The sequence below is a fragment of the Chiloscyllium plagiosum genome, unplaced genomic scaffold (assembly GCF_037043375.1).
Source record: "Chiloscyllium plagiosum isolate Xiang-an unplaced genomic scaffold, Cpla_swu_hap1 HiC_scaffold_42, whole genome shotgun sequence".
Taxonomy (NCBI): Eukaryota; Metazoa; Chordata; class Chondrichthyes; order Orectolobiformes; family Hemiscylliidae; genus Chiloscyllium; species Chiloscyllium plagiosum.
This window is the reverse complement of record NW_028270180.1, coordinates 32,814,932-33,058,724: the sequence shown is the minus strand read 5'-3', so window position 1 is coordinate 33,058,724 and position 243,793 is coordinate 32,814,932. Positions and strand designations below refer to the sequence as shown.

General features: G+C 42.9%; 3 protein-coding genes across 5 annotated transcripts; 2 read left to right on the top strand and 1 right to left on the bottom strand.

The window, feature by feature from the left end:
* Positions 1 to 250: 250 nt before the first annotated feature.
* On the top strand, positions 251 to 93,569 carry LOC122542645 (uncharacterized). The gene is made up of 5 exons (XM_087982215.1): positions 251 to 478; positions 10,867 to 10,996; positions 21,742 to 21,924; positions 85,956 to 86,126; positions 91,248 to 93,569. The coding sequence occupies exons 1-5, from the start codon at positions 332 to 334 to the stop codon at positions 91,799 to 91,801; spliced, it is 1,185 nt and encodes a 394-aa protein (XP_087838341.1). The 5' UTR covers positions 251 to 331; the 3' UTR covers positions 91,802 to 93,569.
* Positions 93,570 to 98,826: 5,257 nt separating this feature from the next.
* On the top strand, positions 98,827 to 124,618 carry dnaja (DnaJ heat shock protein family (Hsp40) member A). The gene is made up of 8 exons (XM_043680154.2): positions 98,827 to 98,978; positions 99,179 to 99,317; positions 110,248 to 110,428; positions 112,433 to 112,537; positions 118,742 to 118,969; positions 119,069 to 119,299; positions 124,146 to 124,246; positions 124,332 to 124,618. Exons 2-8 carry the CDS (start codon positions 99,186 to 99,188, stop codon positions 124,542 to 124,544), a joined length of 1,191 nt encoding a protein of 396 aa, XP_043536089.1. The 5' UTR covers positions 98,827 to 98,978; positions 99,179 to 99,185; the 3' UTR covers positions 124,545 to 124,618.
* Positions 124,619 to 147,502: 22,884 nt separating this feature from the next.
* Positions 147,503 to 165,360, bottom strand: skic8 (SKI8 subunit of superkiller complex). Of its 3 annotated transcripts, none has more exons than XM_087981975.1 (11): positions 165,250 to 165,360; positions 164,416 to 164,463; positions 164,300 to 164,327; positions 161,514 to 161,619; positions 159,506 to 159,678; positions 157,620 to 157,768; positions 156,464 to 156,557; positions 149,534 to 149,627; positions 149,327 to 149,419; positions 148,041 to 148,119; positions 147,503 to 147,907 (listed from the first exon to the last, which is right to left on the bottom strand). In XM_087981975.1, exons 2-11 carry the CDS (start codon positions 164,425 to 164,427, stop codon positions 147,818 to 147,820), a joined length of 918 nt encoding a protein of 305 aa, XP_087838101.1. In that variant the 5' UTR covers positions 164,428 to 164,463; positions 165,250 to 165,360; the 3' UTR covers positions 147,503 to 147,817. The 3 variants fall into 3 exon arrangements, with proteins under 3 accessions (XP_087838101.1, XP_087838100.1, XP_043536090.1); XM_087981974.1 differs by having other exon boundaries at positions 164,416 to 164,465; positions 165,261 to 165,354; XM_043680155.2 differs by having other exon boundaries at positions 165,147 to 165,295.
* Positions 165,361 to 243,793: the final 78,433 nt, after the last annotated feature.

Genomic DNA, 243,793 nt, shown 5'->3' with positions numbered 1-243,793 from the left:
GGGATTCTATGAAATGGAAAATAAAGGCATTTGGCAATAAGAAGGAAACCCCAGAGCATTTTCCATCCAATTGCAGTTTTAAAAGTGTTCTCTGCTGGCAGCCAATTCGCATTCAGCCAAAAGCCCACGGGCAGCAGCAAGCAATTTTCACTTTGGCTGTCTTTGGAGAGCAGTGTATTTAGTCCCATTGCTTTTGCAGAGCCCAGGGGTGTGTACAGATGGAAGCTGGCACTGTCCCCATTTGTGTGACGCCTGTTTGGGACTTCCCTGTGTTACCTGGGCAATGTTCAATGTAATTGGATGATGGCATCGGGTTAAAGTTGCTGTCGAGATGCAGTCGGACCCGATCCAGTGGGCTCCTAGAGAGTACAGTCTAAAGGAATTTCTGACAGAATTCTGCTCGTCCTTACCGAAAATTGTGAAAGTCACCGAGGGCTTCCTGGGTGGCCGAGAGTTGGAGACACTCAGCGCCGAGACAGTGAGTAATTCCTCAGTGGGAGAGTGCGAAACTGCAGCTCGATCAGGCAATGTTATCATATTATCTGGCGAATTCCGAACTAGGAAATGTATTTTTCCCGGGGTGGAAGTTGTCAAACTTTATATAAGAATATGTACAAGATTCTTCCTGGATAGGAATTCAAGACTTTTTTTTTCCCGAACGTTAACCATTAAACGAATAGACTTCCTACAGGACAATGATTTGGTGTCTCTTCAATACAGCCTGAAGTTTAATTTGGTACAAAAGGCATTGTTTGTCCTCATTGAGGGAGTTCCGGATGTTTTCTTCACAGGATATGGTTGCCTTCTGGTTGGATCAGCACTTTGTACCTATCCCCAAACATGACTTGCTGAAAATGTGCAGGGCCACACCTGGAATACTGTGTGCTGTTTTGATCTCCTCATCCGAGGAAGGATGGTCACTCTATGGAGGGAGTGCAGCAAATGTTTATCAAATTTATTCCTGGGGTGAGGGAACTGATAGATGAAGAGAAATTGAACTGTTTGGAATAATATTCACTTGAGTTTAAGAGTGGTGGTTGTATTGAAACCTATAAAATTCTAACAGGACTGGACAGGGCAAGTGCAGGAGCGATCAAGGTGGGGATGAGGTCCCTTCTTGTCCATTTAGTCATGAAGGCTTTAGATAAAACCAGAAAGTGTTACAAAGAATTAGCAGGTGAGGCAGCCTGTGTGGGCAGAGAAGGTTTTGGATCAGTGATCAGAACTTCAAAAAGTTTTGTTTTAGTTTTGAGAAAATGAAATGGAGGCAATGGGAAGAATGAAAGTGAAGGGTCATGCCTGAGTAGGGGCAGAAGAGAATAAATGATGTAAAATTTCTTGGTGCAAAAGGCAAAGGGTTTGGGAATGGTTAAAAAGACAACAGTCGTATCTAGAAAAGGTGTAAATGGCAGGATCCTAAACAGCTGCCGTCTGAAAACAAGTAAGAAAATGAGAGAGAGAGAGAGAGAGAGAGAAGTACAGAGGGAAATGTTGGCAAAGGTTATGATCTGAAATTGTTGTTCGGGTTTGGCTGTTTACTCAGCACAATGACTTGTTCCCAAAGTTGCTAGGGCTGGGAGTTGAGAACAGCATAGGTGGGGTCAATAGGACAAACTGCCTAAACTAGGGAGATTCACAGAATTTGAAATAAAGACGGAGAGTGGAGAATCGGGTGGAGTCTGAACAAATATGGAAACAAAAAGAGGGAATGAAATTGGATTGAGAGAGAAAATAGAAATTTGGAAAGTAGAAGCAGTTTAGGCCATTCAGCCCTTTGAGCCTGCTCTGCCATTAAATATAATCTTAGCTGATCAACCAACTCAGTCCCCTGTTCTTTCATTTTCTCCCCATACCCTTTGATCTATTTAGCGGAAAGAACTGTGTCTAACTCCTTCAAAAGATTCAATGTTTTGGCCTCAGACACTTTAATGTGGCAGAATGTTCCACAGATTCACCACTCTCTGGGTTCAGAAATTTCTCTTCATCTCAGTCCTAAATGGTACCCCCCCATGACCCCTTGTTCTGGATAGCCCTGTTATTGGGAACATCCTTCCATGTTTGCCCTGTCTAGTCCTGTTTGAATTTTGTAGGTTGCTATAAAACCTCCACTCGTTCTTCTAAACTCAAGTGAATAAAGTTCAAACTGGTCCAGTCTCTCTTCATACACCAGTCCAGAAATCAGACTGGTAAACCTTTGCTGCACTCCCTTCATAGACAAAACATCCTTCCCCAGATAAGGAGATCAAAACTGCACACAATATTCTAGGTGTGGTTGTGTACAATTGCAGTGAGATGTGCCTGCTCTTGTCCTCAAATCCTCTCGTTATGAAGGTCATCATACCATTTGTCTTCTTCACTGCCTGCTGAATCTGCATGCTTACTTCCAATGACTGTTGTCCAAGGATACCTAGGTCTTGTTGCATCTCTCCTCTTCCAATCTATCGTCATTCTGATAATAATCTACCTTCCTGATTTGTCTATCACAGCGGATAACCTCACATTTAGCCAGAATATACATCGTCTGCCATGTACAGAGGAACCTCAATTATCCAAAAGGAGTATTTCAATTGGTTAATCGAATGCTGGATAATCAATGCCGGATAACATAGTTAGCCACGCATCGGGACCCGGCGTTCTTGTTCGAGTCTTCTGAAACTTGGCTCATCGAATTCCGGATAATAGAGGTTCCGCTGTATTTGCCCACTCAACTTGTCCAAATCACACTGAAGCATCTCTGCATCCTCCCACCCTAAGTTGCATTATATGCAACTTAGAGACATTTTGTCTTGTTTCCTCATCTAAATCATTAATATGAATACCTGGGGCTTGTTCTGGAAGAATCACTCAATGCTCTATTAAAAAATTACCACGAGACACAGAAAATCCTTCACGAAATTAAACTTTAATCTTGCAAAATCAAAGCTGTGGGAGCCAGCAAAATGTCTTCCCGACTGTCCCCAATCTCTTTGTTCTCCTACAATTTATACAGTTATTTTTCCCACACTTATCTGATGGCCTTAGCATACCCAACCATGCTGCCTTGCTTTGCCTTTCTAAACTAATCATCGTCTGCCACTAGTTCCCTCCATCACATTTAACCTATCACATTACAACACCATCATCTTCAGCATCAGCTCATCTCCCAGTGATTTAACTAACCCATCACAATGCACTATTATTATCTGTTACTGGAGCCCTGTAATATGATCCCAAACATGTATTGCAACACCACGTTAACCACATAACTGCCAGAATAACTTCCATTGGCTCTAATCACTGATCCATGCGATACCCTACTAGTCACTGCCTGCCACTCAGAAAAAGACCTGGTTATTCCTACCCTACTTTTCCATCCTGCTAACTGGTTCTCTATCTATGTCATATACTATACCCAGGTCTCTGTACTTTAATTTTAACGTGGGATGTTATTGAAAGTCCTCTGAATCACATCCACTGGCTCCTCCTTATCTGTCAGTTGCTATTTACATCCTCAAAGAATTCCAGTAGATTAGATTCCCTCCATGTGGAAACAAGCCATTTGGTCCAACAAGTCCACACTGACCCTCCAAAGAGTAACTCACCCAGACCCATTTCCCTACATTTGCCCCTTACTAGCACTATGGGCAATTTAGCATGGCCAATTCATCTGACCTGCACATCTTTGGACTGTGGGAGGAAACCGGAGCTCCCGGAGGAAACCCACACAGACACAGGGAGAATGTGCAAACTCCACATTCAGCCACCCAAAATGGGAACTGAACCCCAGTCCCTGGTACTGTGAGGCAGCATTGCTAACCACTGAGCCACCATGTTGCTGCCCATTTGTCAAACATGATTTCCCTTTCATAAATCCATGCTGACTCTGTCCAATCATGTAACTGTTTTTCAAGTGTTCTGCTATTAAATCTTTTATAACGGACTCTGGCATTTTTCCACCTGCTGATGTCAATGTAGTCTATAATTCATTGTTTACACTTTGCCACCTTTTTTCAATAGTGGGATATTAGTTACCCTCCAATCCATAGGAACTGTTCCAGGGTATATGGAATCTTGAAGTATGACCACTAATGTGTCCAATATTTCTAGGCCCACCTCTTTAAGTACCATGGGATGTAGATTGTTGAACCCCGGGGATTTATTGGCCTTTAATTCCACCAATTTCCCTGGTACAATTCCCCACTAATATTGATTTCCTTCAGTTCTTCTCTCTCACTAGACTCTGTGTTCCCCAACTTTATTTGTGTTCACCTTTGTGAAGATAGGAAGTATGAACTTAATTGGTCTGCCATCTATTTGCTCTCCATTATAACTTGTCCCATTTCTGACTCTGAGGGACCTAGTTTTATATTCACTAAGGTTTTTCTCCTCACATATATGAAAAAGACAGAAGGGAAATGAAAGAAAAAAGGAATTGAAATTTTGACAAAAAATCCCAAAAGATTCACCATTTGAAGGAATAAAATTTTTATAATTTATTTGTTCAGGGAATGTAAGCATCGCTGACTTAAAACAAAATTTCCCATTACCTGTTGTGGCACATCTCCAGCTCAGGTGTGAGTTGAACCTTATGACCTAGATATAGGGATCTACCTCTACACACCAAGATACCCAGCAACATTGCCAGCTATTTCCCTCTAATTCTTTCTCTACGGTTCAGACCTCTGTGCACCGCACGCACATCCAATTTGGAAGTCAATTCATGGAGCATGTCAGCACGCAATTCACTGTGTGTGGAATGTCAGATCAGCGACACGGTCATGCAGCTTTGCTAACCTCTATTGCCCATCCCTAGTTGCTCTATAGAAGGTGAACTGCATTCTTGAATCACTGCAGTCCTTGTGCTGTTGAATAGACTCACAATACTATTAGGAAGGGATTTCCAGGATTTTGCCCTGTGACGCTTGAAGGAGCTATATATTTCCAAGTCAAGATGATGTGTGACTTGGAGGGGAATCTGTGGCTCGTATTCACTGGTCTAATATTCACATTTTCTATCTACCTACTGTACTTTATCTCCCACTCCAATCAGGTGCCAAAGAAACTTTTCTACCAGTGGTGGTATTAAGAGACTGCACCAGTCTTCCTTCAATCTGATTTCCTCCCTCTGCACATTATCTTCCAAAAATTCCACAAATGAACCCATTCCCAGATACTTGGGAAATGCACTTTAGTTAATGAGACTCTGTGGATCATGCTATCAACTAAGATTACCTTCAGATAGTGGGCAGAGGAGTGTATTTGACTTTATAAAATTTCCAGAGCTGAGATGTTGTGTGACTTGCCATAGTTGAGAGAAAATGTCTTTAACATCAAGACTACATTCGACCAAAGGTCATCTCAAAGAGCTCTAGCAAAACTGGAGTCAATGTAAGTAAGGATATATGTTTGACACTGCTATTATTGCTTTTCCATGTCGAGTCGTAGAGGATGAAAATAGACCTTTTGGTCCAACTCGGCCATGCTGACCAGGTTTTCCAACGTAAACTAATCCCACTTGCCTGTACTTGACCTATGTTCCTGTAAACGTTTCCTATTCATGCACCTATTTAAATGTCTTTTAAATGTTGTAACTCTACCCATATCTGTCATTTCCTTGAACAGTTCATTCAACATATAAACCACCCACTATGTGCAAACGTTGCTGCTCAAGACCCTTTTTAAATCTTTCCTCTGTCATTTTAAATCTATATCCTCTAACCTGGAGAAAAGACCTTGGCTATTCACTTTATCTATAGTCCTCATGATTGTAAATGTCTAAACAGTCACCCCTCAGCCTCTAGGTTCCAGTTAAAAGAGTCCTGGCCAATGCAGCCTCTCCTTATAACTCAAACCGTCCAGTCCCAGAATCTGTCTGGTAAGTCATTTCTGAACCTTCTCCAATTTAGTAATATTCTTCCAGAACTGTGCACAGTAATTCAAAAGTGGCCTCACCAATATTCTGTACAACCACAACATGACAACACAACTCCTATACTCAAAGGGTAAAGGTTAGCAGGACAGGGAAGTGATTGAAATCAGGATAGGGTTTTTTGAATTCCTTATTCTTATCCCTCTCATTCCATACCTATCATCACAAGTAATCCTTATGTTTCTTGTTTAAAATTTGCCTGTTCAGAGTAGGTTTTGGTCATCTCTAAAGCGGGTATAACTTGAACCCAGGTCTCCTAACTCAGAGATGTGGACACTATCATTGTGCCAAACTTATTGCAGACTTTGTATAAGCTAGTCATCAGATTTTATTGTCATGGAAACAGACTTTTCCTTTGAAATTATTGATGTTAATTCAAGCTATAACTCCTATGGCACACCGACAGATAACCTTTTTCTTCATTCGCTCAGGGAATTTGGGCAAACCTGGGTGGGCCAATATTTATTGTCCATCCTTAACAGCCGTTGAGAAAGTGGGGTGAGCTTCCTTCCTGAACTATTGCAGTCCATGTGCTGGAAGTTGTCCCAGCTTGATGTTAGGGAGGAAGTTCTAGGATTTTGACCCAACAACAGCAAAGGACCAATGACATATGTCCAAGTCAGGATGATGAGTGTTTGGAGGGGAACTTGCAGGTGATGGTACCCCCATGTATCTGCTGCCCTTGTCCTTCTAGATGGCAGAGGTTATGAATTGGAAGCTGCTGTCTAAAGAGCCTTGGTAGATTTCTGCAGTGTATCTCCTGTATGGTACACACTGCGGCTATTGAACATTAATGGTGAAGGGAGTGAATGTTGAAAGTGGTGAAAGAGGAGCCTGTCAAGTGGGTTGCTTTGTGGTGTCGAGCTTCTTGAGGGTTTTTGGAGCTTCACCCGTGCAGGCAAGTAGGGAGTATTCCATCACACGAAATGGCCAACAATTGGTTCTCTCCATCTTAAAAAAAAGTACAAACTTAACAGTATGATTGACTGAATATTAACAACATTATCAACACAATCTTAGTCCAATCAATGAGTTTCCCGATATCCAGCATTTTAAACTTTGCAAGCTGCACCAATTATGTGGAAAAGTGCTCAAAGAATATATCTCAGTGCAAGTGGCTGTATTAATTATACTGATCAATGAAAGCCTGTTAAGTCCAAAGAAGAAGTAAAGTTTAGAATAATTACAAAATGTTTACACAATGTGGCTTAAAGAGGTCTGTTTTGACCTTTTTTTCAATGAAAGGTTTTAAGACATGTCTATTAAAAACTCGTCAACAACTTCTGAGGCCTTGGGTTCGTTTTAAGTTGGAACAATAGAAGCAGCCTGAATGGGTGTGGTCAAGTTCCCATGAACCAGGGTTTTCAGTTTCTTAGTTTTTCAGTAGCAGTTGTTGTTGGGTCTGTTGCTAAATGACATCGCTCCCTGCTACACTCTCTCTGAGTTTTCTCTTAATGCTTTTCCTCCTGGGCTGCTAAAATTACGTGTGAGACAATCTATTTTATTGACTTCACCTTTGCTAAGTGAGTGTTTATGGGGTGTTATTATATTGGAAGAGTTAATTAGTAATAGCTACTGCATCTATTATTTGTTAAGCATTTCAACAGAGTTACAGTTGATGCCAACAGCACAGATTAGTCCATTAATAATGTTCCAACAAGAGTACCAAGTACAAGTACTAATCTCACACACCTCATATCAAGAGTCATTAACACACTGTGTTTTACATTGAACTATGCTGGAATTGTGCAGGAGGCTAAGTAGAACATTGGACTGAGAGAGGGTGAAGTGTTGGCTTAGTAACAGAAAGGAAGTGATCAGCAAACACATTGTGTTTAAATCCTGTTGCAATGATGAACTCCCTGTACTGACTGGAGGAACTAGTTTTGACTTATCATGTCACAGAAAGGGATTGTGAGGGTCATGGGGTAGCAGCCTTGGAGTTGAGCAACAGATAAATGTTCCTTTAAACAGGAAGCTGCAAAAGGGTTACAGTGCCACATTGTATAGGGATGAGGGCAGTGGCTCAGAGGTCAGCACTGCTGCCTCACAGTGCCAGGGACCCGGGTTCAACCCCAGCCTTGGGCAACTGTCTGTGTGGAGTTTGGAAGTCCTCCCTGTATCTGTGTGAGCTTCCTCCGGGTGCTCCAGTTTCTTCCCACAGTCCAAAGATGTGCACGTTAGGTGGGTTGGCCATGTTAAATTGCCCTGTAATGTTGAGGGATGTGAAGACTAGGTGGATTGGCCATGGTGAAAGTGGGATTACGAGGATAGGGTAGGGGTTTGGATAGGATTCTCATTGGAGAGTCAGTGCAAACTTGATGGGGTGAATGGCTGTAGGGATTCTATGATATCTTGACATGCCATAATATTCAAGCAGGCCAGGTGAATTGGCCATGCTAAATTGCCCATAGTGTTAGGTGTATTAGTCAGAGGGCAATGGCTCTGGATGGGTTACTCTTTAGAGGGTCGGTGTGGACTTGTTGGGACAAATGGCCTGTGTCCACACTGTAGGGAATCTAATCTATGGGCCAAGTGCTGGTAAGTGGGATTAATGTAGATGGATCAGTGCAGACTTGATGGATTGAAGGGTCTCTAAGGAGGTTAACCAGTGCTCAGGAGGTAAGGGAGAGTGAGGGAGGAATGGAGAGGGTTGGAAAAATGGATTTGATGCTGAAATAATTGTGATCAAACAATCTGTTAAATTTGGAGACTAGTGGGTGGAAACTGAGGACAGATTACAATTTTTGAAGGGAGAATGAGGTTGAAAGTTCAGAGTCACTTCAGGACCCATACTCAACCAGCAGCTGGATCAGATGCCACAGAAGGATAGTTCAGATGCTTGTGATATGTAGATGACGTTTATGGGCCAGAATGAATGGAGAGGGAATGGAATTCTAATGCAGGTATATTGGATGCAAGTGGGTTTGCAATGGAAGAGAGAGGAATAGACCTTTTAAAGGGTGGAGTGGGAAATTAAATCAAAATTGATTTAAAAATGTCAAGAACAATGCAAAAGTAAGAAGTGACTCTGAAAAATCATAAACACATAATAAAACATTTGGAGCTGAGTAGATTCAGAATGAAAAATGACATATCCTCCAAGGGAACAGGCCAAGGTGTTGAGTAGACTTGAAGAAACTCACATGCAGAATATGACTTCCAATGTAGATGTGATGGTCAAGAAGGCAGGTCAGGAAATTTGGCATGTCCATAAGGACCCTCACCAACTTCTACAGAAGAACCATTGAAAACATACTATTCAGGTACATAATGGCATGACAACTGCTCTGTCCAGGACCTAATGAAGCTATAGAACATGATGTACAGAGCCCACACCATCATGGAAGACAACCTTCCATCCATGGACTCCATGTACATGGCTTGCTGCTGCAGAAAAGACCCATCACACCCTGGTAATGCTCTCCTAAAACCTCTTCCTCAGGCAGAAGATCCAGGACACATACTGAACACACACCAGTAGGTTCAGGAACAGCTTCTTCCCCGCTGTTATTAGATTGATGAGTGGACTCTCTAGCTTCAAATAATGCTGATCCTGCTAACATTGATCTCACCTCATGCATGTTCCGTGCAATGTAACCTGTGTGCCTCTGTCTAAGTCTTTTCAATCTCTTCATCCTTGTTTAATATGACCTGCTTGTACTGTTCGTAAACAAAGCTTTTCACTGTACTCAGGTACATGTGACAATAAATAAATTAATCAACCAAAGAGATTGAACCAGGTAGCGGCCATTGAAGACATAAATATGTTTCGAAGGAGGAAAGAGGAAGTTAGAGAAATAAATCTGTTAACATAGCAGAGGGCATCAGACGAGGAGTAGAAAGATTTAGATTAGATGTAAAATTATTGTCACTTATCACAAGTACAAGAGTACTGTGCAAAGTGTACAATGACCTTGGTACAAAATACCTGGCTACAAAATGATAGTTACACAAATAGAAAAATAAAGACATCCATTATAAGGTTCAGCACCACAGTCTTCTTGGCATTAAAGTAGAAAAATAAAGTTTACAAAGTCAAAAGTTACATTAAATAGAGATGAGAAAGTGAATTAGGTGGGGGAAAGGCAGGAAGGATTAGGGAGTGCCCTTAAGAGTGATGGAGACTCAAGACAGTGATATTGGTAAGCTGTGAACCAAGGCTTTAGACATCTCAATAACCTTTCTCTGCACCTAGCAACAACTGTGAAGTAAATACTGTGCTATTGAAATACCTGCTTAAAAACAAACTTTCATTTGATTAACTTTGGAACTTTGAAGCAGACAGCATTAGAATCTCTGGTGGTGCATGTCCAGTTGAGGTTATGTTGAGATCAGACACGTTGCACAAGATGTTCTGCCCCATTGACAATGAATAATTGTCCAACATTGTTTTTATTCTTCTTAATTTCACTGGGCAATTTGCCATACTGTTTATCTAGAAGTTTCCACCCTTTTGAGCCTAATGGTGATAGTTGTTTGACACAGGAGCTATCTGCTCCGCTGACTGTTTCCAACCTTCTCCGTGTCTATTTTCACATTTTCAGTATCTGGGTGTGTTTTGACTCAGAGTATTGAGCCTGCCCTCCTGAGCCACTTTACTGAAACAGATTCAAAGAGTGAATGATTAATTTTCCAAGGCAGTAGTTAGGTTCCTAGCTGAGTGGAACTGTAGTTTTATGAAGGTGTAACATTCTCTTGCACTGAATGCTGCCCTGCCCTTCTGTCCTAATGTATGGCACAGGACATGGAGTCTGAACATACAGTGTTTTTACACCATGAGAAATTAAATGAATTTTAAAAGAATGAATTTTAAAAGAATTTTAAAAGAAAATTCTTTTTAAAAAGTCAAAGAAAATTCCAAGTGAACAGAATAAGTGTTGCCTGACAAGAGAAAATATGTGTTAGTATCTGTACAGTTTAGCAACAAATCACTTTATATCTCTTTGTTTTTGCAGATTCTTAGGATTCATTCCTTATACTTGCAAAAGAGAGCCATTGCAGAATCCCACAATCAAACAGTCCTGTCGATTCCTGTAAACCTAGAGTCGGTGATGTTTGATGTGGTACATCAGAAACATAAAACTGGTAATTTTTATTTCTTAAACACTGCAGTCATTACTCATGGGAACATTGAATCAGATTGTACAAAAGCTCAATTAGTGAAACCTACTCTCATCCATTGATCAAATATTGATTTGAGCCTCATTTGCATGGCAAATATACTGTTAGAAACGAAAATCGCTTCTCAATAATCGCTCTAGACAAATTCAGGAAAACAAAGTTTTATTAACAAGTCAAGTCTGCAGAGTCGGGCACCCTTAAAGAAAAGGCGCGCTGAGGCTTACAAAGTCTCCCATTATATACAGCACAAGTCCTCCTCTCCTTGGCTCCAACAAGCCATGAGGTTCACATTCTTAAAAACATCATTATTTTTATCACAAAGTCTGCAACAAAAGGCTCCAGAGTCTCCAAAGTTTGTTGTTTTTCTCACCCTGTAGTCTTATCAGTCAAAGGCTTTAATTTGAAACAGATGTCTCAAGTCGTTCCCCCATCCTGGAGTCTTATCAGTCAAGGACTCAACCTTCCCTCCTGTGTCAATGGTTTATCAATCAAGGGCTTGTTTGTTTTACTCTGCTCACAAATTGTCAGCATTCTGCATAATTTAAACTAGCCTGCTTGTTTTTACTCTGCTCACAAATTGTCAGTATTCTGCACAATTTAAACTATTCTACTTTTGAGTATATAAAATGTTCTAGAAAAGAAACAAAAGTTTTGTCTTTTATTATAGACCAGTCCGTGGTCCAGGCACATCTTAAAGTTTAAACCGAAATTACCTCTCACAATTCCACCCTTTTCTTTCTTTAAAATGTGCCTGACCAAGATAAGCCTCCCCCCCTCAAGGGCCCGAGAAATCCTTGGTTTTTCGCAGCAACATCACTTTAAGTTCCCGCATCCCATGTTGTGGAACCACCACTGCCTGGAGTCGGGAAATATTTTTCTGAATTAAAAACTGAATACAGGGAGTTAGGCAGGGTAATACGAGAAGAAGAATCATGCCTCCCCCAACCACCAGCAACGCCGTGCGCCACCAGCTACCACCTAGGAGACCATCCCACCATCCGATGCCACTAAGAGGACGCCAAGATTGTACTGGCACATGGGCCAATCTCCGAATTTCATCGGAAATTTTCAAAACCGCTTGACCATTATCGTCAATTTCTAGACAGCAGTTTGTCAGGTTAAATTTCCCGCGCACACCCCCCTCCGAGGCCAACAGATAATCCAAGGCAAGTCGGTTTTGATATATAGCAGCCCTCATCTGATCCTGCTGCTGAGCCAACAGCTCTAGGGCCAGGGCAGTCCGGTTAGTAATGACCTCTACGACTGCTTGGAGCCTGATAATTCGATTTAGCATATAGATAGGAGTATGATATCCCCATGATCCGTCCTGTGCCCAAGTAGCCGGCCCGTAGTATTCAATAATCCGGGCCGGTGGCCACTCATCCCCCCAATCACCGACTTGGATATCCCTTGGCGACCTACGCAGGGAGTCAAAGAGTTTAACTCCCAAATCTTCGCCTTCCTCCCGGGGTAATAGGAAGAATTCAGGTCTTATTAGACCCAGGAAACATACTCCAGCCCATCCCATGGGCAGTTTGGAATATGCCTGATTACCGCATATCCAAAATAGGCCATCTGGAGCAGGCCCTCCCTGCCTCACAACGTCATCCCACAACTCCTTTACCCCAGGGACGCCCTCATAAGGACCAGGACCACTGCAATTCCAGTATTCGGATTGTTGACCCCGTGGCAGAGTCTGGACAGGATTATTCCAGCATTGATTCCCCTGACAACCACCGCTCCACACTCTTTTCATGCCATCGGAAGGGTCAGCACTTAGCTCGTAAGAGGAGGAATCAGAACGTAACCGAATGCAATTTTGATGATCTCGGTGTGCAATGTACCAAGCAATATTCTCAGGCCACCATACTCGCGTGGTTGCATCCAATATATTCTGACAGGGGCTAATCCCTACCTTCACGGTCCCCTTGCCTTCAATACAGAACTGGCCCTCAGGGCTGTTTGTCAGTCTCCACCCCTGGCTTTTTCTGTCGTTGTCATGAGTCCAAGTGGTTTGCAGCAATTCCCCTATGTCTAAGCTGTGACCAGTCCACGGCCATTGTTCCGACATATGCGGCCCCCCACAGACCCAGCAATTGCTAACATTTAAAACAGTGGCTATTCTAGAGGTGAGATCAATAAACAGATTTTGTGTAACATCAGGGAGTTCAATCTGTTCTTCTACCTCTTCGTATACAGATGGCACTTTAGGGAGCACGACCGTTCCCTGACGGTCTTGCTCTTTCCCCAACCCCCGATCAGGGATCTGTATCTTGGTCTCCTTGACTCTGTCAACCTGCTCCCTGAGCAACACGGAGGATAGGTCCCACCTCCCAGTTTTGCTAATACACACCCAGCGGTCATTTATAGGGCATCCATGGATTTTGCCACCGTATCCTTTATTATATACCTGATAATAGGGTCTCCCATCCTCCCAACATTCATGGCGTGCACTCACATCGTAACACCTATCGTCCACATAGGAATGGGACACAAATGATCCCGAATAGATTCGAATCCCAAGTCTTACTGTAGTTCGACATTTGTCACATCTCCCCTCACCCTCCCCCACATACAGGAGTAAACTGATCAATATCCCCACCAATACAGTCCAAGTAGAGTTCATTATTGCTGTCTTTTCAGTTTTACCGACAACGGCTTGTCCCCTTGCTCGCATGTCCAGGTGCTTTCTTCTTCAGGCGGAACAGGCCCCTTTATCCTTGATGCGTGGACCCACCCTTTTTCTTTCGTCCGAACAGCTGCTTCAGTTGTTAACAGAACCAGGAACGGTCCTTCCCACCGCGGCTGGAGCTTTTCGGCCTTCCAGGTCTTAACAAGTATCCAATCTCCGGGCTCCACCTTATGCAGGAGGAAGTCGAGCGGCGGAGTCTGAGCCAGGAGACCTTTCCTCCAGAGTTCTGCAAAAGAACGGGATAAGGCCAGTAAATAGGTTCAGATAAATACATCCCCCCCTTGTAGAGTGGGACATCCATCAACCTTACTCCAATACGGTAATCCGAAGAGCATTTCATAGGGGGAAACCCCGACATCTCGGCGAGGTGCCGTACGTATCCTCATTAGGGCAATGGGCAGGCACTTTGGCCAGGGTAACTTAGTTTCTAACATCAGCTTAGTCAATTGGGTCTTGAGCGTGCCATTCATTCTCTCAACTCGACCCGAACTCTGAGGATGCCAGGGTGTGTGGAATTTCCATTGGATACCCAGGCATTACAGATCAAATGGTGTAGCTTAGAAATAAAATGCGTCCCGCAATCGGAGTCGATAGATTCCATTATGCCATATCTCGGGATTATGTTCTCTAACAACAGTCGGGCCACGGTTGGTGCATCGTCTTTGGCAGTTGGGAAAGCCTCTACCCAGTGAGTGAAATGGTCTACTATTACTAGCAGATATTTCCATCTCTGTACTGGGGGTAATTCTGTAAAGTCGACTTGGATCCTCTGAAATGGCCTAATCGCTAGGGGCTGACCACCAGCTGGCATAGAACGCATGGCTTTCTGATTAATACGCCGGCAAGTGGGGCATCCGACTACCTCTTGTTGGGCTAATGTGTATATCCCCCTGCATACATAGTCTCTCAGGATTGTGTCACACATGGCTTGCACCCCCCAGTGGGTCTGATGGTGTAATCGGTGCAGAATACTCCGGGTGATCTGTTTGTTCAGTACTTGTCTCCCATCAGGAACCGTCCACTTCCCGTTAGTATCTAGCCGGGCACCCAATTGATCCATTTTATCAATCTCCCCCTGGGTGAAGACGGGTTGTTTAGCGAGCCCTTCCCTCAACGGTATTAACGTTAACAATTGGACGGATTTTTCGACCGCTGCCCGCTTGGCTTCCTCGTCTGCCAGCCGGTTTCCCACCGCTTCCGGTGTCGGCCCCTTCTGGTGACCGGGTACATGGACTACTGCAAGTTCCGTAGGTAACGCCAGGGCTTCCAACGTTAGGCTGATCATTTGTTCGTGAGCTAATTCCTTTCCCCGGGAAGTTATCAATCCTCGCTCTTTCCAGATTTTCCCGAAAGTATGAACGACTCCGTATGCATACTTTGAGTCAGTATATATGGTCCCCACTTTCCCTTCCAACAACTTCAGGGCCCTCTGGAGGGCGTACAACTCACAGGATTGGGCTGACCACTTCCCGGGCAGTCGTCCAGACTCAATCGTCCGTTTCGTTGCACCATCTATAACAGCATAGCCACTGTATCGTACTCCACTGATGCACCGGGAGGACCCGTCGATATACAGTTCCTGTCCCTCACCCAGCGGGGCTTCTTGCAGGTCCTCTCGGCTCTTGGTCTGCAAGTCCACAAATTCCACACAATCATGCTCCTGTTCCCCGTCTGCAGGACGTCCGTACAGAAACTGGGCTGGATTGCAACTGAGATCTTTTGCAAAATTGAGATCGTTCCCGGTCATCAAAATCGTCTCATACTTTAGGATGCAAGAGTCTGTTAACCAGCGGTGAGCCTTTTGAGCCAGTATGGCACTAACCGAATGTGGGGAGTATACTGTGATCCTTCCTCCAAAGGTAAGTTTTCGGGCCTCTTCTACTAACATTGCCGTAGCTGCCACTGCCTGTATACAGGTCGGCCATCCACATGACACAGGGTCTAACATTTTTGACAAAAATGCAACCGGCTGACGTTTCCCTGCCCGCAGCTGAGTAAGCACACCCTGGGCAATTCCGCCGGCGCTATTAACATATAACTGGAACGGTTCCTTCAGGGTGGGTAAAGCCAATACCGGAGCTCGAATCAGTTTATTTTTAATAATATTAAATCGCTGCTCCTCCTCATCTGACCAGTCCACCTTTTGTCCTTCTTGTCCCAGTTTGTCGTACAAAAATTTTACTAAAGTGGTGTAACTTTCAATCCATATCCGGCAATACCCTACTAGTCCCAGGAATTGTCTGACTTCCTTCTTCGTCCTGGGTATTGGCATACCCGTAATTCCTGATATTCGTTCTGGCGTGATACGGCGGTGCCCCTTACTGACTTGATGGCCCAGATATCTTACTTCTCGCTCCACAAACTGGAGTTTTGTCCTGGAGACGCGTAGACCCTGTTTCCCCAGGAAGTTCAACAGGGCAACGGTGTCTGCTCGTACCTCCTCTTCTCTTGGTCCTGAGAGTAAGAGATCATCGACATATTGGAGCAATTGATTCTCCGCGTTACACTGAAATCCTCCTAAGATCTGCTCCAGTATTTGTCCAAACAAATTGGGTGACTCCGTGAATCCCTGCGGCAAGACCGTCCATCTTAACTGTCGCTTTCGTCCTGAGAAGGGATTCTCCCATTCAAAGGCAAAAAGGTTCCGACTTTCTTCGTCAAGGGGGCAACTCCAGAAAGCATCCTTCAGATCAATTATGCTGAACCATTCATGTTCGGGGGAAATTTTACTCATTAACGTGTAGGGATTAGGTACCACCGGGTATCTAGCCTGGACTACTTCATTCAACCCCCGCAGGCCTATATGTCCCATCAGGCTTCCTCACAGGGAGTATTGGAGTATTGAAAGGGGACATGCATTCCTCCAGTAGTCCATCTGTGATTAATCTTTCTATCACAGGTTGTAACCCCTCCCGTCCTTCCATAGCAATCGGGTATTGTTTCCTTCTTACCGGGCCTCTTCCTGGTAACATGGTGATTTGGAGAGGTTTGATGTTTAGACCCCCTCTGTTCCCCTCTCGGTACCATTCTTCCGGGTCTATTTGTTGATCATCTTCTTCGGTGAGGGCGAACAACCTTACCACCATTTCCCCGTTACTTGGTACCGTTCCGATCCCTAGTTTGACCTGCAAGTCTCTTCCTAACAAATTAAACCCCGCCGATGGCAGTAGAAGGAGGTCTCGTTTAGTAGTTCTGTTTTCATACCCAATTTCCACGTCCTCCACCACTGGGACTTGTAATTTCTGTCCTCCAATTCCAGATACCCCCATAACTTTTCCTCCTGCTCGGGTGCCAGGGGGTATTTGGATTATACTTGATCTTTCGGCTCCCGAGTCCACCATAAATGTGATCTCCGATCCTTGGGGCTCTACTTTCAAGTTTACCAGGGGTTCCTGTCGATAGTCCTTTTGCCCCAAGGGTAGGAACCCCCGACCTCCCTAATCTTCCTCCATCAGGGCGTACGACCTCACCTCCTGCTTGTAGCGGGAGCACTCCCGTTTAAAATGTCCCTCTTCATTACAATAGTAACATCTGAGTGTCCTCTTCGTTTCCCTGTCGCGGTCTCGCGTTCCTCCACTCTTCCTTTGTTCCGGCCATGGTTCTCTTTTCCTCTGCTCTTGCCACGACTCTCCCCTTTCCTGTTTCTGCCACGGCTCTCCCTTTTCCTTTGTTCCAGCTGTCATTTGTTGCACCGTTTGCATCATTATCTTTGTCGCCTTCTTTTGCTTCTCATCGTCCCTTCTCACAAACACCTTTTGCGCCTCCCGTAGTAATTCACTTAAAGATTTACTATCCCAATCATCCATTTTCTCTAACTTCTTTCGTATGTCCGGCCAGGCCTTTGATACAAACTCTACCCGTATGAGTTGTTGCCCCACGTCCGTCTCAGGGTCCACCCCAGCAAACTGCTGCACATTCTTCCTAATCCTGTCTAGGAAGTCCATAGGGGTTTCCTCCGGGTTTTGATGATTACCAAAGGCCTTGGTAAAATTGTGCCCCTTCGGGGCTGCAAGTCTTATTCCTTTTATCCAATATTCCCGCATGTCTCTCATGTTGCGCCGTCCTTCCTCCGTGTTCTTATCCCACTCGGGGTCGGTGAGGGGAAACTTCTGCTCCCCTCTCTCTCCCAGACCAAGAGCGCAGCTTGTCGTATCATCTGACGCTCCTGGCTAGAGAACAATGTTTTCATGATGGAACACATCTCTTCCCACGTGTAAGTATTCGGACCCAGGAACTGATCCAATTGTTCAGCAAGTCCCATGGGGTCCTCTAGTAGACCCTTCATCTCCCTCCTGAAATTCCGTACTTCAGTACTCGTCAAGGGAACGTTCACATATCCCGTCCTTCCTTCCTCGCCCCCCATGGGCACTTCCCGGAGTGGATTCATTCTTGCAATCGAGACAGGGTTTTGTCTGTGACCCTTTTCAGCTTGAGATCTGGTCTGTACCCCTGAGGTAGTTTGTGATTCCTCCCCATTTTCTTCCTCTTCCCCTGAATCGTCGTCACCCGAAGGAACATTTTGTGGGGCAGACGGGGTCACGTAGGGCGGCGGTAAGTGATCTAAAGGGTCCCATTCTTTCTGCCCTTTCGAGTCTTTATTAGTTACCTGCATTTGGCAAGATATCGTAACCGGCAGCCAACAAAGGGCATAATCACTTTCTTCCAGATTAACATCAGGTTTTGAATTGACATATAAAAATTATTGAGAAGCGATTTTCGTTTCTAACATATACCAATTTAAAGCTTTTTCCCTCCACTCCAGTCTCAGTTAATATTCTTCCTGCAAACCAAAAAAACATCTTATTTCGCAGGATGTGGAAGACCAGACTGACTGTCCACTTTTTCATTGTCGTGAGAAGGGGTATGTGCATTTTCTCCTGGGGACATTCAGGATTTTAATACAACTTCAAGATATTGTAATAAATCCAGTGTGGGGAGGGCAATGTAACCGGATTTCCTTCCTGTAATTACAATGTAAGGTTGTTGGACATTCAAAGATAACTTTAACATGATTTAGGTCTGAGTGCACCAAATAGCCAGTATTGTGAAGTTTGGCACTTTTATTGTAGTTTGGGAGGCAGGACATTAGAATTTGGCATTTGTAAAATTGTAAAAAGCTGGGGGGGGGGGGGGGAAAGAATTACATAGAACGATAGTGCTTTTTCTGTGATTAGAGATTTAAAATGGATGTCTAAGAGCAGCAGCTAGAAAGTTTGCAAGTACACTACAGCACCCAAACTGAAAACTTGTATCGAAAGGCTGTACAGTTAGCAGGCCAAGTAGTACTTTTTAATCAAGACAACAGGTTTTTGAATTTAGCCAAGCAATTCAAACCAGACACTTAGATACCAAAAACCTATTAAATTCAAATCTGATGGTTTTGACAACATGGGACCAATCCTATTGTATGAAATGTTGAGACGTCATCATGGGTATAACAGAAGGGGGCAAGCTGCCATCCCCCAGAGCTAACGGCTCTCAGTTCTCGAGAGAGAATTGTTGGCTCTCACAGCCTCATCCATGTCTTAGAGAAAGCACCATCTAAATAAGAACAATACGAATGAAGGAGAAGGCATTCCTCATGGAAGAAATGACGGAGAAGGCATTCCTGACAGAAGAATCGACAGAGAAATTAGATTAGATTACATTACAGTGTGGAAACAGGCCCTTTGGCCCAACAAGTCCACACCGACCCGCCGAAGCGCAACCCACCCATTCCCCTACATTTACCCCTTCACCTAACACTACGGGCAATTTAGCACGGCCAATTCACCTGACCTGCAGCACCTTTGGACTGTGGGAGGAAACCGGAGCACCCGGAGGAAACCCACGCAGACACGGGGAGAATGTGCAAACTCCACACAGTCAGTCGCCTGAGGCGGGAATTGAACCCGGGTCTCTGGCGCTGTGAGGCAGCAGTGCTAACCACTGTGCCACCGTGCCGCCCGAAGGGCAGAACATTCCGGAAGACATGTAGTCTGGTTGTAATTTCAAGAGACTAAATTCTATTTTATTATATGAATGGGACTTGTATTTATTGGAACAGCATACCATTAGAATCTTGTTTTATTCAGGAATAGTTGGTAGTTAGAAGGGATTTATTTGGTTTGTTAATAGTTTAGTTAAGTTATTCACTGTTAGAATTAGATAAACAAATTGTTACTTGTTGATTTTAAAGTGATGTTGGGGATTTATTTTATTTCACCACTAGAAGTTGTTGAAAAGCTGGTTACACCACTCTTCACACTGCTTTTACAGATAATAGGATGAGGCTCTCCTCTTTGGGTGTTTCAGTTTTAGTTCTTAGAGGGGATCAACCTCCGTTTTATAACACCAGCAGCATTCATACCACATAAGTGTCAGACAATGATCATCTCCAACATGAGAAAGTCTAATCTTCTCTTCAAGTTTGGCTGTGTTAATGATAGGGTTAGAGCTATTCCAAGAAAGGTCGCTGTCTATCCCAATGATACTCTTCCAGAAGCAGTGTAAATGACAAACACCATCCAGAATGTAGTCATTAAACAGCTGCTTTCATCTAGCTTCACTTCCCTGGAGTCAAAGAATGTGGTGCTGGAAAAAGCACAGCCGGTCACGCAGCATCTGAGGAGCAGGCGAGTCGACATTTCGAGAGGGGAAATGGGAAAACTGGTGAAATCCACATTGATCCCGTGTGGTTGGCAGTTCTCAAGGCAGAAGATGAGACATTCTTCCTCCAGGCGTCAGGTGGTTAGGGTTTGGTGGTGGAGGAGGCCTCGGACTTGCATGTCCTTGGCAGAGTGGTAGGGGAGTTGAAGTGTTCGACCGCAGGGTTGTGGGGTTGTTTAGTGTCCCAGAGATATTCGCTGAAATGTTCCGCAAGTTGGTGTCCTGTCTCCCCAATGTAGAGGAGACCATATCAAGAGCAATGGACACAGTAGATGACATGTGTGAAAGTGCAGGAAAATCTCTGCCATATATGGAAGGATCCTTTGGGGTCTTGGACAAAGGTGAGGGGTGGTATGGCGTAGGGTCTACCAGTTCATCTTACTTCCCACCTATCTGCTCTACCTTCCTCTCCGACCTATCACATTTACTCCTACCTTCATCTACCCATCACATTTCCAACTACCTTCCCCTAGCCCCACACCCTCCCATTTATCTCTCAGCCCCTTTGAGCCACCCCCACTTTCCTGGTGGAGGGTTTACACTCAAAACATCGATTCTCCTGCTCCTCAGATGTGCCTGACCTGCTGTGATTTTCCAGCACCACACTCTCAACTCTGATCTCCAGCATCTGCAGTCCTCACTTTCTCCTTCACTTGCCTGGAACCATCCTTCATGTTGAGCGGAATAAAAAGCTTTCTCTTGGCAAGTTGTGGCAAAATTTCTCAAATGGTCGGCAGGGAGGCAATTCCAGGATTTTGACCCAGTGACACAAAAGGAACAGTAATATATTTCCAAGTCAGGATAATTAGAGGCTTGGAGGGGAACTTTCAGGTGGTGTGTTCCATGTGTCTGCTCATGCCCCCCCCCCCCCCCCTCCCTTGTCCTTCAAGGAGGGTGTAGAGATCATGGGGTTTGGAGGTGCTCCTGAAGGACCCTTGGTGATTTTCTGCAATTCATCTTGTAGATGGTACATAGTGCTATTGCTAACTGTCAGTGATGGAGGGAGTGAATATTAAAGGTGGTGGATGGAATGCCAATCAAGTGGGCTGCTTTGTCCTGGATGGTATCAATGTTGGAGCACTCATCCATTTTGGGCAATCGTCAGTCAATATCCCCACTTCTAACATTTGGATGGAAAGTAATTGAAGAAGTAGCAGAAGATGATATGCATAGATTAGTATTACACTTCTGCTAGGCACTGTGTAACCACATTTACAAAAGCTCTGTATTCAAGATGGTGCCTCCTTCAGAAAATTAAATAGAATCTGAAAGTTAACAGAGAACAAAAACATAAATCATTGAGTACCAAAGTTGACAGGACAAATAACCTTGTCTCATTCCATTCTTTCATATGTCATTCTCACATTAGGTCCTTTTACAATGAAGGAAGTGTTGCGACATTTCAACTTGCCTGTCACAATCTCATCAACGGACAATCTGACCTATAAAGAAATGAACAATCCCAAGTCAAAGGATCACGAATTGCGACAGCTCAGCGTGAAGCAGATATACGAACAGAAATTCTTGTTGGGTCATAACATCATTAACAATGGCAAGTACATAATTTATTGCAACATTTATTGTTGTTATATATCCTTTTTTGATCCTTTAATTTTTATTCCTGTTTGCAAGGTTTGTGAAGGTTTGCAGCTCACGCTGAGGTTTAGGGTGTAGGTTTGCTCACTGAGCTGTAGGTTTGATATCCAGACGTTTCATTATCTGGATAGATAACATCATCAGTGGCAACCTCCAAGTGAAGCGAAGCTGTTGCCTCCTGCTTTCTATTTATTTTCAAAGTTTGTGAGAAGATTTGTAGCTCGGGGGCTCGTTGTTGTGGTTCTGTTCGCCGAGCTGGGAATTTGTGTTGCAGATGTTTCGTCCCCTGTCTCGGTGTCATCCTCAGTGCTGGGGAGCCTCCTGTGAAGCTTCTGTGGTGCTTCCTCTGGCATTTGCAGTGGTTTGTTTCTATTTATATGTTTGTCCTGGATGGGGTTCCTGGGGTTTGTGGTGATGTCATTTCCTGTTCGTTTTCTGATGGTATCTAGATCTATGTGTTTGTTTGTTTATGGCGTTGTGGTTGGAGTGCCAGGCCTCTAGGAATTCTCTGGTGTGTCTTTGCTTAGCCTGTCCCAGGATAGATGTGTTGTCCCAGTCGAAATGGTGGTTTTTTTCCTCCGTGTGTAGGGCTACGAGGGGAGAGGGGGTCATGTCTTTTTGTGGCTAGTTGGTATTCGTGTATCCTGATGGCTAACTTTCTTCCTGTTTGTCCTACGTAGTGTTTGTGGCAGTCCTTGCATGGAATTTTGTAGACAACGTTGGTTTTGTCAATGGGTTGTACTGGGTCTTTTGTTTTTGTTTGAGAGTGTTGGTGGGTTTGTGTGCTACTAGGATTCCGAGGGGTCTTAGTAGTCTGGCTGTCATTTCTGAAACTTCTTTGATGTACGGTAAGGTGGTTAGGGTTTCTGGCTGTGTTTGGTCTGCTTGTCGTGGTTTGTTCTTGAGGAATCTGCGGACTGTATTTTTTGAGTATCTGTTCTTCTTGAATACGTTGTATAGGTGGTTCTCCTCTGTTTTCCGAAGTTCGTCTGTGCTGCAGTGTGAAAACCTCAAAAAAGACAAAAACATTGTTATATTACTTGCAGACAAAGGTCGGCTCACAGTCATCCTGAACAGAAGGGACTATAGAGAAAGCCAATGCACTACTCGCAGACACCAACACCTACCAACAGGTGGTGCTAGACCCGACCCCACAACTAGGAAACAAAATTACATATCTCCAAAGAAAATTACACAATTCCGGACAATTAAACAAGACGGAATTCCAAAAAATGAAACCAGACGGGATCAATACCCCACGATTCAATGGAATACAAAAAATCCATAAACCAGGAGCCCCCCTCAGACCCATAGTCTCACTACCCGGAACACCAACTTACAGACTGGCCAAAGAACTACATGCAAGACTGAAATACCTAGTAGAAGAGCCACAGCACTCCATCCACTCCACCCAGGAATTCCTAAAAATCATCAAAAACACCAAAATAGAGGAAGACAAAACAATGATCTCATTTGACGTAACAGCACTGTTCACCTCCATCAACATCGACCTGGCAAAGGAAACACCTACCACACTTTTAGAAGAGACCATCACACACACACCCCAACCACCATCAATCACATTACCAATGAAGACATCCTGAAGCTAGTGGACCTGTGCCTCACAACCCACTTCACCTTCAACAACATAATCTACAAACAAACCAACGTCACACCCATGGGATCTCCGCTATCAGGATTCATAGCAGAAGTGATAATGCAAAGACTAGAACAAACAGCCCTACCAACCAGCAAACCAAAAATCTGGGTCCGCTACACCTTTGTCAACACAAAACGAAACAAGATAGGAGAGACATTTAACATCATCAACAACACCCTCACAGGCATAAAGTTCACCAAGGAGAAAGAAACCAACAACAAACTCGCATTCCTGGATGTCACAGTCGAAAGAACGGACAACGGAGAACTACAAACCTGCGTATACAGAAAACATGACAAACACTGACCAAATACTTAACTACACCAGCAACCATCCCAACACACATAAACAAAGCTGTATCAGAACACTATTCCAACGAGCCACCACACACTGCAGCACAGACGAACTTGGGAAAACAGAGGAGAACCACCTATACAACGTATTCAAGAAGAACGGATTCTCAAAAAATACAGTCCGCATATTCCTCAAGAACAAACCACAACAAGCAGACCAAACACAGCCAGAAAACCTAACCACCTTACCATACATCAAAGAAGTTTCAGAAATGACAGCCAGACTACTAAGACCCCTCGGAATCCTAGTAGCACACAAACCCACCAACACTCTCAAACAAAAACTAACAGATCCAGTACAACCCATGGACAAAACCAACGTTGTCTACAAAATTCTATGCCACAAACACTATGTAGGACAAACAGGAACAAAGTTAGCCACCAGGATACATGAACACCAGCTAGCCACAAAAAGACACGACCCTCTCTCCCTCGTAGCCCTACACACGGAGCGAAAAAAAACACCATTTCGACTGGGACAACACATCTATCCTGGGACAGGCTAAGCAAAGACATGCCAGAGAATTCCTAGAGGCCTGGCACTCCAACCACAACGCCATAAACAAACACATAGACCTAGATACCATCTATCAACCCCTCAGAAAATGAACAGGAAAAATGACATTACCACAAACCCCAGGAACCCCATCCAGGACAAACATATAATTAGAAAGCAGAAGACAACAGCTTCGCTTCACTTGGACGTCGCCACTGATGATGTTACCTAGCCAGGTAATGAAACATCTGGATATCAAACCTACAGCTCAGCGAACAAACCTACACCCTTTTATTCCTGTTTCCTGCATTGTGTGTGTTCCTTTTAGTTCTTAGGATAATAGAGAATTCAAGATACTGCGTACTGAGTGGGACAGATCCATTTTTAAAAATTCATGTTTCAGGTCACACATCAAAACACTGGAATAAATAAAGTATCAAAACATATTTTCTCCTCTCCAAACTTTTAAAACAATGTTCAAATCAGTTTATTGCATTTAACTTCTCTTCTGACTGTGTTTGCATTTCTAGGGAATATGACTGTTGAGAGAGAACCAGGTTAATGTTTCAAGTCGGTATGACTCCCCCTCAGAGCAGGGCTTGCACAGTGGTCCAGTGGTTAATGCTGTTGCCTCACAGTACCAGGGATCCAGGTTCAATTTCACTGTCAGACAACTGTCTGTGTGGAGTTTGCATGTTCTCCTTATGTCTGGGTGCTCTGCTTTCCTCCCACAGTCCAAAGATGTGCAGGTCGGTTGGATTGGCCATGCTAAATTGTCAATCGTGTCCAGGGCTGTGGAGTCTATGGGGGACTAGACACGGGAAATATAGGGTCGCAGAGATAGTGCCAAGGGATGGGTCTGGGTGGGATGTTCTCAGAGGGTCTGTACAGATTCAACGAGCTGATTGGCCTGTTTCCATGCTATAGGATTCTTTAAAAAACACTCACAACAGGTCCTGATCTGAAGAACATTCCACAATAGGTTCTGAAAAAGTCATACTGGACTCAAAACATTAACTCTGTTTCTCTCCCAGAAGGTGTTGCCAGTCCTGCTGAGTTTTTCGAGCATATCATGCTTGTTTCAGTCTTCAGCCCGTTCTATATCTCTGGAGGCATTATTTCAGTAGAAGTGCTGGGGAGAAAATCATACCTGATTTTCCACAGGATAATTGTGCTGGGATAATGTAACCTACCTGCGGGTTCATAACCGCAGCACAGATGGGATATTTAACCTGAGACGATCTAAATGACTAACCCTGAGACAGTCCAAAATACAGAACTTGAGACAGTCTAAAATAGAAAACCTGAGACAGTCTAAAATACATAACTTGAGACAGTCGAACATATAAAACTTGAGACAGTCGAACATACAAAACTTGAGATAGTCTAAAGTAAAAATCCTGAGACAGTCTAAATGACAAAACCTAAGACAGTCTAAAATACATAACTTGAGACAGTCGAACATACAACACTTGAGACAGTCTAAATTACAAAACCTAAGACAGTCCAAATTATATAACCTGAGACAGTCTAAAATACAAACCCTGTTACAGTCTAAATTACAAAACCTGAGACAGTCCAAATTATATAACCTGAGACAGTCTAAAATACAAACCCTGTTACAGTCTAAATTACAAAACCTAAGACAGTCCAAATTATATAACCTGAGACAGTCTAAAATACAAACCCTGTTACAGTTTAAATTACAAAACCTGAGATACTCCAAATGACAAAATCTGACACACTCTAAAATACACAACCTGAGACAGACTAAAATACAAAACCTGTGACAACCTAAATGACAAAACACGAGACAGACTAAAATACAAACCCTGAGACAGACTAAAATATAAAACCTGAGACAGTCTAAATGACTAAACCTGAGACAGTCAAATGACAAAACCTGACAGTCTAAAATACAAAACCTGAGACAGTCTAAAGTACAAAGCCTGAGACAGTCTAAAATACATAACTTGAGACAGTCTAAAATATAAGACCTGAGACAGTCTAAAATACAAAACCTGAGACAGTCCAATTGACAAAACCTGACACACTCTAAAATACAAAACTTGAGACAGTGGAAATGACAAACCCTGAGACAGACTAAAATAAAAAACCTGAGACAGTCTAAGTGACTAAACCTGAGACAGTCAAATCACAAACCCTGAGACAGTCTAAAATACATAACTTGTGACAGTCTGAATGACAAAACCTGAAACAGTCTAAATGACAAAACGTGAGACGGACTATATGACAAAACCTGAGACAGTCTAAATTACATACCCTGAGATAGTCCAAAATATATATGATCTGAGACAGTATAATATACAAACACTGTTACAATATAAATTACATAACCTGAGACTGTACAAATGACAAAACCTGAGTCAGTCCAAATTACAAAACCTGAGACAGACTAAATGACAAAACCTTAGACAGACTAAATGACTAAACCTGAGACAGTCTCAAGTACAAACCCTGAGACAGTCTAAAATACAAACCCTGTGACAGTCTAAATGACTGAACCTGAGACAGTCTAAATGACTAAGTCTGAGACAGTCTAAATGACAAAAGCTGAGACAGTCTAAAATACAAAACCTGAGACAGTCTAAATGACAAAACCTGAGACAGTCCAAAATATATAACCTGAGACAGTCTAAAATATATAACCTGAGACAGTCTAAAGTATATAACCTGAGACAGTATAATATACAAACACTGTTACAATATAAATTACATAACCTGAGACTGTACAAATGACAAAACCTGAGTCAGTCCAAATTACAAATCCTGAGACAGACTAAATAACAAAACCTGAGACAGGCTAAATGACAAAACCTGAGTCAGACTAAATGACTAAACCTGAGACAGTCAAAAATACAAACCCTGAGACAGTCTAAATGACTGAACCTGAGACAGTCTAAATGACAAAATCTGACACACACTAAAATACAAACCCTGAGACAGTCCAAATGACAAAACCTGAGACAGTCCAAATGACAAAACCTGACACACACTAAAATACAAAACCTGAGACAGTCTAAATAACAAAACCTGAGACATTACAAAATATATAACCTGAGACAGTCTAAAATACAAACCGTGTTAGTCTAAATTACAAAACCTGAGACAGTCCAAATGACAAAACCTGAGACAGTCTAAAATACATAATTTGTGACAGTCTGAATGACAATACGTGAGACGGAGTATATGACAAAACCTAAGACAGTCTAAATGACAAAACCCGAGACAGTCTAAATTACAAAACCTGAGACTGTCTAAATGACAAAACCTGACACACTCTAAAATACAAAACCTGAGACAGTCCAAATGCCAAAACCTGACACAATCTAAAATACAATACCTCAGACAGTCTAAATGAGAAACCCTAAGACAGACTAAATGACTAAACCTGAAACAGTTTAAAATACAAAACCTGAGAAAGTCTGAATGACAAAACCTGAGACAGTACAAATTATATAACCTGAGACAGTCTAAAATACAAACCCTGGGACAGTCTAAATTACATAACCTGAGACAGTCCAAATGACAAAACCTGAGACAGTCTAAAATACATAATTTGTGACAGTCTGAATGACAATACGTGAGACGGAGTATATGACAAAACCTAAGACAGTCTAAATGACAAAGCCCGAGACAGTCTAAATTACAAAACCTGAGACTGTCTAAATGACAAAACCTGACACACTCTAAAATACAAAACCTGAGACAGTCCAAATGCCAAAACCTGACACAATCTAAAATACAATACCTCAGACAGTCTAAATGAGAAACCCTAAGACAAACTAAATGACTAAACCTGAGACAGTTTAAAATACAAAACCTGAGAAAGTCTGAATGACAAAACCTGAGACAGTACAAATTATATAACCTGAGACAGTCTAAAATACAAACCCTGGGACAGTCAAAATTACATAACCTGAGACAGTCCAAATGACAAAGCCTGAGACAGACTAAATGACAAAACCTGAGACAGTCTAAAGTACAAACCCTGTTAAAGTCTAAAATACATAACTTGAGACAGTTTAAAATACAAGACCTGAGACAGTCTAAAATACAAAACTTGAGACAGTCTAAATGACAAAACCTGCGACAGTCTAAAATACAAGACCTGCGACTGTCTATAATAGAAAACCTGAGACAGTCTAAATGACAAAACCTGAGACAGTCTAAAATACAAAACCTAAGACAGACGAAATGACAAAACCTAAGACAGTCCAAATTATATAACCTGAGACAGTCTAAAATACAAACCCTGTTACAGTCTAAATGACAAAACCTGAGACAGACTAAATGACAAAACCTAAGACAGTCTAAATGACAAAACCTGAGACAGTCTAAATTACAAAACCTGAGACAGTCTAAATGACAAATCCTGAGACAGTCCAAATTATATAACCTGAGACAGTCTAAAATACAAAGGCTGTTACAGTCTAAATTACATAACCTGAGACAGTCCAAATGACAAAACCTGACACACTCTAAAATACAAAACCTGAGACAGTCTAAATGACATAACCTGAGATAGTCTAAAATACAAACCCGGTTACAGACTAAATTACATAACCTGAGACAGTACAAATGACAAAATCTGAGAATGTCGAAATTACGTAACGTAAGACAGGACAAATGACAAAACCAGAGAAAGTCTAAATTACATAACCTGAGACAGTACAAATTATATAACCTTGACAGTCGAAAATACAAACCCTGTTACAATATAAATTACATAAAGTACAAAACCTGAGACAGTCTAAAATACGTAACTTGAGACAGTCTAAAATACAAAACCTGAGACAGTCTAAAGTACAAAACCTGAGAGACAGTTGAAAAATACGCGGTAGACCATTTAGTACAGAGATGAGGAGAAATGTCTTCACCCAGAGAATGATAGCTGTGTGGAATGCACTGCCCCAGAAAGCAGTGGAGGCCCAGTCTCTGGACTCATTTCCGAAAGAGTTGGATAGAGTTCTCAAGGATAGTGGAATCAAGGGTTATGGAGATAAGGCAGGAACAGGATACTGAATAAGGATGATCAGCCATGATCATATTGAATGGTGGTGCAGGTTGGAAGGTCAGAATGGCCTACTCCTGGACCTATTGTCTATTGTCTATTGTCTGAGATAGTCTAAATGACAAAACCAGACACACTCTAAAATAAAAAACCTGAGACAGTCTAAATGACTAAACCTGAGACAGTCTAAAATACAAGACCTGAGACTGTCTAAAATACAAACCTGAGACAGTCTAAATGACAAAACCTGAGACAGTCTAAATGACAAAACCTAAGACAGTCCAAATTATGTAACCTGAGGCAGTCTAAAATACAAACCCTGTTACAGTCTAAAATACAAAACCTGAGACAGTGTAAAATACATAACTTGAGACAGTCTAAAATACAAGACCTGAGACAGTCTAAAATACAAAACCTGTTACAGTCTAAATGACAAAACCTGAGACAGACTAAATGACAAAACCTAAGACAGTCTAAATGACAAAACCTGAGGCAGTCTAAAATACAAACCCTGTTACAGTGTAAAATACAAAACCTGAGACAGTGTAAAATACATAACTTGAGACAGTCTAAAATATAAGACCTGAGACAGTCTAAAATACAAAACCTGTGACAGTCTAAATGCCAAAACCAGAGACAGTCCAAATTATATAACCTGAGACAGTGTAAAATACAAACCCTGTTACAGTCTAAATTACAAAACCTGAAACAGTCTAAAATACAAAACCTGAGACAGTCTAAATGACAAAACGTGAGACAGTCTAAAATACAAAACCTGAGACTTTAACAGGGTTTGTTAAATACATAACTTGAGACAATCTATAATACAAAACCTGACAGACACCTTAAAAATACGGGGTAGACCATTTAGGACAGAGATGAGGAGAAACGTCTTCATCCAGAGAGTGATGGCTGTGTGGAATGCACTGCCTCAGAGAGCAGTGTAGGCCAAGTCTCTGGATTCATTGAAGAAAGAGTTGGATAGAGTTCTCAAGGATAGTGGAATCAAGAGTTATGGAGATAAGGCAGAACAGGATACAGATTAAGGATTATCAGCCATGATCATATTGAATGGTGGTGCAGGTTGGAAGGTCAGAATGGCCTACTCCTGCACATATTGTCTATTGTCTATTTTCTATTGTCTATTGTCTGAGACAGTCTAAATAACAAAACCTGACACACTCTAAAATACAAAACCTGAGACAGTCTAAATGACAAAACCTGACACACTCTAAAATACAAAACCTGAGACAGTCTAAATGACTAAACCTGAGACACTCTAAAATACAAAACCTGAGACAGTCTAAATGACTAAACCTGAGACACTCTAAAATAAATAATTTGAGACAGTCTAAAATACAAGACCTGAGACAGTCTAAAATACATAACTTGAGACAGTCTAAATGACAAAACCTGAGACAGTCTAAAATACAAAACCTGAGACAGACTAAAATACAAAACCTGAGATAGTCTAAATGACAAAACCTGAGACAGCCAAAATGACAAAACCTGTGAGTCTAAAATACAAAACCTAAGACAGACTAAATGACAAAACCTAAGACAGTTGAAATTATGTAACCTGAGACAGTCTAAAATAAAAACCCTGTTACAGTCTAAATGACAAAACCTGAGACAGTCCAAATTATATAACCTGTGACAGTCTAAAATACAAAACCTGAGACAGTCTAAAATATAAGACCTGAGACAGTCTAAACTACAAAACCTGTGACAGTCTAAATGCCAAAACCTGAGACAGTCTAAATGACAAAACCAGAGACAGTCCAAATTATATAACCTGAGAGAGTGTAAAATACAAATCCTGTTACAGTCTAAATTACTAAACCTGAGACACTCCAAATGGCAAAATCTGAGACAGTCTAAAATACGAAACCTGAGACAGTCTGAATGACAAAACCTGAGTCAGACTAAATGACTAAACCTGAGACAGTCTAAAATACGAAACCTGAGACAGTCTGAATGACAAAACCTGAGACAGTCTAAATGACAAAACCAGAGACAGTCCAAATTATATAACCTGAGAGAGTGTAAAATACAAATCCTGTTACAGTCTAAATTACTAAACCTGAGACACTCCAAATGGCAAAATCTGAGACAGTCTAAAATACGAAACCTGAGACAGTCTGAATGACAAAACCTGAGTCAGACTAAATGACTAAACCTGAGACAGTCTAAAATACAAAACCTGAAACAGTCTAAAATACAAAACCTGAGACAGTCTAAATGACAAAACGTGAGACAGTCTAAAATACAAAACCTGAGACAGACTTAAATACATAACTTGAGACAGTCTATAATACAAAACCTGAGAGACAGCTTAAAAATACGGGGTAGACCATTTAGGACAGAGGTGAGGAGAAACGTCTTCACCCAGAGAGTGGTGGCTGTGTGGAATGCACTGCCCCAGAGAGCAGTGGAGGCCCAGTCTCTGGATTCATTGAAGAAAGAGTTGGATAAAGCTCTCAAGGATAGTGGAATCAAGGGTTATGGAGATAAGGCAGGAACAGGATACTGATTAAGGATGATCAGCCATGATCATATTGAATGGTGGTGCAGTCTCGAAGGTCAGAATGGCCTACTCCTGCACCTATTGTCTATTGTCTATTGTCTGAGACAGTCTAAATGACAAAACCTGACACACTCTAAAATACAAAAGCTTAGACAGTCCAAATGACAAAACCTGAGACAGGCTAAATGACAAAATCTGACACACTTTAAAATACAAAACCTGAGACAGTCTAAATGACAAAACCTGAGACAGTCTAAAGTACAAAACCTGAGACAGACTAATATACAAAACCTGAGACACTCTAAAATACAAAACCTGAGACATTCTAAATGACAAAACCTGAGAGAGTCTAAATGACAAAACCTGAGACAGTCTAAATGACAAAACCTGAGAGAGTCTAAATGACAAAACCTGAGACAGTCTAAAGTACAAAACCTGAGACAGACTAAAATACAAAACCTGAGACAGACTAAAATACAAAACCTGAGACACTCTAAATGACAAAACCTGAGACATTCTAAATGACAAAACCTGAGACAGACTAAATGACAAAACCTAAGACAGTCGAAATTATGTAATCTGAGACAGTCTAAAATAAAAACCCTGTTACAGTCTAAATGACAAAACCTGAGACAGTCCAAATTATATAACCTGAGACAGTCTAAAATACAAAAGCTGTTACAGTCTAAATTACAAAACCTGAGACAGTCCAAATGGCAAAACCTGAGAAAGTCTAAAATACAAAACCTGAGACAGTCTAAAATATAAGACCTGTGACAGTCTAAATGCCAAAACCTGAGACAGTCTAAATGACAACCAGAGACAGTCCAAATTATATAACCTGAGAGAGTGTAAAATACAAATCCTGTTACAGTCTAAATTACTAAACCTGAGACACTCCAAATGGCAAAATCTGAGACAGTCTAAAATACGAACCCTGAGACAGTCTAAAATATAAGACCTGAGACAGTCTAAAATACGAAACCTGAGACAGTCTAAATGACAAAACCTGAGACAGTCTAAAATACGAAACCTGAGACAGTCTGAATGACAAAACCTGAGACAGTCTAAAATACGAAACCTGAGACAGTCTGAATGACAAAACCTGAGACAGTCTAAATGACAAAACCAGAGACAGTCCAAATTATATAACCTGAGAGAGTGTAAAATACAAATCCTGTGACAGTCTAAATTACTAAACCTGAGACACTCCAAATGGCAAAATCTGAGACAGTCTAAAATACGAAACCTGAGACAGTCTGAATGACAAAACCTGAGTCAGACTAAATGACTAAACCTGAGACAGTCTAAAATACAAAACCTGAAACAGTCTAAAATACAAAACCTGAGACAGTCTAAATGACAAAACGTGAGACAGTCTAAAATACAAAACCTGAGACAGACTTAAATACATAACTTGAGACAGTCTATAATACAAAACCTGAGAGACAGCTTAAAAATACGGGGTAGACCATTTAGGACAGAGGTGAGGAGAAACGTCTTCACCCAGAGAGTGGTGGCTGTGTGGAATGCACTGCCCCAGAGAGCAGTGGAGGCCCAGTCTCTGGATTCATTGAAGAAAGAGTTGGATAAAGCTCTCAAGGATAGTGGAATCAAGGGTTATGGAGATAAGGCAGGAACAGGATACTTATTAAGGATGATCAGCCATGATCATATTGAATGGTGGTGCAGTCTCGAAGGTCAGAATGGCCTACTCCTGCACCTATTGTCTATTGTCTATTGTCTGAGACAGTCTAAATGACAAAACCTGACACACTCTAAAATACAAAAGCTTAGACAGTCCAAATGACAAAACCTGAGACAGGCTAAATGACAAAATCTGACACACTTTAAAATACAAAACCTGAGACAGTCTAAATGACAAAACCTGAGACAGTCTAAAGTACAAAACCTGAGACAGACTAAATGACAAAACCTGAGACAGTCTAAAGTACAAAACCTGAGACAGACTAAAATACAAAAACTGAGACACTCTAAAATACAAAACCTGAGACATTCTAAATGACAAAACCTGAGAGAGTCTAAATGACAAAACCTGAGACAGTCTAAATGACAAAACCTGAGAGAGTCTAAATGACAAAACCTGAGACAGTCTAAAGTACAAAACCTGAGACAGACTAAAATACAAAACCTGAGACAGACTAAAATACAAAACCTGAGACACTCTAAATGACAATACCTGAGACATTCTAAATGACAAAACCTGAGACAGACTAAATGACAAAACCTAAGACAGTCGAAATTATGTAATCTGAGACAGTCTAAAATAAAAACCCTGTTACAGTCTAAATGACAAGACCTGAGACAGTCCAAATTATATAACCTGAGACAGTCTAAAATACAAAAGCTGTTACAGTCTAAATTACAAAACCTGAGACAGTCCAAATGGCAAAACCTGAGAAAGTCTAAAATACAAAACCTGAGACAGTCTAAAATATAAGACCTGAGACAGACTAAACTACAAAACCTGTGACAGTCTAAATGCCAAAACCTGAGACAGTCTAAATGACAACCAAAGACAGTCCAAATTATATAACCTGAGAGAGTGTAAAATACAAATCCTGTTACAGTCTAAATTACTAAACCTGAGACACTCCAAATGGCAAAATCTGAGACAGTCTAAAATACGAAACCTGAGACAGTCTAAAATATAAGACCTGAGACAGTCTAAAATACGAAACCTGAGACAGTCTAAATGACAAAACCTGAGACAGTCTAAAATACGAAACCTGAGACAGTCTGAATGACAAAACCTGAGACAGTCTAAAATACGAAACCTGAGACAGTCTGAATGACAAAACCTGAGACAGTCTAAATGACAAAACCTGAGACAGTCCAAATTATATAACCTGAGAGAGTGTAAAATACAAATCCTGTTACAGTCTAAATTACTAAACCTGAGACACTCCAAATGGCAAAATCTGAGACAGTCTAAAATACGAAACCTGAGACAGTCTGAATGACAAAACCTGAGTCAGACTAAATGACTAAACCTGAGACAGTCTAAAATACAAAACCTGAAACAGTCTAAAATACAAAACCTGAGACAGTCTAAATGACAAAACGTGAGACAGTCTAAAATACAAAACCTGAGACAGACTTAAATACATAACTTGAGACAGTCTATAATACAAAACCTGAGAGACAGCTTAAAAATACGGGGTAGACCATTTAGGACAGAGGTGAGGAGAAACGTCTTCACCCAGAGAGTGGTGGCTGTGTGGAATGCACTGCCCCAGAGAGCAGTGGAGGCCCAGTCTCTGGATTCATTGAAGAAAGAGTTGGATAAAGCTCTCAAGGATAGTGGAATCAAGGGTTATGGAGATAAGGCAGGAACAGGATACTGATTAAGGATGATCAGCCATGATCATATTGAATGGTGGTGCAGTCTCGAAGGTCAGAATGGCCTACTCCTGCACCTATTGTCTATTGTCTATTGTCTGAGACAGTCTAAATGACAAAACCTGACACACTCTAAAATACAAAAGCTTAGACAGTCCAAATGACAAAACCTGAGACAGGCTAAATGACAAAATCTGACACACTTTAAAATACAAAACCTGAGACAGTCTAAATGACAAAACCTGAGACAGTCTAAAGTACAAAACCTGAGACAGACTAAAATACAAAAACTGAGACACTCTAAAATACAAAACCTGAGACATTCTAAATGACAAAACCTGAGAGAGTCTAAATGACAAAACCTGAGACAGTCTAAATGACAAAACCTGAGAGAGTCTAAATGACAAAACCTGAGACAGTCTAAAGTACAAAACCTGAGACAGACTAAAATACAAAACCTGAGACAGACTAAAATACAAAACCTGAGACACTCTAAATGACAAAACCTGAGACATTCTAAATGACAAAACCTGAGACAGACTAAATGACAAAACCTAAGACAGTCGAAATTATGTAATCTGAGACAGTCTAAAATAAAAACCCTGTTACAGTCTAAATGACAAAACCTGAGACAGTCCAAATTATATAACCTGAGACAGTCTAAAATACAAAAGCTGTTACAGTCTAAATTACAAAACCTGAGACAGTCCAAATGGCAAAACGTGAGAAAGTCTAAAATACAAAACCTGAGACAGTCTAAAATATAAGACCTGAGACAGTCTAAACTACAAAACCTGTGACAGTCTAAATGCCAAAACCTGAGACAGTCTAAATGACAACCAGAGACAGTCCAAATTATATAACCTGAGAGAGTGTAAAATACAAATCCTGTTACAGTCTAAATTACTAAACCTGAGACACTCCAAATGGCAAAATCTGAGACAGTCTAAAATACGAAACCTGAGACAGTCTAAAATATAAGACCTGAGACAGTCTAAAATACGAAACCTGAGACAGTCTAAATGACAAAACCTGAGACAGTCTAAATGACAAAACCTGAGACAGTCTATAATACGAAACCTGAGACAGTCTGAATGACAAAACCTGAGACAGTCTAAAATACGAAACCTGAGACAGTCTGAATGACAAAACCTGAGACAGTCTAAAATACGAAACCTGAGACAGTCTGAATGACAAAACCTGAGTCAGACGAAATGACTAAACCTGAGACAGTCTAAAATACAAAACCTGAAACAGTCTAAAATACAAAACCTGAGACAGTCTAAATGACAAAACGTGTGACAGTCTATAATACAAAACCTGACAGACACCTTAAAAATACGGGGTAGACCATTTAGGACAGAGATGAGGAGAAACGTCTTCACCCAGAGAGTGATGGCTGTGTGGAATGCACTGCCTCAGAGAGCAGTGTAGGCCCAGTCTCTGGATTCATTGAAGAAAGAGTTGGATAGAGCTCTCAAGGATAGTGGAATCAAGGGTTATGGAGATAAGGCAGGAACAGGATACAGATTAAGGATTATCAGCCATGATCATATTGAATGGTGGTGCAGGTTGGAAGGTCAGAATGGCCTACTCCTGCACATATTGTCTATTGTCTATTTTCTATTGTCTATTGTCTGAGACAGTCTAAATGACAAAACCTGACACACTCTAAAATAAAAAACCTGAGACAGTCTAAATGACTAAACCTGAGACACTCTAAAATACATAATTTGAGACAGTCTAAAATACAAGACCTGAGACAGTCTAAAATACATAACTTGAGACAGTCTAAATGACAAAACCTGAGACAGTCTAAAATACAAAACCTGAGACAGACTAAAATACAAAACCTGAGATAGTCTAAATGACAAAACCTGAGACAGCCAAAATGACAAAACCTGTGAGTCTAAAATACAAAACCTAAGACAGACTAAATGACAAAACCTAAGACAGTCGAAATTATGTAACCTGAGACAGTCTAAAATAAAAACCCTGTTACAGTCTAAATGACAAAACCTGAGACAGTCCAAATTATATAACCTGTGACAGTCTAAAATACAAAACCTGAGACAGTCTAAACTACAAAACCTGTGACAGTCTAAATGCCAAAACCTGAGACAGACTAAATGACAAAACCAGAGACAGTCCAAATTATATAACCTGAGAGAGTGTAAAATACAAATCCTGTTACAGTCTAAATTACTAAACCTGAGACACTCCAAATGGCAAAATCTGAGACAGTCTAAAATACGAAACCTGAGACAGTCTGAATGACAAAACCTGAGTCAGACTAAATGACTAAACCTGAGACAGTCTAAAATACAAAACCTGAAACAGTCTAAAATACAAAACCTGAGACAGTCTAAATGACAAAACGTGAGACAGTCTAAAATACAAAACCTGAGACAGACTTAAATACATAACTTGAGACAGTCTATAATACAAAACCTGAGAGACAGCTTAAAAATACGGGGTAGACCATTTAGGACAGAGGTGAGGAGAAACGTCTTCACCCAGAGAGTGGTGGCTGTGTGGAATGCACTGCCCCAGAGAGCAGTGGAGGCCCAGTCTCTGGATTCATTGAAGAAAGAGTTGGATAAAGCTCTCAAGGATAGTGGAATCAAGGGTTATGGAGATAAGGCAGGAACAGGATACTGATTAAGGATGATCAGCCATGATCATATTGAATGGTGGTGCAGTCTCGAAGGTCAGAATGGCCTACTCCTGCACCTATTGTCTATTGTCTATTGTCTGAGACAGTCTAAATGACAAAACCTGACACACTCTAAAATACAAAAGCTTAGACAGTCCAAATGACAAAACCTGAGACAGGCTAAATGACAAAATCTGACACACTTTAAAATACAAAACCTGAGACAGTCTAAATGACAAAACCTGAGACAGTCTAAAGTACAAAACCTGAGACAGACTAATATACAAAACCTGAGACACTCTAAAATACAAAACCTGAGACATTCTAAATGACAAAACCTGAGAGAGTCTAAATGACAAAACCTGAGACAGTCTAAATGACAAAACCTGAGAGAGTCTAAATGACAAAACCTGAGACAGTCTAAAGTACAAAACCTGAGACAGACTAAAATACAAAACCTGAGACAGACTAAAATACAAAACCTGAGACACTCTAAATGACAAAACCTGAGACATTCTAAATGACAAAACCTGAGACAGACTAAATGACAAAACCTAAGACAGTCGAAATTATGTAATCTGAGACAGTCTAAAATAAAAACCCTGTTACAGTCTAAATGACAAAACCTGAGACAGTCCAAATTATATAACCTGAGACAGTCTAAAATACAAAAGCTGTTACAGTCTAAATTACAAAACCTGAGACAGTCCAAATGGCAAAACCTGAGAAAGTCTAAAATACAAAACCTGAGACAGTCTAAAATATAAGACCTGTGACAGTCTAAATGCCAAAACCTGAGACAGTCTAAATGACAACCAGAGACAGTCCAAATTATATAACCTGAGAGAGTGTAAAATACAAATCCTGTTACAGTCTAAATTACTAAACCTGAGACACTCCAAATGGCAAAATCTGAGACAGTCTAAAATACGAACCCTGAGACAGTCTAAAATATAAGACCTGAGACAGTCTAAAATACGAAACCTGAGACAGTCTAAATGACAAAACCTGAGACAGTCTAAAATACGAAACCTGAGACAGTCTGAATGACAAAACCTGAGACAGTCTAAAATACGAAACCTGAGACAGTCTGAATGACAAAACCTGAGACAGTCTAAATGACAAAACCAGAGACAGTCCAAATTATATAACCTGAGAGAGTGTAAAATACAAATCCTGTGACAGTCTAAATTACTAAACCTGAGACACTCCAAATGGCAAAATCTGAGACAGTCTAAAATACGAAACCTGAGACAGTCTGAATGACAAAACCTGAGTCAGACTAAATGACTAAACCTGAGACAGTCTAAAATACAAAACCTGAAACAGTCTAAAATACAAAACCTGAGACAGTCTAAATGACAAAACGTGAGACAGTCTAAAATACAAAACCTGAGACAGACTTAAATACATAACTTGAGACAGTCTATAATACAAAACCTGAGAGACAGCTTAAAAATACGGGGTAGACCATTTAGGACAGAGGTGAGGAGAAACGTCTTCACCCAGAGAGTGGTGGCTGTGTGGAATGCACTGCCCCAGAGAGCAGTGGAGGCCCAGTCTCTGGATTCATTGAAGAAAGAGTTGGATAAAGCTCTCAAGGATAGTGGAATCAAGGGTTATGGAGATAAGGCAGGAACAGGATACTTATTAAGGATGATCAGCCATGATCATATTGAATGGTGGTGCAGTCTCGAAGGTCAGAATGGCCTACTCCTGCACCTATTGTCTATTGTCTATTGTCTGAGACAGTCTAAATGACAAAACCTGACACACTCTAAAATACAAAAGCTTAGACAGTCCAAATGACAAAACCTGAGACAGGCTAAATGACAAAATCTGACACACTTTAAAATACAAAACCTGAGACAGTCTAAATGACAAAACCTGAGACAGTCTAAAGTACAAAACCTGAGACAGACTAAATGACAAAACCTGAGACAGTCTAAAGTACAAAACCTGAGACAGACTAAAATACAAAAACTGAGACACTCTAAAATACAAAACCTGAGACATTCTAAATGACAAAACCTGAGAGAGTCTAAATGACAAAACCTGAGACAGTCTAAATGACAAAACCTGAGAGAGTCTAAATGACAAAACCTGAGACAGTCTAAAGTACAAAACCTGAGACAGACTAAAATACAAAACCTGAGACAGACTAAAATACAAAACCTGAGACACTCTAAATGACAATACCTGAGACATTCTAAATGACAAAACCTGAGACAGACTAAATGACAAAACCTAAGACAGTCGAAATTATGTAATCTGAGACAGTCTAAAATAAAAACCCTGTTACAGTCTAAATGACAAGACCTGAGACAGTCCAAATTATATAACCTGAGACAGTCTAAAATACAAAAGCTGTTACAGTCTAAATTACAAAACCTGAGACAGTCCAAATGGCAAAACCTGAGAAAGTCTAAAATACAAAACCTGAGACAGTCTAAAATATAAGACCTGAGACAGACTAAACTACAAAACCTGTGACAGTCTAAATGCCAAAACCTGAGACAGTCTAAATGACAACCAAAGACAGTCCAAATTATATAACCTGAGAGAGTGTAAAATACAAATCCTGTTACAGTCTAAATTACTAAACCTGAGACACTCCAAATGGCAAAATCTGAGACAGTCTAAAATACGAAACCTGAGACAGTCTAAAATATAAGACCTGAGACAGTCTAAAATACGAAACCTGAGACAGTCTAAATGACAAAACCTGAGACAGTCTAAAATACGAAACCTGAGACAGTCTGAATGACAAAACCTGAGACAGTCTAAAATACGAAACCTGAGACAGTCTGAATGACAAAACCTGAGACAGTCTAAATGACAAAACCTGAGACAGTCCAAATTATATAACCTGAGAGAGTGTAAAATACAAATCCTGTTACAGTCTAAATTACTAAACCTGAGACACTCCAAATGGCAAAATCTGAGACAGTCTAAAATACGAAACCTGAGACAGTCTGAATGACAAAACCTGAGTCAGACTAAATGACTAAACCTGAGACAGTCTAAAATACAAAACCTGAAACAGTCTAAAATACAAAACCTGAGACAGTCTAAATGACAAAACGTGAGACAGTCTAAAATACAAAACCTGAGACAGACTTAAATACATAACTTGAGACAGTCTATAATACAAAACCTGAGAGACAGCTTAAAAATACGGGGTAGACCATTTAGGACAGAGGTGAGGAGAAACGTCTTCACCCAGAGAGTGGTGGCTGTGTGGAATGCACTGCCCCAGAGAGCAGTGGAGGCCCAGTCTCTGGATTCATTGAAGAAAGAGTTGGATAAAGCTCTCAAGGATAGTGGAATCAAGGGTTATGGAGATAAGGCAGGAACAGGATACTGATTAAGGATGATCAGCCATGATCATATTGAATGGTGGTGCAGTCTCGAAGGTCAGAATGGCCTACTCCTGCACCTATTGTCTATTGTCTATTGTCTGAGACAGTCTAAATGACAAAACCTGACACACTCTAAAATACAAAAGCTTAGACAGTCCAAATGACAAAACCTGAGACAGGCTAAATGACAAAATCTGACACACTTTAAAATACAAAACCTGAGACAGTCTAAATGACAAAACCTGAGACAGTCTAAAGTACAAAACCTGAGACAGACTAAAATACAAAAACTGAGACACTCTAAAATACAAAACCTGAGACATTCTAAATGACAAAACCTGAGAGAGTCTAAATGACAAAACCTGAGACAGTCTAAATGACAAAACCTGAGAGAGTCTAAATGACAAAACCTGAGACAGTCTAAAGTACAAAACCTGAGACAGACTAAAATACAAAACCTGAGACAGACTAAAATACAAAACCTGAGACACTCTAAATGACAAAACCTGAGACATTCTAAATGACAAAACCTGAGACAGACTAAATGACAAAACCTAAGACAGTCGAAATTATGTAATCTGAGACAGTCTAAAATAAAAACCCTGTTACAGTCTAAATGACAAAACCTGAGACAGTCCAAATTATATAACCTGAGACAGTCTAAAATACAAAAGCTGTTACAGTCTAAATTACAAAACCTGAGACAGTCCAAATGGCAAAACGTGAGAAAGTCTAAAATACAAAACCTGAGACAGTCTAAAATATAAGACCTGAGACAGTCTAAACTACAAAACCTGTGACAGTCTAAATGCCAAAACCTGAGACAGTCTAAATGACAACCAGAGACAGTCCAAATTATATAACCTGAGAGAGTGTAAAATACAAATCCTGTTACAGTCTAAATTACTAAACCTGAGACACTCCAAATGGCAAAATCTGAGACAGTCTAAAATACGAAACCTGAGACAGTCTAAAATATAAGACCTGAGACAGTCTAAAATACGAAACCTGAGACAGTCTAAATGACAAAACCTGAGACAGTCTAAATGACAAAACCTGAGACAGTCTATAATACGAAACCTGAGACAGTCTGAATGACAAAACCTGAGACAGTCTAAAATACGAAACCTGAGACAGTCTGAATGACAAAACCTGAGACAGTCTAAAATACGAAACCTGAGACAGTCTGAATGACAAAACCTGAGTCAGACGAAATGACTAAACCTGAGACAGTCTAAAATACAAAACCTGAAACAGTCTAAAATACAAAACCTGAGACAGTCTAAATGACAAAACGTGTGACAGTCTATAATACAAAACCTGACAGACACCTTAAAAATACGGGGTAGACCATTTAGGACAGAGATGAGGAGAAACGTCTTCACCCAGAGAGTGATGGCTGTGTGGAATGCACTGCCTCAGAGAGCAGTGTAGGCCCAGTCTCTGGATTCATTGAAGAAAGAGTTGGATAGAGCTCTCAAGGATAGTGGAATCAAGGGTTATGGAGATAAGGCAGGAACAGGATACAGATTAAGGATTATCAGCCATGATCATATTGAATGGTGGTGCAGGTTGGAAGGTCAGAATGGCCTACTCCTGCACATATTGTCTATTGTCTATTTTCTATTGTCTATTGTCTGAGACAGTCTAAATGACAAAACCTGACACACTCTAAAATAAAAAACCTGAGACAGTCTAAATGACTAAACCTGAGACACTCTAAAATACATAATTTGAGACAGTCTAAAATACAAGACCTGAGACAGTCTAAAATACATAACTTGAGACAGTCTAAATGACAAAACCTGAGACAGTCTAAAATACAAAACCTGAGACAGACTAAAATACAAAACCTGAGATAGTCTAAATGACAAAACCTGAGACAGCCAAAATGACAAAACCTGTGAGTCTAAAATACAAAACCTAAGACAGACTAAATGACAAAACCTAAGACAGTCGAAATTATGTAACCTGAGACAGTCTAAAATAAAAACCCTGTTACAGTCTAAATGACAAAACCTGAGACAGTCCAAATTATATAACCTGTGACAGTCTAAAATACAAAACCTGAGACAGTCTAAACTACAAAACCTGTGACAGTCTAAATGCCAAAACCTGAGACAGACTAAATGACAAAACCAGAGACAGTCCAAATTATATAACCTGAGAGAGTGTAAAATACAAATCCTGTTACAGTCTAAATTACTAAACCTGAGACACTCCAAATGGCAAAATCTGAGACAGTCTAAAATACGAAACCTGAGACAGTCTGAATGACAAAACCTGAGTCAGACTAAATGACTAAACCTGAGACAGTCTAAAATACAAAACCTGAAACAGTCTAAAATACAAAACCTGAGACAGTCTAAATGACAAAACGTGAGACAGTCTAAAATACAAAACCTGAGACAGACTTAAATACATAACTTGAGACAGTCTATAATACAAAACCTGAGAGACAGCTTAAAAATACGGGGTAGACCATTTAGGACAGAGGTGAGGAGAAACGTCTTCACCCAGAGAGTGGTGGCTGTGTGGAATGCACTGCCCCAGAGAGCAGTGGAGGCCCAGTCTCTGGATTCATTGAAGAAAGAGTTGGATAAAGCTCTCAAGGATAGTGGAATCAAGGGTTATGGAGATAAGGCAGGAACAGGATACTTATTAAGGATGATCAGCCATGATCATATTGAATGGTGGTGCAGTCTCGAAGGTCAGAATGGCCTACTCCTGCACCTATTGTCTATTGTCTATTGTCTGAGACAGTCTAAATGACAAAACCTGACACACTCTAAAATACAAAAGCTTAGACAGTCCAAATGACAAAACCTGAGACAGGCTAAATGACAAAATCTGACACACTTTAAAATACAAAACCTGAGACAGTCTAAATGACAAAACCTGAGACAGTCTAAAGTACAAAACCTGAGACAGACTAAAATACAAAACCTGAGACACTCTAAAATACAAAACCTGAGACATTCTAAATGACAAAACCTGAGAGAGTCTAAATGACAAAACCTGAGACAGTCTAAATGACAAAACCTGAGAGAGTCTAAATGACAAAACCTGAGACAGTCTAAAGTACAAAACCTGAGACAGACTAAAATACAAAACCTGAGACAGACTAAAATACAAAACCTGAGACAGTCTAAATGACAAAACCTGAGACATTCTAAATGACAAAACCTGAGACAGACTAAATGACAAAACCTAAGACAGTCGAAATTATGTAACCTGAGACAGTCTAAAATAAAAACCCTGTTACAGTCTAAATGTCAAAACCTGAGACAGTCCAAATTATATAACCTGAGACAGTCTAAAATACAAAAGCTGTTACAGTCTAAATTACAAAACCTGAGACAGTCCAAATGACAAAACCTGAGAAAGTCTAAAATACAAAACCTGAGACAGTCTAAAATATAAGACCTGAGACAGTCTAAACTACAAAACCTGTGACAGTCTAAATGCCAAAACCTGAGACAGTCTAAATGACAACCAGAGACAGTCCAAATTATATAACCTGAGAGAGTGTAAAATACAAATCCTGTTACAGTCTAAATTACTAAACCTGAGACACTCCAAATGGCAAAATCTGAGACAGTCTCAAATACGAAACCTGAGACAGTCTAAATGACAAAACCTGAGACAGTCTAAAATACGAAACCTGAGACAGTCTGAATGACAAAACCTGAGACAGTCTAACTTACGAAACCTGAGACAGTCTGAATGACAAAACCTGAGACAGTCTAAAATACGAAACCTGAGACAGTCTGAATGACAAAACCTGAGTCAGACGAAATGACTAAACCTGAGACAGTCTAAAATACAAAACCTGAAACAGTCTAAAATACAAAACCTGAGACAGTCTAAATGACAAAACGTGTGACAGTCTAAAATACAAAACCTGAGACAGACTTAAATACATAACTTGAGACAGTCTATAATACAAAACCTGACAGACACCTTAAAAATACGGGGTAGACCATTTAGGACAGAGATGAGGAGAAACGTCTTCACCCAGAGAGTGATGGCTGTGTGGAATGCACTGCCTCAGAGAGCAGTGTAGGCCCAGTCTCTGGATTCATTGAAGAAAGAGTTGGATAGAGCTCTCAAGGATAGTGGAATCAAGGGTTATGGAGATAAGGCAGGAACAGGATACAGATTAAGGATTATCAGCCATGATCATATTGAATGGTGGTGCAGGTTGGAAGGTCAGAATGGCCTACTCCTGCACATATTGTCTATTGTCTATTTTCTATTGTCTATTGTCTGAGACAGTCTAAATGACAAAACCTGACACACTCTAAAATAAAAAACCTGAGACAGTCTAAATGACTAAACCTGAGACACTCTAAAATACATAATTTGAGACAGTCTAAAATACAAGACCTGAGACAGTCTAAAATACATAACTTGAGACAGTCTAAATGACAAAACCTGAGACAGTCTAAAATACAAAACCTGAGACAGACTAAAATACAAAACCTGAGATAGTCTAAATGACAAAACCTGAGACAGCCAAAATGACAAAACCTGTGAGTCTAAAATACAAAACCTAAGACAGACTAAATGACAAAACCTAAGACAGTCGAAATTATGTAACCTGAGACAGTCTAAAATAAAAACCCTGTTACAGTCTAAATGACAAAACCTGAGACAGTCCAAATTATATAACCTGTGACAGTCTAAAATACAAAACCTGAGACAGTCTAAAATATAAGACCTGAGACAGTCTAAACTACAAAACCTGTGACAGTCTAAATGCCAAAACCTGAGACAGACTAAATGACAAAACCAGAGACAGTCCAAATTATATAACCTGAGAGAGTGTAAAATACAAATCCTGTTACAGTCTAAATTACTCAACCTGAGACACTCCAAATGGCAAAATCTGAGACAGTCTAAAATACGAAACCTGAGACAGTCTGAATGACAAAACCTGAGTCAGACTAAATGACTAAACCTGAGACAGTCTAAAATACAAAACCTGAAACAGTCTAAAATACAAAACCTGAGACAGTCTAAATGACAAAACGTGAGACCGTCTAAAATACAAAACCTGAGACAGACTTAAATACATAACTTGAGACAGTCTATAATACAAAACCTGAGAGACAGCTTAAAAATACGGGGTAGACCATTTAGGACAGAGGTGAGGAGAAACGTCTTCACCCAGAGAGTGGTGGCTGTGTGGAATGCACTGCCCCAGAGAGCAGTGGAGGCCCAGTCTCTGGATTCATTGAAGAAAGAGTTGGATAAAGCTCTCAAGGATAGTGGAATCAAGGGTTATGGAGATAAGGCAGGAACAGGATACTTATTAAGGATGATCAGCCATGATCATATTGAATGGTGGTGCAGTCTCGAAGGTCAGAATGGCCTACTCCTGCACCTATTGTCTATTGTCTATTGTCTGAGACAGTCTAAATGACAAAACCTGACACACTCTAAAATACAAAAGCTTAGACAGTCCAAATGACAAAACCTGAGACAGGCTAAATGACAAAATCTGACACACTTTAAAATACAAAACCTGAGACAGTCTAAATGACAAAACCTGAGACAGTCTAAAGTACAAAACCTGAGACAGACTAAAATACAAAACCTGAGACACTCTAAAATACAAAACCTGAGACATTCTAAATGACAAAACCTGAGAGAGTCTAAATGACAAAACCTGAGACAGTCTAAAGTACAAAACCTGAGACAGACTAAAATACAAAACCTGAGACAGACTAAAATACAAAACCTGAGACACTCTAAATGACAAAACCTGAGACATTCTAAATGACAAAACCTGAGACAGACTAAATGACAAAACCTAAGACAGTCGAAATTATGTAACCTGAGACAGTCTAAAATAAAAACCCTGTTACAGTCTAAATGACAAAACCTGTTACAGTCTAAATTACAAAACCTGAGACAGTCCAAATGACAAAACCTGAGAAAGTCTAAAATACAAAACCTGAGACAGTCTAAAATATAAGACCTGAGACAGTCTAAACTACAAAACCTGTGACAGTCTAAATGCCAAAACCTGAGACAGTCTAAATGACAACCAGAGACAGTCCAAATTATATAACCTGAGAGAGTGTAAAATACAAATCCTGTTACAGTCTAAATTACTAAACCTGAGACACTCCAAATGGCAAAATCTGAGACAGTCTCAAATACGAAACCTGAGACAGTCTAAATGACAAAACCTGAGACAGTCTAAAATACGAAACCTGAGACAGTCTGAATGACAAAACCTGAGACAGTCTAACTTACGAAACCTGAGACAGTCTGAATGACAAAACCTGAGACAGTCTAAAATACGAAACCTGAGACAGTCTGAATGACAAAACCTGAGTCAGACGAAATGACTAAACCTGAGACAGTCTAAAATACAAAACCTGAAACAGTCTAAAATACAAAACCTGAGACAGTCTAAATGACAAAACGTGTGACAGTCTAAAATACAAAACCTGAGACAGACTTAAATACATAACTTGAGACAGTCTATAATACAAAACCTGACAGACACCTTAAAAATACGGGGTAGACCATTTAGGACAGAGATGAGGAGAAACGTCTTCACCCAGAGAGTGATGGCTGTGTGGAATGCACTGCCTCAGAGAGCAGTGTAGGCCCAGTCTCTGGATTCATTGAAGAAAGAGTTGGATAGAGCTCTCAAGGATAGTGGAATCAAGGGTTATGGAGATAAGGCAGGAACAGGATACAGATTAAGGATTATCAGCCATGATCATATTGAATGGTGGTGCAGGTTGGAAGGTCAGAATGGCCTACTCCTGCACATATTGTCTATTGTCTATTTTCTATTGTCTATTGTCTGAGACAGTCTAAATGACAAAACCTGACACACTCTAAAATACAAAACCTGAGACAGTCTAAATGACTAAACCTGAGACACTCTAAAATACATAATTTGAGACAGTCTAAAATACAAGACCTGAGACAGTCTAAAATACATAACTTGAGACAGTCTAAATGACAAAACCTGAGACAGTCTAAAATACAAAACCTGAGACAGACTAAAATACAAAACCTGAGATAGTCTAAATGACAAAACCTGAGACAGCCAAAATGACAAAACCTGTGAGTCTAAAATACAAAACCTAAGACAGACTAAATGACAAAACCTAAGACAGTCGAAATTATGTAACCTGAGACAGTCTAAAATAAAAACCCTGTTACAGTCTAAATGACAAAACCTGAGACAGTCCAAATTATATAACCTGTGACAGTCTAAAATACAAAACCTGAGACAGTCTAAAATATAAGACCTGAGACAGTCTAAACTACAAAACCTGTGACAGTCTAAATGCCAAAACCTGAGACAGACTAAATGACAAAACCAGAGACAGTCCAAATTATATAACCTGAGAGAGTGTAAAATACAAATCCTGTTACAGTCTAAATTACTCAACCTGAGACACTCCAAATGGCAAAATCTGAGACATTCTAAAATACGAAACCTGAGACAGTCTGAATGACAAAACCTGAGTCAGACTAAATGACTAAACCTGAGACAGTCTAAATACAAAACCTGAAACAGTCTAAAATACAAAACCTGAGACAGTCTAAATGACAAAACGTGAGACAGTCTAAAATACAAAACCTGAGACAGACTTAAATACATAACTTGAGACAGTCTATAATACAAAACCTGAGAGACAGCTTAAAAATACGGGGTAGACCATTTAGGACAGAGGTGAGGAGAAACGTCTTCACCCAGAGAGTGGTGGCTGTGTGGAATGCACTGCCCCAGAGAGCAGTGGAGGCCCAGTCTCTGGATTCATTGAAGAAAGAGATGGATAAAGCTCTCAAGGATAGTGGAATCAAGGGTTATGGAGATAAGGCAGGAACAGGATACTTATTAAGGATGATCAGCCATGATCATATTGAATGGTGGTGCAGTCTCGAAGGTCAGAATGGCCTACTCCTGCACCTATTGTCTATTGTCTATTGTCTGAGACAGTCTAAATGACAAAACCTGACACACTCTAAAATACAAAAGCTTAGACAGTCCAAATGACAAAACCTGAGACAGGCTAAATGACAAAATCTGACACACTTTAAAATACAAAACCTGAGACAGTCTAAATGACAAAACCTGAGACAGTCTAAAGTACAAAACCTGAGACAGACTAAAATACAAAACCTGAGACACTCTAAAATACAAAACCTGAGACATTCTAAATGACAAAACCTGAGAGAGTCTAAATGACAAAACCTGAGACAGTCTAAAGTACAAAACCTGAGACAGACTAAAATACAAAACCTGAGACAGACTAAAATACAAAACCTGAGACACTCTAAATGACAAAACCTGAGACATTCTAAATGACAAAACCTGAGACAGACTAAATGACAAAACCTAAGACAGTCGAAATTATGTAACCTGAGACAGTCTAAAATAAAAACCCTGTTACAGTCTAAATGACAAAACCTGTTACAGTCTAAATTACAAAACCTGAGACAGTCCAAATGACAAAACCTGAGAAAGTCTAAAATACAAAACCTGAGACAGTCTAAAATATAAGACCTGAGACAGTCTAAACTACAAAACCTGTGACAGTCTAAATGCCAAAACCTGAGACAGTCTAAATGACAACCAGAGACAGTCCAAATTATATAACCTGAGAGAGTGTAAAATACAAATCCTGTTACAGTCTAAATTACTAAACCTGAGACACTCCAAATGGCAAAATCTGAGACAGTCTCAAATACGAAACCTGAGACAGTCTAAATGACAAAACCTGAGACAGTCTAAAATACGAAACCTGAGACAGTCTGAATGACAAAACCTGAGACAGTCTAACTTACGAAACCTGAGACAGTCTGAATGACAAAACCTGAGACAGTCTAAAATACGAAACCTGAGACAGTCTGAATGACAAAACCTGAGTCAGACGAAATGACTAAACCTGAGACAGTCTAAAATACAAAACCTGAAACAGTCTAAAATACAAAACCTGAGACAGTCTAAATGACAAAACGTGTGACAGTCTAAAATACAAAACCTGAGACAGACTTAAATACATAACTTGAGACAGTCTATAATACAAAACCTGACAGACACCTTAAAAATACGGGGTAGACCATTTAGGACAGAGATGAGGAGAAACGTCTTCACCCAGAGAGTGATGGCTGTGTGGAATGCACTGCCTCAGAGAGCAGTGTAGGCCCAGTCTCTGGATTCATTGAAGAAAGAGTTGGATAGAGCTCTCAAGGATAGTGGAATCAAGGGTTATGGAGATAAGGCAGGAACAGGATACAGATTAAGGATTATCAGCCATGATCATATTGAATGGTGGTGCAGGTTGGAAGGTCAGAATGGCCTACTCCTGCACATATTGTCTATTGTCTATTTTCTATTGTCTATTGTCTGAGACAGTCTAAATGACAAAACCTGACACACTCTAAAATAAAAAACCTGAGACAGTCTAAATGACTAAACCTGAGAAACTCTAACATACATAATTTGAGACAGTCTAAAATACAAGACCTGAGACAGTCTAAAATACATAACTTGAGACAGTCTAAATGACAAAACCTGAGACAGTCTAAAATACAAAACCTGAGACAGACTAAAATACAAAACCTGAGATAGTCTAAATGACAAAACCTGAGACAGCCAAAATGACAAAACCTGTGAGTCTAAAATACAAAACCTAAGACAGACTAAATGACAAAACCTAAGACAGTCGAAATTATGTAACCTGAGACAGTCTAAAATAAAAACCCTGTTACAGTCTAAATGACAAAACCTGAGACAGTCCAAATTATATAACCTGTGACAGTCTAAAATACAAAACCTGAGACAGTCTAAAATATAAGACCTGAGACAGTCTAAACTACAAAACCTGTGACAGTCTAAATGCCAAAACCTGAGACAGACTAAATGACAAAACCTGAGACAGTCCAAATTATATAACCTGAGAGAGTGTAAAATACAAATCCTGTTACAGTCTAAATTACTAAACCTGAGACACTCCAAATGGCAAAATCTGAGACAGTCTAAAATACGAAACCTGAGACAGTCTGAATGACAAAACCTGAGTCAGACTAAATGACTAAACCTGAGACAGTCTAAAATACAAAACCTGAAACAGTCTAAAATACAAAACCTGAGACAGTCTAAATGACAAAACGTGAGACAGTCTAAAATACAAAACCTGAGACAGACTTAAATACATAACTTGAGACAGTCTATAATACAAAACCTGAGAGACAGCTTAAAAATACGGGGTAGACCATTTAGGACAGAGGTGAGGAGAAACGTCTTCACCCAGAGAGTGGTGGCTGTGTGGAATGCACTGCCCCAGAGAGCAGTGGAGGCCCAGTCTCTGGATTCATTGAAGAAAGAGTTGGATAAAGCTCTCAAGGATAGTGGAATCAAGGGTTATGGAGATAAGGCAGGAACAGGATACTTATTAAGGATGATCAGCCATGATCATATTGAATGGTGGTGCAGTCTCGAAGGTCAGAATGGCCTACTCCTGCACCTATTGTCTATTGTCTATTGTCTGAGACAGTCTAAATGACAAAACCTGACACACTCTAAAATACAAAAGCTTAGACAGTCCAAATGACAAAACCTGAGACAGGCTAAATGACAAAATCTGACACACTTTAAAATACAAAACCTGAGACAGTCTAAATGACAAAACCTGAGACAGTCTAAAGTACAAAACCTGAGACAGACTAAAATACAAAACCTGAGACACTCTAAAATACAAAACCTGAGACATTCTAAATGACAAAACCTGAGAGAGTCTAAATGACAAAACCTGAGACAGTCTAAATGACAACACCTGAGAGAGTCTAAATGACAAAACCTGAGACAGTCTAAAGTACAAAACCTGAGACAGACTAAAATACAAAACCTGAGACAGACTAAAATACAAAACCTGAGACACTCTAAATGACAAAACCTGAGACATTCTAAATGACAAAACCTGAGACAGACTAAATGACAAAACCTAAGACAGTCGAAATTATGTAACCTGAGACAGTCTAAAATAAAAACCCTGTTACAGGCTAAATGACAAAACCTGAGACAGTCCAAATTATATAACCTGAGACAGTCTAAAATACAAAAGCTGTTACAGTCTAAATTACAAAACCTGAGACAGTCCAAATGACAAAACCTGAGAAAGTCTAAAATACAAAACCTGAGACAGTCTAAAATATAAGACCTGAGACAGTCTAAACTACAAAACCTGTGACAGTCTAAATGCCAAAACCTGAGACAGTCTAAATGACAACCAGAGACAGTCCAAATTATATAACCTGAGAGAGTGTAAAATACAAATCCTGTTACAGTCTAAATTACTAAACCTGAGACACTCCAAATGGCAAAATCTGAGACAGTCTAAAATACGAAACCTGAGACAGTCTAAATGACAAAACCTGAGACAGTCTAAATGACAAAACCTGAGACAGTCTAAAATACGAAACCTGAGACAGTCTGAATGACAAAACCTGAGACAGTCTAAAATACGAAACCTGAGACAGTCTGAATGACAAAACCTGAGACAGTCTAAAATACGAAACCTGAGACACTCTGAATGACAAAACCTGAGTCAGACGAAATGACTAAACCTGAGACAGTCTAAAATACAAAACCTGAAACAGTCTAAAATACAAAACCTGAGACAGTCTAAATGACAAAACGTGTGACAGTCTAAAATACAAAACCTGAGACAGTACAAATTATATAACCTGAGACAGTCTAAAATACAAACCCTGGGACAGTCTAAATTACATAACCTGAGACAGTCCAAATGACAAAACCTGAGACAGTCTAAAATACATAATTTGTGACAGTCTGAATGACAATACGTGAGACGGAGTATATGACAAAACCTAAGACAGTCTAAATGACACAACCCGAGACAGTCTAAATTACAAAACCTGAGACTGTCTAAATGACAAAACCTGACACACTCTAAAATACAAAACCTGAGACAGTCCAAATGCCAAAACCTGACACAATCTAAAATACAATACCTCAGACAGTCTAAATGAGAAACCCTAAGACAGACTAAATGACTAAACCTGAGACAGTTTAAAATACAAAACCTGAGAAAGTCTGAATGACAAAACCTGAGACAGTACAAATTATATAACCTGAGACAGTCTAAAATACAAACCCTGGGACAGTCTAAATTACATAACCTGAGACAGTCCAAATGACAAAGCCTGAGACAGACTAAATGACAAAACCTGAGACAGTCTAAAGTACAAACCCTGTTAAAGTCTAAAATACATAACTTGAGACAGTTTAAAATACAAGACCTGAGACAGTCTAAAATACAAAACCTGAGACAGACTAAATGACAAAACCAGAGACAGTCCAAATTATATAACCTGAGAGAGTGTAAAATACAAATCCTGTTACAGTCTAAATTACTAAACCTGAGACACTCCAAATGGCAAAATCTGAGACAGTCTAAAATACGAAACCTGAGACAGTCTGAATGACAAAACCTGAGTCAGACTAAATGACTAAACCTGAGACAGTCTAAAATACAAAACCTGAAACAGTCTAAAATACAAAACCTGAGACAGTCTAAATGACAAAACGTGAGACAGTCTAAAATACAAAACCTGAGACAGACTTAAATACATAACTTGAGACAGTCTATAATACAAAACCTGAGAGACAGCTTAAAAATACGGGGTAGACCATTTAGGACAGAGGTGAGGAGAAACGTCTTCACCCAGAGAGTGGTGGCTGTGTGGAATGCACTGCCCCAGAGAGCAGTGGAGGCCCAGTCTCTGGATTCATTGAAGAAAGAGTTGGATAAAGCTCTCAAGGATAGTGGAATCAAGGGTTATGGAGATAAGGCAGGAACAGGATACTTATTAAGGATGATCAGCCATGATCATATTGAATGGTGGTGCAGTCTCGAAGGTCAGAATGGCCTACTCCTGCACCTATTGTCTATTGTCTATTGTCTGAGACAGTCTAAATGACAAAACCTGACACACTCTAAAATACAAAAGCTTAGACAGTCCAAATGACAAAACCTGAGACAGGCTAAATGACAAAATCTGACACACTTTAAAATACAAAACCTGAGACAGTCTAAATGACAAAACCTGAGACAGTCTAAAGTACAAAACCTGAGACAGACTAAAATACAAAACCTGAGACACTCTAAAATACAAAACCTGAGACATTCTAAATGACAAAACCTGAGAGAGTCTAAATGACAAAACCTGAGACAGTCTAAATGACAACACCTGAGAGAGTCTAAATGACAAAACCTGAGACAGTCTAAAGTACAAAACCTGAGACAGACTAAAATACAAAACCTGAGACAGACTAAAATACAAAACCTGAGACACTCTAAATGACAAAACCTGAGACATTCTAAATGACAAAACCTGAGACAGACTAAATGACAAAACCTAAGACAGTCGAAATTATGTAACCTGAGACAGTCTAAAATAAAAACCCTGTTACAGGCTAAGTGACAAAACCTGAGACAGTCCAAATTATATAACCTGAGACAGTCTAAAATACAAAAGTTGTTATAGTCTAAATTACAAAACCTGAGACAGTCCAAATGACAAAACCTGAGAAAGTCTAAAATACAAAACCTGAGACAGTCTAAAATATAAGACCTGAGACAGTCTAAACTACAAAACCTGTGACAGTCTAAATGCCAAAACCTGAGACAGTCTAAATGACAACCAGAGACAGTCCAAATTATATAACCTGAGAGAGTGTAAAATACAAATCCTGTTACAGTCTAAATTACTAAACCTGAGACACTCCAAATGGCAAAATCTGAGACAGTCTAAAATACGAAACCTGAGACAGTCTAAATGACAAAACCTGAGACAGTCTAAATGACAAAACCTGAGACAGTCTAAAATACGAAACCTGAGACAGTCTGAATGACAAAACCTGAGACAGTCTAAAATACGAAACCTGAGACAGTCTGAATGACAAAACCTGAGACAGTCTAAAATACGAAACCTGAGACACTCTGAATGACAAAACCTGAGTCAGACGAAATGACTAAACCTGAGACAGTCTAAAATACAAAACCTGAAACAGTCTAAAATACAAAACCTGAGACAGTCTAAATGACAAAACGTGTGACAGTCTAAAATACAAAACCTGAGACAGTACAAATTATATAACCTGAGACAGTCTAAAATACAAACCCTGGGACAGTCTAAATTACATAACCTGAGACAGTCCAAATGACAAAACCTGAGACAGTCTAAAATACATAATTTGTGACAGTCTGAATGACAATACGTGAGACGGAGTATATGACAAAACCTAAGACAGTCTAAATGACACAACCCGAGACAGTCTAAATTACAAAACCTGAGACTGTCTAAATGACAAAACCTGACACACTCTAAAATACAAAACCTGAGACAGTCCAAATGCCAAAACCTGACACAATCTAAAATACAATACCTCAGACAGTCTAAATGAGAAACCCTAAGACAGACTAAATGACTAAACCTGAGACAGTTTAAAATACAAAACCTGAGAAAGTCTGAATGACAAAACCTGAGACAGTACAAATTATATAACCTGAGACAGTCTAAAATACAAACCCTGGGACAGTCTAAATTACATAACCTGAGACAGTCCAAATGACAAAGCCTGAGACAGACTAAATGACAAAACCTGAGACAGTCTAAAGTACAAACCCTGTTAAAGTCTAAAATACATAACTTGAGACAGTTTAAAATACAAGACCTGAGACAGTCTAAAATACAAAACTTGAGACAGTCTAAATGACAAAACCTGCGACAGTCTAAAATACAAGACCTGCGACTGTCTATAATAGAAAACCTGAGACAGTCTAAATGACAAAACCTGAGACAGTCTAAAATACAAAACCTAAGACAGACGAAATGACAAAACCTAAGACAGTCCAAATTATATAACCTGAGACAGTCTAAAATACAAACCCTGTTACAGTCTAAATGACAAAACCTGAGACAGACGAAATGACAAAACCTAAGACAGTCTAAATGACAAAACCTGAGACAGTCTAAATTACAAAACCTGAGACAGTCTAAATGACAAATCCTGAGACAGTCCAAATTATATAACCTGAGACAGTCTAAAATACAAAGGCTGTTACAGTCTAAATTACATAACCTGAGACAGTCCAAATGACAAAACCTGACACACTCTAAAATACAAAACCTGAGACAGTCTAAATGACATAACCTGAGATAGTCTAAAATACAAACCCGGTTACAGACTAAATTACATAACCTGAGACACTACAAATGACAAAATCTGAGAATGTCGAAATTACGTAACGTAAGACAGGACAAATGACAAAACCAGAGAAAGTCTAAATTACATAACCTGAGATAGTACAAATTATATAACCTTGACAGTCGAAAATACAAACCCTGTTACAATATAAATTACATAAAGTACAAAACCTGAGACAGTCTAAAATACGTAACTTGAGACAGTCTAAAATACAAAACCTGAGACAGTCTAAAGTACAAAACCTGAGAGACAGTTGAAAAATACGCGGTAGACCATTTAGTACAGAGATGAGGAGAAATGTCTTCACCCAGAGAATGATAGCTGTGTGGAATGCACTGCCCCAGAAAGCAGTGGAGGCCCAGTCTCTGGACTCATTTCCGAAAGAGTTGGATAGAGTTCTCAAGGATAGTGGAATCAAGGGTTATGGAGATAAGGCAGGAACAGGATACTGAATAAGGATGATCAGCCATGATCATATTGAATGGTGGTGCAGGTTGGAAGGTCAGAATGGCCTACTCCTGGACCTATTGTCTATTGTCTATTGTCTGAGATAGTCTAAATGACAAAACCAGACACACTCTAAAATAAAAAACCTGAGACAGTCTAAATGACTAAACCTGAGACAGTCTAAATGACAAAACCTAAGACAGTCCAAATTATGTAACCTGAGGCAGTCTAAAATACAAACCCTGTTACAGTCTAAAATACAAAACCTGAGACAGTGTAAAATACATAACTTGAGACAGTCTAAAATACAAGACCTGAGACAGTCTAAAATACAAAACCTGTTACAGTCTAAATGACATAACCTGAGACAGACTAAATGACAAAACGTAAGACAGTCTAAATGACAAAACCTGAGGCAGTCTAAAATACAAACCCTGTTACAGTCTAAAATACAAAACCTGAGACAGTGTAAAATACATAACTTGAGACAGTCTAAAATATAAGACCTGAGACAGTCTAAAATACAAAACCTGTGACAGTCTAAATGCCAAAACCAGAGACAGTCCAAATTATATAACCTGAGACAGTGTAAAATACAAACCCTGTTACAGTCTAAATTACAAAACCTGAAACAGTCTAAAATACAAAACCTGAGACAGTCTAAATGACAAAACGTGAGACAGTCTAAAATACAAAACCTGAGACTTTAACAGGGTTTGTTAAATACATAACTTGAGACAATCTATAATACAAAACCTGACAGACACCTTAAAAATACGGGGTAGACCATTTAGGACAGAGATGAGGAGAAACGTCTTCATCCAGAGAGTGATGGCTGTGTGGAATGCACTGCCTCAGAGAGCAGTGTAGGCCAAGTCTCTGGATTCATTGAAGAAAGAGTTGGATAGAGTTCTCAAGGATAGTGGAATCAAGAGTTATGGAGATAAGGCAGAACAGGATACAGATTAAGGATTATCAGCCATGATCATATTGAATGGTGGTGCAGGTTGGAAGGTCAGAATGGCCTACTCCTGCACATATTGTCTATTGTCTATTTTCTATTGTCTATTGTCTGAGACAGTCTAAATGACAAAACCTGACACACTCTAAAATACAAAACCTGAGACAGTCTAAATGACTAAACCTGAGACACTCTAAAATAAATAATTTGAGACAGTCTAAAATACAAGACCTGAGACAGTCTAAAATACATAACTTGAGACAGTCTAAATGACAAAACCTGAGACAGTCTAAAATACAAAACCTGAGACAGACTAAAATACAAAACCTGAGAGAGTCTAAATGACAAAACCTGAGACAGACTAAAATACAAAACCTGAGATAGTCTAAATGACAAAACCTGAGACAGCCAAAATGACAAAACCTGTGAGTCTAAAATACAAAACCTAAGACAGACTAAATGACAAAACCTAAGACAGTTGAAATTATGTAACCTGAGACAGTCTAAAATAAAAACCCTGTTACAGTCTAAATGACAAAACCTGAGACAGTCCAAATTATATAACCTGTGACAGTCTAAAATACAAAACCTGAGACAGTCTAAAATATAAGACCTGAGACAGTCTAAACTACAAAACCTGTGACAGTCTAAATGCCAAAACCTGAGACAGTCTAAATGACAAAACCAGAGACAGTCCAAATTATATAACCTGAGAGAGTGTAAAATACAAATCCTGTTACAGTCTAAATTACTAAACCTGAGACACTCCAAATGGCAAAATCTGAGACATTCTAAAATACGAAACCTGAGACAGTCTGAATGACAAAACCTGAGTCAGACTAAATGACTAAACCTGAGACAGTCTAAATACAAAACCTGAAACAGTCTAAAATACAAAACCTGAGACAGTCTAAATGACAAAACGTGAGACAGTCTAAAATACAAAACCTGAGACAGACTTAAATACATAACTTGAGACAGTCTATAATACAAAACCTGAGAGACAGCTTAAAAATACGGGGTAGACCATTTAGGACAGAGGTGAGGAGAAACGTCTTCACCCAGAGAGTGGTGGCTGTGTGGAATGCACTGCCCCAGAGAGCAGTGGAGGCCCAGTCTCTGGATTCATTGAAGAAAGAGTTGGATAAAGCTCTCAAGGATAGTGGAATCAAGGGTTATGGAGATAAGGCAGGAACAGGATACTTATTAAGGATGATCAGCCATGATCATATTGAATGGTGGTGCAGTCTCGAAGGTCAGAATGGCCTACTCCTGCACCTATTGTCTATTGTCTATTGTCTGAGACAGTCTAAATGACAAAACCTGACACACTCTAAAATACAAAAGCTTAGACAGTCCAAATGACAAAACCTGAGACAGGCTAAATGACAAAATCTGACACACTTTAAAATACAAAACCTGAGACAGTCTAAATGACAAAACCTGAGACAGTCTAAAGTACAAAACCTGAGACAGACTAAAATACAAAACCTGAGACACTCTAAAATACAAAACCTGAGACATTCTAAATGACAAAACCTGAGAGAGTCTAAATGACAAAACCTGAGACAGTCTAAATGACAACACCTGAGAGAGTCTAAATGACAAAACCTGAGACAGTCTAAAGTACAAAACCTGAGACAGACTAAAATACAAAACCTGAGACAGACTAAAATACAAAACCTGAGACACTCTAAATGACAAAACCTGAGACATTCTAAATGACAAAACCTGAGACAGACTAAATGACAAAACCTAAGACAGTCGAAATTATGTAACCTGAGACAGTCTAAAATAAAAACCCTGTTACAGGCTAAATGACAAAACCTGAGACAGTCCAAATTATATAACCTGAGACAGTCTAAAATACAAAAGCTGTTACAGTCTAAATTACAAAACCTGAGACAGTCCAAATGACAAAACCTGAGAAAGTCTAAAATACAAAACCTGAGACAGTCTAAAATATAAGACCTGAGACAGTCTAAACTACAAAACCTGTGACAGTCTAAATGCCAAAACCTGAGACAGTCTAAATGACAACCAGAGACAGTCCAAATTATATAACCTGAGAGAGTGTAAAATACAAATCCTGTTACAGTCTAAATTACTAAACCTGAGACACTCCAAATGGCAAAATCTGAGACAGTCTAAAATACGAAACCTGAGACAGTCTAAATGACAAAACCTGAGACAGTCTAAATGACAAAACCTGAGACAGTCTAAAATACGAAACCTGAGACAGTCTGAATGACAAAACCTGAGACAGTCTAAAATACGAAACCTGAGACAGTCTGAATGACAAAACCTGAGACAGTCTAAAATACGAAACCTGAGACACTCTGAATGACAAAACCTGAGTCAGACGAAATGACTAAACCTGAGACAGTCTAAAATACAAAACCTGAAACAGTCTAAAATACAAAACCTGAGACAGTCTAAATGACAAAACGTGTGACAGTCTAAAATACAAAACCTGAGACAGTACAAATTATATAACCTGAGACAGTCTAAAATACAAACCCTGGGACAGTCTAAATTACATAACCTGAGACAGTCCAAATGACAAAACCTGAGACAGTCTAAAATACATAATTTGTGACAGTCTGAATGACAATACGTGAGACGGAGTATATGACAAAACCTAAGACAGTCTAAATGACACAACCCGAGACAGTCTAAATTACAAAACCTGAGACTGTCTAAATGACAAAACCTGACACACTCTAAAATACAAAACCTGAGACAGTCCAAATGCCAAAACCTGACACAATCTAAAATACAATACCTCAGACAGTCTAAATGAGAAACCCTAAGACAGACTAAATGACTAAACCTGAGACAGTTTAAAATACAAAACCTGAGAAAGTCTGAATGACAAAACCTGAGACAGTACAAATTATATAACCTGAGACAGTCTAAAATACAAACCCTGGGACAGTCTAAATTACATAACCTGAGACAGTCCAAATGACAAAGCCTGAGACAGACTAAATGACAAAACCTGAGACAGTCTAAAGTACAAACCCTGTTAAAGTCTAAAATACATAACTTGAGACAGTTTAAAATACAAGACCTGAGACAGTCTAAAATACAAAACCTGAGACAGACTAAATGACAAAACCAGAGACAGTCCAAATTATATAACCTGAGAGAGTGTAAAATACAAATCCTGTTACAGTCTAAATTACTAAACCTGAGACACACCAAATGGCAAAATCTGAGACAGTCTAAAATACGAAACCTGAGACAGTCTGAATGACAAAACCTGAGTCAGACTAAATGACTAAACCTGAGACAGTCTAAAATACAAAACCTGAAACAGTCTAAAATACAAAACCTGAGACAGTCTAAATGACAAAACGTGAGACAGTCTAAAATACAAAACCTGAGACAGACTTAAATACATAACTTGAGACAGTCTATAATACAAAACCTGAGAGACAGCTTAAAAATACGGGGTAGACCATTTAGGACAGAGGTGAGGAGAAACGTCTTCACCCAGAGAGTGGTGGCTGTGTGGAATGCACTGCCCCAGAGAGCAGTGGAGGCCCAGTCTCTGGATTCATTGAAGAAAGAGTTGGATAAAGCACTCAAGGATAGTGGAATCAAGGGTTATGGAGATAAGGCAGGAACAGGATACTTATTAAGGATGATCAGCCATGATCATATTGAATGGTGGTGCAGTCTCGAAGGTCAGAATGGCCTACTCCTGCACCTATTGTCTATTGTCTATTGTCTGAGACAGTCTAAATGACAAAACCTGACACACTCTAAAATACAAAAGCTTAGACAGTCCAAATGACAAAACCTGAGACAGGCTAAATGACAAAATCTGACACACTTTAAAATACAAAACCTGAGACAGTCTAAATGACAAAACCTGAGACAGTCTAAAGTACAAAACCTGAGACAGACTAAAATACAAAACCTGAGACACTCTAAAATACAAAACCTGAGACATTCTAAATGACAAAACCTGAGAGAGTCTAAATGACAAAACCTGAGACAGTCTAAATGACAACACCTGAGAGAGTCTAAATGACAAAACCTGAGACAGTCTAAAGTACAAAACCTGAGACAGACTAAAATACAAAACCTGAGACAGACTAAAATACAAAACCTGAGACACTCTAAATGACAAAACCTGAGACATTCTAAATGACAAAACCTGAGACAGACTAAATGACAAAACCTAAGACAGTCGAAATTATGTAACCTGAGACAGTCTAAAATAAAAACCCTGTTACAGGCTAAGTGACAAAACCTGAGACAGTCCAAATTATATAACCTGAGACAGTCTAAAATACAAAAGTTGTTACAGTCTAAATTACAAAACCTGAGACAGTCCAAATGACAAAACCTGAGAAAGTCTAAAATACAAAACCTGAGACAGTCTAAAATATAAGACCTGAGACAGTCTAAACTACAAAACCTGTGACAGTCTAAATGCCAAAACCTGAGACAGTCTAAATGACAACCTGAGAGAGTGTAAAATACAAATCCTGTTACAGTCTAAATTACTAAACCTGAGACACTCCAAATGGCAAAATCTGAGACAGTCTAAAATACGAAACCTGAGACAGTCTAAATGACAAAACCTGAGACAGTCTAAATGACAAAACCTGAGACAGTCTAAAATACGAAACCTGAGACAGTCTGAATGACAAAACCTGAGACAGTCTAAAATACGAAACCTGAGACAGTCTGAATGACAAAACCTGAGACAGTCTAAAATACGAAACCTGAGACACTCTGAATGACAAAACCTGAGTCAGACGAAATGACTAAACCTGAGACAGTCTAAAATACAAAACCTGAAACAGTCTAAAATACAAAACCTGAGACAGTCTAAATGACAAAACGTGTGACAGTCTAAAATACAAAACCTGAGACAGTACAAATTATATAACCTGAGACAGTCTAAAATACAAACCCTGGGACAGTCTAAATTACATAACCTGAGACAGTCCAAATGACAAAACCTGAGACAGTCTAAAATACATAATTTGTGACAGTCTGAATGACAATACGTGAGACGGAGTATATGACAAAACCTAAGACAGTCTAAATGACACAACCCGAGACAGTCTAAATTACAAAACCTGAGACTGTCTAAATGACAAAACCTGACACACTCTAAAATACAAAACCTGAGACAGTCCAAATGCCAAAACCTGACACAATCTAAAATACAATACCTCAGACAGTCTAAATGAGAAACCCTAAGACAGACTAAATGACTAAACCTGAGACAGTTTAAAATACAAAACCTGAGAAAGTCTGAATGACAAAACCTGAGACAGTACAAATTATATAACCTGAGACAGTCTAAAATACAAACCCTGGGACAGTCTAAATTACATAACCTGAGACAGTCCAAATGACAAAGCCTGAGACAGACTAAATGACAAAACCTGAGACAGTCTAAAGTACAAACCCTGTTAAAGTCTAAAATACATAACTTGAGACAGTTTAAAATACAAGACCTGAGACAGTCTAAAATACAAAACTTGAGACAGTCTAAATGACAAAACCTGCGACAGTCTAAAATACAAGACCTGCGACTGTCTATAATAGAAAACCTGAGACAGTCTAAATGACAAAACCTGAGACAGTCTAAAATACAAAACCTAAGACAGACGAAATGACAAAACCTAAGACAGTCCAAATTATATAACCTGAGACAGTCTAAAATACAAACCCTGTTACAGTCTAAATGACAAAACCTGAGACAGACGAAATGACAAAACCTAAGACAGTCTAAATGACAAAACCTGAGACAGTCTAAATTACAAAACCTGAGACAGTCTAAATGACAAATCCTGAGACAGTCCAAATTATATAACCTGAGACAGTCTAAAATACAAAGGCTGTTACAGTCTAAATTACATAACCTGAGACAGTCCAAATGACAAAACCTGACACACTCTAAAATACAAAACCTGAGACAGTCTAAATGACATAACCTGAGATAGTCTAAAATACAAACCCGGTTACAGACTAAATTACATAACCTGAGACACTACAAATGACAAAATCTGAGAATGTCGAAATTACGTAACGTAAGACAGGACAAATGACAAAACCAGAGAAAGTCTAAATTACATAACCTGAGACAGTACAAATTATATAACCTTGACAGTCGAAAATACAAACCCTGTTACAATATAAATTACATAAAGTACAAAACCTGAGACAGTCTAAAATACGTAACTTGAGACAGTCTAAAATACAAAACCTGAGACAGTCTAAAGTACAAAACCTGAGAGACAGTTGAAAAATACGCGGTAGACCATTTAGTACAGAGATGAGGAGAAATGTCTTCACCCAGAGAATGATAGCTGTGTGGAATGCACTGCCCCAGAAAGCAGTGGAGGCCCAGTCTCTGGACTCATTTCCGAAAGAGTTGGATAGAGTTCTCAAGGATAGTGGAATCAAGGGTTATGGAGATAAGGCAGGAACAGGATACTGAATAAGGATGATCAGCCATGATCATATTGAATGGTGGTGCAGGTTGGAAGGTCAGAATGGCCTACTCCTGGACCTATTGTCTATTGTCTATTGTCTGAGATAGTCTAAATGACAAAACCAGACACACTCTAAAATAAAAAACCTGAGACAGTCTAAATGACTAAACCTGAGACAGTCTAAATGACAAAACCTAAGACAGTCCAAATTATGTAACCTGAGGCAGTCTAAAATACAAACCCTGTTACAGTCTAAAATACAAAACCTGAGACAGTGTAAAATACATAACTTGAGACAGTCTAAAATACAAGACCTGAGACAGTCTAAAATACAAAACCTGTTACAGTCTAAATGACATAACCTGAGACAGACTAAATGACAAAACGTAAGACAGTCTAAATGACAAAACCTGAGGCAGTCTAAAATACAAACCCTGTTACAGTCTAAAATACAAAACCTGAGACAGTGTAAAATACATAACTTGAGACAGTCTAAAATATAAGACCTGAGACAGTCTAAAATACAAAACCTGTGACAGTCTAAATGCCAAAACCAGAGACAGTCCAAATTATATAACCTGAGACAGTGTAAAATACAAACCCTGTTACAGTCTAAATTACAAAACCTGAAACAGTCTAAAATACAAAACCTGAGACAGTCTAAATGACAAAACGTGAGACAGTCTAAAATACAAAACCTGAGACTTTAACAGGGTTTGTTAAATACATAACTTGAGACAATCTATAATACAAAACCTGACAGACACCTTAAAAATACGGGGTAGACCATTTAGGACAGAGATGAGGAGAAACGTCTTCATCCAGAGAGTGATGGCTGTGTGGAATGCACTGCCTCAGAGAGCAGTGTAGGCCAAGTCTCTGGATTCATTGAAGAAAGAGTTGGATAGAGTTCTCAAGGATAGGGGAATCAAGAGTTATGGAGATAAGGCAGAACAGGATACAGATTAAGGATTATCAGCCATGATCATATTGAATGGTGGTGCAGGTTGGAAGGTCAGAATGGCCTACTCCTGCACATATTGTCTATTGTCTATTTTCTATTGTCTATTGTCTGAGACAGTCTAAATGACAAAACCTGACACACTCTAAAATACAAAACCTGAGACAGTCTAAATGACTAAACCTGAGACACTCTAAAATAAATAATTTGAGACAGTCTAAAATACAAGACCTGAGACAGTCTAAAATACATAACTTGAGACAGTCTAAATGACAAAACCTGAGACAGTCTAAAATACAAAACCTGAGACAGACTAAAATACAAAACCTGAGAGAGTCTAAATGACAAAACCTGAGACAGACTAAAATACAAAACCTGAGATAGTCTAAATGACAAAACCTGAGACAGCCAAAATGACAAAACCTGTGAGTCTAAAATACAAAACCTAAGACAGACTAAATGACAAAACCTAAGACAGTTGAAATTATGTAACCTGAGACAGTCTAAAATAAAAACCCTGTTACAGTCTAAATGACAAAACCTGAGACAGTCCAAATTATATAACCTGTGACAGTCTAAAATACAAAACCTGAGACAGTCTAAAATATAAGACCTGAGACAGTCTAAACTACAAAACCTGTGACAGTCTAAATGCCAAAACCTGAGACAGTCTAAATGACAAAACCAGAGACAGTCCAAATTATATAACCTGAGAGAGTGTAAAATACAAATCCTGTTACAGTCTAAATTACTAAACCTGAGACACTCCAAATGGCAAAATCTGAGACATTCTAAAATACGAAACCTGAGACAGTCTGAATGACAAAACCTGAGTCAGACTAAATGACTAAACCTGAGACAGTCTAAATACAAAACCTGAAACAGTCTAAAATACAAAACCTGAGACAGTCTAAATGACAAAACGTGAGACAGTCTAAAATACAAAACCTGAGACAGACTTAAATACATAACTTGAGACAGTCTATAATACAAAACCTGAGAGACAGCTTAAAAATACGGGGTAGACCATTTAGGACAGAGGTGAGGAGAAACGTCTTCACCCAGAGAGTGGTGGCTGTGTGGAATGCACTGCCCCAGAGAGCAGTGGAGGCCCAGTCTCTGGATTCATTGAAGAAAGAGTTGGATAAAGCTCTCAAGGATAGTGGAATCAAGGGTTATGGAGATAAGGCAGGAACAGGATACTTATTAAGGATGATCAGCCATGATCATATTGAATGGTGGTGCAGTCTCGAAGGTCAGAATGGCCTACTCCTGCACCTATTGTCTATTGTCTATTGTCTGAGACAGTCTAAATGACAAAACCTGACACACTCTAAAATACAAAAGCTTAGACAGTCCAAATGACAAAACCTGAGACAGGCTAAATGACAAAATCTGACACACTTTAAAATACAAAACCTGAGACAGTCTAAATGACAAAACCTGAGACAGTCTAAAGTACAAAACCTGAGACAGACTAAAATACAAAACCTGAGACACTCTAAAATACAAAACCTGAGACATTCTAAATGACAAAACCTGAGAGAGTCTAAATGACAAAACCTGAGAGAGTCTAAATGACAAAACCTGAGACAGTCTAAATGACAAAACCTGAGACAGTCTAAAGTACAAAACCTGAGACAGACTAAAATACAAAACCTGAGACAGACTAAAATACAAAACCTGAGACACTCTAAATGACAAAACCTGAGACATTCTAAATGACAAAACCTGAGACAGACTAAATGACAAAACCTAAGACAGTCGAAATTGTGTAATCTGAGACAGTCTAAAATAAAAACCCTGTTACAGTCTAAATGACAAAACCTGAGACAGTCCAAATTATATAACCTGAGACAGTCTAAAATACAAAAGCTGTTACAGTCTAAATTACAAAACCTGAGACAGTCCAAATGGCAAAACCTGAGAAAGTCTAAAATACAAAACCTGAGACAGTCTAAAATATAAGACCTGAGACAGTCTAAACTACAAAACCTGTGACAGTCTAAATGCCAAAACCTGAGACAGTCTAAATGACAACCAGAGACAGTCCAAATTATATAACCTGAGAGAGTGTAAAATACAAATCCTGTTACAGTCTAAATTACTAAACCTGAGACACTCCAAATGGCAAAATCTGAGACAGTCTAAAATACGAAACCTGAGACAGTCTAAAATATAAGACCTGAGACAGTCTAAAATACGAAACCTGAGACAGTCTAAATGACAAAACCTGAGACAGTCTAAATGACAAAACCTGAGACAGTCTAAAATACGAAACCTGAGACAGTCTGAATGACAAAACCTGAGACAGTCTAAAATACGAAACCTGAGACAGTCTGAATGACAAAACCTGAGACAGTCTAAATGACAAAACCAGAGACAGTCCAAATTATATAACCTGAGGGAGTGTAAAATACAAATCCTGTTACAGTCTAAATTACTAAACCTGAGACACTCCAAATGGCAAAATCTGAGACAGTCTAAAATACGAAACCTGAGACAGTCTGAATGACAAAACCTGAGTCAGACTAAATGACTAAACCTGAGACAGTCTAAAATACAAAACCTGAAACAGTCTAAAATACAAAACCTGAGACAGTCTAAATGACAAAACGTGAGACAGTCTAAAATACAAAACCTGAGACAGACTAAAATACAAAACCTGAGACAGTCTATAATACAAAACCTAAGACATTCTAAATGACAAAACCTGAGAGAGTCTAAAATACAAAACCTGAGACACTCTAAAATACAAAACCTGAGACAGTCTAAATGACAAAACCTGAGACAGTCTAAAATACAAAACCTGAGACAGTCTAAATGACAAAACCTGAGACAGTCTAAATGACAAAACCTGAGACAGACTAAATGACAAAACCTGAGACAGACTAAAATACAAAACCTGAGACAGTCCAAATGACAAAACCTGAGACACTCTAAATTACAAAACCTGAGACCGTCCAAATGACAAAACCTGAGACAGTCCAAATGACAAAACCTGAGACAGACTAAATGACTAACTCTGAGATAGTCTAAAGTACAAAACCTGAGACAGTCTAAAATACAAAACCTGAGACAGTCTAAATGACAAAACCTGAGACAGACTAAATGACAAAACCTGAGACAGACTAAAATACAAAACCTGAGACAGTCTAAATGACAAAACCTGAGACAGTCTAAAATACAAAACCTGAGACACTCTAAAATACAAAACCTGAGACAGTCTAAAATACAAAACCTGAGACAGTCTAAATGACAAAACCTGAGACAGACTAAATGACAAAACCTGAGACAGACTAAATGACAAAACCTGAGACAGTCTAAATGACAAAACCTGAGACAGACTAAATGACAAAACCTGAGACAGACTAAAATACAAAACCTGAGACAGTCCAAATGACAAAACCTGAGACACTCTAAATTACAAAACCTGAGACCGTCCAAATGACAAAACCTGAGACAGTCCAAATGACAAAACCTGAGACAGACTAAATGACTAACTCTGAGATAGTCTAAAGTACAAAACCTGAGACAGTCTAAAATACATAACTTGAGACAGTCTAAAATACATAACTCGAGACAGTCTAAGTTACAAAACCTGAGACAGTCCAAATGACAAAACCTGACACACTCTAAAATTCAAAACCTGAGACAGTCTAAATGACATGACCTGAGATAGTCTAAAATACAAACCCTGCTACAGTCTAAATTACATAACCTGAGACAGTACAAATGACAAAACCAGAGAAAATCTAAATTATATAACATGAGACAGTCTAAAGTACAAAACCTGTTACAATATAAATTACACAAAGTACAAAACCTGAGACAGTCTAAAATACATAACTTGAGACAGTCTAAAATACAAAATCTGAGACAGAGTTTAAAAATACGGGGTGGACCATTTAGGACAGAGATGAGGAGAAACGTCTTCACCCAGAGAGTGATGGCTGTGTGGAATGCTCTACCCCAGAGAGCAGTGGAGGCCAAGTCTCTGGATTCATTTAAGAAAGAGTTGGATAGAGTTCTCAAGGATAGTGGAATCAAGAGTTATGGAGATAAGGCAGAACAGGATACTGATTAAGGATGATCAGCCATGATCATATTGAATGGCGGTGCAGTCTCGAAGGTCAGAATGGCCTACTCCTGCACATATTGTGTATTGTCTATTGTCTATTTTCTATTGCCTATTGTCTGAGACAGTCTAAATGACAAAACCAGACACACTCTAAAATACAAAACCTGAGACAGTCTAAATGACTAAACCTGAGACAGACTAAAGTACAAACCTTGAGACAGTCTAAAATACAACCCCTGAGACAGTACAAATGACAAAACCTGAGAAAGTCTAAATTACATAACCTGAGACAGTCATAGAACATAGAACATAGAGCAATACAGCACAGAACAGGCCCTTCAGCCCACGATGTTGTGCCGAATATTTGTCCTAGCTTAAGCACCCATCCATGTACCTATCCAATTGCCGCTTAAAGATCACCAATGATTCTGACTCTGCCACTCCCACAGGCAGCGCATTCCATGCCTCCACCACTCTCTGGGTAAAGAACCTACCCCTGACATCCCCCCTATACCTTCCATCCTTCACCTTAAATTTATGCCCCCTTGTAACACTCTGTTGTACCCGGGGAAAAAGATTCTGACTGTCTACTCTATCTATTCCTCTGATCATCTTATAAACCTCTATCAAGTCACCCCTCATCCTTCACCATTCCAATGAGAAAAGGTCTAGCATTCTCAACCTATCATCGTACGACCTATTCTCCATTCCAGGCAACATCCTGGTAAATCTTCTCTGCACCCTCTCCAAAACTTCCACATCTTTCCTAAAGTGAGGCGATCAGAACTGCACACAGTACTCAAAATGTGGCCTTACCAAGGTCATGTACAGCTGCAACATCACTTCACGACACTTAAATTTAATCCCTCTGCTAATGAACGCTAATACACCAGAGGCCTTCTTACAAGCTCTATCCACCTGAGTGGCAACTTTCAAAGATCTATGAACATAGACCCCAAGATCCCTCTGCTCCTCCACCTTACTAAGAACCCTACCGTTAACCCTGTATTCTGCATTCTTATTTGTCCTTCCAAAATGGACAACCTCACACTTGACAGGGTTGAACTCCATCTGCCACTCCTCAGCCCAGCTCTGCATCATATCTAAGTCCCTTTGCAGCTGACAACAGCCTTCCTCACTATCCACAATTCCACCAATCTTCGTATCATCTGCAAATTTACTGACCCACCCTTTGACTCCCTCTTCCAAGTCATTAATAAAGATTACAAACAGCAGAGGACCCAGAATTGATCCCTGCGGAACTCCACTTGTAACTGGGCTCCAGGCTGAATATTTACCATCTAGCACCACTTTCTGACTTCGACCGGGTTAGCCAGTTTTCTATCCAACTGGCCAAATTTCCCTCTAACCCATGCCTCCTGACTTTCCGCATAAGCCTACCATGGGGAACCTTATCAAATGCCTTACTAAAATCCATGTACACTACATCCACTGCTCTACCCTCATCCACATGCTTGGTCACCTCCTCAAAGAATTCAATAAGACTTGTAAGGCAAGACCTACCCCTCACAAATCCATGCTGGCTGTCCCTAATCAAGCAGTGTCTTTCCAGATATTCATAAATCCTATCCCTCAGTACCCTTTCCATTACTTTGCCTACCACCAAAGTAAGGCTAACTGGCCTGTAATTCCCAGGGTTATCCCTATTCCCTTTTTTAAACAGGTGCACAACATTCGCCACTCTCCAGTCCCCTGGTACCACCCCCCGTTGACAGTGAAGACGAAAAGATCATTGCGAACGGTACTGCAATTTCCTCTCTCGCTTCCCACATAATCCTAGGATATATTCCGTCAGGCCCGGGGGACTTGTCTATCCTCAAATTTTTCAACATGCCCAACACATCTTCCTTCCTAACAAGTATCTCTTCTAGCTTACCAGTCCGTTTCACACTCTCCTCTTCAACAATACGATCCCTCTCATTTGTAAATACTGAAGAAAAGTACTCATTCAAGACCTCTTCTATCTCTTCCAACTCAATACACAGTCTCCCACTACTGTCCTTGATTAGACCTACCCTCATTCTCGTCATTCTCATGTTTCTCACATATGCATAAAATGCCTTGCGGTTATCCTTGATCCTACCCGCCAAAGATTTTTCATGCCCTCTCTTAGCTCACCTAATCCCTTTCTTCAGCTCCCTCCTGGCTATCCTGTATCCCTCCAACGCTCTGTCTGAACCTTGTTTCCTCAACCTTATGTAAGCCTCCTTCTTCCTCTTTACAAGACATTCAACCTCCCTCGTCAACCAAGGTTCCCTCACATGACCATCTCTTTTCTGCCTGACAGGTACATACATATCAAGGACACATCGTATCTGTTCCTTGAAAAAGTTCCACATTTCCACGACATCCTTCCCTGACAGCCTATGCTCCCAACTTATGCTCCTCAGATCATGTCTTACAGCATCGTATTTACCCTTCCCCCAATTGTAAAACCTACCCTGTTGCACGCACCTATCTCTCTCCATAACCAAGGTGAAAGTCACAGAATTGTGGTCACCATCACCAAAATGCTCACCCACTAACAAGCCCATCACTTGTCCCGGTTCGTTACCAAGTACCAAATCCAATATGGCCTCCCCTCTGGTCGGACAATCTACATACTGAGTTAGAAAAGCTTCCTGGACACACTGCACAAACACCGCCCCATCCAATCCAATTGATCTAAAGAGCTTCCAAACAATATTTGGGAAGTTGAAATCGCCTATGACAACTATCCTGTGGCTTCTGCACCTTTCCAAAATCTGTTTCCCAATCTGTTTCTCCACATCTCTGCTGTAAATTATATGACCTGAGACAGTCTTAAATAGAAACACTGGTACAATATAAATTACATAACCTGAGACAGTACAAATGACAAAACCTGAGAGAGTCCAAATTACAAAACCTGAGACAGACTAAATGACTAAACCTGAGACAGGCTAAATGACTAAACCTGAGACAGTCTAAATGACTAAACCTGAGACAGACTAAATGACAAAACCTGACACACTCTAAAACACAAAACCTGAGACAGTCTAAAATACTAAACCTGAGACAGTCCAAATTACATAACTTGAGCCAGTTTAAAATACAAAACCTGAGACAGTCTAAATTACAAAACCTGAGACAGTCCAAAGTACAAAACCTGAGTCCGTCTAAAATACATAACTTCAGACAGTCTAACATACAAAACTTGAGACAGTCTAAAATACAAAACCAGAGACAGTCCAAAATATAAGACCTGAAACAGTCTAAATGACAAAACCTGAGACAGACTAAATGACAAAACCTGAGACAGTCTAAATTACAAAACCTGAGACAGTCCAAAGTACAAAACCTGAGTCCGTCTAAAATACATAACTTCAGACAGTCTAACATACAAAACTTGAGACAGTCTAAAATACAAAACCAGAGACAGTCCAAAATATAAGACCTGAAACAGTCTAAATGACAAAACCTGAGACAGACTAAATGACAAAACCTGAGACAGTCTAAATTTCAAAATGTGAGACAGTCTAAAATACAAAACCTGAGACAGTCTAAATTACATAAACTGAGACAGTCTGAATGACATAACTTGAGACAGTCTTTAATACAAAACCTGAGACAGTCTAAATGACATAACCAGAGACAGTCCAAAATATAAGACCTGAAAAAGTCTAAATGACAAAACCTGAGACAGTCTAAATTACAAAACCTGAGACACTCCAAATGACAAAACCTGAGACAGTCTAAACTACAAAACCTGAGACAGTCTAAAGTACAATACCTGAGACAGTCTAAAATACATAATTTGAGACAGTCTAAAATATAAGACCTGAGACAGTCTAAAATAGAAATCGTGAGACAGGCTAAATGACAAAACCTGAGACAGTCCAAATTATATAACCTGAGAGAGACTAAAATAAAAGGCTGTTACAGTCTAAATTACTAAACCTGAGACAGTCCAAATGACAAAACGTGAGAAAGTCTAAAATACAAAACCTGAGACAGTCTAAATGACAAAACGTGAGAAAGTCTAAAATACAAAACCTGAGACAGTCTAAATGACAAAACCTGAGACAGTCTAAATGACAAAACCTGACACACTCTAAAATATAAAACTTGAGACAGTCTAAAATACAAAACCTGAGAGAGTCTAAAATACAAAACCTGAGACACTCTAAATGACAAAACCTGAGACAGTCTAAAAAACAAAACCTGAGACCGTCTAAAATACAAAACCAGAGACAGACTAAATGACAAAATCTGAGACAGTCTAAAATACATAACTTGAGACAGTCTAAATGACAAAACCTGAAACAGTCTAAATTACAAAGCCTGAGACAGTCTAAATGACAAAACCTGAGACAATCCAAATTATATTACCTGAGACAGTCTAAACTACAAACCCTGTTACACTCTAAATTACATAACCTGAGACAGTCTAAATTACATAACCTGACACAGTCCAAATGACAAAACCAGAGAAAGTCTAAAATACAAAACCTGAGACAGTCTAAAGTACAAAACCTGAGACAGCCTAAATTACAAAACCTGAGAAAGTCTAAAATACAAAACCTGAGAGAGTCTAAAGTACAAAACCTGAGACAGTCTAAAATACAAAACTTGAGACAGTCTAAAATATAAGACCTGAGACAGTCTAAATTACAAAACCTGAGAAAGTCGAAATGACAAAACCTGAGACTGTCTAAAATACAAAACCTGAGACAGCCTAAATGACAAAATCTGAGACAGTCTAAAATACATAAGATTAGATTAGATTACATTACAGTGTGGAAACAGGCCCTTCGGCCCAACAAATCCACACCGACCTGCCGAAGCGCAACCCACCCATACCCCTACATTTACCCCTTACCTATAACTACGGGCAATTTAGCATGGCCAATTCACCTGACCTGCACATCTTTGGACTGTGGGAGGAAACCGGAGCACCCGGAGGAAACCCACGCAGACACGGGGAGAACGTGCAAACTCCACACAGTCAGTTTAACTTGAGACAGTCTAAAATACAATACCTGAGACAGTCTAAAATACAAAACCTGAGACAGTCTAAATGACAAAACCCGAGAAAGTCTAAAATACAAAACGTGAGACAGTGTAAATGACAAAACCTGAGACAGTCCAAATGACAAAACCTGAGACAGTCTATGGTACAATACCTGAGATAGTCTAAAATACATAACTTGAGACAGTCTAAAATATAAGACCTGAGACAGTCTGAAATACAAAACCTGAGACAGTCTAAATGACAAAACCTGAGACAGTCTAAATTATATATCTGAGACAGTCTAAAATACAAACCCTGTTACAGTCTAAAATACAAAACCTGAGACAGTCTAAATGACAAAACCTGAGACAGGTCAAATTACAAAACCTGAGACAGTCCAAATTATATAACTGAGACAGTCTAAAATACAAGGCTGTGACAGTCTAAAATACAAAACCTGAGACAGTCTAAATTACAAAACCTGAGACAATGTAAATGACAAAACCTGAGACAGTCCAAATTATATAACCTGAGAGTCTAAAATACAAAGGTTGTTACAGTCTAAATGACAAAACCTGAGACAGTCTAAAGTACAAAACCTGAGACAGTAAAATATAAACCCTGTTAAAGTCCAAATAACAAAACCTAAGACAGTCTAAAATACATAACCTGAGACAATCTAAAATATAAGACCTGAGACAGTCTAAATTACAAAACCTGAGAAAGTCCAAATGACAAAACCTGAGAAAGTCTAAAATACAAAACCTGAGACAGTCTAAAGTATAAAACCTGAGACAGTCTAAAATACGTAACTTGAGACAGTCTAAAATATAAGACCTGAAACAGTCTAAAATACATAACTTGAGACATTCTAAAATACAAACCCTGCTACAGTCTAAATTACAAAACCTGAGACAGTCTAAATGACAAAACCTGAGACAGTCTAAATTACATAAACTGAGACAGTCTGAATGACATAACTTGAGACAGTCTTTAATACAAAACCTGAGACAGTCTAAATGACAAAACCTGAGACAGTCCAAAATACAAACCCTGTTAACGCTAAATTACAAAATCTGAGACAGTCCAAATGACAAAACCTGAAGAAGACTTATTTACATAACCTGAGACAGTCTTTAATACAAAACCTGAGTCAGTCTAAAATACAAAACCCCAATGAGCCATCACGATGGGTTTGTTGTCTTCCTTTTCTACTCCACTCTTTTACTTTTGCCCTCTTGCTCATTTTTATTGTATACTATTCCTTTTTCTTCTTTGTTTTGAACAGGTAGCAGCTTCCTTTTGTTTGTAATTTTTTTTATAGTTGATATGCAAAGGAAAGGTCTGCCCTAAAATATAAACAAGTCAGGCAAAACCTTGTGCTTAATATATCATGGAATTCCTAATTACTGTTAATAAAATCTATGCAAACCGTTTCACTTACATGAAGCATGACTTATAAAGTAGACTGCATATTAATTGAGGAACTGCCAACAATGTTTGTAAAAATATTATTTTTCTCTTTTTATCCGTTAATGTGATGTGAGCACCATTCACAAGGCCTTTGCTCATCCCGAATTTTCCTGGAGAGTGTGGCAGTGAAGCCCCCTATTGAGGGTGTCCTTATGGTATATTGAGAATGTTAGATTTTGACCCAGTGACACAGAACGAACAGTGATATATTTTCAAGTCAGAATGGTGAGTGGCTTGGAGGGGTCCCTAACCCTAGCCCTTGCAGATTATGGACAGACTTTGTGGAGTCAGAAGGTGAGTTGCTCTCTGTAGGAATCTCAGCCTCTGACCTGCTCTGTAGCCACAGTTTCAATATAGTTAACCAAGTTGAGTTTCAGGTCTAACACCAACTCCCCCAGAATGTTTTTTGTAAGGGATTTAGTGATCCCACTGCCATTGAATGTCAAGGGGCGATAGTTAGATTCTCTCTTATTCAGCATGGTTGTGTCCTGACACATGTATGGTGCAAATGTTACTTGCCAGTTCTCAGCCCAAGCCTGATATTGTCACGCTGTTTCAGTTACTGAGAGGCTGAGAATGTTTCTGAACATTATCAGCAAACATCCCCACTTCTGTTTTATGATGGAGGGAAGGTTAATGAAGAAGCAGCTGAAGATGGTTAGGCATAGGACAGCACCCTGAGGAACTCCTGCAGGGATGTGCTGGAACTGAGTCGATTGACCTGCAACAACCACAACAAAGTCATTGAATCATACAGCATAGAAACAAGTCCTTCAGCCCACCATGTCTAGACCAACCAAAAAACACCAAACTACACAGAAGGTGGTGGGAGAAGGGTGTTTTTCCGGTTAGAAATCTGTGACTTGTGGGGTTCTGCGGCAATCCATACTGGGACTTCCGCTGTTTGTGACATATATAAATGACTTAAATGAAAATGTGGGTGGGTTAGTACGTTTGTAGATGATACAAAGATCAATGGAGGTGTGGATAGTGTTAGAAGATTGTCAAAGGATACAGCGGAATATCGATCAGTTGCAGATATGAGCGGAGAAATGGCAGATGGAGTTTAATCCAAGTGTGAGGTGCTGCACTTTAGGAGATCAAATGTTAAGGAAAAGTATACTGTTAATGATAGGACCCTGAACAGCATTGATGTACAGAAGGATCTTGGGTTTCAAATCCATAGCTCCCTGAAAGTGGTCATGCAAGTAGATAGGGTGATAAAGAAGGCCTATGGCATGCTTGCCTTTATTGGTCAGGGAATTGAGTACAAGAATCAGGATGTCATGTTGCAGCTTTAAAAGACTTTGGTTAGGCCACACTTAGAGTATTGTGTTCAATTCTGGTTACACACTACAGGAAGGATGTGGAGGTTTTGGAGAGGGTGCAGAAAAGGTTTACCAGGATGCATTAGAGGGTATGAGCTGTAAGGAGAGGCTAGAAAAATTGAGGTTGTTTTATGTTGAGCAGCAGAGGCAGAGAGGAGCCTTGACAGAAGTCTATTTAAATTATGATATGCAGAGACAAGGTTGATGGTCAGAATCTCTTTCCCAGAGTTGAAATATGTAATACTAGAAGGTATGCATTTAAGGTGAGAGGGAAAAAGCTCAAAGTAGATATGAGGGGCAAGTTTTTTACACAGAGAGTGGTATGAGTGTGGAATGCACTGCCAGGGTTGGTGGTGGAGGCAGATACGATAAGAGCATTTAAGGAACTTTTAGATGAGCGTGGAATATGCAAGGAATGGAGGGATATGCACCAAGGGCAGGCAAAAGAGATTAGGTGCATTTGGCATCATGTTCGACACAATATTGTGGACCAAAGGGCCAATTCCTGTTCTGTACATTCTGGGTTCTATGTTCGACACTAAACATGTTTACCCGCATGGTCCATTGCCTACTCTGCTGTGATATTTAAGTACCAATCCAGATACTTTCTAAACATTGTGAATGTACCTTCCTCCACCATCCTCTCAGGCAACATGTTTGATCTTTCTACCACCCTCTGGGTGAAAACATTTTCCTCAAACTCCCTCTGAACCACTTACTCCTCAAATTAAACTTACATCTGTGGTCTTAGATAGGTCTGCCACTGTAAAGACATTTGCATGATCTACTCAGTTCTTGCCTTTCATAATTTAGTACACCTCAATCAAATTCCTATGCCTCCTCTGCTCCAAGGAAAACAAACACAGCCCATCCAGTCTGTCCTCATGACTGAAACTTTTTATCCCTGGCAACATCCTGGTGAATCTTCTTAGCACTCTCTCCTGTGTAATCACATCCTTCTGATCACTTGGCAACAGGAACTGCACACATTATTCCATCTCTGGCCTAACCAATGGTGTACAAAGTTGTAACAAGACTTCCTTGGTCCTATATTTTATCCTCTACAAATGAAGGCAAACATCCCAAACGCCTTCTTCACTAACCTGTCTGCCTGTGCTGCCACCATAAAGGATCTATGAACTTGTACAACAAGGTCCCGTTGCTTTTAAGTACTCTGTGGAAACCTACCATTTATTGTGTACATCCTTCCCTTATTATACCTCCCAAAATGCATCTGTATTCACCAAGGAGAAAGACACTTATCAGGATTAAATTCCATCTGCCATTGCTGTGTCCAATGTCCCAGCTGCTCAATATCAGACTGCAGCCTAAGACCATTCTCCTCACTATCATCAACACCACCGATTTTCATATAATCTGCAAACTTATTAATTAGACCTTCTCTATTCACATCCAAGTCATTAATATACATAACAAACAGCAAGTGTCCCAGTACCAATCCGTGTGGTATACTGCTGGTCAAAGACTTCTATTCACAGACCTACACCATTATCTTTTGCCTCCTATTTGCAAGTTAGTTTTGGATCCAGTTTGCCAACTTGCTGTGGATATCACAGGGTCTTTTTTGGACCAGCCTTCCATGAGGGACCTTGTCAAAGATGTTTCTGAAGTCCATGTAAACCACATTTACCTACTCTACCCTCATCAATATATTTTGTCACCTTTTGAAAAATCTCAATTAAATTAGTCAGACAGGATCTCCCCAAATGTGTGCTGATGATCCCTGATCAATCCCTGCCTTCCCAACTGTTGATTAATCCTATCCTTCAGAAATGTTTCCAATAATTTCCCTATCTCTGACATCAGAGATTACATAGCTGCTCTTCTTGAACAATAGCTATTATACGGTCATCTGGCATTTTAACTGTGGCCAGTGAAGTCTTAAAATATATTCACCAGGGCTTCAGCAATCTCCTCCCATGCCTCCTGTGACAGACTAAGATATATTTCATCAGGCCCTGGGGATTTATGTACCTTGATGGTGGCTAAAACATCTAATACCTTTCCTTATTAAACTTAACATGCTCTCAAATAGAGTCAACAGCATGGAAACAGACCCTCCGGTCTAACCTGTCCATGCCGACCAGATATCCCAACCCAATCTAGTCCCACCTGCCAGCACCCGGCCCATATCCCTCCAAACCCTTCCTATTCATATACCCATCCAAATGCCTCCAACACTTCCTCTGGCAGCTCATTCCATACCCGTATACCACCCCCTGTGTGAAAAAGTTGTCCCTTAGGTCTCTTTTATATCTCTCCCCTCTCACCCTAAACCTATGCCCTCTAGTTCTGGACTGCCCAACCTCAGGGAAAAGACTTTGCCTATTTACCCTATCCATGCCCCTCATAACTTTGTAAACCTCTATAAGGTCACCCCTCAACCTCCGACACTCCAGGGAAAACAGCCCCAGCCTGTTCAGTCTCTCCCAATAGCTCAAATCCTCCAATCCTGGCAACATCCTTGTAAATCTTTTCTGAACCCTTTCAGGTTTCACAACATCTTTCCGATAGGAAGGAGACCAGAATTGTATACAACAATCCAATAGTGGCTTAACCAATGTCCTGTACAGCCGTAACATGACCTCCCAACTCCTGTACTCAATACTCTGACCATTAAAGGAAACATACCAAACGCCTTCTTCACTATCCTATCGATGCGCGACTCTACTTTCATGGAGCTATGAACCTGACTCCAAGGTCTCTTTATTCATCAACACTCCATAGGACCTTACCATTAAGTGTATAAGTCCTGCTAAGATTTGCTTTCCCAAAATGCAGCAGCTCGCATTTATCTGAATTAAACTCCATCTGCCACTTCACAGCCCATTGGCCCATCTGGTCAAGATCCTGTTGTAATCTGAAGTAACCCTCTTCGCTGTCCACTACACATCCAATTTTGGTGTCATCTGCAACCTTACTAACTGTACCTCTTATGCTCGCATCCAAATCATTTATGTAAATGACAAAAAGTAGAGGACCCGATCCTTGTGGCACTCCACTGGTCACAGGCCTCCAGTCTGAAAAACAACCCTCCACCACCACCCTCTGTCTTCTACCTTTGAGCCAGTTCTGTATCCAAATGGCTAGTTCGCCCTCTATTCCATGAGATCTAACCTTGCTAATCAGTCTCCCATGGGGAGCCCTGTCAAACGCTTTACTGAAGTCCACATAGATCACATCTACTGCTTTGCCCTCATCAATCCTCTTTGTACTTCTTCAAAAAACTCAATCAAGTTTGTGAGACATGATTTCCCATGCACAAAGCCATGTTGACTATCCCGAATCAGTCCCTGCCTTTCCAAGTACATGTACATCCTGATCCTCAGAATTCCCTCCAACAACTTGCCCACCACTGAGGTCAGGCTCACCGGTCTATAGTTCCCTGGCTTGTCCTTACTACCCTACTTAAACAGTGGCACCACGTTTGCCAACCTCCAGTCTTCCGGCACCTCACCTGTGACTATCGATGATACAAATATCTCAGCAAGAGGCACAGCAATCACTTCTCTAGCTTCCCACGGAGTTCTCGGGTACACCTGATCAGGTCCTGGGGATTTATCCACCTTTACCCGTTTCAAGACATCCAGCACTTCCTCCTCTGTAATCTAGACATTTTGCAAGACGTCACCATCTATCTCCCTACAGTCTATATCTTCCATATCCTTTTCCACAGTAAATACTGATGCAAAATACTCAGTTAGTATCTCTCCCATTTTCTGCGGCTCCACACAAAGGCCGCCTTGCTGATCTTTGAGGGGCCCTATTCTCTTCTCTAGTTACCCTTTTGTCCTTAATGTATTTGTAAAAACCCTTTGGATTCTCCTTAATTCTATTTGCCAAAGCTATCTCATGTCCCCTTTTTGCCCTCATGATTTCCATATTAAGTATACTCCTATGTCCTTTATACTCTTCTAAGGATTCACTCAATCTATCCTGTCTATACCTTACATAAGCTTCCTTCTTTTTCTAAACCAAACCCTTAATTTCTTTAGTCATCCAGCATTCCCTGTACCTACCAGCCTTTCCTCTCACCCTGACAGGAATATACTTTTTCTGGATTCTCGTTATCTCATTTCTGAAGGCTTCCCATTTTCCAGCCGTCCCTTTACCTGCAAACATCTGCCCCCAATCAGCTTTTGAAAGTTCTTGCCTAATACCATCAAAATTAGCCTTTCTCCAATTTAGAACTTCAACTTTTAGATCTGGTCTATCCTTTTCTATCACTATTTTAAATCGAACAGAATTATGGTCGCTGGCCCCAAAGTGCTCCCCCACTGACACCTCAATCACCTGCCCTGACTTATTTCCCAAGAGTAGGTCAAATTTTGCACCTTCTCTCGTAGATACATCCACATATTGAATCAGAAAATTGTCTTGTATGCACTTAACAAATTCCTCTCCATCTAAACCTTTAACACTATGTTTGGAAAGTTAAAATCCCCTACCATAACCACCCTATTATTCTTACAGACAGCTGAGATCTCCCTACAAGTTTGTTTCCCAATTTCCCTCTGTATAATACAATCCCAATAAGGTGATCACCCCTTTCTTACTTCTCAGTTCCACCCAAATAACTTCCCTGGATGTATTTCTAGGAATATCCTCCCTCAGTACAGCTGTAATGCTATCCCTTATGGAACATTAAGATGCCAGTCCTGCCCATCTCTGAGCCATGTTTATGTAATTGCTATGATATCCCAGTCCCATGTTCCTAACAATGCCCTGAGTTCATCTGCCTTCCCCGTTAGGCCCCTTGCATTGAAATAAATGCAGTTTCATTGATTAGACCTACCTTGTCTCTGCCTGCCCTGGCTGTTTGACTCACTTCTGTTCTCAACTATACCAGTCTCAGATTGATCTCTTTCCTCACTATCTCCCTGAGTCCCATCCCCCCACCTTACTAGTTTGAATCCTCCTGAGCAGCAAATCTCCCTGCCAGTATATTAGTCCCCTTCCAATTTCCATTCTTCTTGGACAGATCACTTCTACCCCAAAAGAAATTCCAATGATCCAAAAATGTGAATTCTTCTCCCATACACCAGCTCCTCAGCCATTCTTTCATCTGCTCTATCCTCCTTTTCCTGCCCTCACTAGCTCGTAGCATTGGGAGTAATCCAGATATTACGACTCTCGAGGACCTCCTTTTTAAATTCCTGCCTAACTCTCTGTAATCTCCCTTCAGAATCTCAACCTTTTCTCTTCCTATGTCGTTGGTTCCAATGTGGACAATGACCTCTTCCTGGCCCCTCTTCACCTTTGAGAACATTCTGCACCCTCTCTGAGACATCCTTGATCCTGGCACCAGGGAAGCAACACACCATTCTGCTTTTTCGCTGCAGGCCACAGAAACACCTGTCTGTACCTCTGACTACAGAATCAGTGGGCGGCAAGGTGGCACAGTGGTTAGCACTGCTGCCTCACAGCGCCAGAGACCCGGGTTCAATTCCCGCCTCAGGCGACTGACTGTGTGGAGTTTGCACGGTCTGCGTGGGTTTCCTCCGGGTGCTCCAGTTTCCTCCCACAGTCCAAAGACGTGCAGGTCAGGTGAATTGGCCATGCTAAATTGCCCGTAGTGTTAGGTGAGGGGTAAATGTAGGGGTATGGGTGGGTTGCGCTTCGGCGGGGCGGTGTGGATTTGTTGGGCCGAAGGGCATGTTTCCACACTGTAAGTAATCTAATCTAATCTAATCTAATCTAATCCCCGAACACAATTGATCTCTTGGAAGCTGACATACCGTTCGTTGCATTAGAGCCAGTCTCAATACCAGAAACTTGGCTGTTCGTGCTACGTTCCCCTGAGAATCCAAACTCACCATCTAACTGAAAACTCCAGTTACAGTGTTTTTCTCCTTGGTGAATACAGATGAGAAATAATCCTTTAAGATTCACATTCACCCACATACACTAGGTCCACTCACAGGTTGCCCCTTTTTAGATTAGATTAGATTAGATTCCCTACAGTGTGGAAGCAGGCCATTTGGTTTCTAATAAGTCCCACTCTTTCTCTGATAATCTTCTTATTCTTAATACACATATAAAATGCCTGGGGATTTTCTTTGAAACTGTCTGCCAGAGATATTTCATGACATCTGTGGTAAGTAAGTTACTTGAGAAGTAAGATATATATGAGATATATATGAGAAATAAGATAGACAAGCATTTGGAATAGGCAACATGGCTTTGTGTGTGAGATCACGCCTCACAAATTTGTTTGAGTTCTTTGATGAAGTGACCAGGAAGATTGACGAAGGCAGGGTGGAAGATGTAGTCTTTATGGATTTCAGTAAGGCCTTTGATAAGGTTCCACATAATAGGATGCTCTGGAAGGTTAGATCACATGGAATCCAAGGAAACTGGCAAATTGGATACATAATTGGCTTGTTGATAGGAAGCAGAGGGTAACAGTAAAAGGATGCTTGTCGGACTGGAGGCCTGTGACTAGTGAAGTGCTGGGCCCATTGCTATTGTTATCTATATCAATGATTTGGATGAGAACTTACAAGGCACAATTAGTAAGTTTGCAGATGTCACTAAAATTGGCCGTATCGTGGACAGCGAGGAATGTTCTCAGAAATTACAGCAAGACCTTGGTCAGCTAGGGAAGTGGGCTGAGAAATGGCAAATGGAGTTCAATATAGGTAAGTGTGAGGTCCTGTAATTTGGAAAGTCAAATCAAGGTAGGATTTCATGGTGATTGGTAGGGCCTTAAGGAGTATATTGGACCTTGGAGTTCAGGTGCACGGTTCTGTGAAAGTGGTGTCATAGGTAGACAAGGCAGTGAAGGAGGCTTTTGGCATTCATCAGTCAGGGCATTGAGTATAGGAGTTGGGAAGTTTTGTTGCAGCTGTACAGGACATTGGTGAGGCCATACTTGGAGTATTATGTTCAGTGTTGGTCACTTTGCTATAGGAAGGATATTATTAAACTGGAGAGAGTGCAGAAGAAACTTACAAGGATGTTGCTAGGATTCAAGGGTCTGAGTCATAGAGAGAGGTTGGACAAGCTAGGACTTTTTTGTTACAGTGTACGATACTGAAGGGGGGATCTTATAGAAGTGTATAAGATCATGAAAGGCATGGATAGGGTGAATGCAATCAGTCTTTTTCCCAGGGTTGGGGAATAAAGGACGAGAGGGCATCAGTTTAAGGCTAGAGGGGAAAGAATAAAAGGGAACCTATGGGGCAACTTTTTTTTACACAGAGGGTGGTACACATATGGAATGTGCTGCCAGCAGAAGTGGTTGATGCATGTACACTAACATTTAAAAGGCATTTGGACAAATACATTTGGATAGGAAAAGTTTAGAAGGATATTGGCCGAGTGCAGGAAAGTTGGGTTAGCGTGGATGGATATTTTGTTCAGCGTGGACCTGTTTGGGCCAAATGGCCTGTCTCCAAGCTGTAGGGCTATATGATTTCATGGCCTTCTTTTCCTTCCTAATTTCCTTTTTAAGTAGCCTCCTACACTCTCTATACTTCTAAAGGGCCTCACCTCTCTTTAATGGTCTGTACCTAACAAAAGTTTCCTCCTTTTACTTTGTCAAACTCTCAAAATACCTCAACATCCAGTGTTCTCTGGACTTGCTGCCCTGGCCCTTTGCTCTTAGAGCAATATGTAGGCCCTGAACTTTTACTGTACTACTTTTAAAGGATTCCCATTTTCCAAATGTAGACTTTTCTGCAAATAGCTGCTCCCTCTCTGTTTGCTAGATCCTGTCTAATGATATTCAAACCCTGATCTTTCCCAATTTAGACACTTAACTTCTGCTCTATCCTTATCTCTTTCCATAATAACTTTGAAACTTAGGGTCACTATTCCCAAAATGTTCACTCACTGACGCTTCAAATACTTTATTGCCTTCATTCCCAAGATTTAGATTGAGCATGGCACCAGCTCAAGTAGGACTGTCTACATACTGGGCACCAAAATCTCTTCTGAATGCACTTTAAAAATTCCACCCCATCTAATCCTCTCACATTAAGGCGATCCAGTTAATATTAGCAAAGTTGAAATCCCCTACAATCCCATTTCTCTAACACCTTTCTGTGATTAGCCGACATGTCCACTCCTCTATCTCCCACTGACTGTTGGGAGGCCTGTGTTTTAATCCCATCAAAAAGTGATAGCCCCTTTTTTTTATTTCTTCCTTGTGCCAGGTATGATTCTAATCAATCGAGAGGCTTCGCTGTCATTCCCATTGACTAACTTTGCCAAGGTCTCCTTGGTGCTACATGTAACCCAGGTGTCACTCTCACCTCGCCTTAGATTTTGAATCTGGAGCCAGTAAAACACTTTCAGCAACTAATACTAAAGTCAGAAATGTAGCACAGTCACAGCTTCTTTAAGTTGATTAAAATGCAGAACATTCTGAAGGGTTATTGAACTCAAAATGTTAACTCTGCTTCTCTCTTCACAAATGCTGCCAGAATTTCTCCAGCAATTTCTGTTTTTGTTTGTTTCAGATCTCCAGCACCAGCAATTCATTGTTTGATTATCGTTTTAATTGCTTGTTGTAATTATTTTCAGGAAAACTATCAGTTCGATACCCAACTGTGATCCCAATGTATATGAAAGAAATTAAGGTGGTTGTAGCAGAAGGACTTAAAGGTAAAAGTGAGACAGAATGGAATATTATGTGCAATCATTACAACAAGATTGTCAAGGACCTTGGGAACTTGGATCATTTCATTTGCTCAGGTTTGTAAGTCTCAATATTCTCGGGTTTGAGACATAGAACTATTGTTAAAAATAATGAAGGTTTCTGATGTACTTCAATTTACTGGTTGTCAGGGATAACTGAATAAAGTCTTGATTTTGGGAAGACTTCTGAGTTTGTGAGGCTGCTTCTGTTAAGCACAGGGTGAACCTAATGAGCATACTGCCCAATAGTTGCAAAGGGTTAAAATTCTGAACCATTTTCCTGCCTGTGCTTCATTTGAATTATCAAGCTGCTGTTACTTTTGGTCTAGATCATCAATGAGAAGGTGTTAGAATCTATCAACTCCATTGTAGATCCCAGCCATTCCAGGTAAGCTAAGGATCAAGATAAGGAGGTGATCAGGCTGAAGAACCATGGAAGATCATTTATTAGACAATTTTCTTTAACTTTTGTGCAGTGATCTGCAGAAATCCCTTTGATGACTTTAGGCTGCTCAATGTCAAATGAGCACAATAGACAATAGGTGCAGGAGTAGGCCACTCTGCCCTTCGAGCCTGCACCATCATTCAATATGATAGTGGCTGATCATCCTTAATCAGTATCCTGTTCCTGCCTTATCTCCATAACCCTTGATTCCACAATCCAACTCTTTCTTAAATGAATCCAGAGACTGGGCCTCCACTGCCCTCTGGGGCAGAGCATTCCACACAGCCACCACTCTCTGGGTGAAGAAGTTTCTCCTCATCTCTGTCCTAAATGGTCTACCCCGTATTTTTAAGCTGTGTCCTCTGGTTCGGCACTCACCCATCAGCGGAAACATGGTTCCTGCCTCCAGAGTGTCCAATCCTTTAATAATCTTATATGTCTCAATCAGATCCCCTCTCAGTCTTCTAAACTCAAGGGTATACAAGCCCATTCGCTCCAGTCTTTCAGTGTAAGGTAATCCCGCCATTCCAGGAATTGACCTCATGAACCTACGCTGCACTCCCTCAATAGCCAGAATGTCTTTCCTCAAATTTGGAGACCAGAACTGCACACAATATTGCAGGTGTGGTCTCGCCTGTACAGCTGCAGAAGAACCTCTTTGCTTCTATGCTCAATCCCTCTTGTTATGAAGGCCAGCATGCTATTAGCCTTCTTCACTACCTGCTGTACCTGCATGCTTACCTTCATTGACTGGTGTACAAGAACACCCAAGTCTCTCTGTACTGCCCCTTTACCTAAAATTCCATTTAGGTAGTAACCTGCCTTCCTGTTCTTGCCACCCAAGTGGATAACCATACATTTATCCACATTAAACTGCATCTGCCATGCATCTGAGCACTCACCTAACCTGTCCAGGTCACCCTGTAATCTCCTAACATCCTCATCACATTTCACCCTGCCACCCAGCTTAGTATCATCAGCAAATTTGCTAATGTTATTGCTAATACCATCTTCTATATTATTAACATATATTGTAAAAAGCTGCGGTCCCAGTACTGATCTCTGCGGTACCCCACTGGTCACTGCTTGCCATTCCGAAATGGAGCCGTTTATCACTACTCTTTGTTTCCTATCAACCAACCAACTTTCAATCCAAATTAGTACTTTGCCCCCAATACCATGCGCCCTAATTTTGCTCACTAACCTCCTATGTGGGACTTTATCAAAAGCTTTCTGAAAGTCCATGTACACTACATCTACTGGATCTCCCTCGTCCATCTTCAGAGTTACATCCTCAAAAAATTCCAGAAGATGTCAAACATGATTTCCCCTTCATAAATCCATGCTGACTCTGACCTATCCTGTTACTACTATCCAGATGTGTCATAATTTCATCCTTTATAATAGAGTCCAGCATCTTTCCAACCACTGAGGTCAGATTAACTGGTCTATAATTTCCTGTTTTCTCTCTCCCAGCTTTCTTAAAAAGTGGTACAACATTAGCCACCCTCCAATCCACAGGAACTGGTCCGGAATCTATTGAACTCTGGAAAATAATCACCAACGCAGCCACGATTTCTCGAGCCACCTTCTTCAGTACCCTGGGATGTAGACCATCAGGCCCCGGGGACTTATCAACCTTCAGACCTAACAGTCTCTCCAACACCAATTCCTGGCAAATATAAATTCCCTTAAGTTCAGGTCCTTCAGCCACTGTTACCTCAGGGAGATTGCTTGTGTCTTCCCCAGTGAACACAGATCTGAAGTACCAATTCAATTCTTCTGCCATTTCTTTGTTCCCTGTAATATATTCCCTTGTTTCTGTCTTCAAGGGCCCAATTTTAGTCTTAACCATTTTTTTTGCCTTTCACATACCTAAAAAAAACTTTTACTATCCTCCTTTATATTATTGGCCAGTTTACCTTCGTACCTCATTTTTTCTCTGTGTATTTCCTTTTTAGTAATCCTCTGTTGTTCTTTAAAAGCTTCCCAGTCCTCCGTTTTCCCACTTATCTTTGCTATGTTATACTTTTTCTCTTTTAACAACACCTCAACCAGTTGTACATCAAGATTGAATTGCCTTCCTATTGATATTGTTGAACACCAATCTCCACAGGAACAATGAAAGATCTTTATTACAAGAGTGAACCTGTAATAAATAGTAATTGGCTGTAAAACACTTTGTGGAGTTCTAAAGTTGTGAATGGCGCCAAATGAATGCAACTCATTTGTTTCTTTTCTGCCTGTTTCCCCCAGTGGTGGAGACAGGGAGGGAGGGAGGGAGGGAGGGAGTGAGAATAGTGTAAAGTGTTAAGGATGCTGGAAATTTGAAATAAAAACAGAAAGCTTTGGGAGAAACACAGCAGGTCTGGCAGCATCTTTGGAGAGAGAAATAGAGTTGACGTCCAATATAACTCTTTTTTTAAAACTGAAGAACTTCAGAGAACATCAATTCTGAAGAAGTTATATCCCACTCAAAATGTTAACTTTCTCTCCACATACATCATCAGATCTGCTGCATTTCTCCAGCGTTTTTTTTGTATTGTCTCATAATGCTCAATAGGGTGGCGCAGTGGCTAGCACTGCTGCTTCACTGCACCAGGGACTTGGGTTCGGTTCCCACCTTTCATGACTGTCTGTGTGGAGTTTGCATGTTCTCCCTGTGTCTGTGTGGATTTCCTCCCACAATCCAAAAATGTATGGGTCAGGTGAATTGACCATGATAAATTGCCCATAGTGTTAGGTGCAGGGTCTGGCATGCCAACTTCTCCACTCTGTTCTTGCAGTCAGCTGCAGTGAGCTGCGGTCCAGCAGGAATGTGCACCCTAAGAGGCTGGCAATTTGTAAAGAACTAGGAGAAAGTGAGAACTGCAGATGCTGGAGATCAGAGCTGAAAATGTGTTGCTGGAAAAGCGCAGCAGGTCAGGCAACATCCAAGGAGCAGGAGAATCGACATTTCGGGCATGAGCCCTTCTTCAGGAATGAGGAAAGTGTGCCAAGCAGGCTAAGATAAAAGGTAGGGAGGAGGGACTTGGGGGAGGGGCATTGGAAATGCGATAGGTGGAGGGAGGTTAAGGTGAGGGTGATAGGCCGGAGTGGGAGTGGGAGTGGGAGTGGGAGTGGGGGTGGGGGTGGAGAGAAGAAGGGCTCAAGCCCGAAACGTCAATTCTCCTGCTCCTTGGATGCTGCCTGATCTGCTGCGCTTTTCCAGCAACACATTTTCAACTTGTAAAGAGCCCCAGTAAAGGATTTTCCTGTTAGTCTAAAGTTTTCTGACTTGACAATGGTTGGGGATATTTTTCAAAATGTTGCTGTTTCCATATATCTTCTATGTTCTATATCTGCCATACCCTTCTCCACAATAAACACTGATGCAAAATATCTGTTTAGTATCTCCTCCCATTCCTGCGGTTCCACACATAGGCAGCCTTACTGCTCATTGAGGGGCCCTATTCTCTCCCTAGTTACCCTTTTGTCTTTAATGTATTTATTAAATCACTTTGAATTATCCTTAAGCCTTTTCGCCCTTCTGATTTCCCTCTTAAGTATACTCCTATTGCCTTTATACACTTGTAAGGATTCACTCGATCTCTGCTGTTTATACCTTACATTGTGCCCCCTCAAATTTTGACAGGAAAGATATTGCATAATTTGCTCATTTTATTTTCCAAAATGGTCAATTAAAGCTCCAAAATAATTTTAAACTTTCAAGAATGGATTTCGGACAGGTGTTAGTCAGACATTCTTTCCACAGGATGCCAAGGAAGGCTATTCTGCTGAATCGAAGACTGTGGTGCTGGAAAAGCACATCTAGTCAGGCAACATCAACTCATCTTTTACTATACATCTGTGTCCTATGATCCTGCCCCACTGACGGAGCAGCAGTCTGAAAGCTTCTATTTCCAAATAAACCTGTTGGACAATAATCTGGTGTTGTGCCCAACACCAGCACCTCCACATTATGAGTGTCAAGGCATAGTGGATTAGGGGAAATCTTTATTAAATCTCAATCATGTTCCACGTGGAAAGAAAACAGAAAGTATGGAATTTGAAATAATTTAATTCCAGTCTCAGTTTTGATTTCTGAAGGCGGGTCTCTCTCTTTGATGCACCTTTGATGTCCATACAGAGCAGAGACTAAAAGCATAGCATGGTATCCTGTTCAAAATCCTTCTAAAACCGCAAACTAAAAATACTCATTAGCAAATGCAGAACAAATGTGATTCAGTGATACTCCTTTCTGATATAACCAATCTCATGCTGCTGGTTTATTGAATGAATCAATATAACTTGTCACTGGCCACTTGGGTGTTTCTTTTCTTCCTGGTGGTGGAAACTGAATAAAGATTTGAGCACCTTGTGTCTTTCACTGTGTCTCACACCTGCACACACACAACATGGGTGCTGGGGAATAAATAAAGCACTACCGCAGTTAGGCAGTAGTGTGGGGGGAAAAAAGAAAAAAAAATCAATATAACTGGTAAGGGAAGCAGCACATGACCACTTAAGCCAGCAGTGACGGAGGTCAGCTATTGGAAACAATGAATTATTTTTTATAATAAGATTACCAGAGTAAAATGACAAAGAATAGGTTTTGTTTCTCCATTTCAAGTAAATGAGAAAACATGATTTACGGTAAAGTGTACTTTTGTTTCTCATACTGAACGCTTTGAAACAATACTGGTTGTTTGTTTTTAATTTACTGTGGTTTAAAGTGAGATTCCATGTTTCAGATATTACTTTGCTGGACACAGACGAGCTGGATCTGTACGTGGGAAAATACTCTGAAATAGAGCCAATATATGTCGATATCTGCAGAAAGAAGTCAGAAAACAAGTATGAGATAATACATCCTCAGCAGAGCCTATCAGAGGCCCCAAAGTACTATTCGATTCAAAGTCACGGAGAAAATAAGCCACAGATATCCCCAGAACGAAACACTGAAATCAACTATTCTCAGCTAAGTGCAACAGCCACACTAAGAGGCAACATTAGATCATTGTTCAAGTTCACACGCGGATCAAGTTCCATGCAAACACCTGAAACAAAATATATTGCCTATATGAGTGAGGTTCCAGATGACATACAACATTTGAATGTGGATGAGGTCTGTGATTGTTTGAATTTATTAAACATGGGGGAGTACACTGAGACCTTTCAGTCACAGCAAGTTGATGGCCAATTGCTTTCTGATCTGGATAGAGACATGATGCTCAACACATTTGGAATGAGTCATTTCCATGTCACAAAATTAATACGTTTCCGTGAAGGATGGAGACCAAAGTAACTGAGAATAGTCTCCTCTTTCAGAAACATTGCGATGAAGCATATTCTGAAGTGCTCATAATCAGAAAACTTACAATACAGATAGTTCTCCTCTAATGGCCTAGTTGCGTTCCAGTGAAATCTCTACTTAATAGAAAATCACTTAATAGAAAAAATAGGGCCTATGGGAAAAGTGGAGTTAGGGGCAGACCAACAAAGAATATCATTCACGATCGCTCAAAAATCGCCCAAAAGCCTAATGCAAAGTATAGCACAGCCTGAATGAAGGTTTAAATCATATTTGTTAACAAAAGTAAATTTAATCAAGTACTTTGAAAAAATATTCTTAATGCAGGGACAGAGGGTCATCATCACTACTACCTTCAGGTTAGTTGTGGTTGCAGAAATAGACGTCTGCGGTTGATTGTCTTCTGCTCTTTCTTGGGGGTTGATTTAAAAAGGACATCCAGTTTTTGCTGCTTTGACCCTTTTTTTCCTTTCTTGAAGAAACTGTTCATAGGGTGCCAGATGATATCTTATTAAATGAACTGTTAATCCTGCTGCATTCTGTGCTGTAATCATTGTCCGCTAAGAGCTGCAACTGCCCCTCAATTTCCCTCAGGTTAGAAGACAAAAGAGATGTGGAAAGCTGTCATGGTGCTGTATCCTGGACTTCATCTTTTTCATCTCCAGCTTCCACTTCCCCCTCAGCGACAAGCTGTTGTAGATCAGCTGTACAGAGTTCTTCACAGTGGGATTCAAGTGGCTGTTCAATATCCTCACTTTCCACTTCTTCAAAGCCAACCTGCTTTTCAAGGTTAACACAATGCTCTTTGATTTTTGGGAGCTCCCCTGACAGTTCACATCCTTTAAAATCTTGAAAAGAATTCCTGGAGGAGCTGCCGCCAAACTGCATGCAGGCAGTCTTTACTGATGTCATTCCTGATGAAGAGCTTTTGCCCGAAATGTCGATTCTCGTGTTCCTTGGATGCTGCCTGACCTGCTGTGCTTTTGTAGCACTACACTCTCGATGCTGAGCTCCAGCATCTGCAGTCCTCACTTTCTCCTAGTTGTTGTCACCCCAGCTCTCCACAATAATATCAATAGCATCCTTGATGTTAAAGCTCTTAAAAAATTGAAGAACACTGTCCTTATTATCCCCGTCAGTTGCTGCAATCAGCCTCTTGAATATGCGTCTTAAATAATATGCTTTAAAAGCTGATATTGCACCCTGGTGTATGGGTCGAATGAGAGAGGTTATGTTTGGAGGTAGAAGTAGCACTTTGAAGTTTTCAAATGGTGTATAAGAATAATACAGTCCTGTAGGAATTATACATGGTTTTAGAAGGAGAGCAATGAACATTCATAAGTTTAATTTTTACGATGAAGATGCTCAATGTATAGTACTGTACCTCTCACATGCTCTGATGGCAGCTGACACCAGTGTATGTGCAGAACGGCATGCAGACTTTGGTGCTGACATCGCAAAACAATCACTGCTGAAATCATGCTATTGCAAACAGAGGTAAGCATTCTCAAAAATACACTTCCTCAATTCTTCAGCGACATTTTAGCCAAATCAAACTGCCAAAACACACTTTATACAAGAAACATCTGTATCAGCATTGTACAACTTTACACTAAGCATATCTTTGGTGGAGAAACAAGTAAATATTTGTAAAGTGAAAGAATCTGTAAAATTAGTGTAATAATTTTGAAAATGCCATTAACATCTGTATTTGAGCTCAAAGGTTAATTTGAAATGTCAATAAAAGAAAGAATTGACTGACTGCTGGCTTGAAGTTTGTATGAGTCCACTGTAATCTTTTGCATGAGTACTGTTGGTGCTACTCTTCTAGCATGGTGGTTGAATTTCGCTAGGACAACATTGCTGATTTATAGCTCTTATGGCAGTAGTGCTTAATCTGCACCATCCCAAGGATGAAAAATGTGGAAAAGCACAGCAGGTCAGTCAGCATCCAAGGAGCAGAAGAGTCAAAGTTTCGGGCATAAGCCCTTCATCAGGGATGACGATAGGCTGATGCCTGAAATGTCGACTCTCCTGCTCCTTGGATGCTGCCTGACCTGCTGTGCTTTTCCAGCACCATGTTTTACGACTCTGATCTCCAGCATCTGCAGTCCTCACTTTCTCCTACCATTTTTTCATAGGTACATATTTCATAGGCTGTAAAAATGCTCATTTCCAAATACAAAATCCATTTGAGGTACTTACATTTTCTTTGTTCCATTCCTCTGCACAAAATTACACAGATGATGTCACAAGCAATATATGGAGTACCTCCTGATGTTGAGCTATACACAAAGACACAAGAAATGACAATATTCCAGCAATAGTCCTGAAGACTTGTGCTCCAGACCTTGCCATTCCCCCAGCCAAGCAGTTCCAACATTGGCATCCACCTGACAATGTGGAAAATTGCCATAGTATGTCCTGTACATAAAAGGCAGGACAAATCCAACCGAGCCAATGACACCCCTACCCCCTCCCCATCTGCCTACTTTCCATCATCAGTAATGTGATGAAAGGTGTCATCAATAGTGCTATCAAGCAACACCTGCTCATCGATAACCTGCTCAGTGACGCCCAGTTTGGATTCCGCCAGGGCCACTTAGCTCCTGACCTCATTACAGCCTCGGTTCATACGGGTGAGAGTAACAGATCTTGACATCAAGGCTGCATTTGAACGAGTGTGGCATTAGGGAGCTGTAGCAAAACTGAAATCAATAGGTATCAGGGATCAAATTCTTCGGTAGTAAGAGTCATACCTGACACATAGGAAGATAGTCAAGGCTGTTGGAGGTCAGTCATCTGGAGTCAGAACATCTCTGCAGGAGTTTCTCAGGTAGTATCCTAGGCCCAACCACCTTCAGCTACTTCATCAATTACCTTCCTCCATCATAAGGTCCGAAGTCAGGATGTTCACCGATGATTGCACAATGTTCAGCACCATTCACGACTCCTCAGAAGCTGAAGCAGTCCATGTCCAAATGGAAAGAGATTAGATTAGATTACTTGGGCAAACAAGTGGCAAATAACATTTACACCAAACAAATGCCAGGCTATGACCACTACCAAAACGAGACAAACTAACCACTGCCCCTTGACATTGAATCCCCCACTCCAACATCCTGGGAGTTATCATTGATCAGAAACTCAACTGAACTCAACACTTAAATACATTGGCTACAACAGCAGGTCAGAGGCTAGGAATACTGCGGCAAGTAATTCACTTCCTGACTCCTGAAAGACTGCCCACACTCTGCAAAACACAAGTCAGGAGTGTGATGCTATACTCCCCACTTGCCTGGATGGGTGCAGTCCCAACAACACTCAAGAAGCGTAATGCCATCCAGGACAAAGCAGTCTGCTTGATTGGCACTGTATCCACAAGCATTCATTCCCTCCATCACCGATGCTCAGAAGCAGTGTGCACTATCCACAAGACGCACTGCAGAAATTCACCAGAGATGCTCAGAAAGCAACTTCTACATCCACGACCATTTCCACCTAAAAGGCCAAGGGCAGCAGATACATGAAATACATGAAAACACCACCACCTTCAAGTTCCGGTCCAAGCCACTCACCATCCTGACTTGGAATATATCGGCGCTCCTTCATTTCGTTGGGTCAAAATCCAGGAATTCCCTCCCCAATGGCGTTGTGGGTCAACCCAAAACAGGTGGACTGCAGTGCTTCAAGAAGGCAGCTCACCACAACCTTCTCTAGGGGCAGGCAATCAAATGCTGGCCTGTCAGCGATGCCCACATACCACAAAATTAGATTAGATTAGATTAGATTACTTTACAGTGTGGAAACAGGCCCTTTGGCCCAACAAGTCCACACCGACCCGCCGAAGCGTAACCCACCCATACCCCTACATTTACCCCTTACCTAACACTACGGGCAATTTAGCATGGCCAATTCACCTGACCTGCACATCTTTGGACTGTGGGAGGAAACCGGAGCACCCGGAGGAAACCCACGCAGACACGGGGAGAATGTGCAAACTCCACACAGTCAGTCGCCTGAGACGGGAATTGAACCCGGGTCTCTGGCGTTGCGAGGCAGCAGTGCTAACCACTGTGCCACCGTGCCGCCCACTAAATGAATAAAGAAAGGAAATAATGCAACAGGGACCATGACCATCTAACTTCAATATTGGTGCACATTTAGTACAAGCTGCCTTTGTTGTCAATCCTCAGTCTTCTCTTCCCGCCCTGTCAATCAATCTTTCTGTGTCCACACTGATGCAGGTTTCCTAAGTACAAAAATACTGGACAGCAGTCAGCTAGCAATCTACACTACTGCTTAGCTTTCATTGATGATGCATGGAACATGAAACGTCAGGACAAAATTGATAGAAAGGAAAGGAGGAAAAGGATCCCAGCTCAGCTATGAATGTCAGAGAGCTGGAAACCATCTGCAAAAACTTCAGCTGGAGGACCTGCTACAACAGGACCTCATTCACACTCTCATTTAGTCACTAACACGAGTCTCTAGCACTCCACAGCTTCACCCACCCATACCTACATAGAACGTAGAACATTACAGCACAGTACAGGCCCTTCGGCCTTTGATGTTGCACTGACCTGTGAAACCAATCTGAAGCCCATCTAACCTACACTATTCCATTCTCGTCCATATGCCTATCCAATGAACATTTAAATGTCTTTAAAGTTGGCGAGTCTACTACTGTTGCAGGCAGTACATTCCATGCCCCTACTTCTCTCTGAGAAAAGAAACTACCTCTGACATCTGTCCTATATCTATCACCCCTCAGTTTAAAGCTACGTCCCTTCATGCTAGCCATCGCCATCAGAGAAAAAAGGCTCTCACTGTCCAACCTATCTAACCCTCTGATTATCTTATATGCCTCAATTAAGTCACCTCTCAACCTTCTCTCTAACGAAAACAGCCTGAATTCCCTCAGCCTTTCCTCGTTAGACTTTCCTTCCATACCAATGAACATCCTAATAAATCTCCTCTGAGATTTCCAAAGCTTCCACATCTCTCCTATAATGTGGTGACCAGAACTGTACACAATAATCCAAGTGCGGCCACACCAGAGTTTTGTACAGCTGCAGCATGACATCATGGTTCCGAAACTCAATCCCTCTTCCAATAAAAGCTAACACATCGTATGCCTTCTTGACAACCCTACCAACCTGGGTAGCAACTTTCAAGGATCTATGTACATGGACACCGAGATCTCTCTGTTCATCTACATTACCAAGAACCTTACCATTAGCCCAGTACTCTGCATTCCTGTTACTCCTTCAAAGTGAATCACCTCACATTTTATGGGTTTCCTCCGGGTGCTCCGGTTTCCTCCCACAGTTCAAGAATGTGCAGGTGAGGTGAATTGGCCATGCCAAATTGCCAGTAGTGTTTTGTGAAGGGGTAAATGTAGGGGAATGGGTCTGGGTGGGTTGCGCTTCTGCGGGTCGGTGTGGACTTGTTGGGCCGAAGGGCCTGTTTCCACACTGTAAGTAATGTAATCTAATCTAATCTAATCTTATGGGCAGCATGGTCGCTCAGTAGTTAGCACTGCTGCCTCACAGCGCCAGGGTCTCAGGTTTGATTTCAGCCTCAGGCAACCGTCTGTGTGGAGTTTGTACATTCTCCCCATGTCTGTGCAGGTTTCCTCCCACAGTCCAAAGATGTGCAGGCCAGGAGAATTGGCCATGCTAAATTACCCATAGTGTTAGGTGCATTAGTCAGAGGGAAATGGGTCTGGATGGGTTACTCTTCAGAGGGTCAGTGTGGACTTATAGTCATAGAACATAACAGCGCAGTACAGGCCCTTCGGCCCTCGATGTTGTGCCGACCAGTCATACCAATCTGAAGCCCATCTAACCTACACTATTCCATGTATGTCCATATGCTTGTCTAGTGACGACTTAAATGCACTTAAAGTTGGCGAATCTACTACCGTTGCAGGCAAAGCATTCCATACCCTTACTACTCTCTGAGTAAGGACTTTCATAGAGAGATGCAAACAGACCCTTCGGTCCAACCCATCTATGCCGACCAGATATTCCAACCCAATCTAGTCCCACCTGCCAGCACCCGGCCTATATCCCTCCAAACCCTTCCTATTCATATACTCATCCAAATGCTTCTTAAATGTTGCAAATGTACCAGCCTCCACCACTTCCTTTGGCAGCTCATTCCATACCGGTACCACCCTCTGTGTACAAAAGTTACCCCTTAGGTCTCTTTTATATCTTTCCCCTCTCACCCTAAACCTATGGTTTTGATTGGATTGGAGAGCAAAGATGATTCTGTATAGGAGCAAGACGGACGGGTTAGTTGTTATGGGGGACTTTCCAAATATTGAATGGCAATGCTATAGTTCGAGCACTTTAGATGGGTCGGTTTTTGTCCAATGTGTGCAGGAGGGTTTCCTGACATAGTATGTAGACAAGCCACAAGGGACAATGCCATATTGGATTTGGTACTGGGTAATGAACCTGGCCAGGAGTTAGATTTGGTGATTGTGACCACAATTCAGTTATGTTTACTTTAGTGATGGAAAGGGATTGGTGTACACTGCAGGGCAAGAGTTACATATAGCTGGCCCTCTTCTCCCCTCTCCATCATTCTGCCCTTCTCATCATCCCCGTCCCTTTCACCATCTTCCCTCTCACCACCAACCATTCCTTCCCCAAACCGCTACCACTCCTTAAACTCGTTCGGGGCACAAACATTTTTTCAGATTCACACTCTTCTCTGAGATAGTTCCAAAACAGTGGCGAACTTTCTAGAAAGTTCATGGGAGCACAAGCACCTTCCCCATCTCTATGGCAACCCGCTACCAACGTCACGCGGGTAGGAGGCTGGGACAAAACGGTTGGGGCAGTGACGAAAGCTGGGCGGGACCAATCGGGTCGGGTCGGGGCCGATAGGGCGTGTCGAAGCGGTCGGAGGGCGGGGCATAGACCGAGAAATACTTCAAATGGCTAGAGAGGGCGGGGCAGAGGCTCGTAATGGGCGTGGCATCAGCCAGGGGGGTGGAGGTGATCTAGAATTTTCTGCCGCTCCGGTTTAAATGGCCAGAGCAGAGTCGCGCGAGCGCGTAATTGGAGACGGTCGGAGGTTGTTTCCTTACTGGTGTGGGCTTCGGCTTCAAATCATAATAAAAATTAAACGGCGGTCTGTGATCCGATATTAAAGGGTGAGTGGCCGCGTTACCCGGGGCCGGGGGGGATCATAATGGCGGTGGTGATGGTGAACAATATTTATTCACCTCTGAGTGTTGTTACTCTATACGATGTTTCATTTACATCCCAGGAGGAAGAACGTTGTTAATATTGGAATAATTGAGTGAGCGTGGTAGTTTTTAAAAGAAACTCGCTGTTTCTAATTACTTTATAGGGTAGCCATGGTGAAGGAGACAGCTTACTATGATATACTGGGGGTCAAACCCAACGCTGGTCCTGATGAGATCAAGAAGGCGTATCGGAAACTGGCCCTGAAATATCACCCCGACAAAAACCCCAACGAAGGGGAGAAGGTAAGGTAGGAAAACAAAACGGGCAATCAGACAGGCGCTGGCTTTCCGGAAACTTCGAGAACATCCCGTCTGATCGGAATGAATATGCGAGGTTGAGGTTGAGACTCAAACCCAGGCTTTCATCCTGGCTCTTTTATTCTATAGTCTACAAGTTAATTGCAGATTCTGATGATAATCCATTGTACTAAACTGATTGTAATGATGTATTACCTTTAATGTCCCATACTCCAACATAGAGATCAGTACTTGAACAAAATTAAAGATTGAGCCACTTCAGGGGATAATAACAATGAGGTGATGGAATCCTGCTAGATCCGCAGGTATAGTAATCCACAGTCACAGGGCAATGTTCTGGGGGCATGGGTTTGAATCCCACTATGACAGATGAAATTTGAATTAAATAAAAATGTGGAATTAAAGGGTGCTCTAATAGTAACCATGTTATTGTCATAAAAAGCCACCTGGTTCATTAATGCCCTTCAGTGAGAGAAATCTGTTTGCCTAATGTAGCTGCTGCATGACTACAGATGCATAGCAATGTAGCTGACTGTTAAATCTCCTATGAAAGTGCCTAGAGTGCTAAGATGTTCATGGGGAAACTAGGGAAGGCAATACAGCCAAACTTTCATTAGTACCTACATACTGTAAATAAAGTTATCGAATGCTTAGAGATGTGGAGCCTTTTGAAAGGAGAGGTGAGGGTTTGAGAGGAAATCCTGGGTGAAGGCATGAAATTAATAGTGTACTAATAACCTAGGATGTTCAAAAGGCCAGACTTAGACGAGCATGGCTGTCCATAGAAGCCATAACAAATACAGAATAGAAGGGGAGCATCCAGTCCATCTTAGCTATGCTGACCTGAAGATGCCCAGATGCCTGTTCTAGCCCTGTTGTCCTGCACATAACCAATTAATCTTGCAGCTTACAGTACCTAAAGTGCAAATCCAGCTATTTGAGTTTAGGGGGTCTGCCTCCTCGGCCAACTCACCTCGGCCAACTCAAGCAGCAAATTCCAGGTACCCATCACCCACTGTAAAGCTTTTTTTTTCTTCAGTCCCTGCTAATCCTTTTGCCACTTAGCTTGAATCAATGACCTATAGTTTTTGAACTCTGCCAGGGTTAGCAGGTTCATCTTGTCTATTCTACCCCTTTCGCTTTTGTATGTTGCAATCATGTCACCCCTCAGCTTTCCCTGTTCCAAAGAATATAGTCCTAACCCCTCAAATATCATCTTCTAGTTAGTTTTCTAGCCTGGCAGCATTCCATTAATCATCTCCATTCTCTCCAGAGCATTAAAGTTCTGGGATAACTCTGTTTTGGCAGTGAGATTTGGCCATAACGTTGCCGAAGAATTAGGAAATGGTATTTTTGAGAACATTTTACCTCCGCTTGCAATAGTGCAATTCCAGCGGGGGTCAGTTCGTGTACTTTGTACTGATGCTGTGCTGTACTTTGCATGCACTGATGCCCACTGCCAACAGAGCAGCTTTTGGTGAGAGGTACGGCACAGTGGTATTCTTATGTTTTTAAATGTACTGTTTAAATTTACTTTTGTTTCGTTAATACATATGATTTCAACCTTCAGGCTGTGCTTTCATTGCAGTTGACTTTTGGGTGATTTTTGATCGGTCATGAGTAATTTCTTTTGATGGTCTACCCCGGCCCCACTTTTCCCAAAAACCCTCTGTTAAGTGAATTTTCTATTAAGTGTTGCAACTAGGAGAACTAACTGCACATCGGGGTGGCACGGTGACTCAGTGGTTAGCACTGCTGCCTCACAGCATCAGGGTCCAAGGTTCGATTCCAGCCTCGGGCGACTGTCTGTGTGGAGTTTGCACATTCTCCCAGTGTCTGCGTGGGTTTCTTCTGGGTGCTCCAGTTTCCTCCCAAAGTCCAAAGATGTGCAGGTTAGGTGAACTGGCCATGGGAAATTGCCCGTAGTGTTAGGTGCATTAGTCAGAGGGAAATAGGTCTGGGTGGGTTACTCTTCGGAGGATCGGTGTGGACTGGTTGGGCCGAAGGGCCTTCTTCTGCACTGTAGGGAATCTGATCCTTCCCGAAGTGTAGTGACCAGACCTGTGCACATTACAGTTGTGGTCTCACCAGTATCTCGTACAGTTTCATCATTATAAGGGCTTTTGCCTGAAATGTCAATTTTACTGCTCCTCTGATGCTGCCTGAACTGCTGTAGTCTTCCAGCACCACTAATCTAGAATCCATTCATCATTATATCCCTACTTGGTATTTTATACCTTTTGTCAATGAAGGAGAGCATTCCATATGCATTTCTTTATAAATTTATCTAACTGTACTTCCTACTTTTAAGGATCTGTGAACCTCCATGCCAAGGTCTCTCTCCTCTTTAGCCCCTCTCAGTATATTCTCACTTAACGTTTTCTAGTTTACTGTTTGGTCTTGCACTACCTCACACGTAATCAGATTACATTACAGTGTGGAAACAGGCCCTTCAGCCCAACAAGTCCACACCGACCCGCCGAAGCGCAACCCACCCATACCCCTACACTTACCCCTTACCTAACACTACGGGCAATTTAGCATGGCCAATTCACCTGACCTGCACATCTTTGGACTGTGGGAGGAAACTGGAGCACCCGGAGGAAACCCACGCAGACACGGGGAGAACGTGCAAACTCCACACAGTCAGTCGCCTGAGGCGGGAATTAAACCCGGGTCTCAGGCGCTGTGAGGCAGCAGTGCTAACCACTGTGCCACCGTGCCACACGTAATCAGTTGAATTGCATCTGCCACTTTCCTGCTCATTCCAACAACACATCTATATCGTTTTGGAGCTTATGGCTATCCACTATACAATCACTTTTATCATTTGTAAATTTGCCAGTTATAGCTCTCCAGTTTGTCAAAATTGTTAATAAAACAAACAGTAGGTGTCATAACACTGAGCCCTGTGAAACACCATTTGTCACAGTTTTCCATTTGCAAGAGCAGCCATTGACAATTACCCTTTCTTTCCTTGTTACTGACAACTTTGGATTCGGTTGGACATATTATCCATGGGTTTTTGCTTTTTTGACCAACTTGCCGTGTGGGACCTTATCACATGCCTTTCTGCAATCCATATAGGTCACTTACACTGCACCAACCATTAATTCTCCTTGTTATTTCCTCAGGTAAATCAAATTAAGGCATGATTATCCCTTAAAGCCTCGCTAGCTATCCCTGATTGGTCTACACTTTTAAGTAAGTTTATCCAATATCTCAGGATTAATTTTTCCCCACTCCTGAAGTAAGACTAATTTGGCATTTCTTTCGTACCTTTTGTAAATAATGGAACTGCATTTGTATTCTGAGTACCTATTACTTGTGAAGATGAGAATATAGTCTCTTTTCTCCTTCATTCTAAGGAACAATTCATCAGGCCCTGGTGTCTTATCCAATTCCTGCAACACTTACTCTCCTGCCTTATTATTTTGTTAAATATTTTGCACCCTTCCTCTTGGATTACTATATCCACATAATCTTTTTTCTTTGTGAATAGAGATGAAAAAAATCACTTAATTCTGAGGATTTGGGAAGAATTTTATGGCTTGATGCATGTCATGATGAGGGCAGTCATGTTTTCAATAACCTCCAGTTTATGAATATGGGACTCCATAATTAAGTGGGGAAGTAGTGCCCTAAATGAGGGTTTCAGCAACAAATTAGTTAAGGCATAGAATAAAGCTGGGTTTTGTTAAAGATGCAAACAGGGGTATTAATGGTGTAGGTATGAGATGGGTAGCTCATTTGCAGTCAGTTATGCTACCAAGCTTGCCAGCAGACTTGGGCACTTGCCAAGGATGAAATCAAACAACAAACTGTTCATACAGAACATAGAATCCCTACAGTGTGGAAGCAGGACATTCAGCTCATCAGGTCCACACAGACCCACCCCTACCCTATTCCTGTAACTGTGTTTCCCATGGCTAATCTACCGAGTCTACACATCCTTGGAGGCCATGGGCAATTTGGCATGGCCATCCACCTAACAGTGCATCTTTGGTCTGTGGGAGAAAACTGTAGCACCTGGATGCAGATCCATTCAGACAGTGTGGAAAGACACAATCTGTGCTGCCTACAGTTTATGATGGGCCTAAAGACAGTTTTCCTGATAATTGGGGAAAATTTCTGCTGTCCCTGTATTGGATATTTAACAGATAATCTAATAACTTAGGCATGGTGGATGGGTTAGGAGATGTTGGTTAGGTCTTGTTTAGTGTTGCCATAATATATATGCAACCTGTCATGAATTCAGATCTCTTAAGGTTAGTATGTAGTGGAGAAATAAGCAGTTGAAGACAGATCATTTGAGATTTCAGAGATAATCGGTGCTGGAGCAGAAAGAAAAGTGATTGTACATGATTCTGCTGCAACTAGGATCAAGAAGAGTTGAACGAGGTGATTGAACTGAATGAACTAGTTGGAAATCAAGGAGAGGCACTGTAGTAGAACTTTCTGGTTAACTCCCTCAAAAATGGAGTAGTTTAATTTTGCTACAATCTAAGATCTCATTTGTGACTTTAAAGAGCTGCATTAGTGCAAAGGTGGAATTGGAGGAATTAAATTTGAAGTCCCCAAAAAATGAACTTTCTTTGGAGGGGAAGGTAGCGAGTGATGGGATGGTCATAGTGATGAGGTAATAACTCAGGATTTTGGAGAATGGAAAGGGGTGTGTATTTGCACAGGCAGAGGGATCAAGGTTGGATTTTTAAGGCATGGATTAAGGCACTTTTGGGCTCATATCTAAGGAGTGATGTGCTTGGAAGGGATCCAGAGGAGGTTCACAAGAATGGTTCCAGGGATCCAGCAGTAGTCATGAGCAGTTGAGAACTCTGGGTCTGGTGGGGTTTAGAAGGGGGAATATGACTGAAGCTTGTAGAGTATAGAGTGGATGTGCAGAAAATGCTTCACAAGTGGGAGAAACTAGGACATGAGGGTGAATCCTCTGAAAACTGAGATGAAGAATTTCTTCAGTCAGCACTTGGTGATTCTGTGGAAATTGTTGCTACAGAGGGCTGTGGAGGCCAAGTCATTGATTGTACTTAAGATATGTTCTTCTTTGGTAAGAGGATCAAGGTAATGGGGAGAAGACAGGAGTGGTAGGCTCACTTAGAAAGTAAGGAGGCATGGAATACAGGGAAATTTGGCTGTCAGGATACAGAATTGGCTGGCTCATAGAGAAGAGGATGGTAGTAAATGGAAAGGATTCAGCCTGGAACTTGGTGACCAGTGGTGTTCTGCGGGGATCTGTTCTGAGACTCTGCTCTTTGTGATTTTTATCAGTGGCTTGGATGAGGAAGTTCGAAGGGTGGATTAGTATGTTTGCTGATGACAAAGATTGGTGGAGTTGTGGATATTGTGGACAGTTACTGTAGGTTGCAATAGGACAATGACTATGCAGAACTGAGCTGAGAATTGACAGCTGGAGTTCAACTTGGAAAAGTGAAGTGATTCAATTTGGAAGGTTGCATTTGAATGCAGATTACAGGGTTTAAAGGCAGGGTTTTTGGCAGTGTGGAAGGACAAAGAAATCTTGGGGTCAATGTTCGTAGATCCCTCAAAGTTGCCACCCAAAGTGATAGGGTTGAGAACCCATATGGTGTGTTGGCTTTCATTACAGGGGGATTGAGTTTAAGCCATGAGGTAATGCTGCAGCTTTGAAGCCTTAGTTAGACCACACTTTTGAATATTGTGTTCAGTTATGGTCGCGTCATTATGGGAAGGATGTGGAAGCTCTAGAGGGTGCAGAGGAGATTTACCAGGATGTTCCCTGGACTGGAGGGCATGTCTTATGAAGAAAAGTTGAGGGAGCTAGGGCTTTTCTCATTGGAGTGAAGAATGATGACAGGTGACTTGATAGTGTACAAGATGATGAGAGGCTTAGTGGATAGCCAGAGACTTTTTCCCCAGAGTGGGAATGGCTATCATGAGGGGACATAATTTTAAGGTGTACAGAGAGCAATTCAGGGAGATATCAGAGGTAGGTTCTTTAAACAGCAATTGTGTGGAATGCATTGCCAGCAGTGGTGGTAGTCAATATATCAAGGACATAAGTGACTCTTGGATAGGCCATGGATGATAGTAAAGTGTGGAGTATGTAGGTTAGCCTCTTAAAGTAGGATAAGTGAATGGCTATTTGGATCGGTGGAACAGGGGAGTACCTACTGCGAATCCTCTTGCAAGGATGCCTGCCTTGAAGAAGTTTTCCTCCTCTCTCATGAATCTCATGGAGTCCCTCTTCCACTGCAACTCCCAGGTCATTTTCTCTGCCCTGAAGCTCTTATGCTACTTTCTCCCCACCCCCACCCTCCTCTAGCTTATCTCTCCACACTTCAGGCTCTCTGTCTTTATTCCTGATGAAGGGTTTTTGCCCGAAACATCGATTTTACTGCTCGGATGCTGCCTGAACTGCTGTGCTCTTCCAGCACCACTAATCCAGGAACAGGGGCATGTCAGCTATGGCAGGTGGTGGGCTGCAATACTGGTCAGGCAAGAATAGTGGGTTTGTTAGTGTGTGTGGTTGCCAATTAGGGTGTCTTGTTGAGTGGTAAGTAGGAGGAAGGGACTTGGCTCAATAGTTAGTCTGGAGTTAGCTTAGATTTTAATCTGTAACTTCTGATTAACTAATTATTATGATTAAGTGAGTCAGGTTCTTCGCAAATCTCTTGACTGTGGTGCTTTTTCAGCATTCCAGATGCCAGGGAAATTTTCAGTCCCCCGTTTGGGATTTCTGTATGGTTTCAATTTGCAATTGCAGTTAAACCTTTTGCAACAACTCTGGCCATCAAAATATCTGGACAGTTGTCACCTAAGATAGAGACTTAGGGTTAGGGTCAGGGAGAGTGGTTGATTGGCCATTAGTTTAATAGGAATAGGATCTGGGAGAGCAAGAAGTGGGCTTTACTGTGCTGAGTTTGGAAACATTGTGCCAAGTTGTCCTTTTGTTAAATAACTGGTTGAGAAAACTACAGTGTAAATGTAGACCATGCCCATTATTTCACTGAAATTGAGACTTAACTAAGCTTTCTAAATTGCTTTTCCTGAATTTACTGTACCCTTCTATCTTCCCCCACCTCAAATTCTGACCTCCCTTCAATTTACTTCCTCCCCTAGCTTTTGAACCTGTCTCTACTTTGGCATTGGTTCTTTTTGGGATTAATATTTAATGGAGGACTTGGAAGATGGTGACCCCCCATGCATCTGTCTAGGAAGTGGAGCTAGTGAATTTGGATGATGCTGCTAAACAATCTGGGACAAGTTGTCTCCAGCAGACATAGCATGTTAATAGTGAAGTACCAGTCAAACTGATCTTTCTTGGGTAGTATTGAATTTATATACAGGCTTGTAGAGATTATTCATTACACTCCCATATTGCATCTTTGGTGGAAAGACTTTTGACTGTTCGTAGGTGAGTTAGTTTCTTTAAAAAATACTTAGATTGATTCAACTAGTTATGTTTGATTTTAGTTGTGTAGTTGTTTCTGGTAAGTGTTGTCCACCAGTATGTTAGTAAGTTCCTTACATTATCTTTAACAAGGAATCATGTGAATCTTGTTGATTTGCAGCCCAGGCCCATGAATTGGACACCTTTTGCTGAATATATGCATGGTCTGCTTCATTATCTAGGAAACAATGTATCTGGATATCATTAATGGGCAGCCTCATTTCGGACCTTGTGATCTAATGAGTAAGTTAGATAGCTACTCTGGAAACTCAAGTAGCAACATCCTGAATCTGAGTTGATTAATCTCCCGCTATCTCAACCTTTGTCAGGCCTGACTGCAACCACTGAGGAGTGTCCTCCTAATATCATCGATTTCTGTTTTACCTGTGCTCCTTAGTTGTTACCATTTGTGGGCGGCACAGTGGTTAGCACTGCTGCCTCACAGTGCCAGAGACCTGGGTTCAATTCCCACCTCAGGCAACTGTCTGTGTGGATTTTGCACATTCTCCCAGTGTCTGCGTGGGTTTCCTCCAGGTGCTCCGGTTTCCTCCCACAGTCCAAAAATGTGCAGGTTAGGTGAATTGGCCATGCTAAAATTGCCCGTAGTGTTAGGTGTAGGGGAATGGGTCTCGGTGGGTTGTTCTTCGGCGGGTCGGTGTGGACCTGTTGGGCCGAAGGGCCTGTTTCCACACTGGAAGTAATCAAATTATCTAGTGGTGCTTTCATGTCGGGTGCAGTCGTTACCACAGAAGCTGGATTTCACACATGAGAAATGCTAATCTGAAGTTACGATCTTAGCAAAACCCAAACAAAGCATTAGCAAGAAGATTAAACTGCCAATTTGTAGTCATTGACTCTTATTATTTTGGTTGGGTGTTGACTGATGGAGCAGTAGTTGACCGGGTTAGATTGGACAGACCTCTGGCCAGTAACTGTTGAAAACTCAACATTCTGATTTTCTATTCCTTCCTCTGCATCAAAACGGACTGCAATTGCCTCTAATTCTCTAACGTTTTTGACTGTTTATTATATCCCCCTTCAGTATTTCTCCTCACTTGCCCTACTTAGTATGAGTATTTCTGCTCAACTCATCTCTTGCGATTCTGTCATATCTAGAACCTCTGCAGCAGTGGTTTCTGTTCCTGCCATTGCCTTATTGCCTACCAAAATCTGTGAAGTTGGAACCTGTTTTACTTTTTCTGACAGTCCGCATCATCTGTGGCTATGGGATCAGTTTCCAAATGTAACAACACCCAGATCAACCTGCAACTTCTTTGCTGACTGCTCCACACCCTCTAGCATTAAACATTATTTTCATTCAGCAAATTAAAAGGTTCTCCTCAACTTGTATCACTAATTCTACACTTTCCCTGGTCACTGTTTGCAACCTTTAGTTTGCTAATTGAGTTGAACATTAGAAGCCTCACTATTGACACAGACCTTCTTAAACCTTGCTTTGGAAGCACCTCAGCTCAGGAAGCTCCATAACAAGTATCTGATCCTGCATAGAAGTTTTTGAATTTCAAGTGCCCTGAAAGAAAACATTCCCAGAAATGGAGAAAGTAGGTTCAGAGAAAGTTTAGAGGTGAGTGAAGGATACCTGGAAATAATCAGACCTAGCACTGTTTCTGAGACAGAATCAAGAGAGCAAAATAATATAGATTTTGGAGGTCTAAGGCTGTGGCAATACTCTGCATGTCCTGCAAAATCCATTATGAATTATTATCTAAGGGGTGAAATGGAGTTAATGCCAGAACTTGATTGTTCCTAGTAGTTTGATCTTTGAATGGGATTAGAAAGGCCATTTTAGGCAGCAACTTTTAAGGGAGTGGCTGTTCATGTTTGGTGTTTGTTTGGAGGAAAAGGATTTGGGGATGGACCCTAAATGCTGGCCTAGCTAGCAACAGGCACATCCTATGAACACAAAGTAACAAGATGATAGTGAAATGGAGGAGAAAGCAAGGTGAGTTGACATAGGGGTTGAAATTATCAAGTGTAGTCACAAAAGAGAAGGGAAGATTTCTCTGGGTGCTAGTCACTCCACTAGCTGAGATGCAAGTCAGAAATACGATGGATACTTTTTCCTTTGGGTCTAGCTCCAATACTGCTCAAATTTCAACACCACCCAATGAAAACTCCTACTTTGAAACCCATGCATCACCTCAAATATTTAATTCCTCCCAAATCCATGTACTGAATGCAGCACATTGTGTTGCACTGTAAAAAAATACTTCATCCATGTAGAAGGGCAGGCCAAATGTTCATGGGAGCACCACTTTCCACATTCCTATCTAAGCTTTGCGTATCCTGACTTGTAAATGTAACACAATTCCTTCATTAAGATCAAAATCATGAAAATTCCTCAATTGAATTGTTTATTGCAATTATTCAAGAAGGCAACTTGCACCATCTTTTGCAGAATCATACAGCTCAGAAGTCTTTGACCCATAGTCTGTTTTGTGGTCAGTTAGATATTAATTATTGCTGGGGTTGCCAATGACACCCACAATCTGAATTAACAATACCTAACTTTTCATAAGGCTTGCTGAAAACTGTAAATACCTTGGTAATGAGGTTTGGGAGATTAAATCAATAATGGCTAAAAGAACAGTTTAAATTAGAACAGTTTGGAAATATTTTGTTCACTTCACATCCAGTTAGAGTACTTCTGTGAAACAATTACAGTTCAAATTGTTCATGTTTCTCATGGCAATGCCTGCTATCAATGAGAAACATTTTAAAAGCTTAGTGGTATTCACAATACAGCCTTGGAATGGGAATGTCAAGCTTTATCAATGATAGGCCATGACAACCTGGATTTTGGATCTTGTTTTTTTGTACACTGTCCTATGGTTCTTAAAACTGCATGGCTGGCTTGTTTGAATCCCTCTCAGGTTACTGATTTACTGAGTGATGGTCTTCTATAATTATTTTCAAAATTTGATACTTAAAATTGGCAGTCATAAGAGAAATTCCTAATTTTTACAGCATTACAAAACAATATAATTGATACTGTATACAGTATTTCCTGTGACACCAGTTAACTTATTTCAAAAAAAGTTTGCATAGGTAACTAAGTCTCCCAACAATCCAGGCACTTCATTATTAAATAAACTTCATTAAACCACTCCTTTTGGAATGTTGGCCCAGTTGGAGAGCTGTAGCCTGGCTTGTTGGCCTCCGGGCATGTTCCAATAATTTTGTTTAAGGTTATTTTGGTTATGTTGATGTTTTAAAACAATTGCCATTTTATTCTTGTGGGAGAAATTGATATTTTACTAAAGCTTTTTGGGCAAACCAAATTGTTTTCCAATTTTTTCCTCATGCTGCATCAAAGAAAGCATTTCAGAAAATAAAATGACCTTAAAATCTGTTTTGTTTTGAGTTAGAAATGTTTGCACCTACAGTAGGTATTTCGAGTGCTTTTGTTCATTTCTAGTTACCTTCTTTCTTGCTTCTTTTCAATAGTTCAAGCTTATATCACAAGCCTATGAGGTTTTGTCAGATCCTAAGAAGCGAAATCTCTATGACCAAGGTGGTGAACAAGCCATTAAGGAAGGAGGAGTAGGGGGTGGTGGTTTCTCCTCGCCGATGGACATCTTCGACATGTTCTTTGGTGGTGGTGGCAGAATGCAAAGGGAGAAAAGAGGTACATGAAGTAATTTCCCTAGTTCGTTAAAGATTTGGGAAGGGAGGAGAAATTTCTCTCATTTGTCTTGTAGAAAGACAGGGCTGGTGAGTAACATTGCCACTTAAGAATATATATATTTTTATCAGAAGCCCAAAATTTCTAGCCATTTGTCTATATAGTATTCCATTTGCCCAAACTCAAATCTTAGACGTTTAGAAGTCATGCAGTTTTTAGCACTTGTTTATTTTACATAAATTAATATTCCAGGGAGCTCCATCTTGCAAAATATTGCAGATGCTGGAATCCAAGAAATAGTAGGAATACCCTGCAATGTTTTGGAGAGAAAATGAGTGTAAATATTAACATGCATGTGACCTTTCATCTGAACTATGAAAATTTTGGAAATTCAATAGCTTTTAAACAAAAGCAGAGGCAGAAAAATGGATACTGGAGGAAAGGACAAAAGCTTTGGCAGGGTGGAAGGTAGGTGTGATTAAATAACAAAAAGGTTGAATGTACAGGGTTTGGTGGCTAGGGGGCAATTAAACAAATGAGTCAGTGCAAAAATGGCAAATAATAATTAGTGGCAACTAATGTCTGAAGTAAAAATGGAGTGTAGGTTATGATTGAAAGCTGTTGAATTTTATTTTGAAATCAGAAGGCTGTAAAGTGTCTAATTGAAAGATATGTCAGTATTCCTTAGACTTCCCATTGAGCTTCACTGGATCAGTGTGGGGGGCTACAAGTAGAAATTAATGAAGGCCTAAGCTCCATCTAGATTCTATTGTAGTTTGCTGTAACTCAACTTGTTTTACTGTTGAAATCAGTGAGTTTGTTTAAAATTAAGCAAATCTAAAGAACACATTTTCTCTTCTCCATTTACTACAATAAGTCTTCAGTTTATTTCCCCTCAAATGTGCAGTTTAAAAAGTGGTTATATAATCTTCCAGTATGTAAAAATACAATAATGAATATTACCTGTCATTACAAATAGGTGTAAGGTTCACACTGGAAATGGTCTCTGGTATACATCACAAAGGTGTTTCCATAATATTCAATATTATTCAATAATCCACCAATTTTTTTAACCTGTGCAACATGTGCTTTTATCTAGCATTTGTACATGAGTTGTGACCCATAACAAAACTACAGTTCTCACTAAGTATTGGGAATCCCACTGACCTATATTTGAACTTTGTGTGCAGCTTATGGTGCAAGCAACATACTTTTGATTTGTCTGGGAGTCTTTTGTATATGATCTGTTTCATGCATTGAGTACTTGCCAACTAATCACCTGTAAGTGGTTCTTCGTTCTTTGGTCAGGAGCATTTTGTGTTTTCAAGTTTGTCAAACCAGTCTAACTGGTCCATAAAATATTGGTTAAGAATTTGAGTGCAAGCTTTGATAATCTAATATGCAACTATACAAAAAGATGGAAGCTTTCAACCATTTGAAATTGATTTCAAGATTCATTGTGTGCCTATATTTAGGCCAAGGACACTAGGTCTAAGCATATTTTTCCATCTCAAGCCCTGGTTTTTGATTACTTAAATTCAATATGCATCCATTTTTAAAAAAATCCTCATTATAGAAACCATGGGTAACTGCATAAAATTGACTTTTTAAGTGTCCGGAGGAGCCAAGTTAAGTAACTCAAATATAAATGTAGGACTTTTTTTCCAAGCATGCTAGTTTGGCAGCTTGAACTGTTGACAATGTTTTGCTTGTATGTCAACAAACTTAACTCTGATATTAGCTTCATACTGGAGGAAAGCATTGTTTTAATTAGAGGAACCTCTATTATTTGGCGTTCGAATATCTAAATTTCGGACTATCCAGCAAGGTCCCAACTCTTGTCCAGCATTCAATTGTCCAAACATTTGACTACCTGACAAAATACACCCTGCCCGTGTTGTTTGGCTAATCAATGTTCCTCTGTACTTACCAAACATTTTTCTTGCAAAAATCAGTGTCAGCCTTTGAATATAGTTTTATTTGTCGTGGTTGCATTTTTGTGTCTAGGCAAGGATGTTGTTCACCAGTTGGCTGTTTCACTTGAGGATCTGTACAATGGAGCCACAAGGAAACTGGCTTTGAAGAAAAATATAATTTGTGATAAATGTGATGGTGAGTATGCAATCTTATTTGGCTTGACCTTGAAATAAAACTCAACATTGAAAATCTGGCTAGCATCTATCCAATTAGCTGAGATGTTGACAGCTCAATAGCATTGCATAGATTGACAGATGGTGTAGTGGGGAGGTTTGTTTCTGGAATGGTGGATTGAGTTCTGCAGCAGGAACTCTTCACTGATGGTAAGACCTTAGCTCATTAGAGTAGTTAGAGATGAAAAGGAGTGATTTCAACTCAAGATGATAGCAGTACTCATGGAAGCAATGAAGATAAAATTCAGGGCAGTATGAAGGTGGAGAAATAGAACTTTGCAAATTAGAGAATTAAAAAAAAACACGTGGTGGTAGTAGTAGTCTAAAAGCCCAGGAACTGGAGACAATTGAACAGGGGACATAGTTCATTTTATCAGACTTGTTTTATATATGTTACTCTTACTCCAAAGGGAAAAGTTAATCAAATTATTTACATAAGTGTTAAGGATTGTATTCATGCTTTATGGGTTCATGAGGATGAGAAAAAAAAGGTTAGAAATTTATGATCCACCAAAAGGTTACCAAGAAATTATTTAGGAGTGGAAGAAGAAAATTTGAATGTAAACTAGTGACAAATATGAAGGCAAACAGCAAAGGAAAGAGCTTTTGCAATGTGAAAAGGAAAAGATGTAGCTAGGACAAATGTGGGTCCCTTACATGTCTGGATATGAGCATTTCTAGTGGACAATAGGGAAACTACAAGATGCAGAAATAAGACGTGTGAAGCTGAGAAGCAAGTGAAGTGGACTTGCTGAGCTGGTAAGTTTTTTGCAGATGTTTTGTCACAATACTAGTAACATCAGTGTGCCTCCGGAGAAGCATGGTGTTCTGTCCTGCCTGCTATTTGCTTTCCTGGTTGGCTGAGGTGGGTGGTTGGTAAGGGGGGGTCTAACTCCAAATGTTTGTTAATGGAGTTCCAGGTTGCATGCCAGACCTCCAGGAACTCCTGTGCATGTCTGTTTGGCTTGCCCTAGGATGGGTATGTTGTCCCAGTCGAATTGGTGTCTCTCTTTGCAAGGATATAAGTGATAGTTGATCATGGCTAGTTGGTGCTTGTGTATCCTGATGGTTAGTTTTCTTCTGGTTTGCGTTGTATAATGTTTGTGGCAGTCTTTACATGTTTTGTATATGTTGGTTGTGGATGTGGGATCCTTAATATTGCATCAGTAGCTGTTGTAGCGTATTTGTCAGTTTGTGGGCTACCATGATACTTAGGGGTTGGAATAGTCCAGTCATTTCTGATATGTCCTCTATGCATGGCAGGGTAACCAGTGTATCTGGACATATTGTCTTCCTGTTGTGTAGAGTTCGGTGGATTATGCTTTTTGGATAACCATTGTTTCTGAAGGCATTGTTTAGGTGTTCTTCTTCGGCTTTGCACAGCTCTGGGCTGCTACAGTGTTACGGCTCACTTGAACAATGTTCTGATGCAGCTCTGTTTATAGGTATTGGGATGGTTGTTGTTGTAGTTCAGTACTTGATCTGTATGCATGGCCTTGCAGTATTTGCTGGTCTGGACCTCACCATGGCCTTGCATTCGAGGAGGTGCTGGTGTTGGACCATTATGTCCCGGAAGGGAAGTCTGTTGTTCTCGAACTTTATGCTAGTGAGGATGTTTGATTTGATGGATTTGTCCTGATTTAGTGCACTTGGTAATAACAAAGGTGTCATCCCCATAGCGGATCCAAAGTTTAGGCTGAATAGTGGTAAGGGCTGTAATTTAGGGTAGTTTAGGGTAACTGTAATGTGGTTTTCCAGTTGTGGTGCTGTCTGTTGTCATCTATTGATAAGTATCAGTGTCTGCTAGCAGTGTTAGCTTTCTTGATATATTATGCATTTATACGTATGACTGTCATGTGCCTTTTGTCTGCAAGTGTTAAGGGTGTTCCATTCATTCTTTCTGCTTAGCTTTGTGGTTTGTCTACCTGATGGTCTGTTGGGTATCTTCAGTGAGTCTGTTGTTTCTAGAATAGATATTAATGCCCCAGAAAGTCAGTTTTATTGGCATATCGGTGGTTATAGTTCAGTCTGCATAGCAGGACAGCTTTTTTGGTGTCTGAGTGGTCGGTCGACAGATTCCTTATCCGAGATCAGTGTCATTGCTGCGGGTGAGTTTAGTTTCTCCTGTAGGGCCAGTCTTTTCATTATCTTGGTTGTTTATTGCTGGAAAAGCACAGCAGGTCAGGCAGCATCCGAGGAGCAGGAAAATTGACGTTTTGGGCTGGAGCCCTTCATCAGGAACTAAGTCCTCTCGTCTGCCCTCTCTCATCTCCAGCACGGCACGGTGGCACAGTGGTTAGCACTGCTGCCTCTCAGCGCCAGAGATCCGGGTTCAATTCCTGCCTCAGGCGACGGACTGTCTGGAGTTTGCACATTCTCCCCGTGTCTGCGGGGGTTTCCTCCGGGTGCTCCGGTTTTCTCCCACAGTCCAAAAATATGCAGGTCAGGTGAATTGGCCATGCTAAATTGCCCGTAGTGTTAGGTGCAGGGGTAAATGTAGGGGAATGGGTCTGGGTGGGTTGCGCTTCGGCGGGTCGGTGTGGACTTGTTGGGCCGAAGGGCCTGTTTCCACACTGTAAATAATCTAATCTAATCTAATCTGCAGACCTCACTGTCTCCTTTTCATTATCTTGGTCTTCAGTTGCATTATGGTGATGCTCGTTTGAGTGTTGCGGTCCATTCATGGTCCGTCGGGTTGGAATTTTTATGGCGTGCAGTTTTCTGTTCGTTTATGAAGGTGGTTGTGGGCATTATGAATCATTACCTGTAGCATTCTGCTACCACTCAATTCAGCAAACCAGGAGACACTTATCAAGTGGGACAAAACACTAACTTTTAATAGAGGTGCACTGATGTTACCTAGTATGGTGATTAAATGTCTGTAAGCAAACTTACCAGCTCCAGTGAGCAAGTCAACAATCATCCACAAACAGAGCTACAAATTGTCCCAGAACTATGAGCCTACAAGTGCAACCTGTTCAAACTAGTCTGACAATGGGAAACTAATGCCATCTGATAGAGTTCCACCGTGCGCAACTTCATTTCCTACATAAATGTCTCCGAAAACAGGTACTACCACAGTACAAAATACAAGTCACCTCTCAACACCCCACAAGTTCAGGACAGCAGGACAACAGGTGCAGACTGCTATATACGGATCATGAATGGACCAGAACACTAGAATGAGCCATCACCATGAAACAACACCAGACCAAGACAAGGAAAATACTGGCCCTACAGGAGAAACTAAACTCTCACAGCAACAACACTGACAAATTAGGCACTTGTCTGTCTGACTACTCACACCAAAAAAGCTGTCATGGTACAAAAACTGAACTATAATCACATGCCGATAGAATGGATTTCCTGGTGGCATTAGTATCTACTCTCCATTTTCTAAAAGGAAACAATGGACTCTAAGGAACCCAACAAACTATCAGGCTAAAGTAGCCACAACACTAACTAGAAAATGTGTGGAACACCCTCCACCACATTAGAGGAAAGCCCTAGTTGGACTTAGGAAAAACAAGAACAGTAATCTTATCTGCAGACAAGAGGCACATGACTATCATAAAGAGCACAATATGTAGAAAAAGCAAGCATTAGTAGATACCAATACTTACCAATAGATGTTGACAGACCCAACACAACTGGAAAACCACACTGCAGCTACCCTGAAAAATCTACTCAAAATGGGTGAATTCACAAGATTGGTTACAAAATAACTGAATCCAGAGCTGCACTGATGTTGCCTAATATAGTGACAAAACATCTGCAAACTTACCAATTCAGCAAGCAAGTCAACAATCTCATCTACGCCCTGAGCTAACAACCTTCCCAAAGCATCAGACACCGACAGGTGCAAAATGTTCAGACTAACCTGACAATGGGAAACTAATGTCATCTGACAAAGTACCCTCCTATGGACACCATGAGCGCACCCTCCTATGGACTCCCCAAGGCGCACAAACCAGAGGTCCCCTTCAGACCCATAGTTTCACTTCAGGGTACACTGACATAAGACTAGCAAAAGAACAATGGAGACTGAAACACCTCGTAAACAGCTCAATCCACTCTATCCAAAAATTGTTCAACATTAAAAGCTCTAGAATAGAAGAGGATGAGGTTATGATCTCATTTGACATGACTGCACTATTTACCTCCATTGACATCTCCATAGCCAAGGTAAACATTAGCCTTGCCGTTAAACTGACCAGTAATGCATACACTCAACAACACCAACACCATCGGCAAGGTCAGCACCCTCAACCTACTGGATTTGTGCCTCTCAACCCACTTCATCTTCAATGGCTAGGTATACAGATAAATCAACAGAACACCCTTGGGATCACTATCAGAATGAATAGCAGAAGCTGTAATGCAAAGACTAAAATCCTTCTCACTATCCAGCCTAAACTTTGGATTTGCTACAGGATGACATCTTTTGTCATTGCCAAATGCGTTCAATTGGAAGAAACCCGTCAATATAAACAACATCCCCACCAACATAAAGTTTGCCAAAGAAGAAGAGAACAACAACAGACTTCTTTTCCTGGATGTAATGGTTGAACACAAGGCCAACTGTGAGCTGCAGACCATGTACAAGAAAGGCCACCCTTACAGATCAAGTACTCTAACAGCAAACCATCCCAACATCCACAAATGGAGTGCATCAGAACATTGATCCAGCAAGCTGTAACACACTGCAGGACTCTGGAGCTGCGCAGAGGCAAAGAACAACACCTATACGGCATCCTCAAAACAGTAGTTATCCAAAATGTGTAGTCCGCTGGAAACTGGCAACTTCACTACGACAGCCACCTATGTTACACAAAATATCATGTAAAGACTGCCACAAACATTGCATAGGGCAAACTGGAAGAAAACTAGCCATCTGATACACTAACCAGGAGGAAGTGAACACTGCAGATGCTGGAGATCAGTAGTGTGTAGTGCTGGAAAAGCACAGTAGGTCAGGCAGCAGCCGAGGAGCAGAAGCATAGATGTCTTGGGCATAAGCCCTTCATTGGAATGAGGCTTGTGGGCCGGGGGGCTGAGTGATTAAATGGGAAGGGGGTGGGTCTGGAGGTGCACCACACTCTACTCTAATATGAAACTGGCCACCAAGCAACAAAATCAACTATCACCTGTGCCCATACACACTAACAAAGAAGGATACCCGTTTGACTGAGACAACACATCCATCATAGGTCAAGCCAAACAAAGACATGCACAGGAATTCCTGGAGGCCTGGTACTCAACTCTGAACTCCATTAACAAACTTGTAGATTTAGACCCCTTGTACCAACCAATGAAACAAAACCAGAATTGATGCCACCCACTTCAGCAAACCAGTGTGCACACATAGCACGCAGGACAGAACACAAACGAATCGCCGGAGGTATACTGATGGGGTCACTCAGTATGGTGACAAAGCATCTGCAAACAAACTTAGTAGCTCAGCAAGCAAGTCAATGACCTCATCCACAACTGAAGCTACAAATCTTAAGAGCTCCAATGCAGTTATTAGTGAACTGGTAGTATTTAAAAAGAATTTACTGGATTGAAAATGTTTAAAGCCTATGGGCCCGATGAGCTTCACATTGAGGTGGCTAGAGCTATTGGATGCGTTGGTAGTTATCTTTCAAAACTTAATAGGTTCTGCAAAGGTTCCTGCAAACTGGGAATTAGCAATTGTAACCCCATTATTTTAAGAATGGAGGAAAAATGCAATCAGATTCTAGATGTTTCCTATTACTAGGAATGTAATAACTGGATATTTAAAAGATTTGAAAGGATAGTATTTGATAAATCTGTTGGAATTTTGAGGAAGTCATTTCTAGCATGGATAAAAATGAACCAGCGATGTATTTTGATTTTTTTGATAAACCGCAGGTTTTATTAATAATCATTGCGTTTATGATACAAACATTAAGATTTCTGGAAATTAATGACAAAGCAAAGTCACTAGTTGCCTTTATATAATTGAATGATAAAGCAGGCTTGACAGGTGGCAAGACATTGTGGTCAAAAGGAAGTAGCAAATGAAATTAAAGGAGCGGGAAAGCAATTAATGTTAAGTTTATTCCCAGTATGTAAACTTTCTACATTACTATGATGAGGAAAATGCAATAATTCCATATTTAATGCTTTTTTTTAAACACAGGCTTTGGAGGCAAGAAAGGTGCTGTGGAAAAGTGTCCAAACTGCAAAGGTAGAGGGATTGAAATCCATGTACAACAAATTGGACCTGGAATGGTGCAGCAGATTCAGACAATGTGCTCAGAATGCCATGGACAGGGTGAACAGATTAATCCAAAAGACCGCTGCAAGAATTGTAATGGACGAAAAATAGTGAAAGAGAGAAAAATACTTGAAGTCTATGTAGACAAAGGTAAAATAAGTTCAGGAAAGATGCTGTGATGTTTGTTCATGGAGCTGGTATGCACATCAATTAATTGCATGTCATCAAATTATTTTCATATATCTTTAGGTATGCAAGACGGACAGAAGATAACATTCCGTGGAGAGGGAGATCAGGAGCCTGGATTAGAACCTGGCGATGTTATCATTGTGCTTGATCAAAAGGACCATGATGTATTCCAAAGGCATGGAAATGACTTGGTAATGAAAATCGAAATCCTGCTGGTGGAAGCTTTATGTGGTTTTAAAAGGACAATAGGAACACTTGACAGAAGGACATTGCTGATTTCTTCCAAGCCAGGTTAATACCAACATTGCTTCAGAGCCTTTACAATGCTAAGAAAGTAATCAAGTGGTAATATTACTGAAAGCTTTATTGCCTTTTCTCAAGTTTGATTTGGTGCAATTATTTTCTATTCATTTGCAATAGCACAAACTTCAGAGTTATACAACAGACTTTAAAATAATTCTGTTTTACCATCTACTATGCATAACTTATTAATTTTTTTTATTATTTCCTGTTCCTATATAAAGGTGAGTGGTATTATCTTGTCACTGCAATTTGAGTTTTTTAAGCATTTCAAATTTGTTTAACCTTTCACATCTCCTGACTAATGAGTTAAGGGGCAAGTTTAATAAATGATTTGAGTAAAATATTACCTTGGGAACAATGACCATGACATGGTAGAATTTAGTATTCAGTTTGTGAGAGAGAAACTCTTGGAAAGAAGTGTTCTGAACTTAAATAAGAATTACATAAGAATGAGGGCAGAATTGGTTGGAGGAACCTGAGAAATGTGCTCAGCAGAAAAAACAGATGTGGGACAGTTGCAGACATTTAAGAAAATACTTCATGATTCAGTTACAATCTATCTCAGTGAAATGGAAGGATTCTAAGAAGGATTTAAACCTACCATGGGATTCTATGTAGGGATTCCTACAATGTGGAAACAGGCCATTTGGCCCAGCAAAGCCACACTGTGACCCTCTGAGTATCCTACCCAGACCTATTCCCCTAATTAATGCACCAAATCTACACATCCCTGAAAAATATGGGCAATTTAGCATGGCAAATTCACCTAACCCCTACATCTTTGGTCTGTGGGAGGAAGCTGGAGGAAAGCCATGTGCACGCTGGGAGACTGTGTAATCTCCACACAGTCACCGGAGGCTAGAATTGAATCTGGGTCCCTGGTGCTGTGAGGCAGCAGTTCTAACCACAGGCATTGTGCCACCCCTAACCAAGGAAGTTATTGATTATATGTATTTTTCCTTTCAATTTGATAGCATGGTAAAATTTAATGTAAGCCGGTGGATTGGGGAAGTTTTAAAAGCCAGCAAAGATGACAAAGGAAAAAAGCAAACTAACAAGTAATTTAAAAATACAGTCAGAGCTTTAAATATATAAAATGGCAGAGGCCAAATGAGCATGTCTCCTTGATGACAAGACTGAGGAAATAATGGGGAGCCAGGAAATGGCTGAGGAGTTGAATAAATACTTTGCATTAGTCTTTATGGTGAAGGACATTTTAAGTTTTACAAAAATCCTAAATAATCAAGGGCTAAAGAGAAGCAGGAAATAATACAATAACTATCCCTAGAGTAAAAGGATGAGTGAAATTAATTGGGCTGAAGGCTGCTAAATCCCCTAAATCTGATGTTACATCTTAAGATTTTAAAGAAATTTTAAAAGATTGCTAAGCCACTGGCGAAGATCTTTGCTTCCTCACTCTCCACGGGACTCGTACCAGAGGATTGGAAGGAGGCGTATCAGCTTATGGGTAGTGGGGAAAGAATAAATGGGAACAGCAGGGCAACTTTTTTTTACACACTGTGGTTTGCATATGGAATGAGTTGCCAGTGGAAGTGGCTGAGGCAGATGCATTAGCAGCATTTAAAAGTCATTTGGACAAATACTTGAATAGGACAGGATTGGAAGGATATGGACCAAGTGCAGGGAAAGGCAGTTAGCACTTTTGTTGGCATGGACCAGTTTGGACCAAAGGGGCTGTCTCTCTGCTGTAAGTTTCTGATTCTATGGCTACCTATCTTACCTATGTCCCCCATGATTTTATATGCCTCTATAAGGTAATCCCTGTCTCTTAAGCTCCAGGATGGCAAAAGTCCGAGCCTATCCAACCTCTCAACTCAAACCTTCCAGTCCGGGTAGCATCCTTGTAAACCTTTCCTGCACTTTTTTCTAGTGTCCTTTCTTTTGTCAGGTGACTGGAACTACACACAGTATTCTAAACATGGCCTCACCAAGTCTTGTAGGAGAAAGTGAGGACTGCAGATGCTGGAGATCAGAGCTGAAAATGTGTTGCTGGAAAAGCGCAGCAGGTCAATTCTCCTCCTTGGATGCTGCCTGACCTGCGCATTTTCAGCTCACCAAGTCTTGTACAGCTTCAACAAAATATTCCAACTGCTTTATTCAGTGCCCTGGCCAGTGAAAGCTAGCATTCCGAAAGTCACTTTCACTGCCCTGTCTACCTGTGACTCAATTTTCAAGGAGCTATGAACCTGTACTCATATGTTTGCTCTATAACATTCCCCAGCTCTCTACATTTGACTATTAAGTCCTGCCATGGTTTGCCTTGCCAAAATGCAACACCTTGCAATTATCTAAATTAAACTCCATCTGCCGTCACTCAATCCACTGGTGCAGTTGATCAAGATCTTGCTGCATTCCTACATAACCTTCACTGTCCATTATACCAATCTTGGTGTCATCCACAAACTTACTAACCATACCTCCTGAAATTCTCATCTACATTGTTTATATAAATAATGAATCTCAGTGCACCCAACACCAGTTACTGTGGCACGCTGATGGTCACAAGCATCTAGTCTGAAAAACCAGCCCTCTACCATATGCTGTCTTCTACTGTCAAACCAATTTTGTAACCAATTGGCTGGCTCTCCCTGGAACCTGAGATTTAACATCACTGAACAACCCCCCATGCAGTACCTTGTCAAAGGCCTTGCTAAAGTCCATGTAGATACCATCCACTGCACTGTCCTCATCCACTTTTATGGTTACCCCTTTAAAAAAATGTAATCAAAGTCATGAGACATGATTTCCCCCACACAGCCTTGCAGACTATCTCAAATGAATCCTTGCTTCTACAAATCCCCTCCAGTAACGTATCACCATGGACATTAGGCTCACTGGTTTGTAGTTCCCAGGCATTTCCCTGCAACCTTGAATAGTGGCACAACATTAGCCACCCTCCAGTCTTTGGGCACTTCACCTGTGGCTGTTGATACAAATATCCCTGCTAGGGGCTCCATAATTTACTCCAAGTCTCCCACAAAGTCCAGGGATATACTTCAGGTCTGGGGGATTTATCTATCTAATGCATTCAGGACTTCCAGCACACCTCTTTTGTAATGTGGACACTCTTCAAGACATTTATTTTCTCAAGTTCCCTTGCATCCATACCTTTCTCAACAGTAAATACTGATGAGAAATATTTAGAATCTCACCCATCTCTTGTGGCTTTGCACATAGATGACCTTGTTGATCTTTGAGTCCCTGTTCTCTCCCTATTTACTCTTTTGCCACCTTGTACTTGCAAAATCTCTTTGGATTCTCCTTTACCTCATCTGCCAAAGCTGGCTTGTGTCCCCTTTTAGTTTTCCTGATTTTTCTTGTGTATTCTGACATGCTGTATACTCAAGAAATTCATTTGACAAGCTCAGACAGTGTTTCTACATGTGTTCTACTCATATTTTACCAACATCAGAATAAAGGCTAACTGATATAACATTGTAGCTTGCCCCTTTGCCTTTACAGACACCGCTGTTACCTTAGCTACTCTTGACATTGTAGTTAGTCTGTTCCAACTAACGGGCTCTAGAGAAGGGTTTTTGTTAGGCAATTGAAGAACCAAGGCTATCATGCAGATTGACCACTATTTATTGGAATAACAAAAATTACAAGATGGGCAATTCATGTTCCTAGGTCCTGATTAAACTTGCCATCTGTGAATAATGAGCTGTACAATTCTGATCCTACTGCTGGTTCTAATATTCTGAAATTCATCACTTTTTTTTGAAATGTCAAGAAAATTGACATTGGCTGCTCTTGCACCACCGCATGGTTGTCTGTTGCTTCAAATCATTGTTACTAATGACTTGTGCAAATATACTTTTAAAGAGTTTTTGTCTTAGCCCTGCCTTATTTAATCTCCTTACTAAACAAATATTTCCTTTTACTTTTCAAGCTTGCTCTTTCATTCCCTGAAATCCCATCTTTCAATGTATTCACTCTTTTTCTGTATTTGTTCTGTTTAAAATGCCTCATTGCTCACTTACTACTCTAGGATACATACTGGGCAGAACCTCTTGTAGCCAAATGTTCAGACAACACACAAATATTGGTATGGCAAGATGGATGCAAACACTTTAGATGTTAGTTATTCTGGCAAGCAAAATATGTGGGGAAAATGTGAAGTTATTCATTTTGTAAGGGAGAACAAAACTATTATTTAGAAAACTGAGGAAAGCTGTTGAAGGGACAGGGAGTTACTTCAGCATGAAATACAAAGCTGGTGCACAGGTGCAGCAGGTAACCAGGAAAGCTAATGGAATGTTGGCTGTTACTCAGGTTACTTGTGAGACTAGACTTGGAGTTCTGTGAGCAGTTTTTGATCCCGTATTTGAGGAAAGATTTTATTTCATTAGAGGCAGTTCAGTGAAGGTTCTCTAGGAGGAGGATTGTCCCATGACAAAGCTAAACTGGTTGGGACTCTACTTACTGGATGCTGAATAGACACACTCCTTATGGGAGAGTCTAGGACCAGAGGGGACAGTCTCAAAATAAAGGGGTGTCGATTCAAGGCTGAGATGGGGGCTGAGAGTTGAGTCTTTGAAGCTACTTGCTACTTGTGGGGTCAAAGTCCTCATATACATTTAAGACTGAGGTAGATATGTTTTTATCAAGGGAATAGATGGGTTATGGAGAAAGGCAGGAAAGTGCATAATCTTAATGCAGAGTGGGTTTGGTGTCAAATGGCAAATCTTGTTACTATTTCAAATGTTCTTATGGTTTTCCTCACCCAGTCTCGTGCCCTCTGCATTTTTAATCAGTAAGTTTAGCCCAGTGATCTGGTATTTTAGTTTAATTTTATTTAAACTTTTTTTAGGTGAAGTTATAAAAGTTGGAAGCCTTAAATGTGTTCGTAATGAAGGTATGCCTATTTATAGAGATCCATTTGAGAAAGGATTGCTGATCATTCAATTCTCAGTAAGTATCATCACTGCATGCAATGATTATTGAAGATAAGATTTGATTTTTTTTTAGTCGTTACTTATTCTTGCCTCATCTGCAGGTGAAGTTTCCTCCGTATGGCTGGATTCCACCACAAGACCTGGCAATGTTGGAGGATTTGCTTCCACCACGTCAAGAATTAATGATCACTGATGACATGGAACCTGTGGAGTTAACAGAATTTGTTTCAGAAGAGCAGCATAGAAGTTATCGTGGGGAGGTATATGAAGAAGATCAAAAGCCTAGAGGTGGTGTCCAATGTCAGACATCCTAAACAATTGGTGACTAGTGTTTTAAAGATTCTGTAGTGCATCAAAGCTATTTTAATATTAAAAAAAAATTACATTGGTTATTTGCAAAAAGGACTGCATTATTTCTATCATAACTACTGAACATAATAGTCTTTTTTTCCCTTGGTTTGGCAGATAACAGACTTCAGTTTTGTCGTTAGTTATTTGTATTGACGTGCTGTGTGCTGGTCTTTGTTGTCATTTGCCTGGTGTATATGATAAAACATCCAAAGTTGTCCACGTGTACTTCCAGTGTCATATCTGGTAGCACTTGTCTGGAGTCCAGATATCTTATCTGGAGCAACATTGTTTTTCTGCTCTTCCGATATTAAACTAGCCTTAAATAAAATTACAGATCAGTTTTTTGAAATACTGTAGTTGGAAAAAGCTTGTTGCAGTATTCAGTAAATTCTTCAAAATCCAGAAGAAATTCGAAGTTAAAAATGGAAAAATGCAAAGATCTGACTGTATAAATCTTTAAGGCAGGACAAATGAGGAGGTTGTGGGTTCAGGATCCATTTCGGGGAATTAAGTCTAATCCACACTTGGTCCAGTCCAGTACAATACTGAGTGTTCTTCTGTTGTAAGTCATATTTATGGAGTTGTACAGCATGAAACAGACCCTTCGGTCCAACTTGTCCATGCTGACCAAATAACCCAAACCAATCTAGTCCCACCTGTCAGCACCTGGTACAAAACCAGGTACAAAACCTTATTTTAGTAAGGCGTTTGATAAGGTTCCCCATGGTAGGCTACTGCAGAAAATACGGAGATATGGCATTGAGGGTGAGTTGGAGGTTTGGATTAGGAATTGGCTGGATGGAAGAAGACAGAGGGTAGTAGTTGATGGCAAAGTTTCTTCATGGAGTGCCGTCACTAGCGGTGTTCCGCAAGGATCTGTTTTGGGACCATTGCTGTTTGTCATTTTTATAAATGACCTGGAAGAGGGGTTAGAAGGTTGGGTGAGCAAGTTTGCGGATGATACGAAAGTCGGAGGAGTTGTTGACAGTGAGGAAGGATGTGGCAGGTTACAGCAGGATATCGAGAAGCTGCAGAGCTGGGCAGAAAGGTGGCAAATGGAATTCAATGTAGCTAAGTGTGAGGTGATTCACTTTGGGAAGAATAACAAAAAGATGGGGTACTGGGCTAATGGTCGGATACTTGGTAGTGTGGATGAGCAGAGGGATCTTGGTGTCCATGTACACAGATCTCTGAAAGTTGCCACCCAGGTAAATAGTGCGGTGAGGAAGGCATATGGCGTACTGGCTTTTATTGGTAGAGGAATTGAGTTCCGGAGTCCTGAGGTCATGATGCAGTTGTATAAGACTCTGGTGCGGCCGCATCTGGAATATTGTGTGCAGTTTTGGTCGCCATACTATAGGAAGGACGTGGAGGCACTGGAACGGGTGCAGAGGAGGTTTACCAGGATGTTGCCTGGTATGGAAGGAAGATCGTATGAGGAAAGACTGAGACACTTGGGGCTGTTTTCATTAGAGAAAAGACGGTTTAGGGGTGACTTGATTGAGGTGTACAAGATGATTAGGGGGTTAGATAGGGTTGACAGAGTGAACCTTTTCCCGCGTATGGAGTCGGGTATTACAAGAGGGCATAGCTTTAAATTAAGGGGGGGGTAGATATAGGACTGAAGTTAGGGGTAGGTTCTTCACTCAGCGAGTCGTAAGTTCATGGAATGCCCTGCCAGTAGCAGTGGTGGACTCTCCCTCTTTATGGGCATTTAAGCGGGCATTGGATAGGTATATGGAGGATAGTGGGTTAGTATAGGTTAGGTGGGCTTGGATCGGCGCAACATTGAGCGCCAAAGGGCCTGTACTGCGCTGTATTCTTCTATGTTCTAAAACCCTTTTAAACCCTTCCTATTCATATACCCATCCAGATGACTTTAATGTTGCAACTGTCCTCTCCACCATTTCCTCTGGCAGCTTATTCCATACATGCACCACCCTCTGCATGAAAATATTGCCCTTGAGCTCTTTAATATCTTTCCCCTCACCCTAAACCAATGCCCTCTATTTATCCTATCATGCCCCTCATGATTTTATAGACCTCTAAGATTACCCCTCAGCCTCTGAAGTTCCAGGGAAAACAACCCTAGCCTATTCAACCTCTCCCTGTAGTCAAATCCTCCAATCCTGGCAACATCCTTAAATCTTTTCTGAACCCTTTCAAGTTTCACTATCCAGTAGGAAGGTGACCAGATTTGCATGCAATATTCCAACAGTCGTCAAATCAGTGTCTTGTAAAGCAGCAACATAACCCCCAACTCCTGTGCTCAATACTCTGACCAATAAAGGGAAGCATACCAAATGCTGCCTTCATTATCCTATCTACGTGCGACTCCACTTTCAAGGAGCTATAAACCTGCACTCCAAGGTCCTTGTTCAGCAACACTCCCAGGACCTCTTATTAAGTGTATAAGTTCTGCTAAGATTTTGCTTTCCCAAAATGCAGCATCTTATTTACCTAAATTCAACTCCATCTGCCACTTCTCAGCCTGTTGGCCCATCTGATCAAGATCCTGTTGTAATTACAGATTACATTACAGTGTGGAAACAGGCCTTTCGGCCCAACAAGTCCACACTGACCCGCCGAAGCGAACCCACCCATTCCCCTACATTTACCTAACACTGCGGGTAATTTAGTATAGCCAATTCACCTGACCCTGCACATCTTTGGACTGAGAGGAAACCGGAGCACCCGGAGGAAACCCACGCAGACACGGGGAGAACGTGCAAACTCCACACAGTCAGTCGCCTGAGGTGGGAATTGAACCCAGATCTCTGGCGCTGAGAGGCAACAGTGCTAACCACCGTGTTGCCCGGTAATGAGGTAACCTATGTTATCTACTACACCTCCAATTTTGGTGTCATCTGCAAAATTAGCTCTTAGGCTCACATCTAAATCATTTATATAAATGATGAAAAGTAGTGGACCCAGCTGCCTTTTAGATGTGATGGTTGCTGTCTTGGCGTTTTGAGCAAAATGTCAGCAGGTAGCAAACTAAATTGAGCTAAAATACTGTGTTCCATCTGCCCAAGTCTGATGATGTACTGGTTCTGATTGCAAAATGTTCAGCACTGCTTTCAACTCCTCAAATACTGTAGCAGTCCATCTTCAGGCGCAGTAAGATTTGGAGAAAGGCCAGGCTAGAGCTCACAAGTGGCAAATAACATTGCTGCCACAAATGCCAGGTAATGACCATCTCAGAGAGACAATCTAATAACTACTGACATTCAATTGTTTGCTATTCCTGAATCCTCATGAGGGGATTTACCATTGACCAGAAACACTCTGGAATTACTGTATAAACACAGTAGCCACAAAGCAGGTCAGAGGCTAGGAATGCTATGATGAATAACTGCCTTGGCTCCTCAAAGCCTGTCCATTTGAAAGGTGCAAGTCAGAGGTATGAAAGCATATCCTCACTTGTCTGCATATGGGTAGTTCCTTTATCATTCAAGAAACTTAGCATCCAAGATGCAGCCACATCCACCATGGGCAGTTTGTTCTGCCTACACTTCTGTAATGAATGACATGGGCAGCAGGTACACGGTTTGGAATGTCATTGCCTGCAGGGGTCACAGTCTAAGGCCATTTAGGAATGAGATGAAAAGTTTCCTCATCCAGAGACTGGTAACTCTGGAATTCTCTGCCACAGAAAGCAGTTAAGGACAAAACATTGTTCTCAAGAAGCAGCTAGATACCCTTTTTTGTAAAGGGTTAAAATGTGTGATGCTGGTCAGGCAGCATCCAAGGAGCAGAAGTGCCTATGTTTAGAGTGTAAACTCTTCAGGAATGCTTGGATGCTGCCTGACTGGCTGTGCTTTTCCAGTGCCACACTTTGTGACTCTGATCTCCAGCATCTGCAGTCTTCACTTTCTCATCCTTCCTAAAGGGGTCAAAGCTATGGGAAAGAAGCAAAAACTGGATATTGATTTGGATGGTCACAGTATGCAAGTCTGCAATCCTTGTATCTGCAGTGAAGATGGTCTAACCAGAGGATGAGAAACTGTAAACATCCGAGTGGGCGCAAAGACATTGAAGGTGACACTAACTAGATTGCTGGATTATGGGCAGAAATCTTTGGCAAAATGAGCCAATTGACAATTTGAAAATAAAATTAAAAGCCCCCAGATTTTGTTTTTCCTCCAAATACAATAGGAATGGGCTTAGACTCTAATTGAAGGATATAGAACATAGAACACTTTGGCCCTTGATGTTATTGCCAACCTTTTATCCTACTAAAAAATTCCAGGGATTAATCGAATATGACACTTCATAATTGAGATATAAGTAAGAAAGGCCACAAGATGACTAGTATGGAGGGGTGTCTGTGGGAGAATTTAAATTCAGAGAAAAGATGGGTCGGATAGGGCAGTCCAGATGTCAGAGAGAGCATGCAGAATCAAAATTAAAAACACTTAGGATGTCACAGTGCAAATGCCAAAGGAGGGTAGCTGAGGGAACCAATCTGCGATAACAAAATTCTAAGCTTGCTCCACTACCCTACAATCAGCCCCTGTCAACAATCTACAAGATGCAGTTTAGGTGTGTGATGGAATACTCCACTTGCTTATGCTCCATCATTCCTCTCAAATTAGATTACATTACATTACAGTGTGGAAACAGGCCCTTCGGCCCAACAAGTCCACACCGACCCGCCGAAGCGAAACCCACCCATACTCCTACATTTACCCTTTACCTAACACTACGGGCAATTTACTATGGCCAATTCACCTGACCTGCACATTTTTGGACTGTGGGAGGAAACCGGAGCACCCGGAGGAAATCCACGCAGACACGGGGAGAACGTGCAAACTCCACACACTCAGTCGCCTAAGGCGGGAATTGAACCCGGATCTCTAGCGCTGTGAGGCAGCAGTGCTAACCACAGTGCCACCGTGCCGCTCTCAAAGGAACTCAACATCTTACAACACTAGCCAGGCCATCCACTATTCCCTCTGGCACACTGTAAACTATATCTCCACTTTGATGGGAAGTGCACACTGGGAATCAAGTTCCAATATTATGGGAGTCACCACAAATATGAAAGTGACCAATTCAATCACTAGGATAGTTAATGCTTGAATGTGACAAACCACAATCCAAGAAAAAAACTTACACCAGATTTCATCAATGAACAAGAAAACAAAACATCCTCTAACGTGGCAAAGTTATTAATATGCAAACATAAACCATATCCCATTTAAATCCAAGGATGCCCACATCCATTCACAAACAGGATAGACAAGGCAAAGAAGGCAGGCAGTTCTGCAGAAATATTGCGGGTAAAAAACTTAACCAAAAAGAAATTAATTCTGTTGAGATCAATCCATAAGGATGGAATGAGGTGACTTTTGCATATTTAGTTTTTTGACAATGATCCTTTTGTCAGTAGCTTGTGAGTTGAACCGAGGTCTTTTGTTACAGTTGGACATTTGTGTTTTCACTGTACTTTCGTGTTAGTTTCTGTTCCACCTGGCCTACTTGTAGGCTTTTTGAGGTTCGTGTCCCCTGCCGTCTTCTCGATTATGTGACAAAACCGCCATATGTAACCAGTCCAAAACACATTTTCTTTTCAATCCAAAGATACTTTGTGATAGTTTGTCTCAGCTGGGCAAGGACACCTACATCTGATTCCTGCTTATCAACTATAGCTCTGCCTTCAACATCATTGTCCTCTCCAGACTGATCTAAAAACCTCTTGGTCTCAGCTGTGTCCTCTGAAACTGGATCCTCAGCTTTCTGACCCACAGACCGCAATCAGTGAAGGTAGGTAACTGCACCTCTTCCACAATAACACTCAACACTGGAGACCCCCAATTATGTGTCCTTGGCAGCTGCGTTGCCAAGTTTAAAATGATCACCACCTGCACGTTTTCCGAAGATACACTGTAGTGGGATGGATATCTAACAATGATGAGTCAGAATACAGAAGGGAGTTAGAGGGTTTGGTGATGTGGTGCAGTGAGAACAACCTCTCTCTCAACTTAGGCAAAACTAAAGAACTGCTTATTGACTTTAGAAAGAAAGGAGGAGAACACTCCTCAATCTACTGAGATTGAGAGGTAGGAGAGCATCAAGTGACAATAATTGACTACCTGTCCTGGACTTTGAACACAGATGGTCCAGAAGGCACAACAACACCTCTTCATCCTCAGATGACTCAGGAAATTTGGCATGTCCATAAGGACCCTCACCATTACAGATGCACCATTGAGGCCATGCTGTCCAGGTGCATAACAGCCTGGTACAGTAACTGCTCTGCCCAGGACCTTAAAAAACTACAAATGGTGGTGTGCACAGCCCAGCCCATCTTAGAAGCCAATCTTCCATCCATGGACTCCAATTACACAGCTCGCTGCTTCAGAACAGCTGCCAACATTATCAAAGACCCCTCACACCCTAGTAATGATCACCTATAACCTCTTCTGTCAGGCAGAAGATACAAACCTGAACACGCACCAGCAGGTTCAGGAACAGCTTCTTCATGGCTATTATTAAACTGATGAATGGTCCGTCCAGCCTCAAATAATGTTGATTTTGCTACTGCTGTTCTTGCTTAGTGTATGTCCTGCACAATGTGTATGTCTCTGTCTATGTGTTGTTGATCTGTACATCCTTGCTTACTATGATCTGCCTGTACTGCTCATAAACAAAACTTTTCACTGTATCTTGGTACATATGACAATAAACAAATCAATCACAGAAATATCAAATCCAGCTCCTCCAAATGTTACATGCTCTTATGTAATTAATGAGTGACCACCACATAGTTCCACTTTTATTAAATTGCATTATATACAACATAGGAATTCAATCTTCCAGCTTCCAGTTTATGTTTCAAAGAAAATTTGTAGTCCTTAAATGACTTCACTCTTAGAGGTGAAACATCAATTTTAAATGTGTTTCATCATACGGTTAATGTGGCATATAGACAATGAAAGACAATAAAAAATCCTTCTTCTTAACGCAGCATTTACATAATTACTTGTCATCTCCACAAGTTTACAACCTTGATAATATAACTAACTACTTTATCATTTCTGCTTATAAGATTGAATTGAAAAATTTCATCAGCTTTAAATTTTTAATTAAAGTTTATGGTCAGTGTTATGGTCACTGCACTTATTTGTAGTCATGACCTCAAAATATTTAACAGGCAGTCAAAATCCCACAGTCTCCTTTTCCATTGTAGAGTATGTCTTCTTAAGGTGGTTTGATTTGACAGAAAAGAAAGTGAAAGTGAGGACTGCAGATGCTGAAGATCACAGTTAAGACTAGAGTGGTGCTGGAAAAGCACAGCAGGTCAGGCAGCATCCAAGGAGCAGGAAAATCAATGTTTCGGGCAAAAGCCCTTCATCAGAAATGAGCAAAGTACCCCATTTGTTTCTGTGTTCCTGATTGACCACCTTGCAATATTACCCCACCCACACCTAAAGCACAGGTATTAATTATCATTTTGAGACCTTTGGTAAAATGAAGGGCAGCCAACAGTAATCAATTCATCAGGATTGTCTTCAATGTCTGAAAAGGCGTTTGGTATTCTTTTGACCATATTACCATTTGCCTGCTTTGGCAATAAATTTGTTAGAGGTGCAGCAATGGTGCTGATGTTAGACGCAAAATTCCAATGACTTCTTGTTCAGTTTAAGAACAGGAATTATATAATAACTTTTATTTTCGTTGTTCTTGGCAACCATATGCCTTTGCCCTAGAATGTTCCTAGGTAATTCACTTGCACAAACTCAGTCATAGAAAGGTTTATTACTAAAACAGCTGACTGTAATTGCTTAAATACCAAGGTACAGAACTTACGTACAAGTAGTGACATAGAGGAACAAAGTTAAAAGTAAAGCATTACTGTTGATCTGGTAAAAGTAGAAAAATAAAGCTAACATTCCAGTTCTTCTAATATTAAGTGGAAAAGTAAAGGAATACAGGTAAAAGTTCAACAGTCTTTCTTAAGTACATTCCTTGCAAGGGCTTGGTCTGCTCCACTTTGGTCTGCTGTCTGGGAAACTTCAGGCTTGCTGTTCTTGACACTGCAGATGCTAAAAGGAATCAACATATGATGGGCTGAATGGCCTAATTTCTGCTCATGTCTTATGGCTAACTCTAACCACATTGAGCTCAGGACCACTGCTGTATCCCTGCACAGAGCCTCGAACCAACATCACTCCGGACCCCCAGATGCTCTAGGCATTTGACCTCCAGCTTGACACTGCTTGGCACCCATGGTTGTTGCCATACTCCCTGCCATGCCATCACTGCTGCTACTCTCTCCAGAGCTCCAGAAGATAACTAAAAAAAGGTTGAGGAGAGAGAAGAAAAAGACAGCATCCCCGATGGATCTGAGAGAACACAGCCATGCAATAAGTTGAGGTCTGGGCCCTGATTCCCTCTGGATCCAAGGTAGGGTCCTGTCATTGGCCAGAAGCACAAGGAGCTGCTGATGGGTGCCGTGTCTTTTCTCCAGTGGGTAAAAGGGTGAGCTGCAGTCCAGGTCTTCACACCTGCCCCGGGATCCAATGAGCTGCAAGTCTCAAGAGCGCAGCCTTCTCCTCTTCATTCATCCCCCTCTTGGCCGGGTCCACAGGTGCTAAGATGTGACACCAGGTCAAGCACTTCCTTCTCCACAGCTTTGATTCTGCATTTCTGCCTCTTTGTCATAGAATCATAAATCCCTACAGTGTGGAATTCAGACCATTGAGTCCACACTGGCCCATCCGAAGAGCATCTCATCCTATCCCTGTAACCCTGCATTTCCCATGGCTAACCTACCCAGTCTGTACATCTCTGGATACTATGGGCAATTTGGCATGGTCAAATCACCCAGCCTGCACATCTTTGGACTGGGAGACGAAACTGGTATACCCAGACAAAACCCACACAGGCAGTGGGAGAATGTGGAAGTCCCTCATGGGCAGGTGCCCGAGGCTACAATTGAAACCAGGTCCCTGGTGCTGTGTGGTAGCAGTGCTAACCACTGAGCCACCATGCTGTCCCTGTGGCTTCTCCTGACAGAAGACACAGATATGAGCCTTGCTCATGTCCCCCAATAGTCTCAATGAGGGGAAGACCCCCTGCTTCCTTCTCCAGCCAGTCCAGAAGTGATGGAATGAATCTCAGAACCTCTTGTCCTCCAGCAGCACGTTGTTAATGTGCCAGGTGCAGAGTGGAGTGAGCTGTGCCCATGATACCTGGCATTGAGGTTACCAGGATGCAGGAGATGTACACCCGTAAAATGTCAATCCTTCAACCTCAGCTCTCACAAAGGTGATAGCAAGGGATTCAGGATGGTGATTTCACCAGATGTCCACCAGGTCAAAGTCTCTCAACCTCCTCCTCAGCACTAGATCAGACTGGATACCATTGCAGTACCACTCCTTGAGAGTGCAGTTAAAATCCCCACATGAGGATAATGCTGTGGTCTTCACCGATGGAGGCGAAGTGAGCAGATACTTTTTCAAAGAAGTGTGTTTGCAACGGCCTGACCAGAGGATTGTACAGGTGTAGCAAACAGCCTGGCACTGGCTCCTTGACCCCCAAAGGATGAAAATGTGGGGCCAACAAGATAGCCACTCCACCAGAATTGGTGGTGAAGTGTCTCATGCAGACCCCTCCATGCCAATCTACAAACTAGGTGGCTTCATCTCCCAAAGTGGTGTTGGTTTCTTGCATGAAGCACACTGCATACTTCCTGCCCTGGAGGACAAAGAAGTTCTGGAAGTTGCTTTGTGGTTTCCTGGTGCCATTGATCTTGAAGCTGGCCATGATGTCTTCATGTCAGCAATACTGTACCACAGTCACCAAAGCCTCAGTGTGTGCAGGAAGGATGGATACACATGATCCTCGTCTTTCTCAGGAGTAGACTAAGGCATATCCTGAAGCACCACTGGATGTGCTGAGAGCTACACAAGAGACCAGCTCAAAATCCTTCCAGCAGTCCAAAGCTCTATCACAGTAAGTGAGGCTTTTTCCTCCCAGAAACTCTGAGTTCCTCAGTGGCGATGCGGATGAGCTCAGTGGGGGCACCTGGGGTTTCATACTCTCAGACTTACATCATCCCCAGCAGTTTTCCTCTGGATGGTTATCCTCAGCCACTGACCTATCTCCCCGTCCGGGACCATCAGACACTTCCATTCCCCCAGTGGCTCCACCCAAAGGGTCAACAGCAGAGGGTCCATTGATGGACTTCGAGGTGGGTTCTGGAACACCCGGAGCAGGGGGGGGATTTGGGACCCCAGCGTCTCTCCAGCACTGGATCACCTGGGAATCTTCTTTTATTCTTCACCAATTATGCCACATCCAATCTCACATTATTCACATTCAAAGATGCCACACTGACCCCCTGAAGTTTGTCATGAGCCTGATGGGAACAGTGTATCAAAAGTTGAACCATACTGCATCAAATGAAATATAACCACTTTAATCACCAGGATAGTTAATGCCTGTGATCACTATCTAGGATAAAAGAAACACACCAGGTTTCAACAAAAAAGAAAAATAAATCATAGCAAACAACTCTTCCAACATTTGGCAAATGTGATTATTCATTGCTAATATGCAAGCTTAAACTATACCACCATTAAATCTAAACGTGCATGCATTCATTTAAAAATATAGGCAAAGGAACAAAGGAATATGAGTCAAGTGTCCAAACTACTTACATGCAATGAAGTGACTTTCTCACAGTTCCTTAATTTTTCGCTCCATGTTGACTGCAGTCATCCTCAAGTCAGCAGACAGTCGGTTGGACCTAGGTCTTTGAGGGATATATGGATGTTGACCCCAAGATTCCTCTGTTCCTCCATACTGCCAAGAATCCTGCCTTTAACCCTGTAATCTGCATTCAAATTTGACCTTCTAAAATGAATCATTTCATACTTTACCAGGTTGAATTCCACCTGCCACTTCTCAGCCCAGCTCTGCATCCTGTCAATGTCCGTTGCAAACTACAGCAGCACTCCACACTATCCATACTCGACAAACCTTTGTGTCATCAGTAACTTACTTACCTATCTTGCCACTTCATCATCCAAGTCATTTATAAAAATAACAAAAGAGCGGAGGTCCCAGAACTGATTCCTGCAGAACACCACTGGTCGCCAACTTGCAGACTGAATACATCCCATCTACTACCGTCCTCTGCCTTCTATGGCCAGCCAATTCTGTATCTAGACAGCCAAATTTCACTGTATCCACAAAAACCCACATACACCACATCACTGCTCTAACTTCAATGAGGTTTGTCACATTCCTTAAAGAATTCAATAAGGCCTGTGAGGCATGACCTGCCCCTCACAAAGCTATGCTGACTATCTCTAATCAAACTGCTTTTCCAAATAATCATTAATCCTGTCTCTCAGAATCCTGCCACAGCTGATGTAAGACTGACTGGTCTGTAATTCCCAGGATTCTCCCTATTCCCTTTCTTGAACAAGGAATAACATTTGCCACCTTCCAACCATCTGGTCCTACTCCAGTGGACAGTCAGGAAGCAAGGATCATCACCAAAGGTCCAAAGATCTTTTCCCTCACTTCCCTAATCTTGGGTATATCCCATCTGGGTCAGGGAACTTATCTATCCTCATGTTTTTCAAGATTTCCAGGACATCCTCCTTCTTAACATCAACCTTGAGCATATCAGCCTGTTTCACACTGTCCTCACAAATGACAATGTCCCTCTCACTAGTGGATACTGAAGCAAAGTATTCATTAAGGGCTTTCCTGCCTCCTTTGACTCCAAGCACAGGATACCTCCACTATCCCTGATCAGCCTTACCCTCACTCTGTGGGGTGGGGTTGTTTAATGCATTTTTGGCCACCTGGCAGATCCGTTGCTCCTGATCTCTTCTGCATTGGGAAGGACGCCAACTTGCAGAATATTTCAGAGAACATCTCTAACATATATAGAGAAGTATAAAATTAAAAAAAAACCTAAACTAGGTATTTAACTAAATAAATAAATACCTAATAACAAACAAATAAATAGTAATAATTCAGCCCAGCCAAACAAAACACTCATACATTCACAGTTCCTCCTCCCTGGATATTGGACTCATGAAACACAATCGTTACAGATTTATAAAAGCCCTTGTTAGTGTGGCAGATAAATCTGTGTCCAGGTATTTCAAAAAGGGTTGCCATTTCTTGTAAAAATTCTCAGTTTTGTGGTGTACCATATTTGTGAGAGAATCCAGGGGAATATGCTCCATAATAATCTTCCGCCAACCCGACAGGCCTGGGGTTTTTCTAATATCCAACCTAGCAAGATATTCTTCCTTGCACAGAATGTAAGAATATTGAAAAGTTTTTTTCTTATGCGAGTCTGCAGGAAATACAATGGGGAGGCCCAAAAGGAGCGAAATAGGGTCCTTCTCCACCCCTACACCCAAAATCCTCTCCATTGCACCCACTACAGCGCTCCAATATGTTTGAAGCCTGTCACAAGACCAAAGACAATGGGTAAGAGTACCCGTACAGACCTTGCACTTGGGGCATGGTTTAAATTTTGACCAACGGTCTGGGGCTAAGTGGACCCTGTGGAGAATCTTCAACTGTGAAGCATGGGTCCTATTGCAAAATGATATCTTCCTTGCATCCTCCCAAATATCCTCCCATGCCTCTGAAGAAACTTCAACACCCAGCTCTCTCTCCCATATCTTGCAGAGTCGATCAGACTCATCTGAGGTGGCACACCCCAACTGGTGATATACAGTACTGACAGAGAGTGTACTCTTAGCCCTTAGTACCCCTCTTTCTATGTCAGATTTGTAGAGATCAGTCAAAAGTGTGGTCTTTTTTTGAATAAAATCCCTAACTTGAAAAAAACGAAAGAGGTCTCTATTAGGTAACTCATACTTCCATACTAACTGATCGAAGGACATCATTACATCTCCCTCAAATAAATCACCCATGCAAGATATACCCCTAGCTGCCCAATGTTTAAATCCTGAATCTATCATACCTGGTTGAAAACTCGGCATACCCACCCAAAGGTATAAACAAAGATGTTTTGCCCATATTACCTTCCCTCTGCCAAATTGCCCTCCATGCTTTAACAGTATTGATGACTATTGGGTTATGGCAATATTCCCCAACTGTCCTCACCTTGTCCAGAAACAGCAAACTAGTAACGGAGCACCTTGCCTGGGAGACTTCGATATCTAGCCGTATTGAAAGAGGGTCCCCACAAACCCAATCACTTACGTAGGTCAAAAGCGAGCTTAATTGGTAATTTTTAATATCCGGAAGGTCTACTCCCCCCAATCTGTGAGGCAACTGCAGTTTGGCTAATTTAATGAGGGGCCGTTTACAGTGCCAGATAAAGGAGCTGAACCAACTGTTCAGTCTCCTGAATGTTTGTTTATTGAAAATCAGGGGGAGCATCCGTGTAGGGTATAGCAAATGAGGGAGAATATTCATCTTAATAAGCGCTATCCGACCCAACCATGAGACTGGAAGTGCCTCCCATCTTTAGAGATCTTGTTTAATTTTTTCAAATAATTGAGTAAAATTGGCTTTGAACAGCCAATCCAGAACTGGAGTAATGAATATTCCCAAACACACAAAAACCCCTGTGACCACCTAAATAGGAATCTATAGTCACTCTCAAGAGCCAACTCTTTCGTAAGACCACCCATAGGCATAGCCTCTGATTTAGCAAAATTATTCTTATACCCTGAAAAAGTGCCAAACGCGTGAATGCATTGTATCAGGCAAGGCACTGAGACTGCTGGATTTGTCAAGAAAATTAGAACATCATCTGCATACAGCGAGATCTTATGTAATTTTGACCCCACTTCTGGAGCTGATATATTGAGATCCCCATGAATGGCCTCCGCCAATGGTTCAATAACCAACGTAAAAAGTAATGGTGAAAGGGGACAGCCCTGCCGGCTGCCCCTAGAAATATTAAAATTGCTTGATCGTACCCCGTTGGTAATGACCACCGCGAGGGGTACACTGGAGAGAATCTTTACCCATCTTATGAAAACTTCGCCCAGACCAAAACTGTCTAGAGTATAGAAAAGGTACGGCCACTCAACTCGGTCAAATGCCTTCTCTGCATCTAAAGAAATCACCAATCCCTGTATTGACTGCTGTTGACATGCTTGAATTACGTTAAGCAGCCTCCTAACATTATTGGAGGATCTGCGACCCTTTATGAAGCCCATATGATCCTCTTTAATAGTAGAGGGTAACATAGTCTCCAGCCTTAATGTGAGAGCCTTAGAAAGGCAGCCATTTTAAGAGTGAGATGGGCCTGTATGAAGCACATTCTTCCGGATCCTTCCCTTTTTTAAGGATAAGTGAAATATTGGCCTCTCTCAGAGATGGTGGGAGACAATCATGACTGTATGAATCATTAAACATATTCAGCATCAGGCCTGACAGTATACTTATAAATTCCTTATAGAACCTAAGGGGCAACTTTTTTACGCAGAGGGTGGTACGTATATGGAATGAGCTGCCAGAGGATGTGGTGGAGGCTGGTACAATTGCAACATTTAAGAGGCATTTGGATGGGTATATGAATAGGAAGGGTTTGGAGGGATATGGACCAGGTGCTGGCAGGTGGGACTAGATTGGGTTGGGATATCTGGTCGGCATGGACGGGTTGTACTGAAGGGTCTGTTTCCATGCTGTACATCTCTATGACTCTAATTCACTGGGAAGTCCATCAGGACTGGGCGCCTTTCCACTCTGAAGTGGCCTCACAGCTTCCTGCACTTCTTGCTCTGATAACGGAGCATTGTGATTAGATTAGATTACATTACAGTGTGGAAACAGGCCCTTCAGCCCAACAAGTCCACACCGACCCGCAACCCACCCATACCCCTACATTTACCCCTTACCTAACACTACGGGCAATTTAGCATGGCCAATTCACCTGACCTGCACATCTTTGTGACTGTGGGAGGAAACCGGAGCACCCGGAGGAAACTCACGCAGACATGGGGAGAACGTGCAAACTCCACACAGTCGCCTGAGATGGGAATTGAACCCGGGTCTCCGGCGCTGTGAGGCAGCAGTGCTAACCACTGTGCCACCGTGCTGCCCACGAAAGGACTGTTGTTCAGGAGTCACAGCCAGGAGCTTCAGATCTCTAAAAAAGGATTCCATTTTGGCCTGCCCCTCCTCACAATTCTCAGACTGATATAATTTAGAGTAGAATCTCTGGAACGCCACATTAATCTTTTTAGAATCACATGTTAGGTTCCCAGACCCTTCCCTAATCGCTGTAATGGTTTGTGGGGCACTTCTCTTTCTGGCAAGGTATGCTAAATATTTGCCTGGTTTGTCACCATGCTTGTATAACCTTTGCTTTGCAAAAGCCAGCTCCTTCTTTGCCATCTGCATGAGCATGGAATTTAGTGTAGACCGCAGTGCCGTAATCCTCTGTAGTTTGACCAACGAGGGTCTGTCAAAATAGGCCTTCTCGGCTGCCTTCAACCGTGCTTCAAGGAGACGTTGCTGCTCACCCTTCTGCCGCTTCCTACTTGTGGAATATGAAATAACTAACCCTCTGGCATAAGCTTTGGCAGTTTCCCAGAGAACAGATCTGCTATCAACCGAGCCTATGTTGATGTCTAGGAATGCCCGAAATTCCCTACAGAAATACTCCACAAACTTGCTGTCCATGAGAATAAAGGGGTCCATTCGCCAGTACCTTGAATCCACTGTAACATCTGCGCTGAAAATGTGTTGCTGGAAAAGCGCAGCCAGTCAGGCAGCATCCAAGGAGTAGGAGGATCAACGTTTCGGACATGAGCCCTTCTTCAGGAATCGTGGAGGCAGTTGTCTGGGCGGCGATCGTGGAGGCTCCGAGGTCGGTGGGGGTGGAAGTGATGTCATGGCTCGCGGAGGCGGTTGCTGCCACGGGCGCTGTAGCGGCCACGTGGTTAATGGCGCCGGAGTGATTTCGGAGGCCGATGGAAGATTCTGGAACAGTTGAGTGTGGGGGTAAGTACATGAAAGTTTTTGGTACTTACTGTCTTTAATATGGCTAGGAAGAACTGTTTGTTTAGTGTATGGATTCTTCTGTGGATGAAGAACAGTAGAGGTCCTTTGCAGGTCTGTGAGAGTGTTGTCCTGAGCTGGGGTAGGTCTAATTGCAGGGAATGTAGGTAGCGGCGCATGGCTGCAAGCATGGAGCGGAGGATCCGGAGGGAGGTCTGTTGCTGGAGGCTTCGGATTTGTTGTAGGTACTGGTTGTCCTGGTTGGATCCAAATTTTGCTGGTCTGAACGTAGTCCGGAGTCTGTGCGGGGTCAGTCGGTCCACTGTAACATCCTTAATTTTAACCATGAGGTACACTGGAGCATGATCAGAGATGGCAATATTACCAATCATACAGGATGCCACCAGATCCAGGGTTACCGCAGGGGTCAGAAAAAAATCAATCCTCATGTGACGTCTATGCGGATTGGAGAAAAATGTGAAATCCCTACCTGTAGGGTGCAGACACCTCCAGACGTCCACCAACCCTAATTCCCCACACAAACCCAATAACTGTTTAATTTGTGCAGAGGGTATCAAGGAACTTTTAGGCAACCTATAATGATATGCCGAGACTTGAGACTTATCAGTTTAGAAAAAGCATCTACCAAGAATTTAAGAGGATTAGCTGGGGGACAATAAAACATTTAAAATGCCATATCCTTCCCCATTTATCAAGGCTTTAAGAATTACAAACCTCCCATATGTGTCTTTAACACATTCCAACAATTTAAATGAGGAATTTTTCCTAACCAATATAGCCAGTCCCCTACTTCTGGTATTAAATGATGAAAACTAAACTCGGTCAAAGCCATTCTGCTATAATTTCAGATGCTCCTTGTCATCCAAATGTGTCTCCTGTAACAAAGCAATATCCACCTTCTCCTTTCTAAGACTCAAAAGTACCTTCTTCCTCTTAATTGGTGAGTGACTTCCCTTGGTATTCCAGGTACACCATTTAATCAAATCATTAGCCATAATCTTCTGCAATTATATTTAAATTCCAGAGAGGAGGAACCTGAACCACAAATTGCTGAGCCTTAGTGTTGCATGGTCCACCAAATATAAAAACTACATAAACTAAAACCACTACATTTAACAAACATACAAAATTATTAAAAATAAAAAACAACAAAAACCAGAAAACAAACCAACATATAAAGGCCAATCGCGCTGAGTAGGGGAACTCACCCCCTGCCCGGAGGGGGCAACTACCCATCCCAAACTGCCCATAAATAGGCATGTAACCATCTCAACCACCTTCACTTCTCCCAGCTAGAGCCATATTTGCAAACACAAGCTAAAAAGAATAAACACCCCATAGAATATCAATATGAATAAAAAAACATTATTTTATTTAAAAAAGGGGAATAAATACCCCACCCATCCTTTGGTATGTCCTAACTTAGAAATTTAAAATGTACATCTTAACCACCGCCAGACATAGTTTGAACCAAATTATTATCAATAGAGGTTAAAAAAAAGAGGGAAAAACAAAGCTCCAACCGGATTTCCTCCATTTCTTTTACAGAATGATAAACGCATACCCAAGCAACAATATTTAAATTAGGTTAGTTTGTCCACAAAGTCTCTTGCCTTCTCCGATGTGTCAAAGAGATGCATGGATCCATCTAAGGTGATCCGAAGCACTGCCGGATATCTCAGGGAGTACCAAATCCCAAGCTCCTTCAATCTTCTCTTGACACCATCATACGATTTTCGTTTCTGGATCACCACCGCTGAAAAGTCCTGAAAAAAAATGATCTTAGACCCCTCGTAAATTAGGGCCTTTGGATCCTTCCCCTGGAGTCTGGAAGCCTCCATGACTCTTTCCTTGTCCCGGTAATGATGGAACCGTACCAGGAAAGGATGAGGGCGTTGACCCAGACCCGACCTCCATGCTGCGACCCGGTGAGCCCTCTCTATTTTCAATCCTCTCATGCCAGTCTCCAAGTCAAGGAATTTCGGAAGCCAATCTTCAACAAATTCTGCAGGCCGCTCACCTTCCTTACCCTCGGGCAGACCGATGATCTGAATGTTTTTTTCTCCTGCCCCTGTTTTCAAGATCATCCACTTTGTCACTCAAATTACGGACCTGCGTCTTCAGGGCTTGGATCTCTTCCTTGAATGAACTGGCATCAGCTTCCACCACTGTGACCCTGTGCTCCACCTCATCCATCCTCTTCTCCAGGTCTCCCAGCTGCTGCTCATGCTTCTGCAGCATGAGAGAGACTAGAGCCAGCGTCTCTTCAATCTGTTTCCCTAACATCTCGCGAGATTTCGAGAGCTGTTTCACCAGGTCCTGGAGAGTAATCGGCTCCAAGGCTGTTGCAGGCTGAGCTGCAGGCCTGGCCATAGATGCTCCTCCTCCCATTTTAGGCATTTCTGGACAGCTGAAAATACAGGTAAGTCAATTTTTAAATGTTTCTTGGGGCTCCACAATCTTTCCAATGCCCCAAGAAATCCTGATGACCTGGGTTGGGTGGGTTAAAGGACCGTCCTGCTCCTGCTGTGATGCAAAGCTCTGCAGTGTCATCTTCTCAGATCGCCGCCATCTTAGATCCCTGGCCAAACACTTTCACTCACCCTCCCATTCCGCTAAGGACATGCAGGTGCTGGGCCTCCTCCATCGCCAAACCCGAACCACCCAATGCCTGGGGGAAGATTGTCTCATCTTCCGCCTTGGGACCCTCCAACCACACGGGATCAATGTGGATTTCACCAGTTTCCTAATTTCCCCTCCCCCCCGAACCTTGTCCCAGATCCATGTTTCAATTTGGCACCACCCTCTTCAACTGTCCTACCCATCTATCTTCCTTTCCACCTATCCACTCCACCCTCCTGTCTGACCTATATCTTTCACCCCCACCTCCATCTACCTATGGCATTCTCAGCTCCCCCCCACCACCCCCACTCCCCTCCCATGTGCATGAATGAATGAAACTCATACCGGCAAATAGTAAATAAATCTCACAACCCAGCTGCAGTAATCAGTTTAATATCCTTATTCTTTTATAGATTAGATTACTTAGTGTGGAAACAGGCCCTTCGGCCCAACAAGTCCACACCAACCCTCCGAAGAGCAACCCACTCAGACCCATTCTCCTACATTTACCCCTTCACTTAACACTACAGGCAATTTAGCATGGCCAATTCACCTAACCTGCACATCTTTGGACTGTGGGAGGAAACTGGAGCACCCGGAGTAAACCCATACAGATACGGGGAGAATGCGCAAACTCCACACAGACAGTTGCCCAAGGTGGGAATTGAACCTGGGTCTCTGGCGCTGAGAGGCATTATTATGGTTTCTAACTTATTTAGAGCATATAGGCCTAGCATTTTTAATAACAATTAATAATTTAAAAGATAAAAGAACAGACAACTCTTGATAATGCAAGCAAACTGGACAGACACCCTTAATACCATCAGAATTAACAGCCAGCACTTAGCACAAGTTTTAACTCAGCGCCTGTCTCCCAAGACAGAAGCCCTTCAAACCTTTGTGTACCATAGAATGAAATATCTGTAAGAACTGTATTTTAGGATTCTGTTGCTGCCTTGAACTTGTGCTGTGTTTGCTGAATAAAGAGGCTATTTTCAACACCCACCAATTTCAGTCATTATTTGAACACAATCCCACATGAGTATAAAAGGGCCCATGTGTTGTAGTGGTACCGTCCCTATCTTTGAGTCAGGAGATTTGGGCTCTAGTTCCAATTGCTTCTGTGGTCTGTGATAATAGCTCTGAACAGATTGATCGGAGCTAAATATGGTGTCGTGGTAGTGTTCTTATCCCTAAACCAGGAGACCCAGGTTCAAGTCCCACCTGCTTTAGAGATATGTTGTAACATCACTGAACCAGTCGGTTAAAACCCCCTACAAATGTGAAGTAGGCCTCTTCTGGAGTACTAGCTAGCGAGGTTCAGAAAAGATTTACCAGAATGTTGCCAGGGATGGTGGATTTGAGTTATAAGAAGAGGGTGGATAGTTTCGGAACCTTTTCATGGAACGTAGGAGGTTGAGGGGTGACCTTATAGAGGTTTCAAAATCATGAATGGTGCAGATAAGGTGAATGACAAGTGCCTTTTCCATAGGGTTGAGGATTTCAAGGGGGCATATTTTTATGTGAGAGGAGAAAGACCTAAAAGGAGCAACTTTTTTTTTAAAAACATAAAGTCATAAGTGGCATGGCAGCTCAGTAGTTAGCACTGCTACCTCACAGCGCCAGGTTCGATTCCAGCCTCGGGTGACTGTGTGGAGTTTGCACATTCTCCCACTGTCTGCGTGGGTCCCCTCTGGGTGCTCCAGTTTTCTCCCACGATCCAAAGATGTGCAGGTTAGATGAATTAACGTGTTAAATTGTCCATAGTGTTCAGAGATGTGTAGGTGATGTGCATTAGTCATGGTAAATGTAGAATAATAGTGTAGGGGAATGGGTCTGGGTGGGTTATTCTTCAGAGGGTTGGTGTGGACGTGTTAGACCAAATGGCCTGTTTCCACACTGTCGGGATTCTATGATTCTATGTGGAATGGATGTGGGTACAGTTACAACATTTAAAACTACATTGGTATAAGTACATGAATAAGAAATGTTTGGTAGCATATGGGCCAAGCACAGGCAGGTTAGACTAGTTTAGTTTGGGATTATAGTCAGCATGAACTGGTTGGACCAAAGTGTCCGGTTCCATACTGTATGACTCTGTGATAACCACATTAGGAGATACTGTTTTTAATGGATTGGAGGAGACTATACAAGGCAGTGGGTAAATTCCCCAATGCAAGCACATACATACTGACTAGCATAATGGTTGTTACAAGTGGAGGTTCATATGTGATAGTATGAGAAAGGGTGCAGAGGATTTATAAGGATATTGCCTGGGCTGGAGGGTCTAAGCTCGGAGGAAAGATTAGGTAGGCTGGAGTTGTTTTCCTTGGAGCAGCAAAGGGTCAAGAGGAACCCAATAGAGGTGTACAAGATTGAAAGGGATAGACAGGGTGAACAGGAAGGCACTTAGAGTGATAGAGTCATACAGATATACAGCACAGAAACAGAACCTTTGGTCCATGCCGATCAGATATCCTAACCTAATCTCGTCCCATTTGCCAGCACTTGGCCCATATCCCTCCGAACCTTTCTACTCATATACCCATCCATATGCCTTTTAAATGCTGCAATTATACAAACCTCCACCACCTCCTCTGGCAGCTCATTCTATACACACACCACCCTCTGCATGAAAAGGTTCCCCTTTAGGGCCCTTTTATATCTTTCCCCTTTCACCCTAAACCTATGCTTTCTAGTTCTGGACTCCCCCACCCCAGGGAAGAGATTTTGTCTATTTACCATTTCATAATGATTTTATAACCCCCTATGATTTCACCCCTCAGCCTTCAACGCTCCAGGGAAAACAGCCCCAGCCTGTTTAACCTGTCCCTACAGCTCAAATCTTCCAACCCTGGCAAAATCCTTGTAAATCTTTTCTGAACCCTTTCAAGATCCAAAACATCCTTCCAATAGGAAGGAGACCAGAATTTCACTCAACATTCCAAAAGTGGCCTAACCAACATCCTGTACATATGCAACGTGACCTCCCAATGCCTACATTCAATGCTCTGACTAATAAAGAAAAGCATACCAAACACCTTCTTCACTATCCTATCTACCTGTGACTCTACTTTCACGGAGCTATGAACCTGCACTCCAAGGTCTTTGTTCACTCCCTAGGACCTTCCTATTAAGTGTATAAGCCTTGCTAAGATTTGCTTTCCCAAAATGCAGCACCTCGCTGCATTAAACTCCATCTGATCAAGATCCCATTGTAATCTGAGGTAATCTTCTTCGCTGTCCACTATATCTCCAATTTTGGTGTCATCTGCAAACTTCCTATTGTCATATCCAAATAATTTATATAAATGGCGAAAAGTAGTGAACCCAGCACCGATCCTTGTGGCACTCCACTTCACAGGCCTCCAGTCTGAAAAACTCTCCACCACCACCACCTTCTACTTCTACCTTCAACCTTCTTTGTTACTTATTCAAAAACCTCAATCAAGTTTGTGAGACACGATTTCCCATGCACAAACCATATTGACTATCCCTAATCAGTCCTTGCCTTTCCAAATATGTGTAAATCCTGTCTCTCAGGATTCCCTCCAACAACTTGCCCACCACTGATGTCAGGCTCACAGGTCTACAGTACCCTGGCTTGTCCTTACCACCTTTCTTAAATAACGGTATCATGTTAGCCAACCTCCAGACTTCTGGCACCTCACCTGTGACTATTGTCTTCAATTAGAGGAGGGGTCAATAGTGGAGGCAATAGTTAAGTGATAGAAAGCTAAATGGAGAGTTGAAGAAAGTATGCTGGGAATCTGTAACCCACTACTGTAGTGAATATTGAGTCAGAAACTATTGTAACATTTAATAATGTTTAGATGGTCACTTGCATTGCCATTTCCTCCAAGGCTATGGGTCCAAGAGCTGGAAAATAAGATTGGTGCTGTCAGATTTTTGTTTACCAGTATGGATACAATGGGCCTCCCTTTTGTGCCTGTAAACACCAATAAAGTGCCTGCTTCCAAAGCAAGTAATCTAAGCTTCAGCCCAGAACTAAGCGACACTGACAAATTAACCCATAAAACAGTTTAAACCAGTGCTTCGAAAAATGTTTCCCAGCATTGACCCTCATTTCAAGGTTTGAAAGTGGTCACAATCCCTCGGTTACCTGTGAAAGTGAGAGGAGAAGACCTATGTGAGGCATGAGGTGAGTAGCGCAGTCAGCCATCGCTGCTTTGGAGCTCACGGCTCCACTCGAGATCCTGACCCCACTTTGGGAAGCCTCGGTCTAAACAGTTCATAAGCTATTGTTCCCATCAGTGCAGGGTTTTGGCTGCATTAATCACAGTACACCACATTTATAAAACATGGTTTATTCAGGCAACCTCATGAATAAGAACAAAAATTAAGCCTTAATGGGATACAACATCGACAGAAATACAATAAAAGTTCCTTTTGTGGGAAAAGCCATATATATCAAATTAAAACAAAACCTGGAACTGTTGATCTGGTTCAAACAGGACTCCATGATCCCTCCTTTTGGTTCCATAATATTTCAGTCATTATAAAAAGCAGCTTATTGGCTTTCACCCATTCCCACATAGGCACCACTCTGAGCTTGTGCACTCTTGCACCACCCTGAGGGTGCAACTTTACGTAGTGCAAGCAAACTTCAGATTGGACAATCATAAATATGGATCTCACGATCATCTGCAACGGAGACAATTTTTGATCCATTCCCATTGTACTTTGCACCCCAGACCTGTTGAGAAAGCAACATGGTTTTACTTAAAATGTCTATGTAATGAAGCATTTTTAAGATCAAAGAGACAGAACTACAATATTTACTGCTGAGAATTCCAAACTGTACATTGGCAGATTGGAAGGATAGTTACCTGGTCCAGGTGATCGAAGAAGGTGTGCACGCAACTTCTTGAGGCAACATCCCAAACCTTTACGCTTTTGTCAGAAGAGCTGTTGCAGAAAACATGCAACTGGTTACAAACAATCTGACTAGGAACAGGAGTAAGCCATACACCTCTGACTCAAATTGGTGAATCATTCACAGGGTTATGGGAGCAGAAGTGTCAGGCTAATTAGAAGAACTAGACAGCCAGCATAGCACAATGGGTTGAAAGGCCTCCGTTACTCTATAATGCCATAGGCAGGAGATTTAGAGTCTCCTCAGTTTAGTGGACTGACTCTGTGCTGGCTGGCCCACAGTCAAAAAAAAGCAAATAAAAAAAGTAATCCCATAGGCAGCATGGTGGCACTTTGGTAGCCATTTTGGTGACTGTGTGGAGTTTGTACATTCTCTCCATGTCTGTGTGGGTTTGCTAACATTCCCATATGGGAATGCTAACATTCCCATAGTGTCCAGAGATGTGTAGCGTAGGTGGGTTAGCCATGGTAAATGTGGATTATAAGGTAGGTGTAGGAGACATGCTCTTCTGACAGTCGGTGTGGATTCAGTGGTTGGAGTGGCCTTTTTCCACACTGTAGGAATTCGACGATTTCACAAATCAGCACCTTGATTACACAGTGAATGTAAAAGAAAATATAGCTGTACATTTTCCCACATTTATCTTTCAACTAAATCAATTTGATCAGAAATCACCTCAAACCGGTAGGAAATACAGCACAGATACGATGAAAAAACAAATGTGCACCAAGCAGGCCCCAATGTTTCATTCCCCCCCTCTCAAGCCTCACCATGCTCCTTCAATTCCTGACCCCACAGTGCCTGCGCCTCTGCTCTGACCAAAGTCCACGAGCAAGGAGTGAAGGCTGAGGGCAGTCAGATACTATGTGACAGAGAAACTGTTGACAAAAGGTTCTGAAATTATTATTGCTACTCTCAGATTAAAAACAAGGTGCACCGATCACAAGTTGTTCTATTGATAGGGTTAGAGACCAACTGAATAGCCTTAGAAACCTTAGTTTTGGAATTCAATAGGACACTCAGGCTGCAAAGCCGCAATATTGGACACTAGTGCACAAATAAAGCTAGTCTGAAATTCCCCAACCCATTAATTTAAACTAGTGAATGTCCCCATTGAAATGGCAGAGAGAGTCTTAAAGAAACTCTCAAGTCTTTGTATGTTAATGACGCATCACATAATTTCAAGTCTGAGAGTTTGAAAGAGTATTTCAAAATTTAAAGCACTCATTCCACCATTACCTTGATACAAAATGTGTGTCATCTGGGCAGAAAGCGACACTCAGTACCCAAGATCCATGACCACTTAGTGTACCCGCAAGACTGGCATGTTGGCTGTAGGAATGATCAGATTTAGGAGTTGTATTAACTGCACCCACACCATGTATTGGAATTACCAGAACATCATCTAATACAAATAAATGAAGTGGGTATAATAAAATTTCTTACACATCATAAATCTTGATGTAGCCATCATCCGAGGCTGTAATTAGAAGTTGAGAATCCGGAGAGAAAGTCAGAGATCGAATTGGCTTGGCATGACCTAAAAGTAAAAAACAAACTATTTTTAAAAGATTGCTGACAAAAGACATCTTACCAAAGTTTTTTTAAAAATCAGAACAATTTACAAAAATACCAATGTGAAAAGGATCAATGTTTTTTAAATAACGAGATACTGATTGGCCAGCACCATGGAGAATACACGTGTCAGATGATGACCAATATTAATTCCCACCCCTGTTTAGATTTATACCTGATTGGTCAAGACATTACCCTGAGAAATGAAACAGGGGATGGCTGTCATCTATCTTGTTTAGTTTATACAGGAACAGTCAGTGCATGTCTGCAAAGGTCAGGTTGTTTTTTTAATAGATGCAGTTTGCAGTATGTGGAGAACCACTGCTGAAAATGTGTTGCTGGAAAAGCGCAGCAGGTGAGGCAGCATCCAAGGAGCAGGAGAATCGACGTTTCAGGCATGAGCCCTCCTTCAGGAAGCCCTTCTTTCGGGCTCATGCCTGAAACGTCGATTCTCCTGCTCCTTGGATGCTGCCTGACCTGCTGCGCTTTTCCAGCAACACATTTTCAGCTCTGATCTCCAGCATCTGCAGTCCTCACTTTCTCCTGTGGAGAACCACTGTAAACAAGAATTAACAATTTTAAATTGGTTGTCAGTGCACCTAGCACAGGCAGGACTATTTAGAAATTGTTGCCCGATCGCAGAATTACATGTAATGATGGACAGGGAGTTTGGAGTTTTATATTAGAAAATGTTAAGAATCCCTACAGTGTGGAAACAGGCCCTTCGGCCCAAAAAGTCCACACCAACCCTCTGAAGAGTATCCCACCCAGACCCATTCCCCTACCCTATTACTCCACATTTACAATAACTAATGCACCTAACCTACACATCCCTGAACACTGTGGGCAATTTAGCATGGCTAATTCACCCTAACCTGCACATCTCTGGATTGTGGGGGAAACCGGAGCATCCACAGGAAACCCATGCAGACACTGGGAGAATGTCTAAACTCCAAACAGACAGTTGCCTGAGGCCGGAATCAAACCCTGGTGCTGTGAGGCAGCAGTGCTAACCACTGAGCTGCCTCAGATTAGTAGCTATCCTGTTGTATTAGAATGCAAAGATTTACAGGAATACAGTTTCTTATTGATCCATACATTCTACAACGAAGAGACAGACTAACATAAGGTAGTACACTTAAAAGAAAAGAAAAGAATGAGACACAGCTATCTGGGCTGCAGTTGACCCAAGATCTTCCAGGTGAATAATGAAATGTACCAATAGATGATGTTTGAAAAGAGCCTCCAGAAGGCTACTGTAGATTAAACAACTTGACAAGAGCCTTCACAGTCATCAGCTGATAAAGATTATGAAAGCCAACCCAATTGACAAACATGAAACAAAAAAAAAGCCAAAGAACTGCAGATCCTGGAAATCAGAAATTGCTGGAAAACTCAGCAGATCTGGCAGCATCCGTGGACAGAAATCAGAGTTCACATTTCAGGGCTGGTGATCCTTCTTCAGAACTGATTGTAATTAGAAAAAGGTTAGCATATATGCTAGAGAAGGGTAGGGGAAGGAGTAAATGGTAGGTGGAATGGAGTCCAGATAGGGAGGGAAAGAGAAAAGCAGTGGGGCAGACATAGCAGTAGCTGCTAATGGGGATTAGTAGCTGACAATGGGTTATTTGTACTAGCAGCCAATGTGATAGCAAAGCCTAGATGTACGGGTTGGGGTAAGAACATGGGTGGAGAAAGTGAGGACTGCAGATGCTGGAGATCAGAGCTGAAAATGAGTTGCTGGAAAAGCGCAGCAGGTCAGGCAGCATCCAAGGAGCAGGAGAATCGACGTTGCAGGCATGAGCCCTTCTTCAGGAATGAGGAAAGTGTGCCAAGCAGGCTAAGATAAAAGGTAGGAGGAAGAGAGCTTCTTCAAGAAAGGCATCCTTGCAAGAGGATTCGCAGTAGGTTAAAATCTTCTAGGAGAAAGTGAGGACTGCAGATGCTGGAGATCAGAGCTGAAAATGTGTTGCTGGAAAACCGCAGCAGGTCAGGCAGCATCCAAGGAGCAGGAGAATCGACGTTTCAGGTATGAGCCCGAAAGAAGGGCTTCCTGAAGAAGGGCTCATGCCCGAAACGTCGATTCTCCTGCTCCTTGGATGCTGCCTGACCTGCTGCGCTTTTCCAGCAACACATTTTCAGTATGAATATGGGTGTAAGTGATCAGGCTGCAAAATTATTGAACTTGATAGAGTCCAGAAGATTGCAGCGTTCCCAAGTGAAAAATGAAGTGTTGTTCTTCCAGCTTCGCTGGAGCACTGTAGCAAGCCCAAGACAGAGATGATGAGCAGGGAACTGTGGGTTGAAGTGGCAGGCACACTGAAGCGCAGGGTCATTTTTGTGAACAGAATGTAGGTATGCTACAAAGCAGTCACCTTGTCCAAGCTTTGTCTCTGTAGTGTAGAGGAGACCCTATCATGAGTAGTGAATACACCAGACTAGACTAGACGGAGTGAAAAGCAAGTAAATTGTTGCTTCACCTGGAAAGTGTGTCTTAGGTAGTGAGGAGAGAGGAAGTAAACGGGCAGGTGTTACACCTTATGTGATTACATTGGAAGGTGTCATGGGTTGTGGGGAGATGTTGGGAATGGAGGAAGAATGGACAAAGCTGCCCCAGAGGGAACAGTTCCTGTGAAATGCTGACAAGGGAGGGGAGGAGAAGAGAACGTGTGATGGTAGCATCTCACTGGACATGATAGAAATGGTGGCGCATGGATGTGGATGGTTGTGGGTGAGGACAAGGGGGGTGCTATTGGTGTTGTGCAAGGGAACAGAGGGGATGAGGGATGAAGTGAGGGAGTTGGATTGGACATGCCTAAGGTCCCTGTCAATCACAGGAACACACAGTTGAGGAAAGTGGTAGACATTTGGAAGACCCCTCTTTCGATGTTAGCACTATCAGAACAGATGCAATGGAGGTGGAGGAATTGGAAGAATGGGACAGAATCGTTGCAGGGAGTGGGGTTTAAGCATGTATTGTCGAGGTAACTGTGCGAGTCGTGGGTTTGTTGCAATACTTTAGCCTCATCCCTCATAGATATCCCATCTTTAACGTGTGTAAAAAAAAATTAAATGATCTTCCATTAGTGATCATTGATTTTCTGCTTGGTACCGCTTAGAATTCTTTAAAAAGTGATTGGTTGCTTGGACAACCTCAAGACCCCACACTCAGACACTACACAGCAATAGAGGTGAAATTCTTGTTGGAGATGTCACTTGATTGTTCAGTAAAGTTTATTTTATGCAACAAGTATCATTCCTTTGTCACTGACAGCACATAACAAGCCGCAAACTCCTTAAAGACCACTGACCCCCCACCCGGCCCAGTCAATGCAACACTGATTGCTGGTGCTTAATGGCCTCTCACCTTCCATAGAAAATAACCACATGAAGGATTACAAGCCTGAATCCACACTTTTCTGTTCACCCAATTTCATGCCATAGCTAAGAAATGTTTTATTCTTGGTATGTGCAGGCATCCCTGGCTGTTGCTCATCCCTAATTTCCCCTGAGAAGGTGGTGGTGAGCTGCCTTCTTGAATCATAAAATCCCTACAGTGGAAATCAGCCCATCGAATCCACACTGACCTCCAAACAGCATCGCAAGACACGAAGTACACCCCTTCCCCTCCGAACCCTGTAACCCTGCATTTCCCATAGCGAATCCATTTAGCCTACAGGTCCTTGCACACTACGGGCAATTTGGCATGGCCAATCCACCTAACCTGCACATCTCTGGACTGTGGGAGGAAAGCAGATCATCCAGTGGAAACCCATGTTGAAGAGAATGTGCAAACTCCATAGTTGTCCAAGACTGGAATCAAACCCAGATCCGTGTGTGTTGTGAGGCAGCGCTGCTAATCGCTAAGCCATCGTGCCATGCCTTAATCGCTTACAGTTTGTGGGCTCCAATACAGGAACATAGTACAGGAACAAGTCCACAGGTCCACCATGTTTGTGTCGACCATGATGCCAATCCCATCTGCCTACACATGTCTGTGTCCCTGTATTACCTGTCTGCTCATATACCTGTCTGAATGCTTCTTAAACACTGTTATCATATCTGCTTCTATCACCTTCCCAGGCAATGCATTCCTGACACCTACTATCCTCTGTATAAAAATCTATCCTTGTACTATTCCTTTAAACTTTTCTCCTCTTACCTTAAAACTGGTGTCCCCTAGTATTTGATATTTCCAACGTGTACACACCTTCTTCGATCACCTGGACCAGGTAACTATCATTTCAATCTGCCAGAGTACACTTTTCTGTATACATTCCTTTTACATTTGAGCTCCCAAAATGCATCACCTCACACTTGTATGGGTTAATGTCCATCTGCCATTTCGTCACCCAGTTTTCCAACTGATCTATGTCCTGCTACATGCTTTGACAACCTTTCTCACTTGGATTCTGGCTTTTGCCCGAAACGTCAATTTTGCTGAAGGTCCTCGGATGCTGCCTGAACTGATTCACCATTGATCCAGAATCTTGTTTCCAGCATCTGCAGTCATTGTTTTAACCTTCCTCACTTACACAACTCCACTAATTTTTGCGTTGTTTTCAAATTTAGTAATCAGACTACTCACACTTTCATCCAAATAATTCTTATCAAACACTACATAGGTCCCAGCACTGATCCCTGGAGAACACCACTGGCCACAAACCTCCAGTCAAAAAACACCCCTCCACAGCTACCTTTTATCTTCTATGACCAAGCCAATTTTATATCCAACTTACCAAAGCACTGTGGATCCCATGTAGTTTAATGTAGTTTATCAGCCTAGGAGAAAGTGAGGACTACAGGTGCTGGAGATCAGAGTCAAAAACTACAATGCTGGAAAAGCACAGCCGCTCAGGCTCATCTGAGGAGCAGGAGAGTTGACTTTTCAAGCAGAAGCTCTTCATCAGGAATGTGATAAAGGAATCAGCCTACTTGACCATGTCAAACGCTTTAGTGAACATCCACAACATCCACTGTCCCACTCTCAATCATCTTCATCACTTCCTCAAAAACCGCAATCAAATTTATGAGAAAAGACCTCTCCTGTATAATGTAACAATGATTATCCCTAATAAGTCTATTATTTTCCAAATGCGAGTAAAGTGTGTTCTTAAGAATCTTCTCCAATAATTTCCCTACTAATCTTGTAAGGCTCACTGGCCAATAATTTCCTGGATCATGCTGTTGCCATTCTTGAACAAAGAAGCAACATCGTCTATTCTCCAGTCTTCTAGTACCTTACCTCTGGCTAAAATGGATGCAAAGATCTCTGTCAAGGCCCCAGCAATCCTCTCCCTTGCCTTCCTCAGTATCTTGGGACAGAATCCATCAGGGCCTGGAGACTTGCATTGACATGCCCGAGAATATCAACATACCTCTCCTTAATCTTATCATCCATGCCTTTCTCATTCGCGAATACCAATGAGAAGTAATCATTAATGACCTCACCTACTTCCTCTGGCTCTACACACAAATCCCTCGTTGTTCTTGAGTGGATCTCCCCTTGCCTGAGCTACTCTCTTGCTCCTAATGTACATATTAAACGTCTTGAGACTATCCTTAATCGTACTTGCCAAGGTAGGCATTGTAACTCCTTGTTTGAGTTATTTTCTGTTCCCTTTATATTCGTCAAGAGGCTTGGTTGATTTCAGTTTCCTAAATGTTACATATATGCTTCCTTTTTCTTTTTGACTAAACTTCCAATATCTCTTTTCATCCAAGGTTCCCGAATCATTCCATCCTTATCTTTCAACCTCACAGGAAGATGCTGGTTCTGAAATCTGATCAATTGGCATTTAAAAGGTTCCCATATGTTAGATGTGGACTTGCCCTTTAACTGTTGCCCCCAATCTAATTACTCCAGTTCCTGCCTAATACTGTTGTATTTAACCTTCACCCAAGGACCATTCTTACTCTACTCATTACTATCTTAAAAATGACTGAATTATGACCACTGATCCCAAAATGTTTCCCCAATGAAACTTTGATCACCTGACCAGTCTCATTCCCCAATATAAGGTATAGTACAGCCTATTCCTTAGTTTGACTACATACATATTGTTTCAAGAAACCCTCCTGGATGCACCTAACAAATTCAGTCCCATCTAAACACCTGACAATAAGGGAGTCCCAGTCAATCTTTAAGAAATTAAAATCACCCATGACAACAACTTTGTTGTTTTTCTACATCTTTCTAAGATCTGCTTACGTTCCTCCATCTCCCACTGGCTATTAGGAGACCCAAAGCATAGCCAAATTATAGTGATTGCACCTTTATATCCCTGAGCCCAGACCATACAGCCTTGCTGGATGAGCTCTCCCAGATATCCTCTCTGACATTCTCCTTAATCAGTAATGCAACTTCCCCCCACCTCCATACACTCCTCGCTATCTAAATATCTAAATCCTGGAACACTGAGTTGCCAGTCCTGCCCTTGTCTCAACCAAATTCCTTTAATGACTACATCATCATAGTTCCATCTCCTAATCCAGGCTCGAAGCTGATATGCCGTACCTGTTATACTCCTTGCTTTAAAACAAATACATTTGAGACCACCATCTGGCTATGTTCATCAACATGGCCCTGCCTGTTCTTCCGATTCGACTGACTTGACTTAATGTTGACCTTTTCCTCAATCACACCATATGCTGACCTACTGCAAGTCGAGTTGTTTTTTCCTGGATGGTACCGAGCTTCTTGAGTGCCACTAGAGTCACATCAGCCAGACAATTTGGGATTACACATTGTGTCAGAATTGGTTTCCACTTATCGCTCATGCAGAACCCCAGCATTTTTACCTTCTAGCGTATGCAGAAGCTTTCCAGTTGCAATATCAAATATGTTGATGATACCGTCTATAGCACCGCTGGCGAGGTACTTCCCATCGGGACTCTGCAGTGACCACAAGATTCATCTTTTATAACATGAATCAACATACTGCATATGCCATAAAAGAATTTTCCCATGATGCTCTCACATTCTGCACTGAGCAACACAGAACTAGTCATAAAACACAGATATTGTTAAAGAGCAAACAGCTTACTTTTCACTGAAACTAGTTAATTCTATTCAACTCCACTCAATAAAAGACTTCACCAGAGAGCAACATTTAAGGGCATAATAAATCAGTGGCATGGGTCATTCAGCCCATTGTGTGAGAACTGACATGCTGCAATTGTGTTTAATAATCCTTTTCTGGTATGTAACATTTCCCACCTCCAAACATGGTTAAGGTCAGGTAGGTAACTTCCCATCTGGCTATCAGACAAGAGCTTACACATTTTTCTTGTTCATGGTAAATAGGTTCGCCTCTAATTGCTATTGGTTGTTCAGTTTGAGCATGTCAAAAGAAAGCAGACAAGATTTAAAACTACTGTTACTCTGAGCTCATTTACTGACTGTAACATGAAACAGTCAGATACTTATCAAGTCTCTTTCCATTATAATCAGCATGGCTGCCACAATTTTGCAGTCTATGTGGTTACAAGCACAAGATTAAGCCATGCACCAACCTGCACTTATATATTGCCTTTAACACTTCATTGCAGAGGTATCAAACAGAATTTGGCTTCGAGTCACTCAGATCGAGGCAGATGAAGGCCATTAATGAACAGTAAGGAAACTTATACAGAATACAAGACCAGAATTGGAGGAGTATTTCAGAGCATTGTTTGGCTGAAGGAATAAATTACCAAGGTAGGGAGGCACTGAGATCATAAACTGTGTATATAACATCAGGCTCACAGTATAATGGCCCCTGATCGTGTTCCCAGCTAATATGCAAATGCAGTAAAAATAAAGTCCTGAATGTAGGGGGAAATCTGGTCTACTTGCAGGAGAAAACTGCTGGAGATGGATCAGAGAGAATATTCAGTTGAATTAGAAAGGAAATTCTTTACCGAGATTCAAGATAGCACATAAACTAAATAAAATTAGTCTTGTGGTTTGTCTTACATATGCAATACTGAGGATGAATTTCCCTCTTGTATCCAAGGAAGATTCCTTCTTGCCACTTTCAACACCAAAGATATTAACTTTCCCCAAATGACTCCCTGTTGCTAAAAACTTGCCGTCTGGAGAGAAGGCCACGGACCAGGCGTCAACTGAATGAAAACAAAGTACTTCATTAAAACCAGTGTTGGTTATTTTAACACAAAGCTGTGGAAGAAAAAAAAAATCAATGCCAAGTAAACTAGAGAATCTAATTTGATTTGAAGCTGCTACATTCCCCGTCCAGTACACAGTTTGAACAAACTTGAAAACATGAAAGAGTTTCACAAGTCAGGAGCAGATAACAAGTCAGTGAGGCAAAGAAAAAAATAAACAAGAACAGAAACTGGTCTCCTTCCTATCGGAAAGATGTTGTGAAACTTGAAAGGGTTCAGAAAAGATTTACAAGGATGTTGCCAGGTTTGAGCTATAACTTTTTCACCAGAGGGTGGTACATGTATGGAATGAGCTGCCAGAGAAAGTGGTGGAGGCAGGTACAATTGCAACATTTAAAAGGCATTTGGATGGGTATATGAATAAGGAGGGTTTGGAGGGATATGGGCCGGGTGCTAGCAGATGGGACTAGATTGGATTGGGATATCTGGCCGGCATGGACAGGTTTGTTGGACCAAAAGGTCTGTTTCCATGCTGTACATCTCCATGACTCTATAACAGCCAGAGAATTAAGACAATCATGGAAAATAAATTGCAGTTACGGACCTAAAGCCTCTGTCACACAACTGAACTGTAAATGTTATAATAAACTAGCAATTCATTAACCTCACATTTCACTGAGAATGGAGTTTTAACACTGCCCATCACTATCAGATTGTACACTGATATGAAGGTTCAGATAGACAAACTGTGTGAATTATTTCCTAATTTACAATTTAAATCTAACACATGGCACCCAAACTCAAAACACGCATTTAAACTGAAGTTGCTTTCCTAAGAGCAGAGGAGATTGATGGGGGACATGATTGAGATTTATAAAATTATGAGGAGCATAGATGAGTTGACAGGAAGAAACTTGATGGAGAGATCAATGGTCAGGAGGCTCAGATATAAGGTAAAGGGCAGAAGCTTTCGAGGATGTGTGGGGAATCTGGAACTCATCAGGGTGGTACCTGCAGAAATCCTTTGAACATTTAAGACATATTTAGATGTGTACTTGCAATGCCAAGGCATACAAGAAATTGGAATCAGAATGGAATCGCAATGAGTCTAAGGATCCTTTTCTGTGCTGTGGATCTCTATGTCTTTTACTCTGCAGATTAACTCTCAGAAAACTGAATCAACTTCAGATTCCTCCTCAAACCTGTAGATTCTTGTGACTAGAGTGGGCTGTTCATTGAGATTTTAAACAATTGATCCGTTTTCTTGGCTATGTTTATCACTATTTGATCTTCGATCTTGAATCCTTCATTTCATCCCTCCACCTCCCTGAAATTTCCTGAATTTGAAGACTTGAGAATATAAAACAGCTTCTGAATTAATTTGTTTGAATTTAATCTTTCTCATCTCTTCAAATCAGGAATATTTTGCAGAATAACATCAAGTAATCTGTCAAGTATCCACCAGGATACAGTAACATCTTATGTTAGATGGGAGCTGATCTCTACTGGCTGGAGATGGCATTTGAAATGACTACACAAAGTTCATCATGTCCAGATGCATGGAACAAACCGCAAGATTCAGCATTGACAGCAATATCAAGAGCTACTTGATTCAAATTGTTGAGAATAACATGTGAATGCACAATCATTAGAATTCAACCAATATTTGTTAATTATATAAGTTACAGTCACAAATGTAATCAAGTAGCAGTAATTTATTGAAAACAATATTACCTGGTCCAGCATCCAAAGACTTAATCTGTTTGCCTGATTCTAAATCCCAAAGGCGGATATGTGCATCCAAAGAACTGGAAGCTGCAGTGGTGCCAGTGTGATTAATGTCAACTGACACAACACCTAGTTGATGACCCTCTAGAGTCCATTGCAGTTCCAGCTTCTCATCCACCCTGGAACAGAAAAGATACATGAAACTGAAGCAAAAATCGAAAAACAGAGCTGATCTCCTGCATGCCACTCCCAACCAAAGTCCACAACAGTTCGATCATCAGCCTACACTACAAAACCCATTACTCGACTGACTAATACAAGTTTCTAATATCACATGCTCAAATTTATATTTAGGAAAACAAGGTAATCACAAGGGCAAAAGGTTACTGCTGTTTTTGTGATGACTGGATAAAGGTTTAAAATATTGATGTGACAGAGAGAGAAAGTGTTTCCGCTAGCACTGGGAAGGATTGTTTTAAAATTGTGCAGGCAAATATTTTAGGAGGGAAATCAGAAAGTAATTTTTCACAGAATTCTCTTTCTCAAATGACAATTGATGCTTTATCAACTTTTAATCTTAGATTGATGGCTTTTTTCGTTAACAAAGGTATTAAGAGACTTGATTTTGGTCATGGATCAGCCATGATGTCATTAAATGGAGGTATAGGCTCAAGGGGCTAAGCGATCTACTCCTGTTATCCTCTGTGAAGGTTACCAGCTGCTTACAAGTCTCTGGAGTTCAACCAGAAAATATATTTTGCTGCTATTCATAATCAGTTTCATGTAACAGACAGTGTATTACTCATAAGGACACAACATCTAACAATCAAGCATTTGAAACATTTAGGTAAAAACAATGACTGCAGATGCTGGAAACCAGATTCTGGATCAGTGGTGCTGGAAGAGCACAGCAATTCAGGCAGCATCCGACGAGCAGCAAAATCGACGTTTCGGGCAAAAGCCCTTCATCAGGAATCCTGATGAAGGGCTTTTGCCCGAAACGTCGATTTTGCTGCTCGTCGGATGCTGCCTGAATTGCTGTGCTCTTCCAGCACCACTGATCCAGAATTTGAAACATTTAGTCAGGGCAATTGCAAGTTGAAATGTGCAAACAAACAGAATAGGCCATTAAGCCCCTCAATTCTGCTCCATTCAATTAGATCATGCACAAATCAGGTTATGTACACACCTTTCATGTAATATCAATGGAATTCAAATAACATTTAGCATTTGGTGAGTTACAGGGACATTGCAATACTGCCTACAGCTTATACATGTATGGGTGAATACTGATTGCAGCAAGTGAGGTCATGCAACAGGTCGTTAGTTTACTACAGAATATATAAGTGAATCTGAATTCCCAACTGAAGAATGTTTCTAGCCAAGAATAAACATTCAGTAAAATACTGAATTTACAAAAATCATTTGTTAGTTTATTTTTAGCTACTGGCCCTTTTCTATACTTCCAACCCGATGCCTCAGCATCATTCACGGCCTGGTTTAAGAGGCAAATTTACTAAAGAATTGAATAAAATTAATTCTCATTATAATTTCTCCTTTAATATCTTACCACTGTGAGACATGGTAAGATTTTAAAGATTGTCATGGAAATGGAAATCAAAATTGATTCCACTCCTTTGTACAAGTTTCAAAGTGACATCCCAGAGCAAAACCTTTAAGAATTGTGACACCACAAGCCTGCAGCATGTAAGATTTCAAAACTAAAAAAAAAACAAGTCATCAGTCATGTACAAACTGACCCAGTCACTCAAATTTAAATTAAATTAGTCTCTAATCAACAAAGACAAAAAATTCAAACCGTTTTGGCATAGATTTGGTGGGTTGCGGCCTGTTGTCCCCATGTCTAGATTGAAGGGAAAAGTACCAAACCAGTCCTACTTATTTCTCCAGTGTTCTTTAAAGTTAAACCATTAAACTATTTTGATCTAAGGATGCTGACTTTTGCACCAAGACAAAGTTCCAAAATCCACAAATCGGAATATCAGACACTTACCATTTCCAGACTTTAACAAGGTCATCCAGTGACCCAGTCACTATGGTTTCTGAGCTATCCTTCTCACTTTTTCCCCAAGCCACAGACCAGATAGAATCCTCATGAGCTATCAAGAGATTAGAACCAGGAGCAAAGTGTTGAATACTCATTTGAAGATCTTTACTTCAACAAATAAGTGATACAGTTAATATGCAGAAAGGATTGCAAAGCTGATTGGAAGTGTAAAGTTTCCTTAACCTTGAAGATGAGAAACGGATGCAATTTGATTGGTTCAAAACTGCTACCAATCAAAAACTAACATCCAGAACGAAAAAGTTATAGAGTTTGAAACAAGATAATGAAAAGTTGAGCTAAACAAGCAATTAGCAATGACAATGACAGGCAACAAGAACAGCAAGCAGGCAAGAAGAAAAGTCAGTGGGAGCAATCAAACATTCAGTCAAAGCGAAGTAACATCATTAAACTAATTAGCTACTCGCAACATTGCTGTTTGTGGGAACTAGGATTCAAATTGATTGCAGTGGCCCAGATCTTCCAGTCTTCAGGTGGTTGAAGACCAGAGGGAATCTGAAAGATGCACTGGGACTCCTTGAAAATCAATTCTTGTCGACTACAGTTGTGTGAGGGATTCAAATTTCTGATAGGTAATTAACTAGGGTCTGGAACCTTTTGAAAAAAAGTCACCAACTCTTGAGTTATTGACTTCAGGTGGTTCCAACTTACTAATCTTTAGAGTTAGCCAGGAAACGCCAGAGAGATTAAAACCTACTCTAAAGGTTTAGCTAGCTATAAAACTGACTTCCCCACAATCCCCAATCAAACACTCAGACACCCAAACTCATCAATACCCAAAACATGCTACACATTCCCTCACGCATCTACTTGCCATGGTATCTCTTCACCCATCCATATGCCACCTTACTCCCTGTCCCACTTAGCTGCTCAGAGTAGCTGTCAGAGAGTTTGGAACTACTAAACATTTCATTTCCTGAAATACAGCAACTACTACAGTAAGAAGGGGCATAGTTTCTGTAACAATCCATTCTGATGTTGCTGCACGGTTTGCTAGAATACAGTTTGTTGTGAAGGACTCCCCACTGGATGTCAAGCTGGAAAATTCCTGGGAAGGTAACAGAGGAACCTTTTGTCTGAGCTGGGTTGGAAACAAGGATTCTAAGAGAAAGTGAGGACTGCAGATGCTGGAGATCAGAGCTGAAAATGTGTTGCTGGATAAGCACAACAGGTCAGGCAGTATCCAAGGAGCAGGAGAATCGACGTTTCGGGCATGAGCCCTTCTTCAGGATTCCTGAAGAAGGGCTCATGCCCGAAATGTCGATTCTCCTGCTCCTTGGATGCTACCTGACCTGCTGCGCTTTTCCAGCAACACATTTTCAACAAGGATTCTAACCCAGATTGAAAGATTCGGGCCAATTCCTACACTTTCAAAGGACTTCACTGACTGGTACAAAATCATAGATTCCTGTAACAAACATTTAATCAATTCACAAACTGCTTCAGTTATAAATTCATAAGATCCAATGACCTCAAGATGTGGAATTCAACAACCCTACTCGACAGAATTTCTATTCAAGTGGAAAATATCTCCTAGTGCTCTCAGTGATAAGATACTAGCAGGGGTATCAGATTATTATTTCTCATTTCACTCCCACCATCACAAAGAGTCAGTAGCACCAATGTGTACCATACAGGAACATCACCACCTATGAGTGCCCCTCCAAGCCACTCACCATCCTTACTTGGAAATATATGGCTGTTCCTTCACCATTGCTGGGTCAAACTCCTGGAATTCTCTCCCTAATGGCATTGCGGGTGAAAGGTGGACTGCAGTGGTTCAAGGTTCACCACAATCTTCTCAAAGGCAACTAGGGATGGGCAATGAATGCTGGCCAGCTAGCAATGCCAACATCCCAAGTGAAAAAAATTTCAAAAAATCTCATTTTCTAATCCTCAAGGTTATCTTAAATAATATTCTTAAAACTCCTCCTTCTTGCTTTCTTTTTTGAAGTGCCATTCTCCCATCATAAATATGTAAACTCACATATGGAAATGAATAGAATTCTCTCAGTTTGTAGCATTAGGACTTAGCTATCCGGCTTTTCATCCTAGCAATATATCATAGAATCATAATCATAGAATCCCTATGCGTGAGGAAGCAGGCCAATCAACCTGTAGAGTCCTCAGCGACCTTCTGAAGAGTATCCCACCCAGATCCACCCCATCCCTTTAACCCTGCATTTCCCATGGCAAATCCACCTTGCCTGCACATCCCCGAATAATATGGGTAATTTATAATAGCCAATCCACCCAATCTGCTATTCTTTGGAGTGTGGCAGTAAACTGGAATACCCAGAGGAAACCCACATAGAGGGAGAACATGCAAAGCCCACAAAGGCAGATACTGGAGGGTTGAATTAAACACGGGTTCCTGGAGGTGGCGCCCATTTCACATACTGTTTCACATAGTGTTTCACATACTTCTCTCACTTTCTCTTCCTCAAGAGGAACTAATCTTCAAGCTAATGCTTGACCTCCCGTTCTATGCAAACATAATCTATAAATACACTGATGCATTCAATTTTGCAATTGTTACAACTGTGATAACCATAATCATTTACACTGCATATGAATAATGAGTTGGTGGAGAATTTGATTTTCCCCTTTAATTAAAACATGCTTTTATCTAGGTCTGCACAGCTGAAGCATTTGGATCTAACTTCTCACAATTTTAGGTATTTGCTTCCAAATGATAATGAAGGGACACTCACCATGTTCCTGCTTAAATAGGATACTGTACTGGAAACAGAAAGATAAATTCTGTCAATAAATGAAAAGGATCCATGATAAACAAATCATTTCACATCTTTTACAAATATTTATTTACCTGGGTGGTCATTCTTCTAACTTTAGTCAGATCTCTGTGAATGTGACTCTGCAAAAAGATGAACGTTGAGAAGAGGAGAAATAGGCCATTAAGTCCATCAAACCTGATCTGCCAATCACATTAGTATTCTCTGTACTTATCTTCCCAGTTGTGTGGGCCTTTTAGATCTACGCGCACAAGAGACTTCTGGAACCAGAGGTTAACAGCATGCTGACCACCATACGCAGAACATGGGAGCGACTGTGCTCACTTTGAGGGAACACTGATTAATATGATCACAGCTTACTCTCTAGCTCAATACCTTATGCCTGTGCTCTTCCCAAAGGCCATGACCCTTAGCCTCTGGAAATCTATCTATTCGGTGATCCTTAAACATATTTGGTGACTTGGCCTCTACAACGTTTTCTGGCAAGGTATTCCACAAATCTTTGGTTGAGGAAGTTTTTCCTTATCTCAGTCCTAAATGACCTTTTCAGTATCCTGGGACTGTGGCTCCTGGTACTAGACCCCCCCAATCAGAGAAAACATCTTCCCTGCACCTAGTCTGATGAAGGCTTTTTGCTCGAAACGCCGATTCTGCTCCTCAGATGATGTGCTGTGCATTTCCAGCGGCACACTCTCGACCCGAGTCTATCCTCAGCCTGTTAGAATTTTACATGTTTCTGTCAAATCCCCTCCCGTCCTTCTGAACCCTGGTGAATCCAGGCCCAGACAAACCCATCTCTCCTCACCGTTATAAACCTAGTGAGCCTCGCTGCTGCACTCCCTCTGTGACGGATGAGGTTTATAACGGGGCCTGAAGCGAGAGAGCGGGACTGGCGGCTCGGAGCTCACCTCCTCCTCCTCCTCCTCCTCCTCCTCCTGCCGCTGCCACCGAACCCCCGAGTAACATCAATCAAGAGGGAACGCTCCTTTGACTCCAGGCGGAGGCTCCACAAACGCTCAGTAGGCCTCGAGAACCATGACAACACGGAGGAAGTGACGACTCAGACGGCGGCAGCAGCTGCTTCCGGTTCGGTACGCAGGTAGGCGGGGCCGGTGTCACGCGTGCGCACTGAGCTTGCCCCACCCCCCCACCGGTCAATTTTGGTTTTGTTTCATTCTGAAGTCATTCAGCTTCAGAGCCCAAGTTCCGGTTGTGAATGTGTTCACTTACAGAGATGGGGTGAAATGAGGGGGACAGGAGGTTACTGAGTTCCTGCCTCTCAGTAACTGTCATTAATTTGTTGCCAGGCGCACTCTGTTTGAAACCAAGGCAAAAATTGCTGGAAAAGCTCAGCAAGTCTGGCAGCATCTGTGGAGAGAAATCAGAGTTAACATTTAGGATCGAGTGACCCATCCTCAGAACAGGGTCACTGTACTCAAAACATTAACTCTGATTTCTCTTCACAGATGCTGCCAGACCTGCTGAGCTTTTCCAGCTATTTCTTTTTTTTTGATTTACAGCATTTGCAGTTCTTTTGGCTTTTATTTAGTATCACACTCTATTTGACTTTAATTTGGTGTACCAATAATAATGACCCATTAAGAAAGATAGGATTTGTTTCAGAGGCATGGGAGGATATTTGGGAGAATGCAAGGAAGATATCAATTTGCAATAGGACCCATGCTTCACAGTTGGAGATTCTCCACAGGGTCCACTTAGCCCCAGATCTTTTGTCAAAATTTAAACCAGGGGTATCTTCAGCATGCCCCAAGTGCAAGGTCTATACGGGTACTCTTACCCATTGTCTTTGGTCTTGTGACAGGCTTCAAACATATTGGAGCGCTGTGGTGGGTGCAATGGAGAGGATTTTGGGTGTATGGGCGGAGAAGGACCCTATTTCGCTCCTTTTGGGCCTACCCATTGTATTTCCTGCAGACTCGCATAAGAAAAAGCTTTTCAATATTCTTACGTTCTGTGCAAGGAAGAATACCTTGCTGGGTTGGATATCAGAAAAAAACCCAGGCCTGTCGGATTGGCGGAAGATTGTTATGGAGCATATTCCCCTGGATTCTCTCACAAATATGGTACACCACAAAACTGAGAATTTTTACAAGACATGGCAACCCTTTTTGAAATACCTGGACACAGATTTATCTGCCACACTAACAAGGGCTTTTATAAATCTGTAATGATTGTGTTTCATGAGTCCAATATCCAGGGAGGAGGAACTGTGAATAAAAAAGAAAGATAGGATTTGTATTTGTGTACTGCCTTTGGCAGCTTCACTCCATCTCAAAGGTCCTTTTTTGAAGTGCACCCACTGTTTTCATGTAGTTAGCAAGCTCCTATACACTGTCGGCTGTCTCAGTTTAAGGATGATGTCTACTCTAGTGGCATGTTTCTTCTGTGGGTTTCCATGTTGACATTGCAATTCTCAACCCACATATCTTTATGAAGCAGAAGGTCACATAAAGTAGTGGGATCAAGAGCACAGGATTTGCCTCAATTCCTTCTCTGCCATTGCTCTGTGGCATCATTTATTTGTCTCAGAGTGTAATGCAACATAATGGATGAATAGTTTACATTTTAATCAATTGGCAACAACTGCTTTCCAGTCATTAATGTAAATCCTGCCAAGGTACAAGATAGAGGAAGGGAAAAAATGTGTTTGTAAGAAGTGCTCCTTTTTTTGATGTATTTTCAGTGTTAGAGCTGATTTCCTTGAATTCTAGGAGCAGTAATTACTGTATTAAAAGCTCTTGGATTGTTTTGGATCTTTGGGGAAAATAGATCAAAATAATGTCACTTTAAAAATAAGGAAGGGAGAGAAAGGCAGTGACAATTACAACATTTAAAAGGCATCTGGATGGGTAAATCAACTGGAAAGCCTCAGAGGGATATGGGCCAAGTGCTGGCAAATGGGATTAGATTTATGATCAGTATAGATGAGTTGGACTGAAGGGTCTGTTTCTCTGCTGTATATCTTATGACTATGATTCAAGGAGAGCTTCAGTGTCTTCTATAGAATTTTATTTCTCTTCATTGGAACATTAGCCATTTGAATTTGAGAAAACATGATCTGGCAGGAGACTTGGCTTTGAGTTGCCTGTACGTGATTTGGTTGGAATTTTGCCTGAATGCTTCCAGATGTGGCTACAAGGACACTAGCACTTATTTGATGGTCCTCCCATTGAATCCAATGAATGAGGCAGAGACATTGCTGATGGAATTTGTTTAGTGCTATTTTGTGAAAAGGAAGTTGTGTAAAAGTGGAAGACAGGAAGCTAGAATTTGTTTGTAAAATTGTAAAATGGGGGAAGAGTGTCTGGTCCCTTTAAAAGATGATGTTTTTTCCCCCTACACTTAGTGATTTGAAAAAAAAAATGAATGTCTGAACAGCAGTTTAAAGTGCTGGTACAGAGAATGTCCAAATTGAAACATTTTCCATCGACAGCCAAGCAGCATTTTTATCAAGACAGCAAGTCATAGAGTCCAACAGCATGCAGACAGACCCTTTGGCCCAAACTGGTCTGTGCCGATCAAAATGTCCATCTAAGCTAACCCCATTTCCCTACACTTGGCCTATATCCTTCCAAAACTTTCCTACCCCCCATGTATTTGTCTAAATGCCCTTTAAATATTGTTAATGCACCCACCTCAACAACCTCCACTGACAGCTCATTCCACATGCGTACCATCATCTGTCTAAAAAACATTGCCCCTCAAATTCCCATTTATTTTTTCCCCTCTGATGTCCTCCAGTCCTCGATTCTCCAACCCTGGGAAAAAGACTGTGCATTCACCCTATCCATGCCTCTCATGATCTTATGCACTTCTCTAAGTCTTTTCAAATTTAGCTAATCAATTTAATCCTTAGATACTAAAACCTATCAAATTTAAGTCTGATTGTGTTGACAACCTCAAACCAATCTGATAGTAAAGAAATTAAGAGGTCATTAAGGGTAGGAAGATGAGGGAAGTTTGGAAAATTGGGGAGAGCCAACTGCCATCTGAAGAGATGACGAATGTAAGCTCTTTAAGAAAGCACCATCTATTTATAAAACATACCAGCACACTTTTAGCTAATATTCTAGACAAAAAGAATTACAGAGAAAACATCCCCAATAGCAGAATTCACAGAGAGAATGGTCCTGTCACAAGAATTTGATAGAGAGAGGCATTTTGGAAAGAAAATCAGTGGAGAGGATGAGGAGCATTTCGGAAGATACATTCTTTGTAACTTTGAGAGACTAAGTTTTAATTTATTATTTTCTTATTACTAGAACTTATAAAAGTGGGACTTGTACTTAATAGAAAAGCATCCTATTAGAATCTTGTTTTATTTGGGAATTGGTGATGAGAGAAAAATTGCTTGGTTTGTTAGTTGTTCTGTTAATTTGTTCACCGTTGGAATTAGATAAATAAATTGCTACTTGTTGAGTGTAGAGTGAGTGAATAAATTTCATTCCATTTAACCACTCCTTTATGAAAGATTGGGGGATGAGAGGTAGGATATTCCGCTTGTCACACTTCTTTATCAGGTTATGAGACAAGGCAAGCTTCTCTGGTTGGTTCAGTTTTAATTATCAGAGGGGTGGCGACTCTGCTTCATATGGGGTAAGGGATATAAGCCAAATGATGGCAAGGCGACTAGATTAATTTAGGATATCTGATTGGCGTGGACAAGGTGGACCGAAGGGTCTGTTTCCGTGCTGTACATCTCTATGACTGTGCAATACAAAATGCTGTGTGCACTAAGACACATGTTGACTTATGGAGTTCTTCGTTGTCAAACTCGAGATGCTGCAGTTTGTAGCAGCTGCACTTGAACAACTGATCCACTCTTGGATCTCCTTGTCAATGGTGACCTTTTGAGAGGTGGTTGCCAAGGTATAAGGGTAATTAACATATTCTACAGACTGTCCTTCAACAGATATAAAGGATATGGTCTGTTATATTCTTCATAAAAAATCTAGTAGTTATGTATATATATATCTTGGGATATCATATACACTGTTGCACATATACTAAAAGGCAAAAACCAGTAAAATATACAAGCAATGTGTACTTGTTGAGAATGTGGTGCTGGAAAAGCACAGCAGGTCAGGCAGCATCCGAGAAGCAGGAGAATCAATGTTTTGGGCATGAGCCCTTCACCAGGAATTCATTCATTCCTGATGAAGGGTTCTTGCCTGAAACATTGATTCTCCTGCTCCTCGGATGCTGCCTGACCTGCTGTGCTTTGCCAGCACCACACTCTCAACTCTGCTCTCCAGCATCAAAGTCCTCACCTTCTCCTAGATGATGTGTACTGTTTCAACTTCAAAAGGAAGCATACAAGCAGTCTGTTCATTCCTTATTTTTACATTTCTTTAAACAGCTTTTCCATCTGTAAGGCATCATGTATCAGTCAAGGAACTAGTAAAAAACAATAAGAGAACCACTCAATTCAGTCTGAACTGTGATTTGTTTGAACAAATGGTATCTAGAAGACATAGCACAGATGTATAATCTGCATTGGTATAATGTGCTTGGGGAGCGCTGCTCCAAAATTAGTGCTTCTAAATAAACCTGTTGGACTATAACCTGGTGTTGTGTGATTTTTAACTTTGTCAGCCCAGTCCAAAACTGGCTCCTCCTCATCTTGGTAACATTGGTTGAGGGATAAATGTTGACCAGGATCTCAGAGGGTCCTGTGCACTTCTTTGATGTAGTACTGTGAAAGGTGGCATCGCTGATAGTATAGCGCTGAGACTGGACATTCACAAATGAAGATGATTTGGGAAGGGAGCTGCATTCCTTGAGTGGCAGAGGCTAGGAAGGGTGACAACTTGAGTTTATGAACAGCTGGAAAGAAATTCTTCTTTTTACAACGACTGGTGTCAACAGATTTATGACAAAGGTCAGTTTGCATTTGTCTAGATTTTACAGTTTCATGACTGTCATGAACCTAGCTGATTCTACTACTGGACAAGTGAGATCCCAGGCTGAAATCTGGCTTGACAGATGTTTTTTGTTTGATCTTAATGAAATGATCTCTCACTGGAAAAGAAGCATGCAATGTTGTATATTTAAATTTTACAATAAACAGAAGTTTATTACATAAAGCAATTAAGACAAAATAGAATAAATCAAACTATTTATATATGACATGTATTTAAAGATTTTGTAATATATGGTCAAAATACAATCCTGTTAACACGAAAAACACCCTTTTACAGTACTCACACCCTTTTCTATCCCATACCAGGTTTGCTTTCCTGGGCCTTCAATTACCATTGTGATAAGGGCAGCATGGTGGTTCAGTGGTTAGCACTGCTGTCTCACAGCACCAGGGTCTAAGGTTCAATTCCAGCCTTGGGTGATTGTCTGTGTGTAGTTTGCACATTCTCCTTGTGTCTGCGTGGGTTTCCTCCAGGTGCTCCAGTTTCCTCCCACAGTCCAAAAATGTGCAGGCTAGGTGAATTAGCCATGCTAAATTGTCCCATAATGTTAGGTCAGAGGGAAATGGGTCTGGGTGGGTTACTCTTCGGAGGGTCGGTGTGGACTGGTTGGGTCGAAGGGCCTGTTTCCATACTATAGGGAATCTTATCTGATAACCTCTTCCTTGATTTGTTTGACAACTGAACTCAAACATTCTAAGCCTAAAATAACCCCTTCAGGATTATACACAAACACATCTGGTCTGGAATTTTTAAACTAAACTCTTCAGTTTAGTAGCTTACTTTTAACAATTCTGAACCATATTCTGTCTTTCTGTGGAACAAGGGCTTTACACATCCATCTTCTGTCAAGACCCCTCAGAACTGCAAAAAGCTGAAACTAAAAAGCTGTCTATCAAGCTATGGATGTTTCCCCTAATTAAACCCCCCAAAATTCCAGAATCTTTCATCTGAAAGCTTAATTAATGTATTACACTTTACTTTTTACAAATACTCCCAATATAAACAAATTTAATTTAGCCTCAAAAACTATCACTTTCAGGTCTTTATTTTTAAAAGACTTTGCTGTGTTTATAGAAATTGTTACAATTTAATCATGCAACTCCTTCAAACACACAGAAGATCCATATGTCACTTGGTCAAATAAAAAAGTCCAAACTCAAAACTAAATTATATTAAAGTTTGTCAAATCGTGGTCCAATTTAAATTGAAGATGCACATTTTAAGAGGCCAAAATTAAGGAAAGTAAAGTTCTGGGGAGGATTGTTGGGGCAGCTACATTAACAAGGAGCAGAGGCCATTGGAGGGATTTAATCAAAAGATGAGAATTTCAACAAGAGGAGACAGACTACACAGCAGTGACGTACAGCATGGGAAGAGGTAGCTTGGGGTGGTATGGTGGCTCAGTGGTTAGCACTGCTACCTCACAGTGCCAGGGACCTGGGTTCGATTCCTACCTCTGGTGACTATCTGTGTGGAGTTTGCACATTCTCCCTGTGTCTGTGCGGGTTTCTTACAGGTGGTCTGGTTTCCTCCCACAATCCAAAGATGTGTAGGTCACGTGAATTGATTATGCTAAATTGCCTGCAATGTTAGGTGCATTAGGCAGGGGTAAATGTAGGGGAACTGGTCTGGGTGGGTTGCTGTTTGGAGGGTTGGTGTGGACTTGTCGGGCCAAAGGGCCTGTTTCCATACTGTAGGGAATCTAATCTTGACACAAATATATACACTGTGGAAATGTGCCTCTCTTAAACTTATGATTAGATTCATTTTTTTGTCTGCATTTAAACCAACAGATGGCAGGAAAGAGCTGAAAGGGGCAGAAGCCGACAGAATGAAAATGGTAATTGGACGCTCAGCCAGAGGGCCTATTAAGTCATAGGACAGCTCGAAAGCTCAGGAGTATTAAATAGGTGATGAACGAGGACCCCATGCACAGGAGCGAGCGATCAGCCTGTCAGAGTGGCAATCCATAAATCAATGAAACTACAGAGAGACAGATAGTCTCAGCAGAAATCAGACAGCTGGGGTTGTTTCTATTTGCCACATTGTCAATGGCAGACAGTTTTACAGTCAGACAAACTTGATTTGTACAGAATTCACTGAAACATCTTTTTCCTTTGCAGTGGAAAGCATTGTTTTTCTTGTAGAGTCCGACAACTCTCTTTTTTTAAAGAAAGATTACCCCCTGCAACCCCCTTCTTTATTAGATTTCAAAGCCAAACCATTTTGTAACTTGAAAGTAGGAATGGATGGCGAGGAATATCTGTGCGATACTGCAGTGCGGCAGATTCAATCAATGCATTTAAAAAGGAATTACACTGTTCCATAAAAAGGAAGATTGCATAGGGTGACAGGAAGAAGGTGGGAGAATGGCACTAAGTAAGATATTCATTCAGAGAGCTGGCACAGCTGAATGGACATCTATGCTGTAAAAATTCTGTGCTTCTGTGAACTTACCTGTTTTCCTATCCATTCAACTTCTCACACCTTCCTGAACAATTCACTTCTTGGTTCATTGGTAATCTTTTCAACTGACTAGCTCAAATTGACCACCTTCGATGGCCAATTAATAGCCACTTAAGGGGCTTAGCCCACCCCCTTCATTGATCGTGTGCCACCCTGGTGGATGCAAAAGGCCTGAGAAACCAGGTTGAGCTGTCGGCCGGGTTGAGGGTCTGAATAACGTTCCTTCTGAGCTGCACAGCCACTCGGAGGTTCCACTATATCAGTGCATGGACTTGGAAGGTCTACACAGTAGCAGGAAAGATCACAGTGAAGGTATGGATGGGGAGGTCTCCAATTATCCCATTTTGGATTGATGAGAGACCTCTGATAGTCAGGCCCCTGCCTTTACATCCAGGCTCCACGATCCCTATCCTGCAAGGGGAATATTAAAAAGTATTCTTTACTCTCCCCCAGCAGTATTAAAAAATTCTACCCCTGAGAATATTAAAAACTAGTGCGTGGCACTGGAAATGCACAGCTGGTCAGGCAGCATCTGAGGAGTAGGAGAGTTAACATTTCGGGCATAAGCCCATCATTCCTGATGAAGAGCTTATGCCCAAAACGTCGACTCTCCTGCTCCTCGGATGCTGCCTGACTAGCTGTGCTTTTCCAGCACCACACTCTTTGACTCTGATCTCTAGCATCTGCAGTCCTCACTTTCTCTCAGTATTAAAAAGTATTCTCACACCCCTGACGAATATTAAAAAGTACTCTTTGTCCCTCCCCTGAGAGTATTAAGTATTTTTTGTCCCTCTCCCAAGAGTATTAAAAGATACTCCTCCCTCCCCTGAGGAATATTAAAAAGTACTCATTGTCTCTCCTCTAACAGTATTAAAAATTATTCTGGAATAACTCCATAGAGGACAGTATCCCATCACCAAGTCACCCTTTATTTACATGTACATAGTATTTGACCCTGGTCTGGCTTCCTCAGAGCCTGGTCTCAGAGTGAACAGAATCTCTGACACTTTTGTCAGCCAGAACTCCCCGATTGGACCAGGTTAACAGGTCCCAAACAGGGAACTCATATTCCATGGAGTCTGCCCGGCTGACCTCATTATAATTACTGTATCCCTTCGCCTCTATATCCAGGGACATAGGCCTGTTCTTTTTCTTGCAGCATTTCCTGGGACATTTTCGCACCAGAGTGGGGTTCCTCCAATTCAGCCTTGGATATGGGCAGCATGTATGGACTATAGTCTACCTCTTGCACCTGAAATGTTTTGGAAAAAGTCCATTCTCTTCCTCAGGTGGTAAAATGCCGAGGCTGCAAGATCCACCGTGTCCATCCCAGACTCCAAGGTTTCTTTGACACTAGATGGAGGGTGAGAATGCGTGGGTTCCGACAGTTTTTCCGGCTGTTCTGAGGGGCTGGGCATGTTTTGCTTCTTTCCTATTTGCACCATTAATGCGGTCCATGTGCTTGTTCAGGGCTGCCTCACCTACCTGAACTTTGGACATCATGAGACCTGACCTCGCATTGACCATGCCTCTTACCCATGCAAGGCCATTTCCATGGTTTCGGCACCAAACTTTGTCCCCTGAAGGAAACTGTCTCCCTTGCGTAGAGGAGTCTTGTGTCTGGGATTGGCATTCCTGATGCATTTCACTCTCCCCACCAGGTCTGGGAAGATCAGATTTAATCTGGTGTGGAATCTTCTCTCCAATGGCAACTCTGCTGGAGTAACCCTGTAATTGCATGACGTTTGGTCTGATAATCAAATAGGAACTGGGACAATTTGATAGTAAATGAAGCAGTAGGTTGTTTCCTTAAGCTGCCTTCAAAGTTTGGACTCCTCTTTTCACTAGACCATTGGACAATGGATGGCATGGAACTGTCCTTATATGCTGAATGCCATTCAACTTTAGGAAATACTCCAATTCCCTGCTGGCAAATGATAGCCCGTTGCCTGTGACTAATAATTCCGGGAGCCCATGTATTGCAAATGATGTTCGCAGCTTTCCTGTTGTCACCTCTGTGATAAATAAAGTCTACGCATGTCCAACCACTTTGAGTGGGCATCCACAATGACTAAGAATATTAAGCCTAATGAAATATTCCAGCATTGTCGACATGTAACCAAGTCCAGGTTTGCCCAGTCATTCCCACGAACGTGGGGGAGCTGCTGCTGGTAATTTTTGTTCTTGTTGGCACTCTGAGCACTGCCCCACCAGTCTGGCTATGCCTGCATCCAATCCTGGCCACCAGACATAACTTCACATCAACATAGCACAGGAACAGGCCCTTTGGGGCCCATCTTCATTTTTGACTCCCATGGATGACCCTGGTAGAGTTCAGCCAGCATCTGGTGGTGACCTTCGCTCAGGACAGTCACTCTTGCTCCCCACAATAAAATGCCATCCACTATGGTGATCTGGTCTCTCCAGGTCCCGAAAGGTTTCAATTCTGGTTGTGATGGTCCTTTCGGTTTTCCCCATCACCACCATCCGTTTTAGTTTTGCCAAGACTGGATCTTTTTGCGTCCACAGTCAGATTTTGTCAGTGATGACCAGAGGGTGTCCGGAATGTTCTAGTGGTGGCACCACGGTGGTATATCTGCCAGTATGAGGCGACTCAAGGCATCCGTATTTACAATTTGGCCTCCCAGATCGAGCTCCAACTTGTAATTGTTGCACTTAGAATGAGAGACCCCCGTTGAATTTAACCTGAAGTTATGTGCGGCACAGCCTCGTTCTCTTTGAATAGCCCTAGCAGGAATTTGTGGTCTGTTATTATTATAATTTTACATCCACAAAGGTATTGGTGGAATTTTCTCACACCAAAGATGACCAACAAACCTGCCATCTCTATCTGGGCATACCTGTACTCTGCTAGGAGAAAGTGAGGACTGCAGATGCTGGAGATCAGAGCTGAAAATGTGTTGCTGGAAAAGCGCAGCAGGTCAGGCAGCATCCAAGGAGCAGGAGAATCAATGTTTCGGGCATGAGGCTCATGCCCGAAACGTCGATTCTCCTGCTCCTTGGATGCTGCCTGACCTGCTGCGCTTTTCCAGAAACACATTTTCATATCTGTACTCTGCATCTGCCCAAGTGCAGGAAGCACACATTATTAAGCATTCCTCTTCATTTGGCCATCTGTAAGCCAACACTACCCAGATACTGTATGGGAGGCATTGCACATTAGCACCAGATCTCACTTGGGATCATAGTGCGCCAACACCTTAGACCATAACGACAGCTTCAGTTCCCTAAAGGCTTTGTCTTGGCTATGAGACCATTTCCTGGCTGACCTTTTTCAATAGCTGATGTAAGAGTGCCAGGATGGAGGGCAGGTTATGTCTGAACTTTCTGTAATAATTCACCAATCCAAGGAAAGACCTAAGTTCCAGCGCAGACATGGAAGCCTGGGCACTTTTGATCACCCTCACTTATCTTCCAATGGGTGTAACTCTATAGTCCAAATAGGTCATGTTAGCGTGAGAACATTTTATTGCATAGCCCTTAGATGTTTCTCAAAGGCGGGCGTACACCTGAGAAGGGATAATATGCTATTATTCCTCTCAGGTGTATGCCTGCCTTGAAGATACATCTAAGGACTATATCCGAGGTATTGGTTTTCCCTGTTATTAGCATGTCATCTAGATCAATGGCGACCTGGGGTAGACCATATAAAACGTTCTCCGTGGTCTGCTGAAAATGGCAAAGGCTGATAATAACCCAAATGGCAGACTCATACATTGGTACAAACCCTTAAGGGTATTAATTGTAGCATACTTCTCAGAATCCTTATCCAACTGCAATTGCAGGTGCATATGGCTCATGTGTGAAGAACAGTCCACCCTGCCAATTTTGTGTACAAATCCTTGATGCAAGGGATTGGATATTTATCCAGCAATGATAAGCAGTTTACTGTTTGGTTAAAATCCTCACACAGGTGAACCAACCTGCTTCACAATCAGTATGGACAGTGCGGACTGTTCCACAAACTGGACTGGTTTGATGATTCCTTCACTTTCCAGCTTCCTGATTTTTCCCTCTACTTTTGCCCATAAGGTAAATGGCACCGGGCGGACCTTGCAGAATCGTGGAATTGCTTCTTGGTCAATACTTGAGTGGGTCTCGTCTCCTTTGATATTCCTGAAACCTTCCCGGAAACGTCTGGATATTTAATTAGGACTTCACTCAGGCAGCTATTTTCTAATCGAGAAAAGTGGATCTTTCTCAACCAATTTCACCCAACAGACTTGGCTGTGAGCCTTTTAATACAGTCAGTGGTAACTGAACCAGCTACTTCTCACACGAGACTAGAACTAAAGCTATACCCTTAATCTGTAAAGGTTCTCTGGTATAGATACTTAGTCTAGCCGAGGTCTGACACAAACTTAGGTGTTTGAGTCCACAGGGCTACTGGTGATTATATCTGCAGGAAGTGTGATTGATTGTGAATCCAATCACATTGTATAGATTGGTTGGAGTGGCAGTTAGAGGCAATGAGGAATTTACAGGAGTTAGGGGGTGTGATAGATGGCAGATGCATGGTGGGAGATAAACCACAGATGCAGTCAGGTTACCTCCAGAAAAGGTAGGAGAGGAAGGCAAGTAGTGCAGGAGTCTCATGTGGCTATCCCTGTCTGAAACAAATATGCTGTTATGGAGTTGTTGGACTCTCAGGGGAATGTAGCACTTTTACAGTCAGGTTTCTGTTTTCAAGATAGGCTCTAATGTAATGAGGGGTACATCAGGTTCCAAGCAATTGATTATGACAGGAGACTGTCTACTTAGAGGCACAGACAATCAACTAAGCGGCTGATAGCAAGACATCAGAATGGTGTGTCGCTTCCCTGGTGCCAGGATCAAAGATATCTCAGAGAGGGTGCAGAATATTCTCAAAGGGGAGTGAGACTAACAGGAGGTCATTTTACACATTGGAACAAATAACATAGGAAGTGAAAAGGATGAGATTCTGAGGAGAGAATATAGGAAATTAGGCAGGATGTTAAAACATAGGTCTTCAATGGTAGTCATATCTGGATCACTGCCATGAGCTAGTGAGTGTAGGAATTAGGAGGCTAGAGCAGATGAATGTGTGGCTGAGGAGCTGGTGCAGGGGAGAATTATTCAAATTTTTGAATTATTGGAATCTCTTCTGGGGTAAAATTTGCCAAAGCTGCTCAGGAGGATTTAAACAAGAGGGGTGGGACCCAGTGAGATAGTGAGGAATGTGATCAATCTGAGACCGTTATAGTTGGGAAAAAGAATAAATCCAAACAGACAGGGCAGGCAGGAACAAAGTAGGGAATGAGAAGGACTAATAAATCAAACTGCATTTATTTCAATGCAAGAGACATAACAGGGAAAGCAGTTGAATTCAGGGCAGAGTTAGGAACATGGGACCAGGATATTATAGCAATTACAGAGACATGGCTCGGGATGGACAGGATTGGCAGCTTTATGTTCCAGGATACAAATGCTATAGGAAGAATAGAAAGGGTGGAGGGTGGCAAGAGAGAAGGGGAGTGGCACTTTTAATTATGGATAACATTACAGCTGTATTTAGGGAGGATCTTCCTGGGAATATATCCAAGGAAGTTACTTGGGTGGAATTGAGAAGAATGGAAAGATCTCCTTATTGGGATTGTACTATAGACTCTGCAACAGTCAGTGGGAAATTGAGAAACAAATTTGTAAGGAGATCTCGGTTAACTGTAAGAATAATAGGTTGGTTATCGTAGGGGATTTTGACTTTCCAAACATAGACTGGGACTGCCATAGTGTTAAGGGCTTGGATGGAGAGGAATTTGTTAAGTGTATACAAGACAATTTTCTGATTCGGTATGTGGATGTACCTATTAGAGAAGGTGCAAACTTTGACCTACTCTTGGGAAATAAGGCAGGGCAGGTGACTGAGGTGCCAGTGGGAGAGCACTTAGGGGCCAGTGATCATAATTCTATTAGTTTTAAAATAGTGATGGAAAAGGATAGACCAGATCTAAAAGTTGAAGTTGTAAATTGGAGGAAGGCCAACTTTGATGATATTAGGCAAGAACTTTTAAAGGTTAGTTGGGGGCAGATGTTTGTGGGTAAAGGGATGACTGGAAAATGGGAAGCCTTCGAAAATGATATGAGAGTCCAGAGACAATATGTTCCTGTTGAGGTGAAAAGCAAGGCTGTTGAGAATGTTGGATGACTAGAGAAATTGAGGTTTTGGTCAAGAATAAGAAGTAAGCATGTGGCACATGGGAAAATTAGTGGTGATATCATGGGATGTGATACAGACTGTCCCATGTTGGATGTATTAGAATGTATGAAGTTGAATAAATCTACCAGTCCTGACCAGATATATTCAAGAACACTGCAAGAGGCAAGAGAAGAAATTGTAGGAGCATTGGCTGATAATTTTGCTAAAAATCACACAACACCAGGTTATAGTCCAGCAGGTTTATTTGGAAGTACCATCTTTCAGAGTGCTGCTCCTTTGTCGGGTAGGATGGAGTGCTGATAAAGGAGCAGTGCTCCGAAAGCTGGTATTTCCAAATAAACCTGCTGGACTATAACCTGATCTTGTGTGATTTTTAACTTTGTCCACCCTAGTCCAACACTAGCACCTCCTCATCATGATATTTTTGCATCATTGTGAGCCACAGGTGAGATCCCTGAAGACTGGAGGGTAGCGAATGTTGTGCCTTTATTCAAGGAGGGCTGCAAAGAAAAACCTGAGAAGTATAGACCAGTGAGCTTAACATCTGTGGTAAGTAGGCTACTTGAGAAGATTCTAAGATATACATGCATTTGGAAAGACAGTTTTCGATTGGAAGTTGTCAATGTGGTTTGTGCGTGGGATATCATGCCTCACAAATTTGGTACAGTTCTTTGATGATATGATCAGGAAGGTTACAGGGCGGAAAACATAACCTATATGGATTTAAGTAAGGCACTTGATAAAGTTCCACATGATAGGCTACTCTGGAAACATGGAATCTGGAGGAGCTGGCAAATTGAAAACAAAATTGGCTTGATTGTAGGAAGCAAGCTTGTCAGACTGGAGGCCTGTGACTAGTGGAGTGCCTCAGGGGTTAGTGCTGGGCCCTTTACTGGTTGTTATCTATATCAATGACTCGGATGAGAATGTACAAGGCATGACTAAGATTAGTAAGTTTGCAGATGATACTAAAACATGGACAGTGCGGAAGGTTATCCAAAATTGCAGCAGGACCTTGATCAGCTGGGGAAATGGGCCGAGAAATGGCAAATGGGATTTATTATAGAAAAGTGTAAGGTCTTGCATTTTGGAAAGTCGAATCAAGTGGGAGTTTCATTGTGAATGGTAGGGCCTTAAGGAGTGTGATGGAACAGAGGGACCTTGGAGTTCAGATTCTGTGAAAATGGAGTCACAGGTAGACAGGGCAGTGAAGAAGGCTTTTGGCACACTGGCCTTCATCGGTCAGGGCATTGAGTCTAGAAGTTGGAAAGTATGTAGCAGTTGTACAGAACATTGGTGATACCATACTTGAAGTATTGTGTTCAGTGTTGGTCACCTTGCTAGAGGAAGGATGTTATTAAACTGGAGAGAGTGCAGGAGAAATTTACAAGGATGTTGCCGGGACTCAATGATCTGAGTTATAGGGCGAGGTTGGACCTTTTTCTTTTGAGCATAGGAGACTGAAGGGGATCTTAGAGAAGTACATAAGATCATGGATAAGGTAAATGCACTCACTCTTTTTCCCCAGGTTGGGGAATTGAGGACTAGAGGGCATCAGTTTAGGGTTAGAGGGGAAAGAATAAAATGGAACCTGAGGGGCAACTTTTTTACAGAGGTACTCATAAGGAATGAGCTGCCAGTGGACGTGGTTGAGGCGGGTACATTAACAACATTTAAAAGGCATTTTGACAAATTCATGGATAGGAAAGGTTTAGGACGATATGGGCCAAGTGCAGTAAAACAGGGTTTGTGTGGATAGACATTTTGGTCTGTATGGACCAGTTTGGGCAGAAGGGCCTGTCTTCATGCTGTAGGACTCTATAACTCTATAACTCGATGGCAGGTATAGACAGCAGAAATCGAGTGATTCCCTGGATAGGTAGAAAAGCAGGACATGAGATAGCTTTGGTAGACAGGGTTAAGGAGAATCCAAAGGGATTCTATAAATACATTAAAGACAAAAGGGTAACTAGGGAGAGAATAGGACTCCTTAAAGATCATGTGAACCATATGAGATGGGGGGAAATATTTAAATGAGTATTTTGCATCAGCGTCTGCTGTGGAAAAGGATATGGAAGATAGAGAACATGAGGAAAGAAGTAGCGTAGTCCATATTAGAGGACATCTCAAAATGCATAAAAGTGGATAAATCCCAGGGATCTGATCAGGTATACCCTTGAACTCTGTGGGAATCTAGGGAAGTGATTGCTGGGCCTCTTACTGAGATATTTGCATCATCGATAGTCACAGGTGAGGTGCCGGAAGATTGGAGGATGGCTGAAGTGGTGCCACTATTTAAGAAAAGGGGTAAGGAAAAGCCAGGGAAGTATAGACCAGTGAGCCTGACATCGGTGGTGGGCAAGTTGTTGGAGAAAATCCTGAGGCACAGGATTTACATGCATTTGGAAAGGCAAGGACTGATTAGGGATTGTCAACATGGCTTTGTGCGTGGGAAATCATGTCTCACAAACTTGATTAAGTTTTTTGAAAAAGTAACAAAGAGAATTGATGAGGACAGAGCAGTGAACGTTATTTATTTGGACTTCAGTAAGGCATTCAACAAGGTTCCTCATAGGAGACTGGTTAGCAAGGTCACATGGACTACAGGGAAAACTAGCCATTTGGATCCAGAACTGGCTCGAATGTAGAAGAGGGTGGTGGTGAAGGATTGCTTTTCAGACTGGAGGCCTGTGACCAGCGGTGTGCCACAAGGATCAGTGCAGGGTCCCACTGTTTTTATTCATTCATATAAATGATTTGGATGTGAACATAAGAGGTATAGTTAGTAAGTTTGCAGATGACACCAAAATTGGAGGTGTAGTGTACAGTGAAGAAGGTTACCTCAGAGTACAACAGGATCTTGATCAAATAGACCAATGGGCTGAGAAGTGGCAGATGGAGTTTAATTTAGATAAATGCGAGGTGCTGCATTTTGGAAAGGCAAATCAGGGCAGGACTTATACACTTCATGGCAAGGTCCTGGGGAGTTTTGTTGAACAAAGCCTTGGAGTGCAGGTTCACAGTTACTTGAATGTAGAATTGCAGGTCGCTAGGATAGTGAAGAAGGCATTTTGTAAGCTTTCCTTTATTGGTCAGTGCAATGAGTATAGGAGTTGGGAGATTGTGTTGCAGCTGTACAGGACATTGGTTAGGCCACTTCTACAATGATGCATACAGTTCTGGTCTCCGTGTTGTAGAAAGGATGTTGTGAAACTTGAAAGGGTTCAGAAAAGATTTACAAGAGCGATACTAGGGTTGGAGGATTTGAGCTATAGGGAGAGGCTGAATAAGCTGCGTCTGTTTTCCCTGGAGCGTCGGAGGCTGAGAGTTGACCTTATAGAGGTTTATAAAATCATGAGGGACATGGATAGGATAAATAGACAAAGTCTTTTCCTTGGGGTCGGGTAGTCCAGAACTAGGTGGCATAGATTTAGGGTGATAGGAGAAAGATATAAAAGAGACCTAAGGGGCAACTTTTTCAGTCAGAGGATGGTATGTGGGCTGCCATAGAAATTGGTGGAGGCCAGTATGACTGCAACATTTAAAAGGCATCTGGATGGGTATATGAATAGGAAGGGTTTGGAGGGATATGGGCCGGGTGCTGGCAAGTGGGACTAGATTGGATTGGGATATTTGGTCAACATGGATGGGTTGGACTGAAGGGTCTGTTTCTTTGCTGTATATCTCTATGACTGTATGGCATTTGTAAAAGTTTAGGTTAGATTCCCTACAGTGTGGAAACAGGCCTTTTGGCCCAACATGTCCACACTGACCCTCGAAGAGTAACCTACCCAGACTCATTTCCCTCTGACTAATACATCTAACACTACGGGCAATTTAGCATGGCCAATTTACCTGACCTGCACATCTTTGGACTGTGGGAGGAAACCAACGCAGACACGAGGAGAATGTACAAACTCCACACAGACAGTCGCCCAAGGCAGGAATTGAACCCGGGTCCCTGGCACTGTGAGGCAGCAGTGCTAACCACTGAGCCACCATGCTGCCCCCATAATGGTCATGTGCAGGGAAATGGGTTTACCGTGGATGGACATTTTTGGTTGGCATGGACCAATTTGGGCCAAAGGATTTGTCTGCATGCTGTCAGACTTGAGATGACTCCGTGTAATATTGGAGTTGGACAGAACGTTGCTTAGGCCATAGCTGTAGTATTGTGTGCAGTTCTGGTCACCTCACTACAGAAAGGATATCATAGCATTAGATAGGGTACAGAAAAGGTTCAGCAGGACGTTGCCTGGGATGGAGAAATTGAGCTCTAAAGTGAGACTAGATAGGTTTGGATTGTTTTCTTTAAGCCAGAGAAGCCTGAGGGGTGACATGATTGAGGTGCATAAGATTATGAATGTGTATGGAGCTGTTCTCCTTGGTTGAGGGGTCAATCATGACAGGGAATAGTTTCAGGGTAAGGGCAAGAAATTGAGAAGGGATTTGGGAAAACACTTCTTCACTCAGCAGGTGGTGGGAACCTGGAATGCACTGGTAGCAGAGGCAGGAAACCTTACAACCTTTAAAATATATTTGGATGTGTACTTCAAATACAGCCCTTGAAAGGTAAAGCTCAAATCCTCCAACCCTGGCAATATCCTTGTAAATCTTTTCTGAAACCTTTCAAGTTTCACAACATCTTTCCGATAGGAAGGAGACCAGAATTGCACGCAATATTCCAACAGTGGCCTAACCAATGTCCTGTACACCCACAACATGACCTCCCAACTCCTGTACTCAATACTCTGACCAATAAAGGAAAGCATAACAAACACCTTCTTCACTATCCTATCTACCTGCGACTCCACTTTCAAGGAGCTATGAACCCTCCAAGGTCTCTCTGTTCAGCAACACTCCCTAGGACAATACCATTAAGTGTATAAGTCCTGCTCTGGTTTGCTTTCCCAAACTGCAGCACCTCGCATTTATCTAAATTAAACTCCATCTACCACTTCTCAGCCCATTGGCCCATCTGATCACTGTCCAATACACCTCTAATTTTGATGACATCTGCAAACTTACTAACTATACCTCTTATGCTCACATCCAAGTCATTTATATAAATGACGTAACTTTCACTTTCATACATAATACTGCACATAAAGGATCAATGTATCTCCTTAAAAACCTATGGATTTGTGCTTCAAATACCTTTCCCATACCCAGCTTCAAGTGAAAACTGCACTCTTTAGATTAGGTTACTTACAGTGTGGAAACAGGCCCTTCGGCCCAACAAGTCCACACCGACCCGCTGAAGCGCAACCCACCCTACATGTACCCCTTTTTACCTAACACTACGGGCAATTTAGCATGGCCAATTCACCTGACCTGCACATCTTTTTTGGATTGTGGGAGGAAACCAGAGCACCCGGAGAAAACCCACGCAGACACGGGGAGAACATGCAAACTCCACACAGTCAGTCGCCTGAGTCGGGAATTGAACCCGGGTCTCTGGCGCTGTGAGGCAGCAGTGCTAACCACTGTGCCACCGTGCCGCCCACTCTCTCTCAATGTTACTGAATAATGCACCAAATGCTTTTTAAATGTTGTTAATGTACCTGCCACAACCACTTCCACTGGCAGCTTATTCCACAGGTGTACCACCCTCTGTGTAAAAAGGTTGCCCCCACCACTAACTTCCCTTTTACTCTTTCCCCTCTAACCTTAAACTGATGCCCTCTGGTTCTCAATTCCCCAACCCTGTTACCCTCTGCTTCCTGCCATCAAGCCAATTGTATATCCAATTTGCCAGCTCGCCCTGGATTCCACGCATTCCAGAGCAGCCTACCATGTGGAACCTTCGCAAAGGCCTTACTGAAATCCATATAGATTACATCTACCTTCCTGCCCTTGTCAGCCTTCCTAGTCACTTCATCAAAGAACGCTAACAAATTTGTGAAGCATGATCTCCCAAGCCTAAAGCCATGCTGACTATTCCTAATTAAAGTCTGTCTTTCCAAATGCATGTGTATCGTATCTCAGAATTTTTTCAAGTAACTTGGCGGCACGGTGGCACAGTGGTTAGCACTGCTGCCTCACAGCGCCAGAGACCCGGGTTCAATTCCCACCTCAGGCGACTGTGTGGAGTTTGCACGTTCTCCCCGTGTCTGCGTGGGTTTCCTCCGGGTGCTCCGGTTTCCTCCCACAGTCCAAAAGATGTGCGGGTCAGGTGAATTGGGCATGTTAAATTGCCCATAGTGTTAGGTAAGGGGTAAATGTAGAGGTATGGGTGGGTTGCGCTTCGTCGGGTCGGTGTGGACTTGTTGGGCCGAAGGGCCTGTTTCCACACTGTAAGTAATCTAATCTAATCTCACCTAGTACAGATGTTAGGCTTACTGCTCAATATTTCCCAGGCTTTTCTTTGCAGCCCTTCTTGAATAAAGGCACAACATTTGCAACCATCCAGTCTTCTGGGACCTCACCCATGGTGAATGATGATTCAAAAATATCAGCCAGGGCCCCTGCAATTTCCTCTTTCGCCTCTTGCTGTGTTCTTGGATATATTTGGTCAGGACCAGGAGATTTATCCACCTTCATACATTCTAATACATCCAACATCTCCTCTACTTTGGTATGGACTGTCCCCAAGTTATCACTACCACCTTCCCCAAGTTCCCAAGTCTTCATGTCTTTCTCCATGGTAAACACCAGGAGAAATATTCATTGAGGACCTCACCCATCTCCTGCAGTTCTACACATACATGTCTACTTTGGTCCTTAAGCGATCCTATTCTCTCTCTACTTACCTCAAGAGTCAGCGGCCTCCATTTTCAGTAGCAGCAAGAACAGCAAGAACAAGGACAAGGATAAGGGGGCTGCCGGGAAGGTAAATGTCCTTTTCATATGGCAGCAGAGCTGAGTGGGAGCGGTGAGAATGAGGAGTTGAGTGGTAGCAGTCAAATTGCACTCTGGGAAGATGAGTGAACTGATATATTTGGGTAATGGTTAAATCCAAGATACTACTTGTGTACTCCTTTAACCAAAGAAAAAGACTCAGTGGTGTGTTGATAAGATAAGGTTTTTTTCTATTTCTTTTTTATTGTGAGACTGGTAACATTTTTTTTTCATTTATCTATTATTTGAAATTATAGTTGCACTAAATTAAACTTAAGAGTAAAAATAGCAGGAGATCTCAGTCCCATGTTATACTCCTCTTGCTTAATGTGGGAATACAAGGACGCGGCTAATAACCCTGAATCCTTCATGTGCAGGAAGTGTGCCAGCTGCAGCTCTTGTTAGACCGCTTGATGGCTCTGGAGCTGCGGATGGACTCGCTCTGGAACATCTGCAATGTTGAGGAGGTCATGGATAGCACGTTTAGCAAATTGGTCACATTGTAGATTAGGATTGCGGAGGGAGAAAAGCAATCGGTGACCAAAAGGCAGAGAAAGAGCAAGAAGGCAGTGGAGGTGTCTCATATGGTCATCTCCCTCCAAAACAGGTATACTATTGGGGGAGATGGCTCACCAAGGGAACAGCAGTAGCCAGGTTCATGGCACCATGGCTGGCTCTGCTGTACAGATGGGCAGGATAAAGAGTGGAAGGGTGATAGTCATAGGAGATTCAATTGTAAGGGGTGTAGATAGGCAGTTCTGTGGTCAAAAAGGAGACTCCTGAATGGTATGTTGCCTCCCAGGTGCACGGGTCAGGAATGTCTCAGATCGACTGCAGGACATTCTGAAGGGGGAGGGTAAACAGCGAGTTATCGTGGTGCATATAGGTACCAATGATATAGGTAAAAAAATGGATGAGGTCCTACAAGTGGAATTTAGGGAGTTAGGAGCCAAGTTAAAAAGTAGGACCTCAGAGGTAGTAATCTCAGGATTGTACCAGTGTCATATGCTAGTCAGAGTAGAAATGAAAGAATAATCGGGATGAATGCATGGCTTGAGAGATGGTGCAGGAGGGAGGGGTTCAGACTTTTGGGACATTGGGACCAGTTCTGGGAATACACAAATTGGATGGTCTACACCTGGGCCGGACTGGCCGGAGGTGCTTTTGCTAACGCTGTTGGGGAAGATTTAAACTAATGTGGCAGGGGGATGGGAACCTGTGGGAGAAAGATCTGCCACCCTGCCCACCCACAGCATGGCCACACAAAAAACACAGAAGTTGGCCTGCGAAACACAGAAGTCAAGCCTACCAACACACCCACAATGCCTCAGGCTTGGCCAAACAGGCTAACATAGAAACCAGACATGGCCAAGCTATTCCTAGACCAGAGAATCCCCTTCCCAAACACCCTTCACAGTAAAGCTTCCAGCCCCGATTAGCTCTGCGGTCCCAAAACCCTAAGAGCAGCCTCACTTCCCATTGAAACCAATACCGCATAAACAAACAGGCAGACCGAGAGACCCCGGGAGATTTTGCTCACAGGAGGAACACAATGGACACACCTGGATGCCAGGAGAAGGGATATTTACACATATTGTTGCGGACGGTAAAGTCAATGAAGAATCCTTTTGAAGACCTTCTCACCCACTCATGGAGATGGCTGGAATCGCTTTGTCAATTACAAATGAATTGCTACTGCCAGACTCTTGGTTAACTTCTATTCAGTTTAGTCTTGTTTTAATCGCTTTACAATTTTCCCCATTGTACTATAACTGCTTTACAATGGTCACCTTTGTGTTGTATCCCTATAAAGCCTGCATGCACTTTCCACTCGGGGAAGAGCATTCTGGCTATCTGTGCAGAGAATCAGTTCTGTGTCAGCCTGGTAAATTTCTCTTCCACGATATTGCTTTGTTCAATAAACCACTTGTCAATTTCACCATGACCCTCGTTTGTGGTCTCTGATTCATTGGGCTAAATTTTTCCGACAGAACCAAATGAGAAGGGTCGTGGACAGTAAGGAGATACTAACTAAAGCCTGTAAGGAACTAGATAATGAAGTCAGCGTGACTAAGGGGAAGTGTAGGCAGGGAGCAGATGATGAACGCAAAGGTGCATTTGTTTTAATGCAACAAGTGTAGTAGGTAAAGCAGATTAACTTAGGGCTTGGATTAGTACCTGGGAGCATGTTGTTATTGCTATCACTGAGACTTGGTTGAGGGAAGGACATGATTGGCAACTAAATATCCCAGGATATGGAAGCTTCAGGCGGGATAGAGAGGGAGATAAAGGGGTGGAGGCATTGCATTACTGGTCAGAGAGGATATCACAGCTGTGCTGAAGGAGGACACTATAGAGGAGTTGAGCAGTGAGGCAATATGGGCAGAGCTCAGAAATAGGAGGGGTGCAGTAACAATGTTGGGGCTGTACTACGGACCTCCCAATAGTGAGCGTGAGATAGAGATACATACAGATTATGGAAAGATCTAGGAGCAATAGGGTGGTGGTGTTGGGCGATTTTAATTTTCCCAACATTGACTGGGATTCATTTAGTGTTAGAGGTCTAGGTGGAACAGAATTTGTAGGGAGCAACCAGGAGGGTTTTATAGAGTAGTATGTAAATAGTCCAACTCAGGAAGAGGCTATATTGGACCTGGTGTTGAGGAATGAGCCCGGCCAGGTGGTTGAAGTTTCAGTAGGGAATTACTTTGGGAATAGCGATTACAATTCCGTAAGTTTTAGAAAACTCATGGATAAAGGCAAGAGTGGTCCTAAAGGAAGAATGTTAAATTGGGGCAAGGCCAACTGTAGCAAAATTTGGCAGGAGCTAGGGAATGTAGATTGGGAGCAGCCGTTGGAAGATAAATCAACATTTGCGATGTGGGAGGCTTTTAAAGAGAGGTTGGTTAGAGTTTAGGACAGACATGTCCCTGAGAAAATGAGGGATAGAAATGGCAAGATTAGAGAACCATGGATGACAGGTGAAATTGTGAGACTGGCTAACAGCAAAAAGGAAGCATATATAAAGTCTACGTGACTGAAAACAGTCAAAGCTTTGGAAGAATATCGGGAAAGTAGGACCAATCTGAAACAAGGAATTAAGAGGGCTAAAAGGGGTCATGAAATATCTTTAGCAAACAGGATTAAGGAAAATCCCAAAGCCTTTTATTCATATATAAAGCGCAAGAGAGTAATTAGGGAAAGGGTTGGCCCACTCAAGGACAAAGGAGGAAAGTTATGTGTGGAGTCAGAGAAAATGAGTGAGATTCTTAACGAGTACTTTGCATCGGTATTCACCGAAGAGAGGGACATGACGGATGTTGAGGTTAAGGATAGATGTTTGATTACTCTAAGTCAAGACAGCAAAAGGAGAGAGGAAGTATTGGGTACTCTAAAAGGCATTAAGATGGACAAGTCCCCAGGTCCGGATGGAGTCTATCCCTGGTTACTGAGGGAAGGGAGAAAGGAAATAGCTGTGGCCTTGACAGATATCTTTGTAGCATCCTTGAACATGGTGAGATCCCGGAGCACTGGAGAGTTGTTAATGTCCCCTTGTTTAAGAAGGGTAGCAGGGATAATCCAGGTAATTATAGACCAGTGAGCCTGATGTCAGTGGTAGGGAAGCTGCTGGAGAAGATATTGAGGGATAGGCTCAATTCCCATTTGGAAGAAAATGGGCTTAGTCATAGGCAACATGGTTTTGTGCAGGGAAGGTCATGTCTTACCAACTTAGAGTCAGAGAGTCATAGAGCTGTACAGCACAGAAACAGATCCTTCGGTCCAACTCATCCATGCTGACCAGATATCCTAACCTAATCTAGTCCCATTTGCCAGCACTTGGCCCATATCCCTCTAAACCTTTCCTATTCATCTCCCCATCCAGATGCCTTTTGAATGCTGTAATTGTACCAGCTTTCACCACTTGTTCTAGCAGCTCAATCCATATACGCTCCACCCTCTGCATGAAAAGGTTGTTCTTCAGGTCCCTTTTTTAATTTTCCAATCTCACCCTGAACCTATGCCCTCTAGTTCTGGACTCAGTCACCCTAGGGAAAAGACATTGTCTGTCTATCTATTCATGCCTGTCATGATTTTATAAACCTCTATAAGGTCACCCCTCAGCCTCCAACGCCCGAGCCTATTCAGCCTCTCCCTATAGCTCAAATCCTCCAACCCGGGCAATATCCTTGTAAATCCTTTCTGAACCCTTTCAAGTTTCACAACACCCTTCCGATAGGAAGGAGACCAGAATTGCACGCAATATTCCAAAAGTGGCCTAACCAATGTCCTGTACAGCTGCAACACGACCTCCCAACTCCTGTAGTCAATGCTCTGACCGATAAAGGAAAGCATACCAAACGCCTTCTTCACTATCCTATCTACCTGCGACTCCACTTTTAAGGAACTATGAACCTGCACTCCAAGGTCTCTTTGTTCAACAACACTCCCTAGGACCTCACCATTAAGTGTATAAGTCCTGCTCTGGTTGCAGGACTCTGGTTTGCATTTCCAAAATGTAGCACCTCACATTTATCTAAATTAACCTTCATCTGCCACTTCTCAGCCCATTGGCCCATCTGATCAAGATCCCATTGCAATCTGAAGTAACCTCTTTCACTGTCCACTACGCCTCCAATTTTGGTGTCATTTGCAAACTTACTAACTATACCTCCTATGTTCACATCCAAATCATTTATATAAATGATGAAAAGCAGTGGACCCAGTACCGTTCCTTGTGGCACACCATAGGTTAAAGGCCTTCAGTCTGGAAAACAACCCTCCAACACCACCCTCTGTCTTGGTGTCATCTGCAAATTTGCTTAACATGCCCCCCTCACATTTTAATTCGAGTATATAACAAACTTTAAAGATCCCAGCACTGATTCATATGGTATGTCGCTGGACACTGGCCTTCAATCACTTAAAATGCGTTCTACCACTACCCTTTGTGTCTTATTACTGAGCCAGTTTTTGATCCATCTCGCCAAGTTTCCCTCAATTCCATGTGCTTTAACTTTCTCAGTCGGTCTCCTATCTGGGACCTTGTGAAAAGCTTTGCTAAAATCCATATCAACTACATCAACTGAACTTCCTTCATCTGTATATTTGACCACATTTTCAAAAAATTCTCACAAATTTATTAGGAATGACCTCTCTCTCACAAAGCCATGCTGACTATCCCTAATTAACCCAAGTTAATTTCCAAGTGGGTATTAATTCGCTCCTTCAGAACTGGTGACATCACAATCACCAGTCTGTAATTTCCTGGTTCATCTCTATCACCTCTCTTAAAATGTAGAACCACATTCGCCATGGTCCAGTCCTCTGGCACTTTGCCAGTGATCAGAGAGGAATTAAAATTTTGTGTCAGAGCCATTGCAATTTCTATGATTCTACGAGGTCTATGATTTTCTGGGAAATGGCTCTGGTCAGCTCTACATGAGGCAGGTTAATCGCCAGCTCACACACTCACCCTGACACTTTGAAAAAGAAATTGGGAAATTCTGTCCATTCTTTTACTTACTTTTCTTTTCCTTAATTTAAATTCACATTATTTTACAATTCAAATTTCAAGTCCTTCCCATAATTGAAAGTTAATCAACTTCCCTCAATTTAATTGATTTTGCTGTTCTGAATTCTAAGTGCTTATTCCCCTGACTCAATTGATTTCCAATCTAATTTTTGAAATTAAACTCCATTCCCATATGTGTGAAGTTACTGATTTCCAATTGAAACTTCAGATTGTTTGTCTCAGTTGCTGTGGTGCAATTTTATTGTCTTCAGTTGATTTAAATTAAAAATAAGTTCCACCTATTCTCATAAATGTCAGGAAAACTCAACAAGGAAACCAGAGTTGCCACCCGGTCAATTCAGTTTGCCACTTATTTTGAACAGCCTCCAAGTTGGGCACCAACATCCAGGGCACACTCCATGGGCACTGGTCACACGCATCCCATACTCACGGACACAACGTCCCAGCCCCTGAGAACTAGCTCACTAGACTAGCCCTTGCATGTCAGCCTTGATTTTTGCACTCAAACACAGAACTTTGTAAATCTGGGGTAACCCTGAGGGAGTCAGTTCCAGAGCTCAGGTCACTGAAGTCTGCCAATGATGCAACAATTAAAATCAGAGATGTAACGAGGGCACAGTTAATTCAGAAAGTTGTTGGACTAGAATCGGTCACAGAGTATACAAATGGTGAGATGTCAGAGAGAACTGAAAATAAGACAAAGAATTTTAAAACTGACGACCAATTGCCAATGCAAGTCAAAGCTAATTCAGTTTCCCTGATGCATTTAACCGCTGAATCTGTGTCATAATTAAATCCAAATGAAATACAGTTATAAGTCCCCAATGTTACAACAATACTCAATATTGAGTCAAAATAATGAGATAACCCTGCCATTTTACAAATCATTAGAATACTGAAAATCATGAGGGGCATGGATAGGATAAATAGACAAGGTCTTTTCCCTGGGGTGGAGGAGCCCAGAACTAGAGGGCATAGGTTTAGTTTGAGAGGGGAAAGATATAAAAGAGACCTAAGGGACAACTTTTTTATGCAGAGGGTGGTGCGTGTATGAAATGAGCTGCCAGAGGAAGTGGTGGAGACTAATGCAATTGTAACATTTAAAAAGCGTCTGGATGGGTATATGAATAGGAAGGGTTTGGAGGGATATGGTCCAGGTGCTGGCAGGTGGAACTAGATTGGGTTGGAATATCTGGTCGGCATGGACAAGTTGGACCGAAGGGTCTGTTTCCATGCTGCATATCTCAATGACTATTACTCCAAGACGGAACACAGTTCTAGTTACCACAGTACATAAAATAGCACAACAGCTGCTGTTGAAAGACGCCACATAGATCACAGGAGTGCAAGAAAACACTTCAACGACTGACCCTCTCACCAATAAGTGTAGCTCTGGACAGGGCCACTTGTCATATTGGAATACAATGCCAACCAAGGATTTGAATATTATACAATCTAGCCTCTGATGCTTGTTCATACTCTGTGGTTGAATCTCTAATCAGGCCCGCTACTGCATTTCATCAATACTCAATGCAATCTGTAACCTCCAGGAGTGATTAGTGTGCCATCTTTATGTAGCTTCTTGCTCACAATTATATTTGCACTTCTCTTATGTGATCTGAAATGCTTTTTATGCTGATTGTTGATTTTTCTTTATTGAATTTCATCACAGGTCTGTCTGCCCAAATCACTTGCGTTTTAACTGGAAGTGTCTTCTGGGTTTGTTGGAGTATGTTCTGTACAACTAAATCAAATTCCAGTCCATACTGTTGCCACCATGTTGTATTAGCATGCCATGTCAACCTCTGCCAACATATGTTTGGGTAATTGTTGTCACTACCCCTTTTTCTAATTGACGATACAGTCTAAAATGGTGAAGGAAAATCACCAGGTAGTCTAATGAGAAGAGGCTTTTGTCTTAAACAAGATGTAGTTTATTGCATGATAGCAATCAGGTGCAAGTTACTTCAGTAAGCTCGGCATTGTTACTAGAATTACTAAGAGACGTAGGATAATGGGCTGGCACCCTTCATGATCTTAAGATGTTCTACCTTTCACTTTCCAAGTCCTTATGACATCATCAAAGTCCATGGAGATTTATGTACTCTTCAGCACAGGTTTGGAACCACCAGCTTAAACAACATTGCCCATATTCCAGTGAATGAAAATATAGAAAACAATCAGTGATTAGATTATGAGAAATAATTATATATTTGGAGAAATACATACAAGGAAGAGAATATTGAAGGGAGATTTGATTTCTGCTTGTTAGGTTTTAAAACATCTAGATAATGGCTTGTTAAGGGCCAATTTGATAAGAATGGGTATGATAATAGAATGTACAAGGGCAATTATGATAAGGGCTGGTGTGATAATGACAGTAGAACCAGATGACATAACCTGTATATGAACGTGATGGGGGAAGAGAGGAGCAAGAATTCAAAATTAATTTTTTTGAAACACTATTTCAGTGAGCAAGTAGACAATTTCTGGAACAGGATCCTGAGGAAGATAATCGATACAGATAGTATTGGTTCAAGCAAGCACAAAGGACTGCAATGGCTCCACGAGGTCAACCAGAGAAAGTGTAACAAATATTGGCCTAGCCAGTGATGCCTACATCAAATGAAATAATGAAACACAAAAAATGGCTACCAGAACATAAAAATGCAGCTCATAAGAAAGCCATTATGGCTGGTAGGCATTGAGTTCGATAGGACGTTGTACAATGGAGACCCAATCACTTTCCAGCCTCTCGTGGAAATTGGGTTTTAATTAATATGTAGATGAGTCTCTGATGTTACTGTGACCTCACCTGTTTGCATTCTGTTAAGAGGTTACACTTAGTTACAGAGTTTGGAGTGTGCTACTCTGTAGCCTTACCATCTATGAACATGGTTTAAACATTACAAAGGGGTATGACCTGAGTTTCTGTTATGTCTCAAAGAACCAGCACCAGAATACAATCAAATTCTTCTGACCTTCAGAGGTAAGGAGGCTTGTGAACAGAATTCCTGCCTATTGCCATTGGGGCTCCTTATGTGAGCAGTTAATCGCTCACTTAAGGACCTCATTCCTTTGTCTAGGAAGAAGGATCTGCTGCTGGTGATGCATCTCCCTATGGCCCGTAATCGCAGATTAAATCAGGCCACAGATCAACAATGATGAGAGAGAGGGGTGGCAGGGGTAGGGAAAGGGATTTGGCAGCAAGTGAGAGGGGTAGCTTTCCCGAACTGTGTTCCTCATGAGTGTCATCCCCATCCCTCCCAGTAGCTCATGAGTTCCACATGAAGGTCTGCTTTTCAACCAACCACATGGTGACTGTCCTGCCTGCTGAGTGAATCCCAGAAGTTATGAGGCCTTTAACTAGGCATTCTCTCCTGCCCAAAACAGGGGATACAGGCAGGAAAATAGTGGGACCTCACCTGACACCCTCCCATCTGATTAAGTGACCCCCAGGTATCAAACCTACCCACTGAGGGAATTAAACTCCTCCACTGGAACATCTTAACATTTTATTTTGAATTGCAGTATCCAAATCATTTATATATGTCAAAAATAAACCAGTGATCCTAACACTGAGTAACACCATCTCCTATCATCCAATCTGAAGAGTAACCATTTCCCACAACTCACTCTTAATTATCCTTAAGCCAATTTTTACTACCCAAACTGACACTGACCTTCTGACACCATGTTAACCTTTTATGTGGTACTTCGGCAAACACTTCCTTAAAATCCATAAACACCACCTCAATCTCTTTACTAACCTTCAAGAAGACAAAATCAATTTGACTAGTCAAGTGCAGTTTGTTTTTTACAAAACAAAATAATGAAGTCCTAGTGAATGTCAGTTCTGAAGGAGAGTCATATTGGACTTGAAACATTAACTCATTTCTCTCTCTCCGCAGACACTCCCAGACTCATTCTGTTTCTCTGCTACTTTGTTTTTATTTCAGATTTCCAGCATCAGCAGTATTTTGCTTTTATAAATCTGTGCTGACTCTTCTCAACTTATACTCTCCAAGTGACTGCTGATTTGTTCTCTGGTTATTGTTTCAAAAATGTTATCCATCAATGCTGTTAAACTGACTTCCCAGTAGTTTCTGGGATTGCCTTATTCCCTTTCTAGATTAAGTTGCCTCTTCCAAATCCTCAGGTATCTTGGAAGATTGAAAGATTATGACAAGTCTTCCTTCCATCTTCATTTCCATATCCTTTAGTTACCGGGGTATGAACATTTGTTCTTACTCACTCTCTGCCTTTGTAAGACATCCTGTCTAGCAATTTTCACTTAAATCCTTATCTGTACCATATGAACTTTAGGGTGCCAGATAGCGAAGATGACAAGTTTACCAGCACAGCATAATATCAACAGAGTGGGTTCAATTCTTGCACTGGCTGAGGTTACTCTCCTTCACAACCTCTCCCCTCATCTGAGGTGTGGTGACCCTCATGTTAAATTAACATCATGTCTTTCTTTTTCTCTCCTGATAGAACAGATCTGTGGTCTGATAAGATGATGGCAACTTTGTCATCTCACCCTTTACCAATATATTGCCAGCATTATATTCTTGATAGACACTGATCCAAAGTGTTCAATAACTATTCTAGCTGTACCCTATGCCTCGAAACATATTTCACTCTTTGCCTCCAATAATACCACTGCACCTCTTACTACTTGCATACTATTTACATCCTGGAAGAAGACATTTGTGTTCTATTTTATTTTTACTATTTTTTAGATGCTCATGAGATGTGTTTTTCTGTGGAATTAAATAGAACTTTTTTTCATTCATTCACTTATTTCCTGTCCCTAATTGCCCCTCAATCAGCTGGTGGAGAACTGCTTTCTTGAACCACTGCAATCCATGTGCTGTAGGTAGATCCACAACGTCCTTGGGTCAGACGTTGGCTAGCTGAAAGAATACAGAGGGTGGTGGTTGATGGGAAATGTTCATCCTGGAGTTCAGTTACTAGTGGTGTACCTCACAGGATCTGTTTTGGGGCCACTGCTGTTTGCCATTTTTATAAATGACCTAGATGAGGGTGTAGAAGGATGGGGTAGTAAATTTGTGGATGACACTAAGGTCGGTGGAGTTGTGGATAGTGCTGAAGGATGTTGCAGGTTACAAAGCTGCAGAGCTGAACTGAGAGGTGGCAAATGGTGTTTAATGTGGAAAAGTGTGAGGTGATTCACTTTGGAAGGAGCAACAGGAATAAAGAGTACTTGGTTAATGGTAAGATTCTTGATAGTGTAGATGAGCAGAGAGATCTCGGTGTCCATGTACATAGATCTCTGAAAGTTGCCACCCAGGTTGATAAGGTTGTTAAGAAGGCATACGGTGTGTTAGCTTTTATTGGTAGAGGGATTGATTTTTGGAGCCAGGAGGTAATGCTGCAGCTGTACAAATCTCTGGTGCGGCCGCACTTGGAGTATTGTGTACAGTTCTGGTCACCGCATTATAGGAAGGATGTGGAGAGGGTGCAGAGATGATTTACCAGGATGTTGCCTGGTATGGAGGCAAGGTCTTATGAGGAAAGGCTGAGGGACTTTCATTAGAGAGAAGAAAGTTGAGAGGTGACTTAATTGAGACATATAAGATAATCAGAGAGTTAGATAGGGTGGACAGGGAGAGCCTTTTTCCTCGGAGGGCAATGGCTAGCACGAGGGGACATAGCTTTAAATTGAAGATGTAGGACAGATGTCAGAGATAGTTTTTTTACTCAGCGAGTAGTAGGGGCATGGAATAGCCTGCCTGCAACAGTAACAGACTCGCCAACTTTAAGGGCATTTTGATTAGATTCCCTACAGTGTGGAAGCAGGCACTTAAGCTCAACAAGTTCACACCAACTCTCTGAAGAGTAATCCACTCAGACTCATTTCCCTACATTTATTCCTGACTAATGCACCTAACACTATGGGCAATTTAACATGGCCAATTCACCTGACCTGCGTATCTTTTGGAATGTGGGAGGAAACCCACACAAATATGGGGAGAATGTGCAAACTCCACACAGACAGCTGTCCAAGGTGGGAATTGAACCCGGGTCCCTGGTGCTGTGAGGCAGCAGTGCTAACCACTGAGCCATGATGCTGCCCTTTAAATGGTCATAGGATAAACATATGGATGAAAATGGTATAGGGTTGATAGCTAGGCTTCAGATTGGTTCCACAGGTCGGCGCAACATCGAGGGCCGAAGGGCTTGTACTGTGCTGTAATGTTCTATAGGGAGTTCCAGAATCTTGAACCTAGCAACACTGAAGAATGGCAATATGTTTTCAAGTTTGGATGGTGAGTCACTTGGAGGGGAACATGGAGGTACTGGTGCTCCCATGTATCTACTGCCCTTATCCTTTAGGTGGCAGTGGTCATGGGTTTGGAAAGTGTTATCTAAGGAATCTTTGTGAATTTCACCTGTACATCTTGTAGATGGTGTATACAAGACATTGGTAAAGCCACATTTGGGGTACTGCAATTCTGGTGACCAGGCTATCGGAAGGATGTTTTTAAACTGGAAAGAATTAAAAAAAGACTTACAAGGATATTAATGAGACTAGAAGTTTGAATTATAAGGAGATGCTGAATGGGCTGGGACTTTTTTCTCTGGAGGGTCAGAGGCTGAGGGGTGATCTTGTAGAGGTTTATAAAATCAAGAAGGGCATAGATGAGGTGAATAGCCAAGGTCTTTTCCCCAGAGTAGGGGTGTCCAAAACTAGAAGACTGATTGGATTATACATAGGTTTAAGGTGGTAGGGAAAGATTTAAAAGGAAACTGAGGGGTAACCTTTTCACACAGAGGGTGCTGCATATATTGAATGAACTCCAAGAGGAAGTGGTAGAGATGGGTACAATTACAACATTTAAAAGACATTTGGACAGGTTAATAGATAGAGGGTCTAGAGGGATATGGGCCAAGCACAGGCAAATGAGACTAGTTCAGTTTAGACAACTTGGTTGGCATGAATGAGTTAGACCAAAGAGCCTGTTTCCATGTTGTATGATTCTATGACTCTATGCTACTGCTGAGTGGCGGAAAAATTGAATGTTTGTGGATGTGATGCCAATCAAGGGGCTACTATGCTAATCCTCTTGAGTGTTGTTGAAGCTGCAGTCATACAGACTCATGCAGAGTCTTCCATCTCACTTCTGAGTTGTGCCTGGTAGACAGTGTACAGCCTGTGGAAAGCCAAGAAGTCAAGTTCATGCTTCATAGCACAGATGATGAAACCTTCCATCACTTTACTGATGATTAATGGGGCGGTAATTGGTCGGGTTGGATGTGACTTACTTGTTCTCGATCTGCTTTTGTAGCCACAGCATTTATAGAGTTGCCAGGTTCAGTTTTTGGTCAATGGTAATCATAGAATCCCTACAGTGGGGACAAAGACCCAAAACGTCGATTTTGCCTGTCCTCGGATGCTGCCTGAATTGCTGTGCTCTTCCAGCACCACTGATCCAGAATCTGGTTTCCAGCATCTGCAGTCATTGTTTTTACCACAAAGACCATTCAGCCCACTGAGTTGGCACCGACCCTCTGAAGAGCATCCCACTCAAACCCAACCACCCACCATTTCCCATCCCTGGATAATCCACCTAGCTGAACACATCACTGAATGCTCTGGACAATTTATACTCCACAACCACCTAATGAAGGAACAGCGCTCTGAAAGCTAATTCTTCCAAATAAACCTGTTGCACCTGGTATTGTGTGATTTTTAACTCTACACGATTTCAGCATTGCCAGTCCATGAACTGTGGGAGGAAACCAGAGCACCCAGAGGAAACTCATACAGACACAGGGAGGATGTGCAGACTCCACACAGACGCAGTTGCCAAGGCTGGAATTGAACACGGGTCCCTGGCTAACCACTGAGCCATCATGCTGCCCACAAACTGAGCCAACGTGCTGCCCACAGCATATTGATAATGAGGCATTCAGTGATGGCAATACCATTGAATGTCAATGGAGATTAGTTTTATTCTTGTCTGAGATGGTCATTGCCTGGCATTTGTGTGGTGTGACCATTATTTGCTGCTTAATGGTTCAACCTGGATATCATCCAGGTCTTGCAGTATTTGAAAATGGATTACCTCCTTATCTGAGGAGTCATGAATGACAGTCATTGGCGAACAACCCCACTTCTGACTTTTTATAATAGAGGGAAGGTCAGTGATGAAACAGCTGAAGATGTTTGGGCCTAGGACACTGCCCTGAGGGCCTCCTGTACAGATTTCCTGGAGCTGAGATGGCTGACCTCCAACAATCATAGCCATCTTTCTTTGTGCTAGGTTGAACTCCATCATTGGAGAGCTTTTTTCCCTGATTCCCAGTGACTCCAGTTTTGCTCAGGCTCCTTTTGCCGCACTTAGTCAAATGTAGTCACGGTATCAAGTACAGTCACATTTGCCTCACCTCTGAAATTCAGCTTGTTTGTTCATCTTTGAACCAAGGCTGTATTAAAGTCAGGAGCTGAGTGGCCCTGGCAGAACCCAAACTGGGCACCATTGAGCAGGTTCCTGCTTGATAGCAATCATCACTTTACTGATGATTGAGAGTAGACTGATGGGGTGGTAATTCGTTGGGTTGGATTTGTCCTGTTTTTGGTGTTATAGGACACACCTGGGCAAATTTCCAACTGGTTTTGTAGATGCCAGTGTTATAGCTGTACTGGAACATCCTGGCTAGGGGAAGAGCACTAGTCCTCAGTATTGTTGGCAGAATGTTGCCAGGTTTAATGGTAATGGTGGAGTGAAGGGGGTTTTGGGGCAGGTGGGTGGGTTGGAGGCTGGGTGGGTGGGGGAGGGGTGATATATGCCTGACAATGAGGCTGCAAATTGTGGTTGAAAGCAATTCTATTGTTGCTGATGGCCCAGAGCACGTCATGGATCATAGTTTGAAGTTTCTAGATCTGTTTGAAATCTATTCCAACTATTACGGTGATAGTGCCACAAAACACTTTATATGGAGATGAGTGACAGTGGTCACTCTTACCAATACTACCATAGACAGATACATCTGAGGGATGACCTTATAAGAGGTTTATAAATCATAAGATGCGTAAATAGACAAGGTCTTTTCTCTGGGGTGGGGGAGTCCAGAACTAGAGGGCATAGGTTTAGGATGAGAGGGGAAAAGTTTAAAAGGGACCTAGGGGACAACTTTTTCACGCAGAGAGTGGTGTGTGTATGGAATGAGCTGGCAGAGGAAGTGGTGGAGGCTGATACAATTACATAATTTAAAAGGCATTGGGGCGGGTATATGTATGGGAAAGGTTTAGAGAGATATGGGCTAAGTGCTGGCAAATGGGTTAGGATATCTGGTTGGCATGGACAAGTTCGACCGAAGGGTTTGTTTCCGTGCTGTACATCTCTATAACTCTGCGGTAGCTCGATCAATGCCGTGTGGCCATCTTGCTTCATTACCTTTTAGACTTCATAGCAGTTTGACACAAATCAGCAGTTCGCTAGGCCATTTCAGAGTCAACCACATCACTGTGGGTCTGGAGTCACATGGAGGCCAGATCACAGCTGGAATACTGAAATTTTGCTCTCCTTAGTTAGGAAAGATATGCTTAAAGATAAAGTATGGCTGCAGTTTCCTTCCCCATAGGACATCAGTGAACCAGATGGATATATTTTCACAGCCACAATTAAGCAGTTTTTAAATTACAAATTTTTATTAATTGAATTCAAATTTTACTGTCTGCCATAGTAGTAGTCTCAGGTCTCCAAAACATTAAGTAATGGTCTCTGGATTTCTGACCACTATAACACTGCCTGCATCCCCCTCCAGTGGGAGCATGTAGGGGTGAAGCCAACATTAATGAACAACGTGGTAAAGTTCCAGGTAACAGACAAACAGCAGGTTGAAGCAGATCGCAGACCAGGTTAGGAGCCTCAAATGCACATGTGGTGGCCGTGGAAACAGAATTTGATGTTATTGAGTAGGAATTTCAAGAGTTGTGTTTGGTCAGGGATGGAGAGGAACAGTACACTGAAGGCAAGGATAATAGGATTGAAGATGAAATGAAAGTTTCATGATTTATCCCACTGCTTCTGTGGTCTGTTGAAGGGAGAGTACAAGAATTCCCTACGTCACAGTCTATGAAGTAAAACAGCTGAACCTGTTATCCCATTAACAGTATTCCTGTGTTTGGTCATATTTGTGTGGAATATGATGATTCAATCTATTTTTTTTCACTTGTAGCACTGATCTTGATCTCCCTAATGGGAGGGCATTGGTCTTTTAAAAAAATGTAAGAGAAGGAAAAGAAAATGAAACAAACTCTGGCCAAAGTTATTTATAGTAACAATCAGTGACAGTATGTTAGAAATTGAATTAATACTAGAACAACACGAAGTGGTCTTTCAGTGAGGACCCAATGATAGAATTGGGCATCACAAGATGGAGTGAGGATAAAGGATGAAGTACAGCTAACATTTCACAAGGCGAGACCTCACTGAGAAGCAGTGAGTAAAAAGACCAAAAGATGGACGAGCAGAAGGAGGCTATCCAGTCCCTCAAGTCTGCTTCACCACTAAATGAGTTTTTGGTCGATCTGTTATTCCTCAATTCCATTTTCCTGTCTTTACCCCATAACCCTGATTCTTTTGCTGACAAATAATCTGTCTGTCTCAGCCTTGAATATACTTAAAGACCCAACTTTGACAGTCCTCTGCAGTAATGAATTCCACAGATTCACTACCCTTTCTCCTCACCTCTATCCTAATTGGGTGATCCTTTACTCTGAGATTATGACCTCTGGTCCTAGACTCTCCCACAAGAGAAAACAACCTCTCTGTATTTACCCTGTTAAGCCCATTAGAATCTTCTATGTTTCAATAAGGTCATCTCTCATTCTTCTAAATTCCAATGAGTACAGACCCAACCTATTCAACCTCTCCTCAGATGAAAATCCCACCATTCCCATGGTCAGCCTAATGAACCTTCTCTGGACTGCCTCCAATACCAGCATATTTTTCCTTAGATAAGTGACTAAAATTGTTCAGTATTCCAGCTATGGTCTAACTAGTACCTTGGATCGCTTTATTCAGTTGGTTACAACAAGGTTAATTTTGAAGGGATCCCTCCTTTTCTGGATATCTATTCATAATTCAAATGTATATGCACTTTAAAATTAACCAGGCTTTCTTAAATTAAAGCAAGATCGAGTTTATTTGCTACTAAATGTGATAAAATAAAATAAAATGTGACATACATATGCACAGATTAGAAATGAAAAAAAGTATGACTCAGTCTCTGAGTTCTATGAAGAGTAAATAGTGTAAGGTTGAAACCATTAAATTGATTGATGCTGGTATTGTTGACATCGGTGATGAAACAATTAATTGCAAGATTCTTGTCTCAGTGAGTTCACTGAAAGGCTTTTGTGCTGTTTCTTTTTGACAGTGACTTCATTGACTTCCAGCACTCAGAGACAGAGTTTTTTTAAAATGCAGATTGGTACGACAGGTCGGTGCAACATCGAGGGCCGAAGGGCCTGTAATGTGCTGTAATGTTCTATGTTCTCAGTGTGCCATCTTCAAGCTATGAGCTTGATAGCGCACTAGTCCATACTAGCACATCAACTCAACAGCACATTTCAACCAGGGTTAAATTTTTAACTTTTTTTTCTGTATATTTCTAGAAGGGCAAAAGACTGACAGGAATCCCCCGCTTTTTGAACGTTCACTTTACACAATTTTGCTTTTACAGAAGATTTACATTCGTACCTGTTTTCATGAATCTGAAGAGGATTTTCGCTTTTACGAGAAACAGCGATACTTTCTCCCATATGTTTAAAATGCACCTTTGTTTTACACCATTTTTGGCTTATGAAAGGTTTCTTGGGATTGTTCTACTTTTTGATAGTGGGGGCTACCTAAATATGTGTGCAGTTTGAGACATAATCCACAGGAAATGGCTTTCTGCTGAGATGTGTAATCAGCCTATCACTGTCTCTGGGGAAACAGAAGATCCCAATCCAGTTTTTTTTGAGCTGCATCTCTCCTTTTGAGAGGTTGCTGATGGAAGTTTCTTTGGCGCCCTTAGGTTTGACACTCCATAGTTCTTCTCAGGTCTTTGCCAGACAGAAACTGAATTTAAATCCAGTAATCTAGGAGAAAGTGAGGACTGCAGATGCTGGAGATCAGAGTCAAGAGTATGGTGCTGGAAAAGCACAGGAGAATCGATGTTTCGGGCATTCCTGGTGAAGGGCTTATGCTGGAAACATCGATCTCCTGCTCCTTGGATGCTGCCTGATCTGCTGTGCTTTTCTAGCACCACACTTTTAATTCTAGTAATCTAGCCTGGTTCTATTATCCACTGCTAATCTCCTGCCTTTATCCCAATTTTCTTCCCGCCACTATTATCAAAGGACAATCCAGTGCTATCTTGAAAGCCTCAGTTGAACCTACCTCCAACACATTTCCAGTGCGTTCCATACCCTCACAACAGAAAGTTGTTTTTTTCCCACATCACCATTGCTTGTTTTGCACATCATGTTAAATCTATGCCCCCATGTTCTTGATTCTTTTTCAGGTGGAAACAGCTTCTCTAAATCTACTCTGTCCAGTCTTCTCATGATTTTGAAAACCTCAGTCAGATCTCCTCGCAGCCTTCTTCTTCAGGGACAACAGTCCCGACCTCTTCAATCTGCACTCCGAATTGAAGTTTCTCATTCCTGGAACCATTCTTGTAAACTGCTTCTACACTCTCCAATGCATTCACATCTTTCCTCAAGTGTAGTGTCCTCAATGGTATGCCATTCTCCAGCTAAGGTCTAACAAGGGTCTTGTACAAGGTCATCATCAACTCCTGACTCTTGGACTCGATAAGTTAACTTTAGTCGCTCCAAAAATGTGTCATGATGTTCTTCAGTTCTTAATTTCTCAAATGAAGCATAGGAAAGAACTTCCTCCCACCCTTTTGTAAAGGAATAATCTCCTCATTGCTAGCTATCCCCCAATTTCAGGATGACTGTACACAGGCTTACTGGTTCCTCCCATTGGTCTTCATGTAACTGAACAGGCTGATTCCTGATCCATAGTTAGGAAGTCCTACAGCGTCTTGGGATCCATAGATCAGAACTTTCTTTCCTTCTCTGCCACTACTCCAGTTCATTATTAGGATGATTGGAATTCAAAAAGCAATAAAAAAAACTTATTAAGAAACTTCACTCATTTTCTCAGGCAATATGGTAGCTCAATGGTACGCACTGCTGCCTCACAGAGCCAGGGACCCCGGATCAATTCCAGCCTTTGGTGACAGTTGGTGTGGAGTTTGCACATTCTCCCCATATCTGTGTGGGTTTCCACAGATTTTCCAGTTTCCTCCCACAGTCCAAAGATGTGCAGGCTAGGTGTATTAGCCTTGGGAAATGTGGGATTACAGGGATAGGGTGGCATGTTGGTCTGGGTGAGATGTTCTTCGGTGGGTTTGTTCAGACTGATGGGCTGAATGGCCTCTTTCTGTGCTGTAGGGTTTCAATGATTCTATTTTATGATTCTAAATACAACTAGGAATGGGCAATAAGTGCTGGGCCAGCTACCCTCGCCCACATCCCATGAACAAATTTAAAAAAAGGAATAACCTGCATTACTGATAAATAAATAAACATCTTAAATGGTTTAAAAGCTAAAAATAGATTCTTCCTTCCTAAGTTAAGAGCTTATTGTGGACAAAATGACTTTTTCAGAGGTATGGTAGGACTACTGTCGTCATTGTGGCTATTGCAGAAAGGAGTTAATCTGATGTGAACAAGGAGAGACTTATATTTTCAAAGGTGCTTAAGTTTGAGTTATAGTAGAACATGGTAAATGGTGCAATAATCTTCATAGAGATATTGCACCAACAAAGATCATCTTTAGAAATCTCAAATGTTGTTTTTGTTGCCTGATGTTCAAATTATGCTGTCAGTCATGTATCTTACATTAACTCCTGGATGTGAGCAATAGTGCACAGTGTTTTGTGTAGGTTACACACTCGCTCTCATATATTTATAGTGACGTGGCTGGTTAACTATTAATGTTAATGTCACCACTGGCTGAAATACAACGTGTCTAAAGCTGTAAATCTAAAGAAATCATTCTTCCAATAGTAAAGTCCAATTCTTCCAATTGTAAAGCTGATCGTTACTTCATCGTTATGATGTTGAGTTCAGAACTTGACCCAATTTTCTTAACATGAAACTAACCTCTAAGGTACTTAATGATGGAGAAGGAAATTGTGCAGACTGCCAGGAGGGATTTCACAAAGCAGACTGGTAAAGGGCAATGATGTCAAACCAGAGTGGGGAACCTGCTGTGCACATATGGGTTCCTACAAAGAGAAATTTAAATCCTCATCATTAACACTCAATCTGAAGGTAAAGTCATCAATCTCAGCAGAGCAAATATCTGATCTCTTTCAATACCATTACGATGTCAGGAATGAATTAATACTTCAGACAAGAGAGATCATCCAGATTTCCCTCTCCAGTGTCTGGTCTTGTTACAAACTCTGCAAGATGTTGCTGACACCATCCCCTCTCTTAAAATAAACAGAGGCTTTGAGCTCTCATTCCCAACTTGTCATTGGAAAACCTTACCTCCAAGCTGCCCGACAGTGAAATTGGATCCTATAAAGAGTCAGGGCCATGGTTTCTTCATTCACATGAGGAGAGCTGCACATGCCCAGTCCACCATCTGCAGAATGAGACAAGATTGTGGTAAATCACAGAACCCTCTCTTCCTTTGACAGCCGTGTATATTGATATATCGGCTCCTCGATCACTCTCCCTGCAGCATGTCGCAACTGTTGACCACCCTCTGTATATTTTTTCTTCTTGTGTAGGATGTGGGTATTGCTGGTCAAAGCAGCATTTGTTGCTCATCCCTAATTGTCCTTGAACTGGGCAGGCTTGTTCAGCCACTTTGGAGGGGCAAGTCCCAAGCAGCCATGCTTGCATTGGACCTGGAGTCACACGTAAGTCGGAACAGGTAAGGACAGCAGAGTTTTGAGTTTTGACAGTGGTGAGACCTAGCCAAGATCTAGGCCATATACAGCTCAGCCAGGCTCCTGATGATAGTGAGGTGCTGAGGGTGTCTCTGAAATCACAGGTTTCAGGACAGTTCTGTTTGTCTCTGACATGGGAAGAGGGCCCAGATCATCTGAGGAAAGAGAGGGACTCCATTGGGGAATGATGTAAATATGGCAGACACTGATGAAGAGGCTCTGGAGCTGATTGGCCAATATGGCAGGGCAGGGGTCCAGGTTCATTGACCTTGGGTGAGTCTGGAGCTCAATCACTGAGGGTGGCTTTCCGAGGATCCTCAAAAGGGTGTGCGGTCACAAGGGAGAGGGGCAGCATTCACTGCCCCAAATGAGAGTCCCTGACTGGGACATTCTGATCTCAGTGTTGCCTTCAACTGCAGACCTGCTTGGTCAGGATCGCACTTCCTGCTTCTTCCAACATGGGCAGTCAGGAGCACCATCCCCTTCCTGGAGAGAGGGTGCACCATTGGCTAAATAGGAATACTTGCACCCCGTCCACCAGGTGGGGACACTCCCTGGCACACTCACCACACACACAACTGACTCGCTGTCAGATCCTGTGACCACCAAGGTCCCTAACAGCCAGATGACTGGTCGAAGCCAGGACCAGGCCACAGTCCATTCTGATACCAGTGGCTACGCATCTTCAGTGAATGGCACGTGATTGAAGCACAGTGTGAGATAAATGAAGACCTGACAGAGCTTGCAGACCATACCCACACCCTAGCATGGACAGTCAAGGAGTCTATTCAAGCCATGACAGAGCAAGAGAATATTGGGCAACTTTCATAGAGAGTTAGATTCAGTCAGTGGATAGTTTAGGGAAGAAAATTTGTCGTCCTTATCTAGTCTAGCCTACACGTGACTCCAGACCTCCAGCAATGTCATTGACTCTTAACCTCGTCTGAAATGGCCACAGTAAACAAAAATTCAGTTCGAGGTAATTAAGAATGGACAACAAATGCAGAGTTCCGGTGATGTCCACATCCTTTTTCTTATATTTATAGATTCCCTACCGTGTGGAAACACGCATTTGGCTCAACAAGTCCACACCGAATCCCCGAAGAATAGCCTATCTAGGCCCAATCCCTACCCTATTACTCTACATTTACCCCTGACTAATCCACCTAACCTACACATCCCTGAATACTATGGGCAATTTAGCACGGCCAATTCATCTAACCTGCACATCTTTGTAGGAGGAAACCCACGCAGACATGCAGAGGATGTGCAAACTCCACACAGACAGGCCCCCGAGGTTGAAATCGAACCCGGGTCCCTGGCGCTGTGAGGCAGCAGCGCTAAACACTGAGCTACCGTGCTCATGGTATGTGGATGTCACTGGTCTGACCAACATTTATTGCCTGTCCCCAGTTTCCCTTGAGAAGGTGGTGGTGGTGGCTTTCTTAAACTGCTCTCGGTAGACCCACGGTACTGCTGGGAGGAAGAACAAAGAGAGTACGAGAATGGAAGCTCCTCAGCTCTCACAGCAAGGCGTGGATGGTGCTTTCACTTCCTTGTACACTTATTCACCCCTTTTTTTATCATGGTAATCTACCACTTAGAGTCCAGCAAGACTCTGACCCAATCCAGGCACCTGGAAAACCTAATTGTCCAGTTAATTGTTATGGGTGGGTGGTGAGTGAGATTCTGATGTCACACCCCTCATACCATCCATATTATGATCTGGTATTGGCTCAACCCAATGGTGCCCAGAGTTTCCACTCTGCCCAAACTGCAGGGCTGCCTGTTGCTTGCTGCTGATTGAGGTTGGATCAGTATTTGACATAAATGAGAAACAGTTTCTCCTTAGGCAGCGTTTATTCGAAGAGTTTCGATCAGGTGCAGCAGCAAGTGCACAGCTGTTTGATTTGATTTGATTTATTGTTATGAGACACAGTGAAAAGTACTGTTTTGCGTGCCATATAGGCAAACCATACCTTATGTAAGTACATCAGGGTCATTGTATAGAATGCAGAATACAGTGTAATAGCTGCAGAGAAGGTGCAGAGAGTTCTGTTCATACGTCTGATAACAGCGGGGACGAAGCTGTTCTTAAATCTGTTGGTGCCTGTTTTCAAACTTTTGTAACTTCTGCCTAATAGAAGAAGGTGGAATAGAGAATAACTGGGAAGGGAGGGGTCATTGATTATGTTGGCTGCTTTCTCGAGGCACAGAAAATATAGACGGAGTCAATGGGTGGAAAGCTGGGGTTTTCGTGATGGACTCGGCTACCTTCACAACCCTTTGTAATTTCTTGTGGCCTTGCGCAGAGCAGTTGCCATACCAAGCTGTGATGCATCTGGAAAGGATGCTTTCTATGGTGCATTTATAAAAATTGGTAAGAGTCATTGTGAACATGCTGAATTTCTTTAGCCTTCTGAGGAAGTAGAGGTGTTGGTGTGTTTTCTTTACTATAACGTTGATGTGGAAGGACCAGGATAGATTGCTGGTTTTATTTACTCCGAGGAACTTAAAGCACCATTGAACAGACAGGGGCATGTCCTACACTCCACTTCCTTAAGTCAATGACCAGCTCCTTCATTTTGCTGATATGAAGGGAGAAATTGTTGTCTTTATACCATGCCACTAAGCTCTCTACCTCTTTCCATACTCTATTTCGTCGTTGCTTAAGATCTGACTGACTACAATGTGCCATCAGCAGATTTGTGAATGGAGTTAGAGCTGAATTTGGCCACAAGGTTGCGAGCGTATGAGGAGTATGGGAAGAGGCTGAGTACACAGCCTTGTGGGCACTGGTGTTGAGGAATATTGTAGAGGCAGTGTTGTCGTCCGTCCTTACTGATTGTGGTCTGTGGGTCAGGAACTCAAGAATCCAGTGATAGAGGAGGGAGTACAGTCCTAGGTCTCGAGGTTAGAGATGAGTTTTGTTGGAATTATGGTGTTGAAGGTGAAGCTAAAGTCAATAGGTACGAGCCTGACGTAGGTATCTTTGTTATCCAGATGTTGTAGGGATGAGTGTAGGGCCAAGGAGATGGCATCTGCTGTGGACGCCTTGTGATGTTAGGCGAATTCTAGTGGATGAAGGCAGGCTGGGAGGCTGGAGTTGATGTGAACCATTACTAAAACTCTCAAAGCACTTCATAAAGTCAGGTGGATTGGTCATGCTAAATTACCCATAGTATCTAGGTATATGCAGGCTGGATGGATTAGCTCTGGGAAATGCAGAGTTACAGGGATAGGGTAGAGGGGCGGGTCTGTGTGGGATGCTTTTAAAAGAGTCAGTGTGGACTCAATGGGCTGAATGGCCTGCTTCCACATTGTAGGGATTCTATACTTCTATGACAATGCTAGATGTCAGAATCACCAGATGGTAGTCATTGAGGCATGCTGCCTGATGTTCCTTTAGCACCTGGATGATAGTAGTTTTCTTGAAAGTGGGGACTTCAGATGGGTGTAAGGAGAGATTAAACATGTCTGTGAATGCTCCCGCCAGCTGGTCTCCACAGGATCCAAGGGCACAGCAGGGGACTTCATCCGAGCCAGTTGCTTTCCGTGGATTCATTCTTAAGAAGGTTGATCTAATGTCTGTGCCAGTAACTGTAGGTACAGGTGCATTCGAGTCAGGAGGGTGGTGCTGGAAAAGCACAGCAGGTCAGGCACCATCCGAGGAGCAGCAAACTCGACATTTCGGACAAAAGCCCTGATGCAGGCTAGATCCACTAGAACGTCGATTTTCCTGCTCCTCAGATGCTGCCTGACCTGCTGTGCTTTTCCAGCACCACACTCTTGATTGTAACCTCCAGCATTTGCAGTCCTCACTTTTGCACAGGTGCATCCGAGGCTGTTGGGGCAGGTGACATCATTTCACTGACCTTCTGTTCATAATGAGCGTAGAATGCATTGAGCTCATTGGCAAGGGATGCATTGTTGCCAGCTGTTCTACTCAAGTTTGCTTTGTAGCCCACTGTGGGATGTGGGATCATTACATTGCTGTGCCACATCACTGCCCAGTGCTGGAGCATCAGCAGCCTATTGTCATAAAGTTACCACTGCCAGTATTATATACACTGCTACATACAGTACTAAACAGGTACGATACAGTATTGGTCGGAAGGAAGCTTTTGAAGAATTTGAATTGCCATGTGAAACCCGGAGGTAGAGCAAGAAGTTGAGGCAGTCTGGGTGGGGTGGGATGGGGTGGGGGGGATGTTAGGAGGTGGTGGTTATTCATGGATTTTAAAAAGTCATTAACATGAAGTCAAGCTGGGATGATTTTTGCATGCGCTGGTGCTGGCTTCACTGTGCATGGAATGTGGTGACATCAGCAGCAGCCAACATGCATCGTGAAGTCTGTCACAGCCTCTTAACATCACCGACTCCTTCTGCTGGCGGCCATTTTATGAGCCATTTTATTGTTTGGGGTATTCTGAATAAATCCTTCCAAGATAAAGACGATTTTAAAGATACATATAAAACGTAACAACATTCACTCATAAGTTAACTTCAATGTACTTCAACCAGTGGCCAGAGGAAAAACCAGTAAAACGTGTGAGTGACACACACTTGCTCAATTTGTCTTGAACACCTTGAAGTGGAGCTCTGGTGTAATAACCAGCACACTCATTTCTAGATATTTCTGGGGATTATTTCCATTTTATTCCCTCGAAGTGGAAAATGTGTGAATCTCTCTCTCTTATTTCATGCAGACGTTACTGTTATAAGTAATTCTGTTTATGTAACACAGATGCTTCATGTCATTTCTTTCTTTTTCACTTTTGATTTATTTAGGAATATTCAGAAATAAGATTTACATCATTTCCCAAATGCTTCAAGTGAGAAGGGGAACTTAATTACACTCAAACTGGGAGTCATTCCTAGCACTGATTGTCTCTGCCTCTTGAGCAGTTCAGAAGGTCGGTGATATATTGCTTTCGCTGAGGGGGGTGATGGGCGATTGACCAAAATCCAGCCCCCTCTTCAATCAATAAATGCAAAGTACCACCTCTAGCATTATTATTTGCAGCTTAAGTAAATTTGTTCAGGGAGGTTGGGGCCCCCAAGCCTCATCTGTCCTGCTCCAACTCGCTTTTGTTGTAAATTGTTTCCAGTGGTTCTGGTAGATTGATGAGTTTGATCAAGTGCTTTGATCTTGCCTGAGGGAATCGGAAAGCTCGGTGGAGAAGGGCTCAAAATCTCATCAGGCCCTTTGTGTACAACCTGGGAGCTTACCTCCCACTCAAAGTGAAACAATATGCTTAAAACTGGCTTGGAAAACAGTGTGTTCTTCTGACACAGCTCCATGTGGGGTTTTATTCCAGCAGCCATGAATAAACACTGTTGCCTCTGTGTCTAAAAAATGTATGGTTCAGGACCAAGATCCAGTTTGAGTCCTGTACCCCCACAGTGACACTGCAATGCTGTGCTGAGGGAGTGGGAACTGTTGGAGGTGTGACTTGTAGATGAGATGTTAAATCCAGGGCCTGCCTGCCTGCTGTCTTTTGAACAATCCTGTGAATAGTAATATTTCAAAGAAATATTATTTTACATTATTTTATATATATTGTACTGACCAAACTCTGAAAAATGCTTTGATTATCTTAGCCATTAATGCCTTGCTATTTCTGGGAGCTAGTTGTGTGCAAATTTCCTGCATTATTCCTGTAACTATAGAGGGATCTCATTGTGAAGTGTTCTGGAACAGCCTGAAGTGGATAAGGTAGACGTGAGAGAAATTTCTTGTATTAGGGAAGGAAATCTGCTGTCCTTACCCAGTCTGGCCTCTATGTGACTTCAGTCCCACACCAAGTTGGCTGACTCTTAACAACCCTCTCATTGGGAAACTACCAAGTTCAATTCTGGGGTCCCACCTTCATTGAGAATGGTTGACATATGCCAGCAAATGTCAAGTGCGAAGAATGAATCAAAGGAAATTTGAATGAGATGAGGTCTATGTGGACTACTGAGGACCACAATGATCAAAGTTTATGTTTGCATCAGCCTGTGCCACTAACTCCTGCTGGCCCACAACATCAGTGAAACTTTGAAAACTAGCTTCAGCTGGAAATCATGAGTAGAGCGTGCCCCTACTTAACTAGTCATCCGTCCACACATATTGAGGAGCTATCATAGAATTGTTACAGCACAGAAGGAGACCACTCAGCCCATTATACCCATACTGATGCATTAAATGAACCCGAGTGCCAGTCTCTTGTCTTTTCTCCATTTCTCTGCATATTATTTCAGCCAGTGCCCTCCTAAATGTCTCAATTGACACTGACTCCACCACATTTCCACAAAGTGCTCTTCCACACCCTAATTAGTCATTCTGTGCAAAAGGTTTTTCTAATATCACTCCTTCATCATTTGCTAATCAATTTAAAATCTATGCCCTCTCATACTTGTTACTTTTAAAAGTGGGAGAAATTTCTCCCTAATCCACACTAACCAGCTCGCTCATGATTTTGAAAACTTCAGTCAGATCTCCTCTCTACTTCACCCCTCTAAAGAGTCCCAGCTTCTTCTATCTATCCACATCACTGAAGTTTCTCAAACCTGGAATCAATCAAGTAAATTGTTTCTGTATTCCCTCCATTGTAGTTCCATCTTTCATATAATGTAGTGCCCACACCTGTACACAATACTCCAGCTGAGGTCTAAGTGTCAAGTTCATTTCTTTGCTATTCAATTCAGTGCCCACATCAATAAAGCAAGGAAATTGTATGCTTTATTAAATGCTTTCTCCATCTGTCCTGCCACCTTCAAATATCTGTGTACATCTACACCCAGCTCCCTCTGCTCTCTCTGCACTCTCACTGATCTGTGTACAACCACACCCAGCTCCCTCTGCCACTCTCTGCACTCTCATTGATCTGTGTACATCTACACCCAGCTCCCTCTGCTCCTTCTGCACTCTCAGAGATCTGAGTTCATCTACACCCAGCTCCCTCTGCACTCTCAGTGATCTGTGTACATCTACACCCAGCTCCCTCTGCACTCTCTGCACTCTCAGTGATCTGTGTACATCTACACCCAGCTCCCTCTGCTCCTTCTGCACTCTCAGAGATCTGAGTTCATCTACACCCAGCTCCCTCTGCACTCTCAGTGATCTGTGTACATCTACACCCAGCTCCCTCTGCACTCTCTGCACTCTCAGTGACCTGTGTACATCTACACCCAGCTCCCTCTGCTCCTGCTGCACTCTCAGAGATCTGTGTACATCTACACCCAGCTCCTGTGCTCTTTCTGCACTCTCACTGATCTGTGTACATCTGCACCCAGCTACCTCTGCTGCCTGCACTCTCAGTGATCTGTGTACATCTACACCCAGCTCCCTCTGCACTCTCTGCACTCTCACTGATCTGTGTACATCTACACCCAGCTCCCTCTGCTCTCTGCACGCTCACTGATCTGTGTACATCTACAGCCAGCTCCCTCTACACTCTCAGTGATGTGTATACATCGACACCCAGCTCTTTCTGCATTCTGCACTGTCGGTGATCTGTGTACATCTACACCCAGCACCCTCTGCACTCTTTGCACTCTCATTGATCTGTGTACATCAACACCCAGCTCCCTCTGCTCCTTCTGCACTCTCAGAGATCTGTGTTCATCTACACCCAGATCCCTCTGCACTCTCTGCACTCTCAGTGATCTGTGTACATCTACACCCAGCTCCCTCTGCTCCTTCTGCACTCTCAGAGATCTGTGTACATCTACACCCAGCTCCTGTGCTCTTTCTGCACTCTCACTGATCTGTGTACATCTGCACCCAGCTCCCTCTGCTGCCTGCACTCTCAGTGATGTGTATACATCGACACCCAGCTCTTTCTGATTCTGCACTGTCGGTGATCTGTGTACATCTACACCCAGCACCGTCTGCACTCTGCACTCTCAGATATCTGTGTTCATCTACACCCAGCTCCCTCTGCACTCTCTGCACTCTCACTGATCTGTGTACATCTACACCCAGCTCCGTCTGCTCTCTGCACTCTCAGAGATCTGTGTACATCTACACCCAGCTCCCTCTGCAATCTCTGCACTCTCAGTGATCTGTGTACATCTACACCCAGCTCCCTCTGCTCCTTCTGCACTCTCAGAGATCTGTGTACATCTACACCCAGCTCCTGTGCTCTTTCTGCACTCTCACTGATCTGTGTACATCTGCACCCAGCTCCCTCTGCTGCCTGCACTCTCAGTGATCTGTGTACATCTACACCCAGCTCCCTCTGCACTCTCTGCACTCTCACTGATCTGTGTACATCTACAACCAGCTCCCTCTGCTCTCTGCACGCTCACTGATCTGTGTACATCTACAGCCAGCTCCCTCTACACTCTCAGTAATGTGTATACATCGACACCCAGCTCTTTCTGCATTCCGCACTGTCGGTGATCTGTGTTCATCTACACCCAGATCCCTCTGCACTCTCTGCACTCTCACTGAACTGTGTACATCTACACCCAGCTCCGTCTGCTCTCTGCACTCTCAGAGATCTGTGTACATCTACACCCAGCTCCCTCTGCACTCTCTGCACTCTCAGTGATCTGTGTACATCTACAACCAGCTGCCTCTGCACTCTCTGCACTCTCACTGATCTGTGTACATCTACACCCAGCTCCCTCTGCTCTTTCTGCACTCTCAGTGATCTGTGTACATCTACACCCAGCTCCCTCTACACTCTCACTGATCTGTGTACATCTACACCCAGCCTTCTCTGCACTCTCTGCACTCTCACTGATCTGTGTACATCCAAACCCAATTCCCTCTGCTCTTTCTGCACTCTCAGTGATCTGTGTACATCTACACCCACTCCCTCTGCTCTCTCACTGATCTGTGTTCATCTACACCCAGATCCCTCTGCACTCTCTGCACTCTCACTGAACTGTGTACATCTACACCCAGCTCCGTCTGCTCTCTGCACTCTCAGAGATCTGTGTACATCTACACCCAGCTCCCTCTGCACTCTCTGCACTCTCAGTGATCTGTGTACATCGACAACCAGCTGCCTCTGCACTCTCTGCACTCTCACTGATCTGTGTACATCTACACCCAGCTCCCTCTGCTCTTTCTGCACTCTCAGTGATCTGTGTACATCTACACCCAGCTCCCTCTACACTCTCACTGATCTGTGTACATCTACACCCAGCCTTCTCTGCACTCTCTGCACTCTCACTGATCTGTGTACATCCAAACCCAATTCCCTCTGCTCTTTCTGCACTCTCAGTGATCTGTGTACATCTACACCCACTCCCTCTGCTCTCTCACTGATCTGTGTACATCTGTACCCTGCTCCCTCTGCTCTTTCTGCATACTCACTGATCTGTGTACATCTAAACCCAGCTCCCTCTGCTCTTTCTGCACTCTCACTGATCTGTGTACATCTGCACCCAGCACCCTCTGCACTCTCTGCACTCTCAGAGATATGTGTAGATCTACACGCAGCTCCCTCTGCACTCTCACTGATCTGTGTACATCTACACCCAGCTCCCTTTGCACTCTCTGCACTCTCAGATATCTGTGTTCATCTACACCCAGCTCCCTCTGCACTCTCTGCACTCTCACTGATCTGTGTACATCTACACCCAGCTCCCTCTGCCACTCTCTGCACTCTCATTGATCTGTGTACATCTACACCCAGCTCCCTCTGCTCCTTCTGCACTCTCAGAGACCTGTGTTCATCTACACCCAGCTCCCTCTGCACTCTCTGCACTCTCAGTGATCTGTGTACATCTACACCCAGCTCCCTCTGTACTCTCTGCACTCTCACTGATCTGTGTACATCTACACCCAGCTCCCTCTGCTCTCTGCACGCTCACTGATCTGTGTACATCTACAGCCAGCTCCCTCTACACTCTCAGTGATGTGTATACATCGACACCCAGCTCTTTCTGCATTCTGCACTGTCAGTGATCTGTGTACATCTACACCCAGCACCGTCTGCACTCTGCACTCTCAGATATCTGTGTACATCTACACCCAGCTCCCTCTGCACTCTCTGCACTCTCACTGATCTGTGTACATCTACACCCAGCCCCCTCTGCTACTCTCTGCACTCTCATTGATCTGTGTACATCTACACCCAGCTCCCTCTGCTCCTTCTGCACTCTCAGAGATCTGTGTTCATCTACACCCAGCTCCCTCTGCACTCTCTGTACTCTCAGTGATCTGTGTACATCTACACCCAGATCCCTCTGCACTCTCTGCACTCTCACTGATCTGTGTATATCTACACCCAGCTCCCTCTGCTCCTTCTGCACTCTCAGAGATCTGTGTACATCTACACCCAGCTCCTGTGCTCTTTCTGCACTCTCACTGATCTGTGTACATCTGCACCCAGCTCCCTCTGCTGCCTGCACTCTCAGTGATGTGTATACATCGACACCCAGCTCTTTCTGCATTCTGCACTGTCGGTGATCTGTGTACATCTACATCCAGCACCGTCTGCACTCTCTGCACTCTCACTGATCTGTGTACATCTACACCCAGCTCCCTCTGCCACTCTCTGCACTCTCATTGATCTGTGTACATCTACACCCAGCTCCCTCTGCTCCTTCTGCACTCTCAGAGATCTGTGTTCATCTACACCCAGCTCCCTCTGCACTCTCTGTACTCTCAGTGATCTGTGTACATCTACACCCAGATCCCTCTGCACTCTCTGCACTCTCACTGATCTGTGTATATCTACACCCAGCTCCCTCTGCTCCTTCTGCACTCTCAGAGATCTGTGTACATCTACACCCAGTTCCTGTGCTCTTTCTGCACTCTCATTGATCTGTGTACATCTGCACCCAGCTCCCTCTGCTGCCTGCACTCTCAGTGATGTGTATACATTGACACCCAGCTCTTTCTGCATTCTGCACTGTCGGTGATCTGTGTACATCTACACCCAGCACCGTCTGCACTCTGCACTCTCAGATATCTGTGTTCATCTACACCCAGCTCTCTCTGCACTCTCTGCACTCTCAGTGATCTGTGTACATCTGCACCCAGCTCCCTCTGCTCCTTCTGCACTCTCAGAGACCTGTGTACATCTACACCCAGCTCCTGTGCTCTTTCTGCACTCTCACTGATCTGTGTACATCTGCACCCAGCTCCCTCTGCTGCCTGCACTCTCAGTGATCTGTGTACATCTACACCCAGCTCCCTCTGCACTCTCACTGATCTGTGTACATCTACACCCAGCTCCCTCTGCTCTCTGCACGCTCATTGATCTGTGTACATCTACAGCCAGCTACCTCTACACTCTCAGTAATGTGTATACATCGACACCCAGCTCTTTCTGCATTCTGCACTGTCGGTGATCTGTGTACATCTACACCCAGCTCCCTCTGCTCTCTGCACGCTCATTGATCTGTGTACATCTACACCCAGCACCGTCTGCACTCTCAGAGATCTGTGTACATCTACACCCAGCTCCCTCTGCACTCTCTGCACTCTCAGTGATCTGTGTACATCTACAACCAGCTGCCTCTGCACTCTCTGCACTCTCACTGATCTGTGTACATCTACACCCAGCTCCCTCTGCTCTTTCTGCACTCTCAGTGATCTGTGTACATCTACACCCAGCCTTCTCTGCACTCTCTGCACTCTCACTGATCTGTGTACATCCAAACCCAGTTCCCTCTGCTCTTTCTGCACTCTCAGTGATCTGTGTACATCTACACCCAGCTCCCTCTGCTCTCTCACTGATCTGTGTACATCTGTACCCTGCTCCCTCTGCTCTTTCTGCATACTCACTGATCTGTGTACATCCATACCCAGCTCCCTCTGCTCTTTCTGCACTCTCAGTGATCTGTGTACATCTGCACCCAGCACCCTCTGCACTCTCACTGATCTGTGTATATCTACACCAAGCTCCCTCTGCTCATTCTGCACTCTCAATGATCTGTGTACATCTACACCCAGCTCCATCTGCACTCTCTGCACTCTCAGAGATATGTGTAGATCTACACGCAGCTCCCTCTGCACTCTCTGCACTCTCACTGATCTGTGTACATCTACACGCAGCTCACTTTGCATTCTCACTGATCTGTGTACATCTACACCCAGCTCCCTTTGCACTCTCTGCACTCTCACTGATCTGTGTACATCTACACCCAGCTCCCTCTGCTCTCTGCACGCTCACTGATCTGTGTACATCTGCAGCCAGCTCCCTCTACACTCTCAGTGATGTGTATACATCGACACCCAGCTCTTTCTGCATTCTGCACTGTCGGTGATCTGTGTACATCTACACCCAGCACCGTCTGCACTCTGCACTCTCAGATATCTGTGTTCATCTACACCCAGCTCCCTCTGCACTCTCTGCACTCTCACTGATCTGTGTACATCTACACCCAGCTCCCTCTGCCACTCTCTGCACTCTCATTGATCTGTGTACATCTACACCCAGCTCCCTCTGCTCCTTCTGCACTCTCAGAGATCTGTGTTCATCTACACCCAGCTCGCTCTGCACTCTCTGCACTCTCAGTGATCTGTGTACATCTACACCCAGATCCCTCTGCACTCTCTGCACTCTCACTGATCTGTGTATATCTCCACCCAGCTCCCTCTGCTCCTTCTGCACTCTCAGAGATCTGTGTACATCTTCACCCTGCTCCTGTGCTCTTTCTGCACTCTCACTGATCTGTGTACATCTGCACCCAGCTCCCTCTGCTGCCTGCACTCTCAGTGATGTGTATACATCGACACCCAGCTCTTTCTGCATTCTGCACTGTCGGTGATCTGTGTACATCTACACCCAGCACCGTCTGCACTCTGCACTCTCAGATATCTGTGTTCATCTACACCCAGCTCCCTCTGCACTCTCTGCACTCTCACTGATCTGTGTACATCTACACCCAGCTCCGTCTGCTCTCTGCACTCTCAGAGATCTGTGTACATCTACACCCAGCTCCCTCTGCACTCTCAGTGATCTGTGTACATCTACACCCAGCTCCCTCTGCTCCTTCTGCACTCTCAGAGATCTGTGTACATCTACACCCAGCTCCTGTGCTCTTTCTGCACTCTCACTGATCTGTGTACATCTACACCAGGCTCCATGTGCACTCTCTGCACTCTCAGAGATATGTGTAGATCTACACGCAGCTCCCTCTGCACTCTCTGCACTCTCACTGATCTGTGTACATCTACACCCAGCTCACTCTGCATTCTCACTGATCTGTGTACATCTACACCCAGCTCCCTTTGCACTCTCTGCACTCTCACTGATCTGTGTACATCTACACCCAGCTCCCTCTGCACTCTCACTGATCTGTGCACATTTACACCCAGCTGCCTCTGCACTCTCTGCACTCTCAGTGATCTGTGTACATCTACACCCAGCTCCCTCTGCCACTCTCTGCACTCTCATTGATCTGTGTACATCTACACCCAGCTCCCTCTGCTCATTCTGCACTCTCAGAGATCTGTGTTCATCTACACCCAGCTCCCTCTGCTCTTTCTGCACTCTCAGTGATCTGTGTACATCTGCACCCGGCACCCTCTGCACTCTCACTGATCTGTGTATATCTACACCAAGCTCCCTCTGCTCTTTCTGCACTCTCAATGATCTGTGTACATCTACACCCAGCTCCATCTGCACTCTCTGCACTCTCAGAGATATGTGTAGATCTACACGCAGCTCCCTCTGCACTCTCTGCACTCTCACTGATCTGTGTACATCTACACCCAGCTCACTCTGCATTCTCACTGATCTGTGTACATCTACACTCAGCTCCCTTTGCACTCTCTGCACTCTCACTGATCTGTGTACATCTACACCCAGCTCCCTCTGCTCTCTGCACGCTCACTGATCTGTGTACATCTACAGCCAGCTCCCTCTACACTCTCAGTGATGTGTATACATCGACACCCAGCTCTTTCTGCATTCTGCACTGTCGGTGATCTGTGTACATCTACACCCAGCACCGTCTGCACTCTGCACTCTCAGATATCTGTGTTCATCTACACCCAGCTCCCTCTGCACTCTCTGCACTCTCACTGATCTGTGTACATCTACACCCAGCTCCCTCTGCCACTCTCTGCACTCTCATTGATCTGTGTACATCTACACCCAGCTCCCTCTGCTCCTTCTGCACTCTCAGAGATCTGTGTTCATCTACACCCAGCTCGCTCTGCACTCTCTGCACTCTCAGTGATCTGTGTACATCTACACCCAGATCCCTCTGCACTCTCTGCACTCTCACTGATCTGTGTATATCTCCACCCAGCTCCCTCTGCTCCTTCTGCACTCTCAGAGATCTGTGTACATCTTCACCCTGCTCCTGTGCTCTTTCTGCACTCTCACTGATCTGTGTACATCTGCACCCAGCTCCCTCTGCTGCCTGCACTCTCAGTGATGTGTATACATCGACACCCAGCTCTTTCTGATTCTGCACTGTCGGTGATCTGTGTACATCTACACCCAGCACCGTCTGCACTCTGCACTCTCAGATATCTGTGTTCATCTACACCCAGCTCCCTCTGCACTCTCTGCACTCTCACTGATCTGTGTACATCTACACCCAGCTCCGTCTGCTCTCTGCACTCTCAGAGATCTGTGTACATCTACACCCAGCTCCCTCTGCAATCTCTGCACTCTCAGTGATCTGTGTACATCTACACCCAGCTCCCTCTGCTCCTTCTGCACTCTCAGAGATCTGTGTACATCTACACCCAGCTCCTGTGCTCTTTCTGCACTCTCACTGATCTGTGTACATCTGCACCCAGCTCCCTCTGCTGCCTGCACTCTCAGTGATCTGTGTACATCTACACCCAGCTCCCTCTGCACTCTCTGCACTCTCACTGATCTGTGTACATCTACAACCAGCTCCCTCTGCTCTCTGCACGCTCACTGATCTGTGTACATCTACAGCCAGCTCCCTCTACACTCTCAGTAATGTGTATACATCGACACCCAGCTCTTTCTGCATTCCGCACTGTCGGTGATCTGTGTTCATCTACACCCAGATCCCTCTGCACTCTCTGCACTCTCACTGAACTGTGTACATCTACACCCAGCTCCGTCTGCTCTCTGCACTCTCAGAGATCAGTGTACATCTACACCCAGCTCCCTCTGCACTCTCTGCACTCTCAGTGATCTGTGTACATCTACAACCAGCTGCCTCTGCACTCTCTGCACTCTCACTGATCTGTGTACATCTACACCCAGCTCCCTCTGCTCTTTCTGCACTCTCAGTGATCTGTGTACATCTACACCCAGCTCCCTCTACACTCTCACTGATCTGTGTACATCTACACCCAGCCTTCTCTGCACTCTCTGCACTCTCACTGATCTGTGTACATCCAAACCCAATTCCCTCTGCTCTTTCTGCACTCTCAGTGATCTGTGTACATCTACACCCACTCCCTCTGCTCTCTCACTGATCTGTGTTCATCTACACCCAGATCCCTCTGCACTCTCTGCACTCTCACTGAACTGTGTACATCTACACCCAGCTCCGTCTGCTCTCTGCACTCTCAGAGATCTGTGTACATCTACACCCAGCTCCCTCTGCACTCTCTGCACTCTCAGTGATCTGTGTACATCTACAACCAGCTGCCTCTGCACTCTCTGCACTCTCACTGATCTGTGTACATCTACACCCAGCTCCCTCTGCTCTTTCTGCACTCTCAGTGATCTGTGTACATCTACACCCAGCTCCCTCTACACTCTCACTGATCTGTGTACATCTACACCCAGCCTTCTCTGCACTCTCTGCACTCTCACTGATCTGTGTACATCCAAACCCAATTCCCTCTGCTCTTTCTGCACTCTCAGTGATCTGTGTACATCTACACCCACTCCCTCTGCTCTCTCACTGATCTGTGTACATCTGTACCCTGCTCCCTCTGCTCTTTCTGCATACTCACTGATCTGTGTACATCTAAACCCAGCTCCCTCTGCTCTTTCTGCACTCTCACTGATCTGTGTACATCTGCACCCAGCACCCTCTGCACTCTCTGCACTCTCAGAGATATGTGTAGATCTACACGCAGCTCCCTCTGCACTCTCACTGATCTGTGTACATCTACACCCAGCTCCCTTTGCACTCTCTGCACTCTCAGATATCTGTGTTCATCTACACCCAGCTCCCTCTGCACTCTCTGCACTCTCACTGATCTGTGTACATCTACACCCAGCTCCCTCTGCCACTCTCTGCACTCTCATTGATCTGTGTACATCTACACCCAGCTCCCTCTGCTCCTTCTGCACTCTCAGAGACCTGTGTTCATCTACACCCAGCTCCCTCTGCACTCTCTGCACTCTCAGTGATCTGTGTACATCTACACCCAGCTCCCTCTGTACTCTCTGCACTCTCACTGATCTGTGTACATCTACACCCAGCTCCCTCTGCTCTCTGCACGCTCACTGATCTGTGTACATCTACAGCCAGCTCCCTCTACACTCTCAGTGATGTGTATACATCGACACCCAGCTCTTTCTGCATTCTGCACTGTCGGTGATCTGTGTACATCTACACCCAGCACCGTCTGCACTCTGCACTCTCAGATATCTGTGTACATCTACACCCAGCTCCCTCTGCACTCTCTGCACTCTCACTGATCTGTGTACATCTACACCCAGCCCCCTCTGCTACTCTCTGCACTCTCATTGATCTGTGTACATCTACACCCAGCTCCCTCTGCTCCTTCTGCACTCTCAGAGATCTGTGTTCATCTACACCCAGCTCCCTCTGCACTCTCTGTACTCTCAGTGATCTGTGTACATCTACACCCAGATCCCTCTGCACTCTCTGCACTCTCACTGATCTGTGTATATCTACACCCAGCTCCCTCTGCTCCTTCTGCACTCTCAGAGATCTGTGTACATCTACACCCAGCTCCTGTGCTCTTTCTGCACTCTCACTGATCTGTGTACATCTGCACCCAGCTCCCTCTGCTGCCTGCACTCTCAGTGATGTGTATACATCGACACCCAGCTCTTTCTGCATTCTGCACTGTCGGTGATCTGTGTACATCTACATCCAGCACCGTCTGCACTCTCTGCACTCTCACTGATCTGTGTACATCTACACCCAGCTCCCTCTGCCACTCTCTGCACTCTCATTGATCTGTGTACATCTACACCCAGCTCCCTCTGCTCCTTCTGCACTCTCAGAGATCTGTGTTCATCTACACCCAGCTCCCTCTGCACTCTCTGTACTCTCAGTGATCTGTGTACATCTTCACCCAGATCCCTCTGCACTCTCTGCACTCTCACTGATCTGTGTATATCTACACCCAGCTCCCTCTGCTCCTTCTGCACTCTCAGAGATCTGTGTACATCTACACCCAGTTCCTGTGCTCTTTCTGCACTCTCATTGATCTGTGTACATCTGCACCCAGCTCCCTCTGCTGCCTGCACTCTCAGTGATGTGTATACATTGACACCCAGCTCTTTCTGCATTCTGCACTGTCGGTGATCTGTGTACATCTACACCCAGCACCGTCTGCACTCTGCACTCTCAGATATCTGTGTTCATCTACACCCAGCTCTCTCTGCACTCTCTGCACTCTCAGTGATCTGTGTACATCTGCACCCAGCTCCCTCTGCTCCTTCTGCACTCTCAGAGACCTGTGTACATCTACACCCAGCTCCTGTGCTCTTTCTGCACTCTCACTGATCTGTGTACATCTGCACCCAGCTCCCTCTGCTGCCTGCACTCTCACTGATCTGTGTACATCTACACCCAGCCTTCTCTGCACTCTCTGCACTCTCACTGATCTGTGTACATCCAAACCCAGTTCCCTCTGCTCTTTCTGCACTCTCAGTGATCTGTGTACATCTACACCCAGCTCCCTCTGCTCTCTCACTGATCTGTGTACATCTGTACCCTGCTCCCTCTGCTCTTTCTGCATACTCACTGATCTGTGTACATCCATACCCAGCTCCCTCTGCTCTTTCTGCACTCTCAGTGATCTGTGTACATCTGCACCCAGCACCCTCTGCACTCTCACTGATCTGTGTATATCTACACCAAGCTCCCTCTGCTCTTTCTGCACTCTCAATGATCTGTGTACATCTACACCCAGCTCCATCTGCACTCTCTGCACTCTCAGAGATATGTGTAGATCTACACGCAGCTCCCTCTGCACTCTCTGCACTCTCACTGATCTGTGTACATCTACACCCAGCTCACTCTGCATTCTCACTGATCTGTGTACATCTACACCCAGCTCCCTTTGCACTCTCTGCACTCTCACTGATCTGTGTACATCTACACCCAGCTCCCTCTGCTCTCTGCACGCTCACTGATCTGTGTACATCTGCAGCCAGCTCCCTCTACACTCTCAGTGATGTGTATACATCGACACCCAGCTCTTTCTGCATTCTGCACTGTCGGTGATCTGTGTACATCTACACCCAGCACCGTCTGCACTCTGCACTCTCAGATATCTGTGTTCATCTACACCCAGCTCCCTCTGCACTCTCTGCACTCTCACTGATCTGTGTACATCTACACCCAGCTCCCTCTGCCACTCTCTGCACTCTCATTGATCTGTGTACATCTACACCCAGCTCCCTCTGCTCCTTCTGCACTCTCAGAGATCTGTGTTCATCTACACCCAGCTCGCTCTGCACTCTCTGCACTCTCAGTGATCTGTGTACATCTACACCCAGATCCCTCTGCACTCTCTGCACTCTCACTGATCTGTGTATATCTCCACCCAGCTCCCTCTGCTCCTTCTGCACTCTCAGAGATCTGTGTACATCTTCACCCTGCTCCTGTGCTCTTTCTGCACTCTCACTGATCTGTGTACATCTGCACCCAGCTCCCTCTGCTGCCTGCACTCTCAGTGATGTGTATACATCGACACCCAGCTCTTTCTGCATTCTGCACTGTCGGTGATCTGTGTACATCTACACCCAGCACCGTCTGCACTCTGCACTCTCAGATATCTGTGTTCATCTACACCCAGCTCCCTCTGCACTCTCTGCACTCTCACTGATCTGTGTACATCTACACCCAGCTCCGTCTGCTCTCTGCACTCTCAGAGATCTGTGTACATCTACACCCAGCTCCCTCTGCACTCTCAGTGATCTGTGTACATCTACACCCAGCTCCCTCTGCTCCTTCTGCACTCTCAGAGATCTGTGTACATCTACACCCAGCTCCTGTGCTCTTTCTGCACTCTCACTGATCTGTGTACATCTACACCAGGCTCCATGTGCACTCTCTGCACTCTCAGAGATATGTGTAGATCTACACGCAGCTCCCTCTGCACTCTCTGCACTCTCACTGATCTGTGTACATCTACACCCAGCTCACTCTGCATTCTCACTGATCTGTGTACATCTACACCCAGCTCCCTTTGCACTCTCTGCACTCTCACTGATCTGTGTACATCTACACCCAGCTCCCTCTGCACTCTCACTGATCTGTGCACATTTACACCCAGCTGCCTCTGCACTCTCTGCACTCTCAGTGATCTGTGTACATCTACACCCAGCTCCCTCTGCCACTCTCTGCACTCTCATTGATCTGTGTACATCTACACCCAGCTCCCTCTGCTCATTCTGCACTCTCAGAGATCTGTGTTCATCTACACCCAGCTCCCTCTGCTCTTTCTGCACTCTCAGTGATCTGTGTACATCTGCACCCGGCACCCTCTGCACTCTCACTGATCTGTGTATATCTACACCAAGCTCCCTCTGCTCTTTCTGCACTCTCAATGATCTGTGTACATCTACACCCAGCTCCATCTGCACTCTCTGCACTCTCAGAGATATGTGTAGATCTACACGCAGCTCCCTCTGCACTCTCTGCACTCTCACTGATCTGTGTACATCTACACCCAGCTCACTCTGCATTCTCACTGATCTGTGTACATCTACACTCAGCTCCCTTTGCACTCTCTGCACTCTCACTGATCTGTGTACATCTACACCCAGCTCCCTCTGCTCTCTGCACGCTCACTGATCTGTGTACATCTACAGCCAGCTCCCTCTACACTCTCAGTGATGTGTATACATCGACACCCAGCTCTTTCTGCATTCTGCACTGTCGGTGATCTGTGTACATCTACACCCAGCACCGTCTGCACTCTGCACTCTCAGATATCTGTGTTCATCTACACCCAGCTCCCTCTGCACTCTCTGCACTCTCACTGATCTGTGTACATCTACACCCAGCTCCCTCTGCCACTCTCTGCACTCTCATTGATCTGTGTACATCTACACCCAGCTCCCTCTGCTCCTTCTGCACTCTCAGAGATCTGTGTTCATCTACACCCAGCTCGCTCTGCACTCTCTGCACTCTCAGTGATCTGTGTACATCTACACCCAGATCCCTCTGCACTCTCTGCACTCTCACTGATCTGTGTATATCTCCACCCAGCTCCCTCTGCTCCTTCTGCACTCTCAGAGATCTGTGTACATCTTCACCCTGCTCCTGTGCTCTTTCTGCACTCTCACTGATCTGTGTACATCTGCACCCAGCTCCCTCTGCTGCCTGCACTCTCAGTGATGTGTATACATCGACACCCAGCTCTTTCTGAATTCTGCACTGTCGGTGATCTGTGTACATCTACACCCAGCACCGTCTGCACTCTGCACTCTCAGATATCTGTGTTCATCTACACCCAGCTCCCTCTGCACTCTCTGCACTCTCACTGATCTGTGTACATCTACACCTAGCTCCGTCTGCTCTCTGCACTCTCAGAGATCTGTGTACATCTACACCCAGCTCCCTCTGCACTCTCAGTGATCTGTGTACATCTACACCCAGCTCCCTCTGCTCCTTCTGCACTCTCACTGATCTGTGTACATCTACACCCAGCTCCATGTGCACTCTCTGCACTCTCAGAGATATGTGTAGATCTACACGCAGCTCCCTCTGCACTCTCTGCACTCTCACTGATCTGGGTACATCTACACCCAGCTCACTCTGCATTCTCACTGATCTGTGTACATCTACACCCAGCTCCCTTTGCACTCTCTGCACTCTCACTGATCTGTGTACATCTACACCCAGCTCCCTCTGCACTCTCACTGATCTGTGCACATTTACACCCAGCTGCCTCTGCACTCTCTGCACTCTCAGTGATCTGTGTACATCTACACCCAGCTCCCTCTGCCACTCTCTGCACTCTCATTGATCTGTGTACATCTACACCCAGCTCCCTCTGCTCCTTCTGCACTCTCAGAGATCTGTGTTCATCTACACCCAGCTCCCTCTGCACTCTCAGTGATCTGTGTATATCTACACCCAGCTCCCTCTGCTCCTTCTGCACTCTCAGAGATCTGTGTACATCTACACCCAGCTCCTGTGCTCTTTCTGCACTCTCACTGATCTGTGTACATCTGCACCCAGCTCCCTCTGCTGCCTGCACTCTCAGTGATGTGTATACATCGACACCCAGCTCTTTCTGCATTCTGCACTGTCGGTGATCTGTGTACATCTACACCCAGCACCGTCTGCACTCTGCACTCTCAGATATCTGTGTTCATCTACACCCAGCTCCCTCTGCACTCTCTGCACTCTCACTGATCTGTGTACATCTACACACAGCTCCGTCTGCTCTCTGCACTCTCAGAGATCTGTGTACATCTACACCCAGCTCCCTCTGCACTCTCTGCACTCTCAGTGATCTGTGTACATCTACACCCAGCTCCCTCTGCTCCTTCTGCACTCTCAGAGATCTGTGTACATCTACACCCAGCTCCTGTGCTCTTTCTGCACTCTCACTGATCTGTGTACATCTGCACCCAGCTCCCTCTGCTGCCTGCACTCTCAGTGATCTGTGTACATCTACCTCCAGCTCCCTCTGCACTCTCTGCACTCTCATTGATCTGTGTACATCTACACCCAGCTCCCTCTGCTCCTTCTGCACTCTCAGAGATCTGTGTCCATCTTCACCCAGCTCCTGTGCTCTTTCTACACTCTCACTGATCTGTGTACATCTACACCCAGCTCCCTCTGCTCCTTCTGCACTCTCAGAGATCTGTGTACATCTACACCCAGCTCCTGTGCTCTTTCTGCACTCTCACTGATCTGTGTACATCTGCACCCAGCTCCCTCTGCTGCCTGCACTCTCAGTGATCTGTGTACATCTACACCCAGCTCCCTCTGCACTCTCTGCACTCTCACTGATCTGTGTACATCTACACCCAGCTCCCTCTGATCTCTGCACGCTCACTGATCTGTGTACATCTACAGCCAGCTCCCTCTACACTCTCTGTAATGTGTATACATCGACACCCAGCTCTTTCTGCATTCTGCACTGTTGGTGATCTGTGTTCATCTACACCCAGCTCCGTCTGCTCTCTCCACTCTCAGTGATCTGTGTACATCTACACCCAGCTACCTCTGCACTCTCTGCACCCTCAGAGATCTGTGTACATCTACAACCAGCTGCCTCTGCACTCTCTGCACTCTCACTGATCTGTGTACATCTACACCCAGCTCCCTCTGCTCTTTCTGCACTCTCAGTGATCTGTGTACATCTACACCCAGCTCCCTCTACACTCTCACTGATCTGTGTACATCTACACCCAGCCCCTCTGCACTCTCTCTGATCTATGTACATCCAAACCCAGTTCCCTCTGCTCTTTCTGCACTCTCAGTGATCTGTGTACATCTACACCCAGCTCCCTCTGCTCTCTCACTGATCTGTGTACATCTGTACCCTGCTCCCTCTGCTTTTTCTGCATACTCACTGATCTGTGTACATCTACACCAAGCTCCCTCTGATCTTTCTGCACTCTCACTGATCTGTGTACATCTACACCCAGCTCCATCTGTACTCTCTGCACTCTCAGAGATATGTGTAGATCTACACGCAGCTCCCTCTGTACTCTCTGCACTCTCACTGATCTGTGCACATCTACACCCAGCTCCCATTGCACTCTCTGCACTCTCACTGATCTGTGTACATCTACACCCAGCTTACTCTGCATTCTCACTAATCTGTGTACATCTACACCCAACTCCTTCTGCTCTCTGCACTCTCACTGATCTATGTACATCTACACCCAGCTCCCTCTGCACTCTCACTGATCTGTGCACATTTACACCCAGCTGCCTCTGCACTCTCTGCACTCTCAGTGATCTGTGTACATCTACACCCAGATCCCTCTGCTCTTTCTGCACTCTCACTGATTTGTGTACATCTACACCCAGCTCTCTCTGCACTCTCTGCACTCTCAGAGATCTGTGTATATCTACACCCAGCTCGCTCTGCTCATTCTCCACTCTCACTGATCTGTGTACGTCTACACCCAACTCCCTCTGCTCTTTCTGCACTCTCAGAGATCTGTGTACATCTACACCCAGCTCCCTCTGCTCTTTCTGCACTCTCATTGATTTGTGTACATCTACACCCAGCTCCCTCTGCTCTCTGCACTCTGTGATCTGTGTACATCTACACCCAGCTCCCCCTGCTCTTTCTGCACTCTCAGAGATCTGTGTACATTTACACCCAGCTCTCTCTGCACTCTCTGCACTCTCAGAGATCTGTATACATCTACACCCAGCTCCCCCTGCTCTTTCTGCACTCTCAGAGATCTGTGTACATCTACACACAGCTCTCTCTGCACTCTCTGCACTCTCAGAGATCTGTGTACATCTACACCCAGCTCCCCCTGCTCTTCCTGCACTCTCAGAGATCTGTGTACATCTACACCCAGCTCCCTCTGCACTCTCTGCACTCTCAGAGATCTGTGTACATCTACACCCAGCTCCCTCTGCTCATTCTCCACTCTCACTGATCTGTGTACATCTACACCCAGCTCCCTCTGCTCTTTCTGCACTCTCAGAGATCTGTGTACATCTACATCCAGCTTCCTCTGCACTCTCTGCGCTCTCAGAGATCTGTGTACATCTACATCCAGCTTCCTCTGCACTCTCAGAGATCTGTGTACATCTACACACAGCTCCCTCTGCTCATTCTGCACTCTCACTGATCTGTGTACATCTACACCCAGCTCCCTCTGCCACTCTCTGCACTCTCACTGATCTGTGTACATCCCCACCCAGCTCCCTCTGCACTCTCACTGATCTGTGTACATCTACACCAAGTTGCATCTGCACTCTCTGCACTCTCAGTGATCTGTGTACATCTACACCCAGCTCCCTCTGCACTCTCTGCACTCTCAGAGATCTGTGTACATCTACACCCAGCTCCCTCTGCACTCTCTGCACTCTCAGAGTTCTGTGTACATCTACACCCAGCTCCCTCTGCTCATTCTCCACTCTCACTGATCTGTGTACATCTACACCCAGCTCCCTCTGCTTTTTCTGAACTCTCACTGATCTGTGTACATCTACATCCAGCTTCCTCTGCACTCTCTGCGCTCTCACTGATCTGTGGCCATCTACACCCAGCTGCCTCTGCACTCTCTGCAATCTCAGTGATCTGTCTACATCTACAGCCAGCTCCCACTGCTCTCTGCACTCTCACTGATCTGTGTACATCTACACCCAGCTCCCTCTGCTCTTTCTGCACTCTCACTGATCTGTGAACATCTACACCCAGCTCCCATTGCACTCTCTGCACTCTCACTGATCTGTGTACATCTACACCCAGCTCACTCTGCATTCTCACTAATCTGTGTACATCTACACCCAACTCCTTCTGCTCTCTGCACTCTCACTGATCTATGTACATCTACACCCAGCTCCCTCTGCACTCTCACTGATCTGTGCACATTTACACCCAGCTGCCTCTGCACTCTCTGCACTCTCACTGATTTGTGTACATCTACACCCAGCTCTCTCTGCACTCTCTGCACTCTCAGAGATCTGAGTATATCTACACCCAGCTCCATCTGCTCATTCTCCACTCTCACTGATCTGTGTACGTCTACACCCAGCTCCCTCTGCTCTCTGCACTCTCACTGATCTGTGTACATCTACACCCAGCCCCCTCTGCTCTCTGCACCATCAGAGATCTGTGTACATCTACAGCCAACTCCCTCTGCTCTCTGCACTCTCACTGATCTGTGTACATCTCCACCCAACACCCTCTGCTCTCTGCACTCTCACTGATCTGTGTACATCTACACCCAGCTCCCTTTGCACTCTCTGCACTCTCACTAATCTGTGTACATCTACACCAAACTCCCTCTGCTCTCTGCACTCTCACTGATCTGTGTACATCTACACCCAGCTCCCTCTGCTCTCTGCACTCTCACTGATCTGTGTACATCTACACCCAACTCTCTCTGCTCTTTCTGCACTCTCACTGATCTGTGTACATCTACACCCAGCTGCCTCTGCACTCTCTGCACTCTCAGTGATCTGTGTACATCTACACCCAGCTCCCTCTGCTCTTTCTGCACTCTCACTGATTTGTGTACATCTACACCCAGCTCTCTCTGCACTCTCTGCACTCTCAGAGATCTGTGTATATCTACACCCAGCTCCCTCTGCTCATTCTCCACTCTCACTGATCTGTGTACGTCTACACCCAACTCCCTCTGCTCTTTCTGCACTCTCAGAGATCTGTGTACATCTACACCCAGCTTCCTCTGCACTCTCTGCACTCTCAAAGATCTGTGTACATCTACAGCCAGCTCCCTCTGCTCTTTCTGCACTCTCACTGATTTGTGTACATCCACACCCAGCTCCCTCTGCTCTCTGCACTCTGTGATCTGTGTACATCTACACCCAGCTCCCCCTGCTCCTTCTGCACTCTCAGAGATCTGTGTACATCTACACCCAGCTCTCTCTGCACTCTCTGCACTCTCAGTGATCTGTGTACATCTACACCCAGCTCCCCCTGCTCTTTCTGCACTCTCAGAGATCTGTGTACATCTACACCCAGCTCCCTCTGCTCATTCTCCACTCTCACTGATCTGTGTACATCTACACCCAGCTCCCTCTGCCACTCTCTGCACTCTCACTGATCTGTGTACATCCACACCCAGCTCCCTCTGCACTCTCACTGATCTGTGTACATCTAAACCAAGCTGCATCTGCACTCTCTGCACTCTCAGTGATCTGTGTACATCTACACCCAGTTCCCTCTGCGTTTTCTGCACTCTCAGATATCTGTGTACATCTACACCCAGCTCCCTCTGCACTCTCTGCACTCTCAGAGATCTGTGTACATCTACACCCAGCTCCCTCTGCACTCTCTGCACTCTCAGTGATCTGTGTACATCTACACCCAGTTCCCTCTGCTTTTTCTGCACTCTCAGAGATCTGGAACATCTACACCCAGCTCCCTCTGCACTCTCTGGACTCTTAGAGATCTGTGTACATCTACACCCAGCTCCCTCTGCTCTCTGCACGCTCAGAGATCTGTGTACATCTACACGCAGCTCTCTGCTCTCTGCATTCTCAGAGATCTGTGTACACCCGCACCCAGCTCTCTGCTCTCTGCATTTTCAGAGATCTGTGTACATCTACACCCAGCTCCCTCTCCTCTCTCTGCACTATCACTGATCTGTGTACATCTACATCCAGCTTCCTCTGCACTCTCTGCGCTCTCACTGATCTGTGGCCATCTACACCCAGCTGCCTCTGCACTCTCTGCAGTCTCAGTGATCTGTCTACATCTACAGCCAGCTCCCACTGCTCTCTGCACTCTCACTGATCTGTGTACATCTACAGCCAGCTCCCTCTGCACTCTCTGCACTCTCACTGATCTGTGTACATCTACAGCCAGCTCCCTCTGCTCTCTGCACTCTCACTGATCTGTGTACATCTACACCCAGCCCCCTCTGCTCTCTGCACCCTCAGAGATCTGTGTACATCTACAGCCAACTCCCTCTGCTCTCTCACTGATCTGTGTACATCTCCACCCAACACCCTCTGCTCTCTGCACTCTCACTGATCTGTGTACATCTACACCCAGCTCCCTTTGCACTCTCTGCACTCTCACTAATCTGTGTACATCTACACCAAACCCCCTCTGCTCTCTGCACTCTCACTGATCTGTGTACATCTGCACCCAGCTCCCTCTGCTCTCTGCACTCTCACTGATCTGTGTACATCTACACCCAACTCTCTCTGCTCTTTCTGCACTCTCACTGATCTGTGTACATCTACACCCAGCTGCCTCTGCACTCTCTGCACTCTCAGTGATCTGTGTACATCTACACCCAGCTCTCTCTGCACTCTCTGCACTCTCAGAGATCTGTGTACATCTCCACCCAACACCCTCTGCTCTCTGCACTCTCACTGATCTGTGTACATCTACACCCAGCTCCCTTTGCACTCTCTGCACTCTCACTAATCTCTGTACATCTACACCAAACTCCGTCTGCTCTCTGCACTCTCACTGATCTGTGTACATCTACACCCAGCTCCCTCTGCTCTCTGCACTCTCACTGATCTGTGTACATCTACACCCAACTCTCTCTGCTCTTTCTGCACTCTCACTGATCTGTGTACATCTACACCCAGCTGCCTCTGCACTCTCTGCACTCTCAGTGATCTGTGTACATCTACACCCAGCTCCCTCTGCTCTTTCTGCACTCTCACTGATTTGTGTACATCTACACCCAGCTCTCTCTGCACTCTCTGCACTCTCAGAGATCTGTGTATATCTACACCCAGCTCCCTCTGCTCATTCTCCACTCTCACTGATCTGTGTACGTCTACACCCAACTCCCTCTGCTCTTTCTGCACTCTCAGAGATCTGTGTACATCTACATCCAGCTTCCTCTGCACTCTCTGCGCTCTCACTGATCTGTGGCCATCTACACCCAGCTGCCTCTGCACTCTCTGCAGTCTCAGTGATCTGTCTACATCTACAGCCAGCTCCTACTGCTCTCTGCACTCTCACTGATCTGTGTACATCTACAGCCAGCTCCCTCTGCACTCTCTGCACTCTCACTGATCTGTGTACATCTACAGCCAGCTCCCTCTGCTCTCTGCACTCTCACTGATCTGTGTACATCTACACCCAGCCCCCTCTGCTCTCTGCACCCTCAGAGATCTGTGTACATCTACAGCCAACTCCCTCTGCTCTCTGCACTCTCACTGATCTGTGTACATCTCCACCCAACACCCTCTGCTCTCTGCACTCTCACTGATCTGTGTACATCTACACCCAGCTCCCTTTGCACTCTCTGCACTCTCACTAATCTGTGTACATCTACACCAAACTCCCTCTGCTCTCTGCACTCTCACTGATCTGTGTACATCTACACCCAGCTCCCTCTGCTCTCTGCATTCTCACTGATCTGTGTACATCTACACCCAACTCTCTCTGCTCTTTCTGCACTCTCACTGATCTGTGTACATCTACACCCAGCTGCCTCTGCACTCTCTGCACTCTCAGTGATCTGTGTACATCTACACCCAGCTCTCTCTGCACTCTCTGCACTCTCAGAGATCTGTGTATATCTACACCCAGCTCCCTCTGCTCATTCTCCACTCTCACTGATCTGTGTACGTCTACACCCAACTCCCTCTGCTCTTTCTGCACTCTCAGAGATCTGTGTACATCTACACCCAGCTTCCTCTGCACTCTCTGCGCTCTCACTGATCTGTGGCCATCTACACCCAGCTGCCTCTGCACTCTCTGCAGTCTCAGTGATCTGTCTACATCTACAGCCAGCTCCCACTGCTCTCTGCACTCTCACTGATCTGTGTACATCTACACCCTGCTCCCTCTGCTCTTTCTGCACTCTCACTGATCTGTGCACATCTACACCCAGCTCCCATTGCACTCTCTGCACTCTCACTGATCTGTGTACATCTACACCCAGCTCACTCTGCATTCTCACTAATCTGTGTACATCTACACCCAACTCCTTCTGCTCTCTGCACTCTCACTGATCTATGTACATCTACACCCAGCTCCCTCGGCACTCTCACTGATCTGTGCACATTTACACCCAGCTGCCTCTGCACTCTCTGCACTCTCAGTGATCTGTGTACATCTACACCCAGCTCCCTCTGCTCTTTCTGCACTCTCACTGATTTGTGTACATCTACACCCAGCTCTCTCTGCACTCTCAGAGATCTGTGTATATCTACACCCAGCTCCCTCTGCTCATTCTCCACTCTCACTGATCTGTGTACGTCTACACCCAACTCCCTCTGCACTCTCTGCACTCTCAAAGATCTGTGTACATCTACACCCAGCTCCCTCTGCTCTTTCTGCACTCTCACTGATTTGTGTACATCTACACCCAGCTCCCTCTGCTCTCTGCACTCTGTGATCTGTGTACATCTACACCCAGCTCCCCCTGCTCTTTCTGCACTCTCAGAGATCTGTGTACATCTACACCCAGCTCTCTCTGCACTCTCTGCACTCTCAGAGATCTGTGTACATCTACACCCAGCTCCCCCTGCTCTTTCTGCACTCTCAGAGATATGTGTACATCTACACCCAGCTCTCTCTGCACTCTCTGCACTCTCAGTGATCTGTGTACATCTACACCCAGCTCCACCTGCTCTTTCTGCACTCTCAGAGATCTGTGTACATCTACACCCAGCTCTCTCTGCACTCTCTGCAGTCTCAGAGATCTGTGTACATCTACACCCAGCTCCCTCTGCTCATTCTCCACTCTCACTGATCTGTGTACATCTACACCCAGCTCCCTCTGCTCTTTCTGCACTCTCAGAGATCTGTGTACATCTACATCCAGCTTCCTCTGCACTCTCTGCGCTCTCAGAGATCTGTGTACATCTACACCCAGCTTCCTCTGCTCTTTCTGCACTCTCAGAGATCTGTGTACATCTACATCCAGCTTCCTCTGCACTCTCAGAGATCTGTGTACATCTACACCCAGCTGCCTCTGCTCATTCTCCACTCTCACTGATCTGTGTACATCTACACCCAGCTCCCTCTGCCACTCTCTGCACTCTCACTGATCTGTGTACATCCACACCCAGCTCCCTCTGCACTCTCACTGATCTGTGTACATCTACACCAAGCTGCATCTGCACTCTCTGCACTCTCAGTGATCTGTGTACATCTACACCCAGTTCCCTCTGCGTTTTCTGCACTCTCAGAGATCTGTGTACATCTACACCCAGCTCCCTCTGCACTCTCTGCACTCTCAGAGATCTGTGTACATCTACACCCAGCTCCCTCTGCACTCTCTGCACTCTCAGAGTTCTGTGTACATCTACACCCAGCTCCCTCTGCTCATTCTCCACTCTCACTGATCTGTGTACATCTACACCCAGCTCCTTCTGCTTTTTCTGCACTCTCAGAGATCTGGTACATCTACATCCAGCTCCCTCTGCACTCTCTGGACTCTTAGAGATCTGTGTACATCGACACCCAGCTCCCTCTGCTCTCTGCACGCTCAGAGATCTGTGTACATCTACACCCAGCTCTCTGCTCTCTGCATTCTCAGAGATCTGTGTAACCCGCACCCAGCTCTCTGCTCTCTGCATTCTCAGAGATCTGTGTACATCTACACCCAGCTCCCTCTCCTCTCTCTGCACTCTCACTGATCTGTGTACATCTACATCCAGCTTCCTCTGCACTCTCTGCACTCTCACTGATCTGTGGCCATCTACACCCAGCTGCCTCTGCACTCTCTGCAGTCTCAGTGATCTGTCTACATCTACAGCCAGCTCCCACTGCTCTCTGCACTCTCTCTGATCTGTGTACATCTACAGCCAGCTCCCTCTGCTCTCTGCACCCTCAGAGATCTGTGTACATCTACAGCCAACTCCCTCTGCTCTCTGCACTCTCACTGATCTGTGTACGTCTACACCCAACACCCTCTGCTCTCTGCACTCTCACTGATCTGTGTACATCTACACCCAGCTCCCTTTGCACTCTCTGCACTCTCACTAATCTGTGTACATCTACACCAAACTCCCTCTGCTCTCTGCACTCTCACTGATCTGTGTACATCTCCACCCAGCTCCCTCTGCACTCTCTGCACTCTCAGAGATCTGTGTATATCTACACCCAGCTCCCTCTGCTCATTCTCCACTCTCACTGATCTGTGTACATCTACACCCAGCTCCCTCTGCTCTTTCTGCACTCTCAGAGATCTGTGTACATCTACACCCAGCTTCCTCTGCACTCTCTGCGCTCTCAGAGATCAGTGTACATCTGCACCCAGCTCCCTCTGATCTCTGCACTCTCACTGATTTGTGTACATCTACACCCAGCTCCCTCTGCACTCTCACTGATCTGTGTACACCTACACCAAGCTGCATCTGCACTCTCAGTGATCTGTGTACATCTACACCCAGCTCCCTCTGCTCATTCTCCACTCTCACTGATCTGTGTACATCTACACCCAGTTCCCTCTGCTTTTTCTGCACTCTCAGAGATCTGTGTACATCTACACCCAGCTCTCTGCACTCTCACTGATCTGTGTACATCTACACCCAGCTCCCTCTGCTCATTCTCCACTCTCACTGATCTGTGTACATCTACACCCAGTTCCCTCTGCTTTTTCTGCACTCTCAGAGATCTGTGTACATCTACACCCAGCTCTCTGCACTCTCACTGATCTGTGTACATCCACACCCAGCTCCCTCTGCTTTTTCTGCACTCTCAGAGATCTGGTACATCTACACCCAGCTCCCTCTGCTCTCTGCACGCTCAGAGATCTGTGTACATCTACACCCAGATCTCTGTTCTCTGCATTCTCAGAGATCTGTGTACACCCACACCCAGCTCTCTGCTCTCTGCATTCTCAGAGATCTGTGTACATCTACACCCAGCTCCCTCTCCTCTCTCTGCACTCTCAGAGATCTGTGTACATCTACACCCAGCTCCCTCTGCTCATTCTCCACTCTCACTGATCTGTGTACATCTACATCCAGCTTCCTCTGCACTCCCTGCGCTCTCACTGATCTGTGTACATCTACACCCAGCTGCCTCTGCACTCTCTGCAGTCTCAGTGATCTGTGTACATCTACACCCAGCTCCCTCTGCACTCTCTGCACTCTCACTGATCTGCGAACATCTACACCCATTTGCCTCTGCACTCTCTGCACTCTCAGTGATCTGTGTACATCGACACCCATTTGCCTCTGCACTCTCTGCACTCTCAGTGATCTGTGTACATCTACACCCATTTGCCTCTGCACTCTCTGCACTCTCAGTGATCTGTGTACATCTACACCCAGCTCCCTCTGCTCTCTGCACTCTCAGTGATCTGTGTACATCTACACCCAGCTCCCTCGGCTCTTTCTGCACTCTCAGTGATCTGTGTACATCTACACCCAGCTCCCTCTGCACTCTCAGTGATCTGTGTACATCTACACCCATCTGCCTCTGCACTCTCTGCACTCTCAGTGATCTGTGTACATCTACACCCAGCCCCCTCTGCACTCTGCACCCTCAGAGATCTGTGTACATCTACACCCAGCTCCCTCTGCTCTCTGCACCCTCAGAGATCTGTGTACATCTACACCCAGCTCCCTCTGCTCTCTGCACTCTCAGAGATCTGTGTACATCTACACCCAGCTCCCTCTGCCACTCTCTCCACACTCACTGATCTGTGTACATCTACACCCTGCTCCGTCTGCTCTCTGCACTCTCAGTGATCTGTGTACATCTACACCCAGCTCCCTCTGCACTCTCTGCACTCTCAGTGATCTGTGTACATCTACACCCAGCTCCCTCTGCTCCTTCTGCACTCTCAGAGATCTGTGTACATCTACACCCAGCTCCTGTGCTCTTTCTGCACTCTCACTGATCTGTGTACATCTACACCCAGCTCCCTCTGCTCTCTGCGCGCTCACTGATCTGTGTACATCTACAGCCAGCTCCCTCTACACTCTCTGCACTCTCACTGATCTGTGTACATCTACACCCAGCTCCCTCTGCTCTCTGCACGCTCACTGATCTGTGTACATCTACAGCCAGCTCCCTCTACACTCTCAGTAATGTGTATACATCGACACCCAGCTCTTTCTGCATTCTGCACTGTCGGTGATCTGTGTTCATCTACACCCAGCTCCCTCTGCACTCTTTGCACTCTCACTGATCTGTGTACATCTGCACCCAGCTCCGTCTGCTCTCTGCACTCTCAGAGATCTGTGTACATCTACAACCAGCTGCCTCTGCACTCTCTGCACTCTCACTGATCTGTGTACATCTACACCCAGCTCCCTCTGCTCTTTCTGCACTCTCAGTGATCTGTGTACATCTACACCCAGCTCCCTCTACACTCTCACTGATCTGTGTACATCTACACCCAGCTCCCTCTGCACTCTCTGCACTCTCACTGATCTGTGTACATCCAAACCCAGTTCCCTCTGCTCTTTCTGCACTCTCAGTGATCTGTGTACATCTACACCCAGCTCCCTCTGCTCTCCCACTGATCTGTGTACATCTGTACCCTGCTCTCGCTGCTCTTTCTGCATACTCACTGATCTGTGTACATCTAAACCCAGCTCCCTCTGCTCTTTCTGCACTCTCAGTGATCTGTGTACATCTACACCCAGCTCCCTCTACACTCTCACTGATCTGTGTACATCTACACCCAGCTCCCTCTGCACTCTCTGCACTCTCACTGATCTGTGTATATCCAAACCCAGTTCCCTCTGCTCTTTCTGCACTCTCAGTGATCTGTGTACATCTACACCCAGCTCCCTCTGCTCTCCCACTGATCTGTGTACATCTGTACCCTGCTCTCGCTGCTCTTTCTGCATACTCACTGATCTGTGTACATCTAAACCCAGCTCCCTCTGCTCTTTCTGCACTCTCACGGATCTGTGTACATCTACACCCAGCTCCATCTGCACTCTCTGCACTCTCAGAGATATGTGTAGATCTACAAGCAGCTCCCTCTGCACTCTCTGCACTCTCACTGATCTGTGTACATCTACACCCAGCTCACTCTGCATTCTCACTGATCTGTGTACATCTACACCCAGCTCCCTTTGCACTCTCTGCACTCTCACTGATCTGTGTACATCTATATCCAGCTCCCTCTGCTCTCTGCACGCTCACTGATCTGTGTACATCTACAGCCAGCTCCCTCTACACTCTCAGTGATGTGTATACATCGACACCCAGCTCTTTCTGCATTCTGCACTGTCGGTGATCTGTGTACATCTACACACAGCACCGTCTGCACTCTGCACTCTCAGATATCTGTGTTCATCTACACCCAGCTCCCTCTGCGCTCTCTGCACTCTCACTGATCTGTGTACATCTACACCCAGCTCCCTCTGCTCTCTGCACTCTCAGTGATCTGTGTACATCTACACCCAGCTCCCTGTGCACTCTCTGCACTCTCAGTGATCTGTGTACATCTACAGCCAGCTCCCTCTGCTGTCTGCACTCTCACTGATCTGTGTACATCTACACCCAGCTCCCTCTGCTCTCTGCGCCCTCAGAGATCTGTGTACATCTACAGCCAGCTCCCTCTGCTCTCTGCACTCTCACTGATCTGTGTACATCTACACCCATCTGCCTCTGCACTCTCAGTGATCTATGTACATCTACACCCAGCTCCCTCGGCTCTTTCTGCACTCTCAGTGATCTGTGTACATCTACAGCCAGCTCCCTCTGCTCTTTCTGCACTCTCACTGATCTGTGTACATCTACACCCAGCCCCCTCTGCTCTCTGCACCCTCAGAGATCTGTGTACATCTACAGCCAACTCCCTCTGCTCCCTGCACTCTCAGATATCTGTGTACATCTACACCCTGCTCCCTCTGCCACTCTCTCCACACTCACTGATCTGTGTACATCTACACCCTGCTCCGTCTGCTCTCTGCACTCTCTGAGATCTGTGTACATCTACACCCAGCTCCCTCTGCACTCTCTGCACTCTCAGTGATCTGTGTACATCTACACCCAGCTCCCTCTGCACTCTCACTGATCTGTGTACATCTACACCCAGCTCCTGTGCTCTTTCTGCACTCTCACTGATCTGTGTACATCTGCACCCAGCTCCCTCTGCTGCCTGCACTCTCAGTGATCTGTGTACTTCTACACCCAGCTCCCTCTGCACTCTCTGCACTCTCACTGATCTGTGTACATCTACACCCAGCTCCCTCTGCTCTCTGCACGCTCACTGATCTGTGTACATCTACAGCCAGCTCCCTCTACACTCTCAGTAATGTGTATACATCGACACCCAGCTCTTTCTGCATTCTGCACTGTCGGTGGTCTGTGTTCATCTACACCCAACTCCCTTTGCACTCTCTGCACTCTCACTGATCTGTGTACATCTACACCCAGCTCCGTCTGCTCTCTGCACTCTCAGAGATCTGTGTACATCTACACCCAGCTCCCTCTGCACTCTCTGCACTCTCAGTGATCTGTGTACATCGACAACCAGCTGCCTCTGCACTCTCTGCACTCTCACTGATCTGTGTACATCTACACCCAGCTCCCTCTGCTCTTTCTGCACTCTCAGTGATCTGTGTACATCTACACCCAGCTCCCTCTACACTCTCACTGATCTGTGTACATCTACACCCAGCTCCCTCTGCACTCTCTGCACTCTTACTGATCTGTGTACATCCAAACCCAGTTCCCTCTGCTCTTTCTGCACTCTCAGTGATCTGTGTACATCTACACCCAGCTCCCTCTGCTCTCCCACTGATCTGTGTACATCTGTACCCTGCTCCCGCTGCTCTTTCTGCATACTCACTGATCTGTGTACATCTAAACCCAGCTCCCTCTGCTCTTTCTGCACTCTCAGTGATCTGTGTACATCTGTACCCAGCACCCTCTGCACTCTCACTGATCTGTGTATATCTACACCAAGCTCCCTCTGCTCTTTCTGCACTCTCACTGATCTGTGTACATCTACACCCAGCTCCATCTGCACTCTCTGCACTCTCAGAGATATGTGTAGATCTACACGCAGCTCCCTCTGCACTCTCTGCACTCTCACTGATCTGTGTACATCTACACCCAGCTCCATCTGCACTCTCTGCACTCTCAGAGATATGTGTAGATCTACACGCAGCTCCCTCTGTACTCTCTGCATTCTCACTGATCTGTGTACATCTACACCCAGCTCCCTTTGCACTCTCTGCACTCTCACTGATCTGTGTACATCTACACCCAGCTCCCTTTGCTCTCTGCACGCTCACTGATCTGTGTACATCTACAGCCAGCTGCCTCTACACTCTCAGTGATGTGTATACATCGACACCCAGCTCTTTCTGCATTCTGCACTGTCGGTGATCTGTGTACATCTACACCCAGCACCGTCTGCACTCTGCACTCTCAGATATCTCTGTTCATCTACACCCAGCTCCCTCTGCACTCTCTGCACTCTCACTGATCTGTGTACATCTACACCCAGCTCCCTCTGCCACTCTCTGCACTCTCATTGATCTGTGTACACCTACACCCAGCTCCCTCTGCTCCTTCTGCACTCTCAGAGATCAGTGTTCATCTACACCCAGCTCCCTCTGCACTCTCTGCACTCTCAGTGATCTGTGTACATCTACACCCAGATCCCTCTGCACTCTCTGCACTCTCACTGATCTGTGTATATCTACACCCAGCTCCCTCTGCTCCTTCTGCACTCTCAGAGATCTGTGTACAACTACACCCAGCTCCTGTGCTCTTTCTGCACTCTCACTGATCTGTGTACATCTGCACCCAGCTCCCTCTGCTGCCTGCACTCTCAGTGATGTGTATACATCGACACCCAGCTCTTTCTGCATTCTGCACTGTCGGTGATCTGTGTACATCTGCACCCAGCACTGTCTGCACTCTGCACTCTCAGATATCTGTGTTCATCTACACCCAGCTCCCTCTGCACTCTCTGCACTCTCACTGATCTGTGTACATCTACACCCAGCTCCGTCTGCTCTCTGCACTCTCAGAGATCTGTGTACATCTACACCCAGCTCCCTCTGCACTCTCTGCACTCTCAGTGATCTGTGTACATCTACACCCAGCTCCCTCTGCTCCTTCTGCACTCTCAGAGATCTGTGTACATCTACACCCAGCTCCTGTGCTCTTTCTGCACTCTCACTGATCTGTGTACATCTGCACCCAGCTCCCTCTGCTGCCTGCACTCTCAGTGATCTGTGTACATCTACACCCAGCTCCCTCTGCACTCTCTGCACGCTCACTGATCTGTGTACATCTACAGCCAGCTCCCTCTACACTCTCAGTAATGTGTATACATCGACACCCAGCTCTTTCTGCATTCTGCACTGTCGGTGATCTGTGTTCATCTACACCCAGCTCCGTCTGCTCTCTGCACTCTCAGAGATCTGTGTACATCTACACCCAGCTCCCTCTGCACTCTCTGCACTCTCAGTGATCTGTGTACATCTACAACCAGCTGCCTCTGTACTCTCTGCACTCTCACTGATCTGTGTACATCTACACCCAGCTCCCTCTGCTCTTTCTGCACTCTCACTGATCTGTGTACATCTACACCCAGCTCCCTCTGCTCTCTGCACTCTCAGTGATCTGTGTACATCTACACCCAGCTCCCTCGGCTCTTTCTGCACTCTCAGTGATCTGTGTACATCTACAGCTAGCTCCCTCTGCTCTCTGCACTCTCACTGATCTGTGTACATCTACACCCATCTGCTTCTGCACTCTCACTGATCTCTGTACATCTACACCCAGCTCCCTCGGCTCTTTCTGCACTCTCAGTGATCTGTGTACATCT

Coding starts and splice junctions, on each gene's coding strand:
- LOC122542645 (XM_087982215.1), top strand. CDS start 332: ATGCAGTCGGACCCGATCCAGTGGGCTCCTAGAGAGTACAGTCTAAAG. Junction 479..10,866: donor AGACACTCAGCGCCGAGACA/GTGAGTAATTCC, acceptor TTGTTTTTGCAG/ATTCTTAGGATTCATTCCTT. Junction 10,997..21,741: donor ACATCAGAAACATAAAACTG/GTAATTTTTATT, acceptor TTCTCACATTAG/GTCCTTTTACAATGAAGGAA.
- skic8 (XM_087981975.1), bottom strand. Junction 161,620..164,299: donor CCTATTTAAGCAGGAACATG/GTGAGTGTCCCT, acceptor ATCTCTTGATAG/CTCATGAGGATTCTATCTGG. Junction 149,420..149,533: donor TACATCAAGATTTATGATGT/GTAAGAAATTTT, acceptor TCATTCCTACAG/CCAACATGCCAGTCTTGCGG.
- dnaja (XM_043680154.2), top strand. CDS start 99,186: ATGGTGAAGGAGACAGCTTACTATGATATACTGGGGGTCAAACCCAAC. Junction 118,970..119,068: donor TGAAGTCTATGTAGACAAAG/GTAAAATAAGTT, acceptor ATATATCTTTAG/GTATGCAAGACGGACAGAAG. Junction 124,247..124,331: donor TGCTGATCATTCAATTCTCA/GTAAGTATCATC, acceptor CCTCATCTGCAG/GTGAAGTTTCCTCCGTATGG.